Raw genomic sequence first — 209048 nt, 5'->3', positions numbered from 1 at the left:
AAATTACTAAACAACACTAGTTAACCCCATCAGACAGCTCTAAGAACATTTTTCAGTTTCATCATCACTATAAATGCTCTCCCAAAACACTTAATTTATCTATCTTCAGGACATCTCTGGGCCAATTTACAATTATAGAGGACACACACATACACACAATACTAATCATTACAAAACATTACAAAATGGCTGGTAATTTATTTTTTACAGTTTACGAGTCTGGAAAAGTTTACAAAGTGTGAGGGAACTTTCAGGTGTTTGACTAGCGTATTATGGGAGGTCTACATTTGCTAAAACTAACTTTCATATATTTACATATAAGTTCTGGTCTGGCTAATTGTTTAACTAGCATAGCCATGTGATTCAAACAAAAGAGCTAGTGAAGCTCAAGCATGGTGATACAAAAGTGGTTTCTCTCACAGGTTATGATAGTTAAGCTGCCCTGAAGAGAAAAAAAAAACCCTGTTTGTCGGTTATGCGTTGAAATATATTACATTAAAAAAACTATCATGTACGCCTACATGAAAACTGCATGTTCAACTCTCTTTATCTGGATGACGTGCACAAAACAAAAAGAAAGGTAAATGGAAGGAGCTGGTGAGAGTTGAATCAAACTGTAAAAAACTAGAATACCTTAGTCGTATTAGTTACACATGTAGTTGAAAATATTCAGCCAGTTTGAATTTAATCATTGACTATTCACTATAAAGCAGTGACAACAGCAGCAACAACAACAACACAAAGTCCGGACACAGCAAACAATAATCATATAATAGTAATCGCATAATGAATCGGTATTACATACTGAGAACATTCAAACCCTTAACAAATCAGCCACATTCTCCAATGGGATATTGTTCAGACAACTCTGTTAGGACAACATTTGAGGGCATATTGTAATACACCTGTCTTAGTGATTTAAAAAGGCCTTTTGATGCAATTACATTTTTAGAGAGTGGCCAGCTGTCAACAATGAGAAGCCTGGTAATTAGGTACCAATCTAATTACTCACTATGAATTGAATTATTTCAACCAAAACAACATCTGCTCAGTTCATATAAAGTATCAGGTGAAACATCCATCCAACAGTAGACGACTACAGCTGCGACTGACTGACACCTAGTATGTTAATCAGCCTGGATCCACTTAGACATGTTTGATTAAGAGTCCATTATCGGAGTCTGACCTGAAATTTAGATGGTTGGTTTGAAGGAGTGGAAACGGGGTTACATAAGAAGACGACCAAAAGAGATGAAGTCAAGGGGAAAACAACATGGCATTCTCATCAGCTGTGAAATCTGAGACCAGAGCAATCAAAAAGCACCATCACCTTAAAGAACGGTGATGAATGGGGAGCAAGATTCATTGGCTTCGCTAATACAGCCTTACATACAAAAACGCAGTGCTTCACTGATGGTAACAGACTGTAAAGGCATTAAGGTTATGTTAAAATATTGTTTCCTGGAGATTAGACCTAGTCTAGACTGGCGCTGGTTTTTCTGAGTGTACCAGCACGAGCGATGTATTTTTAAGAACGTTTAATTGTCAAAAGCACAGAGACCCCTGCGTTCTGTCTCATTCTATGGAAAAGTGTTGATGGAAAGTACAACTCATTCATTCCGATGGTTCATGATGCAACTGATTCAAAAATGTTAGTAACAGTAAAAATTGAGTGCCATTTTGGTTCTTAGTTAATATTTCTTATAGTTAATGTTATCACCCTTTTTAAAATGTATTCAGATAATGATATATTAACGCATTTATCTATGTTAAGCTGGTAGCTTATAGTGTTGCTAACTACAGTTTCAAAGTGAACCTTGACTATAGTTTACCTGATTTAAATGAAAAGTAAGTTATAGCTTACAAAGCTACATTTCCAAACAGTGGTCTGATCAAAGATGAACTAGTAAAGATGAGAGAACTTAAATTTTGGGCCTGCAGGTTAACCCATCATCTGGTCATAATGGTCAGAGGTCAATGCAGAAAGTGCCATGTTTGCACCTTTAAACCTGCTGCTGAAATGGCCACACACCTGACCGCTTCATTCACAGCTCAGCCTCTGACCTCTGGTTACCGTTTCTGAAAGCATAAAAGAGTCACACCTGCCTCAGTTTCAAGGCCGTGCGCCCACCCGCATGAGCTCACACACACACACACACACACACACACACAAACTATCTCTGTCATCAGTATCATTGTGTGAGTAAGCGTGTAAAACATTAAGGTGAAACCAGAAAAATCTCTGACTGCCCATTTGGACACACACATTTAATAGCAATCTGTCAGGAATATTTTAACAGCCTCTGTTAAATATTTACTTGAAATTTCCCACCGAAAAACTTTTAGCCGGGAGCCCCTCAGGCTAAGACAGCGAGCTTGCCCATGCTAACATGGCAGAAGTCTCAAAATGGCATTTTTGAGTCCACACACACACACACTAGAATATCTACTTAGTTGTCTGGTTTGCTGACATGTTCAGTTGATGCAGGCAGAGTGCCTGCTATGAAAAAAGGAGAATCCTTTTTTATATTTTCACACTTTGGATCCAGAGAATATGATTCCTCTCACTAATATGACATTTATTTTCACGGAGGCAGCATATGTACATTTTCTCCCCAACCACAACGCAAGCAGCCCAGACATTACGCAAGCGTGTGCCTTGAAACCAAAAGAAGCCATGTTGTAAATCAGCCAAGATGTCCGTCAGACATTTGGAAAAGTTTACAAAATGTGAGGGAACGTTCCGATAGTATTCATAGTAAGATTTGCTACATTTGCATTTGCAAACAAAACATTTGCTGACAACTTATATTTATAGACAAGTACTGGTCTGGCTGAGCGGCTAACTAGCATAGCCATACAAAAGTTCACCAACAAAAGATCTAGTGAAGCTCGACAGCATGATCTTTCTGTAGATAACAGTTTACAGAAATGATTTATCCCACGTGTTATGATGGTTAAGATGCCTGAAGAGAAAACCAGCACATTAACATCTCATGCTAAGCGCTAATGACCAGTATTATTGCATTAAGGTATTTACAACCAATGACAGGGGTCAAAGCTGTTTAAGTAAAGTCTAATGCTTTTATTCTAAACAATAGTAAAAAAAAACTGAGCTTAATCTTTCAAATTTGCAATCTATATAAACGGCTTGATTTTATTAGGATCTTGTAAGGAGAGACAACAGTTTAACGTTAGCTCTTTGAAGATTATATTACAGAGGGGGATATATGTTCAAAGCGGGAAGAAAAGCCATGGTTTGATCGCACCATATGTCTGCTTTTACGAGAAGGTTTCGAATTGATCTCAGGGTGCATGCATGCTAATGCTAAAGGGCTAACACATGGAGAAAGCAGGTTTACAAGGGTCATGTCCCCAAGGTATGTTCTAGGTGACCTCTGGGCCATTGTGAGACTTCAGAAATTAAAAGAATGTGGGGTGGTGTCCTAAAGCGTGACGGGATGGCTAGTGATGGGCCCAGCAGCTGTGTCAAGCAACCGTTTGGCTGTTTGTCAATGCATATCAGTAGGTGCATACCAATTCGCATACTTGTGCACTATTCTATGTAGCAAGTGTGTTCACACTGAAAATTTCAACAAGAGTGCACTTTAAATACCCAAATGATACACTTAATTACGAATTTTGGACAACTCATGCTCAGACTGTCATAGCTTAATTACAAAGCAGAAGGGGAGGGGCTTGAATGGTAAAATAACCAATTCATACACTACACAGTTGAGTACACAATGCATAGCATGAGTGCATAGTGTATAGTGCATCACAACTAATGATTCAAAGCCAAACAATAACACAAAAACTTTCAGCAGTACAAAAGTGCAGACAGGTTAAACTGATACAGGATTTGTGATATTGGTGAGGACAGATGAAGTATGGAAGGTGTAAGGTCCTCTCTGGGTCAGTTTTGAGACAGAACAGATCCACAAAGCCTTAAAAGAGCACTGAATATTGCACTAAAAGCCATTCCAAGACCCACGATGCAAACAAAAGTACAGACAAATGACTCATGACTCCATTAATGTGAATGCAGCACTTAAATAAGAGGCATACGCTGCAAACACGTGCCTTCTGAGTCTAACAAACCTGGACAGCACAGACATACACTCATAAAGCAGCCAAAGGACACAAATGCTTTATTCACCCCATAGTTGATTGTTTGATTTAGCTGACTTATACTGAGCCAGAGAAAGAAGGTGAGCTGTGAGGAGAAGAATGGATGCAATGAAATCTGGAATTACCATCTCTGAATACATCAAGTGCAGCATTGGCTTATGCACATAAACACTAAAATACATGCACATGTACACTATCATGCTGGCCTATTAGCTCATATAAAAAGTGTGCTGCGGTCCAGACTGAGAGGGCGGCATGGCCTTTCTCAGGCGGACTTATTTCTTGCCAGCTTGGCATCAAACAGCGTTTTATAGAAATCTCTTATCTCAGTGCTAATCCAACCTTTAAACAACCCTGTGCCATGCACACAGCACGACATCGATTCAAGCCGATTTGGTTTATGTTAAATCAACTTGTTGGTGTGCATGTTTTGGCAGGCATGCATGAAGTCCAGTATAATACAAACATTGAGAGATAGCTCTCTCTATCCTTATCTCTGGCTGTATTTTTAAATCATAAACAGTTTCTTGTGGATGCCAAAGGGTTTATTTATGTTCTAATTATTTGTTTAAATCTCCACAACAACATAAAACTTTATATAGGTGGGGTCTGGTAATATTTACCTTGAGTTGAATTGGTACCGTGTTCATGCCAAACTTTATCAGTACGCTGATGCAGCAGCCAACATCTTGGAGCAAGTCTACAAAGTGTCATTTCCACATAGACAGCACAACACCTGATTCAAATTAGCATGACTCTGCTAATCAGTAGGCCAAATGATCATGAAAAAACTACAGCTATGTTATGAAAGAAATGCTATCTTGCTACTTACTGCCCATTAAAAATAGTATGTTAAACAGAAATTAGGAAAAAAAACACACTATTGCTGTGTACTATGTACTTAAAAATATTTTTTTCTTTTGTACAGCACTTTGGTCAGCATCAGCTGTTATATGTGCTTTAGAAATAAATTTATAGCAGTATGCATTAAAAAAAAAATAATTTGATCTCTTAAAATGACTGTCTTAAATCACCTCTCAGAGTTTAGAGGAAGATTTATAACACATTAGTTTTTGATCACATGATACTATCGGCAAATGTCAAACAAACATAATTTTTTTTTAACTTATTTTGTAACAGGAAAACATATTGTTGAACACTTTGTCTCACCTCCGCCTCATTATATTGATAAAAAGGAACGGGTGAACTTGAAAAGCCAGATCTGGAGGACATGGCTTGGGGCGAGAACCTTAAAACTACTCAACCTGCTGACACACCTTGTCATTACTGCGGAGGCTAAACGACTAATAGTCGGTTTGGCGGAGTGAGAAGAAGCTACCTGGAGCACATAGTGTTCTTGTTTTGTCTTTCGGCATGCGATGCACAATAAAAAAAGTCTACAGTGGAGCCTGTGGCAAATATGACCTCGAAACTGCTTATGCAACCAAATAGCTGTCCTCAGTGGCATCAGAGCGCTAATAGACTCCGCTATCATTCCTCAGCCATCACACAAACATTTGCCTTCAAGCATCCATACTTAAGCAGTTCAAATGACTGCATATGTTTTTAGAAAACCTGAATCCTTGTTTACATTTTAATGTGTGCTAATTTACCTTGCGTGCATGGAGAGCAAAATGTAAAACATGTAAGTGGTTAGGCATGCCTTTGTAGATGGTACTTGCGTTGCCTTTTCATGCCTCAAGAAAAGAAATCCCCCAAAATATGTTGACTACAAAGCAAGCTTGTAATTGAGGGTTGATGCAAAAATGATAGACTGAGATTTAGGCCACAAAGAAAACAAGAACACAGACAAAAGCCAGCGAGTTATACACAGTGAAAAACAACTGGTGTGCAACACACAAAGAATGATATTATAATGAAGTACATTTAATTTAGATCAAATAAGAATGTGCAGTCAGGTGATTGCTGCCCTCAAATTATTTTAACCAGTGTAATTCATTTTCAGTGAAAGATCAAAAGAGAAATCATGTGCATGTGTCTATGCGAGGCCTTTGTTCTCGGTATGACATGTGCTGTGACCCCTGAAGCCATGAGGAAACGCTAAATCAGATTTACGTTATGGAGTCACAGTATTTTTCTTCAAAAGGCACTGGCCACGTTATAACCAACGTGTGTGATGTCAAATCAATGTATTATATGGGGCTATCAGCTGATTAAGGATATGAAAAATTAATTATTGGCTTCATAAGTCAATATAGTGTTCATTTTAAAATGTGAATCACTGGTACACAATCCATAAAATTAGCCATTGAAATGTGAGGTAAAACACTTTAAAATAAAATAAAATAATTGTCTTTACAAGTCAATATGTTGTTCATTTTAAAATGTGAATCAGTGGTATACAATCCATAAAACCAGTCATTGAAATGAATCGTAAAATAAAATAATTATTGGCTTTAGAAATCAATATATCGTTAAAATCAGCCAAGCAACTGCCACTGAAATGAATGGGAATGCTAATGAATAAAATTAAATAACAAAATTAAATATTAAAAAAATATATTTAAAAAACTAAATTAAATTGGAGTGCATTTAAACAATCAATATCATATACTGACAGAGAGGAGCTAATATGGAAAGTTGCTGAGGCCTCTATGTTGTGTGTTGCCTAAATATCCAATAGAGGGAGTCCCTTTAAAAAAAGAAAAGAAAAGAAAATCACATACACATGCACAGATGGTACGATCATTTAGAGGGAGAAAGGGAAACAAAGACAGATGACGTGTATATGTGTAGTCTATCCTACGCTGCTTCTACTCTCAGCTGGACAAAAGAAAAACACATTTTTCTGACTAGACATACAGTATACAATGACTTTGAATGAGTCTTGTCTACTGTCTCAACTCTGAACAGTTCTGTAGACAGTACATTAAAAACAGACGAGTGGCCTAGTGGTTAAAGTTTGATTTTAGATAGGGGCAAGACAAACTCCAGGGTGAAGCACTTATCCCGTGTTGCTCCAGGCGGGCTGTGTCTGCAGTTACTGACTTGTAAGTCACTTCATGCTACATGACAAGCAACCAAGATAAAAAAAGATTCAGGCCCGTTTCAGTCCTATAGCCTTTTGGCTTTCTACAAATATGTCATGCGATTAACTCCAATATGAAGATTCTGAATAGTTTTTCATAATAAAATACAGTGATAGAATAGTAAGTAACATCACCAGATCATGTAAATGTTTAATGGGCACAAAACGATGCATCACAACTATAAGTTTGTCTTAAGCAAGATTGCAGCGTGCAGTTTTCCAGCTGAGCTGGTCTTTCATGGCTGCGCTTCGTACACACACATCTGTTTCTCATTGAGACGGAATTCCTGAGTGGATCTGAGGTGATTTGTGCCTGGGAGACACTAAAGACAAGAAGCGGACCGTCTCAGAACCAGAATCTGCTTCCTCACTGCTTTCTTCCAACTTTGGGTTACAATCTTATTCTTCAAGTACGTCTGTTTTTACAAACTTTCTGAAGCCAGTCTCTGGCAGAACAGCAGACCTTTGTTCCAGCACAAAAGCTGCTCACTTGTGTAATCAGGTGTGCTATTTTTCTTGAATGACAAGGTTCAGTGTCAACATGCAGTAGCACAGCACCAACCAGCAGAAGACATAATAATAACGAGTCTGTTAAATGAGCAGTCTCCTTTCAATTATGGGATGCTCAGGGGTCAATAGTCTGCGAGACATTCACCAGAGTGTGATCAGGTGCTTTTAATCAGAAAGAAGCATACTTTCGGTCACAAAGAAGCAAGACTATCTAGAAACAAAGAGAAACAGACTAATGGCTCATATATAAAAGCTGCAGAGCCCCCTTGTTGCAACAAAGAGAAATGCAACTGAGAAATAAGTGAAAACATGAAGTTAGATGTTCATGAGGGCCAAAATTAGATATTAAAATAGGATTAAAACAATATCCTTGTCAGTTCTGTTGTTTTCTTAATGAGGAAGAATGATAATGGTTATTTTTGAAAGAAATGAATAGAAAGTTCAAAAGAACAGCATTTATTTGAAATAGAAATCTTTTGTAGCATTATAAAAATTTTTTTTTACTGTCACTTTTGATCAATTTAACACATTATCGCTTAATAAAAGTATTCATTTCTTTCAAAAACAAAACATGATCCCCGAACCCAAACGGTATAGTGTACATGCAGCAATTTATCATGCAATTCATAAATAGGCCTGTGAAGTCATTATAGATATTCATGAGGGAAATCATAGGAACAATTAAAATAGGATTAAAATAATATCCTTGTTTGTTGTTTTCTCAATGACGAAGAATGATAATTGTTTTATGGCATAGGTTACTGAATATCCTGATGGAAGACAACAGGATGTAATAAAAAAATTAAAAATTCCTGTAAATATTTACTTCACAACTTACATTATAATAACCAGCAACAGTATTAAAACCTTGTAGCACCAAATATTTTAAGCTTGTGTACTCATGCCATGGAAAAAAGCCAAGAAACGTTGGCATATCCAAATTTAGGTTATCTAGTACAGGACATCCATGAATTCCTCAATCTGCTTGAAACAATTAAGACTGGTGAAGATAAATCAACAGTCCTTTAAAGGCTGTTTTAAGATGAGAGTCGGATAAGAAGAAAAAGAGCAGCATTCTTTTAATAGCAGCTGTCCTGTTTCTGTAAGCTTAATATCAGAAAAGGGTAAGCGCTCTAATAACAACATTCCAGCCGTGCCTCCATCCCGCTCTGCTTCAGGTCAGATCTAGTGCTCACGGGCTCGGGAAGAGGAACTCAGTGCTTGGACCTTGATCTATTTCTGGTCTGGCTGCTATTTATAGAACATTCTGTACTTTATAAGAGGAGGCCGGAGGAGGAACGTGGGATGTGAAGGGATCAGATGGATAAAGAGAACTTGGGAGAACTGTGGGTCAAACTCACAAAACTAATCCTGACACCCTTTAAATGAATTAAGGGAAGGAGCAGCTGAGCGAGAAATCAATGGAACAAATCACCGAATCGCTTTGGCTAAAAATAAAACTGTTTGGTAATGATAAATTGAAACTGAATAACAGTTTTCTCTCTCATAGTGACAACATGAAATCTGAAATTACTTTTGTGTATATTTTGAAAGTAAAAGTTTGGGTCAGTAAGATGTTATTTAATGTTTTTTATTTAAAGTCTCTTATGCTCACGGAGGATGCATTTATTTAATAAAAAATACAGTAAAACAGTAATATTGTGACATACTATTACAATTAAAATTTCTATATTAATATATTTTAAAATGTAATTGATGGCAAAGGTGAATTTTCAGCATCATCACTTCAGTCCTTAGTGTCACATGATCCTTCTAATATGCTGGTTTGCTGCTCAAGAAACATTTCTGATTATGATCAATGTTCAAAAACAGTTGCGCTGCCTAATATTTTTGTTTTCAGGATTCTCTGATGAATAGAAAGTTCAAAAGAACAGCATTCATTTATAAATCTTTACTTTACTGTCACTTTTTATCAATTTAATGCATCCTTGCTGAATTGAAGTATTAATTTCTTTCAAAAATAAGCTTCTATGAATATATTACTTTGTTTACCTCTGAAATATATTTAATTTCTTTGTGAGGTATCCTAATTCAGGACAAATACTATTAAGAACTAAAAAATTTTACATTTCATGATCCATTCAAATCCTGCTGGATCATATCAAGTCCAGCCTAATGGAATATTCTGATTAATTAAAAAACATGTTACATTATGGCACTTCAATAAAAGTCGTTTCACGTTCTCTTTAATATCTTTTCCTCACTTCAGACAAAATCTGACCTGTAAGAACAGCAATTAAGAATATATACAGATTATAGCAAATCCTTTAGAGGAATTCTGAATACAACCGGTGTACTAATACAACGGTACTAAAATCCAACACGGCTTAAACTGGTTTCTGTCAGTGTCAGCGTGGCGCCACTATAACGGAACACAGACGACGAATGTGGCAGAACGGTGGTATAACTCAAGCTGCTCATGTCATAATATGAATGCCCATGCTTCCCTCAGGCCTGTGCAATAACACTTTGTTCAAGCCGTTGTGTTCCCCTATAATGAATCTCTAATAAGAGCATGAGGATGTTCACACGCTACTATCCAGCAATCCAGCAAAGCATAGTGACTAAATGTGCTGCTGTTTCCCTGGACTTCATTCAGTGGTCAGAGGAGTTCCTGAATGTAGACAGCTGCCAGATTAAGTGTTTCCTCTTTTTCTGTGTCTCCGTCTCCCGCTATTTCTCTCTGGCAATATCTTGCATGCGTTTAATGGTTTATATCAGTCCTAAATTGACCTCACACACAATATTTTACAGCCAAGGCCAGTGTTGTGATGAGAAGTGCTATAATAAAGTGCTCCCTATTTACTGTAATCCGCTGTGCTTCTGTTAATTAAAAAGGACAGTCCACCAAAAAAATGAAAATTCTGTCATCATTTACTGCCTAAAAAGATATTGTGTAAAATTAGATTTTATCTCTCCATACAATGAAAGTCAATGGGGACCAAAGGTTATTTTGTGCCCCATTGACTCTCATTGTATGGACAAAAACATTAAGAAAAAAAGGAAACATGAAGAAATAAAGTCATACAGGTTTGGAACGACATGAAAGTAAGTTAATAATGACAGAAGTTTTATTTTTGAGTGAACTATTCTTTTAAAGGTGAAGTGTGTAATTTCTGCGCCAAATAGTTGCACTGTACAAAAATTGTAAGAATAATAATTAGAATACATTTTTAAAGACAGTCGATAGTCTTTTCTTCCCTATTGTGACGTGAAATTGCTTCACAAACAAGAAAAAATGTAGAGCAGGACTTGAATTTGTCCATAGGGAATTGATTGGATCATTGGATGGTTGTGGTTTGCTATTGGTCGATCTCATGTGTGTGACAGGTTACACACTTCACCTTTAATGCTCGACAGTACTGATATAACTCATATTTGTTGTTGGAGAGTTCTTAATGTTTCAAGTTTTTGTACATTTGAGGTAATAAGTCCATCTTTCCACTGCATCTGTGGACCTCTATGGAAGGAGTTCATTGGTGTAAGAGATAACGGATAATACGGTTGGGAATATCCAGTTTGGTCACCACGTCCACAGCTTTGGTGCCCAGGACGGTCCTCAGGCTGATACGGCTCAGCTGCTGCAGGGAAAGAGGGTTACCTGCAAAAACACACAATGCAATGCAACATTAAACACTTAAATCAATAACATTTCAATGCAATACCATTCATTTACACATGAAGAAGGTTTCGAACATCATGAGTGTGAGTAGATAATGATACACCCTTTTAGGGTGAATATAATATTGGGTGGCCACCCTTTCACTACCACATAACATCCCCTGTATGTTGACATTGCCTTCCATAGAAACCAAACAAAAAGGGACAGATAAAAGAGAACATTCTAGAAGATAAAACCTTGCTTGATAACATTTAAAATATGTCATCTGTCATATCATTTCTGAATGTTTGCATTCTCAAATTCTTTTTTTTTTCAGTCTCTAAGTGGCCTGGAAAATATTTATATGCTCCAAGGCCACGGATTCTCATTAATGTGGTTTACATTCTGAAGAGGGGCAATGGCATGTCTTGTACGGATGGTGTTGCGAATGAACCTTGCGGATGAGACTAATGATGGATTCCAGGCCAACCCCAGAATCCAACTTTTGATCTCATCATCATAAACTTCATGTATTTGTTTACATCACACACCAAAAACATCCTGAGCAGCACCTAGGCAGCAGACCTGGCAGTGGATCACTGCTGCATGCACTGTACAATACAACCAGCACCAGCATATATCACTGGATCCACAACACTTAACATTAACATAACAGATTTTATTTTTAGCCACATTTTAAAGATCATTGAAAGCATAGTGAACATACCAAACTAATAAACTTTGAATTGATTCCTTATGCGACACAAAGGCAGTTTTTACTTTTATATTAAGCCATGAGCACCATCTGCTGGTCACTTTCACTACTGGTTTTATTTTGCCTTTAAAAAAAATCCATTTACTGTATAATAACACACACACACACATTTATATATATATATAGTGACCAGAACAGAGCAGTATTATATGTGAGCAATATTACATGTTATGTCAAAACATTTTGTTTTTTTTATTTGTAAATTTATACATTTTATAAGTTTTATTTCCATATTTATTCTTTTTTTTTTCAATCCTGTATATTCAGTCAGCCTGTCTTATAAAGTAATGAATGTAAAGCATATAGCATATCCTACAATGAATTTAATCCATTTCAAAATGCAATTTGAAGTGCCCCTATTATGCTTTTTCAGATATTACCTTTCATGTAATGTGTAATATAGCTGTTTGTGAAAGTAAAAGGTCTGCAGACGTTTCAAATGGAGTTAAATTGTCTCCCAAATGGAGACAATTTAAATGGTAAATGGAGTTATTGTCTCCCAAAAGAAAGAACCTATTCTGAACTGCCAGTCTTACTTACTGCTTGAACCCAAGTATGTTTGCAACAAATTTGCATAATGCCAGGGTATGGTCTTTATTGGCGTCCCATGAACAAGGATGCCATTGTTTCTGTCTGTATCACAGCTTCAGGGGCTTAAAATCAGATACGGTAATGGGCGTTTCGTTTCCGACACATGCTGTAGGCGGTCAACCAATCACAACAGACCTGAAACTTCAAAATAGCATAAAATAGCTGTTTTGATTTGAACTCACTCTCATAAAGCTGAAGGCAGTGCGCTGAGGGCGTATCTGGGCTTGTGTAGTCGACTGGCTTCCTATCATATTTGTCTCTGGCATAAATGTTGGCTCCGAACTCCACCAGCAGCTCAATCATGTCCACATTGTTGGACTTGGCGGCGTGATGCAGAGGCGTCTTGTGTAGCCTAGCGGCGTTCACTCGCACACCTGCACACAGGCATATCACACAGGGCCGCTCTTCTGACTTTTTTCATGGAGATTTCAACACACCGCACCACTGTTCATTAAAAGCTTCACTTTGATGAGTTTAAACTACCTTCTATAGTAGCACATTCTTCAATGTTTGCACACATGACAGAGCTCTTCACAGTCTCACAGCTCATGGGATCTGGTTTTACCTGCATTCAGTAGCACCTTGACACACTCCAGGTGTTGTTTGGCACACGCCACATGTAGAGGAGTACCATAGTACAGGTCATAAGCCTCCAGACTGGCTCCTTTCGCAATCATTAACCTCACACAATCTGCATTACCTGCAAAATACAGAATATTCTTGCATTATATGATGGATAGACAATTATGTCACTAAGAAAGTTTAGTTTATCAAAACAATTCTTCCTTTGTGAATGTATAAATTAATCTTAATGATTCTTTGATACTACATAAATAGTTAAAAGTCAGTATAATATATCAAATTATATATAAGCATTATATAATACATATGAGGGCATTATTTTGATGATTTATATATATATAGAAAAATCATCAAAATAATGCTTACTCTATGAATTTACACTAAGTTTGGAATAATTCATGTTTTAAAGTCTCTTATGCTCACCAAGGCTGTATTTATTTGATAAAAAATATAGTAAAAACAGTAAGGTTGTGAAATATTTTTAGATTTGAAAACTACTGTTGTTTATTGTATTTTAAAATATTTTTTAAATGTCATTTATTTCTGTGACGGCAAAGCTATCCTTCAGAAATCATTCTAACATGAGACTTTCAAATACATTAAAAGTTATTTTAATGACAAATTATTCCAAACGTTTGGCAGGTAGTGTTTAAAATTAGATTATATATAAGACACAAAATAAAACACAAAATCGACAAAATAATTCTTACTCTATGAATTTGTAAGATTACCTGACAGATTCTGCAGTAATACTACAGAAAAAAAGTCCACATCTAATATAAAAATGTTTTTGATAGTCAGAACTATACACTCTACATTAAAATATAAATGAAATGAAATAAACTTTAAATACACTACAATTCACACCAAACCACCACACCTCCCATGCAGGCCTCATGTAGAGGGGAGGTGGTACGTGAGGTGAGGGTGGGGTTGATTTTTGCTCCATACTCCAAAAGAAGCATCACACACTCAAAGTTCCCGATAGAGCAAGCTTCACATAGAGGAGTGCTACCGTCCACGTTCCTTGCATCAACCTGCAACACAACCCCAGACAGAGGGAACCTTTCAGATGCCAGTACTTACAATACACTTGTTTGTCTCCCAGGCCTTCAATAAGAACTGTATGTGTGTGCCTGGTACCTGAGCCCCTGCGTCCAGCAGCAATCTCACACACTGGGTCTGTCCTCGTGCAGCTGCCTCATGGAGAGGTGTGATGGAGTCCACAGCCACAATATTCACTGAAGCTCCACTCTGAATCAAACTCTGCAGCACTGACACCTGACCCTGATACGCAGCCTTATGAACCTCTGTCCTCTCTGCCCAGAAACCTATAGATCCACACACATATCAAATAAAACTGTTACCACAAGAGTCAAGTCACTCAACAGATCACTTCAACTCTCATACTCTATTGATGGATGATATATTGAATTTATAATATAATATAATTTCAGTTTATGTGCTAAAACTTAAGCATTAATATGTTGGTCATATATGGAGAAAACACCATGTAAAAAAATATTTATAAAAAAAAAAAAAACACATGACATGACGTGAAGTGGTGTGACATGGCTCAATAATCAAGATATTCATTCCTTAATTTCTTATTGTATATATATATATATATCAAGAATAACACTACGGTGTAAAATAAATATAACTGTCAACAGGACAATACGCTGTAGCACGATACTACCATATGTTAGTTTCCATGCTTAATGTGTTTTCCACAACAATGTTAGTGAGTAAATCTACTGAAATGGCCACCATAACTGTGGAATGTGTGATGTGTAAGACGAGAAAGCCGTGTGCAGTGCGTATGCAGCACAGGAGCAGCACGCGCTATAGTGCTTTCACATATGCTGCGTTTGCAGTTTGTAGGTTAACTGATCCGCGGCTGTACCAGAAACACATACTCACTATTTTTTTATTTCAAATCCAGAAGTTATCAGCAATTTTTATTAAAAAAAAATGTTTTGTCTCTTTGTACACATATACACTCTTTAATAGACGTATTCACGTTTAAATCCAATTTAATCAACGTATTATTCAATGCATTACTTCTATATAGATTTATAGATTTAGTTGCTCAAGCAAGTGGTAAAATATTTAACCATGTATTTATATTACAATCTGATGCGCAAACATTTAAAATTAAAATTTAAAATTGACAAAAACTGCAGACTCATACCTTTTCTTTTGCATTTAAATTTGAGTACAATAAATCTTGTATTTTATATATTTTAAAAAAGTTATGTCGCCTCTGCTAATCATATCATAATTTCAATTCTTATAGTTTCACAAAAATAGCTTTTATTTCAACTCTCTAGGTCTCCTGACCCCCTGTAGCCTAATATCCCAGCTAACAATTTTTGGTTCCCAGAACGTTAGTTTTTGGTTCCCAGAACGTTCTTAGAACGTTAGTTTATGGTTCCCAGAACGTTATTTTTTATGGTTTGTTTTTGGTTAGCCAGGAAAGTTTTCTTAACGTTCCCAGAATGTTAGTTTTCGGTTCCCAGAACGTTAGTTTTAGGTTCCCAGAATGTTAGTTTTTGGTTCCCAGAACGTTCTCAGAACGTTAGTTTTAGGTTCCCAGAATGTTAGTTTATGGTTCCCAGAATGTTAGTTTTTGGTTCCCAGAACGTTCTCAGAATGTTAGTTTTAGGTTCCCAGAATGTTAGTTTTTGGTTCCCAGAACGTTAGTTTATGGTTCCCAGAACGTTATTTTTTATGGTTTGTTTTTGGTTAGCCAGGAAAGTTTTCTTAACGTTCCCAGAACGTTAGTTTTTGGTTCCCAGAACGTTCTCTGCTAATCATATCATAATTTCAATTCTTATAGTTTCACAAAAATAGCTTTTATTTCAACTCTCTAGGTCTCCTGACCCCCTGTAGCCTAATATTCCTTGTATCTAGGCCTACATGTTTACATTTACATTTAATTATTTAGCAGACACTTTTATCCAAAGCCACTTACAGCCAGAGAATAACATTCAAATAGCCTACTGTTCTCATACGGTTCAAATGAGCATATCAAATTTTTTACCTGGGGCCGCATTCACAAAGAATCTTATAAGGCTACAAGTAGCTCCTAACTGGCGAATTTAAGAGAAACTCTAATTGGTGTGTCCCTCATAACTTTAGACTCCTAATATGTTTTACTATGAGTAATTCACGAAGCATTCTAGCCCTAAAAGTAGCACCTACGTCTGGAACAGCTTAGAAGAAGAAACAAATTCATTTACCTCTTGTCTATACAAACGTGACTTCAGATTCATATAAACAGTTATAAACAAAGGTTTATTTTATTTTATTTTATTTTAAGTTTGCAAGACTCTAGGTTAACATTTGAGGGCAGCAATTTTATTCATAATGTCGAAATAATTCAAAAGCAAAACGATTAAAAAATAAATATTTGAGAGTGGAAATGAATGTCTTTTTTTATTTTTAAATAAGTGTCCCCCCCCCCCCCCCCCCCCCCCCCCCCCCCCCCTCCCCCCTACATCTAGAAACTTTTAGTTTTATAAATGGGGGTATAATCTTTGAAGGATGAACAAAATAATGTTTTGGTCATCACATTAAAAATAACATTTAAATACATGATCATATTTGAGTTTTGAAGTGCTAGAAAATATAGGCTATGTGATGTACTTGAAAGCATTTTATTCCTGCCAAACTTCCATGGTGACAGTTAGTGTTTAGCCTAGGCTACTACATCAAATCCATCGTGAATGTTTCTGATTTGTGGACGTAATCATGCAGTATGGACATTGCGGCATACACGCTTTCCTCGTGGACTTACCGATGTCACCGAAAAAATATGGTCGTGCTGTCTCCACTTCCATCTCTGCTGTAGTACACTGGTGGACAGTAAAATTTAAACTTAACAGTTCGCTAGCCAACAAATTAGAGCAGGAATCATGCTGTTTAGAAATGCGGTACATACATCACGTGGTCTGTTCTGTTATGGCACTTGCTATGACGTTTTACTGTGAATGCTGGGAGTTGTAGTTCATTGTAAATGTAGAGAGGCCCACAAAAGTATTTGGACACAAATGTATCAATGTCATTTCATTAGAACATGAGTTTTTAACCTTTACAGACTAAGGGGCCTGGCCTACCAGATAACACTTTACAATAATTAAGAACATTAACAATGCTTAATAGACAGAAATGTTTGGAAATTAATAGCTAAAGGTTTTCATGGGATCCACTTTCAGGGGCCCTGGTTGATAATCAAAGGCAATATGACTATATTAATAGTACATTAACATTGCAAAATACACACACACACACTGACACACAAATTTAAATGCATCAGCTCACGAACTTAAGACTTTACAAACAACAGTCCATTATAGGCTTTTTTGTTTTGTTTTTTTAAATAAAATGGGTCTCTGGGGAATATATTTATTTATAAGAGAGGTAATCAATGATGCGCTGTGAAATGTCCAGTTTGGTGACCAGCTCTAGAGCTCTGGTGCCCAACACAGTCCTCAAGACGATACGGCACAGCTGCTGCAGAGACAGAGGGTTATCTGCAGAAACACAGAGAACAGCAGATTAACAATACGATATAACAACAGTCATATAGTGCCTATGCAGATTGTTACATACTCTCATAGTGCAGCAGACAGAGATTAGCAGGAGATTCGTGTTTTGTGTAGTCTCTAGGTTTGTGACCAATGTTATCGCTTATGTTGACATCTCCACCGAACTCCACCAGCAGCTCCACCAGGTCCTCTCTCTCGGCTCTCGCCGCATGATGCAGTGCCGTCTCATGGAACTTGGTGGCATTCACCTTTGCACCTTTAAGAGTTTGAAAAAATGACCATGCTGAATGATCTAAAATTGTGCAAAATAAAATAAACCAATAAAAAAGAGCCTCACCTGCATTGAGCAACAGTAGGGCACAGTCGAAGTGAGCTTTAGCACAGGCAGCATGTAATGGCGTCCCAAAATAAATGTCAAAGGCCTCCAGCAGTGCTCCCTTAGCTATCATAAGCTTCACACAGTCTGGGTTACCTGCACAGAGACACACTCTCCGTAACCATCATGACAAAACACACAAGTCTGAACACAAAGCAATCCTCCTCCTGACCTCGAATACAGGCCTCATGGAGGGGGGAAGCTGTGAGGGCGGTCAGGGAAGGGTTGACAGATGCTCCGTGATCTACCAGTATCTTGACACTTTCTATGCTGCCAGCAGCGCAGGCGTGACAGAGAGGAGTACTTCCATGGATGGTGCGCACATCCACCTACACACACACACACACACATGCTTTTATGTGGCTAAATGCTACACTTTTTTATTATTATTTTAAAAGTTCATTTTAATTCCTATAAATGTAAACCTATCAGTAAAAGAAAACTTTAGCATTTTTAGAATTCAAATAGATGAATGATGAATGAATGAATAAATAAATAAATAAGGAAGCTTTATTTTTTAATTGTTTATGAATCGTTTTTCCAAATAAGGGCATGCCCGGATATACATGTATGCGCTCATTAAAATACACCTGGTGTTAATCTATAAAAAGTTAGTGAATATAAATAAATGTTGGAGTGATATTAGGTGTTTTCTAGCTGACTGGTAAAAAAATAAAAATAAAAACAAAACAGTTAATTTTCCACAAGTTAACATGTTTACTTCGCAGTACCGAAACCATTTGTGGCCCATATCCGTCGAGCATTTGTTTTTGTTTTTAAATTGTAATTATTAAATACAATTTAAACAAGCAAACAGCTGTATTTATCAATCGTTTTCAGGAAATTGGAGCTCAACCCACCTGAGCTCCTGCCTCCAGCAGTATTTGAACACAGTTTGGATGGGCTTGGATGCAAGCATCGTGTAGAGGTGTTAAGTTATCCACAGTTACGATATTAACTGATGCTCCAGCTTCTATCAGCTGCTTTAACTGTAGAGCTCGACCCAGAGACGCAGCCTCATGTAGCGGCGTACGGTCAGCCCAGTGACCTAGAATTTTCCCGTAAGTGTGTCAATAGATCTTAGAGTAAATAATATAATTTCACATTCCATTACAAAAAAAATGTTAAGCAATTACAAGGACAGGGAGTCTGTTATGTGTCAGACGCAATATTATAGGACACATACTCACCGATGTCACCATAGAACGTTGACCTGGCAGCGGTAATTTCCATAATTGGATAAACTTACGTGAAACTCAACAAATATTATTTATAAAGCACGCGAACAACATGCTGACAAGGTACAACTTGAGCTATATTTAGAGAAGCGGCATCTGTGATTTATTATGATTTGCGACACTACGGATGGAATACGGCAAATAGGCAAAGAACGCTGGGAGATGTAGTTCCGCCACCGTTAACCCTCACTTCCATAAAATAGCATAAAATTGATATTAATACTTATTGACTATCAAAAAAAACCTTCTGCAATGTCTTTAATATTAATGAAAAAGGCTCACAAAAACCCTTACATTTTATATCATTATTCTTCTATGCTTTTTAAATATGGATTATATGATAAAACAATGAATATAATGGATTTTGGAGTGCTATTAGGTATTTTGTTTCATGATGTATTTGGTAACAATAAAAACACACAGTCAGTTTTCCACAAGTTAACATTTTTACTTCGCAGTACAGAAATCATTTGAGCCCCATCCGTTGAGCATTTGTTTTGTTTTTTAAAACATTGGTGACATTTTGCACAGGGCCCCGGTCATGTCAATACTGCCATAGACATTTTGGTCCTTGCTAACGTGTCAGAGCCGTCGAGAAGAACTCAGCGGACACTGGCACTGCTCCTCTCTCTGCTCTGAAGTGAGGGAGAAGGAGAGCTCCCTAACACACACTAGACAAGCAGATTACAGACTTACAGTTAAGCAGCTTTTCCTGCTGATGTGCGATAACCTCCGTGTAGTGGCCTTAGAATCACGGATAACCCATCAGAAAAGAGATGCAAGGCAAAGCTGAAAGAAAACCCGGGCCTTCCAACAAGTAGCACAATTTACAGCTAATAGGGGGATCAGTTATGTCAATTCACATGAGCATATTGCAAAACGAATACTGTGTGGTTGGACACGGATTACATAAAAGATTATCTAAACTTTGTGTGCTTGATACTTCCCTTCGATCTGTAAACACAGGATATTGGAGAAATATAGCCAACTCAGGATACTAATATAAGCACCAGTTGTAATTTGTAGGAAAATAGAATAATGAATAATCCCTGGAAGTTATCTCAGAAGTAAATAGCTTCTTTTAAAAATAAAAACGTGCTGTTAAACCGGACCAAACTCGAAACAGATCGATTCGCAATTTTGCAAACCCAATCCCCCTCTGCTTTAAGGTTATCTTCTTTACAGCCAACACCAATACATTTTAAAAATATGCATTTCTTCATCACTTGAATACATCTGTTAATTTGGCATCTTTGGACTTTTCATATCCCATGTCTAAGCAGGTTGAGATAAAGATCACATGATGGAATCTAAATACAGGGCATTGATAAACAATCAGTGCAAAATGGATCTTGTTTCCTGATTATAAAAAGCAGACTGGCAGAACCTTCCCCCCTTCTCCCCCCAAAAACGCTAAATTTGTATAACGGTTTACATGAAATTCCATTATGGGCAAAACATACAGTTGTATAGCCAGCTCGCCCAATTTGGTTGCCATTTTTTTCTTTTCTTTTTTTTTTTAACATTAAGATAATGATCATCTGAATATCTGATATTCAAGAGCAGCTGGAGCTAGTTTACTGGTCAGCAGCGTCACCGAAGATGTCATTCTTCTTGCGCTCCATTTCAGCAAAGTCAAACTCTGTGCCCGTCATTCGCTTGTAGATGTCTTTGATATCGTCACAGGTCGTCTCGAAGTGAGTCGTAGCATCGTAGGAGCGAGAGATGAAGACCTGGGTGCAGATACAAATACAAATGTATCTTCAAAGTACTGTAATCACCTTTCGTAAATCAAGTGAGCACAATTTAAACACTTACCTGGCTGTCAGATCCCAAGTCAGTTGGTGCATACTGATCACTAATGCTCACAAATCTGCAAAAAGATCACATACAGCAAAATTATCATTTTTTATCTGATTGCTTTTACATCAAAGTAAGCTTTAGATAAGTCAGCGAGCGCATGCAGACTCATGCAAACGTACTTCTGCTCAACTGGTTCCAAAAGGTCCAGGGCTGGTTTGATCTCTTTCTCAGGGTCGTTGGTCTCCACAGTGGTGCTGACGATGGCTACGTATTTACCCTGGGCTGCCACGTTGTGTGCGTAAGAGATCATGCACACATAGATATCTAAAAGAAGAATTTAACGTACAATCATTTATTGTTTAATATTTGAAGTCAGTTATTTTTATCCTCACCAAGACGTCATTTGATCAAAAACAGTAAATTTATTAGTACAATTTAAAATAACTTGTCAATTTCAAATCAGGGTTTCCCCAGGTTTTATCACCCCAAATTTAAGACTTTAAGACCTTTTTAAGACCACTTTAATGAAAATTAAGACCTACATCGCACCCATTATGCAGTCGTAAAACACCAGATCAAATCCCAATAATGACTATTACTAACAAATGTTTTAATTAAAAATACATTTATTATAAAAAAAACTCATTCAACAACACACTGCAAAGTGATGTTTTTGGTAAATATCAAACATTCATAACAATAAACAGATAAACTAACTTTTCAAATCGTCTTAGTAAAGTTTCTCAGCATTCAAATTGCTTCAACCATTGCTTCAGAGGGGTAGACAGATAGGTAAGAGAGATATAGATAGTGGGGGTGTAACGGTTCACAAAATTCACGGTTCGGTTCAATACGATACACTTGTGTCACGGTTTGGTACGTTTTCGATACAGCAAAAAGAAATAAATGCCCGATAATTTTTATTATTATTTTTTTTTTTTTTATTAAAACTAACACACTTTGACCAATGATGGAGCTATAATAGACTCTTCTTAGGAGCATAAACAAAACAGCTCCTTGGAAAAAAATTAAATGTAACCTAATATTGTAGTAGTTATAAACAAAGGTCTATTTTTAGTTCAGATTAACATTTGAGGGCAGCAATTGTATTCATAATGTCAAAATAAAACCAACGTAATGTTACTTGAAAGCATTATTGCCTACTATTCCTGCCAAACTTTCATGGTTGCAGTTAGTGTTACTACAGTAAATCCATGGTGAATGTTGCTGATCTGTGGACACTGGATAGTTCATTCATGGCACAATGTTTCTTCCTGGCTTCCACGCGCTGTTTGATCCGTTAATAACGGAGAAATGTGAATGTTTCTCACTAGATCTCACAGCGATGTTATTACTTCTGTGGCGAATTCAAATGATTTATTTACTGGATCTCTTATTAGCGCTGTGTAACAGTGTCCCTTGATCAAGATCGCTCGCGCTGCACTGGTCCAAACTGATAAGCGGTCCTTCAACCACACAATAACGAGTAGCCCAGTTTCGTTCCGCTTACATTACGTTTGCACATTTGATGTTGGACAATGTTGTGGTCGCGCCGGCGTCTCTTACATTATGAGCGCGCTTGCCACGCGCAACGCGCCTACATTTGAAATAATGACATTTTTGTCGGCAGGAAAAATGGTCCAACGAACCGTTCGGTTTGAAAATGCGTACACCGAACCGAACGACACTTCCCCATGATGTCTCTCCTCTCGACTGATTGATTAGAATGTTGATCAATTGCCGCCGGCGCGAAAACCCTAACTATTGTTTGTGCATACTAGAAATTAGACGTTCTCTGACGTTACGCTAAACCCTGTTGAATTTTCACGTTGCGTTTGCAGCCAGGTTGACTTTGAATAAATAGGCTAATGAAATTTAAGACCTCCATTTAAAAAATTAAGACTTGGACAACGGAATTTAAGACTTTTTAAGGCCTTAATTTAGGAACATGATATTTAAGACCTTTTTAAGACTTTTAAGACCCCGCGGCTACCCTGCAAATATATGTTCAAATGTAATTGATTCATGTGCTGACAAAGCAGAATTATCAGCATCATTACTCCAGTCTTCAGTCACATGATCCTGCAAAAATCATTCTAATGTGCCGCCGATTTGCTCAAATTGTGCCATTTGAGGGCACAAACATTTCTTATTATTAATGTTGAAAATAGTTGTGCTGAGTAATATTTTTGTGGGAACTTTGAAACTTTTTTCAGGATACTTCTATGAATAGAAAAATTATAGCATTTATTTGAAATAGAAGTGTATAAATGTCTTTACTATGCATTTTTTATACATTTATCAATTTATTTTCAATTTATTTATTTTAAGAAAAAGTGCATTAGGCCTTTTATAAATGCACTTCATTCTTTGTTTCTTGTTTTTTTAAATCAAGTGGGAATTTCTTTTTTTTTTACTTAAGACATTTTTGAACGCTGCATGCCATCATTTTAATTTCGGTCATTTCTTAATGTCACTTTTAAACTAAAAGACTGTTCACACCAGAATCTTTTTTTATTGTGGAAATGAAATTGCTTTGAAAAATACAGAAATTGAGGCTTCCTGTCAGACTAACCGTGCTTCCTGTTGACCTGGTTCTGAGGGATGATGATCTGGCAGGAGTTAGCATCGCTGGTGTTCTTGATAGGGTGGCTCATGATGCAGATGACCCGCATCACCTGACCCACCTTGTTGACTCGGTCCATGACATAGCTGGGGTCGCAAATCAGCTGCTTGCAGCGAGCGATCTGACAGTGAAGAACAAACAGCATTAAGTCACAGCACATTTTAAAGATGAATCAGATTTCACACAACTTGCAACAGACTCACCTCTCCCTCGGATTTGACGCCCACCACTTTGCCGTTCTCTACAACAATTTCCTCAATGGGTTTGTTCAGCATGTAGGTTCCTCCATAAATGGCACTTAATCTGTGAGTGACAAAAGTAAACTACTAGTGCACGACGTACAGAGTAATCTAAGCACACTATACACAGACACATTTACAATGCTGTGAATCTATTAATGAAATTAGTGAAAATATCAGTGGCAGAATAAGTAGTTGGGGAAACTCACCTGGCGAAGCCTTGGGGCAGCTCTCCCAGGCCATAGAGAGGGTACAGATATGGACTCTTTCCGTACCTCGCCAAAGACTCACTGTACAACTTAATCCTGTTTATCGTCTCCATGCAGGGCTGATCCAGGTATCTGGACAGATAGGAAACACAAACACCACAGCTTTAAATTCAAGGGACAAACAAGCCTGCAAGGTTCTCTCAGTGTTGTAAGTGAACTTTTGGCAAAAAGTAAGATGAGTTTTCAACTCACTCGTCTGTGCGGTAGAGTGCGAGAGCGTGGCCGGTGAAGTCGACAACATCCTGTCCGAGGTCGAACTTTTTGTACACATCTCGCATGGTGGTCTTTTTAGGGTCAACTCCCTCCAAGGTCTTTGGGTCGTTTTCATCGAAGTTGGCAACGAACACGAGGAACTTCCTGAATCGCCTTTTCTCGAAAAGCCCCATAAGGCCTGAGAGAATTAATATGTGTTAAAATATTTTTATATATAAAAAAATATATATATATATAGCTCCATGACAGCACACACTATGTTTGGGTGGATGAAAAACATGCTAGCATCTCTCAGTTTTGCAAAAATTGAAGAGGAACTACAGAATTGTTATACACGCTACAATTGCATCATGGTATAAAAATTAATTAAAAGGGAAGTAGGGCGAGACACCCAAAATCTGCACTTCACTGTAATTCCTCTTGCACTTATATTAACACCACGTCATCCATTCAGGCCACGGTGGTTTGGTTCAGATAATAAAACACTCCAGCCCAGTTGGCTATAGTCTCTGCCTCAGACGGCAGGACCATGGGCTGCCCACAGCCTGTTCACTGACCATCGGATGAACATTGAATACAAAAATGGCAAGAGCTGGCTTAAAATCACCAGTTTCAATGGGATCCTTTTGGCAGTCAAACAGAAAAAAAAAAAAAAAGAAGAAATCCCAGAAGAAAAATCTCTGCTGCATTTGCAAAGTATTGGGCCTTAAATCTTATTTGATCTTAACTTTAGATTATCAGAACCGTACAAATGTCACTTACTCGATGCCAGAGCTTCAGTCTCAGTGGAGGGCACTTTGTAGATGCTGCCCTTTTTGTAGACAAAGCTGCCCTCAATCACTTTGAAGTCTAGGTAACGTGTCACCTGTGTGATCAGCAGCATACGCACCAGCTGACCTATGAATGCGAAAAAGACACAAATGGCAAACAAACTGATCAAAATGGCAATGCTGACTTCTTTCCATCCATTGATGGTTTGTATTCTTGAGGTATTTCAAGAGAGACAGAAAACTGCTAAGCAACAGGATAAGTGTGGCCGAGGGATCCAGCAGCGCCTGGTGCAGAGCGATCCAGAACGTGCTGTGTATTTGGCCGAGATTACAGATTCCAAGAAGTGAAGACTGAAGCGTAAATTTAGAATGGGATGTTGTTGTTGCTTCTTACCGTTGGCCATTAGAAACTTGGGAATGAGGTCCACGTTCCAGTCGCGGCCCTTTCCCATGGACTCAGGGGGGCTGCCAGGAAGGCTGAAACGCTTGTACAACTGCGAGCAAACCAAGAGAAATGTTAGCATCTGTGGAGATATAGAGAAGAGCTGTGGGGTCAGAGGTCAATTGGCGACTTACATCCTCCAGAGGGGTGATGGAGGCACTATCCCCTCCATAGTAGGAGTTCCTGTCCATGTGCAGCACCTTCTTCCCCTTCACGGACATGATCCCGGACAGGATGCATTCCTAGAGGAAACGCATGAATGCAGCTTCAGTACAACATATCTCAGACATGAGACCACAATGACCCCAGGCATTTCAAAATGTAGTCATGGTTTACATGATATAATGAATAGCAGTATTCTAGTGGTTTTGAAGCAGGCTGTATCTCCATATTAAATAAAAAATATAAATTACTATCTGTCGTACTTAGACAAAGCGTGCATTATTTGTTTTACAGAACCAATCCAAGCAGGTTAACATCCAGTAGACATGCCTTTAAAACAAGCCTAGCACTTTTTTTTTTTTTTTTTTTTTACTTCTTTTCAGTGGCAGTCTGGAGTAGGTGAAAGGGACAACAGAGGAACCTAAGCTTTACAAGAATTCCACAACTGGAACAGACAGCTTTACTCAACATAAACTGTATAACGCTGTTGCAAAAACAACTTAACCTAGTTACTGCAGTATAAATTACACAGCAGTGTAGAAATGAACTGAGCAGCTCCCAGCAAATAAGATTTGAGCTATTTACAACAGGATAAACATCAACCCATGTAAGGGTTGTTATTTTGGTATTATGTTTATAGTATTACAATATTTATTAATATTTTTAATTAGCTTTTATTTTCCATTTTATTTGATTACATTTTTTTTAATTTTGTTATGTACTTTTGAAAGCTAATGTTATTTTAGTTAGTTGTCAAGACTACATTTTTAATTCTCATTCAGGTCCTTCATCTAATATTTTTTATTTCAGCTTTATATCAGTTATCAATAACAATAACAACTGTTCATAACATCTTAACAACGCACATCACATAGAGCTTTGTATAGAGAAAGGCTATAGAAAGATGACAAACACGGAGGTTTAAAGATATGCTAAAACATTTTTCTCCCAAAGGCCATAAACATTTAGAAACAGCGAACCAACGGATCATGTGATGGTGTGGACTTTACCTGCAACGCAGGCCAATGAATGACAGTTCACAATGACATGTACTCTCAAAACGTTTAACAAAAGTAACTCATTTTCTGGCAAGCAACATTGTTTTCTTCATTACGAGCTACAAATAATTTGACTTCAAATGTCCTGATATTACATGAGAGACCTATCCGAGCCAAGGTCTTAGCATTACAAATATGCAAGCAAATACCTAAACAAGACAACGGCTGCTCTGCATCATGCTGCTAAGACAGGTTAGGATGGGCTACACACAATAAGACCTACATTTCAGCTAATCAAAGTAGTTGAATACATGATGGCATTATACTACTAGAAGCAGAAAACGTTTATGTAATGTTTACATCATTTTTAATTCACAAACCCCTTGCTCTATGAAGGAAAATGCATGCCCGACACAAACCCTAACTAGCAAAAATGTCTTCGAACATCACCCGGTCAGTGCACGCCAAGATGGTTGTTAAAAAGGCTTGCTTTTCAGCTTTTTTTTGGTCTTGGAGGGTAAAAAAAAAATGCTGTTTAACACAAAAGGCAGTTTCTCATGCCCACAAAATCAATGTCCATGACTCAACTGCTCTCATCTCAAGGGATGAGTCATTTAAAAATGAAAATCTTAAAACAAAATGACTTTAAGCAGCAGTAAGGGTTAAATGTTAACATCCACTGTAAAGTGAACGGTTCAGCCGCATGAGTGAACACCTTCTCCTTACTAAAGAATCAGGCTGCAGTCACATGAAAGGCCCTAAGAAACACTCATAACATTTTTATTGTATCCCTCTTTCATGGCGTTGAACACCTGCTGAGACCCAGCATTCTGGCTTTAGATAACGCCGTCAGCTTGTTATCATTTTAAAAATCATCACGCTCCAGTTAAACACTTCTCCCACTATTCCAGCAAAAGCAAACTCAATCATCCAGTAATTGATGTCCCTTTTGTTTGCCGCCTTTGCCTGTAAATCCACTGTAGATGATTCATCACAATTGATTTAGCAGAGAAAGATGCGTCTACACAATATGAGACAGTATAGCTGCCAATAACAAGAGAAGAAAACAGTGCAAAGACAGTGACAAAGTGTAACAAGTGTTTTACTATAAATTTACTATTACAATAAGACGCCGGTATAAGAATTCCTATTATTGCATGTGATAAACTGGACAAGAACCTTGTGACATTTGTTCTATTAAATCTCGGAGCGGTTTAAGCATCAACGCTCCTAACTTCCAGCCACTACACCGGCCTGCTCAGGCTAAATGGATTATGCAATAAGCCATGTAATACCAGAGCTGTACTGTGCTCAGAGACTGTAACCACAGGAACTGTGAGGAATTCCTTATAAAACATCCGAGACGGGAGCATTGTTGCTTTTTTATCGCTCATATGCCACCCTCAGCTTACCATTCGTGTCTGATTTGCAGAACTTAAACATACGACATCAGTCTCGGTTCCTCTACAAAGCAAACCAACGCCTATCTGTAGCTTTACTGATAGCCTAAAGCACCTCTGAACAAAAACGTCCTCTGTTCACTTCCTATATTTCCTGTTTTAGGGGAACCACTTTAAACTAATTACACGAATCCAAACCAATAAAATGTGCACATTCAATATCCACAATAAAAGTTGCTTTTTTGTGCACTTTTGAGTCTGGTAGGATTAGTATGGATCACAGTTCAAAATCAATACAAACTTAATGAGACTACAAATTAACTGTTATTGCTCCTTTTTTGCCCATTGTGACATATATTAAAGTGAAATGGCTTATCGAACAAAAAAAAAGAGGTATGGTGGGACTTGATTTAGTTTATAGGGAATTAATTGGATGGTTGTGGTTTGCTATTGCAGTGATCTCATGTGAGTGACAGGTTGTTGCACCAAAAACATCATTAGAAAAGAGATGTCACTGCGAGGGAAAGTTATTTTGATTAATGATTACAAAGGCACAGGAATAAAATAAAAATTGTGCACTGTATGGCTAAATCATATAGAAATTGTCGATTTTTTATTTCATGGTGACTTTAAGAAGCGAAATAAACAAAACTGTTTAGGCTACTTAATCTTGCTTAAACCAAAAGGAAGCAAAATATTCAGGGACAGTCCCACCAAACAATAATTTTTAAAGTTTTTCCCCTGATGAATAATATCTAGATAATTGTTTACAACAATGTATACTATGATGAATAGTGTCATTTTGCAGCTAAGAGCCCAGCAGATCTGTTTTATCATAAGCATACATCATGTCGTTTGTATTATAAGCATAAAATAACTTCCTGACGAATAAACAGGCCTTTAAAGCATTGTAATTGAATATACAATAAGGGTTTTCTGTTTGACTTGAGGGTGTGGTTGTTTACTGACCTTTATTGACGCAATAAGTAATCCCAAACTCGGTTTATTCTGGCATTTCATTTCGAAGGAAAATATTAAATAACCCTCAACCCTTAAAATAACCATGAAGTCAACCGCGTGTAAAAAAAAAATAACACCTCAACATTGAGGAAGCCATTGGCAACATCATACGTTACGTTTTTAAAAGTAGAGGAAAATACTTCATGCAAACTATTTCCTATTAACTTAAAAGAATAATAAAAACACTCTACATAAGTAATTAGTGATCATTTATTAGCTAGACACAGCGCAAGCTGTCTTGTTGGCACTGTCAAAACATGAAAGCCTCACCACAAGCACGCTATCTGGTCTCAAATATCACACTAAAATAACAAAACACAAGAAGAATCTTGGTGCGTTATTAGCATGATATAAAATAACATGAAAAGCGATATAAAATACTCTTGAGTAGTCACAAGCCACCGTCAAATTTGTAACCGAGGCCTGTGAGATAGCATTAGCTGCGGGTCTGAGCGCCAATGGACAACTATAACTGATGCTAAAGTTAGCATAGAAGCAGATAAGCACATCACGCACAGTTCTAATGAATGTCTCTTAGCTCGAGGCTAACATTAGCAGTGTAACGTTAGCTAATTAGCATATCCGATAGAACAAGACTGGCTGCTGATTAGCATGATGCTAATTTTAGCATGTTAGTAATTAGCCTCCTAAAGTGAGCGGTACATTCAGAGCAACGCCTAGCAAGATCGAAACAGACTCTGATTGTTGCTTTTCTACACATCTTTACATCAAGTAAGCGTGCGTATTTGGATTAGATGATATTCTGATACCGTTAGCCCGGTTCCCAACACGATAACGTCGTATTCTTCATTCATTTTTCCTCGTCTTTAATCCCCTTTTCCTATGCGTCGGCGCGAAGAAAATGGAGATCTTGCAAAGCTGGAAATGAAAGAAGTGCGCTGTCACGTCATTTACAGAGGGTGTGGCTGAAGTGGGCAGGGCGTGCGAGTTTACGCGTTCTGAGATGCGATTGGTGGACTGTGTTGTCAATCACCGAGAGTGAATGCGCGCCCCTGATCGATTCATCCCAGTGACTCGAATAATTTGATACGTTCACAAAAATATATCACATACGTAAAGTAAAATTTATTTAAATTGTTCCAGACATTAGATTGTTTTCTATTGACTTATGTTAATAAAGCTAAGACAATAAATTCACGATATTTTGTTGTTGTAAAAAATAAGAGGCATACCTAGATTATGTATGTTTTATAACTGATTTCCCTTGTTGAAAAATATCGTTACGCCAGTAGGTGACGACTACTTGGCGTTTGAGTGAGTCATGAAATCGTTCATTTATAAAAAAAACAAAAGTTATAATGTGTACATTAAAGCTACCAAATAGCTGTAAAGCCAAGTTCATAGGTTTCATGTCATATGAAAAGGCACAAATAAATAATTAAAATACCACATGACTTGATAGGTCAAATGTAACCTATATTTAACCAAATTAAAATTTCTAATAATTTTAGGTTTATTAGAAATTCTTTATCAAATGAGGCTGCAAAGATATATTTTCACTCTATGATTCTTTCTCGTTTCACATATTGTTTGACAAGCTGGTCTAATACACATTTCATAGTTCTAAAACAATTGGAATAATTATACAAACAGGCACTTAAACATTTTAAATAATAACTTAGTTAGCTGGGAAAACCTCATTAAGTTGGATGTTTGTTTAGTTCATAAGATTATGCATGGTTAGCTCCTCCTCCTCCTCCTCTGGCTGATTTAATTCATTTTAAAACTATTGAAAACAGAGTAACTAGAACTGCAACTTGAGCGGATTGCATAATTAAACATAGGAAAACTTCTTTGGTCAAGCTGTTTTTTCATTCAGAGCATCACATCAGTGGAATCCTACACCACAATCAATTAGAGAATGCACATCGTTTAACTCATTCAAGTATAATTTTCAAGAAATGGCTTCTTCATAATCAACAATTGGAACATTAATGTTGCTACCTCTATTATTAAAACTGATCATTTCATTATTATTATTATTTAATCCATAACAATACCTTGTCTTTTTTTCTTTTCATATAGATTAATGTACTACCCTTTACCCTTTTTAAAATAAATAAATAAACGACTTTCATAAAAAGCATTTGTTTTGTAACTTTGTATCTCCACTTGCTTAATATTCATTCAAAGCAATTATTTATTCATTTGACACAGCGATTACATTTCAAGACTTTCAAACACTTCTTTAATGTTAGTTTTTACGGCATACTGTCTTGCTGTATTGCCGGTGTTGTCTTCAGTATCTCTGAGTCCCAGCTGCAGTAGTGTCTTAACGGCGTCCGCATGCTGGCCAATGCAGGCCACGTGTAGAGCTGCAAACATTTCAAAAATATTTTCACTTTTGCTTTCTAATTAAAAAGATCCCAATTATGGCATCTCCTTAAGGTGGCATGCAGTGAAATACACTGTAAAGTGTCCTCCTCCTACCTGATCTTCCTTTTGTGTCTCTTGCATGAAGATCAGCGCCCAGGGAAAGCAGTGTTTTTATGGTGCTTGTGTGACCTTCCTGAAAAATGAGCATAGAGATTGAAGGCAGATCAGAAGAGGAAGCTTTCTGAAAGTGTTATCTTATCTGTGGTTCATGTTTAATGCAACCGATATAACCTTAGCAGCATAGTGCAATGCAGTCAGATCCAGTTTTGTGGCTCTTGAGTTTATATCGATACCAAGGTGACGCACAAGGAAAGAAAGTGCTTCTTCTTGAGCAGTAACAGAGGCCTGGTGAAGGGGCTGCGCTCCGATAATATCTACTGCTGAGGGACATACCTAAACCAGATAAACGAGTACAGAAACATGCTCACTTCTAATAAAAGAAAAAAGACATGAGTTAATGATATTTGCAAATATGTGCGTACCTGGTCATTCTCAAGGAGCAATTTAGCAATAGCTATGTGTCCATTCCTTATGGCATCCATAAATGGTGTGACTCCACAACTGTCCTTCCCATCAGGCTCATAGCAACAACTGAATTAACATGCAAACCATGTGAGCTACAGTATATAATAAGGACCTGTGCTGTGCTATTCACAAAACACATTCATACTCAATGTTACCTTTTAAGCAGAATCTTCACTGCATCCTCACAGCCGTGCATAGCTTGGGTGAGAAAATGGCATTGGAAAAAAGATACATAAATGCATCATATGGCAATTTGACAACACATTCATTCCTGTGCTTCCGTACCAGCCGTGTGGAGGGGCGTCCTGCCAGTCTTGCTCTTTGTCCTCCAGACCTCAGGTTTGGCCAGTAGGAGGTGGTGTATGATGGCTGGATCTCCTTCTCTGCATGCGATGTGGAATGAGTTCCATCCATCCTTGTTCTGCAGCATTGGGTCAGCACCGTGAGCCAGCAGCTCCAGGACGACCTCAAGGTTTCGTCGGGTACAGGCCATCATAAGGGGGGTCCTAGAGATGTTAAAAGTCAGTTTTGTTCAAACTCAGCAAAGCTGAACAAGAACAAAGAGCAGTGTTGTTATTGTTAACTAAAATTAAAACTAAAACTATTTTAAAAAAAAACTTTTAACTTTTTAAAAGATGAAATAAAATAAATATACATATTCGATAAAAACTTCAACTTAAAAAACAGACGAAAAGGAGAAACGAGAAACTGCTCAAATTTAAAATAAATACTACAATAATATATAAATAATACTAAAATAATACTGATGTACATGTGAAGAGTATAAAAATAATCACTCACTGCCCATAAATATATATGCTCTAAACATTGAGCGCAAATTTAAACAGTTATTATAATTCATTTATTTATTTACTTTTCATTTTTGGACACATTTTAGCTATTCTTTTAATCTAAAAACTGCATAATCCTTAAGTAGCCTACTTTTCATTGTATATTTCATTTTATTGAATCGGTTTACAATTAAAATAAATACACTAAAATATGTATATTCTACAATAGTAATTTTATATTTTAGCTTTGATTTTAAATTTGAGAAATTTCGTTATATGCTTTTGTAAACATTTCTATTTAGCTTTCATTTATTTTTATTTCAATTTTAGTATACTTCAACGTATTTTTTTATAATACATTCTAATTGGTATACTTTATTTCAATGAATCAAAAAAATCCTACAAATTTTTTGTTTTGTTTTACTTAACAATAACAACAACGGTATGACACACAAATGTATGCGGCAGGCATGTGTTTTGTGAATTAGGATAAAAACATTTCCTTCGAGCCGGATTCGAACCAGCGACCTAAGGATGACAGCGCATAACCTCTACAGTCCTCCGCTCTACCAACTGAGCTATCGAAGGCGTTAAGATATACTCTGCTGCCTGATTCGATATTACATTCACTCCTACATGCAAATTCGTGCAATTATTTTTTTACGTACCAGTCTGCTTTCTTCAAACTGTCTATTTTCGCTCCCCTGGCAATGAGATACCGCACACACTCACAATGACCCATGGAAGAAGCCTCATGCAGAGCTCTCTTGTAGTCGCTGTTGTACACATCAATGTCCATACTGAGCTCCTCGACCAAATAACGCAAAATGTCCATGTGTCCATGTCTGGCAGCATAGTGCAGTAAAGTATCTCCAGATTTTCCAAAATGAGTACAGATGACAGACTGCTTGTTTACGTGCTCATTGAGTTGCTGTTTAACTGTGCACAGCTCTCCATGTTGAATTGCTTTGATTAAGTGTTTTAATGTGCTTTCTTCCTCCATTTGGCTCAATCAAATCCTGTTAAATAGACTACTTTAAAGGTTAAAAATACACACGACAGTGATTAATCACTGGTGAAATGATAACAACAGAGACCTCCAGCGTGGTCGGTCGGTTAAACTGTGACGAGACGAACATTGACATTTTCTTCAAAATAAAAGTCCCTTTATTTGTATTTTTTAAAATGTTGTTTTTATCTTTGTAAAATACAATATTCGCACAGATCTCATAAAACAAGAAAAATATAAAGTACAATAGCAAAGCTATTGCAAAGCTATTGCAAAGCTTAGCAAAGCTAAGATAGACAGGCAGATCGATCGATAAAGACAGACAGACAGGCATATACACTCACCTAAAGGATTATTAGGAACACCATACTAATACTGTGTTTGACCCCCTTTCGCCTTCAGAACTGCCTTAATTCTACGTGGCATTGATTCAACAAGGTGCTGAAAGCATTCTTTAGAAATGTTGGCCCATATTGATAGGATAGCATCTTGCAGTTGATTGAGATTTGTAGGATGCACATCCAGGGCACGAAGCTCCCGTTCCACCACATCCCAAAGATGCTCTATTGGGTTGAGATCTGGTGACTGTGGGGGCCATTTTAGTACAGTGAACTCATTGTCATGTTCAAGAAACCAATTTGAAATGATTCGAGCTTTGTGACATGGTGCATTATCCTGCTGGAAGTAGCCATCAGAGGATGGGTACATGGTGGTCATAAAGGGATGGACATGGTCAGAAACAATGCTCAGGTTGGCCGTGGCATTTAAACGATGCCCAATTGGCACTAAGGGGCCTAAAGTGTGCCAAGAAAACATCCCCCACACCATTACACCACCACCACCAGCCTGCACAGTGGTAACAAGGCATGATGGATCCATGTTCTCATTCTGTTTACGCCAAATTCTGACTCTACCATCTGAACAGAAATCGAGACTCATCAGACCAGGCAACATTTTTCCAGTCTTCAACTGTCCAATTTTGGTGAGCTTGTGCAAATTGTAGCCTCTTTTTCCTATTTGTAGTGGAGATGAGTGGTACCCGGTGGGGTCTTCTGCTGTTGTAGCCCATCCGCCTCAAGGTTGTGCGGGTTGTGGCTTCACAAATGCTTTGCTGCATACCTCGGTTGTAACGAGTGGTTATTTCAGTCAAAGTTGCTCTTCTATCAGCTTGAATCAGTCGGCCCATTCTCCTCTGACCTCTAGCATCAACAAGGCATTTTCGCCCACAGGACTGCCGCATACTGGATGTTTTTCCCTTTTCACACCATTCTTTGTAAATCCTAGAAATGGTTGTGCGTGAAAATCCCAGTAACTGAGCAGATTGTGAAATACTCAGACCGGCCCGTCTGGCACCAACAACCATGCCACGCTCAAAATTGCTTAAATCACCTTTCTTTCCCATTCTGACATTCAGTTTGGAGTTCAGGAGATTGTCTTGACCAGGACCACACCCCTAAATGCATTGAAGCAACTGCCATGTGATTAGTTGATTAGATAATTGCATTAATGAGAAATTGAACAGGTGTTCCTAATAATCCTTTAGGTGATTGTAGATAGATAGACAGACAGATAGAGGTAGGCAGACGTACAGATTTATGTGATAGAAAGATAAAAAGGTGTGAAAGTGGCTTACAAATGAATTCACCTCCAGAATAATTGTACATATATTATTTAATATTTTGACTTCGGGCATTAGCCTTTTATTACAGCACAATTTGCATAATTTATCAATACCGTTTGTGTACAACCACAAAAACCATGACAGTTTGATTTTTTTTTTTTTTTCATCAGTTTACATTAAGTGGAAAACCAGATGGATTATACAAGCATATCTTTGTACAGTCAGCATACATATTTAGATTTGATTAATTTTTCATAATCTTTTTCTCTTTTTGTAAATAGAATCTGGACACAAAAATAGTATGAACAAACCACCAACAAAACATGCAACATCCAAAGTGAAAACACCATACGTTTCCTGATTCTACTTTTGAGTCAGTAAGGTCAACATCTGTTCTATATTATACAGGGTTAAACTGGTGTCTGTTGTGCAGGTCAAGTCCAGTCCATCAGAGGCAAGCATGGGGAAAGCTTTTACCCTAGTGCATGTACAACATGTAACACACAGATCAAAACACAATCGCTCTGCTCCTTTCCCTCACACATGCTCTTCGTTGAACCAGAAAACTAATACAAGATCATATTTGTACAAAAAGAAAATTATTATTTTTATTTACATGGCTTCTTTTTGTTTATTTTTCTTTGTTTTGCAGAGGTGAAAGAGTTAGTGTGGCGACGTGAAATTAAGAGCATGCATGAATTATTCAAAGGAGGCTGCGTATGAATTCATGTGACAATTTGTTATATGATGCTTTTTTTTTTTCTCATCTAATTTGTAAACATATATATATATATGTATATATAATAAAAAAAACACACACACATTCTGGGAGATCAGAATATGTAATGAAAGCTGAGTATTGTATATAAAGCTGAGTGCAGTGAGATAGTTGTGTTTCCAGACACTGTGTTTGAAGGGACGAGAATGACGAACCAGTCTGCTATGATCTTGTAAACACGTACATAACATGTACATAACTAGCAGTTAAATAGTTGAGTAGGATAACTACCCTACGTTTTTGCAAACTCATTGTTACATGACCTCAATATAGCATAAAAAAAATGAATAAAACAAGCATCAAGCAAAAGATACAACCAATATATCATTATTATTATATATAAACAAACATATTTACCATGTGAAAAAAAACATACAAAAATAAAAAAGTCCTCATTCGTAATGCTTTATCTGCCCTCCGACCGCTAAACAATAAGTACACCAGATGCATTTTCGGTTGCATAGAATAACATACACAGAACCTGCGGATTTTGGTAGTTTGGCACAGGTTAAAGGTCGACTTAACCCTTAACGCTGGACGTTTGAGTGAAATATCTGTAAGTGCTCGACCTGTAAAATGGCTGGGTTATGTGCTGTAAAGGTTGTATCCACATTTCCTAAGTTTCAAGGCATAAAAACATAAAAAACAACAACATATAAATAACACAAATGGCATTTGATTTAAGTGTCTGCATTGCGAGGTGGCCACACTTTTCTGAAAGTACGAGATGGTGCGCTCAGAGTCTCAATGTCTCCTTTTAGACATGTAAACCGAGAAGATAATTGCAGTTAGCCAAAATGATAAGTAAAATTAAAAATGAACACTTTGTGATATCATCACCCTGATCCTCATTGTTATCGCCTTAAGCTGAACTTACTTGATCAAAGATAAGTCAATAACATTTAAGCAAGGCCTTTTCATCGAAAACCTGAGTGTTTAGGAGTTTTTTTAAATTTAAAAATAAAACATAATATCAGCATTGTATCAGCAATATGATGACTTCAACATCTGGACAGACACTACATTGACCCATTCAAACTCTAATCCTCGAGTAATCAAGAGAGACCGATGCGTACGTGATTGTGTGGGGGGTTGACAGTGTTTGACTGCTGTAAATGGCAGGGTGTTCCGCTTTTTTGACGAAAACTCAGAAAAAAAAACGATCAACCTACATTCGTAAAATGCTAGACACAAAGTGCAAATCATATAACAGTGCTGGATTTGACATTTTCAACTGATGCTGCTGCATATTGGTGATATTTCGTCTTGAAACATTCATCAAATGAGCAAATCATAAAAATCAGCAAACACTTTCTATTCATTTCTGAGTGAGTCATAAGAGACCGGCAGTTATCTTAAACATTTAAATTCTTTGTTATTATCCACTTTTTGATTCATAGAGTCTCAGGACTCTGAAACAGTATTTCTGAATTCAGTGTCGCACAGCGAAAGACAAAAGTGTTACTTCTGTGAGTGGAAATAACCTTACTGACACAACGAATCATCACAACACCCAATAAATCGTATTTCATTCATTTCATTCTGTCTATAATATACCATAAAATACTCTTCTAATCCATCGATAATATGCTTTAAATATCAGTTCTTTCAACACATAATAATATCTGGGAGGGAATGTAAAATAACGATAAATATCTAAACTGAATTCGTCTCTATCGTACAAAAATAATGTATATGATATCTATCTGTAAATAATCATAATGTTCTCATATGAATAATGCACAAACGGGAAAGTTACTGGAAATGTTCACTCTATCATCTAACTGTCTGTTGTGGACCAATGTACACATATTATTATACATACACCAGTATAAATATGTGTGAGTGATTGTGAAAGTGCATGTACTCATACACGTATGAACATTGTGTCAATCTCCTGCTCAATTTTTTGAGCTTTTCCCAACGTAGAGATCTGCATCTTGTCACTAAAGGTCAGATCTTTCCTGTAAACACCATTATACACCTGTTTCTCCTTGGCTTGGGTTAACACAATCACACGTGCCAGTGCAATCGGGAAGCTCCCTGTGTAGGCCCTCCAAATTCAGCTCAGTTTAGTCCCAAAGAGTGCGGCAGAGATGTGCGACTCCACTGCCTGTTATGTCCTCGCGCCTCATCTGACCGCCGTCTTTAGGAGTGTATCTGAGCTGTGCTGGCCAGCAGCTTGTGCCAGCTCACCACCCGTTTCCGCAGGTCTACCTTATCCAGCCACACATAGGCTTCGCCTATTAGGGTCTTCTTTACGAACTTGCCTCCATTTGAAACAAGAAATAGCTGCAAGGATGGGAATAAATATGAATCACGATTCACCACTTTAAGTTGGATCACATTTTATGCATGTGCACAGGGTGCATCGATGCCGTACCTGAATGGAATGACCTGTGGGGTTCATGCAGAAGCGGAAAGTTTCGTTGAAAGACGGTTCGCGATCATGACGACACACTCTGGTCTTCTTCTTGATGATTCTTTTCTGAGTGGCCACATTCACCACATATAGTTTCACATACAGGTCTGTAAAAGAACATCAACAGTAAGTACTGAGCTTTCATTACATCTATGAATGCTTATTTCTTTATTATAAAGTTGTAATTTATCATCATTATGCGTTGTGACATCTCTGGAAGTGCAAGGGAAGCTGTCCTTTAGAACTTTACGTTCTAAATATAGTTCAATATTTACTTTCTTATATTTTTCAACCCAAAATATAAGAAACAGTTAATTGTACTGTATAATCAAGCAAATGATACTTTGAGATTAAACAAATGCCTGCAGGACTGCATTAAAATCTGCATCCAAAATGTACTCAAAACTTTCTGACAGAAATTAAATTCCTGCCTGTTAGCTTTGAGGCTAACGCTATTATGTAGCATCATGCTAGTATATTCCCCAACAAAATAAATATTATGTAAATATGCACAGGGAAAATGGGCCAAACATACTGTTGACAAGTTTTTGTCCAATCAAATGCTCGCTAGGGTTAGTCAGTCCCTCCCCCTAATGCTATCAGCTATCGATAAGCAATAGCAAGTAAATCTAGTTTTTGCTGGGCTATGTTGTAAACTAAAGCCTAGTTTAGTTTATTCCAAGTTTATATCAATGGAGAAATGCGTATATCAACTGTATATCAAATTGACTCATGTTATAATAAGCGTGAGTGAACGTGTTTGCTGTCATGTGTCTTGTTACCCGGGAGGTGGTCGGGAGATTTAAATTTGTAGGTGATGTTTCTGCACTGAAGGATCTCAAGCACCAGGTGTTCTCCCTCTGTCTTCATCTCCTTCTTCAGGGCGATCTTTATTTCCCCCATCACCTGAGTCTTACCTAAGCGCACACATACACAGACACGTCAATATCTCAGTTCTTCTTCCCATTTCTTATCTCTGTATATTTTCTTTCCACATTCTGTGAATCTCTGACCCGCATGGGGAGCATAAATAACACGGCACAGGAAATAGATTAAGCCACGAGGAACTATATTATTCTACACTTAGATAAGGCATAGAGATAAAATAATAATATAATACAATATAATGTAATGCTATTCAAAAGTTTGGGGCCAGTAAGATTTTTTGTTACATTTAAATGAATAAATTAATACTTTTGTTCAGCAATGATCCAATAAATTGATCAAGTGTGTCAGTAAAGCATTTATAATGTTACAAAAGATTTTATAAAAAAAGTTCTGTTCTCATCACAGTAATAACTACATTTTAAAATATATTAAAATAGAAAACAGATCATTTTTGAAAGATCATTTAAGATTTTGATTAAATAAATAATAAAATACAGCCTTGGTGCGCAAAAGAGGCTTCTTTCTAAAACATCTAAAAAAATGTACAGACCCCAAACTCTTGAACTGTAGTTTACATAAAACCATAATATAATATGATTTAAAACATCATATTATATTATGGTTTTATGTAAACTACAGTTAAAGAGTACCTTGGTAATCCAGAGTTCTCGCGAGAGCACAAGTTGAATTTGCTCAGCGAGTTACTCTGGTGTCGAGTAATGATGCTCATTAAATATGCCCCTCTATCTGAGCTGCACCAATCACATCGGGTTATCTGATAAAGGCGGGCCAGAGGCGAGCTAAACAGATGACGACACCGCTGTGACATCGAAGTCATTAGTAAACATTGCAAGATGGCTATGGATGAATACCAGTTGTTTGAAACGGCTTTGGCCGCTACAATGAATGAGTTAGACTTGGCTTTTTATCTAAAACAGGAACAGAAGACGCCGCTCTAATCCTTCCTTTGCAAGAAGGACGTTTTTGCTGTTTTGCCGACTGGATACGGTAAGAGTATAATCTACCAGACAGCTCCGCTGGTATGGGCTTGTTGTGATTGGTCGTAGTGTTATCCAATTGCGTGCAGTGAGATTTTCAAATGCACGCTTGGTGCCGCCCCTCGAGCTGGGCGATTTTCATTAGTTGACGCCAGACCATTAATCTTTTAGATTTAGGTCTGGATTTCCAGGCTAGTTCAAGAGTTTGGGGTCTGTACATTTTTTTTTTATGTTAAAATATATATAATTATTATTATTATTATATTATATATAATATAGAAGTAATACAATTTCTTCGCTGCAGTATTATAGGCTCAAATATACTGCTATTGACACAAACATGCACAAATAATCTCCAAACCATGCACACAACATCCCATGCAAACATTACCCTCTGTATCTCCATGAGCAGATTTCCCAGCTTCTGTGCCATTTGGAATCTTTCCACTAAATAATAAACAACATCAGGTCAGAGTACACATGGAATGTCAAGATTAAAAAAAAATTAAAACTCATAAATAAAAGTGCTCTAGATACACTGCGAAATAAAACCAAGAAATTAGATTTTCTTAAACAAAACTTGATCGATTAGCAATTATTATGAGAGTCATACAGAAAAGCACTCACAATCTTGGAACCTGGAAGATAGCGCTATCCACCGCATTGGTCCCGCCCTCTTCATCCAATAGGCTAAAGGCACTGCCACTCAGACCGCTGTCCAATGAGGCTGCAGTAACAGGAGCATCACCAGATCTATGGCTGCGGGACGCTGTTTTTGAAGTGGACTTTGTGAGTTGCACAAGTCACATACACTACTTACGACTGGCAACTATCAGTTATGGGGTAGATGTCCACATATCCACTCAAAAACACATACTCACACATACACACAAATATATACTGGCACTGCTGGCAACATTTAAAGAAAGCATGACAGCACTCCATAAATGAAAGGAAATATCACAGACAGAGATATGCTAAGCAGACATCAGATGACAGAAGCAAAAGCACAGACAGAACAAATTAAACTGTTCATTAGTAAATTGTGTGTTTGAGTTTTGCACATTAAGTATTTTGCCCGAGTAATTACATTATGCTAATTCTGTTAGCGTTATGCTACGTTTATTTTAATAGTTACTTCCATTTAATCAAATTCGATTATTTTACTGTTGTTGCATTTCGGAGTGTTTGACTGAGAGTGATGGCGATGGTGTGACGTGGGATGCATGATTTTGGCACGTAATTCATGCACACAGTCTTTTTCAAACAGATTCAGCAACGGTAACGCTAACACCAGGCATCTTACGAGACTCTTTTGGGATGGTCAGGGGGTCAGTGCTCCTTTCTAGAGTTTCCTATCACAGTCGACGTTACCGTTTTGTCCCCTGGTTTTAGGGAAGCACGTTGCTGAACTGTTGAATGAGACTGAGACTCGCTGCATGAATTTCCTGTGAAGTGGCAAAGGGCGAATTCCAGTCGGAAGTGAGCATCACTAGGCCCTATTCACTCTGAAAAAAAGCACTTTGAAGGTTGCATGGATTTTGAGCAATATGTGTCACTGCTACTCTACTCATCAAAGTTAAGGCCTGTTCACCAACAAAAATGTTTGGTACAAAAATTTGGTCACATTTTCACAGATTTGTCTGTTCAGACCAGTGTTGTCCATGGTTTTCCCACAGAATTGGGCTACTTTTAAGTTCTTGTCATAGGTAAATGCTCCAACACCCCGAAAACTCCCCCCAGACGTACAAATTCAGTGGAGAATTCGGCCGCCCGACAAAGAAAATCGCATTGGGCAATTTTTGGGCTACTTTTGACTGGCCAGTGGGCTACTTTTGTTGCACAGACCTGGCAAACCTGGTTTAGACAAATACGGAAAAATAAAAATAAAAATTAACGGCAGACAGGTTGAATGAAAGTGCAGTTTCACTCTCTGGCAGTAGATGGCGCTTACGGAAAAGCTTTTTTATTAATATTCTTTTGTTTGTGTCAGTATTTGATTTCTTATTTGCAACTTTTCATTTTTGACACCCCCTTGTCACAGAGAAGAAACAAGTCAAACAGCAGTTACATGTTTTTAAACAGCTGTTCAGATTTTGTATGCGCTATGATGTTTATAAACAACATCAAATATAAAAGTAAAGAGAGCCGGGTCTGGATTCTTCCACTGCTATTTACAGCAGCATCTCCAAGCAAATGGAGAAAATTTTAACTCTTACTGGTTGGCCAATTTTATTCAAAGTGCAAATGAAAAGGGATCAGAACACCTCTCCATAAAAATGTTCCAGGTAAATGTTCATGACGATCTGAACAGATGAATTACCTGCTGTTTATTGAATGCAGCATTCATCTTGGTGTGAATAGGGTTTTAACTTGATAAAAAAATGCTAATGTCTGTTAAGATTGCTGATAAAACCTCAAATATTGTTACTTTGTGTCTTTAATTCAAATGTATATTTTTCAACTTGTGTGCTATAAAACTTCTACTTAAATATGTAAAGAAATATTTAGTCCTGGGGTGTCTGAGAGCAACTGAGGGTTTTAAAATAAATACACTTCTTCAGGTTTCAAAACAAATCGTGAAGATGCACCACCAAGGTTCACATTATCATAAACTGCAAATTCTGTAACGGTGTTGTGTAAAGGGATCCAGTTGCTCACTTTCGTTCGGAACGACCCTTCGGATAGCGTTTCCTTCCCGCAGTGCCTTTTACTACATTGCTCAAATAGGCTACGCCCTTTTCTATTTTCAGTGTCCTCAGCTAGTTCCTCTAGTTAGATGTGCGTTAGTAACTCAACATCCTCTCGCTCTCTCTCTCTTGCTGTTATTGGCAATCATACGAGACAACTCTCACCTCCGTCCGGCTGTGGCCTCTCTTCAGACATGGCTTTCCTGAGGGTCAGGTGTCGGCCTTCAGGGATCTCATTGGCCGGCGACTCGGACGGGGCTCTCTGAATGGTGAGCACACCAATTACGCTGTGCCGGTGGTGCCTCGGGTCGAGGCGGCCATTTTGGGCTGGGGCCATATATCAGCCATGGGGTGGGGGGGGGGCAAGAAGGAGGGGAGGTTTGAAGAGGGGAGAAGGGGGGCGAGATGGAGACTCAGAGTATGAACTCGTCACAACATGGACACCACCAGCTTTTACTGTAGGTCATAGTCACATGCAGCCACAGTGCGCACGGCCCGGCTCGGGCTTACAGCGTCGACTGAGGTGCAGTGTAGGCCAGCGAGAGACGCAGAGAGAGTGGAGGCAGGGTGGGATGGTGCTTTAAGGAGCGGGCAGCCACATGCACGGCCATCTTGGTGGACTGGGGTAGCTGCTGAAAAGCCGGCCGTCTGGGACAGAAAACAACTCAATGGGATAAATAAAAGAGGAGTTAAAAGAAAGGTTGTTGGGCTGCCGTGAAGGGCTCAAGTGGGCAAAACATGGTGCTATGTGTAACGATCAGGGATGATTATTTGCTCTCTAACTTTAATAAAGTGGTAAGTTAAGTCAGTTTTACCTAAAATAACCCCAGAAGCAAGGTTCTAGCTTGTCCCTGTGGGGTAAATGGACAAGTCTGCATGACTAGGTGCCTGACGTGTGCAGTCAGATCTCCTCACAGTGATTGACAGGTCTTAGTAATCTTAGTTAGCATCCTGTGGAAGGCTGTTTTTCTTCCTTCACTTTTTTAAGCTGGACTCTACATTATTTTATGCATATGCATATTGTGTTTCCTGGCAATCAAACATGACTTTGGCTAGCACCATGCTAGCTGCACTGCAGAAACACTTTAAAGGTTTAAAGCATCCATTTTAAGGATGCTATAGAAAAATATATATTTTATTTCACATATATTTACCAATAGATGGTTTATAGTTTAAAATTATTATACACTTATATACCTTTATTTATTATTTAAAACACTAAGTTGTTAAAAGTGTTAAAAAAAATTGGAAAAAGAATAATACTGTTCCTATGTGTGTGTGTACGACGTGACGTGTTCCCAACACACTGGTGAGAACACACAGGCGAGGAAGTGAAGTGACAGACTGTGACCACAAGGGGACCAGAAAAATAAAAAAGGGAGAAACCAGAAAACAACAACGGGAAGAAAAAAACAAAAGAGGGCAATGAAAAAGAACAGGAGGAGGAACAGATGAGAGCGAAGGCAGCCATGCTGTGGAGGTTTTATTTGCGTCGTTTACTTGGTTGGAGACGGGGCTGCTGGCCGGCAGCTTCGGCCGTTGATGAGGCATCGTCAAGGTGTGCCCGGGCCGTGCCACTTTTGCCATGAGCACGAGGGCCTCCGTGGGGGCGGGATTGGCCCTCGGAGAGGGACGGCTTCGACGTGCTGGGGCTACTGTGAGATTTCTCAATAGTGGGGACCTGCGTGTCTAAAACAACCAGAACCAAATTACCATTTCATTCCCTACTTTTGCCTATTTACTCATTTTAATTCTTCAAAAACCCATTCTAATTTATATTCTACATAAACTACAATTATTATTTTGTTAGGTTACTTGTGTCCTTCTGACACAACTTATGTGATACTTAAGGTCCAACTATTGTGCCCTAGTTAGCATCTAAGCAGGCTGCTTCCTGTCTGAGCGGCCCTGTCACACCCTGCGTGAGGTGGCTGGAGTGAAGCGCTGGTGAGCTCAGCGCCGTTGTGAACTGAACACATATATATGGAGAGCAAGAAGCCAAAGCTAGGAAGCTCGAGAAATACAGGATGGAAAGATCAAGTGAAAGCAGGAACAATACAGAGAGAGGAAGAGAAGACAGAATGTATAGAAGTGACAGCAATAGAAGAATGGAAAAGAGGAAGACATCACGACTGGAAATGAAAGAAGTGGCGGAAGTGGCATGCGACTTGCGGTCCTACCCTTGGCAGGGTCAGGGAAGATTCCGTGACTACGGCTCTTGATGACCGAAGATTTGGGTGAGTCCTCCTTGCTGTGGCCGGAGGTTTTTGGGGAATGCTGGGTCCCGTGTCCTCCGTGGGGTTTGGGCGAGTGCTGGCGGCCCTGTCCCGAGTGAGAACGCCGGTGATGCTCGCCCTCGCTCTGCTCCTTTAGAGGCAGCCAGCGTGGGACGTTGTCCAGTTGGGCCGTATTGGACAGGTCGATTAGTACCTAGCCCCATACATGCATAATTTCATTATTTATTTATTTTTTGCACAAGATATTCACATATGAAACATTTTTTTAAAAGTTCAGACACCTGAATATACAGTGTATATACACACTTCTGTATCGTTTAGACACACTGAACCTGGTGTTTAATTTTTTAAAGTGTGTTTAAAGAACTTGTAGCTCCTCACCTCTCCCAAGAAGTCGTTGGCAGAGCTCTTGTCGTAGTCCCACACACTGACCTCCAGTGTCTTCTTTCTTAGCTAAACACACACCACATAAACACAGAGTGGAAGATTAGATTGAGCAGATTCCGTGCCAAGATGATTTATTTTGACTCTATCACTATTCATTATTTTAATGTTGTCATCCTATGGAACTCTGCAACTTCCATTGATCTCTAGATTAGGGGAAGGAGACACCTCATAAATACTCCAAAAATATTTTCTACATTAGGATTTTGCCATGTTTTCCAGTAAAAACATATTTTAAAGATCCTTAAACAAGATACACTTACATGAGAATCAATATTTCATTTAAACGTGGGGTCAATACGATTTTAATTTTTTTAAGAAATTGATACTTTTATTCAGCAAGGATTATTAAATTGATCAAATGTGACAGCAAAGACATTTATAATGTTACAAAAATATATATTTTAAATAAATGCTGTACTTTTAAGCTTTCTATTAATCAAAGTAAAGATGTATAATGGTTTTGCACAAGGTTTTGCATCTGACAAAAATATTTTTCTTGAGCACCAAATCAGAATATTAGAAAGATTTCTGAAGAATCATGTGATACTGAAGACTGGAGTATTGATGCTGAAAATTCAGCTTTACCATTTTTAAATATATGAAAATAGAAAACCCAAATATATTCCCCCAAATTACTGTTTTGACTGTATTTTTGATTAGATAAATACAGGCTTGGTCAGCATAAGAAACAGCTACAAAAATCTTACAGACCTCAATCTTTTGCATGGTAGTATATTAAAATATATTCAATTCCTAACATATTCACTTGTTTTAGGTATGGATTTAACTACATTTCATACAAATAAAGTCAGTTTGTTCAGAAAAATAAACTGAACTTTGCTTCTGAAGTAAATTGATTTTGTTTTTAGATATTTTTACTGGAGAAAGCAAAACAAAAATACTGATTAATAAAATATATATTTTCTGTTAAACCAGCAAACACGTCAAACACGATATGCAGCACTACAGCATTTAATCCAGATGGTTTTCAATACAAGCCTCACCTCCCTACATTCTTCCTTTCTCTCTCAATTAAGAGCTGTTTGCCTCGCTTCAATAGTCCAGTAAAAACATATCAATCACATCTGTCAGCAGCTGCCTCAGAGAGCTCAACAAACTCAAGAAGCTCTTTGGTCTTAATTAGACTAAAGTACTTCTGGGAGACAACAGACTTTTCGCTGTTTGCACCTAAAGCCTGAGATTCTCTCTGAAGAGCTTTCATATAATTGAAATCTCAAAACTGACATGGCATATTCATTTAAAGTAAAATCAGATTTTTCATTTGGTTTTTCAGACATCTGAAACGCAACCTAGATGTATGCATCTGTGAGTTTGTAGTTCACCTGTTCTAGGTGGATATTTTTGTAGATGACAGTCTGGTTCCACTCTGGGTTCAGGGTCTTCTGAACGTGTTTGGACCTTCTTTTGTTTTCAGCACTACAATTAGATAACATACCACAAGGGGTCACCATGAGGTACAGTTAGATCAGTGTGGCACAAACCATCAGTGACCGAAACATGAAACAACCCACACTGGTGGCAAATGGTTTGCACAATGGAGGACATCTAGTATAGGTCAACTTGTGTTGCTGCTGTGACCACATACTACATTGAGAAAATGATCAAATGAGCAACAATGATAAAAATGTAAAAAGAGCAAAACCCTACATTATTAAGCCATTCATGTCCAAGCATGGCCAAGTCTTGTATAATGTGCTGTAGGAAAGAATCACATACCTGGCATTCTGCACAACCATGACCTGACTGTGAAGATCCAGCATGCAGCAAAAACAGACAACAATCAGTGATGAGTGGGAGATTGCAAAAGTGTGTGTGTTTGTTTGTGTTTTTGTAGTAGCTCATGCATTCATGCCCATATGGAGCAGAGAAATGGAGAGCTCCTGTTTCTGTAGGTTCAGTCCAAGTACTGCATGATCAGATGAGAGCCAGAAATGATCCGATGCACACACACACACACACACACACCAACCTACAACCATCAATCAGCGCTATCATTTTACACACAAATTGAGCTGCCATTGATTTTCCTCTTTTGCTGAGTCACTTACTGCACTCATAAATGCGTTGACAAACACACACACATGCACGCACGCACACACACAAAATCATTTTTTTTTTAAACAGCTAAAAACTAGGGCTTACAGAATATGCATAATCCTTTCCAGGTCTTTCCCATGAACCTGGTGCTAATTACAGCTGGATAAGTGATTTTCTGTTTCGTTAACTCTTTGAAAGTAGCAGCTAGGATTGAATAACAGCTCTAGGAGTCTTAATTTCCAGTGCCAAGGGTGAAAAAGGAATTTATCTAGTTTAAGTCAAGAATCCAGACATTAAATTAACACTTTCTGTCGTCTCACATACTGTAGCTATTTAGGCAGGCCGACTGAATGACATGTAAAGTGACCAACTACAGTTGTGTGTTCGTTTTTTAAGAGTAGCTACTGTCTTTTTCTCCATTAAAAGGTGCGCTTAATGAATTCGTTACACATGTCTCGCTAAGAGAAACAAATGGACTGCAAATACATTACCAACCAAACAAAAACACTTATTATTTCAATGAGTGTTGTTGCGAGTCGCTTGCTGATATACCTGATGATCAGTAGCGGTCCACTAAATAAAATAATTTAATAAATGCCATTTTACAATAAGCACTTAACTCAAATAACTATTAAATAATCAAATATATAACTAGAGGACTGAATTTGTACATGGAATTATTTACCATACAGAGATGGATCCTTAATTTCTTTACAATTTAAAAGTGTTATTTCATCAGTCTGATCGTTGATAGCTTCTGGCAACATTAAATCCAGGAGAGAAGAGAATTCTAGAGAAAGAGCACGTAGAGATTCGCGAGTGCGCATGACAAAGTTTGAGCATGTACGCTCATCAGCAATCACTGCTGATAATTATAGAGTAAATGACTTAAAATGCAATTTATCATTGTGCAAAAAAACAAACAAACAGAAAGCTGAAGCTTTTGTGTCAGGTTGTTCTGTTGCAAAGCTGAATATAACGGTAGAATTTTGTTCTCAAATCTCAATCGATTTTTTAATTGGTTAAAATAAACAGAAAATGTATTTATATTTATATTTATTTATATGAAATCTCATGTTTTTTTGTAGGTGCTCGACCATTTCGAGCCCCCGAGCACCCACGGAATCAGTGCCTAATGGTTCACACTGAGGCTGAATCCATGAGAGACAACTCAGTTCCAGTTAGTTGAGTTTTACAAGCTACTTACCCTCTACCCGGCAGCAAGTAAACTTTAACGAATGGATCCGAGTAGCCGTTATTGTCCCGGGGTGCCAGATTTCGAGCTTGAAGAACATGGACGATGAGATTTCCCAGCTGTTTGTCGTAATTTATTTGAAGCTGCAAAATTGAAGCAAGAAAGAAATGGTTGTTCTACTCTCTACTGATGAAAAGGTGAATGAATATGGCATAAATACATTTTGTTAATTAATAAGCAGGGTTTTGACATGATTCGCACGATTTTGCCAGTTTGCTATCTTTTTATGGAGATCGCACTTATAAAGAGCAATTTCTAGCTGATGAAATATTTTAGAGTATAAGTAGAAAAGTTCATACTGACTATGGAAATTTCCACATTTGCAGGTCTGTAAATCGCAATTTTAAAATTCCCTGGTTTCCAGGTTTCCCGCGGCCTGGATAAGCTACTCATATAGCTGAGTTAATGAGAGCTGAAATCTACCTGGATCTCTCCTGACACTGGGTGGGACTGAGTTTTTGCAGCCTCAGAGGTCTAAGAAACAAAACATCAGCAGTAAGAGAAGACATAGTTTTGCATTTGACTCTTTGTACACAAAATAAGTGTGTGTGTGTGTGTGTGTGTGTGTGTGCATGGCATACACATACCTTGCTGTGGCGTTTCTTGCTGACAGAGGGTGAACCAGGTTGGCCAGGGCTGGGAACCGCACTGGAGCCAGCGGACGCTGAGGCTTTATCCAGTGTTGACGCAGAGGAGGACGGCAGCTGCTGCTGGGACACTTTCTGCAGCTCCGCAGCAAGTTGCTTAGGGTCTACACCTGGTGACCGCGGAGGTCTGTCTCCTGAATAATAAGTGCAAGTTAGTGGTCAAGTGTCTTTGAGGTTAATTAGGACATTATCATTTGGTTGTCTTCTCCACTGACTGATGGTTCCCACCTTTGTTCTGGTCTTGAAGGTCTAGGTGGGAGCTTTCAGAATCAGACAGCATATTTAGGTCTCTGAAAATGACATAAATTATGGTCAAAGGACAAAAAGTTCAGTTAAGCCAGCATGGAATCAAAATGTACCCCATTTTCTTGCTTAATGTACGTTCCTGGACTTAATGTTCCTTTGAATTTTTTTTACTTTTTTTGGCTCTCCTATTTGGTTAAGGGATCACTGGTGATCCCAGATTATTTTAGTTCAAAATATGTTTGAGCTTATATATCTCAATATTAATAACAGTCTGGTTAATTTTGAGTCTTGAACTATAAACTCTCAAGTGTTGGCTTTCTAAATGTATGTGTGTTATGTTTCTATTCAGAATTACTTATGAGCAGTAACCTTTTTATTTTGGGCATTTCATGTATGCAGCACTTGCCAAAATTGGGGGTGACTGGGAAGGGGTTAAAGTCACAAACCCTTCCTAGTTTTTCAACCACGTTCCCTCTAACCATCAGGCTTTATTGTACATCTTACTTAGATAGATAGTAAAAGTAAAAATTACCTAAATAAAATTTGAATTAATTAGTAGCTATGCAAATCCGGCACTCACAGTCTGATACATAACTCCGCCTCTCCAACCTGGTGACCAACCAGACCCTGCACTTCCTCGTACGTCTTACCAGTCAAGCAAACGCTGTTCCACTCCAGAACTTGCATTCCTATGAAAACACACACACACACACACACACACAGACACAAAATCAGCCACTGGATACATTTTGTTCACTATCAAATACGCTGTAAACAACACTGCAATGGCACACGTGATCTCTTTCAATTAAACGAACCGTGCTGTAGAAACCCTGTGAGAAAGGAGAGGAACACATGCAGCAGAGTTCACTCCAAGTCACAGCAAACTGAAACCACTCTGTTGGTGCACTTACACAGATGAAAGCGTGTCTTCAGGTAGGCCAGGTATGCCCTCTTTGGGCGTTTCGAAGTTCCCACTTTACGGTGGATGCTTGGGGTCCCTGGAGGTGAATGTGTGCTCAATCATGTCATGTACTGTATATGTACACACTCACAGATTTTATACTTTAATGTGAGAGGCTGAACAGCAGACTCCACTGCTTAACACCAGCATGTTCTGTTGGTGTTACTACGTGTGTGCTTTCACACTGCGTTTGTAACCATGCCGACCGCAGTCATAATCACACTTACGCCATAGAAACATTTGACATTTCTCCCTTAAGAAGCTTCATCTGCTAGTGGGTCATTACGTGGTAAAGAGACAATACAATACGATACAATACAAGATGAGACGAGACAAAACAAGATGAGACTATGACACCCGAAGCGATGAGAAGAGACTAGATGAGATGAAAAGAGAAAATGTGAGATGGAAAAAAAAGAAAAGAGTAGAGACATGATAAGATGGAATGAAAGAGAAGATCAGAAGAGATTAGATGAGACTAAATGAAACTAGATTGATATGAGAAGAGATAAGATGGAAAGAGAAGAGAAAAAGTGAGCTGAGATGAGACAAAAAAGCATAGAGAAGAGAAGAAAAGGGAAAATGAGAGTAGAGACAAGAAGAAATAAGGTCAGAAGAGGAGAGATGAGAAGAGAGAAGATGATACTAGAGGAGACCAAATTTGATGAGATAAGAGTAAGATATGAGAAGACAAGATCAAAAGAGAAGAGAAAAAGTGAGATGAGACAAAACAAGAAGAAAGTAGAGGCATGTTAAGATAAAAAGAAAGAGTAGACACAAGAAGAAACAAAAAGAGAAGAGAAGAGAAGAAAGGAGAAGAGAAGAGGAGACAGCTAAGTAATCAGATGTCTAAATACCAAGTTATATGATCGAGTGTGAGAGAAGGAGGAGGAAGAAGACAGATGTGAAGTGTCAGTCCCAGTCAAAGCTCAGAATGTTCTTTCACAAGGCCCAGCTGTAGTATATAGCCTCATAAATAAGCCTGTGCACAGACAGATCCACTCCCTCCGGCTTCACTTTCCCCCTTCGCCACCTATTCTGGCCCCTCGTAAATTATGACCGCGAGAAAGCAGCACAAAAGCCGGAGCCCAAGCAGACCTAATTTACAATGTTCCGTGCTCACCCTCATCCCTGGAGAAAGAGAAAGCATTAACGTCTCAGTCACAACTGAGATCAATAGGGCTTGTAAAATTCAGCTCCATCAAATTGGCTGAAATAGTCCATCAAGACAGTCCAATGCAGTCATAATATTCTGATTTCACTCTGGGTTTTATTCCAAAAGTCTGTGAGGATTCTTCCAAGTCAACGAGAAACTCTAGCCTTCAGCAATCATTGGGCAAATCTGTCACAATGAGGTCAATTCTGACTGTGTAAAGTGCACATTAACATAACTGCACTGAAAAAAAAGAAAGAAAAGAAACTGTGTTAAAGCAGTAAACCCTCAAACTTTTTTCAGCTGAACTCTCCAGAGACATCTCAGTCAAAGTTTCGATGTAAATTTAACATTCAACTCTCATTTGATCTGCACAACACCTACGGAAACACAGTCATGATGAACCTGAAACTTCAACTTCATTTTCTTCTTTTCTATCTTTATCTCTCACATCAAGAATGAGTCATTCCCGGAGCTTGGAGGCGAAGAACCGTGCAGATTAGCATCATTTGTTTTTCCTGTCTCCTATCATGTCACTTTGTGCCCTTTAACGTCAACAGATGTGCGTCTCTCCCTGCTCTAAGAGACAGTGAACATTGATACACCTCTTCAGCTTAACCAAACCAGTGAACCCACTCAGAGACAGGACTTAAAGCAGCAACCGTGCCTACCTTCCACAATCTTCCCCGTCTGTTCTGCAGCTCCTCCTGGTAACACTTTGGCAACATATGCACCAATGTCCCCATTGCTTCCCGGGACCTCTTTTCCTCCAACCACACGGATGCCCAGTCCGTTTCCTGTGAGGAAAGAGTTTTGTATTAACATAAGGTGGCACAAACACCAAAACTAGAGGATAACAAGCCTGGAAGACAGAAAATTTATTTCAAATCAATACATCTCCATTTGTTTCTGACGTACCAATCTTTGGAATGGGGCTAGCTGTCACACGGGCTATATCCCAGTAACGTTACTCAAAAATGTGTGCATATTGCATATTGTTTTCCAGACCCTCTCCTCATTTGAAAACTCTTTTATATTACACTCCTAAAAATAAAGGTTTCAAAAGGAGGTTTCACAGCAATGCCATAGAAAAAACATTTTGGGTTCCCCTAAGAATGATTCAGTGAAACTAAAATTAAACAAAAAATAAATAATTCTTAGTGTGAAGAACATTTTAATAATCTGAAGAACTTCTGAAGAATGATTTTTCCTCTATAAACCTTTTGTGCAATGGAAAGGTTCCATGTATGTTAAAGGATCTTCTAGGAACCATTGATGCCAATAAAGAACCTTTGATTTTAAGAGTGTAAAATAATTATTGTGAACCTAATCAAACTAAAATACCAATATCATCACATTCTGCTATATCTGTTGGGTAAAAAAGTCAGTAAAATAAAACCCACACTTCAAATCATGGTTATGATGTGAGTTATGATGTCTATACAGAAACTGCCATTAAAAAACTACCCTAAGAAATATTCACTGGAGCAAAACGTGACGACTAGACCCTCTTTAATAACCACAGAAACTTCAATGGCTTTTAAAAGGATAGTTTATCCAAAAATAAAAAAAATTAATCTTTTTTGAGTGAACTATCCCTTTAAGATTGTATTAATTTATATTGCAACTCCCAATTTTACATTTCCTTAAATTTCCATTCTTTCCAGGACAGCATTTGTTCTGTGACATACATCCCGTATTCAGAATCACAGATCCTTCCATCGGACTAACTACCAATGTACACGCAAATCCACCAGTCACACCACAGTACACTCACTATAGCCTTATTCATTGTCTTTTTTTAAGTCACTTGTTTGTTCATCAGTTTCTAATTAAGAAGATAATCCAATTTGTGTATTACACGCCATTTTGAGCTTTGATGACTGACGAAACTGGAGGGATGCCAATCTGCCACATTGCTGCGTAATGTCTGCCCTTTTCAAATACTTAAAGGAACAGTGACACAGGAGATCAAGGAGAATCAACCAAACCTATGTGAAATGCCAAAGCACGAGGAGGGGCTAGACCGCTGATGTGCTTTTGCTCAGCGGTTTTGTCTGTTGACGTTTTGTGTGCAATGATGTGGCAAAATAGAGCACCACAAGAGGACGCTAAAGGGAAATTAGAGGAGCGATAATGTGTTGTTTAGTAGTAGGCATAAAATAAAACTGTGCCAATGCAATCTCAGCATGGAGAAACTAATGTTTGCATAGACATAAGCCTCGGGCATCTCTCCATGATGGCCTGGTAAGCGAACAGATCCTCTTTTACCAGGGGCAGCTGTCCTAAACGTCTGTCTACATTGTTGGAGTATGTCAGGAAGCCAAGTATTTGAGAGGTTGCACGTCTTACCTGATACACTACGATCTTTGGGATCCCTCTGTAGCTTTATTCTGGTATGAGGAAATGGGTAGTGTGCTGACTTTCCCTAAAGGGACATAAAATAAGCACAATCAGAATTCATTTTCATAACACTCTAACATGCAATGATATGTTTCTAAAATACTGTGATAGAAGATACCTGTCTTCTGTCCACCCCTTGTCCATTTTCTGTGCGTCCATCTCGTGGTTTATCAAACCAGTCAGTTTCCTCCCGTCGCAGGTGGTACGCTTCAGATAAACAGATGGAAATTATAACGTTAAAGTCTTGCTTGCCAGTCTGTTACAACAAACCAAAAAAGACACTCCGGTGATATCAGGTACTAGAGACAGCTTAACAATATAGAGCCATCTGGGGCAGAAAAGGAAATGCTTATACAAAGTAGAGCAGTTATTTTTGCATGCAAACCTAAAACTAAAACAAACCCGGAGGACACAATTCTTCCGTTTTTTTCTATACATAATTCACCATAATAATTCTGTAAAAAGATTTAGAGCAAGTCTGATCGCTGCTGTACCTACCCCTAAACATCTTAAGTTTTCATGAATAGGGGTTAAAGACAGACAGGGGTACTAGGAAATATTAAATATAAATATAAACTATCTTGGGTCTTTCAGCTATAGTGTGGAAAAAGGGGGGGGGGAGCATTTATTTTTTGGGAACATTCAAAGGCTATATTAGATGTATTTTGTCATGGACAATAACTGACCTCAGGTTTTCAAGAGGAATCAACATTTAACAGAAGACAATTCTGGTGTTTACAGACCTGACATTCAGATGTAAATGACATGACAGATGTAGATTCTGTTACATGATAAAACACTCACTAACGCGGTTCTATTATTGTGTACAGTATACAGTATCTGTGGTCATTTTGCTTTATGAGCGCAACCAGTTTTATCAGGAAGTTAATACTTTGATATGCAAACTATTACTAGTATTACATGAAAGATTTTTTGTTCACCAAATTGGTGAAATTGCAGCAGCTTAAACTGGGAAAATTTGTTATTTTTGGAGAGAAAGGAGTGTGAAATTCCAATTTAATCACGGATGCAAGAGCTGTATTCTCTAACACAGCATTACGTTATTACGTTATTCATCATACTTCCTGCAACATGTTGTTATGGAGATGAATTTGTGGTCAGTTTGGTTGCCTAACAGCTCATGGGTGATTGGCAGGTGGGTGGTCATGGTAGCAGGGGTGTGGGGGAGACGGGAAACGTGCAGGAGTCTAAGGTGGTTATACTCTACCGTTTGTGACATTCTCATGTGAGTTTCCTGGATCGTCTCTGCACAAACCCACCAGGGATTCACTTAGTGCTGCAACCAAGGCAAATGCATTTACTTCCAGATGGCACATATGATGAACACATCATATGCTGTTACATGTTTGGGGTTAGTTACTACATAGATTTAAAAAAAAAAAAAACTATAAAATTGGTGAGTATTTTCGGTATGAGCTTCAGTTTTGTGGTTACGTGTTTGTTAAACCATATATTGTGTATAAATTATAATATTCGTGTTCTTTTGCAACGTACAGTGCACTTAAGTTCATGTAATTTCATCCATTTAGCAGTTAATGAGGGGAAGGGGCATGCAATGCATATCAACTACTATGTTTTGATCTCATCAGTCTTAAAAATACTTTAAATTTCATTATAGACAGAAATCAAAAGACAAATATTAACACAAAGCTGAGAAAAAGCATAGCCCTTTCTATTTGAAGGCATTTATTAGTTCCTGGAGAGCAAAAGAAGCAGATCAACATGCAGAAAAGTTAACAAGTTTATTTAAAACCAGACAGGAAGAGACATGCAAATCACTTGTGCTATTTATTAAATGAACATCAAACATGCAAACACAAACTGGCATGATAATTACTCCAGGAAATACTAGCAACATGCATGAAGAGAATCATCTACCGTGGATAAATAGATGTATGAGCTATGACATTTTGTATGTAGGCTTAGGCTATAACATTTTCACTATGGAAGGAAACTAAAACTTTTTAAAAATTATTTTAAAAATTAATGTCTGACATTATACAGAGCAAAATAAAAATATCTCATCAATAGTATTTTATGGTTGAAGTTTTAAATGAAATTTGACATATCTATAAAGCAAACAAGAGGAAGAGATATTCTGTTTAGTTAAATTATGAATAATGCTAAGAAGCTTTTGCTAGAAGGCACTTTAAGATAGCTAAAAAGATGACTAAATCATAAACATATGCAGCTCAATTGTTAACAAGCAGCTTAACTAGAAATGTTGAGGGTCATAAGGCTATTCCTCTGCTACTGAAAAGAGAGATTTATAATAGATAATTTTTTTCTCATTTATACCACTTAGACAGCACATGTACATAAACTGAACTTGCAGAGACTGAAAGCATGCACTATAAGTATTCACACAGAAACAAAAAGTCAGTCTGCGAAGAAATTACATGCAAAATGTTTACTTCAACTGTTACTAAACCATAGAAATGTTACTATAGAAAGACAACTGGGACATTGTGATTTTTTCATTGATTAAGCATAGGGCAATGAAGCTTGAACAAGACAGAAAAACATAAATATTTAGAGAATTGATGCTTTCATATAAACAGGAACGGGCATTTACAGGATGAGACACAGAAAAATAAAAAGCTGGAAAAGTGTATAAAGAGTCACTCCAAGTGGACAGTCTGTGGACAAACAAATTACCTTCACTATCAGACATGGTGCCCTGCAGATCATCCATTAGCACATAGCCACGTCCTCTTGAAGTATCTTCTCTGAGATGTTGCTGTTGAGGGTCTTGGAGGGACATACATGACCCAAACTGATCACGGGAGTCGGCAGATATGGGTGGGAGCGGACCTGCAGATGCCCGTGCCATACCCATTGGCTGACCCACCGGACTCAATGGGCTCTCTTCCTCTGAGTTCTGTGCCACAATAGGGATGCGTCCACGCCCACCTTGTACAATGGGCAGGCTTGTAGGTTTTGTCCTCCCTGATGGAGTCTGGAAAGCTGAGGTCTCTGAGGAGGGGTCACCTTCTGCTTTGAGCCTCAGAGAAGAACTTGAGATGTCCCTTTTAATGGACAGGTCAAGGCCATAAACAGAGGAGGGTCTAGAAGAAGGCCGTGACCTGCTTCCACTGGGGTAAGCAGAGTCTTCACCCATAGAGGACCTCATGCCTGGGCTCAGATTCAGGCTTTGGCCCAGATTAAGTGAACCTGCCAAATTAGCTCCAAGTGTGGAGCCCAGGTATTTCTGCTGTTCAGCAATATTCTTGCGAAGCCCAAAGGTGATCTCATCCTGTAGAAGTCTGCTTGACCTGGGAGAAGCACTACTGGACCCCAAGTAGCTACTGTAGTCTGTTTCTAGACCCCTGCAATCCTGGATTGAGGAATACTTGCCAATGTTGCTGGTGTTTTTGTGTTTCTGGTAGAGCATAGATGTTGGGAGTTGCTTGGCAGCCTGTTTTTCTAAAGTCAGTCTACTGATGCTGTACTTCTCAGTTTTAGGGTAGGCCCTGTAGCCTCCACTAGACACTCCAGTGCTGGGGGTGTAGTGATGTGAGAGTCCAGCAAGCTGTTCTAAGCTATCAGTACCCCCTGTGCTTCTCCTGAATTCCTGCTTCAGTTGCTGTTTTAAAAGCTTCAGTTCAAATGGCTCTTCCATTGGGTCCTCTTCATCCTGGGCCTTACCATAGGAATGAAGTCTGGAGGAGCTGCCCAAGTAGTCTGTACCAACATCTGCAGCAGCATGTCTCAGAAGACGCTCTGCTTTAGCCAGCTCCCTCTCAGCTATGCCATAGCTGGTGGATGAAAGGCTACCAGTGCCCTTTGCAAGTTCTGCTGCATCTTCTAAAAGCATGTAACTCCTTGGTGTTTGATGTGGATCTAAGTCCGCATAGAAGGAGTCAGCAGATACATTGGACATTGGACTGACTGCCATGCTGTCAGCACGCTCTTCTAAGCTATGCATGTCAAGGTGGTTGCCATATTTTCCTCCTAAGTAAGATGAGGTGTCATAGTTGGTGGCAATCTTGGTAGAATCTAATTCAGAGAGGAGAGCAGCTTGTTGTCTGGCTTTCTGCTGGAGCAAGAGCATTTGGTGGTAGCTCTGTTGTTGTGAGGCAGTCAGAGAAGGAACAGAAGAGTAGATGGACTGGGATTGGTATGGCGACTGAGGCTGGTACAGGGACTGCTGGTACTGTGGGTACTGGTACTGGGAATACTTTCCGTACTGGTCGTGCTTGGTCTGTGGAGGAACAAACTCATCAAGTTCTGACTGTGGTGCAGTACGTGGTCTCTCAAGCCCATGTCCACTGGCCTCCTCTCCACTTCTCGTCTCACGAATGTTACTCACCTCACTGTCAGACATGTAGTCACGGTCCTCTGCAACACTCTGCAGATAGGCCCTTTCTCTCTTCTCCCTTTCTTTGAGCAATGCATCCTTTCGTCGGTTAATTCCCATCTCCAGGTATCGCAGCTTGGCATCAATCTCCTTTTCTTCCTCATCCAGTTCAGCTTGCTTTTTACGCAGTTTGGAGGACTCTCTCTCAACCAGGTCAAGCTCACGGTCAATGTCCTGCAGAATTTTTGCCCGTGCCATGTTTGTGCTCCGGCAGAGACGCCGACGAGCTGAGCCAGAGGTGTAGGCTGTTTGTCCAGCATTGACAGCTTCTTCCTCAGAAGGTGGGTTAGGAAGGGTTCTTTTAACTTTCTTTTGGGTGCCAGATGGAGTTCCACTTGGAGATCCCTTTGCCTTTGGAGGACAAATAAAAATAGTGTTAAATGACAAAACAGTTTTTTTATTCAGACTAACTTATTTTTAAACTGAATTGTTCATATGAACAAATATAATGAATTAAATGCCTTAAAGATGGTTTCATAGAAGCACTATAAAAACAAGTAAACACACAACACTTGTGTTTTACAGTTTGACTGAGAATAAAGGAGAATAGTAAAAAAAAAAGTCTCTGGGGAATATTGTTCACTCATGACAGATAGGCCTTGAGGATGGAAACACACACACACACACACACACACACACACACACACACACACACACACACACACACACACACAAACACACACACACACACACACACACACACACACACACACACACACACACACACACACACACTATATCTGCAGTGCTGCGGCAATGCCTTTAAAAGGGCATTCAGTAAACACTGAAAATATTAAACAAGACAGCTAGCATGCCAATCAGGCCATGCCAATCAGGCCTGACAATAGGGCAATAAAACAATAAATCAAAATCAATTTATACAATTTATCAAACTACTTCATGGCATTCAAAATTTGAAACCATACATTGAGAAATAATTACTTAAAAAAGCAAGCAAATATTTAATGAAATTTCTGCATTTTTTCTGAGTTGAGATGAAGCAGAGATGAATCATATAAAAACGTATAAAATCATATATACTCACAGAATAACCCTCAGAAAACTGGAAATTTGCTGCTGCCCTCTCTTCTGCAGTTGGGCTTAAGGGTTTGGGGTCAGACATTGACCTTTGTATGACCTTGGGTGCCCTAGGACTTGTTGGTGGACCTTTGGATAGATCTGTGGCAGAGCGTATTCTCTGTGGGCTTGTGTCTCCAAGGGATTTCTCATAGGACAAATACTCAAGGGATTTGCTAGGGGATACACAAGGGGAAATCGGAGAGTACAGAACTTTTGGGGATTTGGGAGGACCTGGCACAACCTGGAGAGTGGAGGCATCTGCTTTGAGGTGAGGGGACTGGCTTATATCAAGTGGAGTTGGGCGTCTCTTTGGAGAGGAAGTTCTATCAGAGTCAGGATAATCTACTCTAGCATCTACCTGCACAGAGTGTCCCCTTAGTGTTCCAGAGGAGTCTGTTTGTACAGAGATTTCAAGGGCCTGAACTGAAACAGCTCCTCTTTCGCCTATGCCATTTTTACCACCACGTGGTCTACTGCGCCTGCCTCGAGTAGGAACTTCCCAGTCATCCTGGTCTTCATCATCTGTCTGTACACAGCTGTCAACACTTTTCTTTGTACTTTTCTTCTTCCTTCCTGCAGTGTAGGCCTTTTCAGTGTTATCCTCTTCATCAGTCTGACAGCCACTATCCATCTTTCTTTCTCCCACCACAACAAGAGCCTCTGGCAGGACTTCACTTGGATACATTTGCCTGAACTTCTGTTCCTCCAACTGTTGTCTGAGCTGTTCTTGGAGTCTTTGGATCTGCTCTAACTGCTCCTGTTGCTGAGCATAAGTCTCCTTTTGCATCATCAGGTGGGCCTGTCTCTCCTCTTCTTGCTGACATAGTATTTGCTGTTTCATGGCCTGGAGTTCTTCCAGCTCCTTCTGCACAAGAAGCTGTTCCTGCTCACGGAATCGCTGTATCTCATGCCTCTCCCACTCAAGTTCTTCAGCCAAGCGCTGCTGCTTCATCTTCTCTAGCTCAAGAAGCTCACGTTCCATCTGGTACTGTCCATCTCCTGGAACAACAGGTGAAGACAGAGCTTCTAAAGAGGCTGCAATTGCCTCAAGTGAAGCATTTGTGTAGGTGTCCAGTGCTGCCACTGTGGTGACTGAAGAAACTACATCTGAGAGAGTTGTGGAAAGGCCAGCCATTGAAACACCAGTCTCCAGATTTAAGGGTAAGTTGCTTTGTTCTTCTGCTGTGGTTACAGCAATGGTTGAAAGAAAGCTGTGTGATCTAGTAAGAGGTTGATTCTGTAGAGTTGACAATGATGGCATAGTATCACTTGTGTGCATGCCTGATAGAGAATTGTAGGATGTGCTGAAGATAGAACCAGGCTGGGTGGTTATGGCATATGTAGAAGGAACTGGTGCTGCTACAGAAGAATAGACAATGCCATTGGAAGATCTTAGGACACTAGAAATCCCATAATGGGTTCCAACTGCTGAAGTAATCCTGGCTTGTGTGTACTGTGGAACTGTCATTCCAGTGCACACTCCCGTTGATTTGCTTGAATAGTCCACAGCTTCACCTGTTAAAAGTTCATTTTGTTAGATTAAAGCTCAGCACATTCAAATAGTGCAATGGTAACAGCATCAAGGCATCCATGCACCATCCAAGGGATGAAAAATTAAAACAGCAAAAGGTATATTGAAAAGCATGCAGCAACATGCAGACACACCCCCCAAAAAAACAGAGAGCATGCAAAATCTCTTCCCAAAACAAGAAAAAAAACAGGCATACAAAAACATCAGCTGGGAATAAGTAGAGGTAACTCAAAATGAAACTGAGAAGAAAGATCTTCAATGTCGTACTGACCTGTCACTAACATTTTTCCAGATGTCAGGTCTACAGCACCTTCAATGGCCTCCTTGTAATCAAAGCTATGCTTACTTTTATATAGGAAGAGACCAGCCTCTGCCAAGTTTGTGTCAGACATAGAGGGTTTAATGCCACCAAGACCTCTCATACCATAAGGAGTACGATCGTATTGATAATGGTCATCTCTGTAGCCAAAACGATCCTCTGGTAAAGGAGCTGAAGGCTGCTGAGTTGTACAGCTACTTGCAAAAGGAAGCTTATAGACTACATCACAGCAGACTGCTCTTCTTCCAGCAGTAAGATCAACTGGTTTTCCATCTTCCTCTGTAATTACAGCAGTGACCACCTCTGCAGTGGATCCATTCATTGCAACCATGGTCTGTGCAGGTTTTACAGTGGTGAGATCAACTGCACCTGATAAGCCTGTTTCTAGGCGAGGAGGTAAAGTTGCACCAATGCTATTGTTTGCAATCGTAGGAGCTATTGTTACAGGAACAGAGTGAGTTTTACCCATTGTGGTAGAGAGATTTATGGGTTTTTCTGGGGTTTCCACAGGCCTGTAAATAATTTGAGTCACAGGCTCAAAGGATTTAGCTGTTGTAAGTTGGAGAGGCATTGATGTAGACAGAGATGCATCACTACCATAAGCTACAGTGGCTGTGCATGTGAGGATGGTGATGTTGTCAGTAACCACTGAGACTAAGGAAGCATCAGTGCTTAGGTTTACTACAGATGGCTGCACAGCACTTTGCTGACGTCCACCACCATCAATAGCAAGGGACTGTCGTCTTGACTCAGAGGAAGACAGATCCACACCTTTCATGGATGTCTCTACATCTATCTTTGGGGTTCGGAGATCCACAATCTCACCAGGATGGTAGGCATGGCCATTCTGTGCTTGAACTGGTTCAGGTTTTGTGTTTTCTTGAACAACAGAGATGCCAGTGGCTCTTAGAATGGGATGTGGAGGGGGTGTTCTTTCATGCACAACAGACACTGTGGTTCTTTGGACTTCAGTGGTAACTACCTGAACACCAACATTTGGAGTAATTGATTGAGGCTGCGTTGAGGCTGAAATAGCCTCGTATACGTGACTCATGCTAGAAACTACCTTCTCTGGACCACATATTTCTTGACTTTCAATAGATTCAGTAATTCGTGTGAATGCCAAAGGTACTCTTGTTGTTTGTGACTGTGGAGGTGGTTGAGGTGGTGTAGGAGGCAGTATCTGAGGGGATTCTTGGCTAGGACTTATTGAGGCTTGAGTTGTGATACTTTCTGTAGGTGAACCGGGCTGAGATGGCAAAGTAATAACAACATAAGTGTCACGTAAAACCTTTCCAAACCTGGGTGATGTAGGGGACTTGAGGGGAGATGTGGTTCCCATTCTACTCTCTGCAGAAGGACTCAGATTAAGGACACTGTCTGCACTGCTTGTACTCAGTATGGTAGGTCTTGAAGGGGTGTGGCCTGTAAAGGGTGGCTGAACACCAGCTATGGGTTTAGGAGCTATGGGAGGTTTAATAGTCTCTCCTGGTTTGTGACTAAAGGTTAGGCCTGCAGGGATGGAGGATGGCTTTGGTGGTACAGGAGGAGGAACATGGGGCTTGTAGGCTGGAGCAAGCGGCTGTCTAACTGGTACACTGTCCCCTGTGGTTGGCATGCCAACTGGAGTAGTTCTAGGGGGGACCTGAGGTGGAGTTTTTTTGGGATACACAGAGGGTTTGGGCAGTGTTGGAGGAGGGAGGGGTGGAGGAACTGGGATGTCTGCTTTTTCCAGAGACGCAGCCCTGCGCAGTACTATGGGTTTGGGAGGAACTGGTGGAGCAGTTGATACGACACCAGGTATAGTAGATGCTATATATTGCGGTACAGTGGACAAGGGTGATACACTTACAATTACTGGGGCTGACTGTCTTGAAATTACACTAGGAACTTGTGCTGTAACAGAGTCAATTTGAGCAGGGACTGATGACTTGGACAAGTCAACAACACCTGTTTGCTCAATTTCTACATCTTTCTCTGTGGCATCCAGTGAGTCACTTGATATGGCAGGCAATGCTACTTCTCTTTGTAGTGACAAATCATCTACAACTGTCTCTGAGACTGATGTTTTCTGGAAAGTCTCATCTACAAGTGGTTGTGGTTCAGTCTTTGTAGCTGAAACTGTAACTTTCTCAGAGTCCTGTGTTTGATCAGAAATGCTCTCTTCGCCAGATTCCTCTTCACCTGATGAACACTGTGTCACTCTCAGATCAGGTATAGGCAGTATTCTTCGTAGGGGTGCTGTCTCAGTTTTCTCAACTTGGGCTACTGTTGACCCCTGTGCCATGCCAGTCAGATCAGGACCTGCTTGAGTTGGACTGGTTCCTGGAGTCAACACTGCTCTTTGCTTCTTCAGAAGTTCTTCATAGGCTGCCTCTGCATCTAATAATGGTTTTCCATCCTTCCTAGACTGGCCTGTGTTGCATGATGACATAGTGTCTTTGCTTGAGTCAGTATCAGGTAACACAGTTTCTGGTTTAGAAACATCTTCTTCTGGCTTATTGTGTATTTGCGCCTGTTCTTTAAGCATTATCTCTTTCTTTCTTTGCATCATGTCCTCATAAACCTCATCAGGTGATCTCAATTTTTTTTTTGGTTTCTCTGACACAAAAAGCTTGTCTGGTTCTTGCTCACAGGATGCATCATCTACAAGAGACTCATACGCATAATCTTCTATCAGCATGCCTCCATAAAGAGATTCTTTACCAGGTGGGGGTTTGTTTCCCTCGTTAGTTGGAGATTTGGCTTTGAGCATTATCTCTTCATATACCTCATCTGCACTTTTTAATGAATGCTTTCCCCTTTCTTTGAACTGATTATCAACATGTTGCTCATCTGTTGGAGAATACAGTGAAACTGAAGTTGGTAACTGATACACTTTTTGGACAGCAACAATCTTCTCTGGGAGTATCTCAAAGCTCTCTGGTTCTGACTCCATGCTTGGGGAGAGGTCTGAGCAGGAAGACCTGCGGATTTCCTCCATCTCTGCTTCCTGTCGTAGCTCTTCTGTGGGAGAAGCATCCTCAATAGGGGAGAGGTTGCTTGGTGGAGTTTTGGGCCTTTCTCTTCTTCTCTGTGCCCGTATCTCTTCTTTGTCTTTCTTTGATTTTTTTCCTGTGCCCTTTTGCTTCTCCTGTTCTCTTAGAAGCTCCTCCTCTTCTCGCAGCTCCTCTTCCTCTGATGAATCCTCAATGGTAGGAAGCGTCTGACCTGGCTGCCGGTGCTTTGCTTTTCTCTGCTGCTTGCCCTCACCACTAGACCGAACATGACTTGGGCTGCTGCTATCACTGTCTTCATCAAGAGAAGACAAAGATGTTGGAGATGTTCCTGGGGTAAAACTGGATGCATGTAAACTGGAAGAGCCTTCACCTCTTGACCTGTCATCAGGAGAGTCTGTTAGGCTCTCTAGCTCACCATCATCTGATGTCTGACGTACAGTTGCTGTACTGTTAAGCTCAATTGTTTTGAAATGCCGTATGCCAGCTCCACTGTCTACTGAAGGTTGTTCTCCTTTAGCTAGTTCCTCAATTTTAGTTACAGAGATAATACTCTTTTGTTCAGGCTCATCTTCTGGACTGATACTGCTCTTTTTGAGAAGACGTCTGGCCTTGCCTGATTCACTTTTGTCCTTTACATCTTTTTGTGCATTCTGTTCCAGTTGCTTCTTCTCTTGATCTTTGATTTTACGTCTGGCAAGGTTTTCTTCATCAGACGGAGATGCATCTTCATCTGCGCTCATCTCTATGATCTGCTTCCTGATAAAATCCTCTTCATCCATTGGACTCTCCATTTCTACTTCCTTATCTCCAAAAGTATTTTTGCTTTGTAGTTTAGGTGAAGGTTCTCCCTCACTACTTTCCTCAAAAGAATCACCTTGAATATCAGTTGGAACCAGAAGCTTTTTCCGCTCTTTTTTTGGAGCATCGTTCCTTTGCTCTTTAGTTTCTTCATGTTGGTCATCCTCCGAGCTGGGTGATACTGGAGACATTGGCAACACCTCCAGTCGACGCTTGACCTTTGGAGTTTCAGTTTGTGATTCCTCTTTAGATGATGTCTGAGCCTCTAGGATTGGAAGGACAGTACTTTCCAACTTGGCCAGGTCAGAAGGACTCGTGGGGCTGCTTTCTCTATCTTTCTCGCTAGGCTCCTTCAGTAGCTCATTGTCTTTTATTGAGACAGCAGCCTCTTCTTTTTTCTACAAAACAGAAAATTAATTAGAATTTGAGCTGTTTTCAAGGCATAATAAAAACAAATTTTATTAAAAAGGAGAAATGAAAAATAACTACATTAAAATAAACTTTGGGGTACTATCTAGACACTGATCCTACAATATGTACAAGAAATACCTCTACAGCTACATGTACAGTTACCTCTCCAGATTCATCAATTTTAATAGGCTTTATCAATGGCTGTAGCACATCATCCTGTTTCTCTTGTGCTTCAGAAGTCAACTTCCCCTCCTCTGATTTGTTTCTTTCCTGTTGGCTAAATGTAGAGGATGGGGAGGCTAGTTCTACATCATGGTCTAGACTATGGGGCACACATTCAGCTGTAAATTCAAGTTTAGTTTTTTTGGTAATATCCTGGTCAGTTACAACCAGTGCTTTTTCCATCAGCTCCTCACTGGGTAATTTATCTTTCTCTCTAGATATGGTAAATGTTACAGCAGGGGTTTGGGCTTGTTGTGTAGACTGCATCTCTTCACACTTAATTTCAATTACTGCTTTTATGTCTTCCTTATTACTAAACACAGGGGATGAGATGACTATTTGCTGGTCAGTAAGACCCTTTGGAATGGCAGACTGTTCTAAAGCCTTTTCAGTCATAGAGTCTGGAATTTGCCCATTATCCTTCTGTTCTGGCAATACTCTTTCTACCACCTCAGTTACAGAAGGAGTTTGGGTTTGTTGTGTAGACTGCATCTCTTCAGGCTTAATCTCAATTACTGCTTGTGCATCTTCACTCTTACTAACCACAGGGGATGAGGGGAGTTCTTTTTTTTGGTCAGTAAGACCACTAGATATGGCAGACTGTTCTAGAGCCTTTTCAGTCATAGAGTGTGGAATTTGCACATTATCCTTCTGTTCTGGCAATACTCTTTCTACCACCTCAGTTACAGAAGGAGTTTGGGTTTGTTGTGTAGACTGCATCTCTTCAGGCTTAATCTCAATTACTGCTTGTGCATCTTCACTCTTACTAACCACAGGGGATGAGGGGAGTTCTTGTTTTTGGTCAGTAAGACCACTCGATATGGCAGACTGTTCTAGAGCCTTTTCAGTCATAGAGTGTGGAATTTGCCCATTATCCTTCTGTTCTGGCAATACTCTTTCTACCACCTCAGTTACAGAAGGAGTTTGGGTTTGTTGTGTAGACTGCATCTCTTCAGGCTTAATCTCAATTACTGCTTGTGCATCTTCACTCTTACTAACCACAGGGGATGAGGGGAGTTCTTTTTTTTGGTCAGTAAGACCACTTGATATGGCAGACTGTTCTAGAGCCTTTTCTAGAGCCTTTTCAGTCATAGGGTCTGGAATTTGCCCATTATCCTTCTGTTCTGGCAATACTCTTTCTACCACCTCAGTTACAGGAGTTTGGGTTTGTTGTGTAGACTGCATCTCTTCAGGCTTAATCTCAATTACTGCTTGTGCATCTTCACTCTTACTAACCACGGGGGATGAGGGGACTTCTTTTTTTTGGTCAGTAAGACCACTTGATATGGAAGACTGTTCTAAAGCCTGTTCTAGAGTGTATGGAATCTGCTTAATTTCCTTCTGTTCAGGCAATAATTGTTCTACCATCTCTGAAACATTTTTATTATTATTAACAGAGGACAGTTCATCTCTAATGACTATACATTCTTTATTATTCTCTGTAATAACAGCATCTGACCCTGGTTTTTCCTCATAGATTTGATCTCTTTCAGATGCTTTTTTGTCTGGTTTGGGATCAGCCTCTTGAGAGGCTGGAAAGCATGTATCCCCCATCTTTTTCTCTTCTCTGTTTGTATCTGGACTAATACCTTGTTCAGAGAAAGTGCTTTCAGGACCAAATTCAGAAATGTTGTTGTCACAAACAGTCTTGATAGTGACTTTCTGTTCTGCGGTCTTGGGCATCTCTAAATCTCCACCTGCTTGATCTGGCATACGTTTTTCCAGCTTTGTTTTATCTGTGCTCATCTGTTCCTTTTCCAGTAGCTTATCCTCTTTTTCTGCAAATAGCTCTTTATTGCACTGCTCCTTTGCCAATATTTTTTCTGTGAAGTTGATCTCAGTAACTGGAGATGGTGAGGGCATATCTAACTGTATCTGTGATGTGTCCTCTACCTCTATCTTATCTTCTATTAGACTTTTTTCAGAGATTTCATCATTTTTATTTACAGAAATATCATTTTCCATAAGACTGGAATCTTTGCTAGTGACTTCTGACTTCTTGAATGGGTCTTTCATCTCTTGCATTTGTACAATAAGCTCTTCTGTGTCACATAGATTTAAATTGTTTTGGGGGGTTAACTCTGTATGGTCTTTAAACTGCTCTGCTGTTAATTTGTTTTCTAAATTGGCCTCCTCTATGAACACATTTTCCATATTTTTAAGTTGATCTGCTTTATTTTTTGGCTCTGTAGATTCTTCTTGACTGGTAAAATCATGGGATAGGTGATCATCACTGCACTCAATCCTTGGTGCCTCAATTTGTACAGAGGCCTCAGGTTTCCTCTCTGGCACATTCCCTATGCTACTCTGATCAGGATATGTAGTTGCTGTTTCGATAGAGCTTTCCTTAACAGACATGTTATCTACAGCATCTACATTTGAGGGTAGTGTGAGCTCCTCAGATTGTTTCTCTTGAGTCTGACTGTGTGGTTCCTTGCTTATAGGAGAGCATGCATTGGGCTCTGTCATTTCAATCTGTGGGGCTGTCTCTGATGTCTCAGTGGATTGTGTCTCTATGTCTTTCTCTGGAATAGCTTCCATGTCACTAACCAGAATGGTCTGACTAACATTATTAAATATAGGGACTTCCTGACTGTTTTCAGGCTCCGTTTCAACTCTATTAGCATATTCTGGCTCTTGGACCTGGCACTGGTCTGGCTCAATTTTCTCTGCTTTCTGTACCTCTGCAGGGGCCTCAATTTGTTGTACAGTTTCAGCCTGTTCTACATTTGCCCCTTTAACATCTGCGGTCTCTTCTGAAACATAATGTAAGGGAGGGGCATCTTTCCTAACTATTTGCTCAGGTGGAGTCGTTATGCCCTCTGCATTTTCAGTCAGGGTGCCAGGAGCTTGTTTTTTGCTTTCTTCTGGTACTACCTGTGTACTCTTCGGTATTGCCTCTGCTGTAACCCCTTGTTCTGTATCTGTATTTTTGACATCTTTAGCATCAAGTTTGGCTGAGACTGGCTCAGACTTGTCATCCAGGGCCTGAGTAATGCTGGGCATCCGTGTTAGCCCTTTGGCAGGGGTGGCAGTGGGGGCAGGAGAGGAAGGCGTGGAGGATACGGCACGGGCTGGGGAGGAGGGAGGGGTGGGTTCATGTTTGGCTGGTAGCTTGGATGGAGAAGGTGGAGGTAGCATATCCCCAAGTTGCCCAGAGAGAGCCCTTTGTGTCTGGCAGTTTAGGCAGAGCCATTCTTTCTGTAAAAAAAGAAGGAATAATAGCATATTTGAGATGAAGTATTGAAGATGAACTGCTATTTCCATCCTCTGATTCAGTGATTTTTCCATGTTGAATAACACAGTTAACTAATAAACCTCTAATGCTACAGCAGAAGGAAAACTCATTCTATTTCTGGAGTGCTTTTTAAATTTATGTAACTTAAGAGATTGTTCATTTATTATTAATAGTAATGGGATGAAGCTTTATCAGCTCAATTTCAGAAAAAACTTGTTCAGCAAAAAACTGCACCTCAACTACAATTTAAAGATGCCAATGAATGTGTGGGGTGAACACATCTACATTTGTATGTGTGGAGGTGGGTGTATCTGTCTTTCTGTTTAGGCGAATGCCCATTGATATTGTGGAGTAAAACACACGTATTGTGGAGTTAATCTTCTAAAAGATTAGGCAGGTTTAGGCAGTGCTGTGGGGATATATGGTAATTCTCCAATTTAGGATTGACAAAGTTGATGTTTCTGTTGGAAAAGATTTACAGTAAATGTGTCTATTTGAAGCTAATTAAATCTTCTAGAAAACACATTTGAAAATGCAATAAAGGAAATGCGGTCTATAGTTGTTTGTGGAAAGTAGCATCCTTTAACCTTAATTTACTTTGAGAGACCACATGGGAAAAAATTCCATCCCCCACTTAAGCCATGACTGTGTTTTGAACACAGCTCAATTAAAACTAAACAACTGTTTATAATGGCTGTTTCCCCAAAATTATTGCAGCCCACAGGAATTTATTTAGAAAGATTTCAAAGATATATTTTCTTAAGAAAAACACTGAACCTTGTGACGTCAAGAGCACTCCTTAACACTGGATGCACCACAAATGGTAACGTCAGAGATGAATATTACATGTTCGTGGGGGATGTAGATGCCACATGCAGGCAGTCCTCTCATGAGGAATCATGCCCCACTGGCTGACGTAAATCCAGAGCGATGTATGTTAGGCTTCAGTGCTGAGGCATGCTTAGCTACGTTGTGGTGCTTCAGTGGCTTAGCTGCAGGGTTTAGTCTAATTCTAGAGGAGGTCTGGGATCCCTGTGCCATGCGAGGGCAAAGACACTCTGAGAAAAGGATATTTCATTCCACACACAATGGGTTGAATGGCAAGGCTTAATACTGTATGTTGTGTACAAAGACAGTTCAAGGACAAAAACACAATCCTAATGAAACTATATAAGATGAAAGATAGATGTGATTGTAACTTGTATTTCAGCATTATGTGGTACGGTACATCAGAAGAGAAGGAAATATTATTCTTATCTAAGGAAAAATGCCCAACAATTAAAAAGCAAGGAGACGAAATGTTAAGTTAATTTTTTTTTTTTTACTTCTGATGTTGAAGGGTTTAAAATGGTTAAGAAAACAAACCAACATTCTTTTTTAAAGACTTTCAAACAGTCAGGTCAACACTGCATTAATATGCCCTGAATCGCATCATTGCCAGTCATAAAAATTATGAGCAAAAACAGATGTCTGCTCTCGCTTCTAATGCAGCTTGAAAATAAAACATGGACTTGAAAAATGAAACAACTCCTTTTCATGTAATTTATCAGCAACAAAGCAATCTGCCCATGTGCCAAATAAATTACAAATTACAGATCAGATGGAGGCAATGTACTGTAGACTGAACGGAAACACATCTGTTTGACTTGCACGTCACAGACTTCAATTATGAAACATCAATTTTGAGTCATTTTGTTTAATCTCTGGCCACTAAACACCTCTGCATGATCTGGCTAGCATACTCATCATGCCTCACAAACTGAGGCATTAAATCCAGCAGCCTTAGAGGTGAAGAGAATGTGACTGATGCAAAATAATGAGAGCTCAGGCAGTCACATGATTTGTGGCTTGGGCTGAAAACACTGCTTGTCTCCTCACCACTCATTCTTTCATATTTGCTGAGTTTGTAGACAGGGATATCAGACACAGCTAAATGAAGTTTTTATGAGGATCTATATAATATATTTCAGACTTCTTTAGAGCACCTCAGGCTGCTGATAAGGGATTGTGTCCCAGATTTATTACAGATTATTTGAAAGGGATATTTACCACATTGGATATACAGCAGATTAAAATGGGTATGGAAGAAAAATGCATGTTAATGCAATGGCACATCATAATTTTATAATTTTTTTAAAAGTGTAATTATATCCCATGAAGCTTGAATAAAAAAAATGCAATCACAGCACAGACAAATTTGATAAAATAACTACTACAACAGAGCAGTATTCATGAAAATGAAAATTTCAAAAAGTACAGTAAGAGAAAAATAACCATCCTATCCTTTCGAAGAAATCCATCTCTCTTTTGTAATGTGATGCCGCTTCAACAGGGATTTTAACTGCTTAATTACAAAAGCTGCAAAAAAGGTTTTCCCACATCAAATTAGGCTATTCCTTCTATGGCACAAGAAACCTGACTAATTCAAGAAAACTGTGCTTGAAAATCCTTATCCAGTGAGCACAGGAGAGGTGGGTGTGCTCACTCTCAAAGCCAGAATTTGTGTATGTGTGAAATCCGTCAATAAAGGTGTGAAACAGAGCTAAATTTACTAAAAGCCCAAAGAGTACGACAAGCTTATTTTGCTAATGTAATACACTCCCTTACAAAATGTAGCATTTCAATTATAGTTTCTGTCAAAAATTGTTCTTTACAGTTATTTTTTACAACTGTAAAATAATCTTAAAGTAATAACCTCAGTATAATCAGTATAAAATGCTTTCCAAATCTTTGTCAATTTAAATAATTTTTTGATGCCAGAGGCCCTAATACAAATTTACCACAGTTTTCCTGCCGTGACAATAATAGCGTTTTGGTGGAATCGGTGGTTACCATGTAGAATTATCTAAATGATCAGTTATCAGTACACACTACACACAAAACATAGATACTCCAGTTGTACTTTAAGTATATCTAGACTGGGATAAATGGAATTAGCTTTTCTTAATTTATATATTTTTTAATATGACCAAATTAAGTATTCAAGTCAATTTGTTTGTACTTCTGCTGTACACACAGAAAAAGCAAACAGATATGAAGTCATATTTTCTCAATAACCTTTCCACACACTTCCTCCTCCAAAGTCTAATATCATTCACCGCCTCCTCTCTCACTCTCAACTCTCTTTCTTTCTCTCCTCCTCTCACATCCGCTACCCCTCTTCCTCTCCTTATTAGCTACAGTAGGTCTGTGTGTGAGGTTCATACTTCCTGTTAGACTCTGTGTTGGCATCATACTGATTTCTTGGTGCTGTCTGCATGGGTAAACTGTGCCAGTTATCAAGCGTAGCGTCAGTTAGTTCTGGCAGGTCACGTTAGTCAAGCTCGCATCAGCTGACGCCTATAACGCCTATTATTGTATACATATATAAGCTCCTTCAGTATTATCAGCAATTATGGCGTTTCTCAGGAGCTAATTACTCTCCTCCATCCCCAGCTCCTCCTCTCGTCCAGTCAGTATGGCCCCCGAATCAGAATAAATTCTCGAATCATGTTGAACTTTAAAATCTTGAATTAATGATATCTGCATACATTCAAGTTGGTTCTGTTCTGTTTACCCTAAGGGGGGTTATTGCTGCTCTCCCTGCTCTTATCCATGCTAGGCTGCATGTATGCGCAGGGAGTTCTTGCCCAGAACGGAACCATACCGCCAATCCAAACTGTATGCTAATTGTCAATCATATTTGACGATAGTGGTCCTGACAGAAAACATTATACTAAACATCTGATGTATACTGAGACTAACACCTTAACACATAATAAAATAAAATAAATAAAAGACACAGTCTAGATAGTCTTGCATAGCAAGACCTTCAGACTGACAGCAGCAGGTCTGGACTTCATTGCTGCTTTTATTGGCCAAGGGGCCATCAAAGTGGACACTGACTAACACTTAAAAGCAACCAATCACAGTTTTGTTCAGCATCATATTTAGAGGCGTGAAAATATAATGTCGATCTCCTTACAATAACAGACCATGGGGCCCTATCTTGCACCCAGCGCAATTGACTTTGTACACCGACCCATGTATCATTCCTATTTTGCACCCGCGCAAAGCGGACTTTTCCCTCCACAGATGCACGTCGGTTAACTAAGAAATACACTTGCGCTCCCCGGGGCGGTTCAGCGCAAAGAGGAGGCGTGTTCCGGCGGAAACGTTCCCTCATGCTATTTTACAGGTTTAGAAAACAATTGCGCCACTGACCGAAAAAAAAACAGTTTGAAGTCAGTGGCGCATGTTATTCATATGCTATTTTAAGGGCGCATGCTTGGCCTTAATCAATGTAGCGTGTGCACAACTCGCATACACTTTGATTCTCTCATCTACACACAGACGCAGCAGTTATTTTTGCAAATCATACATTATTACGATAGATAGATAGATAGATAGATAGATAGACATTTTATTATAAAAGCATACATCTAGTTTACACATTTACCCAAATTATCATACGCCTGTTTAACCGAAGTTAATTTGGGTGTGTTTCTCCATCCCCAACGTCCCTGACGAGAACGTCGGTCTCCTCGGCCTTGAACCGCTCCTGTCGTGCGCCTGGCAAATCCGCCGTTATAATAGGAATCCGCTTTAGAACAAGCGCGCCTGCTCTTAAAGGGAATGTGAGATGTCGCTGTGATTGGTTTATTTCACGTTACGCCCAAACCACACCTATGAATAATGAAGCTACTTCAGACCAACCCCTTTTAGATTTGCGCCAGGCGCAAGAGTCATTTATCCCGCCGGGAAAATAGCAACAGCGCCAAGACCCGCCCACAAAGTTACTTGCGCTTTGCGCTTTGACACTTGCGTTTCAGATCGTTAAAATAGGGCCCCATAAGTGTAAAACCAAAGACTATTTATATCGAAAGACGGTTCACTCCTATTACTTATGAATGGGAGAAACTGCAATGCGCAATCTGGCGGAATACGTCCCGCCTTCTAAGTAAAAGAGCCAATTGCTGATTGGTAAAGTCATTGCATCACTGCAGCTGCCGTTAGAAAGCTCAAACTCGCTCTTAGGACTGCACATGCACATTGGCTGGTCTAGCCTGAAAACTACGCTTTTTTTTAACGCTATTTGAGCATTAGAAACAACATTTGACAGTTCAAGTCTCTCGACACGTGTCTCTCTGAAATTAAATCGAATTCAACAAATCAGACGATGACTTCGAAACTCCTGAAGTGCTTCCAATTTTGAGTGACTTATGCATCAGATGTTCAGCCAACGGTCCGTGGGTGTGACTACACAGCATGATGAAACATAAATGTATTTCTCAATGGCGAGATGAGATTGCTGCCTTTGTACACCAAGAGCTTGGTTTAATGGACAGAGTGCCTAGTGGCTGTCTCTCCGCCATGCAAGCACACACAAAACACCTTCACATCTAAAAATACGACTGCTTTCAAACCATCAGGGAGAGGATGGCACGTGGTGGACACTGCAGGAATGCATCTGGCCTAAAACGAGCCTTTCAAGCTCAAAGGAAAACACACACAGTCACATACACAGCAATAAAAACTTGCTGCCACAAAGAGGACCATCTCCCATAATGCTCTGTAGTCATTCTTGGTTCTGCCTCTACCACTCTTTTGCCACTCTGGCTATTTTTGCCTTAATGTATTGAGAGGCAAAGCTTTGTCTGTGAGACAGACAGACAGACAAGTGGAATAACGGACAGATAGATAGGACTGAGAAAACATGCAATTTAAGTCGCACAGTATGATTAAACCAAGAATAAATAATTAATATCTGAAACACCAGATAAAAATCAAGAGAACAAATATTTGGTCCCTCAGTGACAGGCCATTACTCGGACATTCATGAGGACAAATCGTCCTGTAGATTAAAAGACCCAGAGTTTCTGCTAGAAATGCATGCTAGAAATCAGAAGATAGCTAAAGATAAACAAAGCAAACATCATAATCAAACAGACAAGCGGACAGATCTCCATGGTGATGGAAGGCACACAGACACACACGTCTGTACACATTATATAAAGTGATCAAATAGACAGATAGGGAGAAGGCGCTGTAGCTATGGGAACAGAACAAGCAGACAGAGGAAGGCTCGATATGAAGTCTTTCAAGGCAAGATGTTAACATCGTTAAAATAGTGACTATAGTGGCTTAGCCTTAAGTTTATCAAGCGACGAGAATACTTTTTGTCCGCAAAAACACAAAAATAACGACTTTGTTCAACTATTCATTTTCTTCTATGTGGGCCTCTGACGTGAGTTCACGAGACTGCCACGACGCATGCGCGAGAACTGAGAAGATGACGCAGATGGGTCTCGATGTAGTGTTTAAAATGGTTCTAAAGTGTGCATTTCCTGGATGTCCGAATCGTGAGAAACCAACGAGAAAACATAAAAGTGCCTTACCAATGCCGCAAAACGAATGGCTTACCTTTCACACTTTCTCATCAAACAACATGGAACAACATGAGGGTGAGTAATTACTGACAGAATTTTCATTTTTGGGTTGACTAACCCTTTAAGATGCATTTTGGTCGATCAGATCACAAGTAGACGAGGCAGACACATACCCGTTTACACCTGGTGTTTTAATTTTGTCCACTTTCAATCACTTCTGTCCTGATTTCTTCAAGGGGAGGGTCTATGGGTGGGTAAATGTATGCTTTATTTTTAGATATTTTGATCTAATGGACAAAATAAAATGTAGCAATTTACATATGAAGGCACCCAGAGACAACAGAAAACACACGGAGAGCATCAGCCTTCGTTTCAGGTATGGTGAAAGAACATTGTGCTTGGTATGTTTTTCGTCTTCAAACCAAATTTGCGTCTTCAGCCAACAAAGATAACATTCCGTCTAGCTAGCGCGCTTCCCATAATGTTTGCGCATTAGTTCAGCAGGCGGAGAGAAGGTGAGTGTTTACACTACGAAAGCAATCCGGTCAAATGTGAACTAAAAAAATGCACATTTTAAGATTTTAAGATGTGTAGTGGCAATATTATTCTCTGCTGAAACTTAAATGCATACTTTTTTATCAAGCCTGATTCAAATCAGGTCAAATACAGAATGCGATCACGCCTGCTCTACAGCTATAGAGAGACAGCACAATAGCATAAAGCAGTTCTGGCTGTTGGATGCTCAGATTCAGGGAGGTGGTGGATTATGTAAAACTGGAGTTCTACTCTGAGGTAGGCCAGGCAGTGCTGTATCTGACCCCAGGGTGGAAATACTGAGGAAGGGGAGTCAGCTAAATCTTTTAGGCTGGTGGAGATGGAGGTGGACGGGTCACAGTAAGCGTGAGCGCGTGGGAGCCCTGGAGGATAGATGCATGGCAAAACCAGAGACAAGATTCTTACATGATCTCAGACAACATGCACTTGTTTTTAATGTTATGTAATGTTTGTGACTGTATGCATGGAATGAATGGGTTATCTTTGAGGTGGAGGCTCACTGTGAGAAGGGACGATACATCAGGTGGCTGGCAACTGACTCAAAGCCTAAGGCAGATGGCCAACCAAAAAAACAACAAAAAAACAACAACAAAAAAAACCCCAAGAGTGTGAAATCTAATCCCTGGTCCAGTTCTCTGTTGGACCGTTGTGAAACTGTCAACACTGTGCTACATGGAAAAAGCATCACACCTGATTTGTCCAATAATACCTACGTCATTAGCCATAAAAGGACAATTTTATATAGCTCATTAGCTAACAGGACATGTGCAACTAAGCACAGATCTGCCAATTACGAGTTTGGGTGACTAAACACATTCATATTTAATATTTAGTCTAGACTCTAGACAACATAATACTGTATATATACTGTAAGTGTGTACACCCAGGTTAAATACCATTAAGTTAAAAGAGTATTTCAGATTCAAAACAAGTTAAGCTAAATTGAAAGCATTTGTAGTATAATGTTGGTTTCCACAAAAATGAATTGAGATGCCCAGAAGAAGGTGGGGCCAGTTCTTTGGAGGATTTAAAATCCCAAAAATAAAATCCTAAAATATTTTTTAGAAGCACTTACATTAATTCTTCTGTATTATTTCAGCTACAAATTGTTCTTATCATTTTATCATTGTTTTAGGGTTTAAGGTGTTTAACGTTGTAAAACTGGACACAGAAAAGCTTTTTTTCACTAAATTATGTTAAGATGCATATTGTTTCCATTGGTTATGGTATTGCAACACTCAGTATTTTAATGTCAGTGGATTGACCACATTTACTTCCACTGTGCATCACTATGACCCAGATATGCGATTTTTTAAAGAAAAGAACAGACAAATCAAAAATTAAAAAGGGAACATTTCCAACCTTCAAAACAACCAGCAAGAAATGCCAAGAATGAGAATGAAGAAAGAAGAGAGATGAAATGGGAGTTAAGGGAGATTCTAATGCAAGTCATATAAATCTATAGAGGAGGATGGAATGAGGCAGAGGAGCAGCACCAAAAGGAATTCCAGTCACATGAATAAGTGAAAAGCCAGATGGAGAAGGTGTTGCCATTGGAGAGACAGAGGAAAGAGAAATAATGAACAAAAACAGAGATAATCTTTGAAGGTCAAAGTCTGTCATATTAAAATCTTGTACATATTGAGAGATTTTAAAATAAGGCCCTTAAGTGGCCTTCAGAAAAAACTCAATTGTTGCCCTTTAAATCCTGTTAGCAAAAACAGATTACTACACACACTTGCACACAAACTCTCATATGCACACACGCCCCAACGTTGTCACAGTAGCAAAAGTAGTGTTGAAACCTCGGAAGAGAGAGAGACTAAATCTAATTTCAAGTGAGGATGTTACTCAAATGGAAGCACTTCAGCACTGATCCTGATAAAGCAATTTTCTACAGCCTTGAGCCGTTTTGATCAGGACAATCTGGCGAATAAACAACACACAGCAAAGGCATGTAGTCACACGCATTAATGTCTACAATAATAAGGCCAGTCTACAGATAAAAATGACAGGACTGTCTTTGCTTTTTAGTTCTGGTCTCAGCTAAACTGGGATCAGTGTTGTCAGCCATCTTGGTAGGGTACTCTTGACGGAATAATGATGAGTGAAGTCATTAGCTGTACCATGTGAGGTGGAACCGGACGCACATGCTCTGGCTAATCTGTTTGGAAAACCTGAAATAGTCTCACGGGATTACAGAGAGCTTGAGCAACCTGGTGTGCAGATCCACGATCAAACACAGAGGGTGGTTTACACGTGAGAGCCATCAAATGCCGTGGTGCACAGGTCAGAGCATGGCAGTTTAGCATAACCTATTCATACGGACAGAGGAACACGTGAATTTCCTTGGAGGAATGTTATGAATTGTTGAAATATGCTCACACACTTAGAATACCAATTATAGTTGTTTTATTTTAGTAAATGTTTTTAATTATTTACCACAGTGTGGAGAAAATTGTATTTCACACAAAAGAAACCATGCACCGAGTATAATAAAATGAATAATGAATAGAATAACAACAACAAAATGTACCAGAATATACCTGATAAGCCTTATTATGCAACAATTCATTTGGTTACCAGATCAATTTAGTGGCTTCTTTCCATTTGGAAAAGTTGGTATGTCAGATAGTTTGTGTTCATTTAAAGAAATAATTTAAGTGTAGAAATGCCTCCAATAAGACACAAAAAGCATTGTGAGATTTGATACATGTATGCAGCTCGAGGAAGACAACTTTGTGTCCCTTAGGAGACAATTATTAGCTCCGAGTCACACAAGCAGTTACCCTCAACGGACAGACTGATGTTGACACACTGATGTGAACACACTGTGTGCAAGTGTTATTCTACACAATCAAATCACAAAGAGACTAAGCAGGTTTTTTTTTTTTACTTTACCAGGTCTGGGTCTCTCATATATTTCCAGGCATTCAATAAATGTGGGAACCCTGTAATTAGCTACTGTAATCAGCTACTGTATAACATAATTCAGTAGTTAACTTTTGAATATATAGTAGCTAATTATAGAAACCATTAATCAACAAAAGTCCAAGAGGTCTAGATCCTTCATCTAGGCAACTGATGTTAACATAATGGAACATAAAGTGGTGAACTATCCCTTTAAATATATCCCCTTGCTCATTAAAAAAAAAAAAAAAAAAAATTCCAGTGTAGTAAATACAGAAAGTGATTAACAAATAAGTTGCAGATTTTTACCTCCCAACTATGTTCACTAAAAAGCAAAGGCTAATTTCCAAACAGGAAGCGAGTTGGTGAGTCATCTGAGATGGGATCAGACTATGACTCTCCCTGTCCTTAGTGCACACACATTCCTAAACAAATTCACTCAAAGAGGCTCAGAACGCATTTGATTACACAGTCAAGCTTTTTAAGTAAACCCGGACAAGAATGATGAGACTTGTGTATAATACAACAGAACAATCAATGTTCAAAGAGCAAGAGCAAATGGTCAATCTCCAGAACAATACATGAACTGTAGCTCACCCACACCCATTTTAAAGCACACGTCTGATCATCAGAGGTGATCTAAAAATGAGTTAGCTGTTAGCTTTGATGCTGTATACATGCCAATTTACTTCATGAAGGTGACAAAAATCCTACTTTAGTACATTTACACACTTTCTCTCTCAGACTTTCTCTTCCTTGAAAAATTACCAAAAAAACTGACGACTCATCTCGTTCAGAGGCACATACGGCAAATTCTTGTCCAATAAAATGCCCTCTGGAATCAGAATGTCCCGTCCTCCTAAATTATAAATACCACCTGCCAACGGCAAGCAAAATAAAGTAGCAAAAGTACTCTTTTGGTGTCGCAGGCTGTGACGAAAAACTAAAAGCTCCTACCAGCTAAAAAACAGAACAATCCCTTTGAGGTGTTCCGCCCCAACTTCCTGTTTCAATAGGAAATAACTTTAACTCAAACATTTTAACAAAGAGTTGCAGCAGAACTCTTACCTCTGAGAGATGTGGAGTAGGGTTAAATCCACACAGGTTGCACACAGTCTTCTGGCACTCTGTACACATGCTGTAGTTGGGCGATTCTCCTGATCCTACATTCAGCTTCACTTTGCAAAGTGGACAGCAGGACTGGGTGTCAGAGCCTGAATCTTGAACTGGAGGCTCCTCTACTTCTTTAGATTTTGGAGGTGATGTGTCCGCTAATGCTTTTCCTTCAGCAGTTGGTTTTGGAGATACTGGGTCTTTGGAATAAGCAGGTGGCGTGTCGGGAGGTGAATCTGAGCCTGAGTCAGGGAGGGATCCAGGAGGGGAGTCTACGTCGGACCCAATGGGGGAATCAGGGGGCGATCCCAAAGGAGATTCGGGGGGAGACTTTGATTCCTCCCCAGAGATGAGATTGGTGGCAGAGCTTAGGATGGATGAGCCAAAACCAAACATCTTTCCAGAAACACTCTCGGCAGCCTGGGGAGTTGCTGCCGGAGGCTTTGCTGAGTCAGTGAGCCCACTGAACCCGCTGAAAAGTTTTCCGGTGACCGACTCGCTAGCCTGAGCTGCGGAGCCAGCCTGAGGTTTGGACGACCCACCAAAACCACTAAAGAGTTTCCCTGTGACTGACTCTGTAGCCTGGGCGCCTGCAGAAGGTTTTGTCACCTCTGTCAAACCTCCGAGACCAAATCCCCCAAAAAAGCCCCCTCCATCCTGTTTCGGGGTAGTTTTTGCTGGAGAAGGCTGGGGACTACCTTTTGGGCTCTGTGAAGGTTTTTGAAGAGGAGGAGGCAGCCCACGCTTGGCCCCTAGTTGATCAGGTCCCTGATGTGGTCCTGGTTTTGGTGTTGCTGGAGGTGTACTTCCTTTCCCTGTATCAGCAATACTCTGTTGTTTAGTCAGCATTGGGGGCTTCTTCCCTGGCTCATCCTTTGAGGGAGACCCAGAAGGTGGCTCTATCCTTTGTGGGGAAGGAGTTGCTGAGCCCTGCTTGGGTGGCTGTTTCATCATTGGAGGTCCAGGAGGCTCCATTCCCCCCACCGCCCGTTGCATCTGACAGTTCAGACAGAGCCATTCCTTACCCTGTGGAAACAAGCAGAGAAAGTCAAGGCACATGAGCACAATATTATTTCTGTTAGAATATTGATTTGCAATTGTTTTCCTCATGCTCATTGTATATAAAAATAAATAATTTGCAGCGAACTTGCTGTTATTAAAATCTCTTCATACTTGGGTTTATTAGTAAACCTTGAAAGCCACAAATTTATGATTTAAGTACACTAATTTTATTTCATTTACTTTTATTGTTAGTTTGGTTGAGTCATTTATTGTAATGCACATTTTGAAATCCTTCATACAAAACAAAATACAAGAAAAAACAAGAAAAACACTGTACACTTAAAGGGATATTTCACCACTGGAAAGATGAATGTGTATTTAAATTGGGTCATTTATGTAGTAGAAATGTGAAATTATTTTAGAAGTTGGTGCCTTCTAGACTGAGAAAAGCCAGAAAATGTATTTTTGGCTCATGTGAATGAAAGACAACAACTCCCAGAATGCTGCCCTACGAGGCCACTCCCAAGCCACGCCTACCGGTTACAGAGGGCAGTATCGGAAGAAATGATACAACTAGGCTACTAGTTGACTCGAAACTTAAAAGACGCCGTTTTATTGTGAGATCCCACCCCCTATGGGCGGGTTGAAAACATGCGGAATGAGCTCCTACTTGTAGTCTCTCGCCTCTGGCCAAAAAAGCATCCGATGACGCAAAATGACGATTTTTGCCTCATCAGAGGTTTTTTTCCAGACACACAATACAGAAATCTCTTGTCTCAGGGGGACATGAGGGAGGGAAGCACGGTCGTTCGAAAATAATACCGGGTTTCTACTGATACAAAGCTTAATGCTAATCGGTGAAGTATCCCTTTAACATTGTGTGACTAATAGTTGTTATTCCCTCTTGCCAAATGTATGTATAATCTGCCTTTATAACTCATGAATTTAGTTTCTATACACAATGAAAAACAATTTCCTCCACCTCCTGTCTGGATGACGCAAGTAACCTTGATAATCTTCCACCTACTGTGCAAATACTTTTCTCCTAAACTCAGGATGAGAGGAATTAGTGCAGGGTGACTCTCAAGCAGAACCAAATAAGAGTTATTAAAACAAACCCTGCACAGCTTTAAATAGCAGGTATGAACTGAATTAAGTCTTCAATGAAAGTCTGAAAAAAAAACGAAGCCTTGTATCACATGACATTCCTCTTATCTATATCTGGATAATAATTTAGACCAGTGTAAAATCTATGTCAATGATGTACTAAGGGGAGCATGTTTGTCTCTTACCGCTGAATCTGGTGGACTGAAGCCGCACAGGCTGCACACCTGCTGTTTGCACTGAGTGCAGGTGTTGTAGTTGGGTGGCTGGTCTTTGGCCTTCACATTCAGCTCTGTAGACTTACAAAGAGGACACATTGCTTTCCCCTGAGCAGGCCCAGTTTTAACAGACCCTTCTGATTGAGCCCCCGGCCCAGGTTTGCCCTGCTGTTGAGGTCCACTGGGTTTTCCTGCAACTCCTGTGCCGGGTTTCACAGACCCTTGTTGCTGCGGGCCTGGTCCTCCAGGTTTGGGTCCTTGCTGTTGAGGTCCCGGTCCTCCAGGTTTGGGTCCTTGCTGTTGAGGTCCCGGTCCTCCAGGTTTGGGTCCTTGCTGTTGAGGTCCCGATCCTCCAGGTTTAGGACCTTGCTGCGGAGGTCCTGGTCCACCAGGTTTAGGTCCCTGCTGTTGGGCTCCTGGTCCTCCAGGTTTAGGTCCTTGCTGTTGAGGTCCTTGTCCACCTGGTTTAGGCCCTTGCTGCTGAGGTCCTGGTCCTCCAGGTTTGGGTCCTTGCTGTTGAGGTCCAGGTCCTCCAGGTTTAGGCCCTTGCTGTTGGGGTCCAGGTCCTCCAGGTTTAGGCCCTTGCTGTTGAGGTCCAGGTCCCCCAGGCCTGGGTCCCTGTTGGGATCCTTGTGGTTGGGGACCAGGACCTCCAGGCTTGCTTTCAGGCCCCTGTCTTTGCTGAGAAGGTCCCTGTCCTTTAGGGGGACCTTGCTGAGGTGGCTTACCCCCTTGCTGCGGAGGACCTTTCCCCGCTCCACTCTGTGGCCCAGGTGGCTTTCCTTCCTGCTTTGCAGGCTGCTCCTCCTCATCATCACCAAACAAACTAAACTTTGGGATGCTGGCAGAGGAGACAGCAGAAGAGACTGCACTCAGGGGGTTGGCCCCACTCAGGAAGCCAGACGAGAACATGCCGGTTCGTGGTTGTTCTGGGTCTTTTGGCTCCTGCCGGAAACGTGACTCAAGGAGGCTGAGGGAAGAGGGGCTCCGTCCAGGCTTTGGCTTGGGAGGTGGCCCCTCTCCAAATGCATCTACAGTCCGACTCTTACTGAGACCAGCTGAAACTCTGGTGCCACCAGCTTGAGTCTCTGGTGGCCTGTGGAGTGAACATACATAAGGTCAACTTCTCATTCATTGGTCTCAAGTAAACATATATTTTTCAAAATCTGTTTAAAATTTGTTTAACAGATATGTGCTTTATATACTTAATAGCTATTCTGGATAAATTTCAAAACTACATTTCAAGGGGCATTGCAAATTATTCAGACAATCAATCATTAAAAGCTAAATTTATACAGCAGAAAAATGACATATAAGGACACCACGGTCACACTAAACTGTTGTTACAAAAAAGAACGACACCGCTGATAATATATATTTTATTATTGATGTCAGTAAATAATGTAAATTATTCCTTCTAATCAGAAAACTGCAGCAACAAACTACACAAAACTAGTAAAAATAGTAATTGTTTTGCTACAATTTTTAATGTGAAAGAAGAGAATATAAACTTCTAACTAAGGATGCGACTTTCAGGCCACAAAAAAAAAAAAAAGAAAAAAAAAAAGAAGCCAAAAACCCAAATTATATTGTGGTATAAAAATATAAAATGGTATTTAAAAAATCCAAGATATTCCCAAAGTTCCTCAGTGCATTATTAATCAGAATTTTCCCACAATTCCCTTTACATCTGTAAAGGTGTTAAGACATTTTACTCTCAAAATTCTTAAGGTATTATACAATATTATACAAGTTGCTCTAGCCTACATGCTAAGTGTAATCGTTTTTAAAAAATATGATAATAATATATATGATAAAATATATGATAGATATGAAAGATATGAAATATATGAAATATATGATAGATGATAAAAAATATGATAATATTAAACTATTTATTCCAAACAAAAACTAATTTAAAAGACAAATTTTTCGTTTTTGGCACATTGTCACAATCATTTCATTTCAGTGCATCTCCACTATTAACACAGTGGCTGTTCAGCACAGCAGCCTGAACTGCTGGTTGTTTTCGTGGGCGTTCTTTAACATATATTTGGGTGTTCTGTCATTCATTCACCCAAAGAAGATCATCACGCCACGTCCAAGATGCGTATTGTTTCTGATCGAGTGGCGCTCTTTGCTGTGCGCGTTTCAGCACCATGGACAGCGAACCCAATATAATAAACGCTTAAGGCCTATTTATACTTCTGCGTCGAACTGCCGCCGTAGCTACGTCGTAGGCTGTGTGTAGCGCGCGTACCCTACGGGGTACCCTGACGTGCACCTCTCCAAAAATGTAACAACGCGTCAATTCTACGCCGGCACAAGCGCTGTGATTGGTCTGCCAGAACCCCTCCCTCGGGGTTTCACATGCTCCCAAGGTGCGCGTCAACGCGGACAACAACACAGAAGTATAAATTAAAACCAACACGTTGCCTACGGCGTATAGGCTCCGGCGTAGGTCCGACGCAGAAGTATAATGAGGCCTTGAGAACAAGGACCGCGTTACAGTTTAAAGGCCTCATTATACTTCTGCGTCGGACCTACGCCGGAGCCTATACGCCGTAGGCAACGTGTTGGTTTTAATTTATACTTCTGTGTTGTTGTCCGCGTTGACGCGCACCTTGGGAGCATGTGAAACCCCGAGGGAGGGGTTCTGGCAGACCAATCACAGCGCTTGTGCCGGCGTAGAATTGACGCGTTGTTACATTTTTGGAGAGGTGCACGTCAGGGTACCCCGTAGGGTACGCGCGCTACACACAGCCTACGACGTAGCTACGGCGGCAGTTCGACGCAGAAGTATAAATAGGCCTTAATACTACCCGCACGCTCCCCAAAAAGCAAAGCGATCAATGAGCATGATAGCATTTATTCTTGCGGTGCTATATTTAGTCATATTAATATGTATGCACCCCCCCATCCCCCCATCCCATTTGCGCTTGGGTAAAAATAACACATTTACACCTAAGCAACTTTAGAGACACAATTCAATCAGTTTACGAATTAGATAATGTCAAAGAGGATGTCGATCGCGTGCTTTCAAGTGATCGAATTTTCATGGACTTGTGTTATTCTCAGCCAGTGTTTTCCAAACCAGCTCATGACATCACCTACACAGCCCATAGGAAGAAGATGGAGAATGGAGAACGCAACGTCGATCTGGATACACAGAGGACGGATATTTATTAGAGAGGATCATTCATATTTTTCAAGGAAATTTTATTTAAAAAAAAAAAAGTGTACCAGTTACCCTGGTGTATCTCATGGACTGAATAAAGCGGTTTAATGAAAACTACATTCATTAAAACACTATGCACATCCACTGAGCACACATACATAGGGACCCACCATATTAACGATGATGATACCAATTACCAAAAAAAAAAAAAAAAACGTTTTGTGCAAAGCGGCGGTAATTTTCTCAATACGTATAGCTGTAAAACAGAAGTGCACCAAGTAGGTATTGAATTGCAATCATATGCATGTCCGAAAATTGGGCTGGAATAAATATCTCGCTATAAAACGACCGTAAACATGAAGCAAGAGCGTGAATGGGTGTGATCATATTTTGCATCGGTGATGCTGTCGTGATGTGCCAACCTGCAGTGCCTTGATCAAAACACAAGCCCATCATACCCATCAACACAAGCGCTCGGCCACTGGAGGGATGGACATCATCATCATTACGGGCATACATTTATAGACACTTCAACTTGCCTGGACTGCGCTTTGGCCATAGCGGCCACAAGCTGCTTTCTTTCCTCCTCAGACAGATTGCTGAGGTCTGCCTCCACCCCTGCGGGCATCTGGATGAAGCCACCCTTTCCGTCAGGTGCGAGTCCCGCTGGTAATCCAGTGAGCGCCCCTTCACCGCCTTCCAGGCTCGCTTCGTTCCCCATGATCGACCCCCTTTTTCTTTTAATCCCCCTCCCTCCAGCTAATTACGCGGCGATACGGATCTTAATGTACGGAATAAGGCGACAGCGTAGGTATCCGCGGTTGTTTTGGATGCATGGCGTTTTATTTCTCCATTTTTTTTCGAGGGTCTCTGTGGCGTTAACGCACACCCCGAGAGCGGAGCCTCTCCGTGCGGGTGTAGATCTAGAGTTGTGCGCCTCCCTCCTCCATCCATCCAACGCGCATGTCCCGCCCCTCACAGGTGATCATAAGACGTCGCCGTATGAAAAAAACGGAATTAAAGGGACAAAGCGCCTTAGAATTAACAAATGTGCTCATAATTATCCTGTTTATTTTTGCTCTCAAGTCAAGCCTAATTAGCAAACTGATTTGGTGGAGCGCAACTATAGTAACAAGACGATGTAACACTTTACATTACATGAAGCATGTTACACAGACCTGTTATTTCTAAATATTTTTAATTGAGTGGTTGACAGATTACATGTCCATAAACATTTTTTTAATTAATATTAATATTAATATATATATATATATATATATATATATATATATATATATATATTCTCTTTTTTTATATTGTAGCATTATTTTAAGTGTGCCTTTGGCTCTTAGTACACTTTAAAATTTGTAAATAAAGTTGAAACAGTGCTTTACCCTATAATTAATATTGTGCAAAAGAGTACCTGCCATAAGATTTAGCCATCCAACCAATGCATAGATCACACACTCACAAACACATCCATTCACAATCATCCTGCTCACAGATCTCCTGCTGAATAGGAATCATGAGTCACTGCATCAATATGTCCATAAGTCATCAATATGTCCTTGGCTCAGCTTTGCCAATGGCCTGAAAACAGAAGGAGATACTGAAGGAGCTTGTCAGCAGTGACTTTGACAGAGTCAGAGGGAGAATCTACAGCAACACACAGACACAAAATCAAACGACAGATTTAGTATTTTAATTTTGCACTGCATGTTCTATGAATTGAAACCCAGAAAGCCCCAGACGTGCAACTTAATATTAGTATAAGTCTGAGCAGCCTTTAGGAGTGACGGAAGAAAATCCTGTCTCCATTAGCAACCTTTATTGATTCCCACTTGCGTGCAGAGATGAAGCTGACTGCAGGATCACTCTCACCAGTGTAACCAGATCAACACAGCACTGAACCAATCCTGAACAAAACACTGAAATAAAACATTAGGGTGTTATCCAGGGCTGCATACATCCATTTCCTAAAGTTACAGTTCTTAAACTGTTCATATCAAATACTGCAATTAAGCTTGAAGCAGCAGCAGCAGCAGCCAAATTAAATGCAGAAACACATATGAGTCATTCTGAACTTGTGAAGAGTCCAAAAACAGATCATATTTTACAGGAAGCATCCATTTTCATTGCTCAATCTGATACGTATATTTGATAACCCTAGAATCACTGCTGAAATTTAAACCAGATGTGTTTCAAACACTGTCTGAACCATAGTCTAGCAGTTAGCAGACATGCAACTGACGTTTTGGGCCATGGCGATTTCCTGATTAAGAGGTTTTCCCCTCTTCTCCTAATCATTTTAAGTGCTTTCTATAGCACTTTGACAAAAAGACCACAGGGAAAACCCTGTACCAGCTAATTAAGGTCTTCCGGATCTCTTGAAAATCATAGACAGGTGTGTAACAGCAGGGCTGGAACCAAACGCAGCAGGAAGGAAGATCTCCAGGAGCAGGACTGAGCATCGATTTATCTTCAGCTATGGTTTTAACAATACATCATCTCCATGGCTGAAACTGATAAGGCAAAGAAAATGAACACCTCCTGTAAAATTCAGACCTATAATTTGTTCATTCACAGGGTTCAACCAACCAACACGCTTAATCACAGACTGTACCCCAAAGTGTTATTTTAGTATTTATTAATAAAATATAATTGTATATATTTATTTTGATATTTTCACTTTTCATTTTAAATTAATATTTAGTCATTTATGTGCTTTTGTTATTTTTTTTTAGATATCTATTTATTTTAGTTTTAGTAATTTTAGTACTTCAACTTATTTTATTTCTAATGTTGCTAAAGCAACATTTTTAACTTACATATATATATAAAGTTTTTCATTTAATATTTATATTTGACTAATTTCAGCTTCATTTTAAGAAAAAAACAAACAAATTAATACTATCCCCTGGTTTCCCCTGGAAGACTTAAGCCTAGTCCTGACTAAAACGCATGTTTGAGCTGTTTTTCTCCTAAAATATGTCAGCGATATTTTTGTCTCAAGATGCACACCAGTAATGTTTTTTTTTCTAAGGCACATTTATAAAAGCTACTTAAATATCCTAATTAAACTAATGCCTAATCCTAGCTTATTCTACGACCTGTCTGTGAAACCAGGCCTATAAGTTTTACACACACACACACACACACGCACACGCACACACACTGTGGTGCCCCACTTCCACATGCATCACTAATAATGAAAATAAAGCAACAGTTTTGCACACACTCCTGCGAAATTTGGCATTATCATTCAACACTCAGACACAGAATCAGTCACGCTGTGCATCTCAGTCCTATAAGGATATCAGATTCCTTCAATGCTGTTTCCGGCTTCCGTATAACCGTTTACGTGTTATCCTCTCCACCCTGCTTAACATCAGAGTGAAGACTGCATGATGTGACAGGGGGGTTTATTCAGCCCAGTCCAGAGCTCCGGGGGGAATTCGTCCTCTGTGCGACCAGCTGTTGTCCCTAGGCTATATCGAGGAGATGGACTCTTATCAAGATCCACAGATGCTCTAACGATCTCCACACATCAATTAATGAGATCAAAGAGAATTAGCGGTAAGTTAAGCTCTCTATCATGACTATCTGCTGTTGGCACCACAATCAGGATAACTACAATGACAGGAGAGTCACAGATTACGATTATTGTTGTTATGGGGTTGTCCTGCCCTTATTCCCTCTTTTTCTGTTCCTCTTGTCTACAGTGATGAACGGCGGCCCAGAACAGATAGCCTTTCCCACACAGGGCTGATCACTGGAGCGTACTCTAATGACCTCAACGCTCTGAAGCGGAAGTACACACACACACACACACACACACACACACACACACACACCACACAGTCCTGTAAATATAGCTATGAAACCTGGCCAAACTATAAATATACACAGTGCTATTCAAAAGGGTTTTTAATGTTTTATGTTTAAATGTAACAAGGCCACATTTATTTGATCAAAAATACAATAAAACAGTAATATTATGAAATATTTGTAAAAATTAATATAACCATTTTCAATTTTAATATATTTTCAAAGGTAATTTATTTACATGATGGCAAAGCTGAATTATCAGCATCATTACTCCAGTCTTCAGTGTCACATGATCCTTCAGAAATCATTCTAATATGCTGATTTGGTGCTCAGAATTGTTTTTTATTATTATCAATGTTAATAATGAAACTGTAATATTTTTTTATAGAATAGAAAAGTTCAAAATAACAGCATGTATTTGAAATAGAAATCATTTGTAACTTTATAAATGTCTTTACTGTTACTTTTGATCAATTTAATGCTTCCTTGTTGAATAAATGCATTAATTTACTCAAACTTTTGAACAGTAATGCATATCCTATATTCTATAGCCACATATGCTCACCCACCTGTTTTTGACTTCCTGTAGCCCTGTCTCTCTTATGAATACACACACTCATATACAAACATTGAAGGCATTGATTATGCTTTACAATGTGTAAGTGTGTGTTGCTGTGCGACATGTATTGTATGTATGCCGGTGTGTATGGGTGACTTACAGCGCACAGAGAAGCAGAAAAGTGTAACTGAAGCCTGAAACCTAATCACACACAGTGCGTGGCTCATTAAAATTGAATATGGGCTTACAGAAATATGCCTGGCATGACCCTTCAGATGAATATAAGATAGATAAAACATCGCCAATAAAAGATACACACACAGGTTATGAGCTTCATATGAACCATGACTAATCTACAAAACAAGACATTATAGTTTTAAATGCATACATGAACAATCATTTCTACCTATGAACTCAATACTATTCCTGTCTAGACGATATACAGTGCATATATATATATATATACACTCACTGAAAACCACAAAAACAACTTAGACAGGTGGCAAGAGTTTATAAGTGCTGCTGAGTTGCAAGAGGAAGTGACAAAAGAGTGACAAAGAGATTTAAAAATTGGATCCAGAAGAGAGCAAAGGGTCACATACCTGCACTACAAGCTGACTGTCTGTTGTTGGCTGCAGTACTCGTGAGTTGGACAGGTCCTTGTGCACTTTGTTCCCTGGGGACGACGTTTCATTTGTGGTATTTTAGCCGTCCTGATCTCCACATCCTTCTTAGACAGTGTGCATGTCCCTAATTCCACCCTTAACACCCCGTTTTCCGTCCCAATGAGACCTAATAAATGCCTGGCTAAAAATACACTCTTAAAGGGACGGTGTCTTTCCCCTCTCTGGCTGCACCCTGCATCTGCCTGGGCAGAAAGCACACCCCCTTTAATTTACACACACCTCTAATCAGCTTTCTTACGAGCCATCGGCCAATCACAGGGTCTTGGATAAGACACACTCACAGAATAAGTCACGGGAACATGCACTTACAACAAGCACACGTGTATAAACTGGGGTCAAAGCCACATTGAAACTCTGTGAACCTAAATATAATTTAAAGATGGACAGAAGACACATTATTAAATAAAATGAATAATGACAAATTGAAGATTTCAATATTTATAGGTCTCAAATTGTGATGATTGATGATAATATAACTTTAAATTTAAATGTAAAATTACAAAGAAACAAATTTTGAATAGACAAACTGAAATTGTATTTTCTTGTAAAATGTACTCTAATAATCTTGTGTAATAATGTTTTATTTACAACATTGGAAAAAATTGTATATTAAAATATCTGAAGAGACTAGACCCCACTGCATAAACAGTGCACACACACGCACACGCACGCACATGCACACACGCACATGCACACACGCACACATGCAAACAGGCGCACACACATAAAAAAAAGGGAAAAAACTGAAATGATATTTTGCATTAAGAAAATTAAGCATATCCAGTATGATTAACCGATGAACCGTTCAGATTGTGCCATTACTTTCATTAACATTTTGCCCAATTCTCTGTACTACAATACAAAAAAAAAAGAAAGAAATAAACATGATTTTAATATGACATAATTATATATCATGTCAGTATTTTTTGAAACTCATTAATTTATGCTGATTTCAATTTATAAAAATGTGTAACAATAATACAAATCAGGTAAGAATGACTGTTTTTATGCAGGGAATATTGCTATAAAAGTCTTACCTTGAAACAAGTCATGAGTTGCTGTACAGCTGGCAAGGAAAATCTGAACTCCTGTAAAACCAATATAGTCATGTTATTACATTTGTCAGCATAAATTGTTAAAAATGTTGCATAAATTGACCATGCTAAAAGACATGATCAATCACAGTTTAACTTCTCTAGTGTTAAGTTTAACAACACAGTTTTGCCAAATCATTACATAATAAGACATAATAAGGCTCAGAGTATCTCTTATTCCCTGTGTGAGAGTGGGGAGGGTGTTTTCTTCAGTCCAGACTCAGATTAAGGTTAAAGAAAATTGTTTGTGAAGGACATATTGTCACTTTCTCTTTTAATGGGATCTTCAGGTTGTTTCTGAGATGCAGATGCTCATGTCTGCCAGCTCTATCCAGCTCACTTCCCACTGGTTTAAAAGAAGGTTCCCTAAGATTGTCTAATAAAGGAATAGTTCACCAACATTTTTAAATAGAATTATTTACGCACCCTTATGGCATTCCAAACCTGTATGACTCACTTTCCTCTGTGAAACACAAATGCACCATGCATATGCACCAGTGAGATTTTAAGTCAATGATTGTAATTTTGGTCAGTTTCATGCACAAAATTAATATGGGCTATTTTTCAGGTTCTTTTATGCTGCAGTTTGTCCCATGTTATGCCCTAGTTACTGTATGCAAGTTCACTGTATAGAAATGAGCAGCATAAACATTTCTAAAAATGTCTGCTTTTATGTACCAAAAAAAGAAAGTCATATATGATATCAAACATGAGGCTGAGTAAATGAAGCTTCCTATTTCCTTTTTGACCCTTGAAATGAAAAACCCAAATCTGTGACCAAAGGTTTCTAACAAATGGAACCATGATATTATGTGAAAGTGAAAATTATTCAGGCGGTTGAAAAGTAAAAAGGCATAATATTCTAACGAATGCAAATTGTAGATGATATCGCCTCTACCATGCTCCAAGGGTTATGCCTCCAAACTGTAAACGAGAGCGATAGAGAAGGATGTAAGGAGGAAGGAAGGAAGGAGGGGGAGGAAGAGAGGGAAATTCATTAGGTGTGGTGAAGTGTACCGTTCTCATCAAGGGCAGAGCTCATTTTAACTCCATAATGAGCCTGAGATTAGGGGCTAAGGGGGGTTGTGCCTGGTGACTGACTGCTGACTTCATCACTTGCTGTGATGCTAAATATAAATGCACAGAGGCAGTGGGGAGTCTTTTTTATTATGTAGTAAAAATAAAGATGTACCTTCTTGTCAGAAACACAGTTGCAGTTCTGACTCCTTGTGATTATCAGGCTATATATATCAGTTATTTTAGTATTGTTTGTTTACTATTATAGTTTTTATTAATATTTTGAATAAGTTTTTATTCTAGGGGCTGTTTACACGACAGCTTTCAGCTAAAAAAACTTTTTATGCGTTCTGGCCGTTTATTTACACGACAATGGAATTTCGGGGGCCTGAAAATGCGAACTTTTGAAAACTGGTTTCAAAGTGTACGTTTTTGAAAACGATACTGTTACTGTCCCAGTGTTATCTACAAAAATGCATATTACGTGTTTAGTCTACAGACGTGTATAGTGTTTCTTTACAAAATAACATCGCCACCTACTGGCCTGGCATGAATAATACAGCGTTTTTAGTAGTTTTTTCACAGATCCGTGTGAACGGGAACAATGCAAAGGAAAAACCTTTCAGTTTTTAGTATACATTGCCGTGTAAACGTACTCTTAATTTTAGTTTAAGTATTAGTAATTTTGTGCTTTTGTAATTTTGTAAAAAATTTAGCTTAAGCTTTAGGGTACGTTTACATGACAACAATGTACTAAAAACGGACACGTTTTCCTTTGCGTTTTTTAAACGTTGTCAAAACGTTCCCTGTTCACACAGATCTGCGAAAACGTCGCTGTCATGTAAATGAACGGCCAAAATGCATAAAAAGTTTTGTTGAAAATGGTGTCGTGTAAACAGACCCTTAATTCATTTTTATTTCAGTTGTAGTTTTACTTAGTATTTCAAATGAAACGTATTTATCTCAGTTAGTTTCCAGGACAACATTTCTAATTTTAGTTGAAGCTTTTATAGTTATTAACGGACGTTTATATTTTATCTCAGCTTTATTTCAATTACTGAAAACAATTTTGAATAGTTTTAGTTTTTATTAATCTTAATAATACTGATTCAGACAACTCTAATGTTTGCATGTGTGTGTGTGAATTGTTAGTCAGAATCTAATTAATTTGAACTATTCTAGAAAGCTAAATTAATTTTCCAGCAATAAATCCAAGACAAAATGTGCTCTAGTAATTACATTTACTAACAGAGAGCAAGAGAGAGACTTTTTGCCTTGGCTCTGACCTGAATCTCCTTTCTACCCAGAATCCTCAGGGCCGTGGTGTATTTGTGTGAGTCAGACAATGTGAAGAGACCTCTGATTCATGAGTAGGCAAACACTTGCACACGCACGCCTTGTGCGCTCATAAATGTGTGCTTATGACACACAAACACACACACACACAAATCTCCAGGATACAGAGTGACACACTTGCTCTCTGAGGACACTTTTGATGTGGCGGAGATGATGGATGTGTCGAGGGCAGCTTCATTTCTGTTGCTGTTCTCACAAACACTTACATGCGCACACTCATTTCAAACCTTAATTGGGCACAGAATAAATGAACAGTGCTTAGTGCTTTGCTATTAAAGCAATTTTTCTCTCTTCATCATAGAGATTTTGAAGAACATAGTAAAGGAACCATAAGATATAGAGTAATATGTTATATAGAATATCTTGCAGTATGCAGTTCACATTTTAATAAAACCCATTCCTGATTCATTGAGTATTCATGCTGAGTTTTGGAAAAAAGAGGTAGCACGCCATCTAGTGGTAATAAGTACAAACTGTGACCTTAACACATTATGCAGATGACAAAGAAGCTTAAGTTTAAAATGCGTAATGAATCATATATGCAACAAAACATATATATATATATATATATATATATATATATATATATATATATATATATATATATATAACACAAATAGCTTATGAGTTTATGAACAAGATGTTTGTCTCAACTGGTTGTCTTAGGCTATCTGTATTCTGCAAGGCATATTTACAAAACAAGATGATCAACGCCTTAAGTTTGTATTAATGTGCTTTATTAGCCTATTGTTATTTCATAACAGTCACAATTTATTATACACAGTGGAAAAAAGCTAAACATCTCATCTAAATGAGACATTAAAATTTTAATTAACCCTGACCTAACCCTAACCGTGAAATTTCTGTTATGGTCCTTCTCACCCTCATGTCACTCCAAAAGCGCACGTCCAAGCTCTTCTGCGGCTGTCATGCTCCACAAAAGTGTCATAAAAGTAGTCCATTGTATTTAAGGTCTTCTAAAATCATATGATAGCTTTGTGTTAGGAACAGGCCCAAATTTAAGTCTTTGCAGAAAACATCAGCTTCTTTCGTCCAGCTTCCGTATATTTAAACCTGGCGCGTCACGAGCTTCGCGAGAACAAATTAAATTTGATCAAGTTTTCTTTCGCCCCGCCTACTTTCCAGCATAGAGAATGAATATTGTTTACTCAGAATGCAGACAACACAAAATGGCAGAAAACTAGTTTAGGGAGCTATTTCGGACACAAAACTTATTTGGATGAGAGAAACTAAGCTTTCTGAATCTTTGAAACAGCCATGGTTCATTTTTATTTATGCATGGTCTGTCTGAATACTCGATTCTGATTGGCTGGAAGGTGTGCAATAAAACCGTTATTATATATCAGTGGTTCCAAGTCAATTGATCATAGACATACAGATTGAGATCAGATACTCACTTTTAAAAATGTGTCATCATTTTGGGCATATCAAAGACGCTCCAAGTCCAGCCAGAGTTATTGTATCGTTTTTTGTGTGTGTGTGTGTGTGTGTGTGTGTGTGTGTGCAAAAATCTGACTAAATAACTAACAAATGTAGGCCTATGATCTACAAATTAAAAGCAACTGGAATGTACCAAAATTGGCAACTCGAGTAATTATTGTGATTATTTAACCCTCTGGGCTTCTTCGTGCAAAAATGCACGAAAACGTTTACGTTTTGAAATTAATTTTTTTTTGCTTCATCGGAGGGGGATGAAACATAGGAAATTAATGGAACATAGGAAATTAATGTGCAGAAAAAAAGTGTTCAGCAATGAAGGGGTGTCACTCTAAAACATCAAGAGTGCAAATAAGATCCCCCTCCCCACCCACCCATGATACCCATGATATTGTAATCATAATGCAAAACCTGATACTTATTAAAAAAAAACTTTTTTTTTTTTTGTCTTTTAGAATATCTAAATGTATATCTAAATAAAAAAAATATATATAAAAGGTGGAGAAATCATATCTAAAATACCAATTGGAATCAAACAGCCTCTCTATGTATTTATATAGGGAGCTATAGGCAGCCTACTGGCGGTACATGGCATTGCACTAAAAAATTCTCTTTTAACGCCACTGGATAGCGCTCTTCTCACTTCAAATATATTTTTTAGCTCTACACTGCATTCTAATGTGAAATGTTGCATTTATTGAAAACAAATTAAATAAAAAATAAATAAAAATATTAATTCTAATGGAAAAAATAGCGCATACAAATGATATAATTAATGCAAAGTATCATAAAAACCTTTAAAAATTCAAAAAAAAAAAAAAAAATTTTGATTGAACAAAAATATATTTCATTGGTTTTCCTGGGGAAAAAAAGAGTTAAATTTTAAGGCTTCGGTCGTTTTTGCACGAAAGGAAGCCAAGTGTAACACATTAATGAAGAAGCCCAGAGGGTTAAAAAATGAGACCGTAATCTACATGATGTGATAACCTCACCTCTCATCAAACACAATACGAGAGTCAACAACATTCACAGATAGGCTACATGTGTCCTCCAAATACTGCCAAAAACACATCACAGAAATATACAAATAATCAACCCACGACCACCCTGAAATTATAGAGGAAATATTTATTTAGACAACCAAATGCATGCCAGAAACACCAATTTTACATAACTGACAGCTCCCTTCTCCTCCCTTGCTTCACCAGCCAGCTCCAAATCAACTCCTTCTGGGGCAGGGAGTGGATGGGAGAGCCATCTGGTGGATATACCTCTGTATCGCATTGAAATGACATTTGCAGAAAAGTTGGGGGAAACCTGTATGAGTGAAAAGACTATGGACCTATAATACATAAAAAGGGACAGAGTATGTTTAGACGGTGTAATCTTTGCAAACGGCAAAAATATTATTCACATCTCGTACATCTTGCATGGCACAGAAATGACCTCTCGCACAACACACCGACAATAAAAATAAAGATGCACAAAGGCAGAATTCACATGCAGTGTGTTCTCCACGGCATCTAATCTGACCGAACCCACACTTTTTTTTTTAGGGAGATTCACAGCTAATCATGATTTATTATTTCTTGTTAGTTTTGCACAATGAATGAAGTTAATACAAGAAAGACCTAAAGATAACCTTAAGAGACAGAAAAAGAAAAAAACGTAAAACTGAGATTAAAGGTACAGAAGAGATCTGAAAACAGCCTCATCTGCAAACACGTAACAAGAATCTTAGCCTAAAAACAAATAATTGGTCCGTCTATGGGTACTGCGGCCCGTCAGCCACGTTTAAAACTGAATAGAAAAAAATATCAAAAATAAATGCAACCCTTTGAACAATAAACAATAACCAGCAATAAATAATCAAGTGGTGTTCCGCTGTATATATGTACATATACTAGGGTCACTCAGCATTCAGCCTAACATAGACTGAACTGGCAAATGAATGACGTAAACTAATGAAATATGAGTAATAATAATTTAGAAATACACTACAGACATTATGGAAATATCTAAAAAGATGTTCTTTCATTTTTACGCAACCGACATTTAGAACGATCATCTATACGGCTGTAATCCGCAGATAGTTTGACTATGCAACTGGTTTGGAAGAGCTTATTCATTCAACTCATGCACATTGTTTTTGAAACCTAAATTTTGGCAGAAATGGTCACCACAGTTAGACCTTTTTTTAGTCAGTCAGGCCCACTTGATTATCTGAAACAATTAACACGAACATCAAAACGCTTCTGAGGATCAGAGGTTAGACAAGCTGTTACTAAGACATGCCTTATTTTCACCTTTGACCAACTGTGTCCATAATTACTTAGTGTTGTTGTTCTATGTACAGTACAATGCTTGCTCATATATTACAGTCTTTACAAATCAGAGCAACTGGCTTCCAGTTTTCCAGGTGCCAAATTCGCTCCGCCACGTCTTTTCCACAATCACAGACCGCATTTTGTCACATCGACAAATAAGTTTCCTTTGACACCAAATGCATCTTCTTTTCCCGTTGGCACTTTCCCTTTTAATCACAAAGGTTTTTTGGCAAACGACTGTCTTAGAAATGCGTGCTTTGATGAAAACCATCACGTGTATGACGTCGGATCTGTAACACTAGTAGTGTAAAAGGTCTTTGCTGTCACATCACAACAACAAAGAGAATGTGCTTTCCCTGGTGAACGGGTGACATGAGCAGGATTCCAGTTGAGTTCACCGTTTTTGAGTTTTGTGGCCGCACTGCACGTATGTCTGTTGTATGAGTGACTGATGCAGATGTTTACAAGTGTGTGTCGTCGACTGAGTGTGCGTGTGTGTCTCACACGCTGCGTGGTGGTCTCTGCTGTTCGTGGGTCCTGCGGTTGCGCCCCCTCTTGTTCTCCTGGAGCTGTTTCCACTTGGCTGTGTTAGGAGGTCCTCTCTGAGGGGTCTGGGTACCTCTTTTCCCCTGGTTCGGCTGTGCTCTTTGGCTCTCGGGAGCACTCTGGACCTTCTGCGCGCTCTGAGTGTCCGGTTTGGTGCTTTGGATCTCTGTGCTCATGGTACTTCCCGGGACTTGACTTCTCTGCAAGCCGGTGGACTTGGGAAGAATCTGAACACTTGGGTTGTTCGGCACTTTGGGTGTGTTTTGGGCTCTCTGCGTCGGGTTTTGCGAGCTCAGAGCCGTCATTTGAGAGGTTTTCTCTGTTTTTATACCCACGCTTGCTCCGGTATTGACTTTGGGGGCTTTTTTACCCTTTGGCTTCTTCTCTCGCTTCCAAACCCGCTCGCAGAACTCGTCCACACTGTTGAGATCTGGGTGCTCCAGCAGGCTCATGAAATCCCGGTACCAGAGTTTGTGTTTTGGGGACGGATCCTTATCATTGGCTCCCGCCCGGAGAAGCAGCTCACCCACGCGCTGAGATGGGATGACCTGGAGATTGATACGCCTCAAGGGCTGGATGAAGCCGTGCTCTACGGCGTGGCAGAGGTACACTCCTGAATCGGCCTGGGTTAGACTTCGGATCAGTAAACCTTGGCCCGTAAGACTCACCCTTTCATCAATCACAATCTGACATGGGGAAAAAGAGATTGAGTTAGGACTGCTCGTTTTTAAAAAAAAATGGTCCCAGACCAGGACTTAAATGCTAAGGGTCACATCTGGGGTGCAAGGATAAACTACAGCACAGTTTGGGGATTTTCTTACACAGCAGGAAGGCTGAAATTTGACCGTTATTATATTAACATGATGACCGTCTGGGCTGAGGTGTTACTTTAGCGCTATTTTTTGCCTGATCATATCTGAAAGAGAAACACAGCTGGTGTATGTGTGGTGTTGGGTGGTAAGGGAGGGAAGGAGGGTCATTATGTCATATCCTGTTCATTAAAATCTCTTAATTTACTAGTCACAACATTCCCCTTAACCTTTGTAAAACAGCAACATTTTACTTAATGATAATTAAAAAAATTCTGGTCAGTAAGATATATATAAAAAAGAAATGAATACATTTATTCAGCAAGGACTTTAAATTGATCAAAAGTGACAGCAAAGAATACATATTTCTATTTCAAATAAATGCTGTTCTTTTGAACTTTCTATTCATCAAATCATCCTGAAAAAATATATTATGGTTACACAAAAATATTAGGCAGCCCAACTGTTTTCAACATTGATAATAAAAAATAAAATAAAGTTTTTTGAGCGGCTGAAGAAATGGATGGAATTAATGGAATTAATTACATTACATACATACATAGAAAGCAGTTATTTTTAATAAAATAAATAAATGCAGCCTTGGTGAGATCATAACACAACAATGACTCAACCAATGGCGTGAGTTGGGGGGCGGAGTTTTCCATTTGGCCAAGCAATGGCAGAGCTAAGTGATTCCATTTGCTAAAGTGCATTTAAAATGCATTTTTTTCCAATGAAAATTAAAAATAATATTTCGGTATTCATAAATAATGACTGGTGCATCAGATAGACTAGACGGAATAGCCTTGCTGGCTTATGTTCTTGTTATTAAGTGTATATGCATGTACCTCATGTTTCCGCTCGTCGTTGGGTCTCTGTAGCTGCCAGTAGATTAGAGCTCTCTGAGACTTTGGGCTGCATTCCAGAAACATACTGCTGTTCTCTACGCCATACACACTTCTCTCCTCCACACTGCTGTAACCTTCCAGATCATCTAACACACACACAGACACATGAGGAGGTAATGTTCAGTAATGCCCAGAGTACTGAAATGGAAGAATGTATCAGTGGCATCTGCACAAATGAAAGATTATAGTGCATAAATTCTTCTCAAGCGAACTTCATTGTTCAGATTTAATTCTAATGTGTTGTTGATCACCTATTATTAAAGTGTACCATTCATTTCATTGAATTACTGGAAGTTGCTTTTTAGGAACACAGGTAGGTCACAATATTCAGTACAGTAGATTATAAAAGATGTGTAAGATTAAATGCACCTATTTTAGGCCAATCTATGAACTTTTTTTTTCTTGAATTTGTGACATTTGGACAATTTGTGCATTTCCTCACGTTGGTTTAGGCAAATGATTGATTGTGCATGATCAGGGATAAATATCCAGAGATGCCACTGCTATATAGTACATGTACTGTGTTTATCCTTACCATTATGTTGCAGATCAGAGCACTGGGAAAGAGGATCCCCATTTCTGATGTCCTGACGTCTTGTTCTCCTGTTCAATAAAAATGACTGAATAAGACACATGTGATGTGATGTAGATCTTCCCAGCTAACAAAAATATGTTCTAAGATCGTTTTGCTAACATACCCATTAAGTTCAAAATCAAAACTTTGTTCTCTGAAAGTTCAGAAATAACATAAATGTTTCTTGGTTACGCAAACATTAAGAAAAATTTTACTTAGTGTTTATCATTTGCAACACTACTACACTCAGGCCACTAGAGCGCACTGTTGTTTCAAACACCTACATTGTACCATATTGCCCTCTAGTCTAGACTTAAACATGATGTGTGATTTTTTTAGATGGTAAAATACTTATAATAATTGAACTATTTCTGTAAACAATGTTCCTCCAACATTGGCCAACATGGCAACACTGTTCCATCCAATACAATCTGTTTGTCATCACAAAGGCAGATGGGGAAAGTGTTTGGGAAAACTTGCAAGTCCATGTGGTTCCATGACGGAAATTTAGGCGCATGAAGGAGGGACATTGTGCTTGACGTGTTGGTGCCCTATTTTGATTCATGGAGAGATATTTCATAATGTTCAAATTTATGTTCTTCAAATATATTTTTAACAACAGCTCTGCACATCCTTCTCATCTAAAAGAGTCTTTCATTCTCCATTATAGCATTTACAACCTACTTTAAGAGTGCAGATTCACCTCTTAGATGCTAACATGGGCCAGGGAATGAGCCAAGGCCGACACTCTTATCCATTCACAACTGTACTGAAAGGCTGAGAAGATTTCCTGTGTCGAACTGAAAACATTCAGAATCTGGTGTGAAGGCTGCCTGTAGCTGAGGTTTAGCTGCAGTAGATCTTGGAGAATGATAAGGGAATTATGAAAACCTGCTGAGATTCTGTGCAAAACGTGTTTGAAACAGCCTGGTTGTCATTTCCCCATGATCTTCTTAATTTTCTTTTCCTGTTCTGTTCTTGTATTTCAGTGTATATGTCTCCTTGTTTCTGTAACGTTTTCTCTCGTTTTGCTAAGGCGTGCACACACACACACACTCCTTGACTCTGGCTGTCTCGGCTCGTGCGGGAGGTGCGGTAAGGACGTCTGTTTTGCATTTTAGGCACAGTGAAAATATTTGGAGTGGCGTGGACCATCCTGGTGCCACGAGGGTGTGTCGAGACCAAAGCCATGGCCCTCTTCCTCCTCTGCGAAGGTGTAGCTGGCACAGATAGTGTGTGTGTTTTACTATAAATATATTAACAGTGGTACGTGGTGTATTGTGAGCATGTGTTTATAGTGTTTAAAAGCAGCGTGAATACTTGGATCCAGGTGTTTGTACTTGTCTATGCATGTGCGTTTGCTGTGCACTTAACACCTGAACAGTGCCAAAATTTTGGTGCCAAAATGTCATTGACTTAATGGGATAGTTCACCGAAAAATTATGTTTTGTCTTTTACTCACTTAAATATGTTGAAAAATGTCTCAAAAAAGTTACATGGGATTGTTTTGGACCCCATTGACTTTCATTTTATGGATAAAAACAGTTATTCAAAATATCTTATTTTGCGTTCCACAGAAGAAAGTAAGTCATACTGGTTTGGAATGACACAAGTAAATAATGACAAAGATTTTATTTTTGGGTGAACTGTCCCTTTAAGAACATGTAATTTGATCCAGATTCTAAAATAAAAGCACTCAAATATTCAAGAAATTCATCAATATGTGCTTACCTCTTAGCAGTGGGAAAATATCGAGAGCATTCGGTCCCGTCCCAGGCACAATATGGATCTCTTGCCAGGCAACACTCGGCACAGGCCTTCCCGTAGACCTCACAGCGGTGCAGGGGCATCTGGGAAATCCCTAAATCTGACCCGAGGTACAGCTGTTGCTGTTGACAGATGAACATATAAGTCTATTAGGACACGGTTTACTCTCTGCTAATGGCTGGTGAAGAGTCATTTCAAGCAGACGTACTTGTTTAGTGGAGAGCTCCATGGCAGTAATAGGTGTTGGCTCCTAAAAGAGAAAACACAGCATTTTAAGATCCGAGGATATTTGTTTGATGACATGCTATGGCTGTGCAGACAGATTTATGGGAGAACAATTAAATATACTAAGGTGAAAATTATAGTTGGATTATTTCGATTCCAATAGCAAGCAGAAACGCACAGTTCTCTTGGTAATGAACAGTTGGAGCTCATACCCTAAACACCGTCATCTCTTCCAGCACCACTTCCTCCAGATCATGCCAGCTTTCCCTCGGAATGGTCACCACCTTCAACACGGTTCCTAAATCTGATTTGGGATTAGAATATTTTTTAATATTCATCATGCTTTATACAATATCTCTTAGTAATTGTAACTTTTTCTCTTCTCAGAAAAATAAAATAAAAATCATATGGGTCTGAAACAACATGAGTGTGAATACATTTTTTAAATAGAAAACATTTGTAGTTTTGTGTGAACTAAGAGAGCTTAGAAAACATTCAAGGGGACATAAAATTACTTAAAAAATATTTTAAAATCAGACAATGCAACCACTACATTAAACTACTAACTAAACTGCACTATAAGCTAAAACAATAAAAAATCAAGATATTCCTTATTTTAGTCTTGGAAAATCTGGATTATATGATGGAATGCATCAAATGTGCTTTGATTTGTTTATTCTATTTCTGTATTGACGACGTGTTGGTTGGTTTTACTAGCCTGTGCCGATGAACATGACTTCGTACTGGCCGTCCTCAGCTTCCACACGGTCCACTACCAGCTGAGTGAACTGGTACTCCACGTTCGTGCGCACAACTATGGGCTTCCCACCCATCGGTTGCACAGGGTTATACATGGCTGGGTGCAGGCGTGCAAATGTTATTACATCATCGGGAAGGTCTTTGGTGGAGTCAAAACCTCCGAACGTTTTGCTGGGACACTACAGTGGGTAAGAGAGGGGAGATGAAGGGTTAAACCTTCTCACTGATGCAGAGGGGTTCAGGTCTCAAGATGGAATTCTGAATAATGTAGTGTGGTTTTAGTTATTTTTGAAGTGTTATTAAAAAAACGTGTTTATTGTATTGAAAGTATTTTTGCAAGAATTAATTATCAGACAAATTCTGGTAAATGTGCTTCCAAATAGGCTAATAAAGTACAGTATATTATTAGTTATAAGAATAGTTTATTGTGATTATTATTATTTTGTATTATTATTTGACAAAAATGCACAGATATAAAGTTGTAATTTGTCAGAAAACATAAAAAAAAAAGTGTTAATGCCAAATATATTGGCCAGTACTCACTGTGCCAGGACGGGGGTATGGCACTCTGCCCTGGAAGGGAACCCACTGGTAGTTTGGCCCGTCCCTGTGGGCATATGGACCTAGAAATACCCTTCGGATGTCTGCCATACTATACATGCATATAGCTGATCCACGGAAGATATTACTGAGGAAAGAAGAGGGAAGAAAATGGAGGTTAAATCGTTTATTTAACACAAAAGCTTACATTTCCAGAAGCGTGTATATGAGAAGTGATTGATCCATTTTAATTCATCAAGAAAAATGTTGGGAAGGACAAATGTTTGCATGGATTTAATGGATCAGGAATTGATTCAAATTGAAAATGGAGCTTTATGACAGGTGGTCTCTATCTGACAGGTGGTTGTTGATGAAAACGTAATGCGATTCACTTGCTGCATCAGATGTGGCCGTTCTAATGACGGACAAAACATGTATCAAAAAACCTTGTAACTCCATTTAAGCTTGATTTTGGTAAAACATTGATATAATGACACATGCAAGTATCTGACCATATATGAAGCCACAATATCAACTTTGACAACAAAGTGTTTAAATATGTAAAAAATACAGTGTTTTTTCCATTTCCCGAAAAGTAGCAATTTTGGACATACAAGGTTTCAGCCCATCAGCGACGATATGCAAAAATAAATAGGGCACAATAAGACCAGGGTTGATTCTGATTTCATGCTTACTTTGATGTGTGTTAGCTGATGTACAAAATTAGCATTTGTATTGCAGTGTATATGTGTGTATCCAAGCCGTTATTCCCCCTATACAGCCATGAAACCAAACACGCTGTGGTGGATCAGCCCTTAGCATTTGTAAAATGTTAATTAGTGAGAAAATCAATTAACCACAGGGCACATGAATAAACGAATTCCCTATCACTCAGTCAGGGTCCCAGACATAAAAACGCACACACACACACACATACATGTGCTTTCACACTCTTAACACACATACACACCCAGATAGAGCGAGAGATAAAATACTGATCCATCACCGCAGAGTTCAGGCCTCATTAAGTGGCAATATTAAAAGCAAGTTCCTAGAATGCACTTCTATTCATCTCAGAAACAGGGCACTTAGAAAACCAATTAAAGCAGTCTAATTCTTTAAAGCCCGTAATTGAATTTTTGAGTGTTGTGTTCCCTGCATACATTAGGAAATCAGTGAGTTGGGAACACATGAGCAGGATGTGCACGGTTTGGACGATCGCTTTTGCCTCTCTCGCTTTTTGACAGTGATTAATCGTGATATGTTTGTCTTCTTCCTCCTCTCATGTTTACATGCACACACACCTCCGCACACACACAAACAGTGTGCTCATCCATCATCTTAAAAGTCTTCCCCTCTTTTGAAAATCGTTTATCTGCTTTTGTTACTGCCTTCACCCCTCCCCAGCCCTCCGCTCCTCGCCAGTAGGCCCAGAGAAGAGTGTGGCTGGCTGGGGAGTGAGATTCAGGTTACCACCTTAATCATATTTCCACTGAGCTTAAGCTGAATGGGGAAACAGGTAAGAGGGGGCAGAGACCAGGATAAGAAGGAAATTCCCATCCAGAGTGCAGCGATGTGAAGCGCCTGTCTGAGTTTAACCAGATTATCGAACTGCAAAGCTTCTAAAGCGCCAAACATATCATGCATCTCAAAATCACAGCCATCTCATAAAAGAGAAGAGAAAATAAGAAGAAAAGAAGGAAGGGAGAAAGAAAAAGTGAGAAGGAAAGAAAGAAGGAAGGAAGGAAGGAAGGAAGGAAGGAAGGAAGGAAGGAAGGAAGGAAGCAAGGAAGGAAGGAAGGAAGGAAGGAAGGAAAGAAAGAAGGAAGGAAGCAAGGAAGGAAGGAAGGAAGGAAAAAACAATGGAATTAAATAAGGAAAGGAAGAAAGGAAAAAAGCTAAGAAAATAAAGAAGGAAATATGAAGGAAAGGAAAGGAAAGGAAAGGAAAGGAAAGGAAAGGAAAGGAAAGGAAAGGAAAGGAAAGGAAAGGAAAGGAAAGGAAAGGAAAGGAAAGGAAAGGAAAGGATCCTATGTAACTTCTTATGAAATATCTGTTAAGGTTAATTGAATGTATGTCTGTATTACCTGGATGTAGTAAACACAGCGTAGATCACTGGATTCTTTGGGTCTTTAGCACTCATCAGAAACACATCCTCTGGAAGATAAATAAAAAAATGACCGTTATTAAAATGTACCTTAAAATGTAGCAATGGAAATGTATGTGCCAATTGTTGTAAGTTTGTTTTTGTAAGTGTTTTACAGGTAATTTACTCAAAACATTTCTAGACATTACAGCGTTCATAGACATACTTACGTAGCTCATCAAAATGTGTGTCTATGCCATTGAGTCCGGGCACTGAGCAGGTCAGCTTGGCTTTCAAGAAGGTCGTCCATTTGTTCACGAGACTCCTGTGTCCACCCATGTCATTCTAGAAGAAAATCAAGCAGATTAACTGTTATTAATTTTTTTTTTAAACATTAGTATATGATAACACTGTGTGTACAAAGGCACTGGAAAAGTTTGCTTATCCACGTGCGTGTTTTATGTTTCTGTATGTGATGATACCTTACACAGTTGTCCTATCCTGGAGATGGTAGCTTTGCCTGTATGTTCACCATCCATGGCATTCTCTTTGAAGAACAGGAAGATCTTGTCATCTTCAGGATTATCGCTTTCTGGGATCAGGTGTATTCCTAGAAACCTGGGGTCTGGAATACACACACACAATGCATCAGAACTTCAGTTTCATAGTACTGAAAGAAGATACAGAAGGAATTGAGCTGTTTAAATCAGGGAAGTTCAAACACTCAGAAATGATTGCATAGTTCATTAGCTTTTCCAAAATGAGCCAAGACCTCAGTATCGCCAGTTACAGGGGGATCACTCCTACCCAGCTGTGACCGCTCAAGAAATGAAACGTAAGACGTCCCCCACCCACGCGGGCGGCACACGCACACAGCGACATGCAGTACTGCATTACATTGCAACAGACCCATCAGAATGTGAAGTTTAAACAGCGGAACAAACATTTACCGAAGACCGACTGCATTCATGCACAGTAAATGTGTATGTGTCCGTAGAGACGGCAATGATACAGTTCCACCCATGTCATTCAATACACTGACTGTTTCCCAAAGATATTCAACTTGTTCCAGGCTTCCAAACATTCTCTAACCGAATGTTTGCTCTATAAACCCTGATCCTCTTTGAAGTTCAGGAAGAATAACCATCAACAGCCATTGGCCACGTTGTCTGAGGATAGCAAGAGGCCCGTGTCTCTATTGATAAGGGCTTGATAGAATATCCATGTGACTAATCCTCTAAACGACACTGGCTCTTTTGTCAGAGAGAAACAGCTTTCAGTGCAGGAGAAATGGAAGTAACGTCCAATGTATCCGTGGTAACAGACAGCGAGGATTAAGGTGAGATGAGCGTTTTCAAAAGCACCTTTCCTCGAGAATATAGGGGGGTATTGATGGCGTGGACGTTGACCCTGTATGAGGGGTGAAACGAGAGCCACTCGCAGGAACAGCTGAGACAGGATTAACTTCATGGGAAAACCCTGACCGGCTCTCCTATCTTGATATTGACCTTTTGTGTCCATAAGTCTGCAAAAATGCAGGCGGGATGTTAGAGGAAACACTCAACACCCCGGCCGAGCTAATCTCTCCTGCAGACGCTCACAAAGAGTTTCTTTCTTTCTCTCACACATACACATGCAGGGACATAAACTCATGCACACAAAAGAAAACCCATAAATTTACATTTATTTCACACATTTGCCCTTGGCAGACACATGCTTAGCAAAGTAACATATACTGTGTGATGACTTCAGCAGCCAGCTATGGATAGAAATTGAGCGATAGGACAAAAATGCACGGACAGACACATATATGCAAGCACATGTATATGCAGTGTCTATACAAACTTTACAAACTGACTCGAGTTTGAACAATATCTCAGTTACAAGAGAACGGCATGTCTAATACTGTATTTCATATCATGGTATGAATTCAAAGCAGAATTATCTGTTGTGGATTTCCAAGCAGCACACACCAATGTTATTTCACTCCTGAATGAATCAATGTTGTTGAACAAAATGGTTACGTGACTAATTCAGTGACTCACTCATAATCACTTGATTCGTTCCCGAATGAATCATTATTTCTGAACAAGTTAATACTTACTCATTAAAACAGTCATAACACAGTAATGTTATACATCACAAAATATTGTCCAATCAGAATATTTACCATTCAGCCATCTGGAATCATGCTGCTCCGTTCTGATTGGATGATGTGACCCAAGTGTTCGGAAAATGGCAAAGTCTCGTCCCATGAAGTCTGCTGATGTTCCAGAATACAGTTCTCCATCTGACAAATAGATAAGAGCATAAAATCTCCAGTCAGACCACAGATAACTGATCTGATCTACAATATCTCTGACTGACTCACCAATCAGGAGGGATGAGGACTGCATCTTTGGATCATAGGGACTTTTCCCACGTCCATTCTCAAAGTAGCTGGCATCCAGTCTGAAGATGTTGTCCTGTGGAAAGGGATAATGAATTAAGCAACCACAGCAAGGCATGAATAGTAATTGGATGAGGTAACGGAGAGGTGAATGTCAAAAAAGGGCCATTAGGATCTTGTTCAGGAGACACAAGTCTCTCAATATAAAAAAAAAGTTACAGTTTTTGAAGAAAAACACAAATCCTTCAACTCCTACTTTAGATTTTGATCTCTCTAAACTCACGCAAAAAGAACAGCACTCAACTTATCTTCTGTTACGTCGAGGCGTTCAGTGCACTTAGGCCATGAATCATTTGCGTGGATCAAATGGTGAAATTCACTGACATTTTTCTACCATGTAAAGGCCATCTCATTTCCCACAGTTGAGGCACTTCTAAATAACACACTCGCTGCTTTGTGACACTCTCATTTTCTACTTCACTGGGCTGAAATTGTTAACAGGTTAAATCATCAATTTCCTTTTCATTCCTTTAAACAGTTTGGTGAAAGTGCTTTTGAGATATGTACTGCATGCACATGAGCACATGAGTATGTTTTAATGCCGTTACATTGCTGAGATTCAATTAAAGAAAATGAAGTTTTCTAATTATTGATGTAGAGATTGTGTGTGTGTGTGTGTACCTCTGCTCTTTTCCCCATCTCCAGGTAAGAACAGATAGGATGGAAGGCTCCAGTGCCACATATGTAAATATGCGTCTGGTTATAAGACTGCAGCACACGCACAAAGTTTGTGCATTCTTTCTGAAAAAGGCATAACAAAAAAAATACGTGTTAACCAACCAGATATTATAAAACATTCCTATTAAAATATTAACTGACACCAAACAAACATTTGTTTTGCTAAAGATACAATATAATATACAACATTTGAGTATAATATATATATACTGTATGTGTATGTATAAATATATATACACACATACAGCATACATATATATATATATATTTACACATACACATACAGTATATACTGTATATATTATACTCAAATATTGTATATTATATAGTATCTTAAGCAAAATAAATGTTTGTTTGGTGTCATATACACGACATAATATACCACATGTTACAAATTTTCTTGTAAAATACTTTGCAAATATAATCATTTCTCACTTTCAGACTCTCTGGGCTCTGTATAACTCCTCTAATGCATTTGTGTTATATTTATAACTTACGATGAAAGATTATACCGCAAGTACATTTTGAGAATGCTTCTAAATTGACACGAGATCTGTAATAAATAAGTTAACGAGAGATTTAAATTCTATGTAAGCCTAATATTTAAGCTTTCAGTGTCATTAAAATGCCTTTGAGTTCCTGCTGGTTGACTGATGACGATCCCACCTGTTTTATCCATCTCAATATCCTGTCAGCCAACTCTCATTAGTGCTGAAAGTGTTAGTGTGTGTCTGGTTTTGATGAAAGGGAAATGTATAGCACATGTCTTTGGGCCATCTTAGTGAGTTGGCGAGAGCCGATGAGTGAATTGTTTTATGTGAATGAATGCTCTTTAATTCCCTTTCAATTGCAAAATATGTGAGGGCTAGGTTTAACAATAATAAACCGGCACATTATAAACAGTGCACGCACAAACACACACCTATGTGCGCGCACACACACCTTTCCACAGCTTTTGAGAAAATAAAGCAGGTCCATCTGTGTAAACACTGATGGTCTCGGGCCGATGTGTGCCGTCTGAACGCGAGTTGTCATTTAAGAGCACAGGAAAGGGTGTTGCCATCTCTGTGTGTGTGTGTGTGTTTTCACCACAAAAAGACACACACACTCTTATTCACTGTACGCATGTGTGTGTGATGAAAGCAAAACAGAAGAATAGATAAATGCAGGCCTGTTTCCCTCGATTACATCCAGTTCAGTTCAGTTTGTACAGGCTATTCAAAGCACATAATAAATGCTTGTATAGCACTCTGCATCAGCAGATTCTGTGGCAACACATTCGGTTCTCTTATAAAACCAAAGACCTACCTCACCTGCAACTTCCATACGGCAGCCAATCAGATCACTCCCTCGCACATATGTGTGACCCATCTCTGTCAACCCACACAAAGGAACTTTAGTGTTTCAGTGTAATGGCTTTTCTAAGCTAAAGGAAATGTGTATATTCCTAACATAATCATTCCATGTGCGCTATAAAATTAATCTCTTCCTGCACTGGGCGGAATGTTTGAAATTTCCCATGGCCGTTATTGTTTTTAAGGCCCTCGCCTGCTCCGATAGAGCCAAGTACAGCATTCACGTGAGATAGAGGTGGCTGATCTGGCACTCTTTGCAGTTTACTATGTATACAAACCTCAAGTTGTAATAACTGGGTGGTGTACTGTAATTACAGTGTAACTACTGTGTAATTAGACACATATAACCCTGCTGTTTTATCTTCAAAGTCCATAAAGAAGTGGCCAAAGCTGTGACGCAGAGAAGTGAGCGTTCCTTTATAAGAGTGAGCGATATATGATACCCTTTCAGATAAGAGAAAAGTGTTGGAGATTATGATTTAGACACATCTGCAATTATGCGTAATACTAACAACACAGTAGTGACTAATTTCATTCACACATGAGTGAAGTCATGAAAAGATAATTACAGTAAAGAGCTTGTCAATGTCAAAACTAATGCACAGTTTTTAAAAAGTACAGATTGATTCATCCATGTGAATCTGGCAAACATAATGAAATATTGCCAGGATACATCATTTTTTTATAGTACAATAAAATATTCAGAACTTTATTATAACATCAGTGCAAGCTATTTTCTTTTCTTTAAAACAGAACAGATGACTATTAAAAAAATAGACATGTTATGCTCCATTGTGAGATGATTATAGTGATTTATGTTCCCTGTGCCTCTGACCTTTTATAATGAATTCAGAATAAATATATTGAATGTATTTATTTAAAAGTAAGAACTTAGACTACAAAATGCATAAATACAGTTTGGTAAATGGCAAAGCAAATTTCAAGATATCAAGATATAATTACACAACAAATGTAGACAATTAATACACAAAAGAGACTGACTTACTGTAGCTAATCATTGTGATTCTACAGCACAATGTTCATACAGTATATCAGTCCTGTTTTCTCTCTGAAGACATATCATTCAGTCGTCATTTAATTATTATAATTAGTAGAGCAACTACTGGGAAATTACTATGAAAGTCCAGCCACTAGTAGCCAGGAATATACCGTTAATTCACACTAAACTTTTTTGTACAGTATCATTGTCATCTGATCACATCAAACACAACCCCACTAATTCTTTGCAAATGATGTATTTAAATGTATAGTATTGAGACTTGAATGAACAGTAATGAAATGTGCTGCTGAGATGTTTAACCCTCATCTCACATGAAACACAGCAAGAGTTTAGACCGAGCAGCGAGGCAGTTGTACCAGCTGCCGTTCTGGGCTTGTTTTTGCCTCGTCTTGCCAAGCCAAATGTGAGAATGAAGAGCTTTATGTTTGCAGAGAGGGAAATGCACTGATAATACCCTAATCAAGCTTTCAACAACTCTGTATCCAGAACAAACACTTTCACAGCACGCAAACGCCATTATTCTGAACCGGTGAATTTGCGTGTATGTAACGCCAAATAAACCCCTCACAGCCAGTGCCAAAAGCTGACATACTTTCAGAATGCATGTGGTAAACATGTGATTCCTGCACCTCATTGCAATATCAGGTGACTTTATTTAAGGGTGTACGTCTCAGAAGTAGGTCCGGTGAGTTATCTGTAATAATCCAGCTCCCCTTCTGCCCCCCATCTCAGCGGGAACCCAGCCGTGAAATTACCATCAGATACAACACACACACGTACAGAGGGAGCGAGAGCCGGGTTGATAAATAAACCATTTCTGTTATATAGAAAGGCCAAGGGTTGCTGGAGCCAAACACAGAATATAAACTCTCAAGAGGAACAAAAGAACGTGTGCACAAGCAAAACTCCATTGCTAACAGCAACCGCGATCAATCAAGCCAGAGCGCACACGCAACACCCGGCCTGAGTAATGCAGGTCATGAGGCGCAAATACACTAAAGGTTTTTCAGTGAACAATTTTCTTATCACGGACCATTTTTCAAGTTCATGTTGCTTTGGAGATTACTAAAAGGTTCTTGACAATGGTTGTTCAAATCAGTGTATTGGTTAGTTAAAATTAACAAAATTTAAATCTGACATTTTGTCTGCAGATTTGGGTAAAAAAGAACATGCAGAATTCAGAATATTTTTCCATCAGCAGAACTGAATTAATATTTATTTATATAATAGAATATTCATTTATACACTACCATTCAAAAGTATGGGGTCGATAAGACTTTTAAATGTTTTTTTTTTTCAAAAGGTTACTTTCACAGTAATAAAGAATATATTTAAAAAAAATACTGTAAAAATAGTAACATTACTAAATATTATTACAATTAAAATGTTTTTTTTTTCCTCTTTCCCCGCTAATGATGTAATTTTCCATAATGTATGAGACAACGCTTCCCGAAATGATGAAATGCTAATTTCGTCACGCTAATGACGAAATTTTCCGGCTTTCCCTGTTTTCACTGTTATACAGTAGGTGGCGGTATTACAAAATTCCTAAAAGAGTAGAGAATCTCCGGATTAAAACACCGGCATAAAAGGGACAGAAACAAGCAATAAAAGCATTGCTTAAGCATGTTGTATTCTTTGAAAAAAAAAAAAGAAGATTTCTCAGCTTTTTGTTAGAATTTTTGCATTTTCTATGAAACTTATCCACATTCAAGTGCTGATAAAAAAGGAATGCATGAAGCTAGAATAAAAGTTTTTTGTTTTTAAAGCAGAGGCTCTGTTCTTTTTATGTATTGCATGTTCAGATATTCATACAACAAAATATTCTGGTGGCCATGAAAGTTTTATGAAAATGATAAAAAATGCTGGTGGTGGCTTGCAACTTTTTTTCTTTTCTTTTTTTTTTAACGCTAGCGGGGAAAGAGTTAATATATTAAAAAAAATATTCCTGTTATTTTCAGTAGCCATTACTCCATTGTTCAGAGTCACATGATCCTTCAGAAATCATTATAATATGCTGATTTCATTGACACTCAAAAAACATTTCTAATTATTATCAATGTTGAAAACATTTGTGCTGCTTAATATTCGCTTGGAAATGTACTTTTATTTAGGATTATTTTATAAATCGAAAGTTCAAAAGAACAGAATTTATTTTAAATAACATATTTCCGTAACATAAATCATCTTCCTGACCCCAAACATTTAAATGGTAGTGTATTTAAAAAAAATGTTTTTAAAGTGAGTGACATCCTAAAAATACCCACACATTCATTGGGGTTCGATGTAGTTTTGAGGTAAAAGGAAGTTGTCGCCCCACACTTACCACAAGGTCTTTTCCAGCCCACTTGCATTCATCACGTTTGGAAGGTGTGGCAGGCCAGGCGATCTATAAAACAGTGAAAGAGAGAAGGTGTGAGAATGTGTGCGGAGCGAACACAATGAACTGCAAATGACTGACTAAGGCGCTCGGCATGAAACCTGGCTGTAAAATAATCAACGACTGCTGCCTGCCGTCCTTCTGCCACCTCCATCTGTGACGACGATGAAGACAAGAGGATAAAAACTACCATTCCCCTTATCCTGAGAGCACGAGAGACAATCGCACATTCACACATACATAGGCCTGCACACAAAAAGTTTTTTATCCTGCCTTATCTTCCTCTGAGATCTGCTAAGGTATTCTGTCTGCGAAAGCAATTTGGTAAATTAAGATAATTTGCCAAGTTCTTATCTTTAAACGATGGCATTGCTGAAGTATGCATGTTTGTGTGAGTGTTCAATAAAAGCCAGCTTTAACCCTTACGAGGACTGAATATAAAGCAAATGGTCTGCAGCCTTCAGGACAAAGAAAGAATAAAGAAAGAAAGAGGAAATCAAAGTAATGGAATCCAGAGAGAGGAACAAAGAGCGATTGAGAGAGAGAGAAAGCGAAGCATTACGCTGCAGATATGATCTGGGAATGAAAAACAGAGGGAGGCAGGCTGAGATCAAATGGGCAGATGGAAAAGAAGGAGGAAGTCAACTCAGATCTGGGTTGTGCAGTTAATAGGAGCGAGATGGACGTCTCTGGTGACCCTGGGTTTCAATGACACACTCCATAAAATCCCTCACCAATCTTTCTTGTTAAATGTAGACAGAGGGAAACAGCATGAATTATGATTCCCAACCTGAGCTTGACAATAACTTTTTTGCTCACAGGTGGTTTTCCAAAGTTACTAGCCACTCAGCATTTTCACAGGCCACAATTTTGACATCGATACCATAAGGAAAACCGCCATATAGATATTTTTTATATTATCTCATAATGGCAGCAGGTATATTAGGCATGGATCCATTGCGTGCGTTACACATGCGTTTTCTTTCTCAACTGTTTATGTTCACTTAAAATAAAACTGACTGTTTATGTGAACAGGCAATAAGCAGCAAATAAGCAGCAAAAATAACTCAATTTAGTACTGAGAGGCGGCTTTATGTGCACGCACTTTAGGTGTGAACACAAAATTATGCGCAATACACGCAATGCCATGCCGAAATTCAAGCCCTGTAACACCAACAATATTCATCAGGAGCAAATGAATTGAGTGAGTGAGAAGAGGCGGGTTTGTGTGTCAACTCGCTGTCGGAGAGATGAGAGAGCGAGAAAGCGCAGCTGGTATTGTGTATCTATTCTGCGGAAAATGAGTATTGTAAGCGTTTCATATATTTCAGTATCGATATGTTTTTAAAAAAATTTTTTTTTTTTGATAACACTACATTTTATTATTTTGGACTGCCTTTTTAAAAGACTAAAATTCAACCCGCAAAAGTGGCTAGTAGGAGTGACTAAATGCTGAAATACACCTGCATTTGGCGGTTTGGCAAGTGTTAATGTCAAGCCCTGTTCCCAACCTATTTTACTGTTAAAATGTGATTTCCAAGTGAAGCAGGATATTAACCTGGAACAAATGTAGGGCAGAATTTGTTTGGATCATGAAAAATGGCCTTTCCATATCAAGCTGAATACAAGTTTGCTTTAAAAAACTGGCTGAATTTAAAAGACAGCTGAAATTTAGATGATTAATACTATTTAACATTATTCTAAGTTAAATCAGGAAAAGGAAATTATTTTGATGGAGATTTTGATTGATTCATTTGATTATGAAGACAAACTGTTTTAGTTGAAATAACATGCGCAGATGAACCGTTCACAATAAGTCCAGGAACATAACATTCATTCATATGGACTTTAAGGTGACCCAGAGTTGTGTGTCACCTGTTTGACATCTCTGTTGATGTTGACCAGGTCAAAAGAGAAGACATGATCCTCCGCTCCGACCAGTAATCTCCCTCTTTCCTCATCCATCAAGAACGTGTCGTAACCTGAACTGTTTGCCAATCCAGTGAAAGTCACTAGATTACTGGATTCCAGCATTTCTGAAAGAGATAACAAGAAAAAGAAGTCTAGAATGAAAAATAGGCTACATTCATATTTCGTTCATTAAACAGCATGTGTCATTTTAGTCGAAAGTTCAACAAAATGTATACCTGCATTATTTGCTATTTGCGACACTTTCAGCATCTTTGAGAAACAACAGTAGTCATGTGTTTAGTTACACTTTCTTTAAGATCACCTCAATGGTTAGTGGACCACATCTGTATCTTTTCAACCATAGCATGAAAATTGCTGAAGAAAACACAATCACAAGGATCTAATCTGAACCACGTAATCATTTATATGAGGTTAAGACATGGCTGGATAACCCACACTTTTGTGTGTGCACTGGGTTTAAGGTGGTAACAGGACAGCTCTTAAACATACTGGTATATACAATATATTTTATAGTTCTAGCATTTGGCACTTTATCTACATCTGTAGTCTATATTAAGACAGAGGGCCTGATTACATTTGTGTGTATAAAAACCGTGCAACATCATTGTACAAGAATCCGATTGACTAACGTAGTTTGCCGAGAACTACGTCTTTCAGCACCAGCACTAAAAGTCTCCTTTAAATATACAGTAGGTGTGTCTGACTTATTTGCGCAATTATTCAGAGTAAATCCACAATACACTCACAAACGACCACACACAGTTTGTTAGATTGCGCAAGCAAATTAGTACCGCTTTATTTGGATATCTTAATAACTCGGGTCAGAGGAATAACTAATCAAGTAAAAATGCTTTTGTTTTGGCTGTTCTCTTGATAGACACAGCCAAATAAACTATCTGTTCGACAGCACTAGACCAGACACTGTGAAAATATAATGACCTGAGACACAAAATCTGCCAAATTTGTCACTCTCCCAGTGAGCAATGAAACAAGGTCGGATAAAAGAAAGGGAAGGCAGAACGGGAGGGGGGGGGGAATCCAAGTGAAGACGAGATGAAGTGAGAATGATAAGGAAGAGGTGAAAGAGAGAAATGAGTTTGGAAAAGAGCTTGCAGGAGCCAGTGGCCAGAACATCTGCTCATGGGAGAGGGTGAGGTCAACATCTCTGCAACGTTTCTGCAACAAGCACACGAATCATAATCAACAGTGACATGCAAAGACTGCAACCCCTCTCCAGAGCCCAGATCAATCCGCTCCTATAGTAGCCATCTGCGTTTCTCCCCGCTAAGATTCTGGACATCTGTGTGGTTGTGGGAGAGGAAGAGAGCGAGCGAGGAAAAGCGTTAAGGAGAAACAGACCATCCATCCTTTGCCTGTGTCAATAACACTGCATATCAAATGTAGAACAGCATTCCCACAGGACCGAATGCAGAACGGGCACAGTTCAGTCCGTCCGTTCCTGCTGAATTCAGTCTCTGCTTCTAACACGAGAGTTTCATTAACCAATCACAAGTAATATCCAGATATATATAGAGATGCCAGGCCTGTCTGACAAACTCCGGCTGAGTCAGAATATTGAGTATGTTCTCTTTCATGTAAGGATAAACATACAGAGGGGTTATTCTTTCACCCTGAAGGGGTTTAAAGAGATAGATCACACAAAAATGAAAACTCTGTCATCATTTACTCACCCTCATGTTGTTCCAAACATGTATGAGTTTCTTTCTTCGACTGAACACAAAAGAAAGATATGTTGAAGAATGTTTGTAACCAGACAGTTGACAGTAGCCATTGACTTCCATAGTATTTTATTTCCTACTAAAGTCAATGGCTACTGTCAATTGTTTGATTACCAACATTCTTTAAAATATCTTCTTTTGTGTTCAACAGAAGAAACTCGTACGGGTCTGGAACAGCATGAGGGTGAGTAAATGATGACAAATTTTCATTTTTGGGTGAACTATTCCTTTAAGCAATATCACACAAGCAAAAAAGAGCTGCTGTTCTAAATATCAGCATGGATTATTGCTTTTATACAGACACATTTCAAATGGTTTAACATACTGTATATAACACCATTCAAAAGTTTGGGATCAGTAATTTTTTTGTTGTTGAAAGATATTAATACTTCAGCAAGTATGTATTAAACTGATCAAAAGTGACAAAACATTTTTTTTTATTGCCTATTTCAAGAATCCTGAAAACATGTATCACTATTTCCACAGAAATATTAAGTAGCACAAAATGTTTTCAACATTGATAATAATAAGGAATGTTTCTTAAGCACCAAATTAGCATATTATAATGATTTCAGAAGTATCATGCATCACTGAAGACTGGAATAATGATGCTGAACCTTCAGCTTTGCCATCACAGGAATGAATGACATTTTTTAAATATATTAAAATAGAAAACAGCTATTTTTTTTGTTGTTTTGTTTTTATCTATTTTTTTTATCAAATAAATGCAGTCTTGGTAAGCATAAATTTACCAACCCCAAACATCTGAAAGGTAGTGTACTTGCCAAACAAATAAATAAATAAATGGAGATGAAGACAGAGCGGAGTGATACAAGAGATATGAAACTATAGCACAGCTATGTAAGAAATGAATTCTCTGGGTCAACAATCTGTACTAAAGGTGGCAAAACTGTATACAAAAAAAACAATTTAAAAGCAGAATGCTGCAACTGACCAATCAGAATCAAGTATCCCAGAGCGCTGTTTAATAATTAAAACCAAGCATTCTTCATAGGTCAGTTAAATACAAAACACTGCCTATTCAGAAAACCCTCTACACTGGTGCATTAAAGAAAGTCGTGATGTAAAAAAACGAAAAAAATATATTTATGCATGGATGAATCATTCTCAAGATCAATAACATGACGAGGGTGAATTTTCATTTCATGTTGACTTTAAACTGATCTTTAGAACCAATAATGTATCAGCAATAACTTTTTTAGTTCAGGATGCTTTCTCCTTTCACAGCAATATGCAAAGACAACTTTAAATAATAATTTTAAATCAGACTATCATAATTCTAAATCAGTCTTTTTTTAACTAACGTCAAATGGGAGAGTGTTTGAGAAAGCAGTTTGAAAACTAATTCTTCAATTCCACCTGTCGACTCTAGTGGTTAAAACATTCAATAAGAAATATTGACAGTCAAAAGTACAGTGCATATTCAGGAAATAAAAGAAAGCCACACTGATTTCCTCTTGCCAGACTTCAGGGGAGGCCTGAGAGAACATAAGAGGACATCCTGGAAAGAGACTTCATCTCATCTTTCTTCTTCTCTCCCCTGGCTCATTATATTAACTCATCTAGTCTTTGCATCTCTACATCTGCCAAATATTCTTATTCTTAGCCTCCTTTTCCCCTGCCACTCTCTCTATTACTCCGGTTAGGTGAAGTTCTCCAAAGCCTCACTCTCCTGCCATTCTGGCTCAAGATCTGACGGCCACGTCTGGCAGTTTCACGATTCCCCAGCTCAAAGTGAGCGACTGGTGCATGAACTCTGAAGACAAGGCATTTTTTCCCCTAAAATGCTGCCTTGGCAAGACCATCACAAAAGGTAGTCATCTGATGATCCGTGAACACACAGACACACACACACACACACTTTATCTGGGGTTACATCAACCTGGATAAGAGCTTAAAGTAAATGAAGTGTGAGTTTTAAAGAAGAAAGAAGCTTAGCAAAAGTTTCTTCCTCTTTCTCAGTCTCTCTCTGTCCTGCAGACTGAGAAGTGGGCTGTCAACACTTTATATATCATAGCAAAGTCTGTCATACAATTTATTTATACACTGCAACGTTTGTTTGTTTCCAACAGATTTATGATGTAAAAAAAAAAAAAAAAAAGATGAAAACCAAAGAGCATTACAAAGCAAAACTAACAACTTTGAATTAAAAAACATAGAAACTGTACAGCTTGGAGCCGTGGGAAGTAATCAAACATGTTGAGCTGCGATGCAAGTTTAAGTTTGGCTATATTTGGGAATAATATACAGTATTATTCTAATTAAATGTGTTTGTGTGTGTGAGCAATGCATATATATATATATTTATATGTGCATTTTTATGTTTTATTTTACTCTTATCAGTGACATTTTTGAAAATAAGGCATTTCAATAACTGACTAACAACCTTTTCATTGTAATTAAAGTGAAATTACTGAACCTAAACACAGGAGCCAGATAAAAAAAAAAGCTAATTTAAAAGAAAAATGTTAGACAGACTTAAACAGTTTTTGCAATATATAAACTCGTTGTCCTCACTAATCAATTAGTTGACTGAGACACATCCCTAAAATAACAGTTGCTTAAAGGACAAACAATGTAAAAGAGAAGCATGTCCAACATAACGCATATGACTTAAGAGAAAACCAACCTGTGTTGGTGAGTGGAAAACGAGTGGAGAACTAATAATACACAAAGTCTAAAGGCTATAAACCAGTTTTGGACTTTGGTGAGGGTGTATAGTTATGCATCTCTGCATCAGTGAGTGTAGGTGTGTGTATGTGTATTGGAGGGATGGGAAAATGTGTGTGTGTGTGTGCATGCTGCTGCCACTGTGCTTTAGCTCTGCCTCTGGCTACCAGCCGCCCCAGGAGAGCGAGGGAAGTGAGGAAAGAAGGAATAAAAAGTGAAAGAGTGCTGCAGATGGTTTTGGGCGCTACCTGTTTATTCAAGCCAGAACAATGGCGTGCTTCAAAACACACGTCGTCGATCTTGACACAGTTTTGGCAAAAGTTCTCCTCCTCTATGTTCTCTCAATGGGCTAAGTGTGTGGTTCGGTCTTGTCGGTTTTTTGCTTGAGAGAACCTAGATTTTAGAAACAGCGATTCGCTGAACACGCTGTTTCGCATATTGCTTTAAGCTCTGAAATATGAATACGCCTGTAGTTTCGCTTCATTTTAACTTGCTCTCGCATGCAACCGGTCGCAGGTTTTGGTAAGTTTCCTCGGTAACCGTGCTGGATCTTGGCCTATGAGAGCTCAGTCTGCCCGATTGACAGCTAGTGAAGGGCTGCCGAGAGGGGACCGACACCAGCGGGCCAACATTTGATTCCTGTGACACCAACAGGAAACATAATCACTGTGTCAAATCTCTTTATGCATATTAGTTTTAATAAAAGACGCCTCTGTACGAACTGATGCTTTATGTCACGGCCAACTGCCTCAAATTTCCATTAACAAAGCCAAAAGGTGAGGAAAAGACGGACGTCTGCTTTTTTGCAAGACACATGTGGCAATTATGAAGATGAATTTGTTTAGCTTAAAAGGAATAATTCACCCCAAAATGAAAATGGTGTTTACTCAACCTCATGTCCTTCTAAAACCATTTTCCTGGCGACTCTTTTCTTTGTGAATGAGGGCGAATGAGACAAAAAGTAGGCGATTCCTGCATGGAATTCTGAAGGCATAAGACACCTTTGCATGAGGAACAGCCCGTCATTTTCACTAAAAAATCTTCACTCTCTCCTTAGCGTGTTCACGAGAGTTTCCAATTTATGCAATTTACATTAATTTACCAGATTCACAAAATCGGTCTCACTGATTCATTCACTCCCTGATTTAATGATCCAGTCACAGTGTTTAACAGCCCACTGGAGGGGAAGATTGGAAAGACTTATATTTCGGTTTGTTCGTTACACAAAGTTTTTTGTACGACTTCATTTAGACTTGGAAGTATAACATGGATAACTTTTAGAACACTTTTATAGTGCTTTTGTGGTATTTTTGAAGATTGAAAGCTTTAATAATTTTTTTTTTTTATTCTATTCAAAAGTCTTTTTATCTTCCACAAAAAAAATCATACAGGACTGGAACAACATTAAGCTGAGATAATAATGACTAATGATGTTAATTTTTCTGTGAACTATCCCTTTAAAACTATCCATATATTGTGGTTATAATTGATAAAAATAAGCTCTTCCAAAATACAAGAGGTCTAATTAAACTGAATTAATTTTGAGCTTAAAAACATAAGCATATAGCGGTAAAAATGCAAATGTCATATTGGCAGTGGTGTTACATTAATGCATGTTCATGCTTTCTTAGTTGCTGAAATCTAAAGCTGAAAGTCTGTTTGTGCACGCTTCAAAAAAATCCAACATCCTTGCTGATCTCCTCCATTGTAGACTGCCCGCGACCGCAGGAGATTCCTGTGTTGCCCTGTTCCACAGAGCGAGGGGAGAGTATGTGGAACCGTTTAATTACCCCTGAATCTGCTCACGACATGACGGGTGAACCGCAGAGTCTGTTTAAAACTGGCCTCCGGCCACAGACCGTGCAGAGAAAGCACAATCCACTCTCCACAGCTCCAGATGACATACAAAACACAGCGCATGTACACAGAGCGAGAGTGACAGCCAAAGATAATGTGACATTCAAATAGATAGCCGAGAGAGGGGTTTGACAAGAGGGAAAGCACAAGGTAAAGTGCTGAAAGATAACTCTTATTTACTTCTAGTCTTCTTGGAGGTGATGTAAAATTCTTACTCGATTTGTAGCTTCATTCTAAAACTTGACAGAAACGGACAGAAATATCCCAGGCAGGGCTTACGCGACTAAAATTGACACATATGCGACAAAAATGTGTGAAAATACTTTAAAATGTAGTTGCCATTGGTGACAGTCAAGCTTTGTGTTTTGTGTAAATGTGTCAGTGTTTCCTGCATGCTCACAACAACAAAAAACATAGAGTGAGCCGTGATGTCCGATTTGCGAACAAGTGACTCTTATGAACCGGTTCTTTTTAATGAGTCAATCAAAAAATGATTCACGTAACAGCTTCAAACTCGCTCATAAGTTAGTTTGAATCAGACTCACTCTGTCAGAGATGTTACTTAGTTTACAACTTACTCCATCACTGAACTGCGAAAGTATCCGGAAACCTTTTCCCTGATATACTAAACTTTAGGTTTGTGAGAACTATTTATGACTGGTTGTTGTTGTGACATGTAAATATGTGGCACAAATTAGTCTGACAGCATAAAATAGGAAATTGGAATACTATATTAAACTAAAAAAAAGTATTGTATTACACTACAATACTTCTGAACTATCATGCAACTCTAGCTCGCAGGCCAGTGGGTTCTTAACGCAAGCTGATGATATTTACAGTGTTAAGTACTTGACACAACCTGATTGGTTCATGTCGCATCTGCAGCCAATGAGCTTGCTGCTCAACATTTAAATGGCTGGTTACCATTCACTACTGCAGTTTGCAGCGCGCTTTCAGAGTTCGTCTAAATCCTCCACAATCCCCAGCTCCACCTGTATAGATCTGCTATGGGTAATTGATATATGCTATTTGTGCAGCAGCAATATGTCTTACATACTCACAGCAGCGTATCGGCATATGAATTGGCAGTAGCAAGTTCCTGTACAGCAGCAATAATCAACAACAGCAGCAGCAGCAGCAGCGTAGCAGATCTATTCCGCCAAATACATTAACATTGTCATATCCATTACCATGCTAAAAATATTCAGAGAGTTGTCATGATAGAAATATATTTTTATTGTATATAGTCTGGAGCATTGACAAGCAAACATTCACACACACACACACACACACACACACACACACACACACACACACACACACACACACACACACACACACACACACACACACACACACGCACACGCTCGAAATTTGACTCGTCTGGAAATGCTTGTCTAAGGACACCATTGAAATTCAATAACAGGTGCACCACTTCCCAACACACTACACTCAGTATAGTTAGTAATCTAATACACAACATATCACACACACTGCATCTGAATATTCAAACACACTCCTTAATACATCTGTGTTATGAAGAGGAAGCTAAATGTGCAAATCCTTCAGCCAAGTGGGTGCTGAGAGTCATTAAAGGAGTCTAACATCTAATAGGGCCAACAGAAGACTAAACACAACAGGATGTGATGCGTAAAAAGGTCAATAAGGACGAAGCCCTTCTACTGCCACAGAGTAAATAATTCATTCAGTAGAAAGACTTCAGGTGACCTTCAAGTTCCTTACAGCAGTCTGGACAAAAAGAGCCAAATAAAGCGAAGGAATGAATGAGAGGAAGGACATGAACTATAAAGAAAAACACCCCGAATCATAGATAGACAGTAGCTTTTCCAGTAACAATCTACTTTTTCCAACAAGCAGTGGAGCACAACAAAATTGATATAGCGCTGTTATAGATAAATTAGAAATACTTAAGTTAGAAAAGAATAAAAAGTTAAATGCAGCTGTTCATTACGGAGCTCCACACATGACTTGGAAGAAAAAATAAATATTGTTAATTTGTTCCCTAATTTTAATGAACATTGAAATTAAATGGTTATCACTTGGTTACTAATTCATTCTCTCATTTTCATTTAGTTATCATGTCCACTAAGTGTAACTACATTTAATGAAACTAAAACAAGGCAACAAATTAGAACAATGTGACCACTATTTAACTAAAATGAGGGAAATAATATATTGTGGGAACTAATTCTTAATTCATTGCCATGATATCTTGTTTCCCCCCTACATGCCAGTTGCTGTTAATAAATAATGATTTTCATGGTTTTTAGTGTAAATGAAACTATTTATATACAGTTCATAATATAGTATAATAATATAATATAATATAATATAATATAATAAAAAATGATATCGTTTAACTGTAACTTATAGCTTGTAGCTTGACAAACTAGTTTAAAAGTAGCTTCATCATGTGAAAATGAGAGAGAGAGAAAGAGAGAGAGAGAGATCTACTTCTGGTGAAGAGGGTTAAAAGAGACAGGCAAGAGACGGATGCAGATGAGGCCGTGAGAGAAAGAGAAACCAGCATCATTCCCAGCCTTTCCATATAATCATTCCCATCCAGCCCAAAATCCTGGCTCGACGCCAGCTTGCACTTCACCCGGCAGCCAGCGAACAGCCCGCTATTATAGGATGCCTCCAGTCTGCGTCCAGTGCGGTCGGGCGCGGAGTGTCTATTTCAGAAGATTTAGGCTGAATTCCGACGACTCGCAGTCTCTTGTCGTCCCAGTGTCGCCCATCCCAATCAATCCCAGGAGGCCATGGGGCATGGTAATGAAATGGGAAGCCTGGTAATTACGCGGTACTGAGTAATTATCAGGTTGTTTCACAAGCACTTTAAAGTCCCGATGCACCATTTTATCAGTGTGTGACGGCGGGATGGCCTTTTTCATGAAGGGACCCCCTATCAGAGGCGAGAGTCCACACGTTGCCACCTGCAGGGGGCAGTGTCTTCATATGCACCGACCACCTTCACCCTAATCTGGCATCTCAGATGGTATTTATGCAGGGTTATGGGCACACATGGGCCCTGTAACCCACCGCTAATCCTATAGTGTGAATTCACAACCTCGTAACCACAAGTTTGAGATCCGAAAGGCAACCCGACAGCATCTGACAAGCATGTGAAGGCCTATCCCACAAGCCTCCTCAAGCACTGACAGATGAACAGGGCCGCTGATAGCCCTGACAAGAGCAATTTTCACCAACGGTAGTTTAAAACATACGAGGGGAATAGAGAGAAGGCATAGCGCTGGTATAATTACAGGGAGGGGAAACGAAGAGGAAAATCTATCACTCGGCCATCATTTAACAACTAAGATGGATCTCTCCGTCTGTGATCGTCAGACTGGCCTCCCCGGAGGCGGCATGACTGTAAGCGGCCCTGAATTGCAAACTCTATGTGCAACTCATGATAAATCTGTGTGTGAGAAAGCGATGTCGTCCCCCCTTCTCGGCGCTCGTTCAAGTGTGCGTCTCTGGAGAGCATGTCTCCGCGTTTATTTGGCTTAATTACTATGCTGCATTCACAGGGGGAGTGAGAATGAATGACACTTCACTTAACGACTATCCTCTCCTGGCCAACTACTGTCTGCCCACCGCCTTCATTAAAACAGCCGCTCTCTTCCCTTCCCGCTCCCTCTTTGCCACTCTTCCTCCATCCTTTCCTCTCTTCCTCTCTCTCATTTTAACACTCAGACACTGTGTGGGTGTGAACAGCGATCTGTCATACTGCAGAGCATCAAAAGAGCCATCAAGCACCTGTGGACTATGTCTCTCTGTTACACACATACACACAGACACATATACATACACACACAGCTCTATCACCATGGCCAGGTGTCCAATTATCTAAGCCTGCCTCCATTCTCACACATCTTTCTGGCCAGAAACACATCAGACACATTTTCTTTCTAAGACACACACACACACACACACAGGACTTCTAAAGCATTTATTAATCTTTGTTAAATGTTAATTTCAACATTTCCTAATAGATAATTCAAATCAAAAGTTGTATTTGTTAACATTAGTTAATGCACAGTGATGTAACATGAACATAAAATGAACATCTATATTTGTATTACCTAACGTTAACAAAAATGTATTACTCATGGTTAGTTCATGTAAGTTAATACAATTATTGTAAAGTGTTACCCTTTTATTTTTACTCAAGATTTACTCAAAAAACAAAAACAGAAATTGTTAACACACCAGAATGAAATACCTAACACGGTCTCCTAACCAGGCATAAAGCGATAAAGTGACAAACGATAAAAGTTATCGTTTTGTCCGTAGCTAACGACAAGCGACAGGACATTTTGTCAAATGCTTAGTCACGGATTTCTGTGGCGTCGCACTGGGTAGCTGCCCTGTCCATATAGAAATATCAGTTGGTTCAAAATTCTGTTCCACAAGTGTTCATTAAACATCAATTATCATCATTGTCACACAGAATTTTCGCAATCATTGGAAATGTCTGGTTAGGATGCTACATAACAGGATTCAGGGGAAAAAATATCCAATGGGGACCATTTTGACATTCCGAATTTATTTTGTATATGCTAATGTGTTTGCTGTGCAGCCTTTGTTTTTCTGAATGCGTATGTCAATCAAACTAAATCCAAATCCATTACGACATACGAAAAACTCCAACATGAATCAGAGAAAACATAGCCATAAAGTGCACAGGTGGCATAAGTTTGGAAAGCATTGTGGTGACGCAGTGTGAGACTGTTTTCCCACAATGCTTTGGACCATCCAAGCACAACAGTATTAACTCAGAGGAGCATGTGATTGATCACAGGTGGACTTGCATCTTTTTTACATTAAGGTCTCCTTTCCTCTTAAAGTTAAACAGCAGACGCTGATGGTCAGAGCAACAATTGGTTTCTTAAACCCTCTCTCTCTCTCTCTCCATTCTGCATGCTCTCTCTTTTTAAACAACACATTCTCAGACAAAAATAAATCGTCTTTTTCATTCTCCGTCTCTATAAAAAAATGAGAGGGCATTAAACGGACACTGGTGGGGTAAACCCATGCCACACACAGACCTTACAATCGACACACCAGAAGCACAGATTCACTGACAGAACAGAAGGCTATATTTACCAAATGAGGGAGAGAGATCACCGCCACACATTGATGCGTATACTTTTGGTCATGTTCCTGAACAAAGAACCACAGCAGACCCGCTAAGCTTACATTAAAAAGGGAAACAGCCCAAAATATGCCAAAAATGTTGCCGCTTATTTCCGTGAGAGATGAAAGCTCTGGGTTACAAAGAGGCTGCTATAGTCTGGATCTCTCCGCTGTCTCCTATAAAATAGCACAGCCCGGAGAATAACATGTTTGCTGTTACCACCATTCACGCATAGCGGCCAGCATCACCAGAGCCTTCGAATGCAACACAGAGTACATGCTTCAAAATATACAATGTGTGCGAGTATGAGTATGCATGCTTGCTGGAGTGTGTCCACAAGCCAATATAAGATTGAAGACCAGGACAAAGCCATACACATTTGTGGCATATGCTTATTAACCCCAAATAATGTTCCACTTGTTCCTCCTTTTCTTTTAAAAAGCCAAAAATCTAGGTTACAATGAGCAACTTACAATAGAAACGTGGCCAATCCATAAGAAATAAAAAAAAACTGTTTTAATATAATAGCCACTAAACATAAACAATGCATGTTAACACGATTTCAGTGAGAAAAAAAACACTTAGTAGTTTTTTCTGTGTAGTTGCATCTAATTTTTCAACTTTGTTGCCATGACGATAGAATGCAATAAATCCTAACATGACAGTGAAAATGACTTTAACAGCTTTACAGTTCAAATTAATTTTGAATTAATGTTAGTGCTTTTATAAAATTAGAAGCGTTACATTATTGCTTTAAAATCCTCCAGAAATTGGCCTCATTCACTTACATTGTAAGTGCTTCACTGTAACCTTGGTTTATTCTTTTTTTTTTTTCTTTAAAGAAAACAAGGAGTAGGTCAAAATAATGTTTTAGGGCTAATCTACATACTGTCGACTGAGTTTAACTTGTACTGAACCCACAATATTTCTTTAAAGGATTGCTGTAAAATCAATTTAGAGGCAAGATAAATTAGATTTCTGGCCGCAATTGCAGAGTCATTACCCACGATACCTCATTCAGAGTTCATAAGCCATAAGACAGGGAACCAGTGCAGGGTTTAGAGCTATAGGACAGTGCACTGGAAAAAATTATGTAGAAGAGCCAATATATGCAGAAAGACCACATGGAAACAATCTGTCAGTGCAAAATTTGAATAAATCAAATGCAAGAAAGTGAAAGAGAAAAACTAGAAAAAGGAATTAGACAACAGTGACAGTAAAGAAAGTCAAATAAATATATATAATGACATATATAATGACAAAAAGAGTCAAGTTTGAGAGTACACATAAGAATAAGAAAGGTAATAAAGCTTGTGTGCATTACGAAATGGTGATGGGTCTGGTTGCAAAACTTACCCTTGTAAGAGAGCTTGAGTCTGGGCACATTCTCTTTGGTGTGCTGGGGTGCAACTCTTCCAGGTAAAGCCACCCCACACAACAGCAGAAAAATCCCAACTAGGTAATCCATGGTGCTGGAGCGCTGGCCTCCAGCCCAGGGGGGCTTGCAGCCCACAGTGCCCAGAGCAAAGGGCTTCCCTCTGGGATAGCCGAGATCTTCCGAGTCCCTCCTTACTTCAAAAGATCCAGCGCCTGGAGCTTCTCCCCAAGGAGGCAATCCGAAATCAGATCCCAATCGAGACAGGAGTCGGGGGTTCACATGGCTCCATGTGGGGGGGCGTTTCACCGGTCGTGGGGGTAAAGGTGTACTCCTCTGGGATGCGCTCTCGGACACTGGTGGGGAGGACCGCAGAGTGGGTTTCTGTGTTTGTGGGTGAGGTAGAGTTTCAGAAGGGGATCCGGCAGACCCTCTCTCCGCTCCGGCTTCGCGCACACACACTCTCACACACACTCTCACAGACTGCTTCTGCTTGCGTCCACTGCTCAGCCTGAATGAGAAGGAGAGGGAGAGAGAGAAGCACACCATCCACCGGAGCGCAGGAGGGGAGGAGAGGAGAGGAGAGGGAGGGGGAGCAGCTGAAGGGGGAGGAGGGGGTTGAACGAGGGAGCGGAGCTGAAAGGAGAGGTATGCGAAAGACTCTTCTGCAAAGGTTTGCTTGCTCTGTCTGTGTCCTTCTTTTCTGCACTGCTTATACGCGGCACCTTCAATGCATTGTCTTCCCAGCTGCTCTCTCCTTTTTGGCTTTCTGACAGACATTCATATTTCATCACATTCCTAGCCTCTAAAACATTTCTGTCTGTCCAGTGTGTTTGCCTACATTGAAGTATTTTTGAGAAATAATAAAATAATGCAAAATATAAATATATAAAAGATTAGATAGCTATACCTAGATTCACAACTGAAGTGTTTTGTAAAATAGTATATCTAAAAAAGTCTTATCTTATCTTATCTTATCTTATCTTATCTATCTATCTATCTGATTTGAGTAATAATGAAATATTAATAGAATAAAGTAATAAAAAATGAAAAATGAAAATGAAAGAAATAGCTAGATTACAAAATTGAGAAATGAATGAATACATAAATCCTCTACTATTTTAAGGCGTTTCTCTTTTTGCCACTGTAAGAAATATGTTCCTCTTTGGTGTGCATAAACTAACTTCAGCCTTTCTACTAAAATATGAGGCATGTAAATCAGTCGTACTGATAATCCTGAAAACAAATCAGAAAGTGAAACATCGAGCCAGTCTAGCTAGACTATCCTGCATTCTTCTCTCACTCACACTTCTGCTTGTTGCAACAAAGCCTCTGATAGACAGAAGTGTTAATGTGTGATTTTTCACCCCTGAGTGCTAAAGACAAAAGTGCCGCACAAACACCAGCTGAGTGTGTGAAGGTATTTAACAACCTTCCAAATGTGAAAAAAAAAAAAAAAAAAGCACAGATCTCTCAATGCCTTTAACATGTCCGTGTAAGTGTTTCCTGCTTTCATGAGCGGGTCTGTGGCAATATCTCATCACCTTTACTATATCAAACATGATCTTTAGGTGTTTACACAACATAGACTTGTGGGGATGATGGACAGACCCTACAACCTCCACACCTCCTCATATCAGAAGGCTAAAAAAACACCTGCAGCCTGGTCTCCATCAACCCACGGCAGAGACCGTATCCCAGGTGGATCCGCTGGCATGTGGAGGTTTTCCTCTGGTCGGCGCTCTCTCGTACACAGCTATGTGAAGGGCGCTTTGACTAATGATGTCTTAATGAATTGCGACTCGCAGCGCACTAAAACGAGATAGCTCATTGACAACTAGTTTCCAGAAGCCTGTCAGTAGCAAAGTGGTAAATATAGCCTCCGAAACATGAGATCCACAGAGGAGCAGCCTCCTCCAAACACAGCGAATGGATCCTGTCAGTCAGAGAGGCTTCGATAAATACGCCATTTGTGTTGGGATATAAGTTTGTAAAGTGTTCCTGTAATCATTATTGCAAATGCAATGGGTCTTTGACACCTGTTGGTGCAGAATGATTTGTGCAATCTACTGTATAAATAACAAATGTAAATAATTATCTTTCTGTCACTTACAACTATAGGCAAATGTTCACATTGTTGGCGTGTACAGTACATGCAAGATCACACATGTGCATGCAAAAATCAATGATACGTAGGCGTCTCCCTGCATCCACTCTTTTCGTTCCTCTTATAGGGGGATGGTTGGTGCCTACAAATTAATTTTTTTGTCTGATTTTCCAAATAAAATATCCCAAAATCCTAGAAACAAAGTTAATGTACTTGAGAAGGATCAACATTATCAACTAGGATCATCAAAATACCACACAATATTTAAATAAATAAATAACTGATTAATCAAAATTAATACTTGAGATTGCAATTTCAATTAATAAATACTATTTACACACACTACATAAACGGTAAAATATAAAACTTTGAAATAAAATTATATAAAATATTAGATATGTATAGATTCAAGGTTTAAAAGTTTGATATTATATTTAAAAAGTCAAGTCAAGTCAAGTATATTTGTATAGTGCTTTTCACAATACAGATTGTATCAAAGCAGCTTCACAGTATTAAATTAAAATAATACAACAAGGTTTGTTTCTAGTGGAATTTATTGATTGCTAAAATTAAATATCCCCAAAATATCCCCAACTGAGCAAGCCAATGGTGACCTAATGGTGACCTAAACCTCCATCAGGTGACCCAATGGAGAAAAAAAAACCTTGGGAGAACCCAGGCTCAGTCAGGGGCCAGTTCTCCTCTGGCGTTTATGAACTAGAGACAGGATTTAACTGTAAGATTAAAAATATTATATGAATGCCTGGCTGAAGAGATGCGTCTTTAATCTAGTTTTAAACTGGGAGAGCGAGTCTGAGCAACGAACACTATCAGGAAGGCTATTCCAGAGTTTTGGAGCTAAATGTGAAAATGCTCTCCCTCCTTTGGTGGATCTGGATATCCTAGGTATGACCAAAAGCCTCGAATTTAGTGATCTTAAAGAGCGCGATGGATTATAGGGCGATAGAAGATCCGTTAAATAGACTGGAGCTAGGCCGTTTAGGGCTTTATAAGTCAGTAGCAATACCTTGTAATTAATACAGGACTTTATAGGTAACCAATGCAGTGATGATAAAATCGGTGTTATATGATCATATTTTCTTGATCTAGTAAGAACTCTAGCGGCTGCATTTTGGACTAACTGTAGCTTGTTTATTGAGGATGCAGGACAACCAGCTAATAAAGCATTACAGTAATCTAGTCTCGAGGTCATGAACGCATGAACTAACTTTTCTGCATCAGAAACTGATAGCATATTACGTAGCTTAGCAATGTTTCTAAGGTGGAAAAAGGCTGTTTTTGTAACATATGAAATATGATTTTCAAAAGACCGGTTGCAATCTAGTATAACACCCAGGTCTTTTACTGTAGAGGATAAAGTAACAGGACATCCTACGATGTTAAAGTTGTATTGTGAGAGGTTTTGTGGGCGGTTTTTTGAACCAGTAAGTAGTAACTGTCTTGTCTGGATTTAATAAAAGAAAATTACGTGTCATCCAATCTTTTATATCTTTAACACACTCTGTCAATTTGGATAATTTAGCGTTTTCATCAGGCCGTGATGAAATATATATTTGAGTGTCATCAGCATAACAATGGAAACTAATTCCATGTTTCCTTATAATATGTCCAAGTGGCAGCATATATATTGAGAATAATAGAGGCCCTAACACAGATCCCTGCGGCACTCCATAGTTTACTGGAGTTATGATCGATTTTTCTCCATTTAAATAAACAAAATGGTAGCGGTCAGATAAGTATGATCTGAACCAGCTTAATGCTTGTCCTTGAACACCAGTATAATTTTGTAGTCGATCTAAGAGTATTGTATGATCTATAGTATCGAACGCAGCACTAAGATCAAGTAAAACTAATATTGAGATACAGCCTTGGTCAGAAGCTAAAAGTAAATCATTTGTGATTTTAACGAGCGCAGTTTCAGTGCTATGGTGCGGCCTGAAACCAGACTGAAACTTTTCATAGATGTCATTTTCTTGCAAGAAAGAGCCCAGTTGAGCGGACACAATTTTTTCTAATATTTTAGACATAAATGGAAGATTTGAAATGGGTCTATAATTATGACCGCCGCTAGCATAGCTAGCGAAAGCGGTCATATAGGGATTGTCAAATTATTATTATTATTATTTTTTTGTCATCTACTGAATTTTTCGTCAACGATACCAGGGACACCGAAACACCGGGGAACATGAAATTTGGTGGGCATGTAGCCCCACTAGACTTTTACGGAAAAATTTTGTTTGGTCCACGGGGGCCACTCCCCCCCCGCGCTGGGCCCCCCCAAACCTAAATAACTACCTGAACCGTGGCACCGAGGATGAAGACATTTTTATGGTATGTTGGTCTTAAGGGCCCACATCAACCTAGCCCATAATCACTCATTTGTGATTTGCGCCCCTCCCATAAAAAATGAAAATGCAATATTATTCTGCTTTAATCGCCCCTATCTTCAGTGGAGATGTTCAGAACTGCACCATATTTCATGTGTATGATTAACTTGACATCCTCTGGGGGTATCCTCTGCTAAGTTTTGTAGAATTTCATCCATGGGGGGGTATAAAATAAATTCATTTATGTGCACATTTAGTGACTGTACACTCATCGGCCTGTAGATGGTGCTGTTGAGCGAAGGGTTGCTGGTTTAGGATGATACTGTCACACACACACATGCAGGAATACAAACAAACGCAAGCATGCACACACACTGACATCCACACGCACAGACACACAAACACACACGCGCACACACATGTACGCACGCATACATACACGCACAGACACACATACACAAACACACACACACACACAGACAGACATGCACATACTACTACTTTTTTTTAGGTATCAGCCATATACCCGATTTACCAATACCCATGTGTTATGCTTGGGCAGTATACTAATGAGGTGGGTGGGACATGTTTCATGCCATGTCAGATCACATCCTGAGAGTCTACGCTTTCAGAAAATATATAGTTTATATAGTTGAATCAGTTTTCTCTTCATGGTACAGACCAAAATGTATTATGTGTACACTTTCTTCACCTAAATCCATAAAATCCCATTAATTTCAATGGGACATTTACTTAAGTGTTCTACTAGGTACAGTGGGAATGAGTTTAATTTTGTTTGTTTTTTGTTTAAAAAGCTGTTTGTTGTTACCAATGTAGCATGAAAAAGACTTGCTTGAACACAATAAGTGTGTTTTTGAAACTCATTTTTATAATACATTATGTAGGGAAAACCACTGTTATGAATGTGACATTTTCACATTACGGATGTTAAGTGTCTAAACTAATGACTTTTGATATAAAACTTAAATAGTAATAGCAAATAATTACAAAACTCTAAATTATCCATGATCCACAGGAATACTCCAGACAGTCTTTTAAAATATACAACTTATATACATAAACACGCAATACAGCCAAATTGCTCCACGTCATTTATTTTTGTGGAAAGCCAGTGCAGGCCTGAGCGGCGGTCATATTTTGTACCGCCATGCGGTACATCTAGTTTGCTAGGTTATTATGATCTAATTGTGGTTTCTTAATGAGTGGTTTTATAACTGCCAATTTAAATGTTCTTGGAACATGACCTAAAGATAAAGATGAGTTAATAATATTGAGGAGAGGCTCTTCCACTATAGGTAACACTTCTTTCAGTAGCTTAGTTGGTATAGGATCTAATAAACATGTTGTTGTTTTAGATGAAGTGATAAGTTTATTTAACTCTTTTTGTTCTATAGTTGTAAAGCACTGTAATTGTTCTTGCGGGGTGTTAATTGAGGCTGAATTATCAGGCGCGATTGAAGATTGAACGTTTACAATTGTGGTTCTGATGCTTTCTATTTTCTCAGTGAAGAACTTCATGAAATCATTACTACTAAACTGTAACGGATTATTTTGCTCAGGTGATGTCTGTTTATTTGTTAGTCTAGCCACGGTGTTAAATAAAAACCTTGGATTGTTTTGGTTGTTTTCTATTAGTTTGTGGAGGTGCTCAGCACTGGCCGCTTTTAGGGCCTTTTTATAACGTGACATACTGTCTTTCCACGCGATTCTAAAGACCTCTAAATTAGTTTGTTTCCATTTACGCTCTAAATTACGAGTTTCTCTCTTTAGAACATGTGTAGTATTGTTGTACCATGGTGCTTTAATTTTCTCTCTGACCTTTTTTAATTTAATGGGTGCAACAATATCCAATGTTCTAGAGAGAATGGTGCTCATAGTGCTAGTTAGTTCCTCTAGTTCATCTGTTTGTTTGGGTTCAGGCAGCAGCTGAGACAGATCAGATAAGCAATTTGAGAAATTATCTATGGTGGATGGAAGGATTGTTCTGCCTGGTCGCTAAAAAGTCTATCTATAAATTAGTTAAAATGTATTTGTTTTAAGTGAACACTTTTATACCTTCACTCTCTCATTCAACTAGCCATTCCCTTCCTGCATTTTGTTCTTTAGAGGTCATTGTCATGACTATTACGATAACTGCCGGCCACGTTCAAGGTTCAACTCTGCCGGAAGGAACTTCCTGTTGAAAGGTCACACTTCCTGTCTCAGTAACACGCAGCAGTGATGTCTCTCCAAACCATGTACACCAAGTCAGCAGATATAACTGAACCACACACACTTACCCTCCTGAAGGATTTTTGGGTTAGGTGAGAGGAGGGATGGATGGAAAAAGAAAGAGAGGAGAGGTGTAATGTTTGCGTGGCATAAGACGTCAGTCTCCACTCTACCCACATCCTCCACTCGCAGTGATGACAGATCAGACGCCATGGTCTGCTCAATCAACACATGGCCCAGTGAAAGAGAGAGAAGCAGAGAGAGATTGAGAGAGAGAGAGAGAGAGAGAGAGAGAGAGAGCAGTAAAAAAAAACAAATCACATCTGCTCATGAACAACAAGCCTGTAGAATGGAATTCTGTGTAGCAAACAACACAAGTGAACTGATTTAGTGCTGTTATAAGGACTAGATAGATAGATAGATAGATAGATAGATAGATAGATAGATAGATAGATAGATAGATAGATAGATAGATAGATAGATAGATAGATAGATAGATAGATAGATAGATAGATAGATAGATAATGACAGCTATAAAGTGGGAATGCCAAAGCAGACAGGGCCAAAAACAAGCCTCTCTTTCTCTTTCTCTCTCTCTCTCAAGAGAGTGTGCAAGTAACACTAGGGCTTTATCACACTCCAAAAAGAAAGGACGTAATCACTTTACCAGAGATTCCTGCTGGGACAGCAAAGCCCCCTGGAACATGTACTCTATTACTCGATGTAATAGAGAGGTGTTACACCGGCAGAGGAGACAGGAGGTGATGAGAGAGAGGGAACGCTGATGATGTTGTGGGCAATTGTTAACTCTGACTTTTTAAAATTTTTATAATAGAGCACAACATGCAAACAATCTCTTTATACTTGGAATATATTAAAAAACCTTTTCTACTTGTTTCATTACAGCACTGTGACCTTCATGACGGAGCACAATTTGTCAGTTTTCCTCAGAACTTGAGGGTGTGTTTGGCTCATTTAGTACCTCCTGTCCACTTCCATTTCGGAAAAGGGGTGTTTCCTCTGCTTCATCGGAGGTGCAAGGGTCAGAGGTCAGCCTTCATTTCACAAAAGAGGTCACAGTTCTTGCCATGCAAGCGACAGAAGTTTCATAATCTACCGTTCCACCCTCCACATGCCCCCACCTTGACACCCTCCCCCTCATGAAAGCTTCTGATATTAAATCTTTTTGTTTGTAAACAGAATGTAAATAAACAGTGACGAACCACATTATGATGTATGAGTGAAATGGCACCCTCATATAAACATGAAAGAGCGTCAGGGTTGAGAAACCGGGCTGAATATTTTTTTTTATCAGTAATTTGTTCCTGTCTATCACAGTGGAGGAAGCATCCCGCAGCGTCTTCGCCACAGATGCATCCGTTCCAGCTGGGCATCAACGGGGTCTTCCAATTTCAGAAGTGATTTACAAAGCAGAACAGAGGAAGAAAGAGAAGAAAAAAAACTTTCATCTGATTCATAAAGTCTGACAGTGTCTGGACTTGTCTTACAGGTGATGTAATGTGAGTGGCAGACAGCAGGATGAGGTGGATATATGTCACCGTGTAGTTTGGCGTGGGACAATCTCAAGTTAAAATGAGCGCAAATGGAAAGACTTTGTGCACCTGGATCTCATTCACTGTAGATTTTTTTGATTTGTCAGTTAACCAAGTAAAATACTCAAAAAAAGAGAAAAGGTAGTTAAAAAAAATACAATAAAGTGCTGTGGTTGAACCATGATAGAGTGATGGTATCAGATGGCAATACCATGGTACTTACACCATGATACTGAATGCTTTTGATCTATGCCACTGCTGCTGAATCTTCAGTGCCATTTAGTGCATCGAAAACATATAGTACAACCAGCGTAGTCTGATTCTTTTAAACCAGTTATTTACAGCGCAAAGTCTGATTCCTGAACGAATGACTCTTTTAAACCAGTCCTTTTTTGTGAATCAAAAATACAGCATAACAAGCGTAGCCTGATTCCTGAACAAATGATTCGTACGAATCAGTTATTTTTAATGAATCAAAAACATACAGTAAAAACTGTACAGTAAAAAAGTCTGATTCCTAAAAAAAGAAGAAGAAAAAAAACAGAGTGATTCAAAAGCAAAAATACTCTTATGGTTCTTTTTAGTGAAACAAAAACAGTGCAACAAAAACAGATTGTTTTACAGTTGTTTTAATGCATAGAAAAGATGTCTAACGAATCTTTCACTGAACCGAATACATCAGAGTAGTAACTGAATCAACATCTGACTCACTTACTGAAAACACATACACATGATATAGTAGCTACCAAAAAAAAGAGAAGTTTTTGGTACTTATTTGTTTGAATTATAGCCCTATTACTTGCTTTAATAGACTCTGTACCTAAAAAGAATCACCATTAAACTGTTAAACTGAATTATTCAGATCAGAACAAACAACACTAGTTCCAGGGTGGATATTGAATCAGCGTTCAATGGATGTGCAGGTCTCCGCTCCGGATCACAGGAGTTTATTGTCCGTTGGAGTGCTCCTAAAAAGCACTAGTGATGTGGAAAGGCCTAGTCAAGTTTGTGAGGAAGCTGAACTAATCCAGGAGGCAAAAGGTCTTTTTAAATCTCATGTATATGTAAATGTTGTGTGGCGTCAGTGAATGGGTCGGTCCGCAGAGCTTAACTCCAGATCGGCTGAGACAACAGAAAAGCGCTCATTATTCCATTTGTCTAACCCAATCAGAAGGCTTAAGCCGGCAGAAAATCCTCCAGCAACCCCCAGTCAAGGTGAATTGGGGTTAAGAAGGACACAGAAAGAGCATTAGCTTCTTTGCATGGCTTCTGGAATTAAAATGTAACCAAATCAAATGGAGAGTTTCAGCTACAGGGGTCAATTACTGTTTTGGGACCCGCTTGTTTGGGAATGGTAAGTGGGCTTCACAAAATAAAATAAAAACATACAAACATACCTATACTGCCGTGAGTCTAAGCCAACTGTTCAGAACGTTAGTGCCAGATGGAGATCTTTGGCCACTACGTTGCATCTAATTACTTTTTTTTTTTCAGTGCCTCGCACCATGAACACAGCATTTTTAAGTTGTGTCAAGTTAAAAACAGTTTATAAAGTTTTAAAACTTTCATAGTTGAATCAAAATTGCAGTGCTCTGTTCCCTTCAGCTGATCCCTGGACTGAAAATACATTTTTGAAACAAAAATCACTGAAGCTGATGCTATACCCAATCCCAAAATTTAAAAGCCAGCCCTTTTGGGTACAGTACGTATAATAATATTGTATACTAATCATAAAAACTAATAAAATCAAATAAAATCTGCAAATAGAAATCTGTCCTGCATGTCCTGAATCTCTGGTCTTGGATATTCCTGTTGTCAGGCACAGGGCTCTTCAGCTTGGGAAAACTATCACAATGAGATTGCAGTCCAGCCTGCATCTCCATTAAACATTTACACGCTTGTGAAACGAATAAAAACTAACCGCCAGCCCTCACGTTACAGCCAAGCTGAGGAGTCATATTTAATATGGAGCTGAAGTACTGCCAAAACATATCAGTGTAAAAGAGAGAAAGAGAGAGAGAACAGCAACTGTAATCCTCTTTCGAATGAAACCTGATGATCTGCGGTAAAATCCATTTATATGGGGTGTTTTTGGTGTAGCGCTTGATTCGATTTGCTTTATCATGCACCGTTTTTGTGTTTAAGCAAAAATATAATGAGTCAGTCTGTGACTGTGTAAAGAACCTTATGTGACTGTCTATGAACTTGAAACTCTTACATCACACATTAACATCACAGTGCCACCGGGGCAAAAGGCCTTTGTGACAGAAGCATGAGGGTGGATGATTGCACAAATAACCGGATCCTCTTCAACGTAGCTGCTTCTCTTGGACATTGAATGTTTCCTGTGAAAGCGCAGTTAATGCAATGTGGCGTTGCGATGAGTCACAGTGTTTGCTGCTAGTGATGAAATCCAGCTGTGAGTGTCAAAAGAGCGACAAACATGTTTTTCACGACAATGACGCACAACACGACTTCAGGGACAGGTTCAGATTAGCAGCCCACCTTTACCAGCCAACAAGGAACGTTCTCATAACTTGCCTAACATTATGGCAAGGTTCTCTCAAAGTTATGAACAAATGAACATCGTCCATGGAATCGTTTTTTTTTTCAGAAAGGTTGATCTAACATTTTTTAAATAGTTTCAGAATGTCCAGAGGACATTCAATATTAACGCTCCCATAATGTTTGCAATATTATTCAAAGTAAAAAAATAATGTATTCATAACGTAATGGGAACATTAGCAAAATGTTTTTAGAACATATTTTTGTCAGCTGTTGTCTCACCTGATTTTGATATTTAAGTGTCCATACAATAAAAGTCAATGGGGTTGCTTTGAACCAAATGTGGTCCACAGAAGAAATGAAGTCACACAGGTTTGAAATGACATGAGGGAGGAGTAAATGATAACAGAATGTTTGTGCGAGTTACCGCTTTAAAATGTTCCTCCAGGATTGACAGTCTGTGATAGTTTTCACCTGTGTTGGAACAGACTAATGGACACATTTCCATGTTACCCAGAGGAAATCTTTATATGCAATGCGGGACACGCTTTTGGAAAGCACACATGCTTTTGTTAAATGCTGCCCGCAATTGGGCTACGTACACATTACTGAATAAGGCAAGTCAAGAGCTATTCAGGAAATAATGGAGGGCAAGACAAATTGTTCGGTTGCCATTTAGGATAATGAAGGGATATTTCCGCATGCAAATGAAACGCTGGCACACGCTCTTCCACACCGCCACTGTCCTGCTTTCATTCCTCACCCCTCAAAACAATCAAGCTCTCAAAAAAAAAAAGCTTTACAACCAAATTGTACATCAAACACAAATGACAGGCCCACAAGATACAATGTAGATCTCCTCAAAAAAGTGACTTGAGCTAAACTTTCATTAAAAAAATTTGGTGTGGCCAATTACTTCGAAGACAGGTTATTGTTATGGAACTGCCATAGATAGAAAATGTATTCCAGCAGCATATCTAATTTAAAACAACTTTCAGAAAAAATAAATAGTGTTTCCCCAGCCATTAAATCAGTCACTTGCTAGATTTGAGCAATGGGAGCACGTGGAAAACACTTTTGTGTTCATATCAGGTTTGGGTTGAATTTGAATTGAACTGGCTCCAAATGACGTTCACTTAGATTCTGAATTGGAATGACAGGAATTGGATTTTACTGAATTGCAATTCAAAGAAACTGAATACAGCTAATGCATTCTGAAAAATTAAGGGCCAGTTTTACAAACATCTTTCGAAACCCTCTTTTGGCGTTAAAAAACTACTGTTAGGATTTACTAAAGACACACAGTGAAAAATTTGTGCTGAATAGGCGTAGACAGTTATTTTTGTGGCTGATCGTATCGTATATGCATTTGTAGGAGTTTCCCCTTCAGACGCAATATTTATGGGAGGAGAGTATTTTAATCGTGTAAGGTGATTTACTAAGTTTTGTGCTAGTCAATTTACTGGTATTTGTGCCATTATTTAACGGCAAAAAAAGCATGCCTTAAAGAGACAGTTCCCCCAAAAATGAAAACTTTGTCAACATTTACTCACCCTTAAGTTGTTCCAAACCTGTATGAGTTTCAGTCTTCTGTTGAACATAAAAGAAGATATATTAAAGGATGTTGGTAACCAGTTAGTTAACGGTAGCCATTGACTTCTATAGAATTGTTTTCCCTACTATTCCTATCCCGATTACTTCCTACTTCCATGTTCTTTAAAGTGCACACTGTCAGCAAATTGTCAGTAAAAAGGCATTCTAAATTCAGTCCTCAATGCTGCAAACCATCCATGGAACAATCCATGTTTTTTTTCCTGTTTAATTTGACAAACATTCATTGAACTTTGATGAAATTATGTTGAACAAACAAAATTTTTATATTACAATTTATTACCACAATTGAAACACTCCATTATCTTTAATTGTCAAATAATAAGCATGTTTAGGGTACTTCCACACAGCAGAAAGGGTCAAGTGATTAGAATGAGGCCAGCATTGATTTACGCTGTGGGAATTCTTCAGTTAACCGAGATTCATAATTGAAATGAGATGTTTACAATCCTTGGTATGCATTTCACTGGGTCTGCAGGCTTTGTACATAAATAAGCCTTCTTTCAGTCCTCATTCCATTATGACATGCCATCCATCAGAGACGTCTAGTGTGCATTCTGTGGTTGCTTTAGGGAAACACTAATGGGCTATTCAACTGTTGGCATTGGCGTTCATGACAATAACTTTTGGCTCAAGACATAAAGACTTGGCTGGGAGCTGACATCTCTTTGAGATAATAATATACATGCTGATACGACAAGTATACTATTGTCATGATGATGGACAGTTAATCAAATACATAAAACTCACATTTATAACAATCATAATCATAACCAAAAACTGACAATCTCATAAACGCTTCTGCATAGAATGTGCTGTTCAACATATTTTGGAAATAGTTATCGGTTGGCCATGGCTCTTCTGGATGTATCCGCAGTAGAAATTCCCTGGCAGAAGATCAGTCTCATTCATTCCTTTCCAGACAATATCATCCTCTCGCTCCCATCAGCGAGACACTTCAAAAAACTGACGTGCTCCACTTTGAAAACAACCCCTTATCCTGCTGGTGGGAACAGAGCTAAAGGATCAGCTAATGACCGTGAATTATACCTCATCAGATCCACATACACACACATGCACACTGCCTAGGCTCTTTTATAAAGTCTCTGATCACAGCTGTGTGTGTGTGAACATATAGCTACTAGTAGGGATGGGTGATTTGTTGAATTAAAACTACTTCAGTAGCAAAAATACTGGAGTTGGTTAAATCAATTAATTTCGGACTCACAAACTGTCCATTTGAATGTCATCACTTATGAACTACACACAAATGTTTTCTCAAAAAAGCTTCCAATTAATTAAAATGTATATATGTGTGTAGGTAAATATCGCTGTTTGTTCAGTATTGGCGCATTTAAGCAAATTATTCAATATAATTCAGCGTCATCCCGTTTGGAAGACATCTGATGCATGTTTTATGTTCAGTATATGTGTATATATACAGTACCAGTCAAAAGTTTGGAAACACTACTATTTTTAATGCTTTTGCAAGAAGTCTCTTATGCTCATCAAGCCTGCAGTTAAAAACAAAAACAAAAAAAAACAGTAATATTATGAACTATTATTACAATTTAAAATAATGGTTCTCTTTTTTAATATACTTTAAAATGTAATTTATTTTTGTGATGCAAAGCTGAATTTTCATCAGCAAGTACTCCAGTCTTTGGTGTCTTATGATCCTTCAGAAATCATTCTAATATGATAATTTGATACTCAGTTATTATCAATGATGGAAACAGTTGTGCTGTTTAATATATTTTTTTGGAATACTTTTTTCAGGATTCATTGATGAGTAAACGTTAACAGCATTTATTCATAAAAACAGCATTTATTCAAAATAAAAACATTTCTAACAATATAAATCGTTACCATCACCTTTTATCAATTTAACGCATTCTTGTTGAATTAAAGTACTAATTTCTTTAAAAAAAAATAGTTATTGTTCCCAAACTTTTGAACGGTAGTGTATATTGTTACAAAAGATTTCTATTCTAAATAAATACAGTTCTTTTTAACTTTTTATTCATCAAATAATCCTGAAAAAAGTATCTCAGGTTATAAAAAATATTAAGCAGCACAACTGTTTCCAACATTGATCATAAATCAGCATATTAGAATGATTTCTGAAGGATCATAAGACACCAAAGACTGGAGTACTTGCTGATGAAAATTCAGCTTTGCATCACAAAAATAAATTACATTTTAAAGTATATTAAAAAAGAGAACCATTATTTTAAATTGTAATAATATTTCATAATATTACTGTTTTTTTTGTTTTTTTTTGTTTTTAACTGCAGGCTTGATGAGCATAAGAGACTTCTTTCAAAAGCATTAAAAATAGTAGTGTTTCCAAACTTTTGACTGGTACTGTATATATAATTTTTTTTCAGTCTTAGCCAGTGTTAATTTAGTTGTTAATGATTGTTTTGAACTAGATTTTATTTTTATATTTTGATGTTTTTGTAATTTTTATAAGTTTAACGTTTTTTATGTCTGCACAGTTTTATGAAGTTTTAGATTTTAATTGAAGTTATTTTTGTAATACTTCAACCAAAATGAGAAATGTTTCCTTGGCAACTAGCAGTTAACGCTTGTAATATATAAAGTAATGCATTTTTTAAATGGTTTTAGTACCAAAAACAAAAAGATGGTTATGCAGGATAAAATGTGTCTTTTAGGGAGGAGCGTCACCTTAATGTGTCCCCTTGCGGATTGTAAAGTTAGACATGGGGGCTGGTGGCGGGAAAGCCACATCAATAACCTTTTCAGTTAGCGCTATGACTGGCAACATTTACTGTACCTGCAGGAATGCATAACTTATGTCTCCTACACACTTAGTCTAAATATCATCCCAGGCCCTTTCAAAGAGCGTGCTGCATTCATCAGGTCATCTCTGTCACTTACAAAGCCGCATCCGGGCCAACTTTTCATCCATTACCTGTCATTGTACTCGACAATGTGGCAAAACACACCTCTTTTCACTCACAACACAACAAGCAGAGATTCAGCAGTGTCCTAGGGCAACGAAACCAAACAGGCATTCAGAGCGGCATCTGTCACTTCAGCAGCTCTGTGTTTGTCTTTGTGAGTTTGCGCTCCCATCATGCTCGGTCTCTGATTTTTTTTGTCCGATTGTCTGTTGGCCCAGTGGTGTTTTTGGCGAGATTAGCCCCTGACTCACTGTTGTTTCGGTAGCTTTTGAATGAACCCTGTTCTTCTATCATAACCAGATAAGAGAATCCCTGTTAGCATTGTTAGTGTTGGACGGAGGCTCTTTAGAGTTATGGGAACCTGCCATTTGAAAACTGTCATTTGATTCCCAGCTATTGTGGTTACGTCATCTAGACCTTGTAAAATCTTATGTAATTCCTTTATACTCACATTAAAGCACACGTATGAGGCCTCAGAGAACAAGGCAACATTTTGGAATATACTTTAACAGTTACTCACAAATAAATTCAACTGCATGACACAACATTTTCCCCTCTACATCTTTCGTAAAAAAAAAAGAAAAGAAAAGAAAACCTGATGTGTCTCTCAAGTTACAACTTGAACAGTCAGATTTGGAAAAACGCAGACAGACCTTTGCATTTGTTGGCTTGCAACTGTAATCCCTTAAATAGGGTTTAGCCACCCAAAGAAAACGTTTTTGTAAACGTTGCTTGTGCTGAAAACAAGTTCCACCTTTTTGGCTAATTCCTTTATGATTATCGAGGCTTTGCGACATACATGCAAGATTTACCCTAAAACAACATTTGTCAGGGAAATATGTCATACAGTCAGCAGTGCAACGAGCAGACTTGCCCTTCATCTATACATTTCTGTCAGCGTGCGATCACAAATAATGCCAATCGACTCATAAAAAAACATATATAATTCATGCGGTACTCTTCAAGAATACACACACACCTGCCTGTCTAATTCTCTGTTTAAGGAGACCACCCTAAGTCAATATCTCTTCCTGACAGCCTGACATGCATGAGATCAAGGGATATGACTCATTTGAACGAGAATATCAACAAAATTGTGGTTATGGAGATTGAGTTGATGCATGTAGCAACACATTGCATTAATAACAATCAGAGAGTTTTGCATGCTTGACGAGTCACAGAAGCAAATAAACTTACACACGCAATAATCCACAATGTTCAGGGTCTGGCCACATGTTCGAATAAGTCGGGGGGTGTGTGTGTGGGGGGGGGGGGGGCGGTGTCTTGTTGGGAGGTGGCCCAGAGGGTGAGAGATTAACTCAAGCTGCGCAGGCAAAACACTCCAGGGCCCTCCAGTAAAGACCAGCTCCAGGCCCCCGACCCGTCGGCTAATCCAGTCCCAGCTGCACCCAATCCGTCTGAGTTTGCAGAGCTTCGTCACTGCAGCCCTGCGGCGCTAAGCCTCCAATAAGAGGCTTGGACAAGTCTGACAACCTGTCAAGCTGAGGACTTAATTAACCATCTAAAGTCAACCTGACTAATAGGAAAGAAAAAGATCCACTCAAGTAGTGCCACAAAAGAAGAAGGGGTCAATTCCTACTCTTCTTGCTATTATTGTGAATGGCAGGCACTCTGCTAAATTGTCTCAGACTTTTTTGTTGTTGTTGCATGCCTTAGGGTCAAACCTGTTATGGAGCACCATATGAACTCGTTAACTTTTAAAAAAGTGAATATGCTTGCAATTTAAATTCATTTAAGTATTCTACAAAAAGGCATGGCTCGAAATTAGCTTTTTTACTTGTTAGCAGTAGCACTGGTGCTCCCAACTTCAAAAAGGAAGGAGCACCAACAAAAATTTAGGAGCACTCATATATATAGGTCTACAAGATTTATACAAGATTTAACATATATTAAATACGTTAACAGATGGTGTAGGCAGTGTTAAATTTCACGTTCAGCTCTGCCAATTAAGCGGAACGGCCGACAACATCCATACGATTAAAAGCTTCGAACCTGATCCTGAATTCTTTGCCACACACTTGTCATGGCATTTTTTTTTTTTTTTGTCTGTGTGTTTGGCACTCTCTCCGTATTTCATAAAGCTCTCGCACTTAAAATGTGTGGATTCAGTGGCGAACGCAGTGTTACCTGCAACCTCTGTACCACAGGCTTTACAGTGAACGCAGTCCTTTGAGCAATTTTCATAGCGGACACACTCAAAGTCTTTCAGCCACTCTCTCTGAAAAACTCTGAGCCTTCTTTTCCACTGGTGGATCCACATTATCTGTAACTTTAGGCAGCTTACAAAAGAAGAAATCTCTCAGTGTTCTTTTCATCTTCAGCTCTTTCCATTTTGTGCGCTAGTTAGCTCCCAGTCATGTGACAATGGAGCGCAGTGAAAAGGAGTGATTGGCAGCTAATGTTAAACAATCTAAAATCTGCATTAAAGTTAAGAATTTAAAGATGAAGTTTAATTGGTTATGTAACGGGGGACCGCTCACTGTATCAGCTCACAGCAGGCACATACTGTGCAGTAATTATCAAATGTCTTGTAGAGAAATTAAAACAGGTCGCACAACAACATAGATTAAATTTTGGGAACATATACGACCAAAATGGTTGCAATTTTGAGCCTTGAAATGGTATGTCAGACTTCCAGAAATATACTTTGGTCAAGGTCAATTTGATTAATTATAACAAATTATAACTATAACCAGGGGCGGTTCTAAGGTCAGTGGATATTCGGGGCATTAGCCCAAACTAAAATTGGGTATTTGTATTTAAAGGAATTAATTAATTATAAAAGCGATTTAAGGGAATAAAGAAAAAGAAAGGCTTATTTGCAAATAATATTTTATTTTTAATTATGCATACATTCTCTCTAAATGAATCAAGGAAATTATAGCATATTTTCAATTAAAAAAGGCAAAATGTAAAAAAAAAAAAACAAGTTCAGTATTTGCATCACCAGAAACTGTCAGTAGTTGTAAAACAGTCAAATATTAAATGTTTATCTACTTACATTTTACCAGGCATTCGTTCACTTCTTTAATCATTTTGACATTGATGAGCTAGACCGCTGAACTTTTAGTCATCCTAACAACAAACAGAGCGGTGTGTAATGGAGTGCATCAGAGCAGCATTAAGAATATCAAATATATTGCAGTGAATCTCTTATTTGCATCTTAAGTTTATTGCCAATAATAATGACAGGTTTGCGAAAGTGTAGAACTCAGTGAGCCTGCGCAAAACACATCTTCAGCACAGCGACTCATTTAAACGCCTCTGATTGGCCGATGCGTTCAACAGACATGTCTGTGATTGGCTACAATGCTCAACGCTGCAAAAGCACGTCGTAAGTACTGAAGGGTTAATGCAAAGGGAAAAATATAAATAAAACTGTAATATGCACTTTTCATGATTAGGTAATTGCGGCTGCTGTAATCGTATTCACATTTGTTTTCTGATTAATTGTTTTGCTCTATGCCAAAGACAAGGTAACAAAATATTCAGGGCTTTAGTAAACATTCAGGGCTTAAGCCCCCTTAGCCCAGCCCTAGCGCCGCCCCTGACTATAACAATAATTTACACAATAGCAAGAAGAATAATGGAAATAAAGCTATTATAATACATACACACACATATTCGCATACAATACGGTTCACAATGTTTTAAATGTTTTCAGTCTCCTTTGCTCATCAAGGCAGCACTTATTTGATCAAAAACACAGTAAATCACAAACATCTTTACAATTAAAAAAGCTGTGTTCTATTAATAAATGTTATAATGTAATTTATTTCTGTGATGCAAAGCAGAATTTTCAGCATCATTACTCCAGTCTTCAGTGTCACATGATCCTTCAGAAATCATATGATGATTTGGTGCTCAAGAACATTTCTTATTATTATCAATGTTAAAAACAGTTGTGATTTCCATCCTTTAAAAGTCTAGTTTGAATTATTTAATATTTTATCGAATAATATTTAAGGGGTGGTATAATGCCCCTTTCACAAGATGTAAAATAAGTCTTTGATGTCCCCAGAGTGTGTATGTGAAGTTTTAGCACAAAATACCCCACAGATATTTTTATATAGCATGTTAAAATTGTAATTTTTTGTGTCTGTCCCTTTAAATGCAAATGAGCTGCTGCTCCCAACACAGAGGACGGAGCTTCAAGAGCTTGTGTCCTTTTACCTCACACAGACATGCACTGAAAATTTCAAAAACTTTTAGTCTTTTATGTTCAAAACGGAGTCAGACAATGATGGAGAGACTCAAGAAGAAGTGACAACATGTAAAATGCAACAGGACATTTCTGAATGGTTAGTTGATGAATTGATGTAGCTTATGTGTAGTTATCTTCTAGTCATTGATTAGCATATTCTGTCATGATAATCTATAAATCGCATTCCCGAGGGCGGGGTTTATGTAAATGTTAGGGTTGGTGATGTCACTAACCCGGGAGGAATGTCGTGTAGTCCATATACCAGCCATTTGTTGTAGTCCTTAAAAAGCAATTTCTTTAAAAGAAAATATCTCCCTATGCTTTGAACTTTGACCATTATAACTTTGCAGATGTTGTTTATACTCAAACAGCAACATTACAGACTAACTAAAGTTAGAAAAGTGAAATCATAATCAACCACCCCTTTAATGTTTTAACCAAATATTATGCAAATTTGTGATGATTTTTTTTTTTTAGCAGTGTTTCTCCTAATAGTGCAAATAAAAGTCAAAGTTATCAAGCACACTTTTATCTGCTATTTCCAAATTCGCACAAAGACTCTGCATGATCGCAAATTCCCCAACAGGAAGAACAAGAGACACTGTAGAGTTGAAGGAGACAGCAATCAACTGCGCATAACTTGTTTGTTTGCACAAGGTAAGGCTGTGTCAAAACTCAGTCAGCGCTGAAGATCCAAGAGGCACGGCGCTAGCTCGCTAAACTAGTCTGAGTTAAAACAGAGTCTCACTTGACCTTCCTCTCCTCCTCCTCTCCATCACCGTTGAGTGTTTAAGCACACCATCTCCTTTCCGCCATAATGTGTTTAGAAATGTCACTCGCACCCCCTCCCTTTCAATCACTGTAATGTGTTTGCGCTAACCCTCTTCCCTCTGGCCATAATGTGTGTAAAACTGTCATACACTCAGGCAACACTCTATCAAGGTAATGTGTTTGATTATTCCAGTCCCGGCCTACTTTACAAAACGTGCCTCAGTGTACCGACAGCCCTTTTCCTGACCGTGCCGGCATGCTAAACAGGGGCGGTGCGACAATATGAAGCAACAGAACCTGTTCATGTTCAAATGAAACCTAAACCGCACTGGATGCAGTATTTGAAATCAGTGTACTATGTAATCTGAGTCAGTGTAATGTGTAATCCGTCTCTGTGACCTCCAGCTGAATGACTGTCTGAGAGCTTCCAGGTGTATCATCAGATTTTCCACTTCTCTGCTCCCTTAAATCTCATTCTTTCTTTCCTGGCACCTTCCACTATTTCAGCCTAAGCCACTTGATGCTTTTTTCTCCCCATCAAGTCTCACTTCTTTTCCTTTCTTAACCCACTTCAGTCCTTTTTTTTTTTTTTCTTCGACTACAAAACACATTACATTGCCTCTTGAACTTTTTGTTATTCTGTCCCGTTTGCCCACATTCTTCCCCCTAAATCTTCTCATTTTCCGTCAACAAACTGTCTCTTTCCCACTGACTCTCTCTCTGTGCGCTACTGTTCCGAGAGCCAGAGGTTGCCGAAGAAAAGCACACTGCGCCACGGCAGTAATAGCAGTGTTCCAGTGCGGTACAGCTAATGATGTGTAGCTGTTAACCTCCGAGGTGCGGACCCTGGCTGTGGAGAGATCACCCACGGAGAGGTAGCCCCAACTCTACAAACACCCCTAATTCACACCACATCTTAAAGCCTTTGTGTGCTCCTTAATACTGTATCCAACTTGTTAACATGCTTATTTGAATCTCAAACTGTTATCCAAGGAATTACACACTTGGTGGCTATTTCAATTTTATTTATTTTTTGCACAGAAGACTAAATGTGAAGTTTTCCAGAGATTCTGATGTTATCTCAGCTGAGACTTTCTCTGCTTTATGTACATGAAAGGTGGCTTTAAAGGGATAATTCAACCAAAAAATTAAATGTCATCATTTACTCACCCTGACGCCTTTCCAAACATGTTCTGTGGATAAATATATTATAATTATATATAATGCCCAAGCTGCTCTTTTCCATACAAGGAAATGGTGACCAAAGCTGTCAAGCTTGATTTTCAATATTTAAAAAAAATACATAAATAAAATAAAAAAATTAAGGTTTATATTAGTTTTTTTGTGTGCATTTATGGTTCTTTTTCCCCCCCTTATATAAACTTGACAGCTTTTGGCCCCTATCCACTTTCATTGCATGAAAAGAGAGCTGTGTGAACATACTTAGCAACTTCTCCTATTGTTTCACGGAAGAAAGATTAATATGGCTTCGGGAACACCAGAGTTATTTTTATTTATTTATTATTTCTATACTATTAAAATATTTATTAACATTTCGAATGTGCTTCTATTTTTAAATTCAAGCTTCTTAGTTTAAGTTCTAGTTGACAATAAGAACACTGGGGATCACATGAGGGTGAGTAAATGATAATGGAATTTTTATTTTTGGATGAACTAATCCTTTAAGTTCACAGTAATTCCGAGCAGCATGTCTAAATCCTTTGGCACCTATTTCCTATTTAGCCAATAATGCCGCTCTGTTTAGCATCAAATTAAATTCCTAAGGATTCAGTAGGGAGTAATTTAATCAATTAACCTTTTTACATTGGAAATGACTTCAGGAATGTGGTCTGGCCTGAAGTCCAGTGCAACCCACCTCGGTAACAATCTAAGAGCTGAAGCATGTGAGTGTGTTCTTGAGTGTGTGAGTGGATGAAACCCGTGTGGTCGGGGGGGAAACGTAGAGAGTCTGACATTAATAAATACTAAATCAGGCTGCGCTCACATAAACACTCTATTGTTCTTTGAAGTGTCTCTGTAGTCTTGCAGACGGCGAGTCATACATCATACTCAGACACACATGGGGGTCTTGGGGGCCACAGCTCCCTCAACAACTCTCCAAATCTTTGGACTAATACTGTGTGTCCCCTAAAAATCATCTTTCCCAAGGGCTCAAGCCCCAGGTTAACAACGGCTGGCTGTGTGAATGGAGTCTACTGGATGATCAATTGACATTCCCATACATCACAGAGGATAAAGTTGGCGCCAAGTCACCAAATAAGACGGACACTATTAATATGGTCATGTACTAAACTGATAGATGATATTCCAGAGTGCCAAATGCCAAGACATACAGTTGCATCCAAAAAGTATCCACTAAAGTCAATGCTTCCTTTGAGTCTATTTTTGTCCTACGTATAAATATTCACAATTACATAAAAATGCAATTCTTACATATATTGACTTAAATTAAAACCAACAGAAGTGCATTAATGTATTAAAAATCATTTTGATACTGTTTGGAGGGCATAAAGTCCAAAAGAGGTAATATACAACTGTCCTGATATCATAATGAAGAAAAAATCCTCATTATTAATAATAATAAATAAATCCTTAAGTAGTTTGCTATTTTATTATTATTACATACAATACAAAGTAAAAATATATACTAAATAAACTACTACAATATATAATACAAAACATATAATACTGCAGCTACTCTCTCTCTCTCTCTCTCTCTCTCTCTCTTCCTCATACGACCTTTTCAAGTCATAGAGCTGGAGCCTATCCCAGTTTCTTAAGCCAGAGGCAAGCGAAAGCACCCTGGACAGATGGCCAGTCTATCACAGGGCCCTCTCTCACACACACACACACACACACACACACACACACACACACACACACACAATCACACACAGGCAATTTTTGACTGTCCAATTCCTCTAAACTGCATGTCTTTGGAATGTGGGGGAAACCGGAGTACCCGGAGGAAACCCACGCTGACACAGGGAGAACATGCAAACTCCACACAGAAAGGACTCCTGGCTAAGCTGGGGCTCAAACCGGGGACCTTCTTGCTATTGCAGCTACACTGCTTTTTAATATTTAAAAAACTAAAAATTTTATAAAAGGAAGTGATATCATAGAGAGGACCCCAGCAGACCCTGATGACTGTGTCAATGTCAATAAGTCTCTTAAAATATTAGATAATTTGACCTTTAATGGTACGGCAAGATAAGGTTAGGGTGTTATGTGGTGTGACACCCCAAAATGTTATTCATATTTATTAATTTATCATTCATAATGTAGGTGTAAGTTGTTAAGAAAATATGTTTGGCACTTCAGTCAAGTCACGTCACGTTTATTTATTTAGCACTTTATACAATAGATTGCTTTAAAGCAGCAGCTTTCATTTCTAAAGCGGATATCCAGTGTGTTTAAGTTTTTCCTCACGGAAGTCTGACCTCGATGACCCCGACAGAAGAAATGAACTGGAGAAGATTACTATGTAAAAAAAGGCGGAGCCTCAGTGCACAACTACCTGTTATGTAATCGCCACGGACCAATGGTACTTTGAAGGTGTTTACCAGCTGAATTTTCTGCAAGCTCTTTTAAACTCCTGAAACAAATTTCATTTTAGCCTGATTTTGTAGAAATTACTTTTGTTCTTCGATTTCGCTTTAAGTATACTGAGGCTTGTGTGGTAATATTTTTCCTTGTAATTATGTATGGTTTGCAGAAATTGGAATTGCTGTGTCTGTGTAGATAAGAGAAGCAAAGTGTATGCGCGCTGTGCACACGCTACATTAGGGCCAAGCATGCGCCCTTAAAATAGCATCTGAATAAAATTGTTTTCTGAAACTGCAAAATAGCACCAGGGAATGTTTGCGCCGGAACACGCCTCCTCTTTTCGCTGAACCGCCCCTGGGAGCGCAAGTTTATTCCCTAATTTACCAATGTGCGTCTGTGGAGGGAAAAGTCCGCTGTGCGTCGGGTGCAAAATAGGAATGATACATGCGTCGGTGTAAAAAGTCAATTGCGCTGGGAGCAAGATAGGGCCCTAAGTGTGTAAGCTCCCAGCAGCCAATTATTCCACATTTCAGTGAGAGAAGAGCAGCCATACTGAAAATACATTCTCCCTCAAACCCTTTGGCACTGTTTGAACAGGGGTCACCATTTGAACACAAAGTCCCTTAATGGACACGGGCAAGAGAACGAGGGTCAAAGTGTCATGTTTGCTGTGCCTGGGGCATATCACAACACACAGCGCCAATGGCAGCCGAAGACAGAGTTGAAAGAGCCAACGTTTGGACAAGCCGAAGCTTATCAACATATAAGAGGGACAGATTGTGATGGAGGAGGGGTAGAAGAGAAAGGGCACAAAACTAAAAGGCAAAAAAGAATACAGGTACGTTTCTGAAACCGAGCCAGGAAGAGAGGCGAGGATAAAGACAAACAGGAGCTGCATGCGGACAGGTTGCTGCTTATCAGGGTGTGTGATGGAGAAGATAATAGAGTGATGACAGTCGTGACTGGTATCCAGTTCAATCAATCACAGCATGCTGTCAGTCACAGCACTGATGCTTTATTGACAGAGTCAGGCTGTCTGATAGCATTAACCCCCATTCACAGCCAGACTAACCTACAACACAAACTAATGTGTGTTGATGACAACAGATGCCTTTGAACCAGATCAATAACGGCACGGGTTTGTCGAGAACGCACAGGGTCAGCGCTTAAATTCAAGGGCCCGATGAGTGGACTATACAATAAAGGACCCGAGTGGGCTTTCTTACAGTTTTTGATCATATAATATGAAGCATTTTACCATGACATGACAACTTGACAACTATAAGAACTTCGTTTTTGTGCTGACTGTGAAGAACTGCAAGAAGATTGTCCGTTTAATCTCACAGAGTCCCTCATGCATTTGACCTCTGCATGACTGAACTTTAATGCTTCACAGGTTCCATTAAAAGCCAGGATCACACGTCGATAAAAACCAGCCCGACATTGACCTAAACCCTGAAGCCTGTATTAGCCGACATGCCAATGTCATTGATGAGCCATTCGTTCCAGTTCGAATTGATACGAGACAAAACTGCACATGCAGCTCATTACCCATAATGCTGCAGTTTATCTGGTATACCTATCCAATTTCCCCAATAGCTTTTTTCCTCAATTCTTTTAGCATTTAATTTGTCCTCTTTCTCAATGAAATGAATTCAGATTGAACCACTAAAGTACTAATACAGTATACACACACACATATTAAATATATATATATATATATATATATATATGTGTGTGTATACTGTATTTTTGTGTGTGTATATATATTTGTTCCAACTGCAATAAACAAGGACAGGATTAGTGTCTGTCCTCTTATTTTTGCAGCATTGTGCTGGTTATCCCACATCTCTATCTTTTAAATGCTGCATCTAAACTGTTTCTGCTGTTAATTTTGGCCACAATTTTCCCTGTTTTTGCTTCTCTCTCTTCCTATCTTCACACTCCTCTGGCACAGTTACGCACACATCGTTCTCTGGACCGGGCTCGCGGGAGAAGCTGAAAACAGACAGGACCAATTTTCTGCTAATTGGAGCTCAGGAAATTGCTCCTCATTTTAATTTACTGCCACACAGCCAGATAGACATGTGATCCGCCGCCATCCTCTACTAGTTCTCACTGCAGGTGTGTGTGTGTGTGTGAGAGAGAGGGAGAAACAGACAGAGACAGAAAGATACACTATCCAACGCCCATACTCTTCCAGTCCACAGGTGCAGAGGTCACACCTCTGGACATTAATTTGACTTAAATACAACATGAACTCTCTCCGAGGTCAGACGCATCGGGAGAAACACTCAAGCCCTTTGACTTCCACTCCAGTCTGACTTTAAAGCTGCCAGGGTAATTCAATTGATTTCATATTTTTCTAAAAAGCCCATGAGGGATGCGGTCAGTTGATTTATGATGACTGTCATAATATTTCAATAGCTGCAAGACACTTTTTTGAGCCTGAAAACAGACATGCGGTATAATCAGATCAGTGTTATGTTAGTATTATTTATATACTAATATTTTATTTTATAATTTATTTCTTTTCATTATTTTATTTTATCATCTTACTTTGTTTTATTTCATTTCATTTCATTTTATGATTTTATTTTATTCTATTTTATTTTTAGCTGTATTTCAATTACCGAAAATCATTATTACTAACTTTAGTTTTAGTTAACAATAACATGCTAACAACAACATGAAATCTATGAAGACATATCTGATCATAATTCATAACAGCAGATTGTCAGATCTCCCGTGTCAGAGTGCTGCCCTAAGCGAACCCGATAAAATCTTGATAAACAATGAAACAATAACCCTCATAAGGAGATTAGATTATTACCCATGACCCAGACCCTCTTTAGGGAAATGCACTTCCTGATTGGATCTCCCACATAATGGATATAGGAAATGAATGACTTTAGTAGTATATCGCTTTAAAATATCACTTGTTTCTGCTTTGTCTACCTTCTCTCCAACCCACCAGCCCACCGTAAAACTATTTCCTGTAACATTCTCCCGTCTGCGTTCGCTCTGCATGCCTGGATCTCTCTCCCTGAATTCATTCTCTCTCTGGTTGTTTCTCCGTTGGCTCTTATTTGTTGTTTCAGAGCAGCAGGGTGAGATCCCGCTGCAGAGACGTCAAGAATGTTTATTTGGGATATGCGAGGCTCACCACATCTTTGACAGTTTATGTGCTTATGGAGACAATAACATCGCTTTTTGATGGATTCAGCGGTTCGGTACAGTTCCATTTTAATGGCAGTGAGTGGAACTTTTGAATGAGCGAAAGTGCTTCCCCCCCCCTGGACCGAATCCAAGCCTTGGATGACAAGAATCCAGCATATTGAGTTTATTTACTGTGGGAATGGAGTAAAAACAAGACCACGACTCCTAATGAGAGGGAAATAACTCTGAGAATGCAGATTTCGGCGTCGAAAGTGCCGCATACACACTCACAAATACGCTTTTGGCGAGTATATCTGACCTTGCTTGACATTTACCATTGGTCATTCGTATCCGAGAGGCTTGCTTTGACCCCGGCCTGAGCTGATCGATACAGTGATACATGTTTTAACACAGAATCGCTTACTAATCAATAGCGCGACATTGCCAAACAGAGACGTCTATCAGATGCGCATCACTCAATAAGACAAGAGCACAATCGATGGATGCTTTGCGAAAAGCTCATCCATCCCGCACTGACATGTTTTCCAACAACTGACACTGTCATTTATCTGTGTGTGAAAGCACGGGTGGGATTGGACATCGTTTTGCACATATAGGCCGTTTTAATGAGACTGTGACCTTTTCTTCATGGAGCAGCAGGCCTGTGTTCTCTGAACTTGAATAAATCCTCTTTTCCTGTCACATTACCCGGCCATGCTAGCGGCATTTCAGTCTATCGATCACTGGCGCATACACATGCACAAGCACGCTTTAAGAGCACACGCATAAATATTTATACATTGACGGCATTTTAAAACAGTCAATCCGGTCGTTCATTCACATTCATATTCGTCATTAGTACTGCTCATAGCTTGAAAACAGTATGTCCCACCACTTCTGATTCTGAAAGTGATCAGACAAATTATCTACTATACTGATTTTATGCTAACCAACATTGAAAAAAAGAAAATTGCACTACCATTCGAAAACTGGGGTCAGTAATTATTCAGCAAGATTGCATTCAATTGATCAAAGGTGACAAAGACATTTTTAATGCTATAAAAAATTATATTTCAAATAAATGCTGTTCTTTTGAACTTGCTATTCATTAAAGAATCCTAAAAAAAAATATGTATCATGGTTTCCACAAAAATATTAAGCACCACAACCGTTTTCAACACTGATTGTAATAAGAAATGTCATCACAGGAATAAATTACATCTTAAAATATTTTAATATAAAATAATTTTAAATTGTAATATTTCACTATGTTACTGTTTTTCAAATATCAAATAACTAAAGCCTTGATGAGCATAAGGCCGTGTGTCCACCAAAGCATTTTTTTTTCAGGGGCTAGCGTATTTTTCAAATCGTTTTCAATGGAAGCGCAGCGTTTTTAAAATGCCAACAGCATGACGAGGCATTGAGAGTCTATTTCATGCCGAGCACTTCTCCTTTTTTTACTGGTCACAGAGAGTTGAACAATGTTCAACTTTGGGTAAAACGCAGCGCTCATCACTGTCACTTTTTACCTAGCAGTCCGATCACAGTGGAGGAGGGGCGGGACAAATACAACACTGACCAACTACCACATTCTGCTTGTACAACGTCAATAGCAGATGACTACAAGAAGCACAATAACAGAAAAAAAATATTTAAAACAAGAGCCAGAGCAAATATTTTACATTGTATCGACATTTTTTTATATAAACAATAGATAAAAAAAACTATCTGTGTTTATCAAACTATCTCCACTCATGGCATTTCTTCAGGATAACACTCATTTGTGCTGCTCTACGGACTCTTCAAGTGTCTGTTAGGGACAAAATGTCACTATATGGAAACTCTGTGTATGTGTATGTGTGTTTACAGGAGGCTGTGATTTTGGCACTCAAAGTATCTACCTCTAGAGCCAGTCCCGCCAGCTCATTAGGATCATTAGGACAACAACAATGCTTGACTGCCTCTCAACACTTATATTGACAGCAATCTCTTGTCTCTCTGCCTCTGTCTCTTTTAATTCGTCTCAATCTTTTCTCCACGTTTTATGAGTAATTATGATCTCTACAAGAATTGGGGGCTGTTCGATTTCAGAGTTTTTCTTCATGAATAATTCACCTTACACCCTTCTACCTTTCTGTCTCCCTATCATATGTTGCAGCGGGTCTATTAAAACAGGAGCCTCTGACAGTAAAAGTGAGTGGTCCGTTGTGACTGATACAACCATCCATCATAACATTCGGTATGTGTCTCCTGAGGGTCTTTCTCCACTTCTGGCCGTCCCCTTAATGAACTGCTGCCATCACTCACTCACGCACCTGCAGTCAGGCCAGCATGTGTGGGCTTAGACTCAATAAAACTGTATTATGTCCTGGCAGTGGTTTCCCAATAATTATAGAGTAAGGGGAAGCAAAAGGAAAAACAACAACTGTGTAACTCGCATGTATTTCACATGCATGTTACGACATAAGCAATGTCCATCTGCAGTATTACTGTCACATCAGGTGGGCGGCATGACCGAAATTTCAAACGACATGAGTTATAACACAATATAGTATATTTCCATGGAATTTAACACCCAAATGTTTTATAATTATTGAAGTTTGGCATCAGTACAACATCTGCACTTCAGTTAAAAGCAAAGGTAGCACTTTACAATAGTACAATAATTAGCATTAGCTAATATCATCAATCTAACAATGAACAATGTTTTAACAACACTGATCAAATTTTAGATATACTCTTGTTCACTGTTATTTCAAGTTTTCCCATTCTACATTAGTATTCATTTATACAACTTCAAATTTAAAAAATGTATTAGTATATATACATTAACCTAATTAAGTTCAGTAAATATTTAGTTAAAAAAAACAAATGTTGATACGTAATGTATTGAATAATGTTTGCCAACCTTATTGTGAAGAGACTTGCACACCTGTGACATTGTTGCAATGTAGCAAAAAAAAAAAAAAAAAAGAAGACGACAACCTACAGTTACACTACACTTACATAAGACATATGTGTGAAGCGTTAAAACGAAAAATCAACAAAACTGTCTAGCAGTGTTCACAGATAAGAAGAAAAAAGTTACACTACAACTTTAAAACTATCCAGGGCTGAATATTTAATCACACAGAGAGACTCTGCAGCTCAGAATGCACAAATAAATGTGGTGCATGATATGAGGCAGAGAAAAGTGCTCACACAAACATACAGAGACGCTGCTGTTGCAGTAAACAAGCTGATGCAGCAATGCAGTGGCTGAATATAGAACGCTGCAGAAGTCGGGCAGACAACAACACACAGACACACACACACAACACAGCAGCGTTGCAGCAGCAGCAATGCAGCCAGAGCAATTCATGCCAGAGCTGCATTAAAGAACAGAGAGGCAGCTGACAGATCGGTTATTAGGGTCAGAGAGTTCACCGCTGACAGCTCGACTTCCCCTCTGCTTTGAAAACAAGGAATGTATATGACATCTATAGACACTACCTGGGTGGCGAGTAAATTTTAACAATTAAATATCTCAAAAAGCGATTTTAAATGTCTGTGGTAAATATGGAGACAGTGCAGTGGGGGGTGATCGATGTGGGTTTGTGGGTTTGGCTTTGTGAAAGTTATATATGCGCTTTACTTAAATAAACCACTAGTCCACTCTCAAAGTTTACTCCATTAGGAGGGTGAAAGATAGAGCGCAGAGGCGGGGAGGAATATACAGAGCCACATATGATTACAAACACAGTTTTTCCTCAAAAACCTGTTTAAACTCCTGTTTAAACTCTCAGCTCTTACTTCTATCTTATATCTTCAAAACAGAAATACAAAAATATATGCAAACTTCCTAAATTCAAGTCGTAATCAGGTGGTTTGCTAAAGGATTCATGCATAATGAATCATCTATCACTTCTTTAAATAGTAACGCAACTTATTTTTTAAATCCCTAAATACATCCCTAAATTTAAGTTGATTTTTACTGAATATCTTGAAATCCATGAGAAAAGTACATAGCAATGTCTGATTCACAAACAAATCATTGTTTTGAGTCAGATCTTTTCAATGAATCAGCTAATCCAGTTCATAAAAACAGTGAATGATTCATTCATGAATCAGACTCATTTGGTTCTTGAGGTTTTGCTGAACAACTCGCTGAAGAGGAAGACTATCAGTAAAAAAAAAAAAAAAAAAAAACACATTTGTTTTTCATACAAATCTATGACTTGTCTGGACTACATTTATATTGCTTTTACAACTTTTTAAAAGGGATAGTTCACTCAAAAATGAAATTCTGTCATCATTTACCTCATGTCATTACAAAACTGTATGACTGTCTTTATTTTGTGGAACATAAAATATGATACTTCTCTCAATGTCTAAGAAATGTCTCTTATTTTTCTATACAATGGAAGTCAATTGACAAAGGTTGTTTGGTTCCCAACGTTCATCAAAATATTTATTTTTTTTGGGTGAACTATCCCTTCAAAACTTAATGGCTCTCTATTCATTGTCATTGCTTTTTTGGGTATTTAAAAAAATATATTTGTCAAGTCAAGTCACCTTCATTTATATAGCGCTTTTAACAATATGGACTGTGTCAAATCAGCTTTACAGTGATAATAGGAAATTTAAGTAACAGAGATTGTTTTGGCTTTACAGCAGCTCTAGAATAAAGTTATTGTCCAGCTAAAGTTACTTTTGATCGATTCACTTCCGTTGCAAAGATCATTAGTTATTAACTTAGGGGCCGCTTACACGACACCGTTCTAACAGAAAACCCTTAACGCGCTCCGGCTCTAGAACGCAAACCTTGAAATCGGTTCCAAAGTGCAAGCCTTGAAGAAAATAAATAAATAAATAAAATAATTATATATATTTTTTTTATATATAACTCCATATTTGTACTCCTCATATAATGTGTACAATTATTTAAAAATTCTTCTTTTGTCTTCCATCAAAGAAAGTTATACGAGTTTGGAACGACATGAGTGTGAGTAACTAATGTCCGAATTTTCATTTTGGGATCTAATCATTCAAGTATTCCAGTTCCTTCACATCTTACAGGTGACATTTACAGGTGACCCTTTAAACGGGCAAAGCCATCACCCCTTAAATAGCCCTGGGGATCCTTTTGGTTGGGCGACCTCTGACCCCTGACCTCAGAAGTTGCTGACTTATTACTCAACGCCTCATGCAATTCTGGAATGTTCCGAGCCAATGGCAGGAAAGCTGGAGGGTCAGCAACCAGTTCGATTCGCTAATTGATCCCTGAGCGCGAGAGCGCCGAAAAGAGTGTGCGATTGGGAACGAGCGGGCAAGACAAGAGGAAAAACAGACAGCAAGAATATCCTTCCATACCTTAGAGATATTGAAAAATGGGGTCAGAGCCCTTTGGCCCTGTGGGTTGAAATAGCACCCGGAGCTTATTGACTGTAAACACAGAGAAATGACTGAGCTACTTGTGGAGAGCACTTCTATCATTATGCGTTTTTTTACCCCAATGCATGTCTAAACCATTGAAGAAACACTAAACTCACTTACTGTCAGAATGAAACAGAATATTGTGTGCTGTGAGGCATTTATTGACTTTTAAAAGGATAAAATGTCAACCAATCACACAAATTCCAAGTCGCTATCGGATTCAATAGGGCATTCTGAGGTATATGGCTTTCCAACAGAATCATCTATCACTTTTATCCTAGTAATGCAACTTTAAGATGACAAAATTCAATATGATTGATGATTATGGACAACAAGCTTGCAAATTTTAAAAGCATATTAACTTGCCATTCCTCAACTCACCATCGTACAGAGGCCCGGAGAGGACGTATCGCTCAAAACAACGTCAAACACAATTTGAATTATTGTTCGGCCAGATGAGTGGATATCTCTGGAAGCACATTACGTTAAAGCAAACATTTAATCAATGGTAGTACAGTAGAATGGGTTGACGTTTTTATAAAAGGCCATTGTGAACTACTGAGGAGGTAGAAAATAATAGAAGGTTTAGAAATTTGAACCAGATGTGTGTGTGGAGAGAGAAAGAGGGTTAAATTGGCTGGACAGAGACTGGATGGTGATTTTTAAGGGGTGTGTGGTTTTTTAAAACAAGCTTGGTCGGTGCAATTAAGAAATGAATAAAGAGAGGGCAAAACAGGATTCATAAACATTTTGTGTTCTTTTATGAGAAGAAAGAGAAAACGAGTTGGAGAGAGCGAAAACAAGGTGAAAGAAAGAACAGTGGGTAAAGGTGAGAATGAGAAAGACTTGCATACAAAAGAGACTTGAAACAGAGTTGCATATGATACATATGAAGTAATATCTCTTTAATATCACAATTGTTTCACCTAGACAGCAGTGAGATCTAGTGACGATCAAGAGGAGGAGTTTGCTTAAAGGGGTCATATAACGGTACATGCACTTTTACAAGTTGATTGTACTGAAATGTGTGTTGGCAGTGCCTGTACACAACCATCATAAAATGATAAAAATCCATCCAGTGATTTTTTTTTAATCTTCTTATATGTTTTCCCCCCATCTCAAATCAAGCCGTTCGATTTTTTTGACGTCACAAAATCGACGCCCCTCCCACGATTGTTGATTGACAGCAGCGTTTCAACACAGACCCGCCCTCGCTCGTGAGCGAGCTGTCAATCATAGTCCGCACGGACCGGCGCGGTCATTGTTGATACGCTGGAGCACTGTCTATGAGCAGAATGGCGTCTAAGCGATTGTGGTGTTCTGTTCTTGGGTGTAATAACGAACACAGCAGTCTTTTTGATGTTCCTAAATCCGAACCGCTGAAGACGCAGTGGCTGAGTTTGTTTTTCGAAGGGAATATTCCCCACGATCAACGTCAATGCTTTCATGTTTGCGCGAATCATTTCACACACCAGACTGCTTTACAAACGAGGGTCAGTAACGTTATAAAGCTGGTTTTGCTAAGAAGCTGCTCCTGAAAAAAGGATCGGTACCAACTATTCGTGTTCCTGCTGCACCTCCAGAAGAACTGAAGTGAGTGTAACGTTTTATCAACCTTTATATTAATATTTATATTAATCTTTGCAAATCGCTTGCTGCACGCTTCACGATGAATGCGGATGTTTACACTCAGGGTACATTCTCAATATAATTCATTATCCCACGTTTATAATGAACAACGCGTTATGGTTATTGTGTTATTAAAACTGTGTACGCAGTACGCACAGAACAGAGGGGCGGGGTGAGCAAAGCTCATTATCATTTAAAGACACATGCACTTAAACGGCGTGCTGAAAACAGAGCTGTTTTTGACCAGGTAAAATTAGTGTTTTCTTACAATACTAATGAGAATTTTTAATTAAAGTATATTACAAACTTTTAATTTAGACCCTAAAGAATCATATTAGCTTGTACAAAAATGGCATTATATGACCCCTTTAAGGCTAGAAGAAATAATAAGAAATAAATAAAAATAGAGTACAGCCCTATAAAATGAATGTAAATAGCATAGCTTGTGTTTTAATCTTAGAAGACACTATATTGAACATTCAACCTCCATCATATATATATATACACGCACATACAAAATGGAGGTCAAATGTTCAATATAATAGCCTATTTCTTATATATATCTATACACATTTTTGAATTTGAATTTTTATTTTATTTTTTTTTTTACATTTTTGTGCACATTTCTGACTTTATGGTCTCTGGTACATATTATTATTGACACATTCATTCAAGACCAAAATATTTGAGTTCATATATATATATATATATATATATATATATTCATATATATTTTTATAGCTCTATATTTGTATTTCTGTTTAGGAGAAACACATGAGATTAAGTTGACACTTAACTACTTTATAAAGAAGACTATTCAATCTCCAGAGATAGGAAAGAGCAACCACTGAGCAAATAAAGAGAAAGAGTGAAGTGGGCTGATGGAAACATGAGTATTTATATCCGAGAGGCCGTGACACAGCAGAATGCTGGGCCATGTTTGGTGTGGACTGTCACATCATGACATCTCGACTTCACATCACACTAACGAGGTGAGGTCCCGACTTCAGCTCTTATAACTCATCCTGAACGCTGACCTTATAACCCAGACGCTTCGCCACATACTCTCAGCTTCAAAACTTACACTCGACACACTCTGGGTCGGAGATGTTTGCCGCAACACATTAGAGCCGACGAAACCATTTCCACTTCACTAGGACAACAATCAGACAAGTTGACAGACTACTTCATCAACAACAACAACAACAACAACAACAACAACTACAACAAAAAACTACTCCAACTGGAGGAAGCCAAACTGCTTTTACGGTCAAATTTTGATCTCTTTTTTATTTAAGAACCATTTTAAAGAAAACCATTCCTCCAGATTTGCAAACCAAACATGTTCCAGGTGTGTGTGAGTGTGTGAACGCAAGAAGTGGCAGTGTGAAAACCAAGCAAAGCTCGGAGCTATAAACAGGAGGTGCGAATTCATGTAGGGTTTATAACGCCTTCAAGTGCCCCCTATAAAGAACATATGTCACCCCTCTCAGTTTATCAGTTTTTATTGACAGGCATCAGTTATACTGATTGTTCTGACATATGTTTCATAAACCCAGAGAGACTGTAAATCAATGGACGACCATTACAGTGCTGTACTAATATATGAACAAGGACAAAGGACCAATGGCCTTCAACTATGGCTCAGTTCAGAACAGGTTTGCTAAGAAGCCCACCTAAACCAAACAAAGTGAAACACTTTATTCAGTTCAGCTAAAAAAAATAAAAATCTGTCTACCGAAATATTCGATACTTCGCTGAAAAGTCTGATAATGCACAGAGAGGCAATAACAAACTTTACGGCACGAAACAAAAAAACACACAAGCAAAACATTGACTGAATGAAATATCGGCCACTTTAGATTAATGACCAACTCACTGTATTGGCTGCTGTAATTTATTGACAGCTGTTAGGTGATTGTGGCCCACTAGAGTGTAGAACGGCAAGTAGTCTGGGAAATCGACCTCCATTAAATACTGTCCGGATCAAGCCATTCAGCGTGAGATTGCTTTGTGACATATTACCCCTGCCGATACTTCACATACGAGTCTATGAAGCTGAGCACACAGTATGCCTCTGAAGACCCTTTCATTGCAAGTCCTCGCATCATTTAAGCCCTTTCTAGAGTTGAGATTTACTCGGCCATGTTTGATCAACATGTTAATTTTGATTAAAGTTGATAAAGGGATGTCCTTGTCAAAGTATTAACTCAAGAGAGAGCCGCTATGATTTAAATCGCATTGGTTTGCATTGAAAATGAGAGAAATGTTTCAAATTTGGTTTTCTATTACAACAGTTATGGCTCTTTAATCATGTATAAACTGCCAAACAGAAGTTTTGAAAAAATAATGATAATAAAAAAAATTGATTTACACTTGAGTGTATTCTTTATTACTGTTCCTATATAAAGAATTTCAATAAATCGCAATTTTAATTTCCTCTCAGCGGGAGGCTGCGTCAACGGCTGATGCCAGGGAGAGGGCGAGAGGAAATGAAACACAAATGCCCTTCGCAAGCGAAGTTAACATGTCTGTGACTACAGGAGCTGGCAAAGACTCCTTCCAGTGCTTAATGTGTTCCCTGGAATGGAACAACAGAACGGTCTGGATGACCTTCAGAACAAGCACACACCCAATGAGACGCGCAAGATCTGTGACTGCTGTGGAGAGCAGCCAGAAACTCCCTAAAAGAGAGAGAAAAGTCAAGAAAAAAAATTTGTGAGGGAAAAAAGGCAGGTTCTTCTAATATTCAATAAATAATATAGAGCTTGCAATATATATAATATATATTAGAGCAGGAAAAAGTAACATTCATGCAATCTTCATCCAATGATATTAAAGATTGATTATTTAAAAAAAAGAGAGAAATAAAAAATAAGCATAGAGTTGGCTTTGCATCCATCCATCCATGTATCTAAGTATCGATCTATGAATGTAAACATCTATACAATCATCCATGTATCAATCTATGTATCTTCCATCTATGCATTATCCATCCATGCATCAATCTATGTATCTATCCACCTATCTACCCATCCATCCATCCATGTATCTACCATCTACCCATCTATGCATCCGTCCATCCATGTATTCATCCATGTATCAATCTGTGTATTTATTTACCCATCAATGCATTTATCCATCCACCCACCTATCTATGCATCTATGGATGTAAACATCTATCCATCCATCCATCCATCCATCCATTAGATGATAAGAATAGATTTGATACTATATACTGATTTATGCATCCATCCATCAATCTATCTACCAATCAGTGCATTTATCTATCTATCCATCCATCCTTTCGCCCATCCATCTACTTTTCAACTTTCAAAACTCATTTCATGTTAATTCTATGTTCTTACAATTCTGCATCCTGTTTATTTCCTCAATTAAAATTCCAAAACTGAACTGGAATTTAAAATGCTTTCTCAAATTAATTGTGAATGGTGCACATTGCACAACCCTGTTATAACCCTGTCTTCTGCGTAGACTTTCCACCAGATGTTACAACATGACTGTGGGGATTCGCTCTCATTCAGACATAAGCATCAGTGAGGTCAGGCCCTGATGTTGGGTGATGGGGTCCAGCTTGCAATCTGTATTCTAATGTATCCCAAAAGGTGTTCAGGTCTGGGCTTTGTGTCAAATTCTTTCACATCAGACTCTGTAAATTATTTCTTTATCTACACTGCTTTGTGCACAGGGCCATTGTGATCCTGGGCCCCATTCTTCTAAAAATGTTAGTCTAAGGAGATTACATGGCTGTATGGTTGATTTTATGCACCTGCTAGTGATGTAACTGAAATCGTCAAACCCATTAATTAGAAGTTCACACCTTCAGTTATATACTGTATAACACAGTAACATTTACTTTTTATTTCAAAATCTTACATTTAATTCAACGTGTTATTTGCCGTTTCTTTGTAATTATTTGTGAAATCAAATATCATGTTGAAGATTAGATTCTTAAAGAAATTAGCTACATAGCCTACATTTAAAACATAACTTCAATATACCTGTTTTACATTAACTGTTCCAGCAGAGATGTCTGTGACAAATGAAATATTATACTATTTATCAAATGCAGACAAGCAGCAAAAGCCAACATTTCAGCACTTGGTTTGCAAATACATTTGACCTAGTGCAGTTCCAAGATGTTTTAGTCAAACCGTTGGCATGGTGGAGCTAATTCAGGATGGGTTTCTTTTCTGCTCTTTAAACCTGAATAAGAGTAATGGAAGCTAACACAATGGACAATTCACTGCAACTTCACATCCTCTGACTAATACGCAATGTGTTAAAAGGAGAATAATTTTTCTGGAAATGAATCAGTGCATTATTTCAAAATAACTGTGGCTTTTCCAATAAACAAACATTATGCTAAACAGTGTCTTGATAAGAGAAAGAAATACTGTATGTATAAAAAGCTAAAAAGCGTACAATAATAATATAGATATATATTTTTTTTATCTATAGATCTTTGAGGCATCATTGTTTCTCCACTTTTCACTGTCTTCCTCAAAAAGTTCCTGCATCAACAATCTTCTGGTAAATTTTCATTGTGAATCAGCATAGTAATCAAAACTGGGCAAATCCATCATTGTCTCCTGAAGTCCGACTCAGAAACAGCACAAGGACACGATAGGTGCGCTGTAAAGAATTGTGTGTGATTGTGCTAGTGGCTCCGTGGACTAGTGGTCCATATGAAGGCGGCCTTTAACGCTGGCTCAGCAGAGAGGGCTGCGTCTCGTTCTCCACTCTGATTACCTTACATCAGCCGCCTGTCTTCAGTCGGATTGATCTCACAACCCAGCCTTGCATTTTTGCAAATCTATTTCATTCTCTGTTTCCTCTCACTTGTAGTATTCAGCTCTCCCAACCCACACAGGTTTTTCATTTTCTCCACCCTTCCAACTAATTTATTAGCCAGTTATCTTTTCTTCTCTCATTTTCTTTACGCTTCTGCTTGTTTTTTTGTTTTTGTCTTTTCAAACGGCACTCTGGAGCTTATGGATGCCACTCCAGAGGTCGGAGCACTCGAACCTTCAACTTGATATTTCTAAGATAGCAGTGAGTTTTCCCCTCCTTTCTTCATCTAACTACCGTTTTCCTGGTTGCCAGCACCTTGGCATAATCTTCTGTGACAGATCTGGCCCTCCTCTGGCATTCCCGTCGCCATGGAGAGAACCAAACACAGAGGCGTTTTTATTCAGCTCGAAAGAAAAGCTCTTGACATGATAAATACAGCTCTGTCATGTCTCCCGAACTCATCTGCACACGTTTAAAAGCGTGAAACAAGACACCAGACTCTAAAGGTGGGAATCCTGCTCATCTAACGCATCAACACAACACAAAAGGCAAACCTTTGGCCCACCTTTACAGATTCAAAACATTTGGAGGGATTGTCTCGAAGATCTTCCATGATGAATGTTCAAATAGAGGTGTGTTGGTTTGTCTTAAATCAAAAACTGGTTCCTTAGTCACCTAGATCCTAGTCTCAGCCGGCGCACCCATGTACCGCCCACAGCCCGCTTACTGACCGATGATGCATTCCGCACACAGAAATGGCAAGTACTGGATGAAATCAAGGGTTTCAATCTGATCGCCGACTTTATGCAACTTTCATACTCAGGTCTGCCTGGAAACGGTATTAAGGATGCAATAATTTAGGATTTTCCAGGTTAGTGCAATCACATCTGTTGAATGGCATAAACCTGTAAATACATAAAATGACTGTGTGTCTGAAAAATAATAATTCTTTATTCAAATTATGACCACAGGAGGCAGGGTGGAGTTATGAGGTTTTACAGACAGTTTGAGGATCCGATTGAGTTATGAGGTTTAGTCACAAGTTCTTTTTAATACTTTTGATTGGTTAAATATCCACCCAAAAAAAAAAACACTGATAGATGTAAATGGTGACCAATAGTAATGATTTATGAAAGAAAATTTAAATGGTGAAATAAGACAGAGACGAAACTGTGGTTGGTCGCGTTATGTCGGTCAGGCAATCTCTTCCGCTTCCTTCCTCCAGTTCTTTGCTAAAATAAGAGCACAGTTAAATGTCTTGCTACATGAAACTACCTATCCAAACCTGTGAAATAATGAAGAATAATTCATCCTCAGGAGAAATGGAGAATGCATCTAAAACGAATTCACTCCCACAAGCTATGCAACGCCTTTACAAAAATCAATACAGTAATTTTCTACATAGATAACCCAATTCCTCAAGAGTGATTTTTTAATTTCCTCCAAGAGCATCTTCGATTATTCAATTAGGGAGTCCATTCAAGGGCCGAACCAGCAATGAGGTGACAGTTTTCAAATCTGTTTCTCTTGTTCTCGACACCGATCTGTCTGCAGCTCATGCATGCCGCGTGCAGGTTTTATTAGATATCGGCTCAAGCTCTGCCAAATGTGAGGCAGAAATGATCATGCACAGCAGCGGCCGCAACAGAAAAGACAAGTGCAGACGCATACAACAATTTATATGCCTGAACCTGGGGATTTGAGGTTGGCTTACAACCACACTGTAAATGTATATCCTACACGTATGTGGTCTGAAGCCTGGGTGGTGCGATTCGGGATAAGTTTGTGGTTTATTAAACTACGAAAGAGGAAAAGGAGATGAGGAAACAGCCAGCGGGTGACTTTGAGGCAATAGTGTGGTAAACGAGTGGGCGGTGGGGCGAAAAACAGCAGACGTGTCGTTTTATCCGAGGGGTTCAGACTGAAGCGTAATCTTCGTGGCGCAGGAGATCAGTCTGAATGTGAACAATTAAGATGATGAGACAAAATCATTTATCAAGCTTCCTGAGAAGAACCCCCTCTGCCTTTTTCCGAAAGGGAAAGACAGAATGAATTAATTTCCTTTATCTCCTCAAGTCGTTAGTTCCAGCAGTCATTGTGGATCACAATGGAAGCCACACAGGCTAGCGGCAAATGAGTATTCATTAGGACGTACAGATGGACGGGCACAAACATTCATTCACACACAAACAGACACACACCGCGCACACATACACATAGTGAACGATATGCGTGCTCGAGCCTGGGATATTGTGGATTTTCATTCGCTGGATGAGGTAAGTGTGAAGTGATGTTGTCCAACAGCTGGACAGTACTTTACTTCCTTGGAGTTTGTATCATCTTTCTATTCCCTCTCCACTACAATCCCCTTCTTTTTTTGTGCCATGAGCGAGCGGCCTTCGCTAACCATAACCAGCCCCAATGAGAGATCAAACGGACCCGCGCAGCACATCTGGATCAGATAAGAGATTTATAGGGCCAGTGTCTAGGTACCAGTCTCTCATGACTGACCCTTACCAGACAGTGATGAGGACTGACCTGATTTGGTAAGATTAAGTTGCGTTTCATACATTTCATACTATTTTAAAATAATCTGGTTTTTATGGTACTTTTTAGTCCTTTTGTAGTTTCTGAGTTACTGTTACTGTCAGCTCAACACGTTCTCACTCATAACTTATCACAAATTGATGCTTGGTCAGGACCCCTCGGAGTCACTTTTTAACCCCTCTAGTGTAATTTTTCGACATGCAAGGCACTCCATTGCTTTCAATGAGAAACCTTTGGCATGGGAATGTTATCATCATGATGAAATTATATACTGGTTTACAATTGTGCCATTATGACATGTTGGGTTGTTATTCTCAATTTAATCAGCCAGCATAATATTATTTACCTTTTTTTTATTTATTATTTATGCTATTTAGTAACGTCTGAATACGTAACCCAACCCCACCCATCTGTGTATTATATAATATAAAACAGGCAGATATGACTACAGAAACAATCTGTTCAAAAAGTTCAAATATTCCAAGAGTTCCAAAGCCAAACATTTGACTTGTGTGAAGAAAAGACCCAATAGCTATCACCGTCTCCATCCACCGTAGATCCTATGCACAGATTCAAAAACTGACGCCTTTACATCAGCTTTGATGGTAAAATGGCATTGGCTCTTGTGTGCCTCGTGACCAACTGCGTCATGCTAAAGTGTTGGGGGTATCTTGTGAATGAGATATGAGTCGAAGCAGGATTATTTCAACTATTAAAACATTAGGATCCACTCTGTTCTTCACATAAAGATATCATATGGCTTCAGAAGACTTGGAATGCAACGAGTTATTTGTAATACTTTTATACTGTTTTTGGTCAGTTTCAGACTCGAGTAATGACTGCTAAAAGTAAGTCTGCTTAGCCATCCCAGGAATAAATTACAATTTTAAATATATTAAAATAGAAAACAGCTATTTTAAACTGCAATAATATTTCCCAAATTTACTGTATTTTCAATTTTTTTTTTAAAAATGCACCCTTGGTGAGCATAAGAGACTTTTTCGCACATTTTACTATTAAGATCTTTTCAAATTATATTTCTAATAATTTATTTGAAACTTTCTTATGCAGTGGGCCTGGAGACCAGATATATAGTTTTTGGGCAAATGGCTCAAAATTGGCCTTTTTTCATATCTCCTGACCAGTAGATAGCGCTGTGCCGAAATTCTGCATGTAGCCTCAGGTCGTGCAGTGGGCCATCTTTATCGTTAGGCGCTAGCCAGATCAAGATGGTATAGATATAACCATTGGTCTACCAGGTCAAACCCAAATCCCACCAACTGTTAGTCCAGCTGATCAATCATTCAGACCAGTTTGGACCAGTAAAATAACTATTAGGTTCCACATTAGCTGCATTTTCCAACAGGGTGAGATCCCTGATTTCCACCCTCACAGCTGCCCTGACCAGACTAATCTCTGGCACGACACACATGCCTACTTAGAACAAGGGCACAAACATAAGCGTGCCTGCAAAAATCACGGAAATGACTGAGGCATCTTGGGAGTCAACGGAAACACCTTCACCATGTGTGGTGTACGAGTGGTTAGCAGCATGTTCAGGGCATTATTCCCAGCCAGTGGAAACACTCGGGCTGATATTACATCCCCGCTGTAATAATAAACCTGTTTCATCTAGGGTGAGATGGATCGAGAGTTCCAAACGCACAGAGTCCTGAAATTACATCCTTGATGCTGAGGGCATCTCTCCAGAAATGAAATGAAATCCTATAGCTTGAGCCAGGGCAGTGCGGGGAGCTAGATTAAACATACGCTAGTATTAAAGTCAGCTTTAAATAAAGAGAATTCACACATGGTCACAGACTCTCTCCCTGACCTCCCATAGATCACTCTCAGAGCAACAGACGCTCTTGTGTAACTCCCATCTTGAAGTAATGAAAAAAATGAAAATGTTGTGACAGTAAAAATGGAGACTGGAGTAGAACAATAGCCCCCTTTGTGCCACGGGAAATGAATGCTTTTAATGACTTGTTAGGAAACTCTAAGAAAGCTGCCTGGATGTGTTTTTGCACAAGAGGAATTCACTAAATTACACTAAACCCATGTTGCAAAAAATACAGTCGAACAGCTGTAGATGAATACAGGATGAAGCAATGCAACATCCGAGTCACTGCCAGTGTCTTCATCTGTTTCTCGTAATTCCAAATTAATGTATTCCCAGAGGAACCGAGCCCCCACGTGCCATTAAACCTGACATACCTGATAAGACAGAGAGCAGGTCAGAACAGCACCAGCGTGACCTTTCACCTTACAGAGAGGGACAGGGGAAAACCACATGAAACTGAACTGTTTGTAAGCAGTATCTGACAAGCTATTCAAAGACATACAAACTGTCTGCAAATGAAAACATCTGCTGTGATTCTCTAATGGCTTTTATATTAGTGGAAAATTTGCCATCATTCGTTTATCTCGAAAACACAAATTGTTACTTGTTTTTAGCATAAATCTAACTAAATTTAGAAAGGTTTACGCGTAAAACAAGAAAAATGATTTGCCAGTGGGGTAAGAAAAATAAACTGAATTCTAGATACTCTCTAAAAACAAATCTTATTATTCAACACATTTCTGGTTATTAAGTAAATTTACATTGTTTTTATGGATGTTTAGATATCCTGATTAATAAAGTTATTTTTTACAGAGCTTCAAAATGTCTTGTGAAGATCATTTTCATAGAATATTTTTTAACAAAAATACAATTTCCTGCCCAGTCAGTAATATTTATGGCCAATCCCAATTGACAATTTTTTTTTTTTTTTAACAACGTAGGGAAAAAAAAGTGTAACTAATCATAAAAATATTCTCATTATCAATGAATAAAATAATACTATTTTAAGATACAATTTTCAATTTTACAGTTTTACAATACAAATAAAATTTTCTGGCTGGTAAGAATGGCCGGTGAAAATTATTTAGATTTTTTTTTTTTATTGATTCGTTAAAGCAATAGAATTTTTTAAATAAAATAATTTCAAATATTTTAAAATACAAATTAAAATACAAAGTCAATGAAAAGGTAATTTAACTTATTCAACCACTAAAGAATAGACATTAACACTTTAACTAATTTATTTGAACAAATGTAGGCACTTAACAAATTATTGAGACACATTTTAAGATTAGATTGACAAATTAGGCTGTTATCAGTGTGGGTGAACAAATCACAAAGCGCTCTTCTTCTCTCGGGAGTTTATTGGCTTTTCCTCTCTTGCTCTTTCTGCCTTTTCTCAGTCAACAAAAAGTCAGTTCATAAAGTTACCGCTATCTCCCAGCACCATCTGTCATCTGAATATTCTTCACTTTGCCTGTCCTCCCTGTGCTCATTTCTTTCTCTCGCACACAGACAGCTCACGCCAGCTTCGGCGCAGAGCGTTGCAGGCGCCCCCCTCAGCTGGTTTTCATTTCTCTACAGCCAGGTCAGGGTTTAACAGTCTCACAGTCTATCACACACACATCAGAGCCTGATACCTGAGTGGCGTCCCCCTGGAGCTCCACCATATAACCCTCAGCATGCTCAAATACCCTCACATGTCAACAGCACCTTGAGAGAAGAAGTGTGAGGATCATGAACCACACACCTTGTGCTCCAGCTTTCAGGAGCTCCTCCTGAGGCAGCAGGATACGGATATGAATGCATTCCTGTCTGAATTAACTGATTTTCACCTTTAGTCAATCACAGCTTCCTTTAGGGGTCTTCTGTGCTTCTGAAAGGGTCACATGGTGGCTATATTGAGGGAGTAGAATTGTGTGTACAATCCTAAATTAGGATTTGCTGCATAAACGGCTCTAATCCCAGGTAAATCTCACAGGACAGGCCTTGTCATCTGAGGAAGGGGTGAAAAGATTAACCTGATTTGTTCAAGCTAGACTTATGCCGACACAACACGCTAATGCGCCATAAACAAACCCTTCAGACTGCTGATCTTCTCTGTATGGCCACACATTCCTACATAGCTGATACAAGCCATCCTGACCTTTAAAACTGTTGTGGATCTTACACATTCGAACAGGTTTTATGTTCTAATGTTTGCTGTGTGTGTGAGAACTAGGGGAAGCTTAGAGATGGTGTATGCATATGATGTGCATATAATTAAATAAAAATAATAGCGATATATAACGAGAGGTCTCATGGTGGAATTACTCATGTATGTCTTTTAAACTACTGCTTATGATTGCTGTTCTAGGATAAAACTGCCAATAATTCTTTCTTACTTCTAACCAAATTCAAACCTTAATTAAAAATAAACAAAATAATAAAATATATAATATATAAATATAATTTTTTTTTACTATTTAACTAATAAAAACAATTTAATAGTTAATAAAATAATATTTCTATATAAAAAAAAAATTAATTCAATGAATAAAAATATGAATTAAGTTATGGTAACATCAAAACCAAAATTTTAATAAATAAATGATGGAATGTACTTTAGATGGACAACCAAAAATCTCACCTTATATATATAAAATGTAACTCTAAAATATCTTTAAATTAAACTCATTTTACATGTGTAATTCATTGATTAAAAATATTACTTAAATTATCTAAGCAAACGTTCTAATTATTAAAATTAAAAAAGGAATAAATTATGAACTGTAGTTTAGATCCTATTCACACTGACAGCCATGTTAACGGACAAGCAAAATCACACATTATATGCTCTCAAGTCGCTAAAATAATTTTCAGTCTGAAGTGAAAAGTCTTATAGATACAGTATATCACTGTAGTTTACTAAGCATTACCTTCTCACAGAAGTTCCTGAAGTTCTGTGCATTTCTGGAAAGTGATGCTGTAAATTTAGACCAGAATACAGTACCATAAGTGCACCCACTAGAGACTGAGGAACTGTAACCTCTACTTACACATATAACCGTCCACTCACTCCCACAGAGCTTGATTTGTGCCCGTATTGAATTCTAAACAGGTATTTAAAATGATTAAATACCCAAAAAAGAGAGCTTATGTTTGTAGCGTTACACATTCCTTTCCCGCTTATTCCCAGAGGTCTGCCATCCAGGTTTATGTATGTTAGCAAAAATGTAAAACTGCACCACAAACTACACATTTTTAACACTCTCTGGGACACCATAAAGTACTGTCGGTGAATGGCGCTGTTCATATTTTTATGATCTACACAAGTTTCATTTCCAACAATTGATTATGCCTGCGCAGTCACAGTCCAGTGGTTTCAGGCTCACTTTTTTACTCATTAATGATGCCAAGAGCTCCACCGCCAAGCGACACCCAGTTCGCCACATGCCAAGCTTCTCACCTTCCTCTCATTCTCCGCCACACATTCAGCCCTATTCTCCTCACCTCGCCGTTCCAGTCGCTCTGGCTCGCTTCACTACTCTTGTTAACTGCTGGAGCACATTCAGAAAGCTGCCCCAAACTTAATGAGATGTGACTGGCTATACGGTGTGGCTTGAAAATGAAACGTGGTACAGCCGGCCTAAGCAATCTCAAACCAGAGCACACACCGCTATAAATATGTCACTTTCGAGAGCGATGGAGAAATCTGACGGTAAGCAGCGCAGAGGGTCGTTTGTACCGAAAACCCCACAGTGTATTGAAATAAGCTAACTTTCCCAGTTTCAAAATGCGCTTTACTGAAACCCCACTACCTCCTCTCCGCTTTCCTGGCAGGATTATGCATAGGTCCAAACATAGGTCCACCCCCCAATGGCATCCAGATGCGGCGCTGCACTTGCTCAGGCTGGGGGAAAATGGATTGGCATGCGGCACGCTCTGGAAGGCTCTGAGTAAACATGACCCTATGGTGACCCCCACTGCTCATGGCCCCTGCAGGTCTCAAACAGGTCCATTAAGCCTGTTCAGATACCCTGGGGCTGACCTGCTCCATTTCAAACTCAATCACCATCCCCAACAGCCCAATCACGCCGCACCGGCTGACGCTGCATTCAGGGAACTGCAAAACACACAAAAGCCTCCACAATCGCATGGCGAACGCATCATAACGAAACAGGAAAAGAGGTCTAGAAGGGTTTGCTGAACTGAATCGGAAAGAGTTTTGTATAGCTACCACATACTGTACATATGGCTGCCAGTCACCATTTGTTTTCCTTCAACGCAGTTCCTTCACACTCTGCTTAAGGGTCTTGGCAGTCACGCTCAGTTAGCAAAAACACACGGCCTTGGTAGAATCTCCCATTTCTTGTATGCTTGTGGTTTGTACTGTCATTTAGAAAGAAAACTGATAAATGCGCCGTAAACATACTGAGAAAACTCCAAAGTACACCAAGGAACACAGCGTCTCCAAAGAAATTGTGTTAAGCACAGCTTTAACAAGTGATTAATTAGAAGTGTGTCGGCCAAAAGAAAAGACTCATTTTTTATCCATTGACAGGTCAATGATCCGAATCCACTGTAAGCCTTTGATTCTGGATTCGAAGGAAAACAAGACAAACGCATACATCAACACTGTCGTCAAAGGCAAAAGGTTAAGAACGTGTAATATAGGCTGGTTTTATCAGCCTTCTTTCCCACATTTACAACTTCAGCTCGTAATCATATAACTTCAAACATCGTCCAATAAAACTGGCACCGACATTCTTAAGCGCCGTAGTTCTGGATCTACGGGTTTTTCGTTTCTAAACAGAATTAGGGATTTAACACCAGCCGTTCTGAAGGCACGCTGAAGTGTAATTGCCTCACGCTGCAACCACTGTAATTATATATTCAGTCGGATTCTTCTTAAGGACATGTTAATTCCAGCTGTGTAAGAGCTCTCAGCTTATTCACTTACCTGGATATATTACCTGTCTCAGTTCAATCACATCTGCTGTGTGGCCGACCGCACTTCTTCTGCATCACAAGACAAACTTTGCGACGTCTCTGTTAAAGAAAACAGGAAAAGTGATGTTAGTCCCTACTGAAAGAAAGACAATAACATATCACTCATTATTAAACATTTTAAGCTAAATTAAAGATGAATTACGACCATGATTTGCAAACATGTTCCTGTTTTTCATGGCATGCCACTACAGCAAACATAATTACTTCCATAAAGCTGATGTCTTTTAGTTTTGCTGTACTTACGCATTTAATTACATTGTAGAAATTAGCCGTGATTACCTGAGAGAGCTTTTTAATTAACACGCGATAGCATGCCAAGATAAAAATTATAAAGTAAATGAGCGACTTTGAATTACTTTCCATTGTATAAGTTTATTTACATATTTTATAGCACAGAATGCTAACTACAGTCTCTTAGCCCAGCATTTAGTCATGCACACAATAGCTAATGAACCGAGAAAGCTTTTGTCTCATCTCACTCTTCTACCTAACCTAACTTACTTAGCAGAAGTGAAAGAGTGACTCTAAATTGCTTTCTTTTTATTTACAGATTTTATACCACATAATGTTGACTACCCTTGGGAAAATGCCATGCAGTTAATTGTATTTAATGTGCACTTTGCACACAATATAAAGAACAATATGGTTCTTTAAAGGTTCTTTACACGCAGTGACAGTTCTATTTAGTACCGTATCGTCCTGAAGAACACTTTATATGCTGAAATGGTTCTTTGTGTTAGAGTTTAGGGTTTATTCCCGCCTTTTTGTTTTTCAAATCTGTAACTGTCAAAGCCTCCTTATCACTGTTTTTCTGGAGCTCAGCTATACAACCACAGTTACACAGACTGTCAACATACTCACAACAGGTAAATGATTTCTTTCTTAAAATGTCTATAAATTATAACTTTAAAAATTGTAACAATAATTTCCTAACAATCATGTATTTATCTCTTTCAGTTTAACAGAACATGTAGTGTGAGCAGCTTTTTTTCAGTTAAGGATACTCATCTTCTCTTCACCACAAAGTAAATAACAGAAATATGGAATTTATGATCCATATTGTTTGATTTTTTTTTTAAATGACTGTATGCCTAAACATACCCAGTCATAAAAAAAAAACATTAAAGCTATACCATGACTTTATATACATTTTTGTTGGGTCAGACCCATCTGCTAGCTGAGCTACATGGAAAAATATGCACCAAACAAGCCACTTTGAAATTTTGCTGTTTTCATGAATACAAAAGTTGGGTGACCCTCCCCCTAGACTAAAAAAACTTGGATGACCCTCCCCTCAACAAAGAATAAAAAAGACATGACCCTACCCTATTTTCCTCCGGTGGTCCATTTCAAAAATACAGAATGGTCCCTAAACTCAATTGTTTATTTCAGATGCTGTCCCGTACCATAACCTCATCATCTGCAGAGAGAAACTGACACTTAGAATACACACATAATGAAGGACGTAAATACATCATAGGGGATTGTGAAGATATTTCACTGGAACTTGTTCTTCATTACATCTATATCATGTTCAATGTCAATTGTTATTTATTAATGTATTCAGCTAACAACTGTTATTAGAGCACTGTCATTTTTGCTACAATCTTCCATGTCAATAAAAAATAAATGTACATGAACAAGAACATGCTGGGTTTTTTTTTTTCAAATGTAAATCCCAAATAGAGGCAACAAGATATACAGTAAGACCAGGCAGATAGAGGGCAAAAAAAAAAAAAAACTATATTAATAAATAATTTATAAAAAAATAATATTAATATTAATAATATGAAGATAATATACTAATGGTAATGAAAATAAATATTGTTGAAAAGGTTATTTATAATACCATTAAGGTTCTATATAGCACTTTCAAAGCATAGTTCTTTATGGAACCTTATAAAAAGGGTTCTATTTAGCACCAAAATGATTCTGTTATTGTTACAAGCCGAAGAACCCTAATTTGGTACTGTTTAGAACAATTTTCTTAAGAATTTAGTGTACCTCAAATCTTAAAAGTATATATTTTTAAAAACTGCAGATAATATATAAATGAAATAAAAGCCCACTTTCATGACTATGTTTCTAAACACACTTAAGTATACAATTTAAATCATTATGCTTTAAAAAATATTGTTTAAAGAAGTACACTTAAAGCATTCGTAAAGTGCTTGATTATAATTTCAACTGCAGTGTCTTATTTCATATTATATTTAAAGTTAATCTATTTTAAATGTATTCAGTTACAACTTCATCATTTCAAATGTGAAATTACAAATATATTTAAATACCTGACATACATTACATTGTATTTTAGTTTACCATAAATGCTAGTCAGTACATTCAGCTTTAACACTTTCACACTTCAACAATATTTCAAAAGACAATAGAAGTAATTATGAAATAATGACATTTACTTAATATACTTAAGTCCTACTTAAGTGGGTCAAAAAAGCACTTTTAAATTCGACTAATTCCATTTAATATAAATTTAAACTACAATACATTTTTATTCAATTGTAAATAACATGCAGTTCTGAATTCAGAAAGCATTACATTCAATTTGCACTCAAATATATTGTTTTAAAGTATATTATTTCTGTAACAACTACTATGCTAAGTATGCTAAAGTGTACTTTTCACAAGGGTCTTTTAGCCTAGCATTTAGCAATGAAAACAATGGCTAATGAACCGAGAAAGCTTTTGTCTCATCTGACTCAACCCATGCTGACATAACAGAAGCCAAAGTCTCATAATGGAACTTCAGTGGAAGTGTTTACCTTTCCCATGGTTCAACACTAGCCGCGATTGCTTAACCATGCGGCGGGGAAATCAACGGAGGGACATCTTCTCTCCCTACATACCAGGTTTCACTAGCGTGGAAGTTATTCTGAGGCCGCCGCAAGATTGTTTGGATGCTCGTCAAGAACTCCAAATTAAAAACCACAAACATTTCGGAGCACTTAACCCAAAAACATTCTCCTCAATCAAGCTGAAGACTTCAGGGAATGGACGCGTCGTTCTCACAGGTATTGGGAGGGCCCGAGGGACCACCAGGGGCCCCCCAACTTCAAAACAATGTGGGGTTCGATGATGTATTGTTTGGAGCACCTCCCAAAAGGCATTTCACTCACCGTAAAAAGCCTCTTAAAAGAATGCCGCTCTCCCATGGGTCACCAAAAGTCCTGTCCGAGGCTTGCTGCTGTAACTACATGACTGCATAATTACGCTTGCGTGTGATAAAAAGAAAATAGCCCTATTTTAAGATCCTTCGCGTCCAAGCATTCACGCAAGCCACTAGAGTCTTAGCAGTCACCCTTAAATAGTTCAATAATATCTGTGAAACCATAAATAGATCACGTCAGCTCTCATAAACACGCAAAAGAGTTATTTTAAATCACCACACTAGGCTTTAAAATGGGTTTTGATGGTTTTCGGTAGAGACTAGCAGTCTTGGAACAAACAGTGTTGGAGTATCAGACACAACCCAGGCCAAGGAATCATTTCTTTAGAGGCTTTAATCATCTGGCTCCTGCTTTGCACTGGGGGGCCGACAATTAAAAGTTTAGAGGGATAATATAAATATGTGTTGCTCTCAGCCTTGTTTACTTCTCTTTTCGCACCAAATGAATGGCTTTACATTGGTATTGTAAATTATGCAAGCTTTAGCTCCATAATAGGTAATCCTATATGAACTTTTTGATAGGCTTGGACACATAATGACAGGATAAACAAATGTAGTCCAGATGGGAGATCTAATTCTGTTTATCCCTATTGTGTCACAGCCATTCAGTAAAAAGCTTGATCAACCAAACATTATTTACTGCATTGTTTCGCAAACACTTCAAGCGCAACTGTGAAAGGCCTTAGATCACGCATATTGTGTGTTATTTATGGCTGTCTCACACACAAAAATATGTAGCTTTAAATTACGATCACAGCTATAAGAGGCCAGCTCTAAAACCCTCAGGAGTTGTTCTTACATAAGACAAAATGCAACCAAGTACAATGCCTTATTTAAATACATATTTAATGGCCCAGTGGACTGGAAAAATAAATAAATATTAATATTAATATCTTAAATAAATATTCTGGATTCAGTTAAGCTCAATCAACAATCTTTGTGATATTATGTTGATTGCCACAAATTTTTTTTGTCTCATCTCATTTCAAAAGCAAAAACCAAGGTTACAGTGAGGCACTTATAATGGAAGTGAATGGGGCAAATTTTTGGAACATTTAACAGCTTATTTTAGAGAAGCACTTGCATTTCCGCATTTGGCAGACACTTTTATCCAAAGCGACATTGCATTCAAGGTAGACTTTTTTTTATCAGTTCTTGCTTTTCCCAGGTATGGAACCCATCAGCTCGCCGTTTGCAGAGCAAATCTGACGTTACTATTTAATGACTATGAACAATTCGTGTTACCTAGAACGTATTGTATTTCTTACACCACAATTGTTACAAAACTGCATTTTTATATTTGTTTCAAATATTTATGTCTAAATATCACTAATCAATTTCTTTAGGACTGCAGGACTCCTGGAATGAGAGGGCGCATATGAGAGCTATTACCCAGCATGCTTTGCTATCTACCTCATATGGAAGAAACACTAACACAAGTCCGCCGAAGCCCAGCTGACTGTTTATTATTACAGGCTTAGGCCTAATCAATGTTTTAGAAACCGGACCCAAGCCGAGCTCTGATGGACGGACAATGACAACCACCTGAAAGTCAGGAGAGTGAAGGGAAGGATAGCCAGCAAATCAGACCACACAGTTTTGAGGGGGAAGGATCCCTGATATGGCGTCCCACAGAGTACAAAGGGATTTTAAAGGTCTGTGACTCTTTGGCCTTTTATTCAACCTACAAGTCTGACGTTAGTTTAGGGAAACTGACTCAGGCTGCCTCCATTCTCTAGTTCTGTTTCTCCATAATGGCCAAACAATGGCTCTGATGTGTTGGCTGACGATTCTCCACCTCACATGAATGGATGAAATCTAAAGATTTGGCAGATGTTCTGACTAAGTTTTGTCATCATTCTCAGTTCGGCCCACTCGAATTGTTTTCCGTGGCCAGTGCATGAAACAACCAATAAAATACACAGCAGACGGATGGCAGTCCAGGAAACAGTTTACACCATTAAACTGACTGGCAATCTGAGATGCCATGCTGACATGCAGGGAATAGAGCTGTCATGGAAAATACTTTCGTGCTGATGACAGATTTGAAATTGGGTTTTCTAGCTCCTGTATGTCTGTAAACAGCATTACGACTGTGAAGGGTAACAATTTCCCATCATAAATGGGGAAAGTATCCATTAGCACAGTACAGTAGTATGCAATCACAAGATATCAAGGCATCATTACATGTCATAAGAATAATGTACGCATGATTATGAACTACTTAAAAAAACATTACATCCTCCTAAAAAGCCACGCTCGGACGCTCTCCTGATTTAGATTTGTCAGACAATTTCTTCCAAATTCAAGATTCAAAGTACATTCGGGATGGTGCCGACATACTGACTGACAGTGGTATGCCCACCTGTTTGGAAAGACTCAGCAGGTGTTCAAATCTCCATGACAACCGTACCATCAATTTACTTTGACTGTCAGTCTTCCACAAAAATACAGGAGCCAGTGAATTCCTGGTCTGCTGGGCTCATAAACTGATTTGATTTGCGCCCTCCTTAAAATCTTCATACCACAATATATACATTTACAATTAGCTTGGAAAGAAAGCAACTTGCTCCCTTACTTTAAGGGTGGTGAAGCCAAGTAGTTCTTATCTGGACTGGTAAAAGTTTTAAACCCTAGAAAGGGGTGAACCGAGAATAATCACCATTGTGCCCTTGAGCAAAACACTTAACCTTAGGTTGCTCCAGAGGGACTGTCCCTGTAATAAGTGTATTTCAAGTTGCTTTGGATACAAGGGCCAGCTAATTAGTACTTTGTCGACTTAAAAAGCAATAGTATGCCAAGAAAATGAAATATAGTATGCGCTAGTATATAAAAAATGTAATGAAATAAAAGTGCAGTCATTAGAGTTCAAGAGTAGGGCCTGGAAACAAAGGGGACACACTATTGAACGGTCACAAATGGTTGAGCGATCACAGACCAGCACATCAAATGGTCTTTGCAGCAGCACTTTTATGCAGGTCATCCGTCTAACTAATCCCAGACACATCAACACAGGACTTAAAAGAACTAAGATCCATTCGATACACACACGCAAGCAGAAAGTAGTAACCCCCTCTGGAAAGCAAGACCTGGACGGCCCTAATTTGTCATCTGGTCAATGCATTAGGACTTTCTTCCGCCAAATCCACCCATTACTCCTTTAATAGCCACAGAGAACGCAGAGGTAAGCTTGAGCAATCTGTCTTGAGTTTGACACTTACTTTCAAACTTCACACTTTTAACAGGGGCAACTCAACACCTTTCAGCTCAATGAGCTGCACAAAGGAGCCAATTAGATCCTGGGCTTCAGTGACCAGGGATCCCACGCTCAACTCTATTACGCTGACTGCACAACTGAGGGGATGAAGCTTAACTCAACACTTCATGTACTCTTCCCTTTTCCAAAATCCAAACCACTGGTCATTAGCAGTCTTACTCATATCAATCAAGAACATGATGTTTGTTAACAAGGTCAGCTGAATCAAGGATGGTTCAGATCATATCAGTACAACAATGATGAAATAATCGAATTAAAGCAAGTTCAAATGGGAACGAAGCCTCAATTTGCAGCGATGGGTTTCGTACATCTTCTGAAAAGGTGGGATGAATCATTTTTAAGTTGTTTGTACTGTTTGTTGGCTCTAATTGGACAAGGTGGTGAGATATTGGCCTCCTTCATCTCTGAGATGCATCTATGGCAGTGGTTCTCAACTCCAGTCCTCGTGACCCACTGCTCTGCACATTTTGTATGTCTCTCTTATCTGACACACTCAGTTCAGTTCATGGAGTCTCTCCTAATGAGCTGATGATCTGGTTCAGGTGTGTTAAATAAGGGAGACATACAAAATGTGCAGAGCAGTGGGTCACGAGGACTGGAGTTGAGAAACACTGATCTATGGGATGAATTCCAGAGAACAAAATCTGACCTGCTCTGCTAGCCAGGGGATCACGAAACAAACAACCCTTAGATTATAGACACAACTGATGTAAGTTAAAATCAAGTAGAGTATCCATATTTAGGAAGTTATTTGTCACTTTGCAATTTACAGTATGGGTTGGGAATGTATTCCGGTTCTTATTCAGAACTGGTTCCATTTCCAAAAGCCAAATGACATTCGGTTCGGTTCAACACCACTACCAAATCTTCAGCACGAAAAAGATCAATGTTAGTCTGAAGACCACGAAAGTTTAGGGTGCCATTTGGGACAGGGTCAGTTAAGTGTGAAGCCCAAATGAAGTGAAATCACATACGGTGTAAGCAGAGTAGACCGATTCTAAATCAAAGAAATCTATAGTGAGTTTTTTTTAGAAATTCAAAAACATTTAACATACAAATTGTGAAATCAAATATATAGTGTACAATCAGTGTAGTAGTCCGATTCCCAAACAAATGAGTCTAATCGATAGTCTAATTGAGTCAATTTTTTTTAAAGTAAATCAGACAGCGTGACCAGTAAAGCATGACCATAAAGTGTGACCAGTGTAGACCGATTTTCGGTCAAAAACATTTCAAAACCGACAACATAAAATGTAAATCTTTGTAAGTGAATCAAACATTTATTGCACAATCACAGTATTTCCAAACAATTTCTTCTAATGAGTCAATTCGTTTTAAATGAATCCAAAACACACAGTATGACCAGTGTAGACCAATTCTGGATTAAATGAATGTTTTAACTTCTTTTTAGTGATTAAAAAAAACATATGACATTCATTCATTCTTAAAGTACTTAAAATGGAACCGCTAAGGAACATGCATTATTAAGAGGAATCAACAAGAACCACACCACAGAAATCAAGAGTAAAACAAGCTTAATTCTGTCAGCAGTATACTAGTGAGTATGTCTGTTCAAATAAGGCAACTGAATCTCTCCTTTAACAAGATACAATGTGAGACTATGTGCTGGAAATAGCAATCCTAGGCTAGAATGGTCTTTGGACTGTCCTTAGCTTGTCCTTAACTCATATGACCGTGATTTGTCGCCTGCCATTTTAACACAATAAAAGTTAAATGAGGCCACAGGGGCAGAAGTCGAGTCTTTTGGCATTGCATTTGCAGCGTTGACTCATGGCTTTGGATAAAACTGAGCCCTGACGTGACCGCAAGGGGGCACGGCACAAGGGGTTTATCGTAACTCCATCCTCAGTCAAAATCAGACATCACGTCACAAAGAATAACATCATTACCTTAATAGCACTTAAAATGACTGATCTACATCTCAGTAAGTGTTTTATCTGCCTGTCTAGATGAAAGCAGATTTAAGAGAAGTGGAGAAGAGAGCATCTTGGGGGTGGGGATGGATCCGGGTGCACAAAGACAGGCCGAATTACAGCCTGTCACAAGAAAAACACAACTGTCTGAAATATGACAGATATTAATGAATGCTAATGAGAGGGAGAGAGACAGAGATAAGGCACAAGGAGAGATAAAGAAGAGATGAGGAATAGGATGAAGCCGTACAAGCGTTTGAGGCTTGGACACGCATACCTCCAAACCAGGTTCCCAAGGGAACTACCAGAAAAGAGATCTAAATATGGAGCTTGGGACTTAGGCGAGGTTAAAGATCACAGGGTCAGGAGGCCTACCGTCAGTCCACACGGTGACCTCACTCTCTACTAACGTCTCCATCAGATGTCCGGTTACATTATACCTTTTACAAGAACAGCTAGAGGCCCCACTGTCCACAAACACTAATAACTGCACAAACAGAGCTTGATAAGAAGCCAGCTCTGACAGATGTGCATAGACAGTGTTGGACCCCATTTAGGGGGATTCAGCACCCTTCTTTCACCTCAGAACCCTTAAAACTGTATTAATACACGTATAAAAACAATATAATATTCAATTAATTCCTAAAACTCTATGTAAAGATTCAAAATTATTCATTTTTATACATTTTTAAACACAAATAAAATAAAATACCCAATCCCAAAACTTAAAAGGAGGCCCTGTTTACTAATCATAAAATAAAATAAAGTAAAAATAAATTAAATCTTAGATCCCTTAAGAATATCTGTTTTTGAAATGATGTTGTCTCTTTTCATAAAATCAGAGGTATCATCAATTCATCGGTATCGGTCGATACTGGATATTTAAATATGCATGCTCATTTTTAAATTGCCTTAGCTTACTACCTTATTTAAAAAAATAATTGAATTCTAAAATTGGTAATTTAACAGTTATCGGCCATAACTTGAAAATATATCAGTTTATTTGTATAATAACTGTACATTAATTATTGTAAAAAGTTGTCTATCAAGCTAAATTCGAACTCATGACCTCTCACACTTACGGTTAGAAATATTTTCTGTGAGCAACATCTACTCATGCTCACGTTGGGCTGAGAGTGAGACCCCCTGAGACTGAAATCATAGAACGTCCCCTGCTGAGGTGTCATTCACACACCCTATTCAGTGTCACAGCCCTAATGATTTTATATAGCCGGGTGCTGATGTGAGAGTAATGATTTATTAATAGAGCGAGATGTAAGTATAGTTGTCTGATTACTCTAGCAGAGGCTCAGTTTATGTGCGCTGAGATTTTCTCAACTCTTTCCGGGTGACGCGTGGAGACAGTCCGTAGACGGGGGTCCCCTTTCAAGCTTGCTTCGGATTCTTTCCCTGTTCATGTGACACGACCCTTGGCCTTTGTCTCGCTGATGCACGCATCACAGTACATCACCATGGCGGCCCTCGAGGTCGCGACCCAGAGCGGAACACGGGGTGCACACGGGAATCATCCTGAGCACTGACATATACACCTGTACAGAGAAGTTCATCTGTCCTTCTCATGCGCTCTTACTTTGTTTATCCACTCACTTGATGTGTCCTTTAGCTTTACAATGCCATAGCATTTATAACATAAAGGTCTGAGACCGCAAATTAAAATCCTTCTTTTTTCTTTCTTTTTTTCTTTTATTACAAATAATATTATTATAAAATAAATTCTTAAAATTGTAGGATTATTTTCAGATTTTAAAACCGGTCTCAGACTTTTGGACCCTACTGTACATGAACATTTAAACACACACACACACAAAAAAATGTATAATAATAAAATTATTTGTCCCCCGGTTGTCCTTTTGTTGTGGCAGAACAATTCATTCCTTTCTGGGGTTTCACCTAGCAGGTGAGTTTGTCCTGTGATTTCGCTTTCTCCCCCTCTCTCTTTCTCTCACTTCTGCCTCAACGCGAGATCCCTTTATTACAGGAATCACACATTGCATTAGAGCAGTCTGTAATTAAACATGTCCAGTGGCGGTCATTACCAAATACCAGCTCTAATTGCCCCTTATCTGGGGTAATTACTGCCTAGTAGGAGAAAATGACTCCATATCATGTGGAGAGAGGCTGATGTGGCACTGGTGTGTGTATGTGTGTGTGAAGTGGTGGGTAATTGTGTTAAATTTATGTTGAGATGGAACGAGAGCTGTACGAGTCGGGGGAGGTGAGAACGGACTGTAATACAGAGGTGACGGCTTAGCAGGTGCATTAATGCTAAAAATACACACACATACTGGCATGTGAAATCTAAAGAGGGGATCAGTACAGTTAATATGATAATATTATTATTTTAAATACTTTATAAATACTACTACTACTACTACTACCAATAATGAAAATGATAAAAGTTATTTAATATATTAATAACTTTGGTAACACTTTATTTTAGGGTTCAATTCTCGCTATTAATCAATTGCTAAATATGCATATTACAAGCATATTGGATGTTTATTAGTACTTATAAAGCATTAAGTTAGGGGGTTTTGAGGCAAAATTCATAGTTAATAGTGAATATGTGTTCCCCATACTAAAGTGTTACCATAATTTTTAACATTTTATTATAATAAAATAATTTCTTCTTATATATTATAATTTAATAACATAACTTTTAGGCAGAGGCTAATTGCAAACAGCGTTATATTTACACTGAATGAAAATGGCAGTATAGTAATATAGTATATAAGTGTAAATAGTTGTTAGCTACTATTTTTACCTCAGTGTATTGTAGTACCTAATAAAACAGTAAGCAATAACAACATATTCAGTTTATATTATTAATGTTAAAATCATAAATGGATGCCGTTTTGTTGAGACATTGTCTCGTTCATGTCCGTAAAGCCCTCCCCTACACCTAAACCTTTGCCCTACCTGAGAAACACTTTATTCCCACTATTAATGACCTGTTAAGCACTTTATTTCCACTTTTTGAATATTTTGTTCATTTTACTTAAAATGAATGCCTTTGCCTCTATATGAACTGATATGCAATGGGAAAAGGGAGAATATTGAGTTAGGAAAAAGGCATATTCATACTCAAAAGCTAGCGCCACCTGCCTTACTGCCACACCACTGCTCCAGTTATCAGATTGGTTTCTTTTGTTATTTAGTCTGGCTCAAACATACAATGGTGAGCGGAGTTAGTGTAAATAGCCTCTGCCAACAAGGCAGCCTATTTGCCCTTGGTGTAAATAGACACTCCGTAACTTTTGGGACCAGGACATTAATTAACCCAGACTGTTGCTAGGTCCCACTGCTTATATTGGACAGTGAAGATTCAGCAAGGAGGGACAGAGAGAGGAATGGATCCGGAACATCAACTGACCCAAACTGGACCTAAGTCCCACTGCTATATAAAAAATAATAGGTACTTTTCTCTGTAAAATTTTACAGTGGTTGTGAGACACAAGCACAGTTAAAATCACAGAATGTGTCTGTGAAACACCAATTTACCTGACCTCCTCAGGGAAACCCAGTCCCATCCTAATAGGGCTTTCTTGTCACTGTGGCCACCCTAGCAGCACTGCAGGTTTTGTGTGGGGCGTTGGCAGGCTGGAGACATGCTTCATTCCCTGCAGCGTGAAGCAATGTTTTATCCATACATGAGTGTGCACTCTCACTGTCTCAGCGATTTTGAGTCCTCTGCAGCTCTCAGCACATACCCCCAGCCTCCGAGTGTGTGTGTGTACTGAGGATCAGGGGTGTCACTACTGGATCGATGGCTCACTATGTCTGACACGACTGTGTCGATTCAGCACACTCTGTGAACAAAGACAAATCAGCACACACACATACAACTCAAAATTCTTGAATTCCATCACAAGGTCACTGCATTCAGCCGGGGGTCCCGAGGGACATGTGTTGAGCGCCCTGTCCTGGTCTAACAGCGCTGTCTAAATCTGAAGAGCACTGAGGTTACTCTACAGGAGAGAGACCCACAAAGCAAATCTCAACGTGCCAACAATCTACACAATTTTTCCTAATTTGCCACTTACAAATAAGATATCAATTTATTAATAATAAAAATAAATGGATAAATCACTTTTAAAAAAATGAAGAAAAATAAAATAAAATAAAACATAGAATGTCTAAAAATAGATATAAAATGTATAATTAAGCCACATCTACTAAAACTCACATTGGGCTGAGACCACCTAATACTGAAATCATAGAACGTATCATAGAAAATAATAGTTTTATCATTATTATTTATAATTAGACTTTATAAATAAAGGGAATTCACTATATTTATTTAAAATTAAATGATAAAAATATAGCATATAATTAAATATGCCAAATAAATAAATAATTTAAAAAAAATTACCTTTGGTAAGATAAAGTATTTATCCATTTTAATTTGCCATTTAAATAAACAAAAATAAATAGTCATCAATTTATTAATTTAAAAATGAAACCATTAAGAATTTTAAAAATAACAGAAAAGAGTTTTATTATAAAATTTTTAATTATAAATATGATTTCATCATAATCATTTATAATTTGACAAATTTCATAATTAGTTTATTATAATTTTATAATTTATTTATTTATTTTAAGCATTACTTAAATATGTATTTTTATATATTTTTTATTACAATTTATAATGATAGAATTATTTATTTGTTATGTAGTATATGGTTAAATATAACAAGTAAATGAACAATTTAAAATACAAGAAAATGGATAAATAATTTATTTATCATTCAATTGTATAATGTATACCGGTTATTGTCTATTAATTTGTCAAATTTGCCAAATCATTCATTATATTTTATCTCTTTCTTCATTTGATTATCTTATAATTTATCTTTTCATAATTGTTGGGTGCTTTTTTTTCTTTTGTATTTCTTTCTTACAGTTAGTAATTCAATATGAGACCGCTAAATAAACAAACGTTATATATAAAATTAAGTCTGATATGCTAAATTTGAATTAGATGTGCAGAGAAAACAGCAACACTTAGAGCACATATCAAATCTGTCATAAACAGCTCATATAATGGACTTCCATTGCAGAAGAGTGATTAATTAACAGTCTATGCAGCACATTTCCTATATGTGCACTACTGAGATTAATACAGCAAAGAGTACAGTGCTTGAGGTACACAGTAACGTATACAGTTGCATCTTTGAAAGAGTCGTGTGTGTGTGTTAATGATTAAACTGTGTTGGCTCTCTGTTCATCTCTGATTGATAACTCGTATCCCTGTCTCCCCACGGGCCCATTAAGAATCTCTTGTCTGTGTTCCTGTCACAGCTCGTGCTTCAAAAGAGCACATCACACTTCCTCCCCGGCAAATGTCGAAATGGGATTAAACGATCGCCTGTCCCCGGTGAGCGCAAATGAAACCAGAGAGCTGATCCGCTCCGGTGTGGTAAAAATCGCTCCACCTCAGCAAAACACTTGGCATTTCTCAGTATCAGCTTTCGTTTTCAGCATAACTTTTGGTTTCCAGACAACTGTGATCCATAAATCCTTTTCAGTGAAGGTTTTTCATAATGCTCATGCCATGCAACCGAATGCGATGCGCATCGAGAGATCTCACACAGAGGAAGTGGAGATGACGAGATGTTTCTCAGTCTCTTAAAAGATTTCAAGGTGATTTACAGCTAATCCTTTGTCCGTGAACTTCAAAAATCAAGGATTTATTAAACATGAAGATCATGGGAAAAAGGACACATGTTGGTGTGAAGAATTATAAGTGTAATTCTAAATGGTGCCACTGTAATATTAATATGCCTCTAAGGGTATTTTCACGCCTGAGCTTTTGGAGCAGAAATGATTCAGTCTGACTTTAGAGTTCAGTTCATTTAGTTGGTGTGAAAATCAGAGAGAGAGAGAGAGAGAGAAAGTGTTCAAAAGATCGCTCTAAGCATAACTTAATACAATAATATATGAATTATCCATTTGTGAGGAGATTTAGAGGATATGACTAGTGAACCCAAGCCCTCTACTCATAAAATATAGATTCACAAAAACTGCTGAGCCAAAACCAAATCTCATCCTTGATCCATTAAAAATATCCAACATTCGATACCATGGATGGCTGACAGGAGTTCAGTCTTCTATCTAAAATTCATGGAGTTTCTATGGAAAAGAGCCGGTCATACTCTCTAATTAAATTATAGCATGTAAAAATGGATCTCTTCATAGTGCCAAAGACAAAAGCCTCACTACAGTTACTACAAAACAGAATAACATTTGACCCAACCATCACTGCATATGGCCAACTCTAACTAAAAAAAATAAAAAAAAATCAATTGTAAAACATATCTATCCCAGTATAAAAAAAACTATAACCTAGATGTATATTGATCCCCTTGGTGCTCTGTTTGGACATCTTGACCAGGCCAGTATAGCAACAATGGCTCAACCAATAGCATGAATTTAGGGAAGAAACATCTGTTTGTTCGACCAATGAGAATGAGAGGAGTGTTCGGGAGACCTGTTTGGAACAGCTACTATTTTTGCTAAAATCCAATAAAGTTAACTTCAGGATGACACTGGTTCATTATCGAAAATGAACGAAATGCGATAAAAGTGTACGGAACTTCCTTTCGACTCCATGTGTCTCCATTTAGAACATGCACTCGTGTAAACAGCTGCATCAGTAATGACGATGAATAGCATCTCTCAGTGCTGTCTAGGGACATTGATCATGGACATTAAGCACGGAGGTCTGCGGTCTGGGAGAAAGCTGTTCACATGCTTAAATCTGTGACAAATCCATTCTAATTTGGCTCCTTCTCCTGATAACCTCCAATACTGGGCGCTTTGTAGAAACAAATGGCCTTTAACACTGTACGCCAACATCTATCTTCCAGAAAATGTGTCTTATAGAAAATGAGATTCATTTATATGCATTTTAATCATCTTTATTAAAGTGATAGTTACCCCCAAAATGAAAATTCAGTCATAATTTACCTCATTTCGTTCAAAACCTGTTTGAATTTCTTTCTTCTGTGAAACACAAATGAAAAATATATATATGAAGTCAATGTATATGGGTCCAATGTTGTTTAGACTCTGCAGCGTTCTTCAAAACTACTTCTTTTGGGTTTCACAGAAGAAATTCATACGTAAGCCATAAGTTTGTAAATGAGAGTACATAAATGATGACTGGATTAACTAGTTAGTTGACGGTATAGATTTCCATAGTAGCAATAAAAATACTACTGGTATTTGGTCTGGTCTGGTTACCAACATTCTTCAAAATATCTTCTTTTGTGTTCAACAGAAGAAAGAAACTCATACAGCTTTGGAACAACATGAGGGTGAGTTAATGACAGAATGTTTTTTTGGTGAACTATCCCTTTAAGTGTTTAGATTTGAAAGATAAATTGCTCAATTAAGTTGCATTAACAGCTGGTTGGTCTTCAAGTTCCACATCGATGGTATTGATCAGATCCAATGGAAGAAAATCAAAGTGAATAGAAATCCAATGCAATGTTGAGTGCTTTCATCTTCCTCATCAAGTACGGATGAACCGTGTTGTTTCTCATAAATGTCATCTTACCCATTAAAGACATTAATCTCTATGAGGCCTCACTCAGTGACTTGATCTCGTGGAGTCTTCTGGCTTACGCCCCACCGGACCAGGGTTGGCAGGGTTTGAGGTAGTGTGTGTGCGGCCGTTTTTATTTGACCCGACTGCAGCAGCAGCAGGGGTACGAGTGGGAAAACAGGAAAGGGTTTTATGGTCGGATCTATAGCTGCCACTGGAATCAAAGACACACAGACAGAGGAAACATGGACACATGGATACAAAGGGCAGACGCGCATTGCTAGCTGAGAAAGCCCGATCAAGCAAATCTAGTCTCAGAGAGAGAGCGTTCGCGCATGGTAGCACACCAGTGTGATATAAATGGCAACCTACTGAGCCATTTGTGCTCCTACATTTGATATCTAATAAACAAGAACAAATGAGACTGTCCTTCACACTCGAGGAACGAAATCTGACATCAGCGCACAAACAGCCCATTGACAACTGGGCTCGACTGCAGCACAGAAGCACGCTAGGAACTGTGTGAAAAGGTTGATCTGATATCGAGGTCGAGATGATATCGGTTACGTACTAATGGGTTCTTGTTGTATTTTCCATGTCTTGAAGTTGGCCAACTATGCGAGAATTATTATTGCATAGTTCCATCCTTGAGTTTGAGGTTTGAGTGACAAGGTTGACGACCAGTGACTTTGCTTGTGTCAATCTGACGAGTGTGACCCTTGGCCGAGAAACCATCAGATGCCAAGGTAATTTCCATTGCTGCTAAGTTTAAATTTTAACTGGTTTACAGGTCTTTATTTTGAGCACACAGCTGAAGTAGCAAAAGGCAACAGTGCTGGCGAACATAACCAGGTTTGTGATGCCATGAAAAAGAAATAGAGTTATGCAAAACCTAAAATGTATGCCTAGACACAGTATGAGCCTAAAAAGGGCTCTCTACACATGAAACCCACCTCTGTATTCATGTTATATACACAGATCTATTCATAACGATAATTCAATTGGCAGCTAGATGAATCTGTACCTCTAGCACATCAATAAAGCTCTTAAAATTGCCATCACTTTTAAAGAAGGCAAATACAATGGGCAAATCATTCAGAAGCACTGTGTCCATAGCAACGGCAGAACCATCTAGCCTTCTAAACGAAACATTGACCCCGTACTTTCATTTTCTGTCACCAGAGGCAGTGAATGCTGGAGAATACAGTAAAAAAGCGAATCTCACAAAAACCTGTCAAGAACATTTCCATGTCATATTTTAGCCCATGAAGAGAAGAGAATTAATATGTTCAAGGTCATTAAGGTTTAATTTATATATATAGTGTGTGTGTGCGCGTTTCATTATTTTCATGACAGCTATGAGCACTCCAATATATACAATTTATAAATACATTTTTATTTTCATTGTTCATTGTTAGTTTCATTGAGTTGGTTGATTACAGCCACTCCCACTTGTTAACCATTTTCTACTGGTTGCAAATAGTTAAAATAATGCTTTTGTGGACAATGGATGTGTATCCTGAGGAAGGCTGCGTTAAGTCGAAACGCATTGATCAACTACTTTTTTCATTTTGTAATGATTTAGTCCAATTTATTAAAGGCCTTTTAAGCTTAACCATGAGAATGCCTTGGAATATTTTATTGTTTTCAAATAAAATAGAGTAAATAAATAAAGACACAACTTTTTTCCGTATGCTGTTATGCTCAAATATTGTGAAATATCATTATAATTTAAAATACCAGTTTTGTTTTTTTAAAAGAACAGCATTTATTTAAAATAGAAATGATGTGTAACATAATATTGCATCCTTGCTGAACAAAAGTACTATTTTTTAAATTGTACTGATGCCAAAGTTTTGAATGGTATATACTGCATATATATATATATATATTTTTTTTTCATTTATACTGATAACTGAAGACAATAAAAAAAATTAAAAAAAAGACCACGAACTATGCAGGATGTGCGAAACTGGCCTCACTGTCATGAAATTATTGTCACAATACCACAAAAAAAAAAAAAAAAAATGCTTCATACTGATAGATTTTCATACAAATAGAAATTCTCGTTATTTTGCAGCTGAAGAAATGCAGCCAGGACTGTTTTTGTGAGCTTCACTCAGGATTGCTGGCGAGATTTGGATGGGAGGAATGGTGGGGTTTGAAACAGGAGAGGATATCAGCTCAGTGGATGTAATCTCTATGCTGACTTATCAGAAACACATTTGCTGAAATAAATCGGTAAGCGCCTGCAACACAGAATGGGGCAGAGGGCCAAAAAGCCCCTCTCAGACTGGATGAAGCATATGTGATGTCTCTCTGGGTCTCCTTTCAACCTGGGAACCCCATCTCATTTTTATTCGCTTTTTCTTCACCTGTCCTTCTCTGCGTCTCTCTGTAGCCTCACAGAAAATAATAAGGCTTCCTCCCGCGTCCCTGAGGGCTGTGCTTGCGAGAGGGGTCAGAGCGGACCCCGCGCGCACAAAATGCAGCCTCTCTCTCCTTAGCGGGCTGTCAAGAATTTAAAAAATGGAGACAGGCTGAGAGAGGCTGAGGCAATTACTCATTTACAGTCTGTATAGACGTTACTGAAAGCTGCCTTCCCTCGGCTGCGGAGCAGCAAATGTGTTTCCAATTAAAACTTATGTTTACATATTCTGCATTTTCTATTGTGTAATTGCAAGATTTATTGCAGGCCTCTTGTATTTCCTCTGGGGCGGAAAATATGGTCGTGAGGCGTTAATGTCACATGACTGGTGCCAAGCACAGAACTCTCTTAAAAATCGATCAGCGAGGCCGTGGAAGCAGGACGGAGCCGTCCGCATTGGGCCATATGGGATTTCTAGTCATAAGATATAAATGAGAGGTTTTGGACTGTGCGAGAAGCAGTCGGGTAACGCTGAACGTGATCCAGTTATGGACGTCCGTTGAGGTCCGCTGCACTGGCACCCCTAACACGCCGTACATATGGCCATACGTAACTTAGTGCACAACAAAACGACACATGGAAGGCATGCGATCTGGCCTTTGAAACGAACACCAACTCTAAATCTATTTAATGACACAAGAGATATGAATAATTGCAATAATGTCCTAGCGGTTTCCGTCCGCCTCCGTCCCCCAGATCCCTCATGATGCATGCTGTTGTCCAAAACGAAGGCACGCTCATGGCTTAGATGTTTCGGAGCGGAACTTGGCAAGCGTCATTTGGATCCACGCACTTTAAGGCTTGTCGTCATGGTGATTTGTCTTAATGCCCATGCGACCTAGACCCCTGCATCTGTTTTCCTTTCTCTTCCCTCTCTCATAATCTGCTTAATTATTTAACGGTAATAATTTAGCATTCAGAACCGGCTTTGGGAATTTAACACTCTTTTGCTCTAATTTTTATTTTCTCTCAAAACAATCAGGACCCTCTCACTTTAAATGCATAAAATAAAAAGTAACAATCCATAGGTACAAGAATGAACTTGTTAGGATTAAATAAACATAAATAGATAGTATTTATACATCCCTCAATTTAGAAAAAGAGAAACTCGCACAATATTGGTTCCCTTTCAAGGCGGTCACTTCGACATTACGTCACTGACGTATATGGGAACTCCTTCCTTCTCCATTTTCACTGAAATCTTATAGGCTAACGCCAGCTGGAGACAGCTGGCCAATTGACGCGAACATGCAAATGCTGACCGGTCCGCGGGCAGTATAAATAGCATGGGCGCGACAATACGTCAGAATCTCTTTCTTCACGCTAGAAGTCTTATCTGAAGTCATCGTGGAAGTTGCAATAGAGGTTACTCACCATGTTTCCTCCCCGCATCCGATGGCTGCTAACCTATATGCCAGATATGTGCGGGTCCTATTGACTCGCTCTACCCTAACAAGGATCAACCGAGGCCGCACTCACGGACGACAAAGGCTGTGCCGGACAGTGTGCGTCCTCAGGGGAATAAACTCGGGCATCAGCGGGGATGAGGCCCACTGCCGCCAGCAGGCCGCTGGTGGGCCCTCTCCCGCCCTAGTTGACGCTGCCCGTCGCCACTCCGTTCCTCTTCGCGGGGCTCGCTAGAAGGACTCGACGCGATAGGCTCTGTTGATAATACTTCAAGAAAGACTCCGTCTTCCACGACGTCCTTGGTAAACTCAGTCGTGCGCAAGACGCGCGTCTAGATAGACGAGGCAAAGGCCATGGCTCCGTGTCTAAATGAGAAAGTGCGGATGCTATGAGTCTCTAGACGCCCCGCTCTGACAATGGAAAGTGCACAGCCGCAATCCGGTGAGTGTTTACCCCCCTTCTAGTCAGTTTTGACTACGGGGTTGCGCAGTCGTTACCGCTTATGCTGTTGACGCTGGGCCTACATAACATTACATATTGATGTGCTTACAGCTTATGTTGTCAGGCTGCCCTGTATCCTTCAGTGCAACTGGCCATGCTGATTTAACTAACGTTACGTATTCACAGTTGTTGTCGCTACGCCACTGACGCTGTGTTTATGTACACACTGCACACTATTATGTGCTATGATTTGTGCCGTTATATATTGCCCTGTATCCTTCAGTGCAACTGGCCATTCTGATTAACTTCGTATTCACAGTTGTTGTCGCTACGCCACTGACGCTGTGTTTATGTACACACTGCACACTATTATGTGCTATGATTTGTGCCGTTATATATTGCCCTGTATCCTTCAGTGCAACTGGCCATTCTGATTAACTTCGTATTCACAGTTGTTGTCGCTACGCCACTGACGCTGTGTTTATGTACACACTGCACACTAATATGTGCTATGATTTGTGCCGTTATATATTGCCCTGTATCCTTCAGTGCAACCGGCCATTCTGATTTAACCACAGTTGTTGTGCAGCGCAAATGACGCTGTGTTTACGTACACACTGCACTCTGTTATGTGTTCGTGATTTATGCCGCTATAAATTGCCCTGTATCCTTCAGTGCAACTGGCTATTCTGATTCAACTATGTATTTACAGTTGCTGTGCGATGCCACTGACGCTGTGTTTATGTACACTGATATGTGTGTGTTATGCTTATGCCACGATATTGCCCTGTATCCTTCAGTGCGACTGGCTATTCTGATTACTACGTAGTCACAGTTGTTGTGTGATGCAACTACGCTGTGTTACGTACACACTACACACTTATGTGTTAGGTTTTATGCCACTATATATTGCCCTGTATTTTTCAGTGCAAATGGCTATTCTGATTACTGCGCAGTACGTATTCACAGTTGTTGCGAACTGACACTGTGTTACGTACACAATACACACTGATATGTGTTATGAATTTTGCCGTTGTATATTGCCCTGTATCCTTCAGTGCAAATGGCTATTCTGACTACTACGTATTCACAGTTGTTGCGCGATGCAACTGACGCTGTTACGTACACAATACACACTGATATGTGTTATGAATTTTGCCGTTGTATATTGCCCTGTATCCTTCAGTGCAATGGCTATTCTGATTACTACGCAGTGCGTATTCACAGTTGTTACGTGGTGCAACTGACGCTTTGTTTACGTACACACTGCACACTGATATGTGTTATGAATTTTGCCGTTGTATATTGCCCTGTATCCTTCAGTGCAAATGGCTATTCTGACTACTACGTATTCTACGCAGTGCGTATTCACAGTTGTCGTGCGATGCAACTGACGCTGTGTTTATGTACACACTACACACTGATATGTGTTATGATTTTTGCCGTTATATATTGCCCTGTATCCTTCAGTGCAAATGGCTATTCTGGATTACTATGTATTCACAGTTGTTGTGCGATGCAACTGACGCTGTGTACACACTACGCACTGATATGTGTTACGATTACGCCGCTATATATTGCCCTGTTTCCTCAGTGCAACTGGCTACTCTGATTACTGTGTATTCACAGTTGTTGTGCGATGCCACTGACGCTGTGTTATGTACATTGATATGTGTCTATGATTTATGCCGTTATATATTGCCCTGTATCCTCAGTGCAACCGGCTATTCTGATTAACTACGTATTCACAGTCGATGTCACTATGCCTCTGACGCTGTGTTTTGTACACATTAATGTAACTATGCTATCACATTGCCCTGTTTCCTTCAGTGCAACTAGCTATCCTATCTAACTGTGCATAGTCACAGTTGTCGCTATGGCGACTTGCGCTGCATCTGTGTACACACTAAAGCGTTATGCTGTTATGTTGCCCTTCAACAACTGACTATTATGTTTGAACTGCGCATATTCGTGCAGTTTCGGTCGCTTCGACGACTTGCGCTGCATTATACACACATGTTTTAAATGTGCGCACTGATGTGTTATGCTGTTATGTTGCCCTCTATCCTTCAGTGCAACAACCAGCTGTCCTATCTAACTGTGCATATTCACAGTTCTGTCGCTACGGCGACTACACTGCACTTATGTACGTACAAGGACGTGTTTTTGCTATTTTGTTGCCCTGTTTCCTTCAGTGCAAAACTAGCTATCCTAATCTAACCGTGCATATTCACAGTTTCTGGATGTATGTACGTACACGGATGTGTTATGCTGTAATGCTGCCCCGTTTCCTTCAGTGCAGCTAGCCATCCTGATCTAACTGTGCATCTCAGTTTCTGTCTCTACACAGTTTCTGTCGCTATGGCGACTTACGCTGCATTTTATGTACATACATGGATGCGCTATTCTTACGCACTTGTGTTATGCTGTCATGTTGCCCTGTATATTAGTGCAACTAGCTATCCCAGTCGAACTGTGCATATTCACAGTGTCCGTCGATACGGCGACGTGCGCTGCTTTTATTTGCACATGGATGTGTTCATGCTGCGGTGTTGCCCCGTATCCTTCAGTGCCTATACTGAGCTACTGCGTATATTAAGTTGGCGCTACAGCGACCGATGCTGTTACGTACATGTGCTACGCTGTTATGTTGCCCCGTTTCCTTCAGTGCAACTGGCTATTCTGTACTAACTCGTATACTCATAGTTCTAGCTACGGCTACGACTGTGTTTGTGTACTTACTGAGGTGCTATGCTGTTATGGGGCTATTATCTAACTGCGTATATTCACAGTTGTTGTCGCTACGGCCACTAGCACTGTGTTTATGTACATTCAGTTATGTGTTAATTTGCACTTCTGTACGTCGGCTACAGAACATCGGCTATGTTCTACAAGGGAGTGTCAGTTTCCTCGTGACCCCCTTACTGGCCTATCATCCCCGGTTCATGGACCTGAGAGAGTTATGGGGCCCCCCATGACAATCCCCCTCAGGAAGGTCCTGCTTCTACAGGCGATCGGCACGATTGGCACCCCAGCCCCAAGCTGTGGAACCTTCTTGTGTGTCCGCTGCTGGGTCCATAGTTGAGCAAGACACTTCACACTAATAAGTGCTGAGAGCTCTCCTTGAGATGGCCTTTCCACCTGCTCTCGCCCCAGCGAAGCACTCTGGAGACCTACGCTCATTCTAAGTGAAAGATTTTGCATTGTCTCGGACCTGGTGACTGCAGTGTCACTCTCAGTCCGATACCAAGCTGCGTTCCGAAGTCGCTTACACCGTTCAGAGCACAGATTGATCCCTGCCCGCCTTCTGCTGAGCCGTCAGCCTCACGTGATGCTGATGCTCAGAGTGCTGTTGGCCCTGTAAGGGCTTTGCAGATGTGCGTGGATCACAAGGCAGCAGTCTGACTAGCTGTTTGTGTGCTTGGTGGATGGTACTAGGGACGTGCTGTTTTATACTGAGACTTTCTCACTGAATTCGACGCTTGCAATGCTGGCTTAATGCCTACGGGATTTAGGTATGCTGGCTGTCTTCTCAGAACACGTTCGCCAGGGTTTCAAGTTTGATGCACTGCTTATAGCGTCGTGGTTTCGGTGAGTTTTATTCATGTACTCATGAACTGTTAACCACCAGCTGTGCAGTAGTCTGCTTATGCAGAGTTACCATTGCTGCTAACTCTGTGTTATGACTGTTACATAGCTGTTCCGCATTACGCAGTAGTTTTCAATGTCTGTTAACTCTGTGTATGGCTATAAGGTTATGCAGCTGTCACCGCTATTGCCGTCGACACTGTGTTAACTCGTGCTTGAGTGCTTATGGTATTGTGCTGCCCTGTCCAGTGCAGCCTTCGCTTCATTGCATTGGATATGCAACTTGGTAAGGTCGGAACAGACGTTTCTTGGTCTAGTTTTGCCTATCAGTTCGAGTGCTCCTAGCGGCGCTGCTGGCTTAGAACTGTTGTCTCGTGGGAGTGTAGCTTGACCCCGTTCAGGGCTTATCTTCACTGCGCTCACGGCGGGATTCTATACAGTTCCCATATACGTCAGTGACGTAATGTCGAAGTGACCGCCTTGAAAGGGAACGTCTCCGGTTACTATCGTAACCTCGGTTCCCTGAGAGGCGGGAACGAGACATTACGTCAGCCGCCGTGCTCGCCGTTTGATCAGCTGTGCTAGCGTTCAGTCTTGATTCTGACGTATTGTCGCGCCCATGCTATTTATACTGCCCGCGGACCGGTCAGCATTTGCATGTTCGCGTCAATTGGCCAGCTGTCTCCAGCTGGCGTTAGCCTATAAGATTTCAGTGAAAATGGAGAAGGAAGGAGTTCCCATATACGTCAGTGACGTAATGTCTCGTTCCCGCCTCTCAGGGAACCGAGGTTACGATAGTAACCGGAGACGTTCTTGAATCCACTCCTGATGATTTTGGACTAACAGTGCCCTCTGCTGGACAAAGGGAGCATTACGATTGGCCCACCACTTGAGATCAGCCATTTTGTAGTTTTAACACGTGGCCACAACCACTAAAACTCACACTGACGTTAAGCAGACTTTCCAAGAAGCGGATTATTCCGACCCCTGTACGACCACCGCTGTATCCCATACAGACACATGCAGCGAACGGTGAAGACGCCAGCCGTAATGTGAGGCATGTGTGTGTGAGACGGATCTGAGGGTCTTGCAATGCTCGGCAAGACTGCGGTGCAGTGGGAAAAGGATCTGTGTGTGTTACGGTATGCAGATCTGTGAGTCAGCCAGAGTTCCACAGACACACACTCGCAAACAACTAACACTCACATACACACTTCTACTGTTCCCCAGAGAGAAAGAGAGTGATACGCCAACAAAACTTCACCACAGTTCTCAGTAAGGGGCGGAAAGACATATGACAGATCAAGTATGAGGATATGAAGCGGTTCACCTCTGTCTGCAGGCCTTTCTGTTGCAACTGCTCAAACAACTGATAGGACAAGACTGCTTAAAGGTGAAGTGTGTAGTTTCCGAGCGACTAACAGAATTGGGCAAAAATTATGATGGCCCCTTTGCACTGTAAAAAAAAAAAATTGCTGCCTTACATTTTTAAGTACAATCAACTAGGATGTTTAAGTCATTTCAACTTAAAATACATTAGACTTAGTTGAAACTTGTATAACTTATAAAAAAAAAGTTACAAAAAACATGCGGTCATAACTTATTGATCATATAATTTTTACAGTGTGTCAACTAGCTGTATCTACTGTAAAACAGGAATTCAACTTAAAGTAATGTTCTTTATTACAAAAAAATAATGGTCTTGACTCATTCCTTGCTTTTTTTAACTAAACAAAAAAAAGCTACAATTGAGGTTATGGTAAGGCACTTACAACTGAAGTAATTGACAAATGTGAATATTATAAGTTTATAAAAGCGCTTATATTAATTATCTTGGTAACATTAAAGCTAACTGTATTATTTGAGCTTTAAAGTTGTTATTGTCATTTTTATGGTCGTTTTATGGTATCCAACACCTTATTGAATCTATCTTGGATATAACGCAACAAAATTGGATATAACTTCACACAGCCTCACTGTAGGTCATTTTCGGGCCAAATTTCGTAAAAAAAAGGTCAAGGTCACATTCAAACCAAGCACCTGTCTGTTAGTCAACAGTGCGAATTTGCTTGAACAATTGAATCCGATGCAAAGCACTCACACAGATTTCCTGATTGTGTGGATCACTATTCAAAGTCAAGAGGATTCCTATAGAAATTCAAGGCAAAATAAATGTTGGTAGTAATCAACATCAAGCCACAAATGCAGTCAATTGAATTTAACTTGTAGAGAACCTTGAATATTGTAGACATTCACTCCACAACAATACTTGAAGTATTCATTCAAGGGTTAACACCTGCATATAACAACAAAAACATTTAAAAAAGACACTATGCAATAAAAAATCTCAACACATCATACTTCACATGATACTCGGTCTCCAACACCTAATTTGATATAGCACAACAAAATTGGATATAACTTTACACAGAAAAACAAAAACACTCCTTTTGCTTCCATTGTAAGTGCTTCACTGTAGAGAAATTTCGGGCCAAATTTCGACAAAAGTCAAACAAAGGTCATGGCCTCACATCAGACTGCACATGATATACTCGGTTTAAACCTGAAGGGCCTCCAGAGAAAATACAACCATCCCACCTTTTCTGTATTTACATACTTTCGGCTGAATTGAGGTAATTTCTCCTAAACAGAGACAGAGAATTGTTATGTAACGCTCCATGGTGCTGTAAATAACATTTACACTTCACAGATGCCAAAGCGACTTACAAATAACCTAGATATTGTATAATATTATGTCATATATCCTCAGGTGCATGACATCCTAAACTTATTTTAATAGATTTATGTTAATAAAAGCAATAGTTGTTCCGGCACCAGAAGTGTTACTCTCACAAACAGGCTCAAGTTTCCTTTGAACGGCGAACTGTTTAGCTCACAGAAAATGTGTTCCAGGTGTTCATGTCAATATAGATTTTCTGCAGTCTTGTTGTGTGCTGTTTGACACGAGAGATCACACAGCTTTGAGATGTTTGAATCTGAATAAGCTGAATTTCGTCATGTACTCTTTGACAAATTACAGATGAATCTGTCCTGTTTCTTTGTTTGTATGTCAAGCCAAACAATATCTTGTATTTCACTGCATTTTAAACTTATTTTTTCAGTCAGGATACAAACCAGGATACAAACAACTGTCAAAATATAAAAGTGATTCGAATGGAAAAACGGGATATATCTGCAATTTGTAGCAGGTGATAACAGAGAGAGGGTTAGGAAGGGGTTTCAATAAAAATGAATCTACTAAATTGAAATTATTAATTTGGAACAATTGCTCCCCTGCATATTAAAAATAAAGTCCTTGGCTTTGCTTTTATAATCAGTCATAGAATAAGAGAAGTGCACTTTCTGATTATTTTCTGATGCAATCCAAATTTGGAGAGTGTGTTAAGGACATATACCTGACTGAACTGTGACATTTGAACAAATATTGACACAAAATCTTCTAGCAGATGCAACATAAAGCACGAGCAACACCCACCTGTTTAAATGAAAAGTGGGGCCACACACACAACAAAGCAAATAATATACAAAAAATATAGCAAGCATGTAGAGCATTGCCAATCTTTTTGCTTTCTCACATACATAATTCAATAGTAACTTACCAAATCAGATGTGCTTTTATCCAGATGAATCAGCTGCTTAACCTGAAACAATATAAACAGATGAATGTATCAGTGTAACAGTAGCCTATCTCTAATCCTGTACACCTATTGCTTTTGTGCATATTAGAAAAAGTATCAGATAAGCTTTTCACACTTTAAATTCTCTCTGGGTTAATGTAATCCTTGGTTAACTAGTTCCACTTCTCAATCATACTTTACCATGAGTTGGTAATTGCGATTTCATACTGTACGTTTGTGAACACTGACCCGTTTACCGGTCTAATCTGCATATTTAGGCGACTGTTTTACTGTAGGCTAATAACACCAAAAATTCACTCTGGGTGTCTTTTAACACATAACGCAAACATTAACTTGTCTTTATCACTCCAGTTAACGGTTTCTCCGTCGTTGTTCGATGTTTTTTTGTTTTTTAAATAAACAACACAGCGAGAGAAAGTTCCTCAGACTATAAGACGCTCATGAATATTTAATGAGGTAAGCGTTGAGGCTGATTATGATTGGCTGGTAGTTGATTGTTTGCCATGTTAAATTTATACATTTATACAAGATATGAAACCAAGTGAAATGTGTACTGCTAAAAAAAAAAACTATGTTTACAGTTTTGGGCATTTTACAATATGAACATTATGAGGTGTGTGATCGTTTTGTAAATACATTATATTATGTTTAGTTAGCTGTCTATTCTGTTTTGATCTTTCTGCATAAAATATATTGTTGCCTGTTTCTGCTCAGAATTTGTTCTGAAAGTTATAACAACTCATGTAAACAATTGGAGAAGAGATTACCGGTAATAAATTATGGTAAGGCATCACATCAAACATCAGAATCTTTCTCTCTCATTTCATTCCAATGCTGGAAAGGCCAAAATATTGAAATAAACAAAACATTTGCTGATGGGTCTGTGTATAAGTATGCATCAATAATACGTTTAAGACTATGGCACGCACAAATTGCATTATGTATAGGCCAAGGGTCGTATTGAACAATTTGAGACTGTATAAGCAAATAATTTTACCATGCAAGTACAATAATCCACTCTAGGACCTAGCAGCATTAATGCTTGTCAATCGCAATGACAAACTTATTTTCATTTAATTCATTTAGAACACTGAAGAACTGACAGATGTAAAACATTCAGTCATCTGACTTAACTTTGATTGAAAGCTCTTCTCCCTGGACGTCTGGAGGCCATCTTTCCAGGCTCCGATCCAAGAAGCAACATCTGGCACTATTCATCTCTTGCTGCGATTGCTTTGGTTCTGACACATGTCCGCATGCTGACAGGAACACAATCTACGGTTTCAGTTTGTGTTGACGGGCCTCTGGTCCTGGTCCCGCTGACACTCACAGCTTTTGTTGTTTAAGCGGCCATTTTATCTGAGCTTTGATCATGGCAATGAAACATTTCACCATGTTTACTGCAGAGAACAATGCCGTTTAAATATTCATGTCAGGTCAGTTTCAGTTCTGCTGTAAGCCATTGTTTGAGATGGATGGATGTAGATAGAGAGAGAGAGAGAGAGAGAGAGAGAGAGGGAATAATCTGACTCTCTAGACTCTTCCCATGCCTACTGACCTTGACTACAGAAAGAAGCATTATTCACAAGTTGTTTTCAGCAGCAGATTAAAACTTGAAACATGAGAGAGATAAACCCAAAAAAGAGATAAAAGGCGCAATATATCTGAGTCTTCTACCAAGAGTGATGGAAGTAGGGGACCTGTTCTCAGTAGTTATCTGAGGCCTTGCATTTGAGTGCCTCAGATAACTTACAACGTCCCATATTTAACAGTCATAATCTAACCCTTATACAGGTGTAAGCCATAACCTCCATGGGTGCAGGAACCTGCTTGAAACCTCCAGTTCGTCCTAAATCTACATTCTTAAACAGTTCACATTCTCTAGAAGGAATTTATATAGGATTTGTCCTCCTTCTCTAATCCCTCTGTCAAAAGCATCATGTATTGAGTAACAATAAATCTCTGTTTTCACTACATACAAAAAAATATTGATTTACACACGTAGGCTATGTCAAAAACTAAATGTATCTTTCTTCCATGATTAAAAGTAACTCGATTAACAAAATTAATCATGTATAAGCAGTGGTATTGATTGAAATACACATAGGAAAATAATATTTCTCTTACAATACATAGACAGGGTTTCCATTTTCCATAAATCATTGATACAGTTAGCTGAAATTAACCAGCTCAGATAGGTGTGGCATTACTCAGATTTTAGCTCAGGGTGTGTGTGTGTGTGTGCGTGTGTTTGTGTGTAACTGTGTATGTGTGTGTGTGTGTGTGTGTGTGTGTGTGTGTGTGTGCGCGCGCGGAGCGTTGTGTATCACCAGCTGTCTTCCATTCACTCTCACTTGTTGGTAATGTTAAACAGGGGTGTGGTGGGGGGCGCTAAGCTCGCTCAAATGCTTTACTTGGTTATGGATGGCTTCCTGAGGAAACAACAGGAGCAGAGGGGGATTTTGGCCACAATAATCCAATTTATGGATCTTGGAATGATCAGTTAGATGCTTGACAGTGTAACTGCATCTATGCATTGCAATCGCATTGCTCAAAGCACACTGAGAAGTGGTTTGAAACACATTGTGCATGTGAGTGAGCTGAAAACATCTGTTTATTCAAGTAGCATAAGTCATCATTACTCCACCCTAACTGAATTTGTCAGTAACTTACTCATAATGGATGACAGAACAGTTAAAAATGTGTGCGGCTGCAATGCCAACGCAAGATTAAAACTCTTAAATAGGCAGAAAAAACAAGACAGCACCAATAACTCAAAGTCTTGCTTTAATTCACGCAACTCCATTTAACAAGGACATTCTGTGGCAACATCACAAAAAGGCACCAGGAAATTAGCTTCCTCAGATTTGTTTGCGACAAGGGAAAAGCATTACAGATCAGATTTTTATCTGACAGAAACAGAAAACAGAGACAAATATATGTGGTCAAATGTAAGGACAATCTGGATCTGGATATTATCCGGATATTAAAGTTACTATCCGGATATGAGTGGCTGCATGTCAATGGGTCTTTGCTAATAGAAAAGCACATGAGAACAGGGTGGATTTTCAATTTAAAGTTGAAGTCGAGTTCTTGTCCTTGAAGAAAGCTTATCCACTTGTGTTAGTTTGTCTCCATCTACTGGCTAAAGTGTGTCAGTACAAGCAGTCAATAAGAATATGTCAACAAAATACGTTTATTAGAAGTACATTTTAAAAAACATTCAATAAACATACAGCTGTTTCAGATAAAGCTCTACTGCCCACAAAAGGATGCAATAGTCTTAAGGCAAATCATTTATGTGTGAAAGCAAATGGTGATGTAACATTATGATTATTAAATATATTATCTCAACTAATGGGATGGTTAAATGCATATTTTAAATCACAGTCTACACTCTACAGACTTTCTTGCAGCTCTGATGAGAGATTGTGCACTAATTTGCACAATGTTTTTACCAACATTTTAAAATATGCATAATCTGTCATTAGCATAAAGCAATTTGATTACATATGGTAATCAACAGAAAACAAGAATGTTACATTAAATCTTTTACTTTTTCCAAACCATTTTTTTCCCCAAATGACATTGAAATTCGAAAAGGCCGACGTTGCTGTGGCAACTACATTAAGATTTTGCAGCTGTGATTTGTATTGCAATGAAATGGAATAGAACTCATTCTGGGAGTTCATCAATTCAGTGAAAGTAAAATCCAGTAAGCATAATATTCAGCCAAGGGATATCATTAAGGTTCAAAAAGCTCCTTAACTGATAGCCTATCTAACATGAAGTGTAAA

At 38.8% G+C, this 209048-nt stretch overlaps 5 protein-coding genes across 5 annotated transcripts; all 5 read right to left on the bottom strand.

Moving 5' to 3' along the window:
- Nucleotides 1–11042: 11042 nt before the first annotated feature.
- asb13a.1 (ankyrin repeat and SOCS box containing 13a, tandem duplicate 1) lies at nucleotides 11043–19552 on the bottom strand. The gene is made up of 12 exons (XM_084406896.1): nucleotides 19380–19552; nucleotides 19050–19237; nucleotides 18362–18518; nucleotides 18151–18285; nucleotides 17878–18069; nucleotides 17682–17798; nucleotides 17063–17206; nucleotides 14404–14591; nucleotides 14141–14297; nucleotides 13244–13378; nucleotides 12861–13052; nucleotides 11043–11312 (listed from the first exon to the last, which is right to left on the bottom strand). The coding sequence occupies exons 1-12, from the start codon at nucleotides 19420–19422 to the stop codon at nucleotides 11185–11187; spliced, it is 1776 nt and encodes a 591-aa protein (XP_084263022.1). The 5' UTR covers nucleotides 19423–19552; the 3' UTR covers nucleotides 11043–11184.
- Nucleotides 19553–19854: 302 nt separating this feature from the next.
- On the bottom strand, nucleotides 19855–30278 carry gdi2 (GDP dissociation inhibitor 2). Its single transcript, XM_084407463.1, has 11 exons — nucleotides 30140–30278; nucleotides 25924–26031; nucleotides 25742–25841; nucleotides 25340–25474; nucleotides 24557–24755; nucleotides 24305–24436; nucleotides 24060–24159; nucleotides 23806–23977; nucleotides 21410–21554; nucleotides 21246–21300; nucleotides 19855–21160 (listed from the first exon to the last, which is right to left on the bottom strand). Exons 1-11 carry the CDS (start codon nucleotides 30182–30184, stop codon nucleotides 21005–21007), a joined length of 1347 nt encoding a protein of 448 aa, XP_084263589.1. The 5' UTR covers nucleotides 30185–30278; the 3' UTR covers nucleotides 19855–21004.
- A 1184-nt stretch (nucleotides 30279–31462) lies between these two features.
- On the bottom strand, nucleotides 31463–34234 carry ankrd16 (ankyrin repeat domain 16). The gene is made up of 7 exons (XM_084408109.1): nucleotides 33751–34234; nucleotides 32577–32797; nucleotides 32447–32489; nucleotides 32249–32357; nucleotides 31998–32159; nucleotides 31821–31899; nucleotides 31463–31705 (listed from the first exon to the last, which is right to left on the bottom strand). The coding sequence occupies exons 1-7, from the start codon at nucleotides 34083–34085 to the stop codon at nucleotides 31551–31553; spliced, it is 1104 nt and encodes a 367-aa protein (XP_084264235.1). The 5' UTR covers nucleotides 34086–34234; the 3' UTR covers nucleotides 31463–31550.
- A 1448-nt stretch (nucleotides 34235–35682) lies between these two features.
- pcloa (piccolo presynaptic cytomatrix protein a) lies at nucleotides 35683–87273 on the bottom strand. The gene is made up of 27 exons (XM_084406942.1): nucleotides 86865–87273; nucleotides 83118–84243; nucleotides 80779–81849; nucleotides 66580–69840; nucleotides 62162–66404; nucleotides 60325–61874; nucleotides 57578–59630; nucleotides 56127–56195; nucleotides 55017–55105; nucleotides 54848–54923; nucleotides 53167–53292; nucleotides 50959–51067; nucleotides 50361–50422; nucleotides 50073–50266; nucleotides 49909–49959; nucleotides 49438–49568; nucleotides 47910–47936; nucleotides 47516–47609; nucleotides 46107–46178; nucleotides 45669–45918; nucleotides 44989–45177; nucleotides 43654–43815; nucleotides 41426–41567; nucleotides 41190–41245; nucleotides 39695–39829; nucleotides 38874–39019; nucleotides 35683–38782 (listed from the first exon to the last, which is right to left on the bottom strand). The coding sequence occupies exons 1-27, from the start codon at nucleotides 87044–87046 to the stop codon at nucleotides 38639–38641; spliced, it is 15810 nt and encodes a 5269-aa protein (XP_084263068.1). The 5' UTR covers nucleotides 87047–87273; the 3' UTR covers nucleotides 35683–38638.
- Nucleotides 87274–97437: 10164 nt separating this feature from the next.
- On the bottom strand, nucleotides 97438–130016 carry sema3aa (sema domain, immunoglobulin domain (Ig), short basic domain, secreted, (semaphorin) 3Aa). Its single transcript, XM_084406726.1, has 17 exons — nucleotides 129487–130016; nucleotides 116623–116783; nucleotides 114694–114756; nucleotides 109935–110054; nucleotides 109236–109329; nucleotides 109035–109154; nucleotides 107347–107489; nucleotides 107095–107209; nucleotides 106866–106935; nucleotides 104782–104926; nucleotides 104198–104417; nucleotides 103692–103783; nucleotides 103463–103504; nucleotides 103219–103376; nucleotides 101449–101516; nucleotides 100854–100999; nucleotides 97438–99882 (listed from the first exon to the last, which is right to left on the bottom strand). The coding sequence occupies exons 1-17, from the start codon at nucleotides 129596–129598 to the stop codon at nucleotides 99151–99153; spliced, it is 2601 nt and encodes an 866-aa protein (XP_084262852.1). The 5' UTR covers nucleotides 129599–130016; the 3' UTR covers nucleotides 97438–99150.
- Between the last annotated feature and the right edge of the window lie 79032 nt (nucleotides 130017–209048).

This window comes from Rutilus rutilus (genome assembly GCF_951802725.1).
Source record: "Rutilus rutilus genome assembly, chromosome: 4".
Taxonomy (NCBI): Eukaryota; Metazoa; Chordata; class Actinopteri; order Cypriniformes; family Leuciscidae; genus Rutilus; species Rutilus rutilus.
The sequence above is the reverse complement of the archived record's forward strand: the minus strand, read 5'-3'. Positions and strand labels throughout refer to the sequence as shown.

Coding starts and splice junctions, on each gene's coding strand:
- asb13a.1 (XM_084406896.1), bottom strand. CDS start 19,422: ATGGAAATTACCGCTGCCAGGTCAACGTTCTATGGTGACATCG. Junction 17,207..17,681: donor GCGCATCATTGATTACCTCT/CTTATAAATAAA, acceptor AGACCACGTGAT/GTATGTACCGCATTTCTAAA. Junction 13,053..13,243: donor CAAGGTGCTACTGAATGCAG/GTAAAACCAGAT, acceptor GCCTGTGTGCAG/GTGTGCGAGTGAACGCCGCT.
- gdi2 (XM_084407463.1), bottom strand. CDS start 30,184: ATGAATGAAGAATACGACGTTATCGTGTTGGGAACCGGGCTAACG. Junction 25,475..25,741: donor CAAGTTTCTAATGGCCAACG/GTAAGAAGCAAC, acceptor TCGCATTCATAG/GTCAGCTGGTGCGTATGCTG. Junction 21,161..21,245: donor ACTTGGGATCTGACAGCCAG/GTAAGTGTTTAA, acceptor ATCTGCACCCAG/GTCTTCATCTCTCGCTCCTA.
- ankrd16 (XM_084408109.1), bottom strand. CDS start 34,085: ATGGAGGAAGAAAGCACATTAAAACACTTAATCAAAGCAATTCAACAT. Junction 31,900..31,997: donor CATTGCACTATGCTGCTAAG/GTTATATCGGTT, acceptor CTCATTTTTCAG/GAAGGTCACACAAGCACCAT. Junction 31,706..31,820: donor AGACACAAAAGGAAGATCAG/GTAGGAGGAGGA, acceptor AAATGTTTGCAG/CTCTACACGTGGCCTGCATT.
- pcloa (XM_084406942.1), bottom strand. CDS start 87,046: ATGGGGAACGAAGCGAGCCTGGAAGGCGGTGAAGGGGCGCTCACTGGA. Junction 45,919..46,106: donor CCAACGACTTCTTGGGAGAG/GTGAGGAGCTAC, acceptor GTATGGGGCTAG/GTACTAATCGACCTGTCCAA. Junction 38,783..38,873: donor CCACAGGTCATTCCATTCAG/GTACGGCATCGA, acceptor CCATCCTTGCAG/CTATTTCTTGTTTCAAATGG.
- sema3aa (XM_084406726.1), bottom strand. CDS start 129,598: ATGGATTACCTAGTTGGGATTTTTCTGCTGTTGTGTGGGGTGGCTTTA. Junction 109,330..109,934: donor AGATGGGGAAAAGAGCAGAG/GTACACACACAC, acceptor CCCTTTCCACAG/GACAACATCTTCAGACTGGA. Junction 106,936..107,094: donor CACACATTTTGATGAGCTAC/GTAAGTATGTCT, acceptor TTTATCTTCCAG/AGGATGTGTTTCTGATGAGT.